Source organism: Paramormyrops kingsleyae, chromosome 17 (assembly GCF_048594095.1).
Source record: "Paramormyrops kingsleyae isolate MSU_618 chromosome 17, PKINGS_0.4, whole genome shotgun sequence".
Taxonomy (NCBI): Eukaryota; Metazoa; Chordata; class Actinopteri; order Osteoglossiformes; family Mormyridae; genus Paramormyrops; species Paramormyrops kingsleyae.
Window position 1 is genome coordinate 7,249,911 of NC_132813.1, and position 269,922 is coordinate 7,519,832.

Sequence of the window (269,922 nt, forward strand, 5' to 3'; positions counted from 1 at the left end):
CTCAGCCATTCCGTGTGTTTGTTATAATTTCACCTCCAGTTCACTTAATTAATTCAATTCAAATAAGTAAATAAAAAAAGTTGTTGAGATATTGATTAGCTCTATCAGGTGTGCTAGTGATCAAGTCAAAAAACACATGGCTGTATTGCATGGTTGCTGGGAATACTGGGGTGATTTTAGCAGAGGTTTTGAAATGGCTAAGCTAACAGACTTTGGCAGGCATAATTATACATACACATGCTAATTATATGCATACATATACACATATACACACACAGCTGTGGAAAAAAAATTAAGGGACCACCCCATATCTGCATTGTTAAATCTTGGTTTAATCCTGGTTCTGTTGGCAGAGGCTACATTGGAAGGCAGGCTGCTTCCAGGCTCACAGCTTCTAAGACCACAGTTCACAAGAATAGGATGAAGCAGGAGACACTGGGAACAATCAAAAACCAGGGAGGTAAAGGACAGAATTAAGCCACTTTCTAATTACAAAGACAACCGTCAACTTATCCAACAGTCCCTCACAAACTGGAGGATGACATGAAGTGACCTTCAAAAAGAATGAAATATATATCTGTATGTACGTATGCATATATATATATATATATATATATATATATATATATATATATATATATATATATATATATATATATTTTTTTTTTATATATTTTTTTTTTTTTAACTCCTCCCTTTTACAGCAGGATATGCACCAGATCAGTTCACTCACCAACTAAATCAGATGCATCACTGATGATGAGAATCACCTTTTCTTTGCTCAATCACACAAACCATCGTCCAGCAAAGACCAGAAGGACTGGCTGACCAACGGATTCTCTCCCAAAACTGAAAAAAATCATGGAGAGTTTATCCTCAGATTGATTCCTCTGCAATAGCTTATTGCAAACTGATCGGACTTCCACACCTGTGGTTTCCAGTGTTTGTCTACAGTGGTATTAATTCCCAGTTATTTATTCATTGACAGCAGCAGTGTGCAGCTCACTGGATTCGGACCCTGTACCTGAGATCGGAAGATCGCCTGTACAAATCCTATGGTCGGCAGAGTAATGTCGCTGTCGGACCCTTAGGCAAGAGGCTTAACCCCCATAGTGCTCTGTGGACTGACCCTGGTCTCTCAAACATATGTTGCCCTGGATAAAAGAATCTATTAAATTAAAAGTATTTCATAACAATAAGGACACTTTATTGATGACTGTGGGGAAGTTCTCTTTTCGCCTACCCCATCTTGGTCTCCATAACACACATATGGGTGAGAGCAACCTTGGCAGCGAAGGGCAGCCATCTGCAGCAGCGCACTTGGAGCTGGGGGGGGGGTTAAGGGGTCTTACTCAATGGCGCACAGACATGTGACTGTTATGCGGAAGCCAATGGCGACCATCAGATCACAGACACAGAGGCTTAACCACGCTCACTATGAGCCACAGAATGCAAGTGCGAATTTCATTGCATGTACATGACATTAAACCCATGATTAATTTTGCAGAGATGCATTTGGAAAACTTCGCTTTTCGCAAAAACTATAGGGACCTAAGTGTTTCTGACATTCAGACACATCCTGTGCAGATCTGCCGTGAAGCTCCGCAGGATTAATGTGGTAATCGCTGAGATTCCGACCGTTCAACATCTTTTTTATGTTTGCCATTTAACTTGGCGTGTGCTGAACCACACCGAGCTGCTCAAGTCTCTTCGCGTGCCGCTTATCCGCATCAATGATTTCAATATCTTATTTTGAACTATGAAATGTCAAGCCGTTTCAAGCAGAATTAAACGAAAAATGTATACTCTTAGTCCCTCAAGATACAGCGAGAATGTAATGTTTACGTACGTTATTCATGAATTTTAAATAGCCAGACATTCAAAATGGAAAGCTTTGCATTTTGAGGGATTTGTAGACATAAGATCCAAATCTTTATTAAATACACTTGGTATGATGTTTTTGTCCAATTTGCAGAGGTACATTCATTTCGTTATTCAAAAATTATATTTATGCATGTACAGATTGGATGAAGATACTGAAAACCATATTTCAAGAATTCAAAAGCGGTGCCATTTGTATAATAATTCTACAATGAAATGCTTGCTTGCATACCTCCCTACAGGAATAACGACGGAAAACAATACATAGCAAAACAGAATAGTGAACAATAACATACATACAATGTACTTCACAATAACCCTATATATTATGAGTTTGGTTCATATCTTTGTCGTGTTAACCACAATTTCACATGCTAGACACGATTTTAATCAGTCCGACTCTAGTTCCTGAAACACTTTATGCTTGAATTGACAGCCCGGATGAATGATTCCCGGGGTTTTTAAAAAGGCCACCCTACTGAGTCCAGGTTTAGTTCCTTGATTTGTGGAATCGGGGACGCTGCGCATACAGGATCCGCCGCTTGCAGACCCAATAACACGAACATGCAGCCGACGTCGCTGCCAGACGAGCCTCGATCGGCAGCAGACGGGGAACCGAGTTCGGATCTTGCTTAATCAAGGTCTTATAGTTTCACAGAGAAGTAGGCTAAGTGCTGGGAAACTGCCTGGGATTCGACACGCATCCCTCACCGAACAGGACCCAGCACAAGAGTCTGCAGCGGCGCTAATTATACATATTCCAGGTCGGCCAACGAAGCATTTACCACAGTCCGCTTTATCAATATAAACTAGTCAATATTAATCTACATTTAGATCTGGCTGAGATGCCATGCAGTTCTACATGCTTTTACTACTCGGCGAGGGAGACGTTTTCAGAGCAATTCCAGGATCAAAAAGAAACAAATGTCCATAAAATACACAACAGATTTACCTGGGCAAATTGTCAAGGATCTTAATTGAGCTAATGGACCACTATTTCTTGGAGAACCATTAGCATACTTCACAAACTAAACTATTTCCAATAAGTGGTACACTTTCCAGTTAAGGTAGAATAAATTCTTGGAATATTCCCTTGCAACAGAAAAGTGAAAATATATTTTTAAAAATCCCTAAATGTGTAATGAATTAATCCATTTTAATAATAAATAAACACTTAACTGCAAGATTATGCAAGTCTGGCAGAATCCGTGTCGTCGTCAGATTTTGATTAAATAGTAAAACGATACTGAATTTGAGTTTGTAGCTTCATTGCAGCAGAGCTTCCCCATTATGATAATCAATGCTAATTAATTTATCCCGGCTCCCCCCCCCCCAAGAATGCTTTGGTGTTACGATGTTCATGTTTACTTTAAATGCCTTCGGGTATCAACACTGTTCTTCAAAGTCAAAGAGGAAGCAGGTTTGAATTTTTCATCTGCACGAAGCAAAATGACGCTCCGCTTCCGGCATCTGGAATTCTGCACTTAGATGCCGGTGAAAACTTAAATAGGCTACAGAAACTCTGGCCATTAACTGCTTGTCTAATTATCATATATGCTTACATACATGTTTAAATAAGGCTTGGATTTATGCAAAGTGGAAAACCTTCAAGGCTTGTCCAAATCACATTCACAGCCATAAGGTGTTTGTGATTAAACAAGAATATAAAAAGTGTTTCTCAAAGCTATAAATATTTAAGTCTTATTATATAGCTGTTTCATTACATTTGCTGCCTGCATGCCTCTTGATGTTTAATTATAATATAGGTAAAACTGTACGTACGAATATTTCTTAGAAAAATATCGAAGCTTGCTTCTCCTGACTGCCAGCTGACTAGCCATACCAGAGGTAATAATTAGACATCAGCTTGACAGTAGACAATATTGAACTGGTGCCATAAATGCCGAAAAACGAAGGCATAAGCTTGTTTTTCATTAAAATATATATTCTGCATGTATACCGAGATGACAGTTTAATTTATCATACCGCTTTCGAACCTACGCAGACCGCAGATGAATACTAAACAATGGATTACGGAATAATGGACGAGGTGGTTCGTTTTAGCTGTTGATGTGACGAAAAGTAAGACCTACAGATTAGTGCGGAGAGGCATGCCACTGCATGGTGGTAGTGTGTACTTTGTAAGGTCGCAGAGCCTAATACTGCTGAGAGTTGCTTAAAATATATGACAAAAGCAATATACTTGGTTCTGATACTGTGGGTAAAAACACAGGTTATAGATACGGTAACACGACAGCGGAAATGGCAGCATGCAAACACTCGTGCACTTCCAGACAGCCAACAGTCTCCGAATTTAACAATTAAACATAATACAAAACATAACGAATTTGCAGTGTTGTACATTTCTGGTCCAGAAGCTACAAATCCAGACCAAGATTTTGTTTCTATCAACCAGCTGAGCATAAAGAGTCACAGCCACAGAGCACTCAACTGGTCGGTATCGTAGAAACAGTCACTTTCCTGAGATTTTCACACCCTATAGTGTCTAGACTTTACAGAAAATGGGGCAATAAGCATAAAAGCATACCCAGACAGCAAAGGGTAACTGTGGCAGATCTGGGCCAGACATTGGATAGAATTTGGTGCAGATCCACAAAACGGGTTTGCGCCGGGGTCTTTCTTTCCAACGGCCCAATACCGGCACGGATTTGGATTGGGGATCAGGAACAGACCATGGCCAGTACTGGCCCGATACAGTTATTAATGCTATGATATTTGGTGTGGATCTGGCTCAGATCCGTGACTCAAACTTTACATCTGGGGCTCATTTGGCCCTGGTCTGTGATTGGTGATTAATTTTTTCAGCTACACCTGGGCCAGACATGGCCCAAATAAATCCCCACACATTTCTCATCTTCAAAACAGTTTATTTTTATTTATTTTACATTTCTGAATCTCAATCTCATCCAGAGAACACATAACATTTTTTGTCATTACAAAAACTCCAGTCAAATGAAAAATGTAAAAAATATATTCAAAAACATTGTGACAAGCTTGCGTGGAATAAATTGTTCAATTCAATATCAATTGTATTTATAAAAAAAATAATGCATCATGCAATAATAATAAAAAAAAAAAAAACGAATTTACGTGTGTGCGGAGACCAAGTGTCAAAAAGCAAGACATTGAAAATAACAGTCAACTTACATGATAGTTTGGATGGTTAAAGGAAAACAGGTGATCAGCAAAAGTTGGAGCCAGTGGAACCGGGTACAGGTCTGAACATAAAAAAAGTACATTTATTTTACTAATCTCTGAATATACTTTGATCTCTGTTTGTTTGTGTGTGGTGGTATCTTACTTGGTCTGTCACTGAAGAGTAGGAAGTAGCACGTCTGAAAGTAAACTGGGAATACAGTTTTCAGACTTTATTCAGGAGGAAAGGAATTCAACATTTGTGCTGGATGATATTGGTGGTGCCTATAGAGCAGGGGTCTCCAACTCCGGTCCTGGAGAGCTACTATCCAGTAGGTTTTCTATCCTACCCGGCTTCTGATGAGCCACACCTGTTCTCGGGTAATAACAGGGCCAGGTGTGGCTCATCAGAAGCCAAGTGGGACAGAAAACCTACTGGATAGTAGCTCTCCAGGACTGGAGTTGGAGACCCCTGCTATAGAGTGTCATTTCTAAATCTTAATGTGTTATTCGACAGGGCATCAGGTAAGTAAGTAAGTTTAATTTATATAGCACATTTAAACAGTGAAAACTGACCAAAGTGCTGTACAATGTCAAACTAAAACTACAACTAAATTTAAATAAAGACAGCAAGCATAAAATGCTAAAAGCATTACAGTAAACACAAACGAGAACTACCTGCATAGAAAGACGTGGACACAGTGCAACATGATAGCATGACACAATAAAAAAAAAAAAAAAAAAATTACATACATAAAAAGCAAAAGCAAGATGAAAAATAAAAATAAAAAAAACTAAGAAGCAAAGGCCAAAAGAGTACAAATAAGTCTTTAGTCTGGATTTAAAAATTGTGATCGTGGGTGCAGATCTAATATCTGGAGGCAAACCATTCCAAAGACGTGGAGCTGCCACGGCAAAAGCACGGTCCCCTTTGTTTTTGTGGCGGGACCAAGCAACATGAAGGAAACCTTTATCGACAGATCTGAGGGACCTGGGTGGAAATAAAGGTGGAAATAAAGATCAAGCAACAAATTTCAAAATCAAGGTAAAGGTGCATTATGTGTCTCAAAATGTGACTGTATGTATGTGATATAGCTGGTTACCTGCAAGAGATGATGGGCAGCTTGACCTCAACTTGACTAGCATCAGCAGATGGAATGGAACAAAACATATGGAGCACAGTTCAAAGAAATAGGAGATATTTAGCTACTCAAAAAAAACTCTAACACTGCTGCAAAAATGAGAATCTGAATTTGAAATGAACAAGTAAGAAACTGAAAAAAGGGGGAAAAATACACTTAATGTTTCACCTAATAGATAAAATACAATTCAAATCTAAATAAACATATTTGTTCAAACACTATCAAAATTAAATCTGAAAAAGATTTTATGCTAACACTAGCAATAAACGTTATGCAAACATTTAACTAAACGAAGTTTGCTGATTTATCCAAAAACCGTGTAAACAGGGTCCCATCAACTGGGCCTACTAAGTTTGAGCAACTTTAAGTAACGTTTGCATGCTAACCAGATAAATGAACTGGAAGACACAAACAGGCTGGAAATGAGCTTAGATAATATTTACTGCCAAGTTGGTGACACTGAACCCAAAATTAGAATTTTACGCAGACGTACAAAAATATTGCCCGCATCTCATTGCACATAACATCCACTCGAACGGAGATATTCACCAATTTTGAGAACAGGCTTTCACCACAATCGCCAATTCTTACTTTAAGCCTACTTTCGCATTAGTTATGTTTTTTAATCGCATGGATGGAACTATCACCTATATGTCAATCTTAATATAGTTTTATAATGCACTTACCAAGAACCACAAGCAGGTCTTCACTGGTTGTTGTGTGACTCTTCAGTTACCTCTTACTGAGGCACGTACACGCGCATCTGCGAGATTTAAAAAAGCGCGGGTCCGGTCTGCGCTGCTGCTCCGGATCAGATACGGACCTTTCTGACGGACTGTCAGTCAGAGCTTGCGGACAAATATGCTGCAAAGCTGGCGCAGAGGTGCATAGTGAGTGTGACTGCTACGCGAATCTAGTGATTCGAAAACGGATCCGGCACAGAGGGAATTGCTGTCTGGGTACAGTCAGGGGCAATTCTGTGGGCGAAAAAACCATGTCAATGAGACAGATCAGAGTAGAGTGACCAGACTAGTGAATGGAATCAGTAAGGTCACAAGTGCAAAAATAGCAGCTCAGTATAAGATTGTGCAGAATGGCTTCTCTGAATGTTTAACTCTGTACCTCTGACATGGTTCTGAAGGCAAAAAAGTAACCACTGACTGTATATACATGATACATTCACTGTCGCAACAAAATACCAGGTATTTTGGCACTGAAATCTACCCCGTCGATCCTAAAAATGATCTTGACAGCCTGTCTCATGGCGTGTTGTCATACTGTGTGCAAACCAGATTTGTAGAGTTCAGCTGTGAACTTAAAAGCAAATTACTTCCCTGGAAAAAAAAACATCATCCACAAACCTAGAGAAAGCATTTTTAAGCTGTGTGTATTTATATCTCATTCTCAGGAGAAAGGACTTGCATCTCAACAACGCAGTGGTGGGGGTGAGGAATGTCTTCTACAGCATTTTTTTAGATTTCAAAGATAATGCAATACTTTTATATAATGGCTTTTCAGTGGAATTGATATATATATATAATGTCTGGTGCTGAATTCTAACAATTTCCAGTAAATATAGTATTTTAAAGTAAGACAAAGGCTGATGCGCAAGTTATGCTTTGTCACTGGAACGTATAGGTGGCAAACGTTACAAAACGGTGTGTGTTATAGGAACCATGAAGGTACCGCTGAACCTAGAACAGGCCTATTGATCATCCTTGGGCACTACAGGCTGCCATTTAGAACAGCCATAATTCCCCACTGAATTATAGTGCGATTTAAAAACATTCAAACAGTTCTGTAGAAGACATCCCAATATCTAATTTTACACGCAATTAAGCTTTGAAACGCTTGGATCTGAAGACCAGCGCCACCTCAAAACTAACTGGTCATTAAGCACGCCAGCCAGAACTGAAATGAGATTAACAACCTGACTTAGATACATTCTGGTTGAAATCACTGCTTTTCATACCTTGAGTAAGAGTAAGAATAAGAAAAGTAAGAGTAAGAAATGAGTACGTAATGAGTAAGAGTAAGACATGAGTACGTAATGAGTAAGAGTAAGACATGTGGTATCTCTGTGTGACACTTCCAGTATGGTTAGCTACCATATTCAATGTCTTCTTACCAGATACTCAAAATGCCAGCGTGATGTTTCACTTTGACTGGGACAACTTAGGTACCTTGACTGATCCCTCAGTAGGACATGAACAATCGCAGCAGATAATTCAGCGCCTATGTCAGAGAAAGAAAAGGGTCCTTCAGAAGGATTTATATGAAAAATCCATACAGATCAGCAGGGCAACATAAAAATGTTGATAGTGTTACTGCAACCGCGGCAGTATTCAAAAGGCTGAAACCATCCATCCATCCATCCATCATCTGCCGCTTGTCCGGGGTTCGGGTCGCGGGGGTAGCAGCTTCAGTAGAGGCACCCAGACCTCCCTCTCCCCAGCTAACCCCACCAGCTCCTCGGGGGGTACACCGAGGCGTTCCCAGGCCAGCCGAGAGATATAATCCCTCCAGCGAGTCCTGGGTCTGCCCCGGGGCCTCCTCCCTGTAGGACATGCACGGAAAACCTCTCCGGGTAGCCGCCCAGGAGGCATCCGCACCAGATGTCCAAACCACCTCAACTGGCTCCTTTCGACGTGGAGAAGCAGCGGTTCTACTCTGAGGCCCTCCCGGATATCCGAACTTCTCACCCTATCCCTAAGGGAGAGCCCAGACACCCTGCGGAGAAACCTCATTTCGGCCGCTTGTATTCGCGATCTCGTTCTTTCGGTCATTACCCATAACTCATGACCATAGGTGAGGGTAGGGACAAAGATGGACCAATAGATCGAGAGCTTGGCTTTTTGGCTCAGTTCTTTCTTAGCCACGACGGACCGGTTAAGCGCCTGCAGAACTGCAGACGCCGCTCCGATCCGTCTATCCAGCTCCCGATCTCGCCTACCCTCACTCGAGAACAAGACCCCGAGATACTTAAACTCCTCCACTTGAGGCAGTACGTCTTCCCCAACCCGAAGAGGGCAAACCACCCGTTTCCAGCTGAGAACCATGGTCTCGGACTTGGAGGTGCTAATCTTCATCCCTGCCGCTTCGCACTCGGCTGCGAACCGCCCCAGTGCCTGCTGGAGATCCCCAGCAGATGAAGCCAGCAGGACAACATCGTCTGCAAAAAGCAGCGAGGCAATCCTGAGGTCACCAAACTGGACACCCTCGACGCCTTGGCTGCGCCTAGAAATCCTGTCCATAAATATGATAAACAGGACCGATGACAAAGGGCAGCCCTGGCGGAGCCCAACACGCACCTGGAACACGTCCGACTTATTGCCGGCAATGCGGACCAAGCTTCTGCTCCGTTCGTACAGGGACCGGATCGCCCACAACAGTGGACCCCGGACCCCATACTCTCGAAGCACCCCCCACAGAGCACCTCGGGGAACCCGGTCGTAAGCCTTTTCCAAATCCACAAAACACATGTAGACTGGATAGGCAAACTCCCAGGCCCCCTCCAGTACCCTTGCAAGGGTATAAAGCTGGTCCAGCGTTCCACGACCAGGACGAAAACCGCATTGTTCCTCCTTAATCCGAGATTCGACTATCGATCTCACCCTCCTCTCCAGTACCCCGGAATAGACTTTCCCAGGGAGGCTGAGAAGTGTGATCCCCCTGTAGTTGGAACACACCCTCCGGTCCCCTTTCTTAAATAAGGGGACCACCACCCCGGTCTGCCAATCCAGCGGCACTGTCCCTGACCTCCACGCACTGTTGAGAAGGCGTGTCAGCCACGACAGCCCCACAACATCTAGAGCCTTCAGGTACTCCGGGCGGATCTCGTCCACCCCCGGGGCCCGGCCACCACGGAGTTGTTTAACCACCCTGGCCACCTCAGCCTCAGTGATGGGCAAGCCCCCCCAAGCACCCTCGGGCTCTGTGCCCTCAGATGTCTCAAAGGCAGTATGCGTAGATGTATCTGAGGCAGGGTTGAGGAGGTCCTCAAAGTATTCCTTCCACCTCCGGATGATGTCCCCAGGTGAGGTCAACAGCCCTCCCACCCCACTATAAATAGTAGGAACCAGGAGGCTGAAACGTAATTGAAAAATAAAGCTCAGGAACTGGTTTAGGAGTAGGCCAATACTGTGTTTTTTATATGTGGCATACAAATTTAATTGTCGTTGTTAGAATGCGAATTATTTCTTTTTAGAACATCGGAGTCAAATTTTGTGAACAAATAATACATGCAAAAAAAAGATAAATAACCCAAGTGCAACAAGGACTGAGGTCACGTAAGAGATGGTTCTGTTCATGCAGTTCTGGTTTCAGACAAGATTGGAAAATAATAGACAGGCAATATGTCTCTAACGCTAAACAAATCCACAGGAGCAGGAACTCCTCCTACCGCAAGGTACACATTTGTTTGCTTAGTGTGCTGTCAGAGGGTGGTGAGGTAGGATGAGCGAGTGTCGATATGGCGAGATTCAGAGCCCATCCCTCTGTCAGGGCCGTCCTCGTGGCGTGAGGGGAGCGAGATTAAATCGCATCGTGGTGACTGACGGTCGGGTAGCCAGTCATCGCCGTGTCCCCAAGAGCCCCAGCTACAATACAAGCTGCGTGGAAACAGACTCGGCAAAAACCGAGGACGATACCAGATTGTCACTGCATCACACACCCAATTTAGTGTAAATCTCACGTCCTCCGGAGCCATCTGTTCCGGTACCAGTCATGTCGGTTACATTGCCGCGGGGGTCCACTGTGGGTAAGTCTACAGGTTCCCCCCGATTATCAACACAGGAACTTCGTATTTGGTCCACGAGACACATTCTGTACAGTTTTACGAAAAATATTTCCATAGAATTAATTGGCATTAATGCTAACGATTAATGGGTTTTAGAATCTGTCTCTGGACAGACGCAGAATCCAACCATCAACAGACTACAGTAGACAGACCTTATCACAAAACAGGCCTTGATGCAAAACATATTTATGGATTTAAACAATCGAAATTATGAAATGCAAAATAAATTATACGTCGTTAAACTGATGAAGTGCCCGATTCTGCTGTATGAGCAATTGAAGGAGTTTTAAACCTCAGATCCTTAAGCTTGGCCAGTCCAGTACGACACCACAAAACCCATTTAGATGCGCGCTTGTTCCACTGTGCTGCACAGATTCAGGAACTTGCTGTGCCTGTCTCGCACACCACATTGTTCCTTAAATTTATGCATGCTTTTAACACATATTAACCCCACAAACAGTTCATTTACAAAGCCTGTTTCCTTTACTATGAATTCCTCCGATAATGCATGATAGGTAAACCACTGTAAACCACATTCCACCATTTCCACAGTAAAGAGGCTATTTGTACTACAGCACACTGCTGCAATCGTGCAAAATTAATTAGACCAACATAACAATGTATTAACGCCTGAAAGAGGTATTCAACTGGGAGAAACACACTTAGCACTGAATGGAGTTTTGAATCTCTCATCTGAAAAATTTAAAAATATATATTTATAGGGCTTTGCTATAAATTTATATGGAACAGTAGGGGAATGTGTACAGGGTCCACCTGGAATAATTAGCTAAGGAATATTAAGCAGCTACAGTCTGTCATCATCAATTTTAATAGCTTGAATTAACTCTAGCTTGTGCTCTACTAATAGTCTGTGAACGTTCACTATAAAAATATAGCAGTAATGTAATGAGAACGCTAAAACAATTTCTTTAAAAAAGCTTCTTTATAAAAAAAAAAAACTAGGAATTCTCAATTTTAAAATTAAAAATATAGGTGTTGCATGGACTCCATGAAAACCTTTATGATGTAAAAATTGCCAGCCTTATGAATTACACGCTGTCAGTACTAGTTTAAAGCCTGCTCTCAGTTCGCAGCTCATGTGCCGTACGTCATTAGAGGGATGAAACACAGAGGTTACGCTAACACTCTACCTCCTGCCAGGCACAGTTAAGGCCAGCCTGTCCTCGTGATAGATATAGCTACGGTTTTATGACACGATTCCGCTTAACATTTTCCTAACGATTCCATCGCGACCGTCTTTGGATGTGGCCTCATCTGGCAAACGGAGAACATCAAAGATTGTATGTCTGTTGCTCAATATTGGCAGTAATGTCCAAAATTTGTGGGTCTATATCCCGAGATAAAAGCACACATAAAAGATCACAATACAGGCTCCCCTCGACATAAGGAAGGAAGCCCCCATACGGAGCCGGAAAAAGGTCCAGATGAGCTCTTAGTGTAGCGTGTTTGAAGCCCAAGCCTCTGAAAGCGTCTTTCATCCTGACCATCCAGATGACAGATGTTGGCTGATGTTGGCTGATGTTACTGATGACACACCTCACACAAAAGCAAAGAATGCAGGACTCCCACAGCCCCCAGCCTTCACCAGGGGACCCTGCAAGGGGCCGAGAAATTCCAAGCCCCAGAGGGACACGTTTATTGGCTCTTAATTGATTAGCTGCTTTCCTCTGCTAGTTTGGGGGGGGGGGGTGGGGGGTGGAGGTGCAGAATTAAATAGTGAAAGTGTTTTCCAAACTGACAGGTCCACTCCATCAGTGGAAGGTTATTGGCTCAATTCCCACATCTCATCCTCACCCAAGCGGCCAGAGATTCTGACAGGATTTCAGGAATCAGAATCCTGATGGCTGGGAGGCTCGGGCCTTTACAGCATCTCCACACGTCATAGACATCTCAGCTTAAATGAATCACGGAGAGTCTTTTCTTTCTGCTTTACATTTGCGAAGGAGAATAGCTGTCATCTTGTCACTTGGCTGAAATAAAGCGGCCCACTCCCTAACTACGGAGCCTGGCTGAGAGGTTTCAAGTCTGATTTATGTTCCGTACCTGCATCACAACAGAATGAATCTCTGCATCCCTTTTCACCCCAACAGAAGCCTCCGGGATCTTTATTCCAAATCCAAACGATTATTGGAAGTGTTGGTTTTGATTATCTGGCAGATTGTTTGGATTTTTCTTTTTTTTTTTTTTTTTTAACCCTAATGCAAATTATACCGCACGCTGACATTCAGAAAACCTTTTAAAATGCAAATGAAAATTAGCTGCCCACTGCCCAGACCAAATATGAATAAAAATAAATGACCCTCTGTGTCACACATGCAAATTAGGACAGTGACACAAATAGTTGCGATTTCATTATAATTTCAAAGCATCACCAGTTTAAATAGTTAAAAAATAAATTTACTGACTAAGTCCTGAGGAAGAAAGAGACAACTTTTTAAACTCATTAAAAATCACTAGTTACAAAGGATGCTTATTTGTACTAATGACTAGTGTGACTACACCAGTTTACTGTCTGTCAGTCAAGCGGGTTGGGCTTGGGTTATAATCAGTGTGTCCAAATATTATCAAGAAACACCACTGATTTTTACCTTATCAGTGGACAAGGTGCATACATAACACAGAGTAGACATGTCTCCCAGTTAAAATACATGTAATTGGTCAAGGCTGGTATGTTTTTAATATCATTTGCGGTTTTATTTTCCAATTGTTTCCATAACATGGCGAACAAAACATGACATATTGAACGAGTTAAAAACCTCTTTAGTTTGTGCGCTTCATCTGTGGTCAGAACATTAGTTTTGTACTGTGGGAGTTTGCCATCAATACCCACATGAAGCCTACGACATAAGAGAGTTGAATATCAAACTATGAACTTCTTTGAGGGTGTCTTTCACCTGCAACAAAAATAATGGCAGACATACTCATTATAAAACACCGCACACAAATAATTAACAGCTGACTGTAGCAAAGCATTAGATGGAGCCTATTGCTTATGTTAGCATGGATTGAATTACAGGGTGCAGACAACAAATTGCAGGCAATTAGAGGCACATTCAACGTTAAATGTTTTTGAAGAACAATAAAAAAAAAAAAAAAAAAAAAAATGAAACACTGGAGTCAGGAACCTGTGAAATACTTTGTTTCTTTAGATCTATCCGGTGACGTTTACAGGGTCTCTGGCCACAGCTGAAAGCCGATTCGCCCATGGAGTGTGCCCTCCTCTGTCACTCAGATACAGACATTTCATTGGCTCTGTCACTCTGATACAGACATTTCATTGGCTAATGAAAAGGCTGGCTCCTCTTTATGAATGATGGCTCCTCTTATTCCCCCTCACCTTAAAAATCCTAGAGGAAAGGAACTGGGGAGGGGGGCTAAGACACACTCCACACCTGCCATATGGGAGCACTGAAGACTGCTGAGAGACTTAGCTGGAAAAAGTTTAGTTTTTTTTTTTATGCTTAAAATGGCAAGGAACAGACAGGTGCAGGATCCACCTGCATGGGGGGGGGGATGATTTTGAAAAGCCTCCCTGCAGAAGACATGGGAATGCATTGCAGGAACAACATATGCCGGAACAGCTTGGCTACTCCCAGGGCCATCGGCGTCTGAGCCTCGGAATTTCCGCGATCCCAGTCACACTCACTTCCATTTCACCCCCGCCATTCCGACGTCAGACACCGGGGGGCGCCACACGCAGCCATGCCTCAGGGGCCCGTGCTGACGCACGTCGCCGTGTAGCATGTCACACCCGTCTCCCGCAGGTACATGTACAGTATGGCACTATCAAAGCAGCTCAATTTTGAAATTTTGTTGCTCACCCAGCAGGAGCTAGTACCGAAGGGAAAACAAAAATCAGAGCCTCTTTAAGACATTCCCAAACAATGCAAAAAAAAAACTCCTCTCATCCACAGCTTCTCTGTACGCCTGTGACCCGTTCATGACACGACAACGGTCCTGGAGACCGTCCAAGTCAGCTCTCGATAAGACGCAGCTTGACTGATTTACTGCGCTTACAAGTACGGTAAATTTCAATCACTGAAGTGGATCTGTCAAGAGCAAACCTGTCACTAACAGAACGATGATGGATTCTGGAGGATCCATGCTGGGCCCACCCTCTGTCCACATCTGCACAGACTCCACACTTCCCAGTTACTGTATCCAGAGTCTGAGCTAACTGGAGCCGGTCCCCGTCTGGTTCTTGACGCCCACCCCCCCCAAGACATGAAGAACGTCCGAGCTGCACCAGGAAACTCGGCCATGGTGCATGTGATGCGTCCGCCCAAGTCTCCCAAGTGGATCCAAGTGGTGTTTATCCAATTCCTTGGGATCCTCTGGCTCATGGTGACACCATCTGTCTGTCTGCGTCTACTGAGCGCCACATTAAGACAGTGTGGATATAAGCGCACGTTATTTTTGGGCAGTTTGGGAACAGTTCTGCAAGTCAAAAAAAAAAAAAAAAAGACGCATCGAACGAGACTATTTCTTGCTAAGTTCCTCTCCCCCCTGTCATCCGCAAAATGGTTTTCCAGGAAAACTAGGATAACACTAATATCATTACAATCTTGTCGGTATTAGAAAGTCTTTAGTAATTGCTGGACGTTCTCCAGTTATGGATAAAGAAATTCTCTGGTGGCTCCCGGTTCGAAACTCAGCAGACTTGCATAAGGACCGTCTCTGACGCCATCGGACAGGAGTGGCAGTATGACAGATGACTTGGTCCCCATAGATTTGCAGTGGCAGGAATGCCTGCAGGCCCCACTTCCGGAAGGTTCCGCATACGGCGGGCTCCTTGGGGGTGATGGCGTGGTCTCTCCTCAGAGTGACAAAGTGACTCATCACCTGCAATGCCAGACGGCAGGAGGGAACCCGCAAATGAGGCTGGTGCATGGCAGAACAATGCACACGCTAACAATGCGAAGGTTGTGGGTTTGAATCCCAGGAAACACATAAAACTGTAACACTTCTCTCCATTGTAAGTCGCTTTGGATAAAAGTGTCTGAGGAAATGAATAAAACGTGAAATGGTCCCTCTGTCAACGAGAAACAAACGAACACAGCCACTGTCTGTCCTGGAATGTGAATCCCTTTGTGACGCACCCAACCTAATGTCCGATCAAACATTAAAAATCCGCTTGAGTTCAGTCAGTGGGGTACTGCCTAATCCCTTACAGCTGAGACAGATGGAGATCAGACGAATATATTCAGGGGCAGTGTGGCGGAACTGTACCTTAGCGATATGATGATGGCTTGCACTGGAGCCACTGATGAATTATGCAAGACAGTCCTCATTGATCTCCAAATAACGGCACTTCTGTATGTCTGGAGGGCTGTTTGGTGTCAACTTTAGAAACTTAGTAAGCAGAACACGGTTCTGTTCTTTTTTTTACTGTCTCAAAGCATACAGAGGAATCTCTCTTCCCCCACCTAGACATTTTCCCAGAGGGAGCCTGTACTGAAATGCCTTTTTTGAACTTTTCTTTTACACACAAAAAAAAATAAATGAAGAACCAAATGAATGAATGAATAAAATAAAACAGCGTTACAACTAAAACATCTCATTCTCCCAGAGGTCGTGAATTTGTTGTAAATATAACCTGTCAATGCAGCATCTTCTGCACTACAGGAGGCCCTTTTCAATAGGAGAGTTTTATCATCGTCCTTCCCTGGAACCTCCCTATAAATGGCCTTGAGCACCCCCAATGGCAACCGAGGGAATTACATCATTTTCATTTCCGGAATAATTCAGCATTGCCGGGGCAGTAGGTAGCACAGGGGCCATGCAAGGAAAACCTGAAAAACTTTAACGTCAACCTCAACAATAGCATCCAGCTGTAAAAAAAATGGATGAAATTTTGAGGCGCTCGGATCAAACGCTACAGAATAGCTAAGCTGCGACATAAGAACGTCCTGGGCGAACCGCTGAATCCCTCCCACTCTGAAGCTACTCGGTTTTACTTCAAAAGATAAAAGGTAAGTGGGCCTTCGGTCAAGAAACACATCAGGGGCATCAGTAGTGGGGGCGTGGCCGTGGGGGCGAGGCGGCAGGGGCGAGGCGGCGGGGGCGAGGCGGCGAAAACTAGAGGAGGAAGGCGGCCTCAAATTTGCGACCTGCTTCCAAGGTAATGAACGTGATGAAAGATGGAGCATTCCTCACCTCACCCCCACTTCCGAAGAGCTCGCCTCCCGTCCTTAACCGCTTCCTCTTCCCTAAAGGCATAAATCAGCGCAAACTGTAAGGATAATGCACAAAAACAGATCTCATAAAGCTGTCAGCCGCAGACCGGGCCTCTGCCTTCGTCTCCCAGTGTCAGCACGCCCACCAAGCCCCACTAAAACACCACTCTAATAAGGTGTCAGGATGAACAACGCTGCTCACTTTTTTTGGGAAATATTTAAGGCAGGGAGTGCACGTGGCGTAGAGGGAGGTGCCAGACAGCCACCATCCCCCCCCGCCCCCTTGAGGGTATCATCAATAATACAGATTAAAGGACTTCATGCAGGACTTGCCAGGGTTATTATGTGAAAATTATTTTTAAAAATGAGAGTTTCCCTTCCCCTTTCCTTCCTGGTTTGGGAGCGCACAAACGGAGAACACAAGTATTACGTGCCTCATGCCTGTCTCCGTTTAACAGAACAGGTAGCAGGACAGACTCCTACTCCACAGCCGGCCTTAGAAAGACCCACGTGAGAATTTTCCAATTTAGAAAGGGTTTCCGTAGGCAACAGCAAAACCAAAACAGGCAGTCAATTTAAAAAAAAAAACAAAAAACCTATAATAATTTTGGCATTTGCAACCTAAATGCTGGTGTTTTGTTCAGAAAATGAAGGGGTGATCCCATCTTCCTGCCGGTGTAAATCCTGCCAGGGATGTGTTATTTCACTGTGTTTTGACAGGGTAATCACAGGTGCCTGGCCCTTATATATAGCACGTTTAAAATATAAATGCTGTAAATCAGTCATGGCTCTATTCACAAAGGGGCAGGGACCCCCATTAAAAGCTATGCTGAATGATAACAGCCCCCGGAATGGAAATTTTCATATCACGTCATACAGGTACTGGGCAATGGCAAACTTGCAGATTGATGGTTCCATAAGCGATGGCTTACTGTAAACAGATTAACTGCAGAGGTGGATAATTCAGGTCCAGAAAGTAAAAATCCAGACCAAGATTTTGTTTCAACCAACCAGTTGAGCATAAAGAGTCATATTCACAGAGAACTCGACTGGTTGGTTGAAATAAAATCTCGGTCTGGATTTTTATTTTCTGGACCTGAAACTTCAGTCTCTGATTAACTACGATGCCAATCTTGTGATACAAAACTCAGTCTCACGGCACTCTGGTGCAAAATTCACTATGTGTTTTATGAGCTTTTTTCAAAGCTCCGGAAACGGCGATGAATGCTGTTAGATCCTGCCCGTCTCCTGCCAGACAAGTCCCTCCATGTGCCCATAGTATAACGGGTACGGTTAGCGCTGCCGCTAATACAGTACAGATGGACCCGCTCAGGACCCCCGTGCTGGCCGTGCACCTGCCTGACGCAGCTGCTTTTTTTGACTGAATGTCCCTATTGACAGTCCTGTGCATGCTGGAGCTATGGCAGTGTGGGGGGGGGGGGGGGGGGCGGTGGGGTATAATGGCTGCTTTCGCATTTCACTCAATGAACCGCATTCAAGGGAGATTTGTGTCTGTGTCACTTTTTGGCACAAAACACACTACGACACCAAAAATCAGAGCCTTAACGCCCACACACAAAAAAGCCTCAGTAGGTAGTTTCAAAGAGGGGGTCAGGAAACCTCCAGTATATCAGCTAATATCAGGAAGGACAGGTAAAATAACAGCTGTGTTTGAAAGAAATACCAAAAATTACAGGTTTTACTGCAAAAATCAGCTGAACCCATGGAGAGAAACATCTCAGGATATTGTACAATGGACACTAACCAGCATCATCCACACATTTTACAACCAGTGATCTTGGACAGGGTCTCTGGTGCGAGTGGGACAACTCCACACACACACACACACACACACACACACACACACACACTCACACCATGGGCAGGATTCAAAGTCTCAGCTTTAGAGGTGTGAGGCCACAAGGCTGCCCACTGAACCACCGTCTGCTAGCATTACAGCAAACAAAAACCAAACTAACCATGAGATGAAGTAGAGAACCATCCATTAAAAAGTATACATTGCATTATGTTACACCTAGTTGTACACAGTTATAAAACTGTTAGCTACAACCAAAAATGAGCATGTAGCAATATATAGTATATATTACTATATACTATATATTGATACTATATATTGAGCTTGAACTCCAGTGGCCAACACACAGTGCTTATTCACAGCAACCTCTAATTCCAAATCTATCTGGTAATGGTTGGGAAATGGTTGGGGAAACTCAACAGCACCCTCTGCCACATTTTGAGACTTGACACTGCAGAGCCTAAACACAGCAGCCTCTGCCGCACCTGAAGACCTGCCTGTGCAGAGCCCAAACACAGCAGCCTCTGCCGCACCTCAAGACCTGCCTGTGCAGAACCCAAACACAGCAGCCTCTGCCGCACCTGAAGACCTGCCTGTGCAGAGCCCAAACACAGCAGCCTCTGCCGCACCTCAAGACCTGCCTGTGCAGAGCCCAAACACAGCACACCTAAAGAGCAAACAGGGTAGAACCCAAACAATACCCTCTGCTGCATCAGGAGGCCGTCTTGCCGCCTCTTGCTGAAGGCGTACTGCAGATATGCTGGAAAAGGGAAAAACACGTCCTTCAGACACATGCCAGAACTGTTATTACTACTATAAATTTTTATCGCGGTGCCTCTAGGTCTTTCCTCTAGGTTTCATTCATCTGCTAATGGGCTTGGGGATTTTTATTATATTCCCCCCCCCCCCCCGACTTTCACAGCTGACAACTGGCCATGATAAATCAGACGATGTAAGAAAGAAAAGTCTCCTGTGACCTGTGAAAGGGACTCAATGGGGAGGCTGTTTCTGACAAGGTTAGCCATTTCCTCGCCGCTTAGCACCAAATCCAAAACACCGGAAAGACACGTAACCAGAGTGGAACCTTCACTCCCGACAGACGTTTGACTAAATTTTAATGATTGTATCAGAAAATATCATTTAATGTCTAAGACACTTGCTTGACAGATAGACAGACAGACTTAAGAAATGTTTCTGGACACGACTGGGTGAAATGGTCAGTATGTGGGAGTTTAAATAGTTCAAAGTGAGCGAGAAAAATGGAGAAAAGTAAATTGGTACTGATGCGGTGAGGAAAGGTCAAGTTAATTATGTAAAAATGCACTGTATCGTGGCTCTTCTAGTTTATTTATTTTTTAAAATAAAGTCTTACATACAGAAAGGATGGGAAACAGGGAGCTAATATCTAAGTAAGCATGTGCAGGTAGTAGCATATAGACAAACACACTTACGGATGCATACCTAATACCCTACAAACACGGGAAAGGCACACACCATACACCAGCTGAAAGTGGTCAATTCATTTCAGTCGTTTTCTTAATAGTTGTCAGTACGAGAGGTACCCTATCAAAATCTACAGTGAAGAATTCTCTTTGTTGGACCACAATTCTGTCCCTTATCCGGCAGTTGTACTGCAATATTGTGATACTGTTTGTACAACACCAGACACATAATCCATATTTAACATGTTTTTACTGGTGCTCATTTAACCATGAGCCTTTCTTATGAGGATGTCTTTGTGGGGACCATCCATTCATTATTTCTATGGGTAAAACACTAACCCCAACAATGATGACCTTAACCCCTACCCAGCCCTAACCTTAAGCAACCAAACAAAATACAAGACTTTTGGCATTTTTAGGTTTTTGATTGCAGTTACAGGTTTTTATAAACCTGAATTTCCCCTTGTGAACCTGGTAAAAAGGGTCACCACAATATTAAAATATCAGGTTAAATGTCCCCACAATGTAATGAATATCTGACCCCCCCCCCCCCCACACACGCACACACACACACACACACACACACACAGTATGATGACACTACATATCCACCCCTGGTGTATGCCATACAAGCACACAGAATATAATCTGAGCTCTTCTGTTGAAGCATCACATTGATACGCACTGCATTACGGCTAATGCATGCAATGGTGGGAAAGAAAAAATGCCGCATTTCATCCTCAAGTAATACTGAAGTAATCTTACTTCTCCACTGAATCGATGGACTGACATTCTCAGGGATGGAGATGAACACTGCCATTTTTGCACTCTCTTTATACAAGGTTTCTTATAATTGTGAACTTTGTCAGCCATACCCTCGGCCACTCCGTCAAGCAACATCAGTCACAGGCCGAAGACGTGAGACAAAATTACAGCAACGGATGGCTGTATTCCACACGGACATCTTAGAACAACACATTATTTACAGACTGCAATGCATGGCAAATAGGCTATTCGCTTTCTCTGAAGACAAGAGTCACACTGTGCCGCACGCTATGAAGTATATTCAGGAATAAGGCTTTTACATGAAAGGGCTTGGTGATGCACCGCCTGGGATTTGAGGGCCGCAGTCACTCATGAAAGTCTGTGCATATCTGAGCTTGAACTCCAGTGGCCAAGATGCCACGCTAATTGATTTGGCTGCAAGTCAGAGCAACTTGGAGCGACGGAGAGAAGCAGAGAGTCATAGATGTGACATTTCAACTCAAGGCGGGAAGCGTGGGAAATGAAAGTGTGAAGGTTTAGACGTTTGAGAGGCACAAGCGTGGGCTTCACAGTAGCTATGAGAGATGTCTGGTCTACGAAACGGATACAAATCAGAATGCACAAGAATAAAGACTTTATACAACCACTCGTCTTTTAGTGACAACCTCAATTATCGACCAATCGCAAATATGACGGAAATTAACCCATTTTCAGACCGATGTGTGCATTTATGAGCAAATTTCATACACATCACCTGACAACACACCCGAGTGAGAGAGATCTTTGAAACAGAATGTACAAAATGTTGTTAAAAATGACCATTTATGAAGGATAAAAGAAACTGAGCACAGAAGGTTGAAGTACTCATAAAGCACAATCGCAGTCACGCTTAGGCTGCCATGATTTACGCTCGCGGAGTTTCTTACATAAAAATGTTCCTAGGGCAGAAGGAACAGTTATTGGTTCAAAGAGATAACCAATCATATTGTAGAGGAAGCAGGACCAAGACAAATGATTGGTTGGTTCCACCTTCTCTACAATCTGATTCGTGATCTCCCTGAATCAACCATTCCAGAATATTTTTGTGCAGGTAAAACATCCATGAGTGTGATTTTCACTCAGCGAACCTTTCGTTGGAACGGAATGGAGGAGTGGTTGTATTCCATTTTTAAATGGGATTTAGCAGTAGACACATCTCTTAACCCCCTGAAATGCCGCAGGGGTGACAGATAAATGTCCTGACCCTGTGGTCGGACCCCGAGCTTCACTCTCCTTGTGTATGTATCCATGTCTCAGAGGAGAGCAAGATGAGACGTGAAAAGAAACATTCCAGGGTACCTGTAGTCATATTTGTGTAAATGGAAAATAAAGCATCGTTTGATTTCAGGTGTGTCAACATCAAACCAGGGTAAGATGTCAGTTTCAAATAAACAGTGGATAAGACAGATAGCAGCGATACCTAAGTAGTTTGAACAGGCAGACCAGAGAATCGGCATAATAGACAGCATTACCTGCAAAATGCATTTATATAACATGAGCTTTCACAGCATGGAGTGTTTGATGCTGTTCCAGTCAATAATTTGATGGGGTGAAGGAACGGGCACAAAAGACAACCTTCACAAAAATCAGTCACGTCCCAAACTAAGGAAATGAGAGATCCCTATCCCGTCCGTGCTTGGATGCAAATATCCGCTGACCTCACAACAAGCCACCAGGGGCAAAGGAGATGCATACATTAGCTTTATTTGTATGACATTACGCATAGGAAAGGAGCAAATGGCAGTTTTCAACATCTTACAATGGCAATATTAACATTAAAATAATGAGCACTGTGAACACTTGGAATTACTTTGAATTTCTTATCCCAAGCAAGGTCAAAGCGAGGCGGACGCCCATCCCAGGGAAGTGAGCACGAGGCCCGGGACAGAGAGCCAGTCCACAGCAGGAACCCGCTGAAGGCCGGCCGAGAGACACTAACGGACCCCAATCACGTCTTTGAAAAAGTAGATGAAACACACAAAAAGCACAAGGAAATCATCTAATTCCAGCCTTGAACTGGACAAAAAGATAACACCAATTATGTTGTTTCACGAAAAGGAAGGAATAAAGGAAAAATGAGCGTTTGGATGGTGCTTCTTTAAGGACCTGCCTTCAGAGAGCCCCAGAGCAGCCTGTCAATATCAGCGCAACGGCAGACAAGGCGGGGCTTTGGTGAGGGTCTGCAGGGAAGCGGATTCCTTGTTGCCTAGGTAACAAGAGCACAGGAAGCAGAGACTAAACAAATGCATGACTCTTTGAATCACAAACTAAGGTTTAAATATTATTTTTACATATATGGACACATATATACTTACAGTATATATACACATATACTTATTCATCCACATATACACGTGCATACACTACAGACAGACGGACAGAGAGATATGAATGCCGCCATTTTTGCAGAGTCTCATGCTAATTAGGAACATACTTTCTGAAACTGCAGACATGAAATGCCATAAAAACAGAGACTGTGTCTCAGGGAGGAAAAAAAAAAAAAAAAAGACATAGATCAAATAAAAATCAGTCAGTCCCAGTTTTCAGTGCTTTTCATAAGCAAGCTGCCCGCAACCCTTTACAGTTCATTTTCAAAAAAAAACAAAAAAAAACAACAAATGGCAGTAAGACATAAACAGTAATTGTTTCCTCTGTATGATCTATACACCAAGACCCGTCTGGCCCACCCCCATCTTACATAAGAGCGCGTGGAGCCTGTTCCCAGGACACATGGGACAGGAGGCAGGGGTTACCCTGGAATGGATGCCAGTTACCAAGAACCACTAACATTCATTAATTCCCAATCTCCTATGCTTATTATGTAATTTGTTCCTTGCAGAATTAATTACACGGGGTGACAAAGCACATTACGGCGTATTACCATAAAGCTAATTGCTTCAATTCAGACGGCCTACCGCCTGAAGCTCATACACAAAAGCAGATTTATGTTATAAAGAGAGATAGACGTTGTAGGAAATGCGCTGCATCGACCCAGGATGACAAGAAGATCTACCCCTGAGGTCCCATTTGCTGGCGCTGCTCGGTAACAGAAAAACACTTGATTCCTGAAGTTCCCCCAGCCTGCAGATTAATCCAGGATGAGTACAGGACATACATGCTCATCTCCTCTCGGCATTGAAGAGAGATTAAACTGTGGGTGTATAGAAGCAGGTAGCTAATGGTGGCTGAGGGCAGATCAGTTTTTTTATTTTTTATTCCTTGCAAGTAATTAATCTGAATTCCGGATTCTAGAATTCTACGTTTGTCTTTGTCAGGAATGATGTTTTCATTAATTTAGCACAACGAACACCTCAGTCATCTTGGGGATGACTCAGGCAGCGAAGTCGGAGGCAGGAGAAAAAAATCGATGCCTCCATTGGATGAATTAATCTTCACAAAGTATCAAGAGAGTCTATTGCTTAAGGCAGAGGGGGAAGAAAAACTATCAAATAACTAAATGATTTTCTTTCAGATATACAGTGCCTAATAAGGCAATTTCATAACATTTTTAAAGCTATGACAATTTTCGAACACGACTAAAACTTGAAAACAAAAGTAAAATATCCTGCAACATTTCACCACTGCCAAGGACTGCTGTGGTATTTTAGTTTATTGGCATCATGAATGCACATTAAGCTACACATGCATGCTGGGAGTGCAGCAGGGACTTAAAGAGGATGGAGAGCCAAAGTCACCTGAAGGGCAACGCAGATGACGCGCTTCTGTAAGCGACAGGGACGCTTTCTATTTTTATGGGAAGTGCCAGACCCCTAAATGCGATCGTGCGGCTGCTTTAAAAGCAGAGGGGGCAGAAAGGAAAACTGATCAGCCTCGATTCGGAAAAGCACTTTGTGAATTTTAGAGAAACACAGCTGTTTGAAGACACGCATGACCTCTATCTGTGATTACACCGGTGTCATTGAAATATTTATGCTGCTTAAACAATAAAGCCACACCACAATTATCAGTCGAGATTTAGTGTTAAATGTTTGTAGAATTCACAAAGTTAACACAATCAGAAGGAAACTTGAGTAAATGTTGATCTAGCTTTACGCACCAAACTAGTGAACCCATCAGTCATTTAAACACAACATTGCAGGCTGCAATAGGACATGTATCTAGATATAGAAGTAACTCATGATTACATAATTACAAAATACAGTTATTGCATAATACAAGACTGCATACATGCTTAAACAGGCAATGCAGCCATTACTCAATCTCCACAAGAGAGTTACAAACATTTGTTTCTGTATTTATAGGCAATGTAATATATGGAATCAGCTGAACTCTTGAAACCCACATAAACGCTCACTTACCGGCCCCTTAAATATGCAAATCAGTAAGGAAGTCCAACTCCAAATGCCACATTGTATGACCTTGGAAAGATGTCACAACACTTTATATTGTATATATACGCACATAAGTGCTCTGTGCCGGAAAACCTAACACGTCATCTGTCCTAAACTAAGCTGAAGGAGCACATTGTAGGAGGTGTAGGGTAACTCCACGAGATGATAGAGATGCTCTATCAGATGCCAGCCTGAGCAATCATTACTCTACCTTACCACAGAGAGGGTGGGAGAGAGGTACTCTGAAAATAACCGCGCCACTAAATATCAACAAATGTAAAAACAGCATCATTATATTATCAGAGAATGGAAACAAGGCTGGTTAACAAATATACAAAATCAAAGTCAAATATTGACTTCTACTGACTTTTGAAGAGTACTGTATGCCACTCATCTAAACTGGACAGTATGAAATCTATTCAATCAAAAATTGGAGTGTGACATACATTTCTTGTTCATTAGAGATGGAAAACTGACCTTACGCAGGACATTCTTACTCGCGTCATTTCAACAGACCCAACTGCTAAATTAAATTACTAGACACTAAATACAGCAAGCAATGATAAATAAACCAGCAAAAACAGAAAATGATCTCACACAGTAGAAAAGTACTTAGCACACTCATGTGCAAAAGGAACATCAGAGGCAGAATCTGGGCAAAGCAGCGTCCGATTGTTCATTTCTGCAGGATTTGTGCACAATTAACCTTTGAGGGGTATTTACATGCAAGTAAAATCTGCTCTTGGATGTATAAGGTTTTATACCATGTGCCAGAAGAAAGGAGGGAGCAGAGAGGCAGGGCAAGGTGACTGGTGTCTTCACATAAAGCAGCTTGCGGTGTACAAGGTCTATACAGTTCATCAAAAACATACGTATTGTCCACAGTCATGCATTCACATGCATTTTGTCCTTTCAATAATAATTTTAAAAATTCCAGCTACAACCAAATGAGAACTTGTGCTCAGAAGTTTCAGTGAACCTTGATGACAAGAGTAATGTATCCTTAGCAGAGACCCCTTAACTGGTCATTCATGATATTCTGGGATTTATTCTTTAGGTGTTCTAAACCAGGGTGTTGAATTATCAGGGAGGTACTTCAAAGATAGCAAGAAGTGTTAGTTTCATAGAGTGCGACTGTCAGAGTTCCGGAACAGGCGAGCCGGGAAGCAGGCGAGTGGAACCGAACTTACGGGTAAAAGGGGGTTTATTTAGGGCAGACTGGCAACGGACAGCAAACACCATGACAATACAATGACAGAACTGGGGAATACTGACTGAGACACGGACTAAATACTCAAGACAAGGCAAAAGGAACAGGCAACAGGTGAGTACAATCAGGAGTTAACACGAGGTAACAAGGTGGGCGTGGCACACACGAGGATCGTACGGAGCTGGGCGTGACAGAGACAATATTTAATAATGAACAGATCAGAATATTTTGCATTACTAGTCCTTTTGTGGGTTAGTCTAGGGTCAGTGCTACATATAAAAATATCAGATGGAGATTTCAGGTCCAGAGAGCACAAATCCGGAGCAAGATTTTGTTTCAACCAGCAAGTTGAGTACTCCGTGAGTATGGCTATTTATACTCAACTGGTTGGTTGAAACAAAATCTTGGTCTGGATTTTTACTCTCTGGACCTGAAATCTCCACCTCTGAAAAATATATATATTCCGTGATACAAGCATGTTCAGCTATTTTGTATTTAACACGCCAAACGCAAGAGTGACAGAGGACGACAACTTTTCGCCGAGGAGTGAATGTTGCAGGCGTCCCAATATCACACCAACATTTCCCTCCTGCAGCTGAACACCCCCAGATTTACGTTCTGCGCAGCTCCATGCTCACTTCCGGCCAGAGCACTGCAGATAAGCAAGTCAAGAGACGCTTCTTGCCAAAAAACCAGCATACTATGTGAGCAAAGTATACTTCACATCCAATTAAAAACACCCTGTCCTGACTTGCCTGCATCTGTCGGGTTTTCTTAAAAACAAGCTGAAGGAAAAGGGAGAGTCTGAGGTTTGTGGTTATTATTCTTACCTACAGGCGCTTATAATCCTGCTGCATAAATCAGCATTAAGGTCAATACCTGGGGACATCTCAGCCCAATTTTTGAACATTAATACTAATTCCTTCCCTTTTGTTCGTTTCATATAGTCAAAATGCATTTTTCACATTCATCTTCATTTAGAAATATTTCAGTGATGACCCAGCTTTCCAACACTACGTGAAGCTCTTGAAATGACACGTGCTTCGACTGAAATGGCTTTTCAAAATAGTCTACTGCAAACAGGACCCAAAAAAAAATAATAATCTGACTTCCATGAGCTCTGATCCCCAAGCCAGCATATGGACTCCAAGACAGGGCAACTGACCAAGTGAGACTCCTTATCATGGTGACAAATTAGGGCAAGTAGGCTCAGAACTTCCATCGCCCAGATGGAAGATGTCCTGGGCGAGCTATGACATCTGTTCCATCACACCGCAGGGAGGCCCAGTCGTGAGGTGTATCGTGACCATTCCACTCTTGTGCTGCCAGAACTAGTAGTCGTCCTCACAGCAGGCTGGGATGTTCCTAATACTGCTGGTAGCAGCAGAGAGAGAAGCTGACAGCCATCGTGGGCATCATGTCATAAAGCTCTAACCGCACAAGACACTGGGGACTAGAAATGCCAGTTAGACTGGCAGACTGTTCACCATGAATGTCTTTAAAACCATTTGCCTGAGGGATATCAAACCAAAATAATCCAAACCACTTTCTCATAGGGCATTTACCATTATTAGAGGAGCTTAACAACAGGGTGGAGGTTTAAAGTCCTGGAAGAGACCCCTTACACCTGCCTGGGCCGTCATCCAACCCAAGGTACCATCTGCCACTTCCCTCCAGATCCCGTCATTTTCCATTCTGTACATTGCATGATCGGTGAGGGATTTTGCTATTGGTAAAGAGCAGATCCAATGCACAAGGGTAAATGCACAACAAGCTGTGCTATATACCTTCGTATGCAGATGGCTTGGAGCGCTTTGACCGACTTATACCATGGTTACTACACATTTGGCTTACACATTTGTACATAATAATTGTCACGCTTACGAGCCAAAAACACATTTATTAGCAGAATCTTCTTCCGCCAATGATTAGACATTTTGCTTAGATACGACCCAAGCAGTTAGTTCCATTACTAGTTCAAACGTTACAAGATAATAAAACATTGATTTAATACTGTGATTTGCCTGGCTGGCACTAAGCATGCAGTTATCGAAAATGACTAAACACTTCTAACCAATTAGATTCGAGAATAACAGTGACGCGGTATAAACATCAGTTATTTAATCAGCAACTGGGGGACACCTTTCCAGGTGTTGGGAGGTCAGAGGTCAACCCAGGTTTATAAAGCAGCACAATGGGGGGGTGGGGGCATCCTGCTTGTTACTCACTAATTGCTCTACCACAGTGCTCCTGGTACTCCCCAGTCAAAATGCAATCCTGCACTGAATGCACTGGCTGTAGTACCCTATACTACAGCCAGCATACTGTTCTACTGTCACAGACCTGAATATACTTCAAATTTAACTTGGGAGGAGCTCTGCTGGCACAGCCTCAGCGGACCCAGGGTTGGGCACGGCTGTTTGATGCTCTTCTCTGATGTGCACAAAAGCTGATCCAGTTGTTCAATCGGGACCCACAGACAAAAGGATTCTCTTTGTACTCTCTCCTCCAAAGCACATTCCTTGTATGTGTGAACGTATTTGGCAATAAACTCTATTCTGATTCTGATTCCTGCAGAGCCCAGTCAGCCACAAATCCTTCCAGCCTGCTTAATTCACTCTTTCCTTTAAAAAAAATAAATAAAAATCTGATCTTGGGTGTATATAAGGTCTTATACTATTTGCAGTGACATGCAGGTAGCAACAAATTGCACCAATGACTTAAAAAACTATAAATTAAAGGTTTTTAAAATATGCTTAAAGGTATTTACTGGATACCCTATTGCCCCTCCTCTGTTAAAGGCAGCATTTTCAGTTAATCTCCCTCCAAATTACTGTAATACCTATCAGGCAATCGCCTTGCCTTGTCTTGATTACAAGGCAAGCACAATTATTTCTGGAAATATTTTCATAAACTTAATTATGTCAGGCTGCTCTCTCGGTCCTCATGCACCTATTAATTCCTTTCATTATGCGACTTCTCAGTAAAAATAGGTAGCTGGGAACTGCAATTCTCTGCTGAGCAATAAATCGCAGTGCTAGACGCGTACATTTATTCCCAGAAAATCTTGCCCAATGGAGACCATTAACCTACAGTTAAGAGTCAAATTGTAGTGTTTTAATTCCATAATTGAAAAAGGGGGAAGAAAAACACAAAAAAACACTGCACTTGTTACTTTGTCCCATAAATAGCTGGAGTGCAGGGAGATTAAATAAACCAGTGTCCCCACGGACAGACATGGCTATTCCGTATACAAGAACCCCCAGGTTACGAACAAGAGCCGTCCCCCAAGTCTGTACATAATATTATTTGTATTATCCATCTACCTCGCAGGGGGGTGCGGAACTGAAGGGCAGAAGGCAGGGAACAACCCAGGATGGGGCATCAACCCATCACAGAGCACACTCAGACACCATTCACTCACACTCACACACCATTCACTCACACTCACACACCATTCACTCACACTCACCTGTGGGTAATTCGGTAACTCCAACTAGCATCAGTATGTTTTTGGACTGTGGGGGGGGGGAACCGGAGTCCCCAGAGGAAACCCCACGACGACACGGAGAGAACAAGGAAACTCCACACACATGGAGCCATGGCAGAGACTCGAACCCTGGTCCAGGGGTGTGAGGCAACAGTGCTAACCACTGCGCCACCCCAGAATCACCATTTAACATTATAATAATATTATTTATAATAAATAGTAATAATAAATTACAGTAATAATAAAAAACTACAAACTGTACTGCCAACAAAATTGCTGAAGCCGTGTAATGTTTTCATGAGCATCACAAAATAGTGCGTTTATTTGGCATTACTAACCATTGTATTTAACTTTAACTTTTAATACAATAAACTTTATGGCAGTCTGTTGGCAAGTACGAATTGTCCACGTTCATAACGCAGGGACTGCCTGTCATTACTTCCTCTGAAATGTTTTTGTTTTTTTTTGTTTTTTTTTTAAACACACAGCAAACAGTATGGGGGCCATAATCAAGCTCTATATTAATTCATAATTTCACCAAAGCGATCACCTCGCCCTTCCCACACGCATCTGCACCCCAGTGGTGTCTTCTGTGCCAAATCTCTCTGTGTTGACATTTTAAATCCTCGCTACAACCTGAGAGACAGAAACGCCCCAGCCGAGAGCTGCTCTGAAGGTAAATGTGTGGGATATATGGATGAGCCCTATGGAGGGAACATCTGGGTCAGTAAAAGACAAGCGGCGCGGGGGGAAATGGGGAAAACAGCTTGATGTTGTAAAACACATGATGTGAGCGTTATAGTGATTTATCACCTGACACTGCCGCCCCCCTCCCGCCCCCTCCCACATCACAAATGTGAGACTTCAGGAAAGTGAAGTTTGAGTCCTGCTGGGGAGTGATAGGATAAAGCAATCAGTCGATCGATCAACGAATGCTCCCTTGCAGATTTTAGGATGCTCCAGACGTCAATGCTACCTGACACTTTTGTGTGTTTATCTTTTTTTTGGGGGGGGCGGGGGGGGGGTTAGCCAACTTACTCTGTCCAAGAGGAGCAGGATTTTTTTTTTTTTGATAAGCACCAGGAGCCCAAATTTGAGGTTTGGATGAAACCATGAAGATGTAATCATCTATAAGCTGTGAGTCACCACATCAGGCCCACAAGAAGAAACTCCCCAGAAAAAGTGGCTTCCAGAATGGGGTTGCTGGGGGAGGGGGGGGCTATTTGGAGAGTTCCGTAGATACCCTGATGGTTTGCAGGTGCGAGAGAGATGAACCACAGCCAAGATGAAGATGGCTGCGATGGTCGAGCGATGGAATCAGGTCACATGGAGGGGAGAGAGTGAGTGGGTGGGGAGGGACATGTGACAGAGCACCAGGAGTATACAGGCAATATGGGGTCCAATCCCGGCTTTGGGGGGGGGGGGGGCACAGGGAAGGGGGGCTAATTACATCTCATAAATGAATCAGGTCATGAGCTGCTTTGCTTTCTGTCACAGCGACAGACAGACAGACAGAAAGCAGGGTATTGAAGCAGGATCCCACAGCAGCAATGAGACACAGACACAGACCTCCACCCAGGTGCGAGACGCCGTGTATCAGATAGGAATTCTCACTCCGGTCCATGTCAGACACCTGCGGTGACGGAAAACCATTCGCGCTCACCTGCGTCCTCTCCTTTAGTGTCAGTTAGGGCTGTTCAAGTGTTTATGGCGACTAGGATAAACATGGGACGGCCAGGCAAAGTCACAGCCCTGGAGGTAAATCAGACCAATTTTTCCCTCTCAGTCCCCCCCTCCTCTACATTTAAACCTTAGCATTTCTGATCCACTTCCTGCCCCTGGTGACTAAGATCAGGGGTAAATGGAAACATGTAAATGAAACTTATAAATGCATCAGAATTACTTATTACTACTAACATTCTTGCTTATTTTTATGATGTCCCCCTGAAAATGCATTTAAAATATGAACTTATTCACGGATTGAACTCTAACACACATCTAACGTCTAGCAGAGTCTAGCTATTATGTGAAGTTTTGGGAGCAGTACGGCAAGGGAAATAAATCGAAATATATTAAAACACAGGACAGAAATCAAGGCGTCATGTAGGAATATCTCATCCACTCGAGAAATGAACGTCGGGTCAGAGCTACTATTGAAAATTCACATTAAAGCTGGTGACCAGAATAACAAGCTTTTTAGCCTTTTATTAAACTGTTGACTTTGAATCTTCTACTTTCTTTTTCAGATATAAAGAAAAAAAATTAACACTGAAGGATGCGGTACTACACTATACTACAAGGTGTGATTTGGACATAAGGAGGCGGAGCTGTGCTCTGGCAAGGAGGGATTTGGACATGAGGAGGCGGAGCTGTGCTCTGGCAAGGAGGGATTTGGACATGAGGAGGCGGAGCTGTGCTCTGGCAAGGAGGGATTTGGACATGAGGAGGTGGAGCTGTGCTCTGGCAAGGAGGGATTTGGACATGAGGAGGCGGAGCTGTGCTCTGGCAAGTAGGGATTTGGACATGAGGAGGCGGAGCTGTGCTCTGGCAAGGAGGGATTTGGACATGAGGAGGCGGAGCTGTGCTCAGGCAAGTAGGGATTTGGACATGAGGAGGCGGAGCTGTGCTCTGGCAAGGAGGGATTTGGACATGAGGAGGCGGAGCTGTGCTCTGGCAAGGAGGGATTTGGACATAAGGAGGCGGAGCTGTGCTCTGGCAAGGAGGGATTTGGACATGAGGAGGCGGAGCTGTGCTCTGGCAAGGAGGGATTTGGACATGAGGAGGCGGAGCTGTGCTCTGGCAAGGAGGGATTTGGACATGAGGAGGCGGAGCTGTGCTCTGGCAAGGAGGGATTTGGACATGAGGAGGCGGAGCTGTGCTCTGGCAAGGAGGGATTTGGACATGAGGAGGCGGAGCTGTGCTCTGGCAAGGAGGGATTTGGACATGAGGAGGCGGAGCCAATTTCATCTGACTGCTGGTGTACCAGTGCATTCATGCATGTGACAAATAAAAATCTTGACTCTTGAGACAAAGTGAAGTTTGCCGGGGAGCGATGGGGAGTCAGATACAGGAATTTCCAAATCTAATCTCTGCCTTCATATTAGTGGAAGCAGAAAAGCTACCAATGAGACAGTTTTGTCTGATTTTGCATTGAGGGGAAGCTCTCTTCCATAATGGACTACACATTCCAAACCTTGATATAAAACAGATATAAGTGTGTATGAGCTTTAAAGGGTTCAGCTTTGCACCTTGATGGAGGACCACACTCACAGCATGTGGCCACACTCTCAGTAGGGCCTGAGAGCTGAGCAGGCACCGCAGCGAGGCCTTGTCTGAGAAACCAATCATCGGGTCGATTTGCGGAGAAGCGCCAAGCGTACGGAAGCTGTCCCTGAAGTGCCTGATTCAAATGCGATCCGAGTGTGGGCCTGACATCACAAAGACACATCCTATTATTGTCAAGTGATAAATTTCACAACACCACCACAAATATCCCCCCCTGAAATGTCATTCAAATCGGGCACAAAAAAAAAAAAACACTCTACCACACTCGGGGGATGGGGGGGGGGGGGTGGATTTTCAGAGGCTAATGAGGACCGCTGCTTACAGCAGCTAATCACGGAGAAATAATCAGTGAAGAGTTAACAAGAAGAGAATAAATATCAGAAGTTGCCAAGGGATGTTTACGAGGGTGCATTGTCAACACGGAGGGAAGCATCTGATCTCCTTGGAAATGAGTGCCAAGACTCGGTTAAGATCCAGTGGTGGCAAGGTCGACAGGACACGCAGGTGACAGAAGTAACAGCACTTATTTATTGCGTTGCAGATGTCGGGGGAGGGGAGGAGGGCGGCGTGTGCGTGCGTTCAGAGGGTAGCAGTGTGATTGCAGTAAGTGGATGTGGGGGGGGGGGGTAGATCCTAAAACACACTCAAAGGACACAAGCTGGAAGTCAGGCTATGAAGCAGTTTCCACACGTCGTCCCTGGCACCAACTGGCGTCCTCAGTTGCCCGGGCAGCACTGGCATGCCGTGAGCAGCACTACCCCGAGACCAATTATAAAACAGTTAGTTCCAGTTCTGCCCTCTCATTGGCCAGCTCTTTCACGGCCGGTTTGGTTCTGAAATTGCCCCTGCCGCCGCTGCCGCTGCGTCCATTAATTGTTTCCCGGTTCACTGGGTGACTCCCCGCCTTTCCCACTGCGGGCTCCCCAGGCTTCAGAGTGCCCACTAAGTAGGGAGATCTGCCATCCGCTGTGCACCAAGCGCAGCACCATGGAGTTGGCAAGTCTAATGATTACCATCGATGCTGATGGAGAGGGGAGCAGCCATGCCACCCAAAGATTATATACTCAGACAGCCCTGGAATTACGAGCAATTGAAATTGTATCACGTAGCATCCCATCAAGAAAGATGGTAAACTGGGCAGTCAAGTTTTGCTGTCATTTTAGTCTTGTTAGTGGACTGGAATCCAGTGCAGGGTGTTCACTGCCTTGTGTCCAGTGATTCATGGGACAGTCTTTAGGAATTTAGCGTTTAAGGAAGACGGAATATTTGTTTCTTTTTCTTAAAACTGGTTCCCCATTAAAGATCAGATAATACTTTATTGATCCCAGGGGTGGAATTCTTTAAAGGATTTAAGCAGGGACAAATACATTTCAAGTAAATGAAATATGAAGACAGACATGCCAGTAGTCAACGTTACGGAGATACAGCCAATTCATTATTGGAAAACCATCGTCTTTGGCAGGAGGGCAGCCTTGGTTTAATGAAACATCCGGAGACTGGTCACCCAATTCAGGCTTGCGAGTCCCCCCCCGCCCCCCCCCCCCATGCCTCCTGTCTTTCCAAAGGCTGTGCAAGCAGAGAAGTCCCAGGAATCAGTGAGCTGGGGAGGCCATGTGAGGCGGAGGGAGTCGCCGGGGCGCGGCGCACGACAAATTAAAGTACCGCTGTGCCGACAGTCCCACGTCCCGCGCAAAGCCCGTCACACTACCAGCACGTCACGGAACAGTAACCTCTCCACCCATATGTTCCGTTAATAACCACCAAGTCCAGCGGCAATCAGAAACGCTTAGTGCACTGAAAAGCAATCCTGCATTAATATTTTTACACAGTGGGGGCAAAGTAAAGTATATAAAGCTCCAGGAATAGACATGTACATAGAACTAAGGCAAGTTCAAACCCAGAACCAGGAGTGGATTAGCTTATCTGGGGGCCCTGGCTGACATCAGCATTTCTCCTGAAGCTGGGGGGAGGTCTAATGTACCTAGGAGAGCCCGTGTGTTAATCGGCCCCTGTCCAGAACCTTGGAGGCTTGAGGAATCAATGCTGCATGCTGGGAGTAATAACATTCTGTCAATACGATCACTCCAATGCCTATAGCGGAGCTCAGCCAGACTCAACTGGCATGCGGAGGGACGTAAGAGATGAGTACTTCATATGTTGGATGCGTGCAGTTTTTGCTGGACGCAGGCATTGAGCAGTGAGCAATAGCACTGCAAGGGAGTTGGTCTCGATAGAGCCGGGCTGAACTTGCATGGAAATTCTGTGCATTTAAACATTTCTGTGTCATGGGAATGAATGGCATGACATTGAGGCAACTGTTGACATGGATAATGCGGGCAACGATTAGAGGCAAACTCAGGAGAAACAAATCAAATATTTCATTATGCTGCTTACCGCCGGATTAAAAATAAAACTTTACAAATAAACGTAGAGAGCTGACATTCTGCTGCTCGACTCCCAGTCTCTGGAGTTTTAGGAGCTAAAAATCTATTCTGCTTTCTGCCTGAAGGAGAAACACAGACTCACCTAGATGCTGTCAGCAGGGCCTCTGTTTATTAACCATTACCGGCCCTGTTCCTCTCTGCCTAAGTCGAAAGAAATAAAAAATTCAATTTGAGTGAATTGAGTTCCTAGCACAAATAAACAGTGACACAGGAACGTACCAGACGCAGGCTGGGCAGCAAGGGGTGCAGCCAAGTAAAAAGGCCAGAAATGGGGGGGGGGGCACAGTAAGAGGAATGGGGGGGGGGAACAGTAAAATTAACTATGTAACTTACCAGAAATGGCCACATTGAGACCTTAGAATGAGAATCGAGGATAGACCCTTGTTTTATGTGAAGGGAAAATACACACATACGCACATGCACACACACGCAAGACTAAAACCCACAAACCACTACCCTCATTAAGGAACAGAATGCCGTTCAAATGACCCACGGCACACTAAAGCGGTCTCCTTGGGTCCATTGCATTATTAAGTTCTTCATCTTTTATTAATGGTCAAATTAGGCTGCTTAAACATGGACAGCAGCAGGACATCAGGAAGCATTGTGATGATAAGTCATTCAGGGCAAAGTCAAATGGCAAAGAGGAAACTGGAGCTATTGGTGTGGGAACTGGGGGGAGGACATATAGCCCCCAATGATTAATTTGGATTCATTCACCCCCAATGAATAGACCTTTATTTAAATTAAGTAGTTTCCCCTTCCAATATCCAGCTCTCACCTACACCATTGGTTGGAGTATCTGCCTGCTCCTTACGGAGAGTCCTGATTGGCTCCCTGACTGCTTCAGTTCTGCCACATCCCTGCATCAAAGGCCAGGCCTAGAAGGCCACTCAGAGCAGCTATGAAACAAGAGGCACAACGATGAATTGAGGCAGAAACATCAGCCGCACAGCTGGGCAAACCTCCAGGCCAAAGCTCCTGGGCCGTCCCTCAGCCTGACGGCCGAGCAACGCTTCAAACCCACTGATGGTTCCTCAGACGGCCTAGTCTGCGAGCCGAGGCCAATCGCTTGTCACGTCCGAGCCGGCGGCAACAGCTAGAATCAGGCATCCATGCATTTCTGAAGTTGCATTTTCGTATTTTTTTCTGCTATATCCTCTGTCCAAGTCTGACAGGCGCTGTGTTACCTGTTCTCTTATCAGGGTGCGACCAACGGTCAGTCAAAGATTCAGCTTTGTGCCGGGAGGAATGGTGGGGTGTGTGGGGGGGGGGGGGACAATTCACACAGGCAATTCAGAGCAGGCAATTTCAGATTAGCGTTTCCAAATCCTCGCCCCCAAAGCCTAGTTTGAATGCTATTTTTTGTCACAACTGAGCCCGAAGTTAATCAGGAACAGTTCAGCTCTTGATTGTTCTTTCAGACCATGACTTATGTCCCTGATTTCCGAATTCTTAATATAAAAAAAGGGTCTATTTAAAAAAAATACAGCACTAGCATTTTTGGTTTATTTGTACCCCAGGATAGTAGCACATTACATTTTTAAATTTGGTGCATTAATTAAAACTGATTAATGATTAATCAATTACCAGTAACAGCCCCAGTGCTGGAGTAATCAAGTGACATGATTCATCAATCATTAAATATAATTTAATTAGAAAAATACATTTAATTAATTATAATTATGCACGACAGTACTCATCCGGTTTTAAGAATAGCTTAGTCAAATTTGCTTACGGTGATCTATGGCAAAAGTACATTCACCCAAGGTCAACAACTCATCTCCAAAGACAGATCATGCACATGTGTCAAGATTTTAGCTAAAGGCAAAACAAAAGCAATGATCACAATGGGGGAAAAGCATTTCTTTCTGTATTATTCTTCTAGTTAATCTGTTGGTACCAAATGCTGGGACCACTGGGTTTGGCTACTGTGAAAACATACTGAACACCATAGATACATAAAGAACAGAACAGACGGTTCCACATTGTTTAGATTTGCATGCAGTGGTTTTAGGGATAAACTGAAGTTAACTGCTCTCTCCTGGTGCCTCTATCATGGAGCGGGATTTGTTAGCTAGATAACTTCTCAGATTTAAGGTAACCCAGTTTAAAATGTGCTTTTTGTTCAGTTACATTTAGCCCAGACCACCTTAAATCTGACATGCTGTTATCTTGCTAACCCAAAAATCTTGCTTTGTGCTACAGGCCCCTGGATAAACCAAGAGTCTTTTGTAGCATGAATATCCTCTAACCAGAGAGTTTTGGTACAGTATGGCAGTGATCTGGTGAATTCACCAAACTCCACGAATAGAAATGTGCCAGTTAAACATGAATAAACCTGTCCAAATAAATTTGTGTGACACATTTCTGTGAATATGTTCTTTGGAACACTCACAGGTATGAGGGAGCCGGAAATGTTATAATAAACACACACACACACACACACATTTGTATTGCTATCTTTATGGGAATCATCCATTTATTTCTATGGGCAAAACCCTAATCCCGGCAATCACGACCTTAACCATAAGCAACCAAAACAAGAGTACAATACATTTTCAGTTTTTTAACTGCAGTCACAGATTTTTATCAAATTGAGTCCCGCCTTGTGGGGACCGAAAAAAATAGTCCCAACAACGTCAAAATAAACAGGTTTTTATCACATTGTGGGGATGTAAAATATACATAACCCACATCCACACACACATACCAAAATAGACGGAGGGGATTACATGATCTGGGTCTCATTTTAAAAACCCATTAAAATAACGTAACAGGCAAAGACGGGACGAGAGAACAATCTTATTACTTTAATTTTTATCCTTATCCAAGAAATGGATTCTATCGTTTTAATACATGCTAATGTGTTGGGGGGGGGGGGGGGCGATTGAGGCACCAGCTGCTCCACTCTCACCTTTCACATCTATGGGGAAAGAAAGAAGGAGGGATGAGGCCATGCATTATTTATAATATACAAGTGACCTTGACAGTTATCTAGCTTCAGGAGACGAGCAATCGTTTTAATCTCCTCCCGCACTGCCTTAATTGATGTCTGGGATTCCACGGTGAGAAAATAGCCACAGAATGGATATCGCCAGGCTCCCCACACCTGCGGCTGATCAGGCTGATAGATTTCCTTTGAACGCCAAAGTCTGGTTTGTGGGCAATTTCCAAAAATGTCCTTAACATGCCGCTTACAGCCCCACTTAATAACCTTCAATTAACTTTCGCTCCCCTGCCCTCTGTGGGCCGCAATAGCCCAATCGGCAGCAAGTTTCATACAGGATGTATGCATCACAGGTTAAAATAAGATGAGAGCTTCTTCAGATGCTTGGAGTTTCTGGGAAATAACTCAAGTAAGCCTAAACTTAAAGCCGGACTAATTGCGTGCCTGTCATAGATTATGAGAGAGCCATTAGTGAGATTTTCGTTCCAGAAATCAGAATAACCTGCATCTACGAGAAAGGCAAATGGGACATCATACTGACAAAAGGATCTCTGTGTTGAAGTTTTATCTATGAATAGGCAAATAGACTAAAAGTTAGTGTCCTTTCATTTTGAAGAGTATCCCCCCCCCCATATGTAACTCATAACCAGGCTCCCTTCCTAACAATATACATGCAAAACTAGAGCTAATGCACAGACAGCAAGACAAGTGTTTATTGCAGAAGTCCATCCGTCCATCCATCCATCCATCCATCCATCCATCCATCCATCCGTCCATCCATCCGTCCATCCAGTACAGGGTCACAGGAACTATTTATGTTTAAATGGCTATTTTAACACCCTGTCAATATTCCAGTCTGCCAAGATTAAAAATAAATTGAGGCAATTTTTGTAGCTCCTGACCTTCGGCGTTTGGAAATAAAACATTTTTGCAGCTGGACTTTGATTGGAGAGCCGTTCTTCCCAGGGAATGAATTTGATTGCATCGAATGTACAGAGCTGAAGGTGATGGGGAGAAACAGACAGCAGAGCAGAGCTGAGGAGGGGAAGGTGGCAGAAGACTGAACGCTGAGCTGCTCCTTCAGCTATCTGCAGACAAGCACAGGGAAATTCACAAGAAGCACCGTCAAGCCATGAATTCAGACTTTCACACTCCTCCTGTTTCATTTATTTTTCTACTAATTCAATGTTTTATAGCCATTAAAAACACATAGATATAGCAATAAAAGAAGGGATTCTGTCCAGTACTTTACGTTTTGAGCCAGAGAGTCGCCATTAGTATTCAAAGATGTCACATGAGTATTAAATCCTTCCGGTTAGATTCATTAAATACAAACCCAGTTCTTTTCCGCAAGCTATGCTACTGTCTTTAGGTTAGCTTCATTAACGCACACTATTCCATAATGAATACAATGAACACAAAAGATGCAACAAGTAAATGAATACAGCCTTTCCCCCCAAAAAAAATACTCTTTGAATATCATGGTTTCAAGATGAAATATTTTCCTCTCTGGTTTACCTAGGTCCTTTAGGGGAACGCATTCTAATTCTGGTGCTCTGTCACTGAATCACCCGGCTACACTAACGAAATAAGGGGACTGGGGATCCAGTCAGGCATTCATAGATGTTCCGTGACCTTTCGTAAAGAGCAAAGGCCAGCACTCCGCTCCTTGGTGGTTACACCTGCAGAGGGGCTTCTTTCAACCACTCACCCCCCACCTTCATGCCCGCAATTTTTACTACTGTGATATTTTCAGGGAGTTATTTTTTCCAGCACCACTTCCAATGCTGTTGATCAAAGACCTGCTGCCTTTCTCCCCCTCCCCCCACTTGACTAGAATGTCAAATCAATAGATTCCTCTTTGTGTTTCTGGGGGTAATATCTGATGTAATGTCTTCTCATTGGGGACCTCTAATTGTACATCTACTGCAGTTCTACTTTTTCAGGTCATAATCACTAAGAGCCAACAGAAAATGGCCATTTTAATCTATTGTAGCTCATAAACCCCATTTCAGAAAGATTGCCTAGTGTTTCAGAAACCTGAATAAGTTTTTGCACAACTTTCTTATACACATCAATAAAGCACAAACTGAAGCCGCATGAGCAATTCAGCAGATCAGCAGGACATATTTATTTAAGCAAATAGTGCAATGAAACTTACATCCCCTGCTATAAATGTATTCTTTGATCTTCAGCTGCAGTAACAGTCTGGTGGGTGGGGGGGGGGGGCACACAAACACACTGGGGTGCGATGTTTTGAGCAGAGGATTTAGGTATGTATGCTTATACACATACACAAGCCCTGTGATGATTCCCCCAGTTTGTTACCATCTCAGATAAACCAAAAACTCTCTACACCCTTGTGTTGAGTATGATTTTGTAGCTAGTTGACCTAATATGGTGCCCAAGCAGAGCACCGAGTTCAGTAATGAGTAACAGCGGCTTAGCACCCCTACAGTCTATGCATACGCATAAACATCTTGCCTGGACAAGATGACGCACCTAGAGGCTGGATGTGTGTTCATCTGGAACATCAGGGAGGGAGAGAACTTGGCATGAAGCCTGGGACTGGTGCCATCCCATGCCAGGTGACTGACAGGCCTGCAGATCTGCTAAATGACTGCCTGAATTGTCCCTTCCAGCCCCCGAGTCAGCGTGGCTGTTTATGAATCATCGTTACTCCTGGAAAATGCTTGGAACGCTTGTGGCGCTTGGAACGGTCCTAATTAGGCTCCTTACAGAGATCCTCACCCTTAGGAAGTTGTAGTTTCAGCGTCTGTTCAGCCCGGGTTCGAGAAAGTATGCTGGAGAGCGAAATACAGTACCAATGCATAGAACAAGCACAATCCTTTTGTGAAGCCTCTACAGGTTTTTCTTTTTTTTTTTTTGTTAAGGTCACCCTGAGAACATCTTGCAAGTCTATGGCTTCACAATTCAGTGCTTCTGGAATGAAGTGCTCTGGAACGAACTGCATCCTTTCAATGCCACTGGAGGCCAGAGAGATAGGTCAGCTTTTCACTGTCTGGGTCCCAGATTCAACCTACACCTCAGTAACAAATCTGGCAGAAACGGTGAGTGGGCGATGCCGCAGCTTTCGAGTGCGAGCTCTGTCGACCTTGGATGCTGTGGCGACCAGCATGTTAGACTGGCACTGTCAGTATCACTAACTGAAGCAAGAGATGATGCCAAAGACAAAGGAGAATACCTGTGACCATACCAATTATACCCGAAAAATGATAAGACAAACTTCTTACGGTTTATGCGCATCCTTGATCTCCTTTTCAAATAGACTCAAGGCCTAAAAATTTTAGCTGGTGTAACTCGAAGGGCAGACATTATATGTAGAGAAAAAGCCTTATAAATAGTGAAGCCACCTTTACCTAGAACTAGAGATAGAACCTTTAGAACCCAAAAAAACCTGAAACGTGGTGAGCTGGTCATTATCCACAGAAAATGAACTAGCTGGTTCTTGGCTCAATAATTATATCAATATGTTTGTATTATATACACCATTTTTATACAACTATTTGACATTGTTTATTTGGGCTTGTGAACCTCTTGACTTTCACAGCTGTCTGTGCTTAAACAAAAAGCTGAAAAACAATTAAAAATTGACGTTTTGTTTTCACAACTTGGCTTCCAGGTGCTTTAGAACAGCGAAAGGAATGCAACATCAGCACACTCGGTATAATATAACGTGAAAGATTCAAGCAATGGATTGATCCATTCTGGCCGTACAGGGGACGTGGGACCTGAAACGGCAATACGGGGGTCTCAGCCGGATCAGACATCCCAAACACAAACAAGGTTTTATTATTGCCATATCAGCCCTTGCCAGTGAAGCCTACGCCATTTGCATCAGACACAGCTCAGTCTCTGGGTGACCCCAGCGTCCGTGGAATACAATTAAAGTCGACCTCAACCCATCTTCTGGTGGCAAAGAGAACAGGAGAAAGGACATGAGCTCAGTGCGTTTACTCACACTCAGATTAATGGGCTTAGGTCGTTCGCTCCCAGAAAATGTAGAACTATAAGGCATCATTATTGCCCCCCTGCATAAGATTGGAGGAAAGAAATTGCTATTGCAAGAGGAATATTCCTCCCATCTGAATTTCACCTGTGCAAGTGCATTAAGTGTCTACATGCTGTTTTTGTCTTCACCATATTCCAAATAAATGACTGCAACAAATATCAAATGCCTACATCTAGGCTTGTGCCCTGGTGTCACATTCCGAGCATTTCACACTACTCTGTTTTCATACAGCTAGTTTTCTTCCCACATGAGAGCTCGGTCAGTACAGTTCACTGTTCTGCATCCTGTATTTCAGTGTTTCCCAATCCGGTCCTCGGGAACCCACAGACGGTCCACGTTTTGCTCCCTCCCAGCCCCCTGGTAGGGAGCAAAAATGTGGACTGTTCTGGCAGGTAGTTGGGAGGGAGCAAAACCATGGACTGTATGGGAGTCCCCTTGGACTGGGTTGGGATAACACTGCTGTATTGGGAGTCTGGCTGGGGGGGGGGGGGGGGTGTGATTCAGAGTGTACATTTCAGAAAAATAAATAAACCCGATATAATCCTCCAGGAATGTTGGGCGGCTGTTACTTGGGACAATTCACGCGAAGATGGAAGCCATCGCAATTAGTCGGCACATGACACTGATAGCAATTTCGTCGCTCTCCGATTCGCCCGCTCGCTCATCCCCGCTGCGACTGAAATGACCTTGCTATAGCATCAGAGCACACAGCCCCACCCTATCGCTTGGGGACGATTCAGCCAGCCCCGAAGGATATTCCAAAAAGCAATGCGACGCAGGACAGCTCGCCATATCTCTGCATATATTCAGAGCGATCCCCTTTGCTTTATGTGCCCCCCCCCCCCACAGTTTTCTATACTAAAGTGGCAATAAAAATGCTGAACATCAAGTGGCACCTCGGTGCTGTGCGGATAGAAGCTGTTATGATAGCAATTTAGCACCGGAACATACACATACCGCTGGCTGAAGGCTGAGAACCTCTAATCAAGGGCAGAATGATCATAATCGCCATCTGTTTGTATTGCGCACGCACACACACACACACACGCACGCACGCACACACACACACACACACACATATGCACACACACAGGTGCTCAACGAATCCAACAATGCTGGTTGCTCGTGGTGCATCTGCTCTTGTATGGGGTATGTAAGTGGGTGTCTGTCGTTCAAAGGTTGTACCTGCCTGACGGTGCGAGACCTTGTTTGTCACAGTCGAGGGCTGACTGGTACCTTACCCCCCCCCCCCGCAGTAAAGGCCTTCTTTGTTACCAGGTTTGTTACCCACATTGCTCATGCTGAGCATTTCTTGATTGCTTACAGCATGCAATTACCCTCCCCCCCCCCCCACTTAACCTGCTCAAAATTGATTTTTTAAAGACAGGACATTAAAATTTACAAACCTTGAAGGCAAAATCGTGAAGAAATGGCCTTGTCCTTGTATGTCTGTTTGGCTTATTTTTTCTGTTTGTTTGTTACCCTTCCTGGACATTTTGCCCTGCAAAGCTACCAGCACCCATATTCCGGCTTTGTGATTGGCCACACTCGGCACTACACGAGAAGAGAGTGACTACACAAATATCATTTCTAAATAAATAAATACATAGATAAATAAATAAATGAATAACTCTGGTCCCTCTATTTCTACTTTTATTTGTTGACTTTTACATCGGTTCTAGGACACCAAGGACATGTTTATCAGCTCATGGGAACCGTCAGCAGATCGCCGCTGATGATTCTATGCGTGCAAAGAACACAGTGGTGATTTTCTACAGTGCGGAAATACAAATCCTTGACCGAGGTCTTCATTATCTCCTTACATAACTTTCCCGGGTCAACAGTCACGGAAAGCAGTTATCTGTAAGCTGTAGAAGTTCAATTTGTCCACATGCAAAGCTGAATAAAATCTACTACAGCTGGTTTAGCATCAAGCATGAAATCCTGGACACCACAGGCAGTTGTGATTTCAGTCCATCATCTATGTTAAGTACAAATCCAACGCAGCCAGGCCCTCATTGGAAAAGTGTGCAGGTGACTATGGTCGAAGTTTCCATATTTTACACCTTGCTGCTGCAATAAATCATGTCATAAGTACCTAAGATCTTTTGTCTTGGTTCAAAAGACGAAAACCTTCACCCCCCGATTCTAAGCAAACTACACATTTAGAACAAACAAAAGATAAAAAGCCCAATAATTTGGACTTTAAAATTTTGGGTTTATTGCTTTAATTTGATCGATGGAAGCAAATAACAACTAATCTTGGAGACCATCTAAGAATTAGCCACCTGAAGCAATTTTCTAAACTCGGAATTGCAACCTCATCGATCTAGGGCCCTCTCCGGCAGCCGGAGGTCACGGAAACCTCTGTCCAGGCGTCAGAATACAAAATTAGGACAGATACAAAAAGAGCACTGCAAAGGAAAAAAAAAAAACCAACAGCACCACCACACATACGTTGGATGTGAAGCGCCAATTGCCACGCTGAGGGTACATTCCAGAATTTTTTGTAATCCGGCTGAGGGAACCAATGACAATGGAGCTGGGTCCTGCTGGAGGGAAGCAATGGGTAGATAAGCATTTCGTCAGGTATCAGGACGCCACCAGAAGCATACGTTTACGCAACAGCTTCAATATGGTCAGCATATGGGGGCCGGCGTGTGGCCCAGTGGGTAAGGACTCTGTGCCCATCTCTGGAAGGTCGTGGGTTCAAATCCCCTAGCCAGCAGAGCAATCATATCAGCATTGGACCTTTGAGCAAATACCCCACTGCCCTGGGGATGCTGGCCGCCGCTGCTCTTTGGGCTAGACTTGCGCATTGCTTTGGATAAAATCATCAGTGTAAAAAACAACCTGTGTTAAATAAGGTCAAAACATTTTCATTCTCCGCCCAAAGTCTTCTCAGTGAAGAGTACCATGCTTTGTTGTTGTTGTAATGAGGCTTTTTGGTGTGAAAGCACAATGCAGTTTCCCATTGGTTGGTTATTTTTACCTCATAGCCCCCCCCCCCCCCCCTTTCTAGTTTACAAAGCTTAAAATGAAACCCCTTGCTAAAAAACATAGCTCTTGCTTAAAGATAAGTTGCCAGTGTATTAATTAGCCCTCAATGACGAAAGTACGATAAAAACCTGACAATTTAATTGTTGCTTGCAATTATCCCGTGTGACGATGAATATTCGGCCGACATTTGATAATCAACATGGTCGTTCTTCACCGTTAGCGTAGCGCGTTTCAGCCTGATAGGCCATTATTACGCAGACAAGGGGAACAGGAAATGCATTAACGGCAGAAGTGCGAAGCCAAGACGAGGACGTTGTGAACAGACTGCAGAGTGCAAGGCCAGGCAACAAAACAAAAGCCCCACCCCCCCCCGACAAACTCTATAATCTACTGAATTTCAAAGAAACAAAAATCAAGTCATTTAAGTTGCAAGCATATAGGAAAAAAGAGGGAAGTCAGATATTTCCAATTTGTGCTCCATTAGTGCTTCAAAGTTCACATTTTCAAAGCAAAATTGCAAGACTGTTTTCACTACTAAGGAGAAAAAAAACTATACTAGAAACATCCATATAAATATGGCTTTAAATCTATTCCTTATCTTCTTCCCAAGTTAACTTAAGCATTACTTTTAATATTCTTGGCCTGAATATGTTAAGGAAAGGTAGTTTAGTGGCCATAAACAGCACAGACCTTCATCTTTAGCAGACCTTCCTGTACATCATATTTCAAAGAGAAACCGGCTCCGTGTGTCTGGCCATTAGTTTAAGGTAAATCTTAAAGTTCACCAACATAAACAGAGACATTAATAAAGTGCAGGGCTGCCTGTTCCAGGCACATAGGGAACTCATCCTCCGCACTTCGCAGATATAGAAGCGGAATTTATAACCTGATGACAAGGAGCCTCTGGGGGGGCACCGCGAACTCTGGGCTCCCTGGATACTGGATAACAGGGGAAGTTTGAGGCTGGCGGGAAAGCAGGGGGGGGGGGAGAAGCCGTGTGGCTTTGCTGCCCGGCGAGTAGCAGAGGAGCGGGTCAGCACCCTGCAGCTCAACACTCCCTCCAGGATTCTGGCCAGGATTTCTCAAGCCCAAACAGTACGCCATCTCTCCTGCGTGACCCAGACCACCCCCCCCCCCCACCCACCCACTCCACCACCACTAAGGGAGGGGGGATTCTTGGCCCTGTCACTGCTGATACAGTGCCAACCTTCTGGCAGAGGAAAAAGATATAGAATAAAAAAAATACAGTGCATTCTTGACACCATTAACACTAAACTGGTTGCGAGAAAGGAAGGACTGGTGATTCACCAAACCCTCGAAGTGACTTCTAGTGAGACTGGATTGGTGTACAGTACCTTTGCTGGAGGTCCCATGGGTGGACGGACAAATAAACATGTTATATCTAGATATATAGTATATCCACTCTGCATGACAGAGCCCGCCTGCAGAGGACAGTCAAGGTGTGCTCTAAAGTAATTGGATCACCAATCAGAACTCTGTCCTCCTTCTGTGAGCGGCAAACACTGAGAACAGCACGCAGAATCCTACAGGACTCTTCACATGTGCTGTTCCCAGCATTTGAGTGGCTTCCTTCTGGGCGCCGAATCCGCTGCCCGGACTGCAGGACTCAAAGGAGAAGAGCCACTTTTGTTCCAAGGGCTGTTCAACTTTTGAACTCAAAGCCACTATTACCCTCTGCCTCTATGCACTAAACCCCATAAAGGTATAACCACATTCTCACATTCCCATAAAGCTATAACACATTTCATTCCCCACTACCTATTGACCTCCCCATTTTTGCACCTTATGTTAATCTGTTAATTTAATTACCTGCAACTGCAATTTTGCACCTTATGTATATATTGAGAACCATTTTATTACTTATTTCTTTATTTTTATTATTATTATTATTATTATTATTACTTTATTCTGATTTTTTAGTTTTATTTATTTGTTCTATTTCTTTAATTTCTGGTTCTGTGTCTATGCAACACTGCTCTACATGCCTCAAATTGCCCCTCGGGGACAAATAAAGTTTTTAGATTTGATTTGATTTGATATTATAAACAACAACAATGTTTACCAATGAATAATTACCTATCAAAATAATCAATACATCACATATAAACCATGCATTACACAAAAAAGGACGCTGCACATGCAAAATGTTGGAAGTAGGTTATATCATTTATACTGATCTGGATATAGAGAGTCAGACAGACTGTGGCTGGGACACCTGGCGCCCCCTGCTGCCGCAGACACAAACATGCTCACGGCCACAAAGAGCCCTGGGATGCATTGTCACTCACAAAGGCCTTGAGGTCCCCCTTTACACGGTGTGATATTCAAACAAAGCAGGGAAGTCACACTCCTTTCACCTTGAGGTCAATGATAAGAGTTCGGTCACCGAGGCCGTTTCCATGGCAGTTGGGTGGAGGGGGGGGGTGGGGGGTGCACCTGAAAATTATCTTAGAAAACGCTCGTATGGGGGCTCATTTGTGAACCGGACTTCGATCTTTTGACACTGATCTAAAAATAGCAGCTGTGCGGGATAAATAATGACCACTGTGACAGCAGAGTTTCATGGAACAGCAACGAGGGCAGGGATGGGGGGGGGGGGGGGGGGGACGACACTTAAGGTCTTTGTTTTGACCCTGTCACTCTCAGTGGGACACCTGTATGGCTGAGACCACGGAGAGACTGACTTCTGACCTCTTTTCCATTAATGAGCAGATTATTGCAGCCAGAGATGAAACAGACCTGCATGAGACTGGGCGGGGGGGGGGGGGGGGGGCACTGATCCAATCTATGGCTAATCCCACTCTGAGACTGACCATCTTATAATACCTGCATGTTAGTTCTCCTCCATATTTTTTAATTGACCCCATTTAAAATGTTTTGATTTGATAGCTTCCTGCTAAAGAGCTTTGTAATTAGCACCCCTACAAGGTCTATTAAGAGCTCTGAGGCCTTAATTGAGGGCCTTTTCCCATAGACTGACAGCCACCCATTACTTTTCGGGTCGCGGGCAGAGTCTGATACAGAGAGCAGCGATGTGGGAGTCGCAGAGTGACAGCACCGGCGATGCCACCTCAGTGGGGTTCAAGCTATGCGTGGGGGGGGGGGGGGTTCCGACCTCATGCTCATTATCCAGTGCCTTATTTGAACATGGGACTTTACACCAGGCTCATACACAGAGCTCAGAGACGAGAGGACGACCGTTAGCATGGTGCTGGAGGCAGTGCCAGTCTGATCCACCACTGCAGCAGCAAACATCCAGCAGCAACAGAACAGGCTGGCCTCAAACTTAAAATTCCAGTGCGCTCCCCCCCCAACCAACAATTATTCATGCTAGGAACATTAACTAAAGGTAATGATTATGGTATGGAAATGTCCAGTTTTCCTGATGTTCCCAGAAAGTTACCCCACTACTATAGCTACGAATAATAATAATAATAATAATAATAATAATACAAATGAAGGGCATTGTGGGGCAGTGGGTAACAGTGTTACTTTATACCTCCAAAGGTCATGGCCTCAAGGCGATAAGGTGTACACACTTACATGAAATATTTTATTATAAAACAATATCAATTGCATTAAAAGGATGTTCTGGTAATAATGTTATTGTGCTGACATTGACAGAACCTTTGTTATAATGTAGAACATGGACACAACGTTCCATTAACGTTCGCTGCCAGAAAGCCTTCACATAACGTTGGCTAAAGTTCTGGGAATGTTCCCTGTTGCCTGGCTCACGGCCACATCTGCAGCTGCCTTAGCAGGACAGCCTAGTCCACCAACCGCACGTCCAGGGGAACTGAGGAACTCAGCAGAAGCGTCTGGGAACCTGAACTATCCATCCCTGCCTGGGGATGACAATGTTACAATGTATAGTTTCTTAAGGAGTTTCCCCAACACTCAACTAGAATGCGGGGCACTTTACTTTATATTCGATTACTTTAGAAATAAATCAAAGTATAATTATGGTTGACATATGCAATTTATTAAAAAGAAAAAGATAAAAAATACAGCTAAGAGACCAGTGTTTGCTGCGAAACTACAACCTAACACTTGGCAACTCAGTGGAACACAATGTTCACCACATCACAGCCTACGGAAATGGTTTTTGAAAAGCACGGTCCAATGTAAATGCAGGTGCCTCCCCCCGGTTTCTCAGGAGCCGATTTTATACGGAAGGTTCTCCTTGATAAGCACGGCCCGAAAAAACACATCGCAGATGGCAGCACAACAGATTTCCTCCCAGCGCGACGTTAGCCAGGATTCTCAGGAGGACAATGTAGGGCAGGTCGTCCCTGTCCTCCGCGTGTAGTATAGCTGCCAAACACATTAGCTGCTGAATATTTGTTCAGGGCACCACAAAAAAAAAAAAAAAAAAAAAAAAACACAACCCACAGCAGACTGGAAGGCCCATTGGGAGCCTTACAGCACCACAAGATCCTCAGGTGATGGAAAGGGGGGGGGGGATCTTCAACAGGCACAAACCTTGTCATAAAGGAAATGACTGGACTTAATGAATTAACTGTTCCGGCCATATGGGATGATCCAGGCTACACCACCACACCAAGAGCAGTAACACAGCCCCCCCCCCCCCCCCCACGCCTTGATAGACGGAGGAGTGGTTTGGGGAGTGAGGTAAACGGTGACGATGGAGCCCGGTTGGGGAACAGCTTACTGCATTACAACACTAATGAAGACAGATCTGAGGACATCTGCTGTGGGGTTCCAAACTCCAGCCCCAGCCGCCTGGACAGATGGAATGTGTCCTGACATCCACTTCTCCTGTGCCTCCTACAGACACTGCGGCAAGTCAACACCGGCATGGCAGAACTTCAGCAGAACTTAACTGAAGCACGCAAAAGTAAATGCCGGAGTGCAGAGTCAAGAATGTCACCGTTCTTCCGTTTTACCTTTAATTTCTGCTCACTATGACCAGACAGTGCATAGACCATGCTTTTAAATGGCAATAAAATGGAGGGGGGGGGGTTTACAAATAAGCAAGTCTTCTCTATGGCATACGTTCATTAGAGTTATGTTACATCAGCCCTGATTTTGCCTCAAACCACATGATACTGCAAAGGCAGATAAGCATTATTGCCCACATTTCCTCTACTGCAGAGTTGCATGCATGTTTCTAACGACGCATTTCCAAATACCTCTTTCCATGCATTCAATATAGCATGCATGTCTTGCACATCATTCACACTAACATGATGCATGTCTTGCACGTCATTTACACTAACATGATGCATGTCTTGCACATCATTCACACTACCATGATGCATGTCTTGCACATCATTCACACTAACATGATGCATATCTTGCATGTCAATAGGTTATTTAGGAATTTTTGCAGAAGGCTGAAGAAGCACCAGGCAGGATCCACCCTAAATAGGACAGCAGGATCTAAGACAGTCTACTTCAAATATAAATGAAACACAGCCAGAACTTTGAAAATTTGATGAAAAACCAGAATTCAGAAACAAGGCAGAAGAAACCTCCGGAACCTTTCAGCACGTCTATTGATGAGGCTCCAGCTGGGTTCTTCTCTACCGAGCAGCTGCTGGATCAGCGTCACTTGCAGCCTGAAGTGCCCGTCCACTTAGCGCTTCCTACAGTCCCCAAGGGCCACCTTCCTCAAACTCATTCCTCTGCCTGAAGCTCCTCCAACAGGAGAGAAGAGCTACTACAGTTTGCCACAACCACAGTGTACCCAAATCTTTTTCCAGTACCAAATGCATGGACTCTTCTCACAGAAAATCCAATTCTTGTGGTACATTTAGGAATTTAAGAGCGAAAAGTTGAGTTCTAGTCTATCGCAACAGCTAGTTAATGCAGTCTCTCAACCCAGTCCGAAGGAAGCCCCCACCACCCCATCCCACCAAACTGCCAACATTTTTGTTCCATACCAGCTTCCAGAACACTTGAACCAAACAACCTTGAAGACCAAATACCTGGTGTTCAGTGTTAGTGGCAAAAATGTGACCTGAGGGCCCCCGAGAAACACTGTTCAGTTTCCCTGAGACATATTTGTACTTAAATCATGGCGCTTTGCTATAGTAAAACTGAGACAGAAAGAGATTGTGAGTCTATGAAAATTAAGCCTGTGTAAATCTGCGCAGTGACATATTCTGTGGAGATGCAGAGAGAGGAAGCCAGCATCCCCAGTGACAAACACTGAAAGAACACGCTCGCCGCCACACTATTTTGGAAAAACCTGACACCTCTGGGTATAGGAGTACAGAGCTGCACTGATCACCCAGGGGCAGTGCACAGCTAGGGGCCCGTCACTGCAACGGGAAGAGGAGAGAGAGGAAAACGCCTTCAGAAGGCAGCGGCTCAGCTGCAGAAGGGGGTCAGGAACCAGGGGCTGGGGTAAAGGTGGGGGGGGGGAGAGACGACCTTGATGTAATGGGAGAAACGAGGGAAGATTCCAGTCTGTAAAGATCAATATCTTGTTTTTGTCTAGTATACAAAATGTATGAGAGATGAGGAAAGACACACACACACACACACACACACACACACTTGTATTCCTGTCTTTGTGAGGACTCTACATTAATTTTTATGGGCAAAATCCTAATCCTACCAAAGAGAACCTAAAAACATACCCAGCCCTAACCTTAACCACAAGTAACCTAACTAAATGCAAGTCTTCTGGCATTTTAGTTTTTTTTATCGTTAGTCACAGATTTTTTACATTTGGTTCCCACAGCGTAATATATACATAAACCCCCCCCCCCCACCCACACACACACACACACACACACACACACACATACCTTTATCAGAATCAGAACACATTATTTCTTTACATTTGCTTTTTTAATTATATATATATATATATATATATATATATATATATATATATATATATATATATATATATATATATATATATATATATATTACATATTACAGTACAGCTATACCAGTACAGAAAAATACGACAAGAAACCAGGCCCAGTTTCACTTCTCAGCCCAGAATCCAAAACAAACACAGCCCACCTCAAATGCAGCACCTGTGCAGCTCTGTCAAGTAATCAGGGGCTTTAGAGCAACAAGAAAAAGTGGGCAAAGGAATACTGCAAAAAAGTCACAACCACTGGAATAACACTAAACTATAATAGACTCCCATTCTTCTTGAAGTTTGAATCAGGACACTCTTGTTTTATGATTTTATATGATTTGCTAACAAGCTGACAATCACCCAACAAGAAACTTCTAGTAAACCAAACAGGCACACAATGGGTGCTGAAGTGAGTGAAGTTATTCGACAACACAGACAGCTGCGTGTACAAAATGTGTCAAGTCACAGTTGTCCGCTAATCAAAACATATGCAAATAATTTCACAAAACATTTTTTAACTCAGAACTGGGTGGTTCATTCATCTGTTGTGGAAACAGCTGAGCAGAGTCACACTGGGCAGAACACAAGGGTTCTGGGTTAGGATCAGAGTTTTTCCAATCCCTCCCTCTGAAATCACTTTATTTTTATTTATTATTTTTTGAATAGCACTGGGTTTAATTCTAGTCCTAAAATTCCAGGGACGGCTGTAAATCCACTCTTTGATCTTTCAGTGGATCTGCCTCCATGAATAAATTGTATGTGTGTGTGTGTGTGTGGCTGGGGGAGGGGGGGGGCGGCTTGGATTTCTCAAACAAACCGTAAAGAGGCCACTGTGCATTAATCTGCAGTACTAGTTCTCCCAGAAAAAAGGGGCACACTGTCAAGTTGTCACAGATATATTTGGAATATATTTAGTTACATTTCCAAAAAAAAAAACATTATTTACTAAAAGAACAAACAATCCTTCACGAAAAACAGAGTCAGGTCTCACATTTCCACAAGCAGCTCTAAACTGGTGCAAATATTTGCAGTTGCAATAATACCTGCAACCCTTATCAGGATAAACAGTTAGAAGATGGATGGTGGATGTTATAACAGAATCATGTTAGTTATCCAGCCTGTTAGACTCGTGCCATGTTCCAGACAGGATACAAGGAAAAAAAACACACACTACTTACAGAGGAATCACCTTGTTAAGTCAGTCACTAAACTACGGTCCTCTACTCAGTTAACTTAGCTTTAATAAAGGTACAGCCGTTGAATTCTATTCATATTATATCCAGAATTTCATTCTTATTCCCTGAAACATTATTCCCATTAAATTAACATTTTGAACCCACTTTAGAGGAACCGGAACACAGTTTTGCCTTAAACTCTGCTCTTGTTCTTCGTGAGAGGGAATTTGACAATACTTTTTAATGCAATTTATAAATGTCTTTTCCCCAGCGCCTAGAAGAGAGAGAAAAAAAATGCAGGTCTAAAATTTGTGCTGTTGACAACGGAATATTAGGCTAAGTGCATATTCTCACTGTGGCAGAAAGGGGCTCCCACATGTCAGAAACCAGACGCCAGGCCTCAATACGTTACTTTCAAACACATATACAAAAATAAAATGTAAAAAAACGACCTGTGACAGCTTCATTAAGATGGGCTGTCTGCCTAGTCTGACAGCACTGGTTACAGGGTCAGTGGACCGCCACTATTCCCAGTGTCTGGGCTGGTCCACTGCGTGTCTGTGCATGGACTGCCGGCTTTTTTTTTTTTAAATTTAAAATACCCCATAGGCAGGGCGGTAGACTGCAGGAATGAGCCGTCACTGTCGGATCCAAAGGGGAGGGAGGGCAAAAACTGGCACCGATTTCCATCCGACCAGTGGGGGGGTCAGTGACAGATAGAAGTAGGCAAAGCCAAGCGAGATGGAAACAGTTTGGGGTCCGAATCGGGGAATGGAGCAAACAGCTGAGCAAAATGACGGCAAGCAAACCGGTCCTAGATAATGATGTCCGATCCATGAATGAATCATTCTTTGGAACCGGTTATTTTCAGTGAATCGGTCAAACTGGGTTTCAAATCTGAAAGAACTTCTTGTAGATCCATACGTTGTACAGATGCACTTCTTAGATTCTGAAAATGTAAGAAATATTTGACAAATTAACATATAAAAGACATGTAGCAACCTTTTTAAATCTACTTATATTTGCTTTTCGTAGACTCTCTGAAGTCATCTTGCCTTTGGTGTCCTTCTGCATACCATAATACTTATTGTACCATGTTCATGCCCAGCTGCATGGTGGCTGTGGCTCTCTCACTCCCGAATCCAGCAATCAACGCGTTCGCAAATTCGGCACGTTCGGTTGAAGCATGAGACCCAGAACTCAGTGTGACACAGAAAGAAACAATGTGCCAATTCAAACCAGGTGAGAACGTTTGTTCTGCTTATTAGTCAGATGTGTCTGTGGTGGGAGCAAGAAAGTAAAATACAGGAAGGCGGTCCTGTGTCCTGTGTCCTGCAGTAAATACAGGAAGGCGGTCCTGTGTCCTGTGTCCTGCAGTAAATACAGGAAGGCGGTCCTGTATCCTGTGTCCTGCAGTAAATACAGGAAGGCGGTCCTGTGTCCTGTGTCCTGCAGTAAATACAGGAAGGCGGTCCTGTGTCCTGCAGTAAATACAGGAAGGCGGTCCTGTGTCCTGCAGTAAATACAGGAAGGCGGTCCTGTGTCCTGTGTCCTGCAGTAAATACAGGAAGGCGGTCCTGTGTCCTGTGTCCTGCAGTAAATACAGGAAGGCGGTCCTGTGTCCTGCAGTAAATACAGGAAGGCGGTCCTGTGTCCTGCAGTAAATACAGGAAGGCGGTCCTGTGTCCTGCAGTAAATACAGGAAGGCGGTCCTGTGTCCTGTGTCCTGCAGTAAATACAGGAAGGCGGTCCTATGTCCTGTGTCCTGCAGTAAATACAGGAAGGCGGTCCTGTGTCCTGCAGTAAATACAGGAAGGCGGTCCTGTGTCCTGCAGTAAATACAGGAAGGCGGTCCTGTGTCCTGCAGTAAATACAGGAAGGCGGTCCTGTGTCCTGCAGTAAATACAGGAAGGCGGTCCTGTGTCCTGCAGTAAATACAGGAAGGCGGTCCTGTGTCCTGTGTCCTGCAGTAAATACAGGAAGGCGGTCCTATGTCCTGTGTCCTGCAGTAAATACAGGAAGGCGGTCCTGTGTCCTGCAGTAAATACAGGAAGGCGGTCCTGTGTCCTGCAGTAAATACAGGAAGGCGGTCCTGTGTCCTGCAGTAAATACAGGAAGGCGGTCCTGTGTCCTGCAGTAAATACAGGAAGGCGGTCCTGTGTCCTGGGCCGTGCAGTAAATACAGGAAGGCGGTCCTGTGTCCTGTGTCCTGCAGTAAATACAGGAAGGCGGTCCTGTGTCCTGCAGTAAATACAGGAAGGCGGTCCTGTGTCCTGTGTCCTGCAGTAAATACAGGAAGGCGGTCCTGTGTCCTGTGTCCTGCAGTAAATACAGGAAGGCGGTCCTGTGTCCTGCAGTAAATACAGGAAGGCGGTCCTGTGTCCTGCAGTAAATACAGGAAGGCGGTCCTGTGTCCTGCAGTAAATACAGGAAGGCGGTCCTGTGTCCTGCAGTAAATACAGGAAGGCGGTCCTGTGTCCTGCAGTAAATACAGGAAGGCGGTCCTGTGTCCTGTGTCCTGCAGTAAATACAGGAAGGCGGTCCTATGTCCTGTGTCCTGCAGTAAATACAGGAAGGCGGTCCTGTGTCCTGTGTCCTGCAGTAAATACAGGAAGGCGGTCCTGTGTCCTGCAGTAAATACAGGAAGGCGGTCCTGTGTCCTGCAGTAAATACAGGAAGGCGGTCCTGTGTCCTGCAGTAAATACAGGAAGGCGGTCCTGTGTCCTGCAGTAAATACAGGAAGGCGGTCCTGTGTCCTGGGCCGTGCAGTAAATACAGGAAGGCGGTCCTGTGTCCTGTGTCCTGCAGTAAATACAGGAAGGCGGTCCTGTGTCCTGCAGTAAATACAGGAAGGCGGTCCTGTGTCCTGTGTCCTGCAGTAAATACAGGAAGGCGGTCCTGTGTCCTGTGTCCTGCAGTAAATACAGGAAGGCGGTCCTGTGTCCTGGGCCGTGCAGTAAATACAGGATGGCGGTCCTGTGTCCTGGGCCGTGCAGTAAATACAGGAAGGCGGTCCTGTATCCTGGGCCGTGCAGTAAATACAGGAAGGCGGTCCTGTATCCTGGGCCGTGCAGTAAATACAGGAAGGCGGTCCTGTGTCCTGGGCCGTGCAGTAAATACAGGAAGGCGGTCCTGTGTCCTGGGCCGTGCAGTAAATACAGGAAGGCGGTCCTGTGTCCTGGGCCGTGCAGTAAATAAAGGAAGGCGGTCCTGTGTCCTGGGCCGTGCAGTAAATAAAGGAAGGCGGTCCTGTGTCCTGGGCCGTGCAGTAAATACAGGAAGGCGGTCCTGTGTCCTGGGCCGTGCAGTAAATACAGGAAGGCGGTCCTGTATCCTGGGCCGTGCAGTATATACAGGAAGGCGGTCCTGTATCCTGGGCCATGCAGTTTAACATCTCTCAATTTTATGCATTGTTACCTCAGTTTTTTTTACTTTCACTCAGCACTGTCCAGTCAACCAGTGTAGCCCTCTTTCCTTCAGCCATTAACTGAACATTTTGAAAGCTTCAGAGTTTTTATGAGTTGATTTTAGGAGCTGACAGATGTAGTCATCTGCCCAGATTTCAAGAAGGCAACGTGTCTCACCGCTAGACCAAGTAAGACGTCGGTTCATTTCCCCTTCTCTGTCCAGCTGCTGCTACTGGTTTGCATGCTCTTGCGTGGCTAAGGGAACCATTTAGCTCAAATTCGCAGAGCACACCTGGAAGTTGAGTCTGATTGTGGTGTGAACATGATCCGACCTCAAACGAACCACTCTTCAGTTCGTTTGGTACAGTTCTTTTGGTCCGCACCAGAGTGAGATTACTGTGTTCACACCTGCCCAAACGAATCACACCAAGGGGGAAATTGGTTAAAACGGACTCTGATTCAGACTAATAAGAGTTGGGCGCAAAAACACCTCAAGATAATAAGATAAGCTTTAGTAATCACACAGCTGGGAACGCATTGTTACAGCAGACAAAAGGATAAAAGAGGAGAGGATGCAGTATAACCTGTAACCACTAGCAAAAAAACTATAATATACAAGGAATATATAACACACACACACACACACACACACACACACACACACACACACACACACACACACAAGTGGACATCAGTAGCAGTAGGAATTGAATGTTTGACAACAGCAGAAATTATAATATTAGAACATTGCACAGCCTCCTATATGAAAAACCATTGCACTTTCAGTCCTTGGTGTGTGTGTGTGTGTGTGTGTGTGTGTGTGTGTGTGTGTGTGTGTGTGTGTGTGTGTGTGTGTGTGTGTGTGTGTGTGTGTGTGTGTGTGTGTGTGTGTGTAGTCAGCTGCATGGTATTGTTCATTGCGGAGTGTGACAGTCTACACTTCCCTACTTGAAAAGTTGAGAGATCCGGTGCCGAATCCCAGTAGCGTCTGCGAACAGCGTTTGTTCTGTTCTTGTATGTTGTGGCTTTGGTGTTGGTTTTTAACCTTTAATGAAAGCTTTTTATGTTGGGTTCCATTTACTTTGAAGGGTCAGGTGCTTGGATCGACATCTAACACAGACACAGAGACAGACAGACAGACACACACACACACACTCACTCCAGTATAAAAATCGGCAAGTCATGAGCAGTACCAGGAACCTGTTCTTAACAGCGTGATTTCTCACTTAGCTGGTTAACTTGTCGGATTGTAGTTACCACAGTAAATGCTTCTCACTTACATTTAGACAGGACTACAGTCGCGGCCAAAAGTTTTGAGAATGACAAATATTACATTTTCACAAAGTCTGCTGCCTCAGTTTTTATGATGGCAATTTGCATATACTCCAGAATGGTATGAAGATTGCAATTAATTTCAATTCATCTTATCAAAGTTCCTCTTTGCCATGAAAATTAATTTAATCTCAAAATACCCATTTCCACTGCGTTTCAGCCCTGCCACAAAAGGACCTATAGCATCATTTCAGTGATTCTCCCGTTAACACTGGTGAGAGTGTTGATGAGGACAAGGCTGGAGATCACTCTGTCATGCTGATTGAGTTAGAATAGCAGACTGGATGCTTTAAAAGGAGGGCGGTGCTTGAAATCATCATTTTTCCTCTGTTAACCACAGTTACCTGCAAGGAAACACATGCAGTCATCATTGACAAACAGATCTACAAACATTGAAGCAGCAAATTTTGGGAAACTAATACTTGCGTCATTCTCAAAACTTTTGCCCACAACTGTACTGTGTGTATGACTAATTTAATGAGACATACTTGCTAACAAACAGAATACAAATACAGCTTCCACTTCTGTTGACAAAGGGCGTGGCCATCTTGAATTCTGAGGTCAATTCCTCTGAGTTCACGAGACAGAATTCCGACTTCATGGGGCGTTTCAATTGAAATTTCCGACTAGGGAGAGAATTTACGAGTTCAAATAGAATGCAGCATTAGATTATGAAAAAAGACACTCAAGTTGTTATCAGGCTTTGGGGGGCTGATTGTTCGTTTATATTCAAAACGCTAGAGCTTATGTAATTGTTTATTTTAATTAGTCCGTAAGTGATTGATATACATTCACAGGAGTCACCAATATTTTAATGAAAAAGATTTTAATAAAACATGCAGTTTCAGTAAAAGTAATTCAACAAAGTGCAGCGGCATGTACAGTAGTGTCCCCTCACCAAACGACTCTTTGAATCGAATATTTGATTAGTTTAAAAACAAACAGTTTGATAGAATCAGTTCTATGAATTGAACCAAACTTCCCATCACTAGTCCTAGAACAGCAGAATTATAACTCATTATCTTCTTCATGCAAGCTATCTTGGCAATGAGGCTTTCGAAAAGCAGGGCTGTGTGACGGCTCCCTAATTTTAGAATAAGCGCCTTCCCGCAAGGCTCTCTCTTAAAGTACTTCAGTCTAGTTAAGAATGAGAGAATATTCAGGGATGCACAAAAAGTGCAATATAGCATCTACTAATTTTCTGCAGTTCAGTGTCTTTTGGTAATGAAAACTTTGGCTGAGGAGATGAGACGTGTCACAGGCTAATCAGGCCGCATCAGGATAAGCTACTCCATTCAAATTCCAAGGTAAATGAAATAGTACACTAATAAAACTGGCCATTAAATCTTTAAAATCTTTTAAATCTTCTAGTGCACAGCTGTCAGGGTCACCTCCAGTTCATCTTAAGTCTACGGATAAGAGGGTGATATGTTGCCAAACATTTAGCTAGCAAAATACAGAAAAAAAAAAACTGTGTGCTAAAAACATGACATTTGCTTTTACAGATTCGCCAGTAGAATGCTCTTTTATACACAAAATAATTTGCATCCAACCAAGCTGAACAAATGCAATTATAATTTCATTTCTCCCCCTTACACTTGGGGTCTACAGCATCTAGTAGAGCTTATGTTGACCTTCGATCGCCATGGCCGCTGAAATATTGCCGAAACAGGCGATGTTTAACACAGAATGCATGCAGACTGGTTGGGAAATCTCCCAGTATCCTCGCTGCCAGTAGATGCCAGTGCTGCCCTTTTGTCCCCAATTCTGTTCATAATATTTATGGACAGAATTTCTAAGTGCGCCCAAGGGGAGGAGGGGGTCCGGTTTTTGCTTTCTGCAGATGATGTGGTTTCTGTGGGCATCATCGACGGGGGACCTGCAGCTTGGGTCCTTCACAGGGCCGCTGGGCTCAGCCTTGGAGATGGGGTGAGGAGCGCGGATATTCGGGGGGGGGGGGGTCAGGGTGGCGCCGCTGCTCCTCCGCATCCAATGGGGCAAGTTTAGGTGGTTTGGGCATCTGTCTAGGACACCTCCTGGGCGGCTCCCTGGGGAGGTGTTTCGGCCATGTCCAACCAGGAGGAGACTCCGGGGCAGACACAGGACACGCTGGAGAGATTATATCTCTCGGTTGGCCTGGGAACACCTTGGTATTCCCCCGGAGGAGCTGGAGGAGGTGGCTGGGGAGAGGGAGGTCTGGGCATCCCTGCTTAGACTGCTGCCCCCGCAACCCGACCCCAGATAAGTGGCAGATGATGGATGGATGGATGGATGGATAAAATATACTCCATAGCTAAGTTATGGATGACATACAACACTGTTAGTCATTATGTAAGATACAGATCTGAGATGGGGGGTGCCGAGTGGAGCCCACCCAGTCAGCAAAATTTACCCTAAGCCACCCCCAACCCATTCGGGCACCTCCCCCTCCAAAACGCCTGGGCGCGGCTCTCTTGAATGGAAGATAACCCATCTTAAAATATGATTTCTAAATCGAGTTAGTCTGGCTCTAGCTGTGATGTTGAGGGTGATGAAGACTGATATGCTAGAGAGGGCTGTAAAATGGAGATTCCCCAAATGGCCTGCTGGGATTTGCCAAGTCATTTTTAAAAGGTGTGCACAGCGGCGTGACGGAAATCCGATTAGCAGTGAAGGCCGGCCAGGTGACCCACCAAGGCTACATCAGCGTGGTCCCCTTACTGGGTATTTTGCAGCCCATGGTAAAAAAAAGAAAAACCAGTGCTTTTTTCCAGCAAGCAAACCCTGCCTTCATTTACATATGAAACCTATAAGGAAAATCTGAATTATGAACTTGTCAGGTGTGTATAGCCACTGTGAAAGTGTAAGCAGGTATAGTCTGCCTGTCTCTATACAGACGAACATGCCCACTTGTATAAATTCCGCTGCGGACGTAGTAAAGACCACATAAGCTGTGTCTCGAAATACCACGTCCATGGTAAAAATGTCATTTTAAAAGCATAGTGTCTGCATGGCATTGACCCCTGAGAGCGAGTGAAATGGTTACTATTAATATCTATGGTCGCTTCGTTTGTTAACGTCATTTGTTTTTTTGAAATTCTTCATCAGGGCAAGAGTGGTAAAACAAATCTCTCTCGGTCTCTGTCTCTCTCTCTCTCTCACACACACACACACACACACACACACACACACACACACACACAGGCAGGGAATAGCCTCAGACATGCTTTCTTTCCCCAGCCATGACAGTGACAGGTTATTATTGGTCAGTCTTTTTCTCTATTACACTTCTGTCTTACTCCCGAGCTTCCAACTTCCTCCCAACCCATAACCAAGCCCTTATCCCCCCCCCCACCACCCCACCCCACCCCACCCACAAGCCCCCTCAGAATGTGCATGGCATGGGTTTTACCAATAACACACAAAAACAAACACCTTTTATTTTGTCACAATGGCCAGTTATGCTGCTCCAGACAATACCAGCTAAAGAATGATTCACACGTCTGTATACATGACCACACACATTTTACTTGGGACTCCCCAAGCGACCGATTCTCCAAAGAGGTTACCAAAGCAGTCCCGTCTTCGGCTTAGTTCACTGGGTAGCATCCAGGTCTCACAATCGTTCGACAAAACAGGGAGCACCAGGATTCACCAGGACTTGGACATTCGTCCTCTTATAAATCAGGTGTGCCACACACCCCTTTTCAGCAACCTCCCAGTCAGTACTCTCCCAGTCAGTACTCTGATTTCATAGGTCACCAGAGACATGAATGTCACTGCCAAGGTAAGTTGACCTCTGGATGAGGTCGACATTCTCCCCCCGCAGACAGACACACTACTGATGGCTGTGCCCAAGAAGTCATTAAGGGCCTGGGTCTTGGTCTTTATCCAGGACACTCGTGATCACAGACACTCAGACTCCTCGCTCAGTCTCTTGAGAGCCGTGGTCAGAGCCTCCATTGACTCCATGAAGGTCACAAAATCATCAGCAAAGTCAGGATCAGTGAATCTTTCTTCACCAACAGACACCCCACAACCGCTGGACCCCATGATCCTGCCCAACACTCCATGCAAGCATTGGACAGAGTAGGAGCCAGAACACACCCCTGGCGAACCCCAGAATCAGCTGGGAAGGAGATGGAGGTTCTCCCTGCGCTCTGCACAGCATGCACAGCACCAATGCACAGGCCAGCCATGATGTCCAGCAAATTCGGGGAGACCCCGTAAAAATCTCAGGATTATCCACACGGCAACTCGATCAACTGAGTTGAACGCTTATCAAAAATCGACATGGGCAGCAAATAAACATTACCGATATTCGCGTTTGTGCTCGATGAGAACCCTCTGTACCAGGATGTGGTCGATGGTTTACACCTGAGAAGTCTATCAGACTACTCTGGCCGCTGCTAGGCAAGCAAGTGATCATAGAACCTGCCTCTTCTGCTGTGGGCCTTAACAGCCTAAAACACACAGCTGTCAATAATGGCACTCAATACGCTTTTCCCAGATCGCAGCGTCCCACACCGCATGATCTATTCTGTGCGTCCCCACATCCCTCAAGTACAGACGGCCAGCTGCACATACTTACTGCAAGATCTGAAAGCATTCACCACGTGTACACCTTTAGAGTGGAATTAACTTGCTCACTTAATTATTGAAACGTGCAGAGTTTCCCCACATAGCGTAGCTTGGAATAGAACGGTCAACATTTGTCCATCACACACCAAACATCTTTTTCCCCCCCATTGAGCTCCCAGCTCGCTCCTGTTGGGTCATTAGTTAGCCGGTATTTCACTGCAGTCTGGTGTTTTTGCTCTGATGTACTGAAATGTGAAGCCTCTGTAACAGAGAGAGTTTTTGCTGGATCACTCTGTACGAGATGCTTTCAGTGTACATTAGTTTTGCGTTTCGTGTTGCAGCTTCGGCTTATTTCAGAAAAATCAGCCAGATGGGCTTTTTTAATACATCAACGACAAAGTAATCCCCACCCCCCACTATTGACAATGCTGGGAGAATCAGAACTTTAATACAATGGTCTGGGAACCAATCACAGGAGGAATTTTGCCGTAGGCCCCCCCATTAACAATCACGACACGTCCCAGATGCCTGGTGCCTTTCTTTGTTTTTTGGCACACAGCGGGTTTGCCGCAGACATAATCGAACTGACCGGCATTCATTAGCGGTGCTCTTTTTAAGCGGCAACGCTAGGATCCCACTGACGCCGAGTGCTATTGTAGCCCATGTGTCAATGAAGCAGGAAGCCAGAAACAAAGAGCCATACACCTCACTGACCTGCAGGTGGCACCCTTGACACTGCCCATCCTGCACACTGCGTACGCTGGCGAAAGAAAGACAACCCGACAGCAAGGGTCTACAGAAAAACAGTAGTTGCTATGGCAGCAGAGATTGATGGAGAGAACAGTGGCATGCAGGAAAATAACTTTCCGCGTGATTTCCTCTGCCTTTGACTCATTATTAACCCCCTCTGCTTGCGCAATATTAATTTTCCCCTTCAAGTCAGCATGTCGGCACTACAAGCACTCAGAACTGAATAATTTAGCCCAAAGTCACCTCTTTCTAGGCCGGGGGTGCCGACCAGTGTCCGATGACGCAGTGTCTCTTTTGGAGTCTACGGGGGGGCGATTGCCTCAGCGCGTGGAGAGACCCAGAGGAGAAAATAAAGTGGCAGTCTGGCAGAGTACAATGAAATCCAAGCCACCAGCATTACAGCAGGTGACATGCGTCAATCACGTTTCGGGACCTCAGGTTGGGGGGGGGATGAGGTTCTCCGCAGCTACATTGTCCGTAAAAGGTATTCGTGCAAAAAGTTCAACGGCCAAGTGAAGGAAATCCCTCTTAGCCTGTGAATTATGTATAAACATCTGAAAGGCGAAGCCTGCTGTGCATCACTGCTTTCTTGGAGTGCCCCCGGCTCACTGTGAAGGTACACATTATGGAGAAGGGATGCGTGACTGCACCTCCCCACATGATGAGTAGGTACTCCAAGTCAAATTCGGAAAATACATGTTACTTAGGTCCCATATTAACCTTTATTCTTTGACAGCCAGACCCACTGCATCTCATGCAATTTATGGCTTGCTGAATGAAATGTCAGAGCCACCAAGCTACCAGAGATGCTGTTACACAACACCACTGCAAAATCCCGCCAAAGACGAAGGGGGGGGGGATCATTAAGGAGCTGCCTTACGGACCCAGTGTTCGATATTCTCCCACGTGAAACATTAGCTCAGTGGCGTCCGACGATGAAAACGACACCCTTTCCATCCTACCACCTACAAACCCCGGGGCGTTAGATACCCCGAAGGAAGCGGCATTCTGAGCCGAGGTGTTCAGAGATCGTGGGACGCGATGCGTAACTCTCAAATCGAGTGTCAGAGCAGGCTTTGGGAGAGCGAGTCGTGTGGATGAAAGTACACGGCCCAGGGGGGGGCAGCGTTTTTATAACCGACATCTCACTCATTTTATTTTTGGTCCGGGCTTTACGCGGAGGCCCACCGCAGAAGAGACAGGCCTCCCTGACGGCATTGCAGATCTCTTGCTGCGCGAAAACATGGTTAGTTAGCGCACAAGCTGTGCGGAGTTTCATGCCAGGTTGTCTGAGGCGGTATTTTACACAGGCTGATTTCTTTAAAGAGAAAAAGTATTACACATGCAAACTTTTTCAAAACAATCGCAATGTCAGCACAAAAAAAAAAGAAAGAAAGAAAGAATCTTCCTTTCTTACAAGGCATATTTGATTTTTAAAACTCGGCTTCACAGATTGTTACTGTGTGTCCTTCAGAAGAACTTGATCATGAGCTTCCACTTAAAGACGGCATTCCGCAGAAATGTCTTCTTTCCCCTGGATTCCGAACAGGACCGCGGAAGTGAATGTTCCCAAACTTGGAGCCTGCATATAGCTTACGTACACTTGTTTACATATGGGACTTGGCAGTTGTGTGCGAGCCAAAAATAAAATTTACTCTAGGATTTATGTCGCCTTTCACTGGATGATTTGAGCTTACTCAGCCGAGAACAAAGGCATAAAGGATGCTGCTCGCGTTGGGCCTTGCCCATAGTAGGAGTCATGAAGAGGCTACAAGTCATCATTCTGCCGTTTGTCATCACACTGCGATGGGAGTCGCTTCTTCAGGAATGCAGGATTTTGACCAGCCCACAACGCAGCCACTCTCCAAGAAACAACACATACATCTATGCCAATTAAAATCCCCCTGCCCCGATTCCCACCACATAATCAGACTGAAACAATGATTCCTCAAGCGAAACAAGGCGCGTTTGAGACAAACACCACATGGCATCAATCACCACCTTGCCGGAGGCCAAGCTTAGAAAACCAAAACTGATGAATAGTTTCTCGGAAAAAAAAAAAAAAAAAAAAAGGCATCACTTCCACACAGACAGCACAGCATCTCCCCAAAGAGTCACTTAATCAAAAGTTGTCACATCAGCACCCTCCTCTACATCCTCCTTAATTCTCCCACCCCCACTGCTTGCAGTAACTCCATCTCAAGTGATTCTGGGGCTCACCGGCTAAATCGGGCCAGTATCCCTAGTCATGCCAGAGAAAACGGTTCTGCAAATCACACAGACACACACCGACAAAATCTCAAAGCAGCGACTCACAGCCTCATTAGGCAAAATCTCTGGCTCTGCTACACTTTAAAACCTGCTGCAGATGTTTACGTCTCCACAGATGTGTGTGGCTGACGTCCTCCTGAATATCAGCGGTGACACAGTTGCATTCCTCTGATGGCAAACCACAGTGCAGATTGAGGTCCCACGAAAAGCCCCAGCAAAATGATATCAAAGAAATAGCACAGGGCTAGAGTACGCATCCCAAGCCCTAATCCAAAATAACAAAAAAAAGACGATAGCAACAATACACAATGCCGTCCGCGTGAAGAATTACACGATGTGGAAGGAGAGGAGATCCCACATATCAAGATTCAACCAAACGCAGCAGCTTACTGAAGAAAATACAAGATTGTAATAAGGTCAAGGGCACAGAATTCAAAGTAAATGCAAAGAAATAGTGCCACATGACCCAAACCATCTACCAAACCCATATTACTCACCAGAAGCGGCTCCCAGACTTCCAAAGTCTCCCACAACAACCCAGTGGGACCTGTTTAAGCCCCAATAACAAAATGAGGCCAATCGGGGCCCAGCTGGCTTTCATTAACCACGGTGGATGTAAGACTTGGGGCAGGTAATCAATCGCCATGGCAACGCAAGCGCCTACCCAAATCCAGCCCTTTGCTGCCGTTCTACCTCCTGCCGGCTCACTGTAGACAGAGATCTAAAGATTTCAACTGGCTCTATTCCACAGGCCAGTGATAAAGGGAAAGTACATTCGCCAGCCCACATTATCACTGTCATTTTTGTGTCATTATAAATCAATTTATCTGACAGCATGTGTGTGCTTCCATCATTCCCGACCTTTAAAAATGAAATCTGCTTTATTTGGTCAGCCTATTCTGATAATGTATATCATAGTGTTATTTGTAGCATGCCATATTTCTGATCATGTATTTATTTTCATACATCTCCTATGCTGCCCCCCCCCCAGGATATGTGGCTGGAAGAGGAATGGAAGGGTAGGAGAAATGCTGATAATTTCAGATGGACGTGGTGCAAATATACAGGTAGATGATCAACCTTCAGTCATGTAGTGTAATTCCCGGCTTGGGCTGGTCTTCATCCTGTGCATCACCCCTGGCACCTCAGCTGGCCCGTGTCAGATAGATACTTATGTGTTGAAGGCCACATGCCCTCTTCTTTCATTAGGCGCCAATAGTCCTGCCCCACAGTAAGTTCACAACATAATTTGAACTCTACAATGTTCTAAACCCACTGGAATGCCAATCATTCTGGAACAGTGACACTGGAATGGTATAATTACTAAGGAGCTTCGCCGAAAGGATAAAAAAAAAAAGTGTGTTAATTCTCTGAAGGGAATCCTAAGTCAGACAGAGACATAGATAGATAGATAGATAGATAGATAGATAGATAAATAAACATGTACTGTATGTGGTTGTTGGACAGTAACATTATAAATGTGTTACACACCTCAGTATGTTCTCAATGCTGCAGTTCCTGTTTCTGAACTTACCTGCTGGAATGACAAACGGGAACAGAAGCTCTGGTCCAATTCAATTTACAGCAGTAACTTGAGTCTAAAGCTTCAGTTGAACTGCCCATGTATTCCAGTCTCCATATGCAGTCCAAAAACATGCATTTAGGCAAACCAGTGTCCCAAAAGTGTGTGATCGTCTGCAATTTTGTTTGTGTGTGTGACTGTGTGTGTGTATGTCCTCTGATGGACTGACATCCTACCCATTGTGTCCCCCTGCCCTGGAATAAATTCCAGACCCCCCACAGAATTGGGTGGGTGGATGGATGGATTGATGCGGATTCATTGTTCCTCAAAAGCAAAAATGCCATCAAAGTTTGAAAGTCAAATTATTTGTGCACTTAACAAAACAGATTTTTTGACTGATTTTTCTTACCTTCTGCACGAAGTCTGCAAACCATTGCCAGTGAATGCCAGTGAACCATTGCCTTACAGACAGTGAGTGAGACGTTTTCCAGGGCTCTGTCCTCTCAGCTGATAGCTGTTCCTCACATTGCCTCACCGCACAATTGGCACTGGCTACATACTCAGCTTCCTGTCCAGGTATTTCAACCTGCGGGGGCTACGAAGCAAACTCTGTAGCTACCAGAGTCTGTCTGCACCAACTAGGTCACTCAGAAGGCCTGGCATTTTTCACCCATCCATTTTCTGGGTCGCCTAAACTGTGTGCATCCCCATTAAAAATTCATAGAATTAACATATTACTTCTGTCTGGTGAAGCAGACATGGTGAATGTGAAAGGACAGGGGCGTTGTGTACCATTCTGATAAGAAGGAAGTGGAAAATGCCAAGTTTTTTTTCAGTTGACAGTTTAAATCAATTTGCATGACACTAACCTAAAGTGGTAGGTGAGAAAAAATATTTTCTCAAAGTGTTTGACAAGACTACGAAGTATTACAAAGTCGTAGGAACTTTCCTGTCTGTGCAATATGGCTGCTTGCAGACCTGGCCACGTACTCACACCCTGACGGACACCTACAGAAAGCTTACATCAAGACAGGTTGCCCAAGAGGGGTGATAAAGGGATGAACGTTGAGGGGTGGGGTCACTGTATCCTCCAGGCTAGGATCTTAGACGATGGTACAGTATAGACCATTTATAGAACAGAGAACAAAGAACATTTTCAGTGTGAAGTCTACTTGCCTGGTTTTCCTGGTTCTTTAGTTTGTGTTTTCTTGTTATATTTGCCTGCAGTTACTAAGGAGGTTCACTGAAATAAAAGAAAGTTTGTAAATTCTATGAAGGACATCCTAACTCCTCCACTCCTCCATGCAGTGTGCAGGAGTAGAATGTACTAGACTCATTGGAATGCCAATCACTCCGCAGCAGTGAGGTTGGAATGGTAATATCTAAAACATACTACACATGCTTTCATCAAAAGTGAGCTTGGGATGGTGTCCATTTAACATTTTACAGGACTGAATGTTTTAAAGATATTTTCATGCAGTGCGGCAAAACCTTTTCCACAATCTACCCAGCAATACTTATATCTAGTTCCATTCCTTGAATAGTACGTGAAGCCAGCTCTCACGGCGAAAAACATGAAGCATTAATATTATGCAAATATGTAAATATACAAGGCGTAAAGCTAAAACTGTGTGGTGGAATTCTGGAAGGTTCTCAGCATTTATTTACTGATTACTACACCATACAATCAGCATATGGGGATTTCTGGGGAAGAATTCTTTGGATTCTCATTATTTTTCAAACGACATTTAAACAAAAGCTTTATCTGCAGCCTGCTTATACATGTCTGAAGTATACTGATATATATCAGCTAATGTTTTAACTGTTGACCAGGGAATATCATTGAGACTGGGGTGGGTTATAGCACTGTTTCTCAACCCAATCCTCAGGGACCCCTGGACATTCCACATTTTTGCCCCCTCTCACCTTCCAGCTGAACCAAATAAAGCAAAGAACAGCACCAAATACCTGCTACAGGTGTGTTGAGAGCTGGGAGGGAGCAAAAATGTGGACTATCTAGGGATACACTATGTTGGTCCCACCTCCTCTAGTTGCTTGGGCCCACTTCCTCTACAATCTGACTGGTTATCCCTCTGAGCCAATCATTTTCCATTCAGCCCTCAGAGCACTTTTGTGTGAGTAAAACTCCCATGAGCTTAAAATTTAATTATTTGTACATAGAAGTTTTGTGTAATTAATAAAACAATGGACTTTCCAGTTAACTACCTTGAATTGATAACGGGAACTTTCTTCTTCCAAGCCCTCGGGCTCAAAAATTTTCCCAATGAAGCGCTTGGCATCATAAATGGTGTTGTGGCGATTGCTGTCCGCCAGCTCCTGCCCCTCGTAGCCTGCGTGGATGTCTGTGGCGGTGAACGATACCACACTGGGAATGCTCTTCCGGCCCTCCTGGTCGCCGATGACGTCCACGTCGCCGGTCCCTGCGTGGAAAACCCCCACGGAGCAGAACGTGGTCCCCAAGTCCAAACCGATCACCTTGGGCTTTGGGGGAGGCAGGTACTGCTGACCAAAGTAACCGGCGAGGAGAAGCGCTAGAATAGCTGATCCTGTTGGTTATTTACACAAACCGTTACATGTCTGGAGGAAATCGCATGACAGCACAGGGAGAACATGCAAGCTCCACACACCGGAGACAGTGTTAACCACTGTGCCGCCACGCCACCCTTATCAAGCAACTAAAACTATGAAAATCTTTCCTAAGGTCCCTGTCTTTTTATAGCTTTTATTAAATGAGCCCTTGTTTGACCTATCACAACAACAGTACTTTAATGAAACCTTCCATGTTTGCTGTGACAAACCTAGAAGATGATTAGTTGTTTTCTAGGCCAAATATGCACAGTCTGGATGTTCCAATTAATCTGCAACATGGTGGAAGCTGTCAACCTAACAGTTCGCAGAATAACCTAATGGCTCACAGAATATCCTAACAGCACACAGAATAACCTAACAACTCACAGAATAACCTAACAGCTATCCTAACGGCTCGCAGAATAACCTAATGGCTCACAGAATATCCTAAAAGGTCACAGAATAACCTGAGGGCTCACAGAATAACCTAATGGCTCACAGAATAACCTGAGGGCTCACAGAATAACCTGAAGGCTCACAGAATAACCTGACGGCTCACAGAATAACCTGAGGGCTCACAGAATAATCTGAGGGCTCACAGAATAACCTGAAGGCTCACAGAATATCCTAACAGCTCTCAGAATAACCTGAGGGCTCACAGAATAACCTAATGGCTCACAGAATAACCTGAGGGCTCACAGAATAACCTGAAGGCTCACAGAATAACCTGAGGGCTCAGAATAATCTGAGGGCTCACAGAATAACCTGAAGGCTCACAGAATATCCTAACAGCTCTCAGAATAACCTGAGGGCTCACAGAATAACATAATGGCTCACAGAATAACCTGAAGGCTCACAGAATAATCTGACGGCTCACAGAATAACCTAACAGCTTGCAGAATAATAATGATGAGAAGTAGGATGAGGCATTGCTGATGGTGAGGACCACTGTGGTTCAGGCCTTTATAGAGACTTTAAAATAGGGGCCAGGAACCGGGTGCTACTGAAAGTCAACACTGAACTCTTGGCAGCCCTCTGGTGGCCCTGCCTGGGACTGCAAATCGAATAGACTTGGAAACACAGGCCACACACGAATTAAGCTAGCTACGTCAAACAGAGTCCATGTCAGTATGCGATGCCAGATATAGCTCACGCTTAGCTATTCCACTGCTTTCAAGGTTTTGCTTTCATATAATAGTACGCAAAACAAAACACGGACCAATACACGCTTCTTATAAACAAAGAAACCCATTCACAGAATCTGAATTGACTCTGACTAGAGTGATTTCTGTTAAATCACTTTAGCGTTTTGGTGCCCTCCATGTTTCATGAGTCGGGGACCTAGCATAATTTTTACTTGCTACTTATTCAGAGCCAGGACATACTGAAAATTGGTTTAGCAGTTGTGTTATCCAGAATACAATGGAGTTCTGTTATGTAGCTCTCTGTTTAGGCTGTGTACCATTTAAACATAGTATCGGGCAAAGGAATCATTTGTCGGTGAAATTTAAATGGACCGGTGCCTGCTGCCTGCGATTGGAAAGCATACAACAGCAGAACCGGACTGACAAAATGCAAAATGTGCCCATAAGATTTCAATAATTCTGGCTCCAGTGCTTTTTCTGAAGTCACCTCCATCTTCACCACTTTCCCTTGTTTTCTGCTCCGCGTTTTTCACGAGAGGGAAGATTTGTTATATATGAATGTGAACATGCAGCTTAAAAAAAAGTGTGGCTCAGCACACAAAGTAAAGGGCTATTGGCTTCCTATGGAAATTATTTTTCTAAATATGCTACATGAGGAGACAAGAAAAACTAATAAACTCTGTCTGTCATACGAGGCTTAACAACAAGGAAGTTATTTTATGTTTTTTTTTAATAGCTTGGGAACGCTTCACCAATTACAAAAAGTCCTGAGAAATATTCTTTTTTTATGACAGCAGTAAATGTATAAAATGGTGCGTGGCATTTCTCCACAAGGTCGCAGTAAACGAAAAGAGATACAGAAAATAAAGCGGCCAAATTAATTCCAGTCCTTTCATTCCTTCACAGCAACTTCAAAATAGAATTCTTTAAGATGCGATTAGAAAAGGTAGACTGGCGATGTATAATTGCAAACTAATGCTGTCTTTCCAACCCCACTAAGGGGGTCATGAAATGCAAGCAGTTTCACCTGAGAGAGAAAAATTTGATTATTGAACCATTCAGGGATACAGAGAAACAGATGTTTATTCGAAAACACTGATCGCCGATGCAGTGATCTGTACAGATGATGGGTGGATCACTTTCGCTGTGAAGGAGAGCTCCTCAGTGATCTATACTGATGTTGGAATGTTCTGTTTCCATTGTTCTAAACTAATGGGAGATGTATGGATCACTTTTACTGAGGGGAAGAGCTCCTCGATGATTTATATGGAGGTTGGAATGTTCCGTTCCCAGTGTTCTAAACCCATGGGAGATGTATGGATTGCTTTCACTGTGAGGGCGACCTCCTCAATGCATCGGCGAGAACTGGCTGCACAGCCCCAGAATCAGGAAGCCATTCTCCTGGCAGTGACTCACGTGTAGCTTCCATCTATTCCAGAGATCAATGGAACTTCTTAGTCACCTGGCACCTGGCATGCTAACGAGCACCTCCAGGATCAGCAGACAAATGAGTACTCAGTTCCCCCTCCCCGTACCTCCCACACAGCCTGATTAACCTCAGAACCAGATGAAAGAACATTTAAATTTTCAGCTGGCTTTCTTTTAATGCAGTACTGCTGGTAAGTAGGAGTAGGAGCTGAGTTCACATAACTGGCTGTTTTCAGTGATGCTGCTTTACCCTTTATGTCTTTTGAAAGATGCAAAGTGGAGAGCACTATTGCCTCTGTGGCTGGGGGTTCGAATCCCTGCTCATTGTTTGTCGGATTTTCATCTTCTCCTGCGTATCCTCTCACAGTCCAAGGTCGTGCAGACAGGCTTATTGGCTTGTCTAAATTGCTTGTATTGTATGCGCTTTATGACAGACGAGCATCCTGTCCCCCAACCTTATGTCCTCCGCTACCTGAGATAAGTTCTAGCCCCCCCCTGTAACCCTCCTAAGGACTCATGATTAGAAGATGAATGGATCGCTGTATGGGACAGCTGCATTCTTGTTCAGAACAATCGCTGCCATAGTTAATAACACATGCTAAATTGAAAACATTTTCCATCTTACCATGAACACATGCCGTCCTGGCACTCAGAAATACTCCACCCTTTTGAGCAGCTAATTGGTCGGAGCCCCTCTGCGATATTAGGATTTTATGGTGCATACATAATTTTGGATTGAAATCCATCGGCATCACGGCTGAACGGACCCCACTGCCATACTTTGCAGATTCAACTGCGGGGGGGAGGAATTACAATTCCTGAGATGCACACCACAGAGGGAAATGGCTTTATATCATGGGAGTCGGTTTGGGTGTGGATGGTAGGGACATGTCTCTACCAATATTGTGGAAGCACCGTGTGTGTTTAGGGGGGAGGGGGTTCAGGGACGATTTGGTTCCTACCAATATTGAAATTATACACCCTCGCTTTTAATAAGGTCCCTCCACATTGTATTCATACATAATTAAAGATTCCAAGACAACGTATAAGTAAGTGCAGGTCCTGGAAGCTAATTAATATGCTGTCAGCAGTCTCAGTTTTCAAGTAAAGTTTAGCAGCGCGTCTCTGTACCCTGCTAACCGGACATCCATACGAATATCCTGCCCCCCTTCCCACTGTGAGCCAAGGGTTGAGGGCATGCCTTCAGGAGTTCACTGCTTCTGAATTCAAATAGCATATTTCCCGTTAATGAAGACCATTGCTTTTTTGGCATCTCGGAGGCGGCAGCCTGGATGCCCATGAGCAGCGCTGGTGGTCCCTGCGTTGGGTGCGGTTGGGTGCGGTTGGGTGCGGTTGGGTCCAGGCAGTCCTCGGTGGATGCCCCCCGGGACACTTGGGATTATGGATGAAGCATCCCACTGCTTTATCAGCTCTGTGCCAGACTGCCGTTCTTTTCTGTGGCTCATCAATCACCTGCATTTCCTTAAGAAAAACCCACACACCCCCAAGACGAAAAAACTGTTGCCCACCAACAACAAACAAGCCTCCCAAGCAGAGCACCCAGGGGGATGAAGGCTTGAGATAAAGCACCCCCTCCCCCCCCCATGTATTCCATGTGCAGTATTACCATTTGGTGACAGGGTGGAGACTCACCGGGGATCATTTGAGGGCAGCAGAGCAATACCACCCTTGCCGTTACCACACCGTGGTGCCCGGCACCTGAAGGCCCGCACAGGGCACTGTGTTTCCCAAAACTCCCGAGGAGCCGAAAGTCTGGCTCAGCAGAGTGTGAACAGCTTGCCGGGCTGCGAGCATCACCATGGTATCCAGAAAGACAAGGGAGGGGTCATGGCAGATCAGCGTCAGCGCTGTGAGACCTCGGACTGCCGGGCTCAGCTTCCATATGGGCCAGGCTCAAATATGGAAATAAGTCAGGTAAAAGGCTGAAACTTAAACCCAGAGAGACATTTTTTAATTTCTGGATGCACACGGGCCATTTATGGAGGGCGAATAAGTTATCCATCACCAGGGCAAAATGCCGGCATTTCCCAGCCAAAACACACCGTCTCTTAGTAGGCTGGTTAAAGTTTCTGGCGAAAATGCAGCAAGAGAACTGATTATAACCTCAAAAGAGAAAGAGGTAATAGGAGACACTGCTAAATTTGTGTGTGTGTGTGTGTGTGTGTGTGTGTGTGTGTGTGTGTGTATGTGTGTGTGTGTGTGTGTGTGATCAAGCTAACTCTTTTTTTTCTTGATGAGCGTTTTGTTTTCGGCATTGGGTGAAATGTCGGGCATTTATGTGATTAAATACTGCTCCCTTCTGGTCAGATGGTTTACAGTTTAAAAAGTCTCAGGAGGATAAGACTTTCATGACTGATTAATAGTTGGTTAACCTTGAATCACCACGGTATACTTGAAAAATAAACTTAATGCATTAAAAATCTGTTTTGACTATTTATGCAAAGCACCTTCTAGGTTTGCACCTGTACGTATTAACGGAGTGACAGCCACTTACCGCTTTGCAGAAGTCTCTAACGCTGGAGCTGAGGCCTCCATGCGGCGTATAATTGCCTCTCTAGGCCTCTGTCATCCTAGCAAAACGTTTAGGAGACGTATCAGGTTACATAACACTGCCATTATTTCATTACCGATTTCAGTGCCAAATGCAGTGAATGGCTGGCCTATATTCACAGGTAACTTGAGAATCTAATCATTATCATGCTCCAAACATGTTCTCTCTTTGTCACCTTATTATCGTTATAACGAGATACAGAAAGGCTTTCTGTTTTAACGTGAAAAGCGTTTCATGGTACTGTAGCCTTCCGTGTCCCAAAAGCTGATCAATGACAAATGATGCTACCTCTGAAGTAGGGGTAGGCAACCCTGATCCTGCAGAGCCAATATCCCGGTTTTCTATACTACCTGGTCTCTGATGAACCACATATGATCTCAGCAGATAGTAACTCATCAGGTAGGACGGAAACTCTGCTGGATACCGGTCGACACTCCAGGATCAGGGTTGCCTATCCCTGCTCTGAGGTCCGACTTCCTTTGTCTGTCTCTTTCTTTCATTTCAACAATGGCCAGAAGCTAATTACACTAGTATTGGGGAAGTTACTTACAAAAGTAATCCATCAAAGACAGATGTGGAAAGTTCAGGTCCAGAAAAGTACAAATCCAGACCAAGATTTTGTTTTAACCAGCCAAAACCTTGGTCTGGATTTGTTCTTTCTGGACCTGAACTTTCCACACCTGTCTTTAATGGATTACTTTTGTGAGTAACTTCCCAAACACCGTGTGTAGATTGTGCTGATTTTCTTAATTGGTTAACTGGAGACTGTATGACCCAGAATTCTGTTTTATCACTCGAAAAATGCACGCAGCCTCGCTCATGACCTAACGATAAAATTTATATACCTCGGTGGAACGAATTGGTAAAACGTGGCCACAATATAAATGACTTGCCGTTATATTATGAGCGAGGCTCAAGTCCACACAAGGGGTTGGCAGGCACGTATTTTATAGTTGTTCGTATCAAAGGAACCGCAGCGTTTTGAGTCGTAATCCTAATAAGTACTTTTTAAAGACCACATTACTTAATACATTAATATAAGCAACATGGAAATAGTTTTGGTTCATTTTTAGACAGGTGCAGGGTAAATTAAATAGCATTCTCTTGACTCTTCTGATTTCGAACTCATTTTTATCAAATTAATATAAAATTTGCCTGAAAAGATTACTTTTGAAGCGTTCATCGTGAATTTTGACCACGAGATGGCAGCAAAAGTCAAATTTTACGTATTTTGCGTTAAACTAACATGCAATTAAAATCAGTTCCAAAAATATCCGCAAATTCATATTCAAAAATTAGTCTAAGACAGGTTTCTAAAATCCCCATTTTTAATATTCTGCATTTAAAACGAAACTTTATAGGGATTAAAATAACGCATAAAAGTCTCTTTACACATTGCTATCAGACGTTATGAACACGTTTACATTTGAACTTACATGAAATACAGCTGATGTCAAATAAGGAAAAATAAGTCATTACCACTGTTATTAACATTCTAAAAAAATAAGAAAGAAGAAGAAGAATTAATGGCTGGACAGAAACTTGCTGCTCAGTTCGTCTCCATTTTTAATTTGTAAGGGTACCTGCAATGTTGAATTATTAACACTAGATGGAGATAAAGTTCTTTCCATATGTTTATCGACGTCTCTCACGGAATTATAAAATGAGAAAACTTTCAGAGCGTTTTAAGGTCCGAAAAGACTACAGCGTATATAATACGATTCCTTTGAAAACCCGGCTTGTTAAAACAAGTGCAGCAGCAAGAGTAAATACACGCAAGATAGATCGAGCTTCTTACATCTCCAATCTCTTTGTTTGACCATAAATGGATCCTTGCAATAATAAGTCTTTCTGTGTAATATGTGATGATCTACCACATATAAACAAAGAAATACTAATGTTTCCCTTACTGTACAATGGCAGTAATGCACTAGAGTTGGCCTGTACTTACACCTTGGGTGGCCCCTTACTGCCTCAGCCCCCAGTTACTTGTCCACATCCCCGCAGAACGTGCTTCGCTTGCAAAACGTCGTCACTACACGGGAATCATCTCCCGATGCCCGTCACTCACTGTCAGCTGACATAAAATGAAGATATCGAAAAACCCATTCTTGTTGTGATTATTAGGCCTTTAGTTTTGCCTGCTCAGGTGATTATGACCAGTAATAGTGGAAAATGACTCTCTGCGATATCATGCAAATAGGTTACAGGGAACCATTCTAATGGGCACTGAGGGAATATCTGCTAACAATGTAATTCTCTCTGTGTGACGCTAGTGGGTGGTGGCCATTTTGTTTTAAATATGCTAACAGTTAACTATACAGAGTCTAACTGCAGGAAAAACAATTAAGCTTTTTTAAAAATGTTACAAAATGAAACCAAAGATAAATAAGCTTGTGATTTTTTTTTACATAGTTTCATTAAAGCTTTATGCAAATTCTTGTAAACAAACAGAATCACAGCGAACCAGAAAGAATTAACAAATTAACAAATCCTTTCTTGCAGGTCATAATGATCCCGTGTGAGTTCACTGAAAGCATTCTTACAGACTGCCTGGGTGGCTCCTCTAGTTGAAATCAATAGACCTCATCAATCGGTTTCAATTTGTATTAACTGGCAGACATTATGTATTGGCAGATCACCTGATGGCGGAACCACGGGAAAAGTATCGCTACTGTTTTGAAGCTATCCTGCTCAAATGGAGCAGTTCAGCTGTCCACCAATCAAATTTTAGTAAAATTTTTAAATGGTCACCCTGGCCCTGATTTTGATAAGCAGTTGTGGAAGGATGGATTTCCATCCATCCATCCATCCATCCATCTAACTGCTTATCTTTGTTAGTGTTGCAGGTGGCCTGGAAGCTATCCCAGACAGCACAGGCCACACGCCTGGGTAAACCCTGTAAAAGACTGGGATATATATTCCTTTGTATTAAAATGGATCGTGGAACAGCTACATTGTTGTACTGCTGTAAGTTTCTCTACTGGGGAGACCTACTGTCCCGTTAGAAATCATTACATATCTCAGCTTCTCAGATAGTCTGCTTGTTTCAGCTGGATATCTGAGATTATTTTTTCACCTTTATTATCCCGATAAAAATTAACTATACAAACCAGTTCCTGGTTAAGTTTTGTCTTGAGGTGGGTTGAGAGAGACAAGACTTCATAAACCATTAATAGCAGCCTTACAACAAAGCTGCGCTACTCTCCTATTTATGGTAAGCCGTTAAACACTAAGACTGAATCAGAGACTGGGTGAAAACCCAACTGATTTGTTACACGCCGCTGCCATATTAGCCTCTGACACCTTTTTGGAAGTTTGTCACAGATCTGTAATCCCTTGCAGTAAATTTCTCTAACGACTTAATACAGACTGTACACGAATCCCGTGTCATGCATTTTGATCTTTGGCGTGCCTCTTGGTAGGATTTCAATGCCACGGACGGCATTACAAAAACACAAACAGGCAAGACAAAAATGCTGTTCGAGACAAATCTGGCTAATTCAGCATGTTGAGATTACATTAACATAAATTCAATTGTGCAGAAAACATATATTCATCTGGGGTAAATTTGGCATCAGGAGACATGTGTGCTTGACCACTTTTGCCAAATCATACTGTCCCATAATAAAGTGATGCAAAGGACATTTTTTTTAAATACTGTCTTATTCAGCTTGTGATATTTATTGCAACATAGGGGAAAAAGCCAAAATATTTCTATAATGAATCTGATCATTGAAAGGTATATCTGGTTGGAGAGCTATTACCAGTAACTATTTATGCTGGCTTGGTGTGATTGTACCCTATTTTTCTCTGTCCATTTGCATGAGATCTGGGGGAACCGTTACCTATTGTTAAAACACTTACAATACTCTAACAATACTTGATAAAGAAACAGCTTCCCCCTGATTTATGGTTTGCTCTTCATGATTCTAAGTGATATTATTCCCCCAAAGAGATTCCTCCACCCCAAAAAGATCCCTATATACCAGGGCTTCACAAACAACCCATCAAGGTGTTCCCACGAAGTGTTCTTGCCAGAAGCATGATATATGACTCTTTGCTGTCAAAGGGAAGAGTTTTTCAGACCTCATGTTATGCAGAGAAGAAAATCTCATCAGCTGTCCTATAACAGCACGATTAATATGTGTTACCTCAATCAAAATCTCACCTGGGTGTCCGAAATGTTCCTGCTCTTTTGACTAAAATATTTGTGGATGAGACATTTATCTTCGGGGCTTGGATGCACATGAAGCCAAGCATTTTTTAAATGAACAACCAGACCTCTTGTGAGCATTTTCAGCTGTTGCTTGTGTCTTGTTAGCTATAAATCAGAATTTGAATTGTGGCAACTCTGTCAGCCCTGGGTATGTTCTGTTCTACCTTCAGGATTCAATGTTTTTTTTTTGTTTTTTTTTATTGGAAAACTGCCTGTGAAAGTAAGAGTATTTATAAATAATTAAGAACTTTGTTTTCTACAGATGTAAATTTTCACCTGAAAATCCAGAGGACTGGGTCAGCAGCAGTAAGGTCCCTGTATTTTCTGTCATGATGAGAGATTTGCCACACAGATTTCTCAGGTTTTATTCTGTACTGTTGCTGAAGCTTCAGCCGGATCTAAAAAATAGATCTCTGCAGAGTCTGGGGAATCTCATTTTAGTATGTTACGGCATATAACAAATTAGGTTATTCTCATATCTTATTGACTTCCTTGCCTGACCTGGGATATGTCCTGATCGTTTATCATGTACCACACTGATACTTCATCACTAAGACTCTGTAACTCAACAATAACAATTTTGGGGGCAATAATTAGAAAGAAAAAAAAAAAGTTATCTTCCTGAATTACAAATGACATATCCAGTGTTCCCCCTCGGAAATAAAAAAAAAATAGCTTAGAGCAATAAATTTTCCTGTGGGAACACAGACACACAGATAAACGGTAAATGTTAGATATAAAAAGTGGGGTTGTTTTTCCATGTCCATAAAAGCATGTGGTACAGAAGTTAATTATTGTATTCAGTGCACATCACCAACCTCCTCTGGACACACTTCTACATTAAGTCAGAAATAACAGCAGAAGGTGCACAATCGACAGAACGCACTAGGCTAACCATCAGCTGACATAGTACACTATGCAGGAGTATCCCCCGGAAAGGACCGGACACACTTTGCTTTCATTTGTCTTACATGATTTCCAGCAAGTTTTGGCATCGGGAGCAGAAGCATGACCTGTGTAGATGAGCTCTGTGGTTTGTTCATGGTTATACATGAGACAGTCTTGGCCAGGTTTGCACACAGTTGTGGGGATTTCAAACAATAATGAACCTTAATGAAATTTCTAATTGCAACCTAACCAGGTTGAAGCGCCAAAACGTGGAATGCTTTAGTGACACCGTCTGCTCTTCCTTGCCCGGCTCAGACTGCCGCCTTCAGACAGCTGCTCTAAGCACCAAATTGCGTTTGAAAAGACGATGCTTTCAGGAACACCTCTTACCCAGCGTCTGTGGGCGTCTACCTGCCCTGTTCCCAGGATCTATCACCTTCCTGTCAGGGACGAGACCCATCACTACCCAGGGCCAGCGGGTGGGCGTGTGTTTGTTTTAGGCTCGACCGCATTGATCCCTGTGACCTTTCGGAAGGGGGCTGCTTTGTGGCCGAGTCCCAGAAGCCTCTTCCATCAGATGTCTGCTGGTCCTGTTTCTGCATTGACTTGGCTGGAGTGTCTCTGGGGTTGGTGGTGGTTGTGGCGGGAGGCGGGGGGGGGGACACTCATTAGCTCCTCCCCTGGTGGAGCCTTACCGCACCACCCGCTCCCCCTGCCTCCTCGGCGTTCCGGTCGAGGCCAACCTGAATGCCAGGCTGCCATAGCAACCCAAACAAAGGCTGGAGGCTGAGCAGAAAAGTCCGAGGCGACTCGGACTTGGAGCAGCTCCGGGTTCACGGACTCGGGGGAAGGCTGTCCTGACCGACCCCAAGGGTAAACAGGCCACATTTTTAATAAGGTGCCGGCTACTTTTTATGAGGTATAAGATTAAGCCATTAAAGAATTTTTTTAATCAGTGGGATAAAAGAAAGGGCCGTGTTAATGTAGGCAATAAGACAGAGTGAAATTGGCAGTGTTAATTCAAGGACTGAAATAAACACCCTCAGTGTTAAATCCACATCACTGGCACTATGCACCTAGTATCATTTATATCATTTCCCTGTAGTAACTTATCTAATTGCACGGTAATTGCTTATCTGTATAAACAAACAATATTGCTGCAAGCAATGAGTAATTAAAAAGTCGCTGCAACGACATCGCAATAACAAATTGTGCCATTTAAAATCACATAGTTCATCAGTTGCGCCTATTGTAGTATGCATGTAAAGCATACTGAGAAATAAAAAAAAGGTTTTTCCTTCATTATTATTTGAGTCAGTCACATAAGTTGTAGTACAACAATTATAGAAAAGTCATTAAAAACATGATTTTAAATGTGGTGGCTTTTTTTTTTTTTCCCAAAATTAGGTATTGACTTATATCATGAGCTTGGTGCAGTTATACCCTCTAAACAAACGGCAGTGACGTTCGTGGTTGTTGGGGCTATTCTCCAACTGATGTCACAAGCAGGAAACTGCGTTAAGGCTGCACAGGTGGAAGCGCCAGCTAACTGGGTAAGGGTTTGAGTCCAAGGTGACGAATCGAACCCGTTGTCAGGGTCTGAGAATGCGCCGGGAGTATGCACCCCATCTGGAAGTACTTGCTATGCTCCTTCTTCCAGCTAAAGGAGAAAAGAAATCAATAAATCATCTCAATGGCCTTGGGATTCAAGGTCCACTGTGGTGAAGGTGTGCTTAAATCAATAGATCTTTAATCAAGCCTTCATTGAGTCAGTGATGGCCCTTCTCTATATTGTGCTCAAGGGCCATGTTGGCCTTTTTGCCACGAAGGACTTGATCAGACTGTAGCTGTGCAACAAGAAGCTACAGGAGTCAGAGAGAAACATCTCACAATGAAAAATATGGTGGTGTTATGCATATAACGGAACACAAAAGGTGGTGTAGTGGGTGAATGCCGTGCAGAATGTCAGCCGCCAGATTCCGAATCCAGGGGCACTGCCAATGAAAGGTGTCGGTGTTTGGAGAATACGACACATTCATGTTCTGTGGACGAACTCGGAGTTGAGTCAGAACGTGCTGTGAACTTGAACTCTCTGCCGGACCAAAGTCATATGGGCCTCAAATCATATGACCTGATACCAGAATCCAGTAGGATTACATCTAGATTCCCAGCTGAAATCCTATTTCATATTAAAAGCATCACCATTGTCATGGCTCTTTAGAAACTTTGCTTCATTCTAATACAATACCCCCCCCTCCCCCCCTTTTCCCTTTCCTAGATATCGAGATACAACATTCAGTGTTCATACATGGTGAATCCACAGAAGTAGTATGAATGAATCTGTGGTCATATGATATGGAAACACACTGGACTACAGGATGTCCCACGGCATTCTGGGACCTGGAGGCTGTAAACTCATAGAGCTCAAAAGGCAAAAGCAAAAAGACCTAAATATATACCTCAGTTCCCTCCTGACTGGTACATGCAGTGGACTACAGGGACTCCCACAGACTTCTGGGACCTGGAGGCTAAAAGAGCAAGCACCTCTGGGGGAGCAAACCCAATTATATGAGGAAAATACTTTGTGTGGTTGTATACAAATATGTCTTAAATATAAATGTCTACATAGCAGCTGTTTATTTTGGTTTTTTTCCCTTCATTCACAGCAGTGGGAAGCTGGCCGTCCGCCATGTGCAAATGCTGTTTTTCATGTGTGAAAGCCCTTCAGGCAACAAACTTCAGGAAAACCGTCAGCAGTTTTGATAAGGAGAAACAGCAGGGTGTTTACTTTACTCCCCAGAAATCAAAGTCGCCTTTGTGTGGAACCAGTTTTGATTTCAGGGCCTGGCCCAGTGGCTCGGACAGGTCGCGCAAGTTCAGAGATTAACTTGTTTTCTCGTCCTGAACGTTTCTGTTTCTTGTAACAGGACCCCCCCCCCCCCCCACACACACACACACACACACCCCTCCCATTTTTTTTAAGGGAGCTTTACAGAAGGGGGAATTTTATGGATATATCAGGAACATCCAAAACACACAACCTGAGACTCATGACAGCCCTCTGTTGTCTGCGGGCGGAAAAGAAAAAATCAATGGGCTATATGGCACAACAAAGAGCCAAACAAACAGCAGCTACATTTGAAACACCAAACCCAGGAGCGACACGATAAAATAAATGTGCATTTTACACAAAAAGAGACCGAGAGTGATCAGTCTGTTCATAATGGTTCTAGGGAGTACGATCGGTGCTATTTCAGCAGCCCAGTACTGGACAGTCCCTAATTAACAGGGGCCAGCAAAGGGGCATCTTTCCTGCCCTCAGTACAGCGTGGATTCTGTGTCTAAACCATGAGCTTGAAGTTTTCCAAGCTTAGAACCTCTCTCAATGCACACGGAACAACTCATATAAAAGATAGATTACTCTGATATCGTTTCCCCATCCTGCACTTTGCAATTTTGGCCTAATTATGCAAGGAACATTCGAAGAACCATTACTTTTCCACTATAAATAAAATGCACCAGATTTATTTTAACGACAAAGAGAAAGACTCAGTAAAGGATGGGGATGAGGGAGGTGGATTCTGTTTTCCGTGGTAATATACTTAGAAAAGTAATACAAATAAAATTACAGGCAGGAGGACCCAACACAACCTTCTCTGATGTCATACCGGTGCTGGGGAAATGTTTAAATTCTACAGGAAGCTAAAAGAGACTTTAAAGGCAGACAGGCCTGGAATAGCACAGAAATTTTCAGGAGAGACTCCAGATCACCAGACAACAAATGCTGTTTGTCATCATCCTTGGACCCGCAGAACTCATCCAGTGTTAGCTCTGGGTATCTGTGGCCGCCAGTAGGCCAGTTGTAAGACTCATATGCTCCCATCGGACAGATTAATACCCCACGTTTTATCTAGAATCGTCACTGCCCTTATCATACTTTTGGGCTAAGGCGCGCAGGGTTTTCTCGATAGATATTGAGAACCTCTTTGGCGTGAAAAGATCTCAATCGGCTAGGACAAATAAAACCTTTTCAAACGGCAACACAATGTAGCAAGGTCAAAATAATGATTAGGGATGTGGCTGCAGGCAGGTCGGCGAACGGCCGCGTGTGATCTGGGCACAAATCGATTTCGAATCCAGCTACGTGAATCCGTCGCTCGCTGACGATGGGCGCCCAGTGCCATCCCAGGTGTCCGCATCAGCATCCTCCCCGGCGATGGAACCTCAGATGTCCCTCAGAAAGCGCTTTGTTCTCACCGCCCGCGTTCCCTGCCTGTGCTGGCACATTAGGATTCTGTCCCTGTCGCCGGTGCTCAGATGCTGTCTGCTGGCCTTCCCCGCAGTGCGTGAGGGGGTGGGAGGGGGGTGCGGCTGAGGCCGAGGGGTGGGGGCTGTGACAGGGAGATGGATGGCTCCTCTGGGAGGCCACCAGGACTCGGGTGCTGTGGCTGAGCGTCGGGCGAGGTGAGGGAGTCTTTGTGTGTCCGTACACCAGCACTCCCCCCCCCCCCCCCCCAGCGTTTCATGCCATTTCTCCTATTAACGCACACAAGGCCCCGGCACACAGCTACATCCCACCTCAGGTTATCCGTTTTTATCCCTTCCGGAAGTTTCCGTGGTATTTTCCTGCCAGCAGGGACACGGTCGCAGAAATCCATAAACCTGCGGCACGCTGGTGGCTGAAAACAGGAGGTGTAAAAATCATCGGAAATGAAAATACACGTCAGGGCTTTTACGCCGAGATGAAAATCTCATTTATTCCTCACGCTACGATTTATTACATAAGGTGTATAATTACTCTCACAATAGTCATAATAAATCCCTTATGCTGAAACTCCATTATAAATATTGCGTAACAATTATTTATTTGTGGCTGTGTATATATATTTAAATTATTGTTCCATAAGTATATCAGTTAAAAAATATCTGTTTTGTTATGCTGATCAGGGTATTATTGTATGAAATGCAATTCTTCGTACTTCTCTACAGGTTTGACTTTCAGGCTGGAAGTGCTGATGGAATTGTGTGTGTGGCAATTGCGGATGCTTTTTGTGTGCGAGTGAGGAGATGTACGTAAGGATTTATGTGAGAATCTCACTTTTGAGGATGGCCATGCCGTTTTAAGGGGAGTAACGTTCGGCCCAGGGAGCCGGTTCTCGTTAGTGTGCGTGTGTGTGTCAGACACGCACAGCCTTGGGAGTAAAGGTCAGCAGGCACCTCACCTTTCTTCCGTTTTGCCCTCAGGGGAGTCTGGAGTTTCTTCCTCCCAGCCCCCCACCCCCACCACCACTACCCGCCTGCCCCCCCCCCCCCCCATCCACGTCTGCTCCTTGGCCCCGCACCCTCACTCCTGCCACATGCTTGGCAGCCTGAACGTGGAAACCAGCGCAGCGGGGCTAAAATTCATTGTCCCCGCTGGTCTGGCAGGAACGGAGGCTGGGGGGGTTGGTGGGCTTTTTTGGTTTTCGAGGGGTGGCTGCAGCAACCACCAGCTCCGAGGGCAGGACGCCAGGACTGGAATGCATATCGTTGTTTAAAGTTAACTGCAGCGAGGTCAGACGATGTCTCTAACCGTCAAACAGGCCCTGGGCTTCGTTTAAGAGCGTTCTTGTGGCTCCCCGCCTCTACCCCCCACAATAAGCGTTGCAGGTTTCAGACACCCTGCCATTTCATTCCCTTTCACAGGCGAGGCAAATGGCACAGAATTAATATGAGAGACAATACTGAATATGTATTGCAAACAAGAGAACAGAAACAGCTCCAGTTTTATTACTGTCTGAAATGTAATGCTTGAGATGCAATGTTCTGTTTTAATTTGCTCATCTCTTAGAAGACCAATGATATTAGCCTTTACTATGGGCAAAGAGCGCCTTTTGTTCGATTTAATAGAGCCTCATTGGATAATATTAGGAATATATGTATGACAGATGCAGTCTTGTCCCTGGTATAACAGATTACATCGTTAAAATAACCCTGAGAAACTCCAGCTACAAAATAGTTCCAAACTCAAGTAGGATGTTAATGGTGAATTTCTGAATTAAGCATGGGATGCACAGGAAAACATCGTTGTAAGACGCCAACCCCTGCAATCGAGGCTGTGATCAGACCTGGAATATCAAAGAGGTCATGCACAGGATGGAAAACAATTAAATCAAATGTATTTCTTCAAGGACTTGGTGGCACCGTGTGGGTTTCTAGAGAACTTAACTCAAATGAAACGGGTCCACTTCTGCCTTTTCATCTTTAGATCCCAAGCAACTACAGACCCGCCCAGAGCAGACTGTAGTTGGCCTGGGAGAGAACCCACTTGTGAGCGAATGTGTTCCAGCAAAATATCCAAAACCTCGATCATCTCTGCCGTAAGGACTCTGCAGACCTGGCCACTGGGGGCTTGAACGGGTTAACGGATTTCACCACTGGCGGTAAAGAGGAGTTGCCCACAGGTCATGCCCAAACTCTGGTCTCCGGAAAAAACTAACCTGCGAGACGGGTCCTAATTATCCACTAAAGCAGAAGCTGGTCGCAGCTCCAGCGCCGCCGCAGAACCAGCTGGCAGCTATGCTGTTGCCCTGACAACCAGTCCAGAGCGGCGCTGCTGACTGTGCGGGGTGGGGGGCTGGGGGGGCAATAACTCGAGGAGCGAAGCAAGACGACGAACGGGGACGGGGGGGAGAGAGCGGAGCGATCACGCAGCAAGGAAACAGCCACGACCAGCCGTTTTGTTATCCATATCTTAGATCAGTTTTACATTACCGCTGAACATAATGGATGGAACAGTTCAGTGACAAAGCTTTAGTTCACGTACAGGTAAAATTTGCAGCACGACATGAGGCTCGGATGGGAGGCATAGAAACACAATATTCACCCAGCTAGCTGCAAGCAGATGCAAAATTGCCCAATTCTCTTCTTGCCTTTGAAAGCAATTAGAATGAAAAGTAAAACCAGTCCATTTTGACCAAGTGAAACACATTTTAATCGTTAGCATGTACAGATTTCAATCATTAAATACCGGAAAAAGATTCCGACACCTGTGACATTCCCTGAAAATTCCCTACTGCCGTTCATCACCAGCAGTTTGGCAATATTTCAACACTCCAGCATAATTTCACAGCTTTCTCAGATATTCTAAATATTTACAAGCAGTAAAGTTTTAATTATATTCATTGACAATTTGTGATTAATTACTGCAAATTTAAATGCTTTTCTCACAACTTATTATGGAGAAACAAAGCTGTCTCCCCTGTTCCTGTTTTTTTGTTCCTTCTCAAAAATAATTTTGCAGTCAATATTTAACGCCCCATTACAGTTTGTAAAATAACATGCGATATTGTGCCATATATTAATTTCATATAAAAGCAAATTATTCCTCACGTGCTTAGTCTCAGTAATAGGGGAGATTTCAGTAAAACCAGAAAACACAAAATTGTAATGATACAACTTGTAACTGAAGTACATCCCCAAAATGACATTAACCTTACTAAGTTATGTAGCTATATCAATCTGAGAAAAACTGTTTTCATATAATGAAATTGAAGGTAAATTGCCCTAATTTGTCAGCCACTGCATGAGTCTGTCCAACAACAGAAGGTCATTTCATTTAGCAAATTAAGGTGATTATGTATACTGTAGAACTAAGAAACAGAGCCACTGAAAATCCTATTTTCACACTTTTGATTACAGAAATATTAAACAATATTAAAATTATGTAAAATTAAGTATTTTTCTGCTTTTCTGTTTAGTGCTACTGTCTTCTGAAAGTTTATTCCAATGCAGTTCCGTATTACTTTCTCACAAAATGCAGCTTGTGTTACATTTGATTGTCATCACCGTCTCTATGGTCTGATTTCAGGGTTCTTTGCAGAAACCATCATTTTCCTTATTTATCCTTCATTTACTGTGTACTGCAGGCGTTAATCTATGAGGTAACAATTCAAAGAAAATCTAACACACGTTAGATGTTTTTACTGACGTATACACACTTATTGTGGAAAAAACACTGGGAACAGCATTACAAGCTGCTGTAATGCTAAAAAAAGGGAAGGTAATGCTTCAAGGCCCTTTTTTTTACCAAGAAATGTTTTGAAATAATGATTTACACATTTCATAGACATCGTTTTATTGAAATGTGTAAATCTAGGTCCTGATTTCATAATATTTTGCCAAACTGCAAAAAGTTAATTGTTGTGCCTTAGACAAGTGTTTTGCATGACACCCGGTTACTGGTCACACCACAAGAAACCCAGGTATAAAAAAATCCCTGCGTTTGATCCTCCGCGTTTATGGGAGTCGCAATGCCTTCCCTGAGCGGACAGCACCCCTCCAAACTAATAAAGACATCTGATCTTATTTTAATTTCACTGCGGCTTGGATTAGCCTGAATATTTTTTTATCCCCAGGAAATCACGACACGGAGGGCAGCGCGTCGCTTTTTTCATTCCTCCATCAGTATTAAAGCCCTTTAATCATTATGGGGGAGGGGGTGTCAGGCAGAGCTGGAGCAGCCTGGCGATAATGAAATAACGGGAGCAATAGCGCTCAGGTGACTGTCTGGCTTCCTGCCGCAGTGTCTGGAAAGCCAGACGTCAGGCCTCGTAAGGCGCCCCCACCCCCGCCCAGCACCCTCCCCGTGTCTGCTATCTGTAATCCCCGCCGCCCTTATCTTTCCTGATTCTCCGAGGCCCCAGTTGACGCCGCACGGCAGCTCGCGGCATTTCGGTCGGACTCGGCGATTCGGATTGACGGCGAAGTCTTCCCTGCTGTGACGTCAGCTCGCATAAATAATTAGCGCGGCGCTCACCTGTCCGGCACTTTGCAGGCGCATGCCTTGTCCGTAGGCATGGTTACCTGCCCTGATGATGAGTCTGTATTCAACACAATTACATTTCACCCCTTGCCTTTGGCTAATGATGCATAGACAACAAGACCCGCAATACAGAGGTGCAAATGTGTTGGATTTATTCGCAAGAAAGGAATCGCAGCTGCCTAGTTTACCCTGAGCGCGTGCAAAAACTGTCACGCACCGCACACCTTGAAATCAGACGACTGTACACACCGCACAGAGCCCTGCTGTCCATCTCCCCCTTACTGCGGCTCTTCGGGCTGTCAAGCGCCTGTCTTGTACTTTGCCCTTTTACTTCTGTTCTTCTGTACACTCCACTTACTTCCTAGGATGGTGAAGATGTCAAACAGCGCGTCGTTTAAGCTGGAAAGCAGAGCCGTGTCTCCCCGTGAGCTACAGGGAGCTTCCATGTAGCCGCATCGCAGGAGGTCAGGGCCACTGGAGAGACACGCTTCACAGCGAGAAAGTAAGAGCATATTTTGAATTTGAGATTTTATTTCACGGAGAAATTAGGACAAGGTTCAACTTCAGCCATGGAGCAGCCAATTAAAAAGAGAAAACTGCCCATCAGAAAAGTTGGAACTTTAATTTTAGGGTTTTATTGTAGCTTAAAAGCAAGCCTTGGCGACCCTTTAATTGACTGCAAAAACAATCTTTTATTCTTCTCTCGCAGATCAATCAAAACTATTAACTGTCATAACTAATTTCTATCACCTTTACCTTGAGACAAGTTGCAACCTAAAAGATGGCAATATAGGCATCCAATTATCATAATGACGTTCTTAACCGAAGAGTTTAAACTCCAGCGTTTTTGCGTCCCAAACAGAGGTGTGCTTCCTCCTGGGACTTAAGCCCGTATTTATGCGCATCCAAACGCAGAAACGTGAAAAATTTACATCCACTGAGCTGACAGTTCAGCGTATTTAATCAGCATCGAATACACTGAGAGGGAGCCGGTAATGACTCGAACACGGTCCTTAAGACGAATTAATTACTACCAAATAAACTTATTTAGGATGGACCGAAAAAAGTATTTAATTTCGGAACTGATGAATTGCATTTTTATATACTAGGTGAGCAGCAGTAAAAAGAACATTGATTTGACATATATTAATATAAAAATCGTTTCAGTTAAAACAAGTAGCCTATGAGACATAACATTTTGAAATAGGATGACTACTTCTATTTCCTGATATAATCATTAATATCAAGAAACCGATTAATATTCCTCGAAATAACGAGGAACTGCTGGTCAACAGCTGTGCTTCATACATTTTTTTTGCGGTTTCGTCTGTATTACAAAATATAGGCTAATTTCAATGTATAAATTCTAAATCCTGATATCAATTAAAAAGAACCATAGATTTGTTTTTAAATCCCACCCAGAGTCCCAGGGATTCCTGGGACTGATTAACCAGAAAGGCAGCTCAGATACATACAATTTACTTTGATTCATTCTGGGATCTGTCCAGAATTTAAATGTGAAGTTCCGCTAATTTCTGCAGACAACCATGTCAGAAAACGACAGAACGAATAAAAGGGAATTTAAAGAAATCCGATATCTTTTGTCGGTAGTTCACCGCGTCTTTTCCGCGGTGCCGAGATAAAGCCCTTAGCGGAGAGTCGTTTCCAGCGGCATTGATATTAGCGTCGTCGCTCCACACCGCGGTCGTTAAAACCTGCACGGAATCGCGACAGCTAGAGAGACCTAATGCCTCTGGGATGAGAAAAGCAGAGCCAGAAGCTCTCAGGGATTAATGGCAGTCCCACTCTGTAAATGCACTTACAGTGCTGGTATTGACAAGAGAACAATGCGAATATTAAACATACTCCGAACTGACCGTGCATTTCAGTTTGCGCATTACATATTACAGGTGTATAAAATGTGCGTTTTTGTTTACATTCCAAAGTTGAGGCTAAAGATGCAAAATCGAGGGTAGAATAGCATAGAGAGAGAGAGAGACATGCGGGCGATGGCGTTTCTCTGGAGCTGAAGGACGCTGTAAGTGAACTCAGTACAGGCTGAAAATACGGGAGGCACGGCGCGGATCCGCCACCCGCCCGGCGTCTGGCTCGATCAGCTCTAGCTGCGGACTAATATAGTCACTCCCAATATATACATTTGGCCCAGCGGCGCCGCGCCTGGTTGCTTAGTACGCGCGGGGCGCGCCGCCGCCTCCTTCACCTCGTCCCCTGTTGCTGGGGGCTTCGCGTTGCAGACGTCGTCTGATTAGCTCCAATCACCCACGGTTCAGACTGGGAATAAAAACAAACAAATAAACAAGCAAGCAAATAAACAAATTAGTACGTATATATATATATATATGTGTATATATATGTGTGTGTATATATATATATATATATACACACATACAGATAGATAGAAAGAATGCAAACGCGTAATTGTAGTGGGTGGTTTGGGATGAATTTCCTCAAGGTGGCCAAAAAAGTTAAATGATTAGCAGTCTAGCTAGCTGACATTGCATTGTAAGAGCAAGTCTCTATGAGTCTTAGAAAAAGGGTTAGAGGGTAAATGAGGTTTTTTTGGTTGTATAATAATTTTATATATTATATATACACACAGGCACGCACACGCACACACACACACACACACAAACTTCCAATAGGCCTATTCAAACGCTACATGTTTGTGTGGCATGACTTACAAAGAGTTTACAGGGGCTGTGTAACTGCATCTTACAGAATAAACCGATAACAGAATGAAGACAAAAGACAGACTGGATTTAAAGAGCATCATTTTCAATAATTTTAATTGTTTCTTTAATATCTCCTTTGATCATGAATCTGTTTTTTATGCAACATGAGAACCCAAAGCTGCATTGCAGAAGTAAAACGAAAATTTAAAAACATTTTCTGCATTAATGCCAATAAATTAAGAACTATGATGCACACAAAAGGAACCCTGTAAAACGAGGATGGATAAAATATACAAAGCTCAGCACCTCCAATGCGAACATTAAGAAAGTTCATTCCAGTTTAATATCATGTATGTTTATTCTAATGCTGTTTAGTACAAATCAGTTTCATTTGCAGTGATGGACCATAAATAATTTCCCACAATGCATTTCATCAGGGACGTGGTGGTGATGGTGGGGGGCATAAACCTTTTTCAACAAAGAAATCAAACAGTATCTTGGTGGGTGTGAAGTATGTAACATTAGCCTCAATAACAGGATGGGTTTACAGAAGTGTTACTTGCAGAATACAGTAAATGTCACGCAGAACTTGAAAGAAGTTCATCCATTTTGAAACTTAAATGCAAGTTGCAGGTGTGAAAGTAATAACAATATGCAGTGTTTTTTGCAGGTTAAGGTTATAAGGAGAGTATGAAAACGAGGCAGCCAGACAAGAGATCATCTTCCATACCTTCATATTTACAGAAACACAAGACTTCTGTCCAAAATGACGACGCTGGTATTTTAATTTTGTGTATATTTATGTGTTCGGTCAAAAATGAGTTCCAAACTCAGATCTGTGAATGAGTGACACATAGTCCGACGTTACTAAAGCGACACCTGACGTATGAAGCAGTGTCCAAATCTACAATAAACTGATGTGGCAAAGCACATCATTACAGGTACGACCATCGCAATATCGAGAACGAGAAGAACATTTGGACAGAGGAGCTCGCCGCATTGTAAAGTGAGTGTGTGTTGCTACGAAAACAATGAGAAAAAGATATTCAAAATTAATTATCTACTGTAAAAACTGAAGGGTTATAGAATTTCAAAGACCAAACCTTTCTTCTCTCTTCAGTCCTACGTCCCCCCCCCCCCAAGACTTTCTCAGTCTGTCTCATGGGCCCTGGTGTTTCTCACAGGCCACGGTCTGTGCCAGCAAAGCCGAACACAGGTTCAAAAATGTGGCGACATCCGACTTCCAGCTGACATATACGCAGGTTAGCCTTTCTTTCAGGTACGCTTTAGTCACAAAATCCACACTTCTTATCCTTGTGATAAACATGATTGCAGAGTGTGGCTGATTCCAAAAGGCATTATGTACGAATTGGTAAAAGTGGCAAAATGAACAATGAATGTGCTGCTTTGAAATATCAACCTTAATTATAAATATTTTTAATGTAAGACATTACGACGACTTTATCAGCGTTCACAGAAACCAATTAAAAACCGAGGTAGCAAAACTCTGTCAAAAATAGACTTGTATCTTCCCCCTGCAGTGTGCACACACAGATTCTTCAGAATTTTACACAGCACTAAAATAAACTTGATTCCTTAAACCAATTTTGTCAGCGCTAACTAATCGTTACCAGATGGCTAGCAGTACACGGGTTTGAATGCATGACATCTGAATCGCATTGGCATTCGCTTATAAAGTCCCCAAATGATTCGCTTTTCTTAAACGCATTATTTACAATTTTTTTGAAAACCGCTGCAAAACACGTCCATAAGTTAATAAAAGCCGTGTTACTGCAGCATGCAACGTTACTGCAGCATGCAACGTTACTGCAGCATGCCCTGGCTGTGCATGCGTGGCTGCACAGGATCAGCAGTTTATGAAGTCTACTATAATCAGAACGTGGATATTAAAGTTATTTTATTATCAGCATCCACAAGTACGGCTGCTTGTAAATATACTTAAGCAGGCTAAGTTGGACATGACACACAGAAGTAGTACAGGAATTGCACTCAGTCCCTGGTTTTGTCTTTAGATGCTTCATGTTCCCAGATTTCGAAATGCACAGATGCATCAGGAGACATATTAGCGGCAGATCTGAAGACGTTAGCGGGAGGCTAGCAGCTTCAGAAAGTTGAGCGCCATCACAAGCTCTCTCTCGTCGCCTGCTTCGCAGTCTCGCTCTTTGTCTGCCTTGCCGCTGTCGCTGCCACCGCCACAACCCCCCGTGTCAGCTCCACCCTCGAAAGATGGCCGATGTCCAGAGACGCCCGTGCCCTCCGCCCGAGTCCCAAGAGCCTAACCCGTGATTTTTGGTTGACAGAGCTCACGAGTTAGGGTCTCAGGGAACAGGAGGAGCACCGCCGTGTCCGCCGGGCGCGCCAATGCCGTCCCCGCAAGGCGAGCGGCGCCCCCCCATCCCCGTGCTGTGGCCAGGAGCCCCCTGCTCCCCCGGCCGAACCTCCGCGCCAGAGATAAGACCGCTCGGCCCAGCGTCCGGCTCTGCCTGGTGGGTCGGGCCACGCGATGGATCCGGGTCCGTCTCGTGTCGCTCACCCCTCTGCAGAAAGAGAGAGAAAGAGGGAAAAAAAAAACGATAAACGTCTGCCCCTTTTTTCGGCGAAAGGTTTATCCCCGGCATGTGGGCTGCTCACTGTGAGACAGTAAAGCTAACGGCGAACACGCGCGCGCGCACGTAAACACACACGCAGCCCTTCCGTGAAACAAACCCGGAGAGAAAAAAAGAACGGACAAGAAGCCGGGAGGGGCAGAATGGAGCGAGGAGGAAGCAGCAAGCTCATTACAGATTTTCAGACTTTTATTTCTCCATTCAGAGGGGCAGGAATCGAAGAGCCCTGGCGTACCTCCCGTCTGCGCTAACTAGCCTTTGTATTCGTGGAGGAAAGCCCCCCCCAGCCAGACGGACAGTCCTTCCTCTTTGTCCTCAGAGCGACTGCAGGTCATCAGTCCACGTCTCTCCTGCCCCCCCCCCCTCCCTCCCAACACCCATCCCCGTGGGACGTGCTGACCGCTGAAGTCGCCGGCCTCTATCTGCACGCTTCAAACAGAGGGGTTACAGGGTGCCGTCGCCGATGTCACCCCCCCCCCCGCCAGACCCCCGCCCCCACACCACCCACTCACTCACCCCCATACCTCCGTATCATCTTGATCGTCATCTGAATGGTTATAACAATTGTAAAAAAAAAAAGTTTAAAAGTAAACCTGGAGAAGCTGCATCCATCCTGTCCAGCTGTTTCCGCAGCCAGAATCCCGACAGTAAGCCGGTAACTTCCAAGCACAAAAAAACATAAAATAAAATAAAATAAAAACACACACAACGACACAAAAGAGCGGCACTCCACTGGAGCTTTAATCTTAGAACATCATACAGCGTCCCCCACCCCCCAACCCCCACCCAGACAGTGCCACACTCCACACAGCGAGAAAAATAAGTTGTCATTGCGGCAGCAGGGGCGGCTGCCGGGGGGGAGCTGCCGGCTCCGGAGCGGCACGCCGGGATTTATCTGCAGCTCGTCGTGGACGAACTCCTCCTGACCGAGCGGCTGGAGCGACGAAGAAAAGGGAAAAAAAGAAACAGGGAGAGCGACGATATTTTTAAGAAGCTGTGGTCGGCACCTTTTATTCCCGCTGAAGAAACCGGACCGCCGTTTTGCGCCGTGGATGGACCATGAGGACAGCGCTCCCATCACTGCCTCGCTCGATCCATGAACCCCCCCCCCCCCCGCATCCCCCCCCCCCTCGCGACCACCGCCGTTGCCACCTTCTCCGTGACCTCCGGTGGACTTCGACTCCTCAGGGGAGGGGTTGGTGAGAGCAGCGCATATGGGGGGGGGTACGGGGGGGTTTGTGAGGTATGGAGCAAAGGGGTTGGCGATGGGGGGGCACTAAGAAGCCACTCGACTCCATGTTATTGGAAATACGGATGCACTGTCTTTTTAAACCCACCCACCCCCCACCCCGGCTGCTGTGGGCTGAACGCTCCTCGTCCATTTCTGTGGGAAATCAGACTGGCTGATGAATCAAAGGCGGAGGTAGGGTAAGCGTTGGGTGGGGGGGGGGGTATGGCCGGAGGGGGTGTCACCCCAAACCCCACCCCCCATTGCCGATCTCATCATCATCATCCTCATCAGCTCCATCTCAGTGTGTGCGCCACCCACACTCCCACTGCTGCCAGTACCTGCTGTGACCCCTCCCCACCAAACCCCCACCGCATGCAGTCGATGACAACAAGGACACAAGGCAGACCCCCCCCCCCCCAACCCTATTTCTGACTGTCTGCTTCCGTTGACTCCAGCCGCCGCGTTGCACAGATCCTGGGTGTGACCCTCTCTTACTGCCCCCCCCCTCCCGAAAGTGTACTGAGTTAACCTGTCTGCACGCGTGCCCGCTCTCAGATACCACCCTCCTCACGTCATTCGACATGCAACACGCCAAAGCCCGACAACATCACGCGCTATAGATACGCCAAAATACTTCAAGCTAATTCGCATCTCATGCAAACCAGTTTCCTGTGACTGGATCCAGTCTGTTGCTCTCTCCTTCACCACACTGTCGCCACCTTCCCAATATAACCCTCATATTTCCAGTCAGCAACTTCCAGTTTTTCTCCAAAAGATTTTTTTCCCCCCCAACAGGTCTGTTTAACATATTAATTGTCTCTAGCAATTCAACTACAGCTGTTTAATTGGATATTACTAGACCCCGTTTTTGTCTTTAGCTTAGACCAGCGTGTCAAGCAAATGCATAAGATGTTAGTATATTCAGGACAGAACTCCATCTCTCATACCGCTCTCATCTTAGCTAACACACGAATACTGAAGCAGACTCAATTATTAAATTCCACGTTTAAAAAAATCCGGAATATCTTTCCTATGTGTATACAAATGTTTAAAATAAGAAGCTACCACTACATCTGGTGGTGGTGCGGGGGGGGGGGTAAAATCTATGACAATCTGACTTAATTGGTTCCTTTATCTGACTGTGATCAGGCCCCTCATCGCCCAGACTTAATTCCGTCACCTCTGACCCAATACCCACAAACGCCCCAAGTATATTAGTGTCATGACCTCGCCGTGACTGTGAGACGGGGGCTGCGGGGGCCGTGGGGGGGGCTTTAATGTCACTGGGGCGGCCATTGATTATGCACCCAGTGCAAACTGCTCATTAATATTTCTGCTGCGCTATAATGCGGATGGCGGGGGTGATGAAAAATGCGTCGCGCCCAGAGTCGCCTGCTTACCTTGAGACTCGGAGGGCATATTGCACAAAAAGGGGGGGGGGGGGCTGGTTAAAAAAAAAGATGAGAAGGATTTTACAGCTGTATGCAAATGTCTGTCAGCGGTAACCAGGTTCAAGTCCAGTATCTCTTGGACTTGTACAAGGCTACAGTGGGTGGGGGGGTGAGGGGGGGGGGGGGGGGATGTCAGGGCAAATGAAATCAATATGGGCTGTAAACTAGTGGCCATAATCAATCAACTCTATTACTGCTGTCAGGGTGTCTGGAACAGACAGAACACCCCCACCTTGCCTCCCACACTCCGAACGTCCACAAGCTCGCCAGACATGTCACTGGTACTGAGCTTTAGCCACAGAATGCTAACCCACGCATGGATCTCAATGAAAACGTTTTTATTACAGCCTATTTCTCTAATCCCATGTCCCTTTAATTATGTATCTGAAATATCCCATGTTATCACATTTAACTTAAATATTTATCACTGTAAAATATTTTTAGACATTGGTTCAGGCAGGGTGGCACACCTGTTAATTTAATTCTGTCTTCTTTTTAATCTAGATTCTTACATTTATTTATAAAACCAGAACAAGTAACTTAAAAGGCACATTATTTCAGACAAGTTTATTATGTTAGGAATATGGATAACGGCTCTAAAAACAGCTGAGTTTTTTGTATGTGTGTGTGTGTGGCTGATTGTAGCCAGTCAACTTTCTTAGAAAGGTGACACTGTCCCCTTTTTTCCAGCAGATGAGGACCTACCCCAGGCATGCATGCATTTAGTCATCAGTCTGCCCCTCCCGACGTGTCATCTCACCGCGACAAAAATATCACTCCAGACGAGTGCCTGCCTGTTACACATGGGCGCCACGTGTTGTCATCTGTCACCGCTGAAGGCGTGTCAGACCCTTCGCTCCCGCCACGTCCCCTAAAAGAGAGCAAGGAGCGCGGGTCTCATGCCGCGGTCCGTCCCATCTGTGGGAGAGCGGGGGGGGGGGGGGGTTTGGTAGGTTTCAATCGCTTATATCCGCAGCCAGTCAGAAATCACACAGATCATGCATTTTCATGCCCGACTGCCCTGGTGAAGCAAAACAACTAGATTTGCATCCACTGTACCCCTGAAATTAACAAACAACCAGATTCTTTCAAAGCAAAGGGATTTGGAAACGATGACATCACCCTTAACAAAACATTAGGGCTAACCTACGATAGGTAACTGACTTAATAGTTGACCAATCCCCTTTGAGCTCCAGCCTAAGCTGATCGCAGCACGTGCTGCACCCTTGGCTCACTGCAGCCAATCAGAACGCGGTGTTCTGGCTGTTTGCACATGCAGGACCGAAAGCTCCCACCCGAACCGGAATTGCCTTCGTGGACATGCGCTCAGGAACAGGGAGCCCAGATGCGCATGTCCTGCGCTGGAACGACGTGTGAGGGACACTAACGGCTCACATCGTGTCACGCGAGATGGAAGCCCTCTCCCAGGATCTTGTCCCCCCCCCCCACCCCCGCCACCCCAATCGATGACATTGATTTCTCCACCTGGGTCAAAGGGCACGGATGCATCGATTGGAGAAAGTACCTGACACAGCAAGAAGAGGACCAGCTCCAGACAGATCAATGACACTGCTGTCCCTCCATGGGACAGATAAATTCATACATACATGCATACATACATGCATACATACATGCATACATACATGCATACATACATGTACATGCCAACAATGTGTGTATATACAGCGTGCGTTACACACTCATCCACAGCTAAGGTCCCCCCCAAAACTCTGGACATCCCAGCCATTTTTCAAACAGAACAGGGGCTGGCAAGAGACAGAAACAGCAAAGTCCTGGATCCAGGCCAGGCAGCAAACTCCAGTAAGAAAAAGAAAGAAAGAAGAAAATGAAATAAAAAGCCATGAATATGAAGAAGAGACTGGTGGGATCGACATTATGAAATTCATGGAAAACTATGAGTTTAATCCTATTATAAAGATTCGCTTAAAAACATGCAACTGTCAGCAGAAATGTTTACAGATGTAAGAATATACAAATATCATGCATTTAAAAAAGCAAGACAACTTTATTGGGAGAGTGACACGATAAAGGAAATTCCATTAGAGTGTGGCACCGTATTCGATTCACAATCCACATCTGAACATTCGTGTCAAATACCAAAACGATTTCTTTTCGGATGTCCATTATGGTATGTAGGACAATAGTGCCTGTTTGGTATTTCCATGTGTGGGCAGAGACAGTCGCCACCGAGGTACTCGTGCAGGAAAGCGGGCGACTCCCGCATCATGAAATAGTGAGATGGCAGCACACGACAGAGCGACTACACGAATGACCCACATGCACGACAGTCTTTCACTATATTATCACTTTACATTTTTTCTGTAAATACCTGGGGGGGGGATGAACACACATTAATAAAATTGAGGCATGCCCCCCCCCTCCACCTTTGGATAATGATGCACCCAGAAAAGCCAACACAGCAAAAATAATGATGGCGGCACCGTTCAGAGACCTCCGAGAACACTAAACAAAGGGGCGCTCCCTCTCCCCAGCCTAATCCAGTAATTTATTTTTTCGACCGTCACATAAATTGAAATGCAGCTGTAACCAATGACTCGCAGCTCCGTCGCCGTGCCAGCTGGACAAGGCGATGCTGAAACAGCAGCACTTCTTAACATTGTTCACTCTGGTATATCTGGACGAACTGCTCCAGAGCTGGGGTTTAAAAAAAAATTAAAAAAAAAGGCTCTTTAAATAAACTCAAACAATGCTGTGGTTTGACTCCATCTGCTGAACCCTCAGATGTAGAAGCGGCCCTTGAACTACGAAACATGAGCACCTTTTCTTCGGCTGAGGTCCATGTTCAGCCCAGAACCTCCACAATAAACCCTAAGATTAACCATTTCACCACCAACACACACAGCTCACGTTCTTGCTAAAAACGAAAGGCTCGGCTGACCCAGCTACCTTTAGTCCAACTGATTGTTATTTGAAAGCAGTTTTGACAGACACTAAAACCACAGCTGTACAAACGAAACCAGATACAGTCAATCACTGTACCTTACAGAAAAGGTCGACGTCAAGTAATTGCTGTCATTTGCGTTTAATTTATTGAGCGGGACTTGGATGGATCAAATGTATTTACTGATATGGCATAGCATACTGCCTTCTGAGCAACAAACGTATTTTGTGGAAAATGCTGATTTACTATGTAAAAAAACATTTTAAAATTGTTGGAAAAGTTGATTGGAAACTGTGAGATCTCTAAACGAAGAACCGGGAGGTCGGTTCAGGTCAGGATGAAGAGATTTACTGTGCTTCCTATGAAGGAGTGGGGCTGAGACTGCTGCCAACTGTTAGCGGAATAAAACGATATTAACGCTAAACGAATTAACTGCTGGGACATTTATCTCATGCTATTAACAGCAGTGTATTTTAGTTAATGGCAAACTGATAGAGGCTTAATAGCTTTCGTATATATTTCTTATCCTTGGAAGGTTAGTTGAAAAGTTGTTTTCCAGGTTTAAAGGACAACTTTGGTTCTGGTGAAATACAGCCCAGAAGGTTTTATAAGGTCTGTAGTTAAAAAGCCGAACCCACGCAGACAACAGAGAGGGGGTAGAGTGCACTCTAATGGTACTGCCCCTGACAACAACTACCAAAAAAGCCGCCTAGATATATGGCACTGAAACTAGAGTTGCGGCACCATTTTTGTCCTGGCCAGTGTAAACAGGCCTAAATCACTCACAAGTCTCTGTGTCACCTTCCATAAACACGTTTTAGAGAGAGAGATGGGGGGGGGATGAATAGTGACAAGCTTGAAACACGCGACTCCCTGGCTGCAGTCACCATTTACAGTACACAAAGCCTGAACCCCCCAGCCCCAGCCCCCCCCGCTAACACCACCACACTGTTGAAGCCTCCCCCCCCCCCAAGTGAAGGAGACATGGAAAAGACACATCTTCATCCCATTGGTCAAGTGACAGGCCAGATCCACAGCCTCTCTCTTTCCATTCTCTGATTTTTTTTTTTTTTTTTTGGGGGGGGGGGCAGTTAAGAACTTGCTTTACAAGCAGTGGCACACAGCCAAGACCCCCCCCCCCCCCCCCACCCCACAACCCTCTGGTGCCAAAGCTGGCCTGTGTTAAATAGAGATTTCAGCAGTTTATCCTGCAAAGACACTTTAAGCGCTGTGGTCTTGGGGAGTGGATTCGGAGGGGGGGGGGGGGACCAAAACCAACGTTAAAACCATCCAAACCATACGGCAAGAACTCTATACTGAAATATAAGCACTTTCACAAGCTATCATTTATATACGCTGTGGGGCTGACTGGATGTATATACACCGCAAATGCCGAACATTATCATTATCTCCATTAGTCATTAAATGCTAAGGAACTCCCTTTAGCTAGAACTCAAGACACATTAACAAGGACAACATCAACAGTGTAGAGAAATGGATGTTCATCATAAATCGGCATTAACAAAACATTTTCAGTATAAAATCTTAGTCCAGAACTATGCAACATTATATAACCATTATACAATGCTTTCTGTATTAACATTTTTATAATTGTCACATGGAACAGAATACAAATACTTACAGTAACACAAAATAGCTACTGAAATGAAGATATAAAAATACACCTATAGGCTTTAAAGTAACACAAATCAAGCCACACACAGAGATTGACACATTCACGTTTTATCAATAAACTTGCCTATTATGATACAACCCTTTCACATAACAATACAAAGACTTTTCTGATTTAGCTGTACTACCAGAACAATGCAACACAGGTATCCACTTAACCTCAACAAACATAAGTTCAATAATGTCTTTTGCTTTCTCATAGATATACAGAAGATCGACAGTGCCCAGTATTCACAGGTGATTGGTCAGCACCTGGAATTACCCACAATGCTAAATTTCACTTTCACTGCTGGTTCTGATCAATGTAATTTAAAATGAGGAGATGAACAAGCGTGCTCCGATTACAGGGAGGAGACCGTCACAATTCTGAAAATACGTAAGAGTTAAAGACACCTGTCCAATGGATGAAATCCTGTTTTCACACATATTCCTCCGTATCCAAAACAGCACCGCGATGGTGATTTTTTTTGTCTTTCTTTCTGCAAATGCAGCAAGACTTTTCAGGCATTCAGGAAACTTCTACTATAATGGTGGGAGGAAAAACTTCTGCAACACTCTCTGCTATAAGAAACCACTGCAGTCAGCAAGCTTCTTCACAACTAAAGACAGTGGGGTCATTTGTGGCCCAGCCACATGAAAAAGGGGACCTTCACCTGCCTGCAAATAAAGGACCATCTTTCCCGCTTGATAAACGTGAGGAATGTGAGAGAAAACACATCTTCAATGCAGAAGGACTTGTAATCCAGCTGTGACACTAAAGGTATGGATGAGAGAGTCACTGCATGGTCCTACGGCTAGCAAAAGGTAATAACCGTTCTGTGAGTGTCACCAAAACACGTCACAATCAGTGGCTTCTAGTCCAATTTCAATGCGGCAGGAGAAAACTGAGAAGGACAAAGCAAAGTCGGGAATACTGCAGATGCGCTGTCAAAGGTTTTAAGAACGTAATCATAAAAACGTACTTATATAGCATCGATCCAAGCAGCAAAAAAACAGAAAACAGCTCCCCATCCGAGTCAATATCTTCAATTAAATGCATCAGAAACTAGTCCGGTTTATCTGAGATAGCATTGCCAAAACAGAGAAGGTGGCGACGGAAATGGGGAAAAAAAAAAGTTTCATTAACCGATGGGTGTTGCTGGACGACTTGAGTGTACTCCAAGGAAAGCTAGTAGGTTGTACAGTTAACTCCCAGGGTGTGATTCTAAACCATACAACCTACTACCTCAACCCGGATGTACACAGCTTCTGGACCAACTTCTTCTGGTCTTCCAGTGGAGAAAGCCATGCCACTTCTCAGCTTAATATTGCAAATGGGCCGACTTTCATGTCATCTCCGAAACAACATTTTTAATGTAGAGAAAGCAGAGAAGGAAAACAGACAGTGCATGCAAAAAGTCATCACAGAAGCAGTATCTCGACGCTGTCCAATGAAAAACACACATCTCCAAAAACCCATTGTTTCAGGAGCATTTTCTTAGAAACTACTTTACAGATTAAACCTAAAACAACATAACGAGACATCCTGAGCACCACGAATAGAAACTTATCTTAACGCTGCCATCAGAGAACCGTTAGTTTTAAATAGACTTAAGTGGATTGTTGTTAGCGATGCCAACAGTGTCAACAAGATACACAACTAATCTTCCTTTGTATTCACAATTAACAAGGATGTTAGTTAACTAGCTATCTAGCTATTAATGTTAAGTTGTTAAAATAAACAATATAAACAAACATAAATGCTAGGTAACTAGGCGACTTCATAGAACATCTTTTCATTGGTCAATCAGATGTCAAACACCGTCTGAAGACCCAGGAGAATAGGCGTATTCCATCAATAGTAAAAAAAAAAAAGGTACAATCATCTTAAAGTGGAAGTACACTGTTTTCATCAGACAGCGATGATATGCTGGCACAGAACACATCTTCTGTTTTCCTGAACAAAAATTTAATATTTAAAAAACCATCTACAAAATACATTTGTTTATAGGATGAAAGTGGTGACCATTTCAAGATAATATAAGAATGATAATTAAAAACTGATACTGATTCAGTATCACCAATATCAGTCCAGAATTTGCCAAATTATTGTTCATTGTGATTTTACATGCATCAAATGTCTGAGAGTTGACATGATCAGGCACAGCACTGTTGCATCTGGCGTAGTACTTTAAAAGATCATACAGAGAACTCCTCAAATGATACTGTTAACTTAGCTTGCTCTGTTATATTACACTCCAAACAGCCGCAAGGAAGACTCTGGAAATGTCTCTACTATATAAATAATAAAAATTTATTAAAAAAAAATTAAAAAAAGAACGAAGTCTTCCCTTGCTTGCATGCAGAAAGAAACAATGAAACAGCATAATGCGAAATATTCACAAATTGTCAAAGCATGGTGAGAGAATAAGAATCAGGGCCTCTAGCTTTAGATCTGTCGTACTATAGTGACCTGCTGATGAAACCGCCACAAATAGCAGACATGATTCCTAAGCGATGATACGATTTTTAAAATTGTACGATTTTAACCCAGAGAGCTGGAGCAGAGCTCTGCTGTTCTGGGAGTACTGGGAACAGAGGTTTCCCTTTAATTTGAGCTGTACTGGCAGGCTGAGCTTATTAACCTTTCCGTCTTATAAGTCTGTACGAATTGCTTTTAATACTTGTTATTTTTTCTGAGATTTAGCTATTACTAAACTCTGGTAAAATGTATTAAGTTGAAAGACACTGAGTTTGCAATAACAAGTAGCTTGAAATGAGCATAAAGATCTGGGAAACTTAAATCGCAATAACTTTTGCATAATTTATTTTCATGTAATTATTAACTCAAAAGTCCCTGTTTATCTAATTAATTATAAGAAATATGTTATCTTAAAAATTCTTATATACAACTAACCAAAACTAGCTGCAGGTGAACTTGTATATAAAAACACGATACTTTGTTTTTTTTAACAGCAACAAAAAAGCACAAGTTACAAATTAACTTATATGCAAAATAATTTGCAAATTAACTAAAAAAAATGTTTCCCACCTTTTTTTTTTTTTTTTAGGTCATTTAAGGTGAGAACCTATAACACTACTTGGCAGCCTGATTTAGCAACTTTAAAGCACCAGAAATTAGCATGTCAGCACAGTGCAAAACAGAGAGACATGTGCATTCAAGTTCTCAGTAAATCGCAGCCGAAAAGAAAATTTCTGCAGGTAGAACGACGTTTATGCCCACAGAGTCAGACACCCACAGAAACGAGCTTGTGAGGTCAGAATCACCACAAGATCGGATCTACGGGTTTATGACCAGTGGCTTGGTTCTGAAACGTAATATTATCTGTGTCCAAAACAACAGCAATGATGATAATAATAATAATAATCCCTGAATAATTATCATGGATATAAAAGGCCGCTGCTATAGTTCGATGTTCTTAGGAAAAGTATTTAAAAAAACACATTGGTTTGACCAAAAAAAAAAGTGCAAACAAAACAATATGATAAACTAATATTTAAGTCATTTATATACTTCTCTAATACCAATAAAATACATAATATTACAGGAAAGTTCCAGTAGTGGATTATGGTATTATGGATATAACATAGTATTGCATGTCCATGAAAGTCTTATGAAAGCTTATAAACTGTGTCACTGCTCCATAAACCCCAGAAAAGGAAGGGCTCCCACAGGCTGAATCCTGCTGCCTTTTCAAAGCACAAGTGGGCTTCCCTTTTCTGCATTTCAAAGACACGTAAATCATACGGTGCAAAGGCAGAAGACAGGATGCCAACGGCCTTGGAGGTCAACAGCAAAAGCCCCTTCCAAGATGACAGAAAAGGACTGCAGGGCCCAAAGCCCGCAGTTTGACAAAAGCGAATGAAACACGCTGCAAGTGCAGCAGTTACACATAAAGTAAACTACCCCTTCACTGCTGTGACGGAAAACAAATGCTTAAACTCCAAGCATCATCACTCATACACGTAAGACAATCCTACAGCATCATTCCACATGAGAAACTCCTTTTCCAAATATACCTAACATGAGATTAAAAAATTGTGGCTTTTACCTTGTAGCCCAGCAGTCCCTGATTCTGAATTCTTCATTCTTCTGTCACTGAACAAGAAAGTTATGATCAGTCTCACAGACACATTTTAAACAGTAAGATTCTAACACAAATAATGACCTATTTTATTTTGAGAAAGCTTCCTATATGCCTGCAGCTGTGTTTTAAAGCTATTTAAATTTCTCCAGGATAATACCTTGCACGTCCTATGCAGTCGTTTCATGGTCTATTTTGCCATTAAGTTTAGAAGCAACAAAAATCAGACTACCAGTTTCTGAATAGTTGTCAGTGCTAGTTTTTCACGTTTTGTTAAATATAAACAAAAAAGACCTAGTATGGAGACCTATACTGAGACATAATTACACTGGCACTATTCAACTGATACTACAGGAATTACGATCAAATCCAAAGAAATACAAAGTATCAGCTATATTTGAAAAGTTATTGCAGATGTGGCTTTTTTTGGAAATTCAAAATTTTAATTAACTTTTCTAGAAACAAAAGCATATTTTTAAATATAACAGAAAAAAATCATACAAAGTCATTCAAAGCATTAGAAATATAAATTTTTTTTGCACAACTCTAAAGAGGAAAACAACAATAATCTCTAACTAAAAAATTCTTTTTTCAGTTGTATTAGGACTACTACAGTATAGTGACTATTATTAAAGTTCAACAGATTTTGTATATACACACAATTATATAAATTACATAATATATTATAAATATAATGTGATCAAAGGACCAAAAACAATTAAATAAGCATATGTCCAGTACCCCACAGTGACACAAGAACAGAAAATAATTTTTTTTCAAGGCATTCTATCTTTGTTTTTGTCTAAACTTGTCTAAATATATATTTTGCAAAAGTAATTACAGAAAATTAACACAGAGTGGCAATTATTAAAAGAAATACCTGTTTTCACTGAATCTTTTTCATCTTTGGGAGGGACTTTTTGACAGTGATATGGAGAGATGCGAAAAGTTTTGGCTCAAAGATGAAGACGTTAAAGAAAATTGCAAAAAGGCAGGCAATTCAGAATAAACTCATTAACATCTTGCACTGTTTTAACTGCACCTGATGCTTGAGCACAAATGATTTCTCGATTTTTAGACATCTAACACAAAGGACACTGGATCTCCACATGAAGTTTTGTTTTTGCAATTCTGTGGTTATGTTCAAGCATTCCCACATTCATTGATACTCCTGTATGCTTCAGTAAATCCCCTCTTGTATTTTTTTTTAACAGTGCAAACGCCCCCTTTTTCCTTCCATATCAAAAATAATCAAGTCAAAATTCAGAGCACACTCGCCTGCGAGATAGCTGCCCCAGTCCGCATCGTGACTCACTGCCTTGACGAGTTGGTGGGAAAAATGGGCAGACTCTACAAAGACGGCGGTGATTTTTGCCAATGGCTGAGAGCTATGCGTCTGCGGGTATGGCGGGCGTGGTGCCAGCGCGTTTCAGGGCTCCTTGGTGAGCTCACTCTCACTTCTGCCACCCCGAGTTGCCCAGCACGATCGCCTGTGCCATGAACCACCCTCAAGTTTTGTTTCTTCAGTCCGACAAAAGGAAGGTCAGACGAACGCCCCCAACTACGGCTAGCCAGCTCGGCCGGACTCGCTGCCGTTATTTCCAATTAGTTTTAGGTTTCGTTTATTCTTTTTTAAGTAATTATTATCATTTGTGTTTTGCAAGATTGGATATCCCCTCTACATTTTGCATCTGCAGATAAGTAGCAGGTTTTGTCAGACACGAAAAGGAACAGAATCCTGGTGTCAAGCCAAAGGAAAAAAAAACAGAATAAAAGGCAAAGTTGGACTTTGGAGCTCAGCTCCTCGCTGAGGCGAAGTAAAACCCGTGCAGTAAGAGCCGCCATTTTCTGAGCAAATGCAAGGAAGGAAGGGAAAAAAAACTGTTTCACAGGCATTGCTCTCCAAGTTTCGCCGTTTCTCTCTCTCTCTCTGTCTCTCTCTCCTGGCACCATAACAAAACCTCAGCCGTAAGGTCACATGGTCCACAGCCAACAAGCGAACACATTCCCATAAACCCTTCTGCTGACACTGCGAAGGCATCTTTTGTCTAGTTCAGAACCTAAGCTCAGGCTACTCAAAAAATTCAGCACCTTCGAAGAGTGGGTGGGGGCGATGGTTCGGGGGGGGGGGGGGGGTAGGCGAGTGTGTGTGGGGGGGTGGGGGGGGGGGTCTGGTGCTGTTGGGAGTCATAGCAACATTTACCTGGCAGGCTGCCCACTTTTGCTGCCCATCAAGAAAAGATGGAACTGCGTTGGCTAATGTGGTGATGAATAGGAATGTGCAGAGCCGTCCAAAGCAAATCTGACGTTCGTGTTGCGAGAGTCGGTTTCGCTGGGGGGGGGGGGGGGGGCTCCTTTTCATGCAGAGAGCAAAAGGAATAAATTCTGTGCATAATGCACCTTTCCCTTCTCCCCTCAAGTAGCCTGCGGTTCAAGTAGACCAATGTGAAAGCACAACCGGCCAGCAAGCTCCGAATGACGCCCCGAAATAGGGGTGAGGAAGGAAATTCTTGCCGACCCATTGCACGGCTGAGGAGGGGGGGGGTAGCAGGATGGCAAGAGAGGTTGTGCACCCACTCTTCTCAGCTGGAGCAAATCAGGCTGCATAACTCTCATATTTGACATGCTTATTAAAGGGGGCACCCATTTTGCCAACGACAAGAACGCCTCGATTGTAGTCCTGCCAGGGTTTTCCGAGAGGCGACGAGCTTCGAAGGTTAAACTTTTTACTGGCAGAAGCCTAGAAATCCCACAACAGAGCAAAGGGCTCACATAACTATGAACTGAATCAGATGTTTTCCATTGTGGTGGAAGCTCCATATTTTACGGCTGCACATGACATTACAGAAGGCGAAGCGTTCACGACGCGTTTGCATCACGCGAAAACAAAAACAAAACAAAAATCATTCATTTTTTAATTTGTTTTGGAGTTTCTCTTTAAGGGGGAGTGGCTGAGATTGGCCAGGTGGGCGTAATCATAATCACTAATAAAGGGAGGGACAAAGAGGCTCCATGAAAAGGGATACAGGGATCTTCTCCAGTCACCCAAAAGCTACACCAAGTGCCAAACCTTGCATCAAGAAAAAAAACAGCTTGGCTCACGGATAACTACAAGGACAATGGAAATACAGCAGGTGGTTTCCTTTAGCTATCTCCGGACATAGACTGAAAAAATAAACAAGAATAAATTATTTTCTTTCTTGTAATAAATAGTAAAACCTCAACTGTTTACATCCTAGTAAAAATGGGCTGCTATTTAAAAAATGATTGTATGCAATGCTAACTTGTCCACGTAGCTTAAAAATAACTTCACTAGCAAAACACAAAACGCATTTAAACTCCTGAATCATTCGCTACAAATTTTAAGTATCTGGTGCAAAGTTTTCTGTGCCATTGCAGTACCTGTTGCTGGTCTGATGAACTTTATGTAGGGCTATTCAGAAGATGACTCCAAGACAGTTTAGTAAGCACTGTGTTATGCTATTATGTGGTAGCAGCGTTCATCTATACCAGTAAATACAGTATCAAGCAGTGGTTCAGTGCTGCACCTGGAAGAGTATAGCGGCACAAAAGTTGAACACTCTGTTACAATTTCAGAAGAACCAATATGTATTCTTAGTTTAACAATGAGGAAATTAAGCACTAGGACTTTGACTGATGACGGGTACTGGTGCATGTATTCACTAAGGTATCAGTCCAAGTGAGCATCACCCCAAAGAGTGCTTGAATGAAACCCAAGAAGTCCTATGCGTTTTTCAATTGTGCCAATTCTTCATTGGTGTACATTTACTGGTATCATATGAAAGAATCTCCCCCCTGGCAAACTGACATTAAAGGGACGTTTCCAGTAGAGCCAGTTAGCTGCTTCTGGAGAGTTCTGACTACTTCAGACTAACTGAGGCTTAAAATTATATACTATAAAAAAATTAAACAATAAGGAAACAGCATAATTAAAATTATATATGAGGTATTTTATAAACTCAAAAAGAAACTATTCAGTATTTTAAAAAATGATTTAGATTCATAAAATGAGAATTTATAAAAACACTTTCCATAATTGGTTCCACTTTTCTATGTGTGTAGGGCCAACAGGTGGAAAACCTGTCAGACGCAGATTCATAACAAAAGGCTGTGCTGTAGTATCCCTCAGCGAGGCACTTGAACAAACGTATGCCGCAGTAAATGGGGGAAAAACTCACAAGTCACTTTGGTTAAAAGGGTCAGCTGAGCAGCTGAACGTAAACGTGCAAATGATGAAAACAAGGAGAAAATTGCACCGCTATTCTAGTCAAATCGTTAGCACCGTTCACAGTCCACTTGACATACCAACACGCGTGGGACAATACTTGTTCTGTTGCAGAACAATTTTTTTTCCTGCATAAATTATGTGCTGTCAAAAGGATTTTAAAGGCGTGCGAATAAGTACTTTGAAAACTTTTGGTGACTGCATTAACATGGAGTCATTTGCAATGTATGCATATAAAACTTTACAGTACTTTTTCCCAATGAAACAGCTTTTATGCATTACACAATTACAGGCTTGTCAAATGTCTGAGGATAAAAAAACTAAATAATGTATACACAGTAAAGTTACATACAACGGGTAAACAACATAGTGTCACATTCAAATATCAAGATCCTAATAATGAGTAGGGCCAATCTTTTGCTTCAGAACAGCTTCAATCTTTCTCAGTACTATATTCTGAACTTTGGTAGTGAGGAGGGCCAAATTTAGGGAGGTGTGGGGCCCTGGGCTAAAAAAAAAGTAAAAAAGTTGGAGCCTTCAGTAACCAGGACCCAGGGCTATAGCCCAGGTTGGCACCACGCATAAGCCCGGCCTATGCAGTCGGATACCGGACCAGAACTCGAGAAGAAAAGCCTCCAGTTCTTTGACGGATGAAAAAGCTGGGAATCTACTTCGCAATCTACACTCAGAACTTGCCGTGAAGGTTCAGTGATGTTTATATCTAGTAATTAAGCATGGCCACGGAGGGTATTTCTGATATACCAGCACAAGCGTCTGCTAGGCAAATAAACATAAAATGTAAATGTCTGGCTTCGTCCCTGGTGTTCATGAAACCCCCACAATTTAAGTGGTATGATTGGGGAATAAGGGAACATGATGAGGGAGCACCAAGTCCTGTAAAATGGACTCGTGTTTCACTATATGGCCATGCAGAACAATCATTTAGCCTAATAACTCCCAGAAGATGTCCAACAGAACGGCCGTCTCCAAAACTACAAACATCCAGAAAAAGGCGGGAATTATATCCCCGATATTATAATCAGACCATAATACAGATGTTCCTCTACTTACGAACGAGTTACATTCCGAATGGACGTTCATAACTTGAAATGTTCATATGTTGTTATTCACCATTATTTTAAGGGTATACACAAGTACAACGAACTAGGATGCTGGGAGTACGAGCGCTACGGAGTAGCAGCCAGAAGTCGTACTAGGCGGGATTGGCGCTGAAAAAAAAATTGATGTTGCGGACAGGAAACGGGAGCCCAATGAACACAATTTGGACTTACGGTCCTCTTCGTTCGTATGTCTGAAAGTTCGTAAGTAGAGGAATCTGTGCTGCTTTTTTTCCCCCCCATTGCTCAGGGGTCTAGATTTTATGGTCCTTGCCTCAGGTTGTGTGCCTTAATGCACCGGCCTTGAATACAAGCGGTTTCTGTATAGCAGACCTGCCATAAATACCAGCTCACAATATAGAGTTTATACTGAGACTGGGTCACAGAGGTGCTGATTCAGTTTTGTGGTCATTTCTGAGGTCGTACTTGTTTGTGGTGATCAACAACTGCCCTGTTAAGTGTCCATCTCCCTCCCTGTCGGCGAGCTGCGACTTGCGACTGCCGTTCCTCTACGCCAGAGCAGTTTGTCTGTGGTTGGCACGTGCCTTATCCCCCTTGGAACATTAAATGTTTTTTTTTTTGTGACCCATGCACCTGCAATTCGAGTCCTTACCTTCTGGCCTCTCTGGAACTCCAGCAGTAGCTTGCGAAACTCACTTGTTAATGGACGGACCTCTTTTATAGGTAACGCGTAATGCTAATTGGCATTTAACCTAATATGACCCACCTGGAGCTGTGCTTAGGATTCTAATTTAGTTACTTCAAAATAGAGGCCCTTTCCTCACTGTGCTTCTGTTATTTAGTGACCCTTGACATTACCTAACAACCAAATGGTCATTTAAAAAATAATACATTTTGAATTGTGAAGGTGGCTCTGTAAATAGCCTTTGCCTGTTCAAGTTTATAATTTTCAAGTGTGAAATGACTTTCTGGAGTGAAATAAATTCATACTGCATGCCCTTGCATTTCCATTTCAGTGGGCCTGCCTCAAAATATTATAAATTGTGTCAATTCATGTCAGCTGAACATCGACGCATTTTAAAACCAAACAGCTAATAAATGTGTCCCTAAAACTCAGACTCTATCACAGCTACAAAACTCATACCAAAATCATCGTCTCTGACAAAAGTTCTAATGTTCTGCAAACACGCAGCGTTTTTAATTGTTGTTCCATTTGCCGCGGTTTTTGGCCCGGCCGGTCTGACAAGGTAGCAGGAATCGTTCACGCTGTTAGAAAGCTTGTTCCAAGTGACCAGCTACACTCGCTTCGGAGCCCCAGTGGGATCACGCCACGGGTGAACTCCCCTTCCAGGATGCGAGACTGTCCTTATAATGAGGGAGGTGATTGCGAGGTACCGCGGTCTTGCGGATCTGTCTGAAGAAGTGTCAGGGTAAGCATCCGGCAAGCATGATTACATCTACAGGGCTGCAGGTTCGAATGCCACCTCCTCCGTTGCTTGTAGAGTTTGCTTGTTCTCAGTCTGTCGTGTGGGTTTCCTCCCGTAGTCCAACGACATGAAGCTCAGCTAATTGTTCACGTGTGCATGTATGTGCCCTGCAATGGAACGGCACAGCAACTAGAATGAATGGGACCACACTGCAGCCAATGGCTTATGAACAATAAAAGGTTTATGTGGGTTGACATGAGCGCAGATATGGCATCGTGACTAGATAATACCTCCATAAATTACTACTTATACACTCAGTGGCCATTTTATTAGGTACACCTGCTTGATAATGCAAACAGGCTGCCTCTCCAAACAGCACACCATGTGACAGCAACTGCATACACACAGCAGAGGGTCAAGATGTCCAGTTAGAGTGTGACTAAGCAAAATATAGGTTGAAGATGCGTGATCTAAGTTATTTTAAACATGGTATAATTGTTGGTGCCAGACACGGTATTTCCAGCTTCTTAGAAATGGCCACACTGCAGTGTCTAGAATTTACAGAGAACGATACAATAAACAAAAACACATCAAGCCGGCGACAGTTCTGTGGGTGAAAACACCTTGTTAATGAGAGAGGTCAGGAGAGAATGGCCAGACTCGTTAAAGTTACCAGGAAGGCCAGAAGTGCAGAAATAACAGCTCGGCTACTCTTTAAAAAAAAAACAAAAAAAAAATCTTGCGATCTATATGTCATACTGCGATTCATGCAAGCAATTTGCATGTGTTGTTCTGCTCACGAAAACAAATAAACAAACAAATAAATAAATAAAGGAAATAAAAACAGAAAGACAGAGTCTCCTCGCATGCAATACCAAATTCCAGCAATTGTTAGCATTACATCGTGCCCACAAAGCACGCCATGCAATCCTCGCAGCTAATGGAGGATCTCGCGCTAACAGGCTGTTCTTGACATTATCTTTTGGTTTGACGCCCACCAGTACTAACCTGCACATACCGCCACTGCACAAACCAGCAGCACCAAACACAGACGCAAGCTCTGCTAACTCTTCAAATCGGTCAGCACTACAAACGCTGCGATGTTTATCGCTTCGGCCACCGCGCTGAATGTGACGGGACCCTTAGATGATCAGGATCAGAAATATGTATGCATGGTTTCAGAAGTGTGTCAATGCACATGGAAGCTTGGAACTTCTGCCTAGAAATAATTATTTTTGCCACAAGTTTGGAGCGCAGTCCCAGGGTGAAAATGATGTCCTTGTGGAAACAGATGAGTTATCTTCTAAAGGGAAAACATCAAATGAAATAATCATACTACCCCATGACCATTACTCAGCACCTGCCTCTGGTTAAGACACAACCTCCCACCTACATCGGCAACGGCTTCCTCCTGTCTCGCCTTAGGACACACATCCACTCTTTCACCTGTAAAAACTGCTGTAAAAACAAATCTTCTTCTGTCCTCTGCCTTTTTTCCCTCTTGGAGTTCTGGTGTAATGAGGCACATCCCCTCACGGCGTGATCTCAGGATTTAGAAGTTTACTGCTTTTGGGAGTTTGTAAGTACCTCTCCTTCCTCTCCAACTGGGCAGCGTGGAGTCCGCTGTCAACGCAGTCAAAGACCATAGACAGCGCCATACCGTGTAAACATCGGCCGTATCCAAAGCCGCACCTTCGCATTAATAAATAAAGCCAACAAATAAACTTCCCAGAAAGGGGATGGAAAAAAATGGAATGACGACCGAAGGAAAAAAAAAAAAAGATACATACAGAAGGCGGTGAATTGTGCGAGATAAGCGCATAATTCATCTGCTGCGCTGGCATTGCGTAAACATTTTTTATTTATTTTTTTAATCGACCTGCTGTCAGGATACCTGTGATTGAAAACATATTAACGACCAACACCTGGAATAAGTCAATGACCATGCTGTTTATTTTTACCTCTGATTTCGGCGAAGGCCAGCACTGGCAGCGGACTACGGAGAATAAAACTCAGAGAGATTTTTGAGGGTTTTAAAAGTGATCTTGTGCGTGTGTGTGCGTGTGTGTGCGTGCACGAGGGAATACAGGGGAGCAGAAACATGTGCTTTACACGGCCTGGCTCGAGCTGTTCCGCACGTGTGGAGGCGCACTCGTTCGGTGCTGTTTTTCCTCTGTGAGAGGAGTAGCAGAGGTAGTCAGGCAGGCGGGGGGCGGGGGCTGGCAGGGGGGGGGGGGCTGGCCGCGGGGCTGCGTTACACGCGCAGAGGAGAGTCAGCGGGTTCATAGCAATTACTCAAACATATGACAAGGCTCATGACTCACACACTTTGCCGCGTGTTGCGGACTGTATATCAGACTTGTCTCTCACTTATACTCCAGTTACAGAAGCTTTTTTACTCTCAATACCCCCACCCCCCCCCGCCCATCAACCTCTACTGACCCCTACACAATCTCCGCTCCTATCAACCCCTAATTTAGACCGGGGCTGTTTTGGAAACCTGCAAAAGCTCTCCTGCCCCTTTCACTCCAACAATAATATAGAAGAACTAACCTTCAATTATCAGGAATGAGGTTTTTTAATTTTTTCCCCCCTTTTGTTAATGCATTTTACAGGAAGAACAAGTCTACGTCCGCCGTGATGCATTCTTTACAGTCAGCTGCCTTAAATGTCCTTTTTTTCCCTTTCACAACTGTTTAAAGTTGCTTAAGAGCCAACGGCACTGACAGAAACATCCCAGAGAAATAATCGGACATTGCCAGAACATGCAGCAGTAAAGAAAATAAATAAATTAAAACAGCATTTCCTCTTAACTGAGGAGATTATTTAGGACGACCTGTATGATTCGGTATGTTTCTGCCTTGCTACACTGGGCATGGTTACGAAGGTGTGATGCATTTGATCAAACTCGGAAAAAAGATCAAACCAACTACATGAAATGCTGAAAGCTTTGATGTGTTCAGTGGCTTATGATACCATATCTTGATCATTTGAAAAAACTATTTGGCAATCCACATTATTCGTTCCCGCCCCCCTCTTATTTTGTAATACTACTTAAGGACAGGGTAGCACTAAGAATACTAGGATTTGTTCCTGATATGGGTCAAATGTTTCTGATTAATTTCTGTCACATTACGAATTGCCCTACAGCAAGAAAACAATGCGTTTAAAGTTCCAATATAGTTATGAGAAGTTCAGGAACTTTTCTTTGGCCAACGGTGTCGACGTAACTTAAGAATGACATTAAAATCCTTCCTGTGTTTGTTCAAAAGCCCCCCCCCCCCCCCCCCCCCATGTTCCTGTGCCCCCCTAGCACCGCTTATATCTGGAGTGACAGGGTGCTGTTTTGTCATGTATGCTTTTATACGCCTAATCTCATCACTCTTCCCGCTTGAAAACATATAGCGTTGGCTCATAATGCACTTTGTGATCTAATGGAGGATCTCTGAACTGCATTCTTCGCCGGGAAAGTGAAACGTCCAAGGTTGTTTTTACACGGGCCGCTAATCCTCATCACAAGCCTATACAACTAGTTACTGCAGCTCTTGGGAATGAAGCATAATCACAGATAAAGCAGTTTTTATTCTCAGAAAGCTCACCGTGGGGGGGGTTAAGGAGTTGTCTTTGGCTCGGGGCCAATTTCAAGCAAGCGGGGGCCTCACCACTAATTTAACATTGCCTTGAGCAATCACGGGAACAAAAGGACAGGTTCAACGGGCAAAATCGATGAGACGGGCCCTGAAAGCGCTCACCTTCGTTCCACAGCTGCCTGAACGCTAGCCGGCATTCTCAGACCATCACATCCACCACGGTGAAATCATCTAGCGGCTGTAGTGAAAATAAACCCCATTCCAAACCGAGGAATTCAAGCGGATATTGGTGGGATTATTGATCATGCAGTGTCTCTCCCTACAGAATCTTCTTACGTTCTTATACAGTACTCATGTGATTTCTTTTCTTTTCTTTTTTTATTAAATGGTCGTGTGGTCAGTAATCATCACACGGACTAAGGAAGGAGGATGCCGTCAAAATGGCGCGCTGTCTGCTCGTGATAGCCTGGCTCCGGTTCACTTTTCCAGAGATAAAACTGTCAGTCAGACAGAAAAGCCCTCTTTGAACTGATGCATCGCTAACTCTCCAGTTTTACGCAGCTCCCTATGTAGGAGGGTGAATCGACTTCCAGGGCTCAAGGGTGTTCGAATTCTATATTTCATAACCAAAAAAAAAAACTTTTGTTTCAGTGCTCTGTGTTCCTCTCTTTTCTTGCCGGTTTGAGAGGTTGTTATGCAGGGGCCATAGGCGAGGGCGCAGTGGAGACCAGCACCTACCCCTGCATGAAGGGGACCTAGACTGAACCCCTTAGTTAAACACTAGCAGATCCTGGTACGCCTGCATGAAGGGGACCTAGACTGAACCACTTAGTTAAACACTAGCAGAGCCTGGCTGGGAATGGGGCCAAAAGAATGACTTTGTTTGACCCCAGCTGTCAATCAATCCCGCAGGCTCACGCCAGACTAAACACTGACACTATTTTAGAGGGCCCTGGCGGGCGCAGCTGCTGGCTCTGAGGGCGGCGACCGGGGACGAGGAGAGGCCCCCACAGGGGGTGGGAAGAGAGGACAGGGGACATCAGGAGACAGGGTAACAGATTGCAGGACCATTGGTGAAAGTTTGGTAGCCATTGTGTATAAAATGTTACATTACAGAAAGGGTCAACATAAGCCGTATCATCATCATCATCCTCACATAACCTTTTTTCCCCCCAAAGAGTCACGAAAAACTAACATTCTGAAACTCAATAGCTGCTACTGATCCTGTTCTTTTCTAAACCCGACCTTCCCAGTTGATATGTTCTTGGTATTGATATTACAAGAAAGAAAAGTTCCATACTCAGGCCCTAACTAATTCCAAATCCATACTCCTGTTGACTGAACACTTAATTCAGGATAATATTCGGATGACTGGCAGTTCACAAAAGTTCTGCCACACCATGCTTGGTCACAGAGACATGTTGGGTACAAAGAGCAGCCACATTCATAAGTTTCAAACTAAACATGACTGACAAACATTTAGAGGAATTCAAAATAAAAACAGTGCTTGCTAGTGATGGTAATTGAACATTAACATTGGAGCACCCAATAGCCGATGCAGCCAACCTCAGCTACACTGCAGTCTCCTCTTGCAGGAAAGCTCGTGAATCCATTCCCAAAATCTGTGAAAAGCAGTATTAAGTGTGACCCACTGCACTACTATACTGAACCACTTTTTCCTAAAGGAACAAAACCACTGCATGCGGCTTTTAATGGGGCCTATTATGCTCATTTTCGCTGTTCATAATTACGTTTTTTGGGGTCTATTAGAAAAGATTTACATGCTTCAAAGTTCCAAAAACATAATTTTCTCATACTGTACATCTCCAATCACTCTATGGGCGTTACAGCTTTAAGCCTCACCCCTTGTGCTCTTATTGGTCAGCTTTCCTGATTGGTCAGCTTGCCCTACACATTCTGCCCTGTCTTTCAGTCTGCAGAAAGATCCTTGCAGGTAGATGGCCAATAAGGATTGTATTATAAGGTGACCTCACCATGTCACAGAAGTAAGGGTTGGAATTCCAACCATGTGTTTCAGATAGATTAGATTAGAGTGCTTTCTGTGGTGAGAGTTACTCAATTCGGCATGTTCTTTGGGTCTTAAGACTGTTTACATGCACAAAAAGCTATATAACACAATAAAAGGAAAGGAAAGGAAAAAATGGAAAAACATAATAAGGCCCCTTTAATGATTATTGCATTTCCTATGCTTGTCCCTATACCTAAATGTAAAACATTTGAATATTCGAGTTCTCTACGACCTTGTTTACAGCATGCCTCATGCACTCCCAGACCATTCCCAATGGTAACATCTAACGTCCTCATTACATTTTACTGAAAATAATACCAGCAATAGAAAAAAAGAACACAACATTTCAGACCAACAGGTTTCGATTTTCTGAGGATCAGATCAGGCGAGGCTTCAATCCAAACCATTATCTACACGTGTTGATATCATCAGTCGATGGTCCTAGTGTCCAGCCATGGAGTGAGCTAGCCTACCATATGGAATACTTCACCCACGAGCAAGCTGAAAACGACCCCAAACCATCCCCCCACCCCAAATAATTATTCCAAGCTATTTTCACCCTGCATACAAATCACACGCAATTACAGTTTTCCTTTGTGATTACAGCAACACATGTTGATGCCTATATCCAAATGGCAGCCCCCCACCCCCCACCCCCACAGCTGTGTGTGCCGTGATAATGCGGTCCGACCAACACTGCAAAACCCGATGCCAGGCGTTCCCCGCAAGCCACTGCAATAAAGGTCAATGCAATTATATTTACATGTTTCTGCTTATAGAATCAACTTAACATTTTGGTCACTTATACAGCTCCATATTTTAGAGGAATGACCCAGAACAAGCACCACAGCCAGGCGTACATATAGATGGGCGCCCCCTTCAGATTAACGCCACACAGTGCATCACCGCCACACAATCGCCTGGAATAAATTACTGCAATAAATTACAAATTCCAAATAACCCGTTTTGAAAAAACAAATATAACCTGTGCATGATAACATTAAGCGCTCCACGGAGATCAATAATTGTTGCATTGCATAATGCTTGGGACAGCATTCTCTTAATTGAGTTGGGCTTTTTTTAAATGAATTCAAATGACATTTCAGTTTAATTACTGTTTCTCAGATACGTCGGTAGACCAGCCAGAAATGAACTGGCATTCTTGGGAAGAAAGAAAGAAAAAAAAAAGACATTTGCAGAACCTTTATAAATGTGAAGTCAGTCTGAATTAGAGCAAGATGAAAACCAAATCGTAGAATCTGCAAATCAGACCTGGCTTTCCTTGTTACCAGAAGCCGATTTCTGCTAGTATACAAGTCAGATTAATCGACTTAACAGTGAAGCAGTATAAAGCACAAAACAATATATTTTACTTTCAAAGTTCCCATGTTTAAATTGGCACAAGCTGGTGATACGTGAGCTGATTTAACCTCATTGCAGATGCACTTCAGTGCATTTAGATTTGCATAGGAGAAGATTAGAATAATGTAAAAAATAATAACTACAAAAATTCTATTTCGGGTGTGTCCTTCCCAGCCAAGCCTGGTGCCAAAGCCCTTATTTAAGATGAAAGGACCTTAAATAAACTTTAAGGTAGGGAAGGATGCTGTTTATCATCTCTCCACAACACTGATGACTCCTTAAATTCTGCGGTACGGCTCTTATTTTCTAAGTCAAGTCAAGTAATTAACGTCATCTATCATGGCTTGTGCTTCTGCTGACGGGGCGAGTAAGCGTTTCCATTATAATGCAATCGCTCTGCACGTTTACTGCACACTCCCTTCCTTTAGTGGTTCAAATCGCCCATACAACCAGAGCAGCAGGAAATGAATAACAAATGCACAGCACACCATGAAATTATCTGAATTAGTCAAAAATAAAGCCTTACGAAAAAAAAAGACATTTGCCCTAATCTTTCAGTCTTAGGAGACATGAATAATCATATGCAGCTAGCAAACAGTAGCTGTCATGTTTAAAAATTCTAAAATTACTCACTCCTCTCCCCTAAAGATGTCCTTCAGACATCAAAAGCCGGTGCTTCAGTATTTCAAACACGAGACCCCCCCCCCCTCCCCCCCACGCCTTCCAATCCCCTCCACCCACGTCTTGCCGTGGATAAGCCAGCACCTGCTTTTCCAAACACCTCCCCTGGTACCTTCTCCCGCACTACTGGGAATATCACATGTCACTATCCACCCCCCCCCTCCACGATTACTGCCGTGTGTGATCTGGAAGCTGTTCCACGTATCCACACTCTTCCTGCCACATCATGTAAGTGGCGTCGTAGACGGTGTCATTTCACATGACAACAGAGTCACGCGGATAATTCACAATGATGCCAATTTTCACTCCTTGCGAGCGGTTCAGCTAAACTGTGACAAAGCGATTGTAATTTACAATACTTTTCCTCTGAAACATAATAGCTCATTACGATGGAAGCATGCATATTTATTTGAGATTTAAATACAGATACAAATCTGTGACAAAACTCTCCCAGTCAATCTATGATGCATCAAAAACCAACCAAAGGGACCAAGTTTGCTAACATTTAACTGGGAACAAAGAAACATCTTCCATTTGCATTTTAAATTAATCAACTCTTTTCAAAAATGCTGCAATAAATTAGCTATCCAGCTGCATATTTACAAATGTACTCAAAACATTTTGAGAAGTAAGAAAACGTATCTCACGGGAAAAGTCATTTTGCATTGCAAAAATGTTAGAGAGTGGGGTATTACTGCACTTTGCAGTTATTTTGAGAGTGACCTCTACACAATGTTAAATAACACTCGAGACGACACGTACACACTTTTTATTTTTAAATCAATTAACTAAAGTACTTCACTTTAACACAAACTGCAGGTCTCCCAGATATAATAAAGAAATAAAGATTTAAAACCAGTTAATGAACCTCATCCTCCATCTCAGTTTTGTTTGGTCATCAAGCCAAAACAAGTAAAATGAAATATAATACATCAAAGGATGCAAAATGTAAATTATAAAGCGAGATGAAGAAAAATAAGACACACATTTCTATAAAACCACAAACAAAGGCTTCAGGGAGAGTCCAGATAAATATTTTATTTGTATAAATGCTTTAACTTGTCTATTGGTAATCTGATCTGTATGTATCTCATTCCAGAATACCCAAGTACCCAAGGCATAAGCACTCAATAAAAATGTTTTAGAATATTCCTTACATACAGAAAACATAATATACAATTACACATCACTGTAAGCCATAATGTAAGTCCTATGTACCATTTTCACCTGTCGTTATTTTAATAGATGTGTTTGTAGTTTGTGACTATCATGTACCAATTCCAAAATGTGGCATCCAAATACAAATAATTTCACCAAGAATAAAACTTACAGATGGAATAACGTTTTGCGGGTCATGTTTTCTTGGAGAAACCTTCACGCGTAAAATTCATGGGGTGACATTCAAATGAGTACCACACTGGAAAGACCAGTCTGCTTGTTTTCACAATTTTAAGAGCATATTAAATATAATGACTGAACTCGCTTTATGACTAAGACTGTGGTTAAACTGCTTAAAGGATGTCACGTTACTGTCGAACGGCAGGCTTTGATCATGACAGTCACATACGTTGCAACAAGTGCAGCAATAAATGCGAGCTTCAGAAAATCTTAACTGTGCATCTACTTTGAATTTGAATTCCTTTAACAAATGAACAGCATGCACTCTATTCCAAGACAGGAAAACAGACAATATTGCCATATATAATTTTCAATTTACTCCATACATATACATGAATCACTCTCACATAACATTTTGCAAACTATTATTCTCAGAAAATTTAATTTACTGATCAATTCATTCTGGCAGCAATAGATGACATCTGAAATATGCGCGTCTGTTTCAGGAGGTTTTAGAGAAACACAAACAGTAAAGAAAGAGGTCTGGCAATGACAATTACTATGTATTATTTTGGTTAAGCTAATATTTCAGGATTAAACGATTTCAGGCCAAGACCAACAAAGCACAGCGGAGAGACGTGGTTAAAATGCATATTATGACGGATTGTGTTTTTTTAACAAAACCGACGGCGCTGATCTTAGGGGCCTCGAGTGGCTTGCAGCAGCGTTTGAGGCTACGCCTTCCATGAGACGATGGCGGCTGCCTGCTAAAGGCCACACGGGGCAGAACAATAAATCATTTCTCGGCACAAAAATTCAACAATATACAACAGACTCTGAAAATGCCCTGCTATAACAGAACATATAAAATCGCCAAAAATCACCGAAACGATTTAAACATAATGTTCCTACTGAGGCAGACGCCCTATCAAAGGTTAGTGAAAAGTTGTGAAAGTAATTGTTCTACTAAATAAAATATTACCTTATGTAAAGATTAAGGTTAGGGAATTTTAACATTTGAAACTTTTTAATCCCTAAAGAGCTAATTCTGTAGATGCTCACATTCCCATCTGGAAACTAAACGTTTTGTATCCTGGTTTTGGATAAAAGGGTGATGGTTCATTCCTTCTAGCCAAGTGAGGACCACAGACCATTCTGTGTCAGCCCGTGTTTTTTTTTTTTTTTATTATTATTGAAGGTTCTGGGGCTCAGGTGGAGACTCGGGGCCTCTCTCACTCCGAGGTGGTGGGGCGGCCAAGGACGCGGCGTGATGCCCATGCGAATGAGGGCCGATGTGAAAACTAGGAAGACAGGCAACATCAAGGGGGTGTTCGTGGCGATACTGCTCCCCGCCAGAGCAATGTGCCAAAATGTGGAACTTCACCTGTGTCAGCCATGCATGGAGAAGGCCAACCCCCCCCACCCCCCCCACCAAACTTCTCAGACATACACTGCTTCATTTTCACATCAATAAACACCCCCCCCCCAATATAGACCTATAAAAATTCCTCTCTAAAACGGGATACCTGAATATTATCCATTATTCCAGGAACATTCCCTTGTGGGGGAAAAGTGTATCTCTGGGCTACAGATTAGAGAGGACTTCTGGTTCTCAGTCTGTGACAGGAATAGCCAGTTCAGTCGTGTTTTTACCCAGCAGATGGCAGTGGCACCAGCAAATGTAGAATCGGTCAATAAACAATAGAGCAGGGCATTAAATGCCATTAACAGGGTTACTGGTCTGGTGACAGCACTTGGCGACATGGTGGCAGCCTAAGCTGTGACAAGTTATCCGAGGGGCCATGTCTGAAAAACGTCCACGCCCTCGTCATCCATCCCACCGAAGTCCGTTATCTGTAACGCATGGCGTGACAAATAATGATTTTTAACAAAATGGATGGTGATGAAAGCGTTATTGTTACAGGAACCAAGCGCCTGGGAGCCATTTCTTCCTAGCCCCCCCCTCAGGACACAGCAAACCTGTGCATAAATCACTCGGGATCACAGAAATGTCACCTCAAAGTCAAAATGCCATTTAGTGTTTGCATTATTGCACCTGTGCAATCATCTATAAAAATAGATTTAAAAAATAAACATGGTGACAAGTGGTTTAATTGTGCCACAAATAAATATAAATAATTACTAATCTATGTGTGTTTTTATTACTTTGCAGTTAATATGCAAGTTGCTTTATAATGCTAATGAACTTTGTTAAGTACACAGATTCACCCATCATGAAATCCTCTACTTTAGGACAAACTTATTGTGGTTGCTTTGGGAAAGAAAAAGCCTAAAGTCTTATTTTGCCATCACTTTGGCGAGAGCGACAGTGTTCAGGTTCTGGACTGTAAATCTCCTGCTATGCTGAACAGGCTTCCTTGCTTTGTTCTTTTTGAAAGTCTGTTCCATAACAAACGCGCTTTTGGCAAAGACGCCGCTGGGGTCTATGGAGTACAAACAGAAAGTTTAATGCTGCCCCAATCTCAGCCCTACTTGCTCCCTCCAGTCTGTCCTTGCTTGCCCTTGAGCCACACAACTTCCTGGCTGAAGAACCCAGCTCAGACACACTACTAATCAGCAAGTCACTTGTGGCACAGATATTCTTCCCCCGCTGCGCTAAGGCTTAGGGGCCCTCGAACGAATAGCGCCAGGTATCCCTCCGCGCCATGCTCCTTCCAAACCAACCACAAAGTAGTTCAGCCAGAGTACAGTCAACGGACAAGAATCAGGATGTAGCTATGTGAATATGATGGGCTAGTTGGACAACCTTCTGTAACAGCCCAAGCTGCGCGGTAGAGGACCACGGGAATGGTCTACAGAAACGCAGATGTGAACGTCTACCATGGCACAGGAAATGAGAAAAGCAGATTTTGTGGCCAGGAAAGGCAGGCACTAAGGGGTCTTACGACGAGCTGTGTTTCTGATCATGCTGCAAGGGTTTAGCAACAATCAAGCCCAGACCTCTGGAACAGGGGCAATCCAGGACTCTGGGAACATAAAATTGATTGCAAATATACACTCACCAAACACGGCTGTGTGACGGCTGGGGTTAAACGGGGACAGCCTCCGTCTTCGCCCTGAAATAAAGTGGACAAATTAGATAATAATGACTCAACTATGTTAATAACATGTAAGCAAAAAAGTATATGGTTAATAAACAACTGCACTCACTGGACAGTTTAATATTTTATTTTAAATCCATAAGGCCTGTAATTCAGCATAACCACAGTGCGGCTGTTGTTCCAAACGTGAAGCATATTGTTCTAAAAATAAAATTTATACTAGAGTTATAACTCTTGGTTATGTGTATGCAAAGTCACGGATATTTCATTTCAGTCTAAAATGGAAGCTGGACAAGAAACCGCAGTGTGGCTTAAATGATTCTTGGTTCTATCCCCGTAACAAGCCACAGATCCTCAAACTGGAGGAAGGTTGCAAGTGTGAATGGACTGCGACTGTGAAAAGGTCATGAAGGTCGAGTCACATGAAAACACGACGATGATACCGCAATGACATTTTAGCGCTGGAGATGCAGATGACAGTCCACCCTCAAGTGGCCAGATGGAAATTCCAGTCATAGAGCAATCACACCTTGCCTGGGGAGTGATTCCCACAACATCTCCAGCATCGATAAAGCTTGAAGAGATTCGACGAGGAGCCTTCAGGTCTCAACAGGCTCACCTGCTGTCGTCGAGCTACAACTAGGCTGTTTCGGTTCCAGACCATCACTTGGGATTTTCCGGTATCATCAGCCCAGCCACGGCTCCCCACATCTGACGATGCTGGGGGATGATGGAGGCGGCAGCAGGCCCCGTGGCCTACTTCTGTAGCAAATTAATTCACCATGAAAACCGCCTTGGTGATCGGCTCACCGCACCCCACCACGGCAAACATCACTGTGGTAAACCTGATTTTTACATCGCACATCCGCCAGCCACGGGAGACCGGGTCAACCACGTGACGCAACTGCCCACGTCCACATGGGGAGGTAATCAAAGCTGCATGTCTCGGAAACGAGACTTAACGAGACTCGTCTTTTGATTTATACCATGTGCACCCCCTATCACATAAAACCTTTTTTGTCTGTATGCTGTAACGTAGACCTTTGGGAACATTACGTGTATAGCTTTACATAGATGGTATGACCATAAAAGCCTCAGTTGACTTGACATGAATTAAGAACGTTTGCTTCATACTGGCCCTTCATACATGCATAGAGAAGATACCGAGGAACAAGAACAAAACGACGTACGGACACCTACGTAAAACCTCAAAGACAAAAAGATCTTGAAATGTTTCCAACATATGGCAGTTACAGAAGGATGTTCACCGAAGCTAAATATACGTATAAAACGCGTTCAAGCGTGCAAATGGTGCAATCCACGTCTGCTGGAAACGTTACAGAAGTTCTTTTCAGCCCAAAGTCAGGCAGATATACAGCCCACTGAATACGTCCTTGTACGTACCTCTTTGGGAAATGCGCAAGATCTTTAAAATTATTTGTTCAGTACATTTGGACACCTTTGTTCCCTGATAGAAGCCAGTAATAACTCTGTGATTATGACACCGAACACTGGTGTTGCTGGGTAGTATGGAAAAAATAGATCTAAAAGTAGATTGAACACCGTGAATTAATATTGTTGTACAAGAAGTATTATTATATCATTTTCAACATGCGCTACCATGTGACAAAGAAGAAAAACCTCACTAAAAGCAAGCAGAGATACTTAACGAACGAGAACAATTATCACTGCCTTCCTTGCATCGAGATTAATCGCGGATCATATTTCAGCGAGCCCAGTGCTGGTGCTGGACAGACAATGTAACGTTCTCGTTAACTTTCAGTGTTAATTACCCCCTGCCTTTCCTGCTGCTCGAGCTCAAAGGAAGCGGCTGCTGAACTGGGAGGCAAACATCTGACTTCCATCGTTAAGTCGGAAGGCGATGCCAACACTGCAGGCGCGGCAACCACCTGACTAACCAGGTCAACTTCCGGCTCTGGAACAATGACACGCGTTTCTCTTTAAAGGCATCACTCCTTGTCAGGGTATGTGGGACTGTGCCACAGGCCAGAGATGCAGATTATAATAAAAGCGAACAGGAACTAGGACAGCTGAGATTATGGCCGCCCAGCACGGCCGTGCAGCCCTCCCGCTGTGCTGCATGCTCCTCACTCCCATTGTTGACCATTAACCCGTTAAATCCCACATAAGAGGCCACTGAGCAGAGTGTCACTTACACCCGGGGGGTGTTGTGACTGCCCTTTGTTTGGAACAATGGCTTTAAAAGGGGTTAGCTATCAGTGGCAACTCGCCCCCCCCCCTCCCCATTCACCAACCACCAAGTCATTCCTCTTCCCTGCTTCCTCAGGGGATTCGTGGATTCCCAGCCTCAACGTCACTTATCTTAAACAAACATGCAAACAATACATGCATCAAAGCTACGAGACCAGCAGGCAGTGAAGCCCCCAAGACAGTCTTTTTGACTGGGTTTTGGTGATGGGGAGGCAATTCCAGCAGGAAAACCGCTGTTGTACCCTTGAACATGATCATATACATTCATGTCGTTTAGCAGACGGTTTTGTCCTAAGTGCCATACAAGTGTGAGTATAGGAGTATGTGTGAGTACTACAGCAGCAAAAGCTACTCATCTTCCAAAAATTAAACAACCTCAAGAAAAATTTCAATGATGAAAAGTGCAACATTCAGGCAACATAGAGAGGCATCATATTTCCATAAACCAAGTACAAAACATGATATTTCACATTTAAACTGTTTACTAATAACAAATCATCGGGGTGATTTTCTGGTATCCTATAACGTCAACGAAAGCTATGCTTCAAGTTACGATGCAAACTCCATCTCAGCGCCACAGATCCCATGAGTTTAGCTTCTACGGGTTATGGAGTTCGTCTTATTGCAGTCTGCAGATAAACAAGGACCAATATCGCAATTATCAGAGCAGCATCTCTGATGATTAATGACCAGAGAGACTGTAATGAAAGTCCTGGGAGGGATGGCGCTTATGTCATAAAAACAGCTGACAATACGAAGGAATCAGCAAAGCCAATAACAGGCAACAGTCCCGCATGCGGTTACGTAAAGGAACGCACGTCCTTTGCAGCGGGGTAACCTCTCCTGAATCCCCCTTGTTTGCATAAAAAAAGAAAATCAGAGATTAATTAAAAACAGATAAAGGGTCATTTGGACAATCCCAACTGCAGAGGTGAGCCCAACTCAGTCGGGATAATACTTCCGCTACTGTGACGTGGCCAGACAGGCAACACACAAGCACACAGACGACATTCCCAGCCGAGCAGAGCCTGCACCGCCACGCAGAGAGGGGGAGGGAGCGCTCTCACGTCTCCTCGGTCAGAGCGACTGCCAAGCAGTATCTATGCTGGGGTCAGTTTCCTTACCTCCTTCAACAGCAGCCATGGAGAATGAGGCAATGGGGTCACCGGGTCCACGGCTACATTCAAAACAGCTCGTTTCCTGCCTGAAAACGGCTATTCACGAACAATCAAAGCTCCCACCCCCCACGCCATTATGTAAAATAAAAGTTTTATGTAAGCTTCAATGTAATTTAATCTATGCTAAATTTCCACAAAAATGCCTTTAATAGATATAAGATGGCATAGGATAAAATATGGTTGGTTTGTTTGTTTAAGCATTCCGTTTAACAACAGGAATTAATCATATAATCTTTTATTTTTAATTATTCATTGTGCGCTGTCTGCTTGGGCTGCAGCCCAGACAAACCCTGTCTGTAACCCAGGCAAATCCGTCTGAAGATATTGTTAGGAAACGCGCTGTGTCCGGCTTTATCGGGTACATGATACGCCATTTCTGTACACCCCAAAGAAACCCCCGCAACCAAACAAAACCTATGCTATTAACATATTCTCTTCTCTGACAGTATCCCTTAATTTTAAGTGATTCAATTATCATCAGTTTCCGCCTGGTAGATTGCACAGTCGTTGACATTTTTACGCAAAGCTATGCTTTAATATAAAGATTTCCCAGCCTGTGATGTTATTCATGTGCAGGTGGGGTGGACCTGGTATCGGGGCAGAAAGTGGCAGCACGGGAGGCTTTTTCATACTTCGCAAATCCCTTTAACTGCGGAAGATAGAGAAACGCGAAGTTTAAAAGCGGCCGGTCGCGTCCCGTCAATGCGCGTCTGCAGGCCGGGGTAAGGCTTTCCTGACTGCCTTTACCTGCCTTTACCGCAGATGAAGTCGCACCTCCGTGCTCAGTGTAGTTTCCCCCCCTTCTCAAGACCAGCACGTCTTTGGCACAAACTTCCTTTGAGCCCGATACATAAACAGCGAATTCTTCATGCTACAATCGTTTCAACTGCAAGTGGTCTTTAATCAAGGCTATTTATGTATTAAAAATTATTATATTATCAGTTGACAGCAAGACAGTCAGACGTGACCTACCATATGCTCTATAACACTATCAATTACAACTATCTAGATTAAGTGCATACGTAGCCTATGTAAAAATGTGGCAACTATTCTTCTATTCAGATTATACAATCAACTCGGTTTTGTTTAGCTCTTTATTTGGCCACGCCGAAGGAATAAAATAAAGCAGTATTCCATCTGCTGCACATTGTTAATTGTCTATTAAAGGTGTCTGTAAATACGGATTGCGTGTCCGTCGGCGACTGCACACAAGTTCGCGTACCTAGGGACCGACATAAGTCGAGGAAAGTCAATTTTAAAAGTCATGGATTTATCGTAAATTCTGAGATCTATCAGTCCTAACAGTTGTAATTGAACTCGAATATCTTTTTAAAAATAAGATAAAGAAAGATGTCTCATGTAAGTAGGCTTATTTCTTTACTCCTGATCCGGGTCAAGTACGTCTGGAAGGTGCTGTGTTGGGTAAATCTAGAACAGGTGCATTTTTTAAAAGGAGAGCACTGGAACGTTTTCGCACGTTACTGATTCCGGTCTTTTCATTCGTTCCCCAGCTTATATGCGACTACACGTGATTTTTGCCGAGCCACTCTTCCCCCCACCCCGATGGAGAGCCCTCTTTGCTTAATCCTTTTTGGCTCTAGTCCAAAGTTTGAGGATTTCCCTCCCATAACTCCGTGGGGGAGAGGGGAAAAGGAGACGGCTACAAGAATATGCTTACGCCTTAGCCTGAAACAGGTTTCATCGCCTTTACATACAACTGCTACATTCAGGTCTACCGCCCACTGGAACTAATGTATTTAAAAGCTAGTTGGCAAGTAAAAGACCACGAATTACGGAATGTGACAAATGCTGCTAAATAAGGGTGTGAAAAAATGTCAATAAAGGATTAAACGGGACAAAGAAATCCCTTTGCAATAAATGTAATTAATTATGTGGAGAAGCCTTCAATATTTTCTACTAAAAAATAAAGCAAAAAAAAAAATATATCTTCCATTTTAATTCCTGAAAATGCATTAAACGTATATAATGAAAATGTATTTTTATCAGCGAGGTAAAAAGAAGAGCCTTATTTTACTGACAAAGGCCTGTAGTTTCCTTCTTAACTAGGTTTATTTTGCATCAGAGATCCTAAAATCTGCATATCACTGTCAATTACAGGCTGCATATTTAAAACAGGAACTATGATTGAGAGAACTGAAACTGGCCTATTTGATCTGCATTCTGCGCCTTCTATGTGCACACAACAAACAGGGAACGGCACCAAAAATCAACGCTCAGGAAAAGACTCAAATAATTACAACCCAAAATACACATGGTACTTCACAGAGCCTCCCTCTGCAAGGCATTTGCAATATATGGGTAACGAATATTAAAGGAATTAATTAACGAATGAACAAACAGACAGACAACAAAATAAATAAGATTATTTAAAAAGGCAACTCTGATGTGGAGCATGAGATTCTCAAGTGCTGTGGATCACTACACTAGAAATTGAATCAGACACTGGACAGAAATCCCTCACTATATATAAAACTATCATTTAGCACATCACAAGTACGCGACCACTACTACGGTATAGAGACACAATACGCGTTTATGAGCGCTTGTTTACACACACAGACACGCCTGTAATATGACCTCATTATATATTGTTTTTGTGCTTTGTTCTTATATACTGGCCACGAGATTTACAGATCCAGCTATTTCTATTTACGAGAGAAACTCTTAACACATTTGTATTACCACCTTTTTTTTTGTCCTGGATATCCACTGGCTGTGAATATTAAGCTTTGTATTTGCAGCCCCCCAGATCCCCCCCCCCATTGCATTATTTTAGCTTTAATGTTTTTATTTGTATTAATCCAGCCTTGGCCTTTCAGCAGGTGTACTCAGCCAAAGCCTTTCCCACGATCCCAGTGCAAATATGCTGCTCCTTCCTCTGGCCTATAAGGCGGCCATCTGTGAGCTTATTGTGAGTCTGGGAGGGACCCTTTCAGCCTCAGAGACAAACTCAACATTCCAAAACAACAAAAAAAAAAAACCCTTTACTAAAACAGAACGCCCACCTCGACGATAACAAACACTGCCTTTCAGTATTTCAAAACGCATCTCTTTTTTTTTTTTAGGATGGCAACATACACGTGTCGAAATGACAGGGCTGATCGCGGTTATGATGATTCAGGATTTTCAGAAATTAAAAACAAGCTGCATATGAAAGGCAAGATCATATACCTCATAATACAATAATTCCTTTTAATTACCTTACTGAGACTACAAAACAGGTTCAGATTTCTTTTAATATGGATAAAATTAGATTTATTTTGTCACACTTTTAAGCGATCCTCTGGTGAGAATAATATTTTACTTTCTAGCCTGATAATACCTTAAAAGAAAACTAAGCCATATATAATGTTTTATCAGAATAAAGACATTAAAAACATTAGGGAAGTAAAGCAATGTAAGACTAAAATTCAGGGGAAAAAGTAGCAGCACAGTACGTGGTTGTATGAGAAAATGTTCCCTTTACCATACCAAGGGTGAGAAAAGAGCTCATTTTTGAGATCAAAAAAGCAAAGCATTAAATCTTTTCAGAGATTTCCTGTCCATTTTAATGCCTTGTTAGAAATTTATGCTTTTAGTGGAAATAATAAAAGAAAAAGAAAACATAGACAGAAAGATGTTCTGGGCGCTGCAAATGCATTACTCTCGTGCTCTGTTGGAGTTACAATAAGATTACAGCGCTGTAAGCGAGGCAGAGCCCTAATTGAAAAGACAATCTAACTGAGGCAAATTTTAACAATAGGGTCTTTGGCCCCATCACATAAACCTTGACCCCTATCCTGCCAGAATACAACCTTTTAGAGAGCATGTTTCTTTATGGGGGGGGGGGGGGGTCGCGACGGACATCTACAAAAAAAATAAAATAAGCACAATGATCACACAGCGAAAAAAAAAAAAACTTATTCTGAAATAACAGACCTAGGCTTCACAAGCATCATGTGACGCCAACCCTTCCCCTCTCTCCCCGCCTTTCTCTTCTCCCTCCCGCAAACAGCCATCTGCTAACGTTTCGTTTCACTCTGAAAGGACCGGTCCGCCAATGTGGATATCGTCTCGGGCTGCCTCCGCTCAAGATGCATGACACTGCTCGGACCAGAGCCTGAGAACGGATCCTCCTGAATAGCAAGGTCTTCATGCTCGGCCTGTAACCATAGAAGCAGATGCCTGGTCTCGCTGGCCTCCTTACCTCCCAGCAGTCATAGGCTGCTCCCCATTGTGACGAGGGTACGCCTCGATCTGTCTTCGTCGTGACCGAACTTGCCTCGCCTTCAAAGGGAGTGATCCGGCAGGTCACTGGTCTAGACTCGTTTGCATGGTCCGGGGAGCAGGCTTAAGGTAACCCTTGCTCCCTGAGAGCCCCGCCACCAGCCGCGAGACTGCAGACTGCGGGGGACACCGGAGATCTGTATTTGAAAAGAAGCCCGTCCGATTTTACCATTGTGCCTTTTCACTCATCGATCGAATGAATATCGAACCTTCTGTCGGTGCATGTGTGAACCAGATAGCTTAGCAAGCATTTTTCTGTTCAAACCTGTGTTGTGAGCCAAATGTCTCTCTCTCTCTTTCCCCCTCTCCCTCTCGCACGTCTACTTTTTTTTTTTTTTTTTGTCTTTTGGCATTTTTCATCATCTTCTCAATTGATAACTTTGTCTAACTTTAATTTGAGCTTGGAAGCGCAGGTGTACTATGCATTTTAAAAGTTTCCATTTATCATTAATTTCTGCTTGAAATATGGAATCTTGCAATTTTTGATTTACAGAGGATATGCTTGATTTCGGATGGAAGTGATTTCAAGGATATTGTTTAATTGTCGATATTCAAACAAATGAAATATGGAATTACAGAAATAAAACTAAAAAGTTAAGTACAATAAATTTTAGTTTAGTATTTCAATGCATAAAATTTTAAATTTTCATATAAAAATTTTAATTAATTTTTTTCACACTAATGAATCAGACGTATATAAGTTAAGTTTTCTTTTCTTTTGTTTAATTTTAATTTGAAATTTATATTCACTTTTCACAACTTCACATTTTTGTTTTTAGGAATTTGTACTTTTCCCCTAAAGGTGAGTCTTTTGTAAATTGTAAATAATTCAATTGCATGCAAGTTTTCTGGGGGAAAAAAAGAGAGTATAATACATATATTGTTATGCAAATATATTTTAGAATAATTTTTAAAAGCATTTTGCTGTTTTCCTGAAAGAAAAAAATAAAATGTTCAGATATATCTATAAAACATATTAGTGATATAGCATGCAGACAATATTAAAAGCTATGCTGCTTCCTATATTAGTTTCTTAATTTTCATATACTATTAGCATAAATAAATACTGATGTGAACATTTCAGCAGTGCTGTAATTAACAGTAGACATATCTGTTGGCAAGGAGTACGACTGCAAAAGATTCAAATGTTTAACATTAGATGTTGACACCTGTCTGAGACAGAAAATATTGAAATAATTAAAAAGTTGTGTTTTAAGTATTATATGACTTTAAATTTTATATTTACAGATTGTTGAAAAAGTCATTAATAAGGTCATAACTTTGAACAGAAACAAAATCTCCAGTTATTAAACTGTAAAACTAATGTAAAATAATTACCAGGTAGCTAACAATTTACAAAATCTACTGAATTTTTTTTTTTATAAAAACACTGTATAATAAAGTAAATGAAGAAGAATTTTGAATCAATGAAAATAAAGTAAACTGACTGCATATTCATATATTCCTAACTGCAATCCTTACATCTGGGTTTTTTTGCTTGCTATGAAATACCTGATTTTTTTCATTCTGGAGGGAAATTAAAAGTACCAGAGGGTTAACATACCCCACTCAAGCCCCGTTGCTATGGTTCTGTCCAAAAGGAGGGAGGGAGGACAAAACAAGAAGGAAAAAAGAAAAAAAAAATCAAACAAATTCAAAGGCAACGGACGAAAAGAACCAGTGGAGTGAAAAGACCAAGTTGTTGTTCACACGATCAAGAGAAACATTGTACTGCTCAGATACGCGACACGACAGAACTGCTCACCAGTGAACTTCCAGGAATCTTAGTTTTTAGTTAAAACTTGAGAAAAAAAAGAGCTTTATCAAAAAAAACCTGCAAAATACGATGCATGAATAACTGTACATTTTGCTTTTACAAATCACTACTCACAGCTAAACAAAAAAGCAAACTTCAAACATTTACAAAGACAAAAAAATGAGGAAAATGGTTTTTCAAAAAGCAAATGACTTAATAAAAAATAGTGACAACTACTGCCTTGTTTTATATATTTGTTGATCTGAAGCAAGTATTTCAAAGCCAATGGTCACATGAAGCTTAATGAATTCTCTTGAGTAGTACCTAATGTCCAGTGCAAGCTGATATTTTGTACCCTATAGCAAAAATTACACAAACACTTTTTACTTAATTTTTTATTAAGTATGGTGCATATTATTACGCCTATGATCAAATATGTGTGTTACTGGAGCACTTTAAAATGGAAACATCATGTGAACACACACACACACACACACACACACACACACAGAATTAAAACAATAAGCACACACGATATGACAATATTTAATCCTAAAATGCATGTTTATTTCCAATAAATATTACTTAAATATGTTTAAAAAACAAATTTCATTGCTTTTAGTTCTTATTAAAACATCATGCTTTATCTACAGTTATCATTTTAAATGTAACATTTTGTTTTAAATTGTAAAGATTCTAAATGGAATTCCAAATCTATAAATGACTAAATATATATTTATTTTAAACATAATATTGAAAAATAAACAATGTGAGAATTTCAAGTTAATTATTAGAACATTTATACAGAACAGCAATTAATATTAATCTGAAATATCTGTGGTTTGAAGATTTTGTTCAAATAATACAGACTGGTTGACCCTTAGAGAAATAAGCAATACTAGCCAGTTTATGTTACCTATAAGGGGAAATGATTTAAGTAAATGTTCTTAAATCAGAGCAAAACTCAATGATGTTGAGTTACTTAATTCTTAAAATGATAAACATTTCTGACATAGTTCTTTGAAAAATATATTGGGATACAGAAAGTGAAATAAAAACTACAAATAAAATTTTAGTACATTACAAATAAAATAAATGTTTGCCTATATTAATTGAAATTATTATATACACTATTAAGCTTTAAAACACATTTAATATTTCTTCTTCTGACAGCCATTGGACAGACTACGCCAGGAGGTGCAGATTAGTTTAAACGGGCAAGCAGTTTATGTAATTTCATCATGAAATGAATGCCATTGTAAAGAAAGGTACGCTGTGAAGAAATTTTTCGCACATTATTTCTGATTCCGAAATCCCCTTTCGGCTTGTGAAGCGAACCGTGGAGGCAGAAAGTGTGACGGGCTACGGGTTCGGACTACATGGTGAATATGAGAAGGGGGCCTTTCTGATTGGAGAAGACAGGCCCGGCATGAAGTCAAAGTCGCCACATGCCAAGTGCCACCCGGGCAGGAACAAAAGCTGAAAATGGAGTCGGGGTCCATGCAAGCTCAATGTCTAAGCCTGCCCTGTGAATTGTTCCTTCCTACACCGGTGAAAGTCTGCAGCGCTGGCCTTGGCTTAAGCGAGCGGTCCGCAGTACAGCCGCCATGTGTGGCAGCTGCGAGGAGTGTCTAGCGTCTACGCGGATTCTGTGAGCCGGCAATGCCAAAGTATTTATGGCTAGCGTGTATTTATTTAAAACGAAAAAAATTAAACAATGGGGAATGTTTCTATTGTGTTGGAGACGGATGCCCGGGTGGCTTTGAAAAGGTGACATGAATTGGCGAGAGTGTTTTTGAATTTTGTTGGGGTATAAAAATGACTCTAATACAACAACCGAAATAATACATTCACACAATAGGCTTCATTTACATGTACAAACTACTTCAAATGCCAATTTACATCTATGATTAAAAAGTCAACCATAAAATGCATTATAAAGCATAAAATAATCATTTGCAAAAAATACCAATAAAATACATCTATTAAATTTTTTTTATCTCTGAACCTTCACACCTTAGAGAATCACACATGAAATACATAACTATTAACTTAAAATATTAAATTGTTAGTAAATGCAAGCCAGTTGGTCTCAAATGTCCATGTTTTTAGGACTGTTTTGGAAGTTAAACAGATGTATCGCAATTGCAATTATTTTGTACTGTAAAGTTTTTGTCGTTAGGAACAACAACAAGAATTAAATGGCAGCTTCTGAAAAATTAACAATATAATTTTAAGGAGCATATAAAAAGCAGTAATAATATTAGGATGGGATAATCAGATTTTGATAAGTCCTTTGGGAACAGAAAAAAGATGCCTATCATGCAGATTGTTAAAAATTTTAATTGAGAACAATGCATTCATTCAATTGTTCGACACCAGCTAAAAGCAAGAACATGAAGTTACCCTTAGAGCTAATGGCAAGCTATTCATCCTCTAAAAACATAAAAAATACTAATATAAATCCTTCTAAAAAGTTTGCTATCACAAACTCAGGGGTGAGGAAGACATTCTTGAAAAACATATCAAAATTGCTAAACTGTTTAATGGTGTCATAATTTTAAGCTTCTACATTCTCTTGACGGCTTTTCAGTCCGGACAAATTATGTTGATTTAACACTCTTCATTTTAATTCTAATTAATACCAACAAAAGTAGCTGTCCACTCTCCGATCTCTGCTAGTATCAATATGAGCACCACGGAGAATATCAATTTGATAACAAGAATAGCAATTTGGTTGAACGTTGCTGCATTTTACTTAGAATCATAGCAGTCCGATATCCTGAAATAAGTTTGGGGGGGGGAGAGGGTTTAATCATTCACCGGAGAGCCCTGGAATCCATACAGAGACCATCCATCACATTTGTGTCTTAATTGAATGACACCGGAATGCAATCGATAAAACGTAACAAGAGGCAGCTGGGCTTTTCCTGCTCTTGCTCCAGACCGGTCCGTGACCGGCAAGCTAATCAAGTGACCTGAGGGGAGTCTGGCCCAGTCCACAGCAGACAAAAAAACAAAAAAAAAAAACAAAACAAAACCCAAGAACCAGCACCAGCACCAGAGATGCTGGCTGGTACAGGGAAGTAAGGATTAACAAGGAATTTCTCCAATTTCAAACTGTCCCTTTACACCCTGAAATCCTCTCTCTTATTTATCTGTTTGTTTGCTTGTTTATTTTATTTATTTTTTTATTCCTGGACATTTTCGCCTCTTTGGCTGGCTGACAGGCATCTGATGTGACCCTCCATGCTGAAATGTACCAGTTATACAATGAAGCCCCCAGCCCAGCTGCGCTTTCCTTATGAGCTGGGGGGGGGGGGGGGCTGAAATCGCTCGATGCATTATTTATAACTTCATCAGTAGCGCAAAAGTGACGGCTGACACAGAGCCGAGATGCTGGCCCCCCCCTCTAATGCGCCCCGGCCCTCGCCAGCCCCTCTGTCCCACAGACCCACCAGCCACCAATGTCGCTACCATCGCCGGCGTCACCCAACCCCTCCCCCCCCCAATCAGCAGCCTCTTCCCAGACGCGCGCACACACACACACACCCAGAGTACGAGCCGTCTCAGTGCACCCGCCTCTTCTCCTTGTCCGACGCTCGCTCGCATAAACCCCCAACTGCTTACGCTTCTACTTCCAGTCGACTTCGTTCTTCCGAAAATAACTGGCTGGAGAAATGGCTGCTGTCCGGAGCATGAGAGCGTATAGCAGGCGGACAATATGTCCGTCTCCTGAAACATGCCCTGGTGTCCATCTGTCAGTGCTCCTTAAGCGATGATGTGATAAAAAGCCTCTTTAGTCATAATAATGTGTGGCTACATCATACTGCAACGCTTAGTGTAATATGGATGCTGCATCACCTCCAATTTACTGGCTACTTTATTGATACAATTTTCAAAACAAATCTAAACTTAATCGTCTTAATAGTAAGGTCCAGAACTCCTATTCTAACAGAAAACCTTTGGTTTACTACAAAAGAGAAAACATTATTGGACATCTTAAAACGCCACATATTTGGGGTAAACGATTCACTGCTTGATAACTGATACAAAAGTTGCCCATTTAACAGATGTGTGTAAAAGCGTAAATTTAGCATTGCCCAGGTATAAACATTGTGTCCTTTTTCAGAGATCAAAGAAAACCATTATTACCAGCAAGATGGAACAAATTAGAGGTAGAAATATATATAGATTGTACAACTTTTCACACCACTGGATGACCTAATAATTACCCAATTTGATAATCCCTTAAAAGATGTGATCTTTCATACTGCAGTCTGTTTTATTTTACATAAGTCATTAAACATGTATAATAGTTTTTAGCTAAAACTTGAAATTAATATAAGTTTCACTATAATCTTAGGGGGGAAAACTACATTTATTGCATCATTTAACAAATACAAAGTGGCACTCGTGAAGGCGATGGAATATCCACGTGAGCGAAAGGGACTTTGCGCAAACATCCGTCCTTTTGGCAGGTTGACGACACGGAAGGACCCCAACGACCCCGGCAAGTACCTGCAAATGATGCCTGATCAAAAATACCTACAAGCACACTTGCTGGCAAAGTGCTGCTCTTGACAAAGTTGTTTTTGTGACTTGCGACAAAGGGATGTTCCCCTTTATCTCAACACACAATGGTCCATTAAAGCATTTAATTATCTGAAAACGAGTAAATACCCTCACATTTACATGACAAGACACTTCCTGGTTGTGGAGTGTGTTTCTCACAAGTCCTTTAACAAAAGGTGGTAATCAAGAAAGGAAAGTCGTCTTACCAGCACGACACTCAGATTCACAAATTATACTGTATCAACAAGCCTCCCATCTGTTTTTCCAATTAATGTGGCTTTAAATGAGCTGATGCAGGTGCAGAACAACACCTACCATTCAAAAAAGGTCATGTAAACACTATTCATTACAAAAATAACCTCAGTATTTAAAGACACAATGAGCGCAAACCTCTGTAAAATTACTGTGATGACTATATTCTGTTTTGTGCAAAGTTGAGTTTAACCAAAACATGTCAATTAAAAATACACTTTAAAAAGCAGGTTTTTATATAGAAATGCTGTTTGCATTTGGATATAATTAAAGAAACAAAATCCCACCCCTGGGAAATTTTTCAATAAATGTAAAACAGACCAACAAAATCTTATAATTTCCTGTTCTGGTCCTATGCAAAATGAAAAACAAATGTGCTTAAACAACATAAATGCGTGCATTTTTGATAAAATATCAATTCAAGATAAGTAAATGAATGATTTTGAAATGAATTAAAATATTAAACTTGAGGAGTTTTGGTTAAATCATAAAATACAGGTTCTTTGAGAGAAAAATCCTACCTACTATCTGTGCTCTTAACAAAATCCTTATTTTTTCCCCTCCTAAAATAGGCATTATCTTATTAAAAAGCTGTCTCAAGGACTTTGGCAAATGACAACTTTTATACAATCCATATGCTCTCAATATTGCAATATTTTTCCATGACGCTCGGATGGCAGAATTACCACTCCTCTGATGACATACAAATTATGTGCATTTGCACACGTTTCTTGGTAATTTGTAGATATTAAATTTTTCTTTGAATAATTTTTTCAAAATCTGACTTTGTTTGTATTGCTACATACAATGAAAAACCAGAAGTTATCCAGAAAATGAAGAACATAAAACCTCAAAAGGAAACAGTGGTCCACACCCTAAAATCTCAGTAATAAAAGTTATTTCCTAATGACAGAATATTTTAAATTCATCATTTTGCCAGTAGTAACATATTCATTTAAACAGCAGTTAAAATTCCACATAAGATGTTGTTCAAATATATTTTAACCTAACATTTTTCAGCTTATGACACTAAACTCACATTAAACAGTAATTTGTCTTTTACAATGTACATTTCTAATGAAATAATTCTATAAAATCAGAGGTCTCATTGTAATACAAAACAATCTTCTGTACATTCACTTGAAGGTTCATTCAGAAACACGAAAAATGCTTGTATAGGACATCAAAACAGCATCAATAACACACTTAGCAATTAAATATGTCGAATAATTACAATCAGTTTCACAGATTTACTTTGCTTTGTTCAAATATTACCACAGATGTTAGTTTTATTTACTAATATAATTTGCTCTTAATTAACTGCCCGTACTACATCCGTTGTATTGTCTATTCTGCAAAGCACTGCCGATAATTGAAATCAAAACATATGGAATTTCAGGCAGTGGTTTTCAAGAACGCAATTACCGCGTAACTGTGACAGTGCAAAACATGTAGCAGGCCAATTAAAACGCATTTTCACCAACGAACAAACAATGCGAAACTGAGAAAATGCCAATGAATCCTGCGGCAATGCTCAATGTTTATGCTTATAAGCGTTAAAAAAATGACAATAAATTGTGAGAAAGAGAGAGAGAGAGAGAGAGAGAGAGAAAGAGACGTCAGTGAGTGTAGAGAACTGGCAAATATGGAATTCAAAAGATAAAGGTCAATTGGGGAGGTTCGGTCGACACCAGGTGCATCGTGGAGCAGGACAAAAAGGAGGAAAAGGCAGAAGGAGGGAGGGGAAGAGAAACTTTAAGGAAGAGGAGGGTAGGCGGTAAGAGGAGGACGGCCGAGCGGCCGGAGTAGAGCAGGGCACGGCGCGGCACGGTCTGCGGGCGCAGGCCAGACGGCCTTTGTGTGCGACGCTGGAATGTGTTGGCCTCTCACACCGGCCTTTGTGTCGCCGACCCAGGAGCCGCGCGACGCTCACGCCACACGGGGTCAGGGCAAACACAGGCCAGCATTCATGGACAGATCAAGTTTATGTGAGAATCTGCTCCTCCTTTGCCCCCCATTTCCATATGAATTGTTAATAAAATCACGGCCCGAGAGAGAGAGAGATCCCATCAGCGGCTAAGTCATGCAGGGAGAGTCTGGTTTAAAAAATTGCTTTATCTTATGTGTTTTTAGATGAATATATGCAGACAAACTCACCCAGCCCACCACCCCCCCAGCCATATGCACATCCTGAACTCAGGACACGAGTAACCCTCCCTTACACCTACACCTCTCCACTGAATATTATTTATGCTGCCCCACCACACTGCTCCTTACATATACGCATTCACAAGATGCATATCCACACACACAGTTCCATCACACGCAGTATATTCCACCCAGTCTGTTCACAGATATCATCATAACAGATACATGACAGATTCAAATTCATTGCCATTGTGCTTAGAGCTGGTACAGAGCCAATGAAATGGAGTTAGCATCTAACCAAATACAATAAACTATAAATAAATTAGAAATATAAATTACGGTTGTGTGCAAAAATTATACACGTGGTCGTTCCGGAATGTAAAATGCAGGCAGGAAGTACAGAGAGAACGACTGCAGTAAGAATTAGATAAGATGAATAAGCCGCAGTGAGACAGAAGCGTTCAGTGTGCACTGGCACACAGTGAAAGGTCCCTCCTGATGGATTTGCATCCCCCAGCAAAGGTGCTTTGAGAAAACTGTCGGAAAACAATGTCTGGGAAAGGGGAAAAAAATGAGTGTTCCTCTGGACTGGGGTCAGGGGGATGTGCGCTTTCATTTCCAAGCTACATTTCCTGTCTACTATGCCCCCCCCCCAAAATACTGCTGAAGGAAATGCGCGGATGAGGACAAATGGGAGGAGAAAAGCCAGCTGCAGGCGAGATGGGAAGATGAGGGTCGAGCTGATTGGCAGATCACCTCCCACGGACGGGCAGCCTAGACAGGAGACCCCCCCCCCGAAAACCGGTGTACTTCCTATCTGCACTACCTTTGAGGTGGACTTGGAGGTGAGGTGAAATATTTGAGGAGGGGCAGGGGGGTGTGTGGAGGTGGGACATGTGAGGAGGGGAGGCGAAGGCGGAGTCGGCTGCCCTCCAGACCTTCCCACGCAGGAGACAGACTCACCCGGTACGGGACGAGACACAGACGCACCCGGTACGGGACGTGAGACAGACTCACCCGGTACGGGACGGGACACAGACGCACCCGGTACGGGACGTGAGACAGACGCACCCGGTACGGGACGTGAGACAGACGCACCCGGTACGGGACGTGAGACAGACGCACCCGGTACGGGACGTGAGACAGACGCACCCGGTACGGGACGGGACACAGACGCACCCGGTACGGGACGTGAGACAGACGCACACGGTACGGGACGTGAGACAGACGCACCCGGTACGGGACGTGAGACAGACGCACCCGGTACGGGACGGGACACAGACGCACCCGGTACGGGACGTGAGACAGACGCACACGGTACGGGACGTGAGACAGACGCACCCGGTACGGGACGGGACACAGACGCACCCGGTACGGGACGGGACACAGACGCACCCGGTACGGGACGTGAGACAGACGCACCCGGTACAGGACATGAGACAAATGGTTTCGCTGTTTAAATGTGATAGTGCTACCAAGATGTAAGGGTAACCATTTAAGAGGAAGGCCAAGTATGTTTCCTTGTTCAAGCAAAAAAGAAAAATATGCATTTTATATAAGATTATTACTACACACACATATACATATACAAATAAAAGAACGTTGCTCAAAATAAAAACAAAAGGAAATATATATTGATGTAATTTTGTTTATGTATGTGTGTGTATATATATATATATATATATATATATATATATATATATATATATATATATATATATATATATATATTTGTCAAATAGGATCAATAACTAAAAAGATTATTAAAACTTAATACAAGGTTATTATAACATTTTCAAACAAATAAAAATATGGGGCATTATTTCTATAAATTATGATATTGTCATTCTGAAACATTTTTAATGATTTAAGAACACTTAATTTTTCTCCTTAGGTAAATCTCGAGCCCTGCATAAATGCCCTTTTACGGACCATGCAGTCTTGTGCACGGAGATCTGACATCACCTTCTGCAGATGGCACTGCACGCGACCCAGCGATCGAAACCTTTTGCTCTCCAATTATTTCCAAGCACTGCAACTGTGAGCAAAACTGCAAGCATAAAAAAAGCAAACGGAAGCCCTGCCCCCATCATAATCACCTATAGAGGGAGAATCAGCATTTGAGCTAAATTGATACACAGAGAGAGCATTATGGGCCATCACAGGCGAAGGACAGCAGACTCTGAAAACGACATCCTTTAGCTCCTTGCTTGCGTCTGTGCTTAGCCATGGACCCACGCTAAGATAATTTTCTGAGAAAGAGAGTCCCTTTCTTTCACTTGGCAGACACCGAGCCACTAGATGGTTCTCATTTGGAGAGCACAGGACCTACAATCCTTCCCAGCACCACCACCTCACCCAGTCCAGCTGTGCGCTAACTCACAGCACAAAACACACAGCTGAAATTCATTAATTATCCATGTGAAATGGTAATGCAATATGTCCTCCCCTGACCCTGCTTGAAACCGTCCCCCCACCCTGATTCCTGATCCCTCCCCACAGCCAAACGTTAACAGGACGGGACCGCCGAATGTCATGATGTTTCAAATAAAAGCCACATACAGTATTTAAAAAAAAAAAAACAAAAAAAACAACAACATTAAAGCAATTATATATGTCAATGATGACTCTGCCTGCAAGAAACTTAGCTGTCTGTAATTCATTATATATAAGGATGTGGACTATGGTAAAAACCAGTTAAAATCTCTCTTCAAATAATAATACTCATATTTAAGTTAAATATAACCCTGTTTCCAAGAAAACAAAATGTCTGATTTATCTAAACTGGATTCTCAAAAACAAAATCGAGACTGTACCTTGTGCACTTCCAAAAATAACCGGAATTCAAAATATAAACTGTGTCTATTAACGAGACACTAATTCTTCCTATTTTCTAGCCACAGCTTCCAGAAATAAACTGAAGAAGTCGGGGGGAGAATGCAGACAGGCAGTTAAATACAGTATAAGATGGTGATGTAAGCGTGCGGTTATTCAGATCATCCGTTCGGGGAATAGAGCTCCCATTCAAGCGGGGCTCGGCGCGGGACGGGTTCGAGGTGTGTGTGACGACGAGGGCGCCTATCGTTCGTGAGCGCGGCTGTCACTCGCGGCAGGTCCTGTCAGGCGTCGCAATCTGACGCTCTTAACTCCGCCGGCCTCGTTCTTTTTTTTTTCCCTCCCCAAACTGGTCTCATGACGGGAGAGCGACGGGGAGGCTCTCTCTTTGTTGTTGTGCTTTAAATAGAACACAGATATAGCTATGCGGACATAAACATGTGATCTTTCCCACACAACTGCACATGTGTAATTCATACATGTGGACGTATCACCAAAGGCACATATACCTTCATAATCCCTTATAATCACAATTAAACATTTTAAATCTCGTGATTATCACATTTCATTCTGTAATTATTCTTTTGTATTTACCATATTTATGTCAGCAACAATAGAGCAAATGTAAAAGGTATCTTTAAATGTAAAACAAAATTATTTTGCTTGATTGATGGGTGCCCGATTTTATCATTTCATTATCGTGCCTTAAATTTATTTGGTGATGGTGGGGGGGGGGGGCAAAAATCCTTCGGCATCCAGTGGCAAATTTAATAGGTCCCCTTGGTCACAGGACCAGACTGGTCAATACAAACCCAGACAAGCAATTACTTCACACCCCACTATCTTCAGCCACTACAGACGAGACACACACAATGCTAGAAAGCCCTGGTGATATTAGATTTCCACTTGCCCTGCTCCGCCTTCCCTCCCTCACAAGACCCCATCGACCCCGCACATGCTCCAGTGCCACCCCCTCCCACTCCCTTTTGTCTTGACGGACAGACGACCTGGATCCCATGCTACATTAAGACCACCGTTTATGTTTTAACTAGCCCTGGGGCTAATGTCAGATTTTTTCTATTTTTTTTAATTTTTTTTTTTACATTTTTCGTTTTGATGTACAAACATCTCAAATGAACTACGTTGTTTGTTTTGCAGAATGGCCACACCCGTTAGCCCTTTAAAGCGGAATAGGCTGACAGGCACAAGGAGGACTCACTGAAATATTATAAAACCATCTCACACACACACACACACACACACAGACGCACAATCAAATGTGCCAATTAACCAAACAGAGGCAACTGTTTAGCTAAACCAAAGAAATTCATTTTCATTAACTGCAATATCCATGTCGAACATCCATTTACCATTTCGGTAAATAATGGTTTAATGCAGCCTTAAATTCCAACACCTGCAATAAGCAGCACTCCAGCGCGCAGCCAGAGGCAAAATGATCAAGTTTTTGCTTGCCTTTCGACTAATGTCATTTCAAGGGGTGCAAGTTAAATATTTCACCTCCTTACGATTTTGAACCCTTTACATTATACAATTTACACTGTACACTTCATTATCTGTGAGTTTAGAAAAAAAAACACACAGTAAATTTTTATATCTGCAAAACGATTTATAAAATTATATGGGTAAATAATACCGTATGCATTTATACGTACATAAACAATAAATTGGTCAAATTATCCTCGCCAGATTTTATTTTTGTTCATATTTATATAATTCTTATTTTGTATGTCGACAACATAGCAAAAGAAATTAAGATATGGTTTTTAAATATAAAGCTTAAAATAAATGGTAGAATTAATTATTTTAAGGGAACAAAAGGAAACATTGAATATACAAATCATTTGATAAGAAAAATGGCAATAAAATGCTTTCTAATGTTCCAGAAATAAGGAAAGAAACGCTGTGTGAAATATGAACAGGAGATAGGCTAGTTACATAACATTAAAAAGTGCATTACAGTAAAAGTATATTTATGCCTATCTGATAAATTAACCATTTATATGGGTAATTATATTAAAAAGTATGCATAGCTACTTATCAGTAAAAAAATTGAAACTATGTTATACTTAAAATAGAAAACAAAATTCAATGATTAACAAATGAAAAGAAACATAATGTATGGCAGTTAAGTAGCTGCTGCCAAATCTATAAAAGTGATAAAATCTAAGTACACATTTCAGTAATGAAATATGCAGTGGATTTTTTTTTTAAAAAAGACCATCTAAATGGAAAATAACACACGGTCTCAGAGAAAAGTCCACAGGGCACAGCAGTATGGAACTGGCCACTGGATCCCAGTGAGCAGGATCCACTGCATGATTGAGCGGAAACATGACTGCCTCCCTCATTTTGTGTGGGCTAGAGGCATCCCCCAATTAAGCTCATTCGACATGCATAATAGGAAGACTTAACCCCACTGTGAACTGCTGGGGACAGGCATTGTCTCACGCTAAATATTTGCCTAGGAGACCACTATGACTCATCACCACCTCCCCACCTTTGTATATAAGTGCAAAGAAGAAAAAAAAAAAACACACAACCCGTTTCAAGAAAAAAGGGGAGAGAAAACAAGAGGGAATGCAGACGCTTAATAGAGATCGCTTCCGAACGCAGCAGCCCGCTGCACGCCCTTGAAAGGACAATGCCAAGGTGGTTAAAAGGCCCCTATTGCTTTTAAGTGGTCCAGAACAAATGTGCTGTAGCCAGGACAAGAAGAAGACCCCAAGCCGGGCATCTGCTAACAAGGAGGAAATCATCTTTACTGATTAGTGACTTAGACGGAATATATATATATATATTCAATTTCAGGTTATTTGTCTTTGGAGGAAATAAGACATTTAAATTTTTTCAAATTTAGTTTTATTTTTAATTTCACAGCATGTCCTTACATCAGTGAAAAAGATGCAAAAACAACACGTCCACTACAATGGACATAAATGAATGGGTGGGGTCTCAGGAGGATATTTTATATATATATATATATATATATATATATATATATATATATATATATATATATATATATATATATATATATATATATATATATAAAAAACTATTAAAAATTGTATCGCAGAAGGCAGACTTTTCCCCCCCTTTTTGCCCAGTGGCCTCTATTTGTTTGTTTCTGCAAATATCCTCGGGGAAACTTCTTTACTCAGAAAGTTTGACAATTTATGCTGTTCCACGTAGCCGAGTGAAAACAATCCAACTGCACGACTTAAGCTCAAAAACTGCAGCGCACCCCCCCCCGCCACAAACAATATTCCTCAGTCGATTCTGATTCTCTCTGGAGTGATTAATAATAGCTCTGAACTTCAGCTAAGAAATATCCAAACCCCAACTGTCAGAATATTATACCATAGAAAAACAAACAAACATGCCATCACCTTAACCAATAGCATTAAAAAAACTCAAATAAATGTAGACATTAGGTGTCTTGTACTGGAGCAACACTAAATTTAGATCTATTAATGCACCTCAAGTCAACCACTGACTGGGACTGTGTCAAATTTCATTCTATAGAAGAGAAATGTCCATTAGAGGTCTTCTAAAGAGTAGTGCTCTACTGATGTTTAGTTTTGAGCGGCAGTAAGAGAAGCCCTCAGTACCAAACCAATTCATTAAAGGAACAGCAGTTACATCAGGGTGGAAAGTCATTGAACTTGGAGCCAATCACAAGCCGCACATGACACTCTCAGTACAAAGAAGCGGGCTGTTACAAGATGAAGTAAAACTCAGAATCTTGGATTAAGCTCCAAACAGACGACCTTCATGCGTTTTGTTTAGAATGCGGTAAGTTTGTTTGTCGTCATCGAACAGCGGATATCAAAATGTTGGCAACCTTTTGCAAAAGACTAAACATATATATGTTTTAGTATGTTAGATTAAAATCTCCAGAAATAAAAGCTAACCTGTTACTTCCGAACAACAGCTATTTCAATGACGCGAGAGTAATATGGATGTCTGTGGAGCAAAGACACGCAAGTTAATAATTTAAAACTCACACAGCAACTACACGTTACATTAAGAATTTTGCGGCAACCACGTTTGGCAGGATACTACGTAACGTCTTAGTTGAGTTAAATTTCAGTTAGAAAATGACATTTCCAAAGAATATTTCTGAACTTCTTGGCAGTTCTATTGTTGGAAATCACCCGAAGAATGAGACGCTAGACTGAAATGGGGAAGAAAGTACAGCAAGATTACCGGAAAAACGACAACTGTGTAAAAAAAGTTGTAAAAAAAGTTTGAGCCACATTTCCATAAAAACTAAAGAAGTTTGTTTTTTTCTTGGTGACTCTGCTCTTGAATTATTACCACTATATTAGCTGCAGTAAGATGATAATATCTTTCCTTTTATGCATCAAGGAAATGTTCTGTACAGCAGGATAAACAGATTACAGGGAGACTGTGATAAATGAAACTATATAACTTCTCACCTGTAGCAATTTCACTTGTGATTTTTTTTATGAAACCGCATCTGTACTTCCATATTACACTGCTCTGTCCATAATGCTATTTTGAGCTGTAAGGAACAACTGGTATCCTTTAAAGCTGTAGGATTGATTGTAAAATAACAGCTAGCCCTGAAAGTGCATTTTTATTATTTTGTTTCCTACTTTGAAACAGTCCATTTACTTAAACGTTGACTTGGACTTTAGGTTAAATGGCCAAGGCTGATGGGTTAGAGAAATGAAGTTTATTTGTTTTTCAGTGAAGTAACTGGGGATGGTGTGAACACGTATTGGTAGAAATTTCTTTAGCTTATTCCTGGAGCAGGTGTTTGCAGTTAAAGACACGGCATTAAAGTGCATCAATACACGTAAAAAATCTTCCAGAAGTTCTCAACTAGACATTATGACCCAGACTCTGGTACTAGATTTGACTCTCTTTAACTGCATTCCCATTCGAACACAAACAAAAACTTCATGGATAAAGACAAGCAATTAAGTCCATAAAACTCTAATTAATACAGCACTGTTGCAAAGTTCTAATATCCCAAGATGCTTTCAAAGCATCTGCATGCTTTTAAATTTCATAATGTCCTCGGCTTTACAGCTGCTGGCCATTTGAAATGCGTCCCATTCCTGGTTTCTCGCAGATCCCACCTCTTCGCACCACGGAGCACCTGCTGGTTGGCACCGCAAAAAAGCGACACAGCCAACCATGGCTAATGAGACAGATCGTTTACAGCCCAAGCCAGAGGGAGAAAGAGTGAAACGACGAGTCCCCTGACCGAACAGCTCAATCACAGTCTTAGCCACTTAAGACCACATGCAGACCGCAGGTATTGTGCTTGTACACGACTTTCACTTAGTTGTAGAATTGAAATTCGATATGGTAGAGAAAACGCAACCACGTCGAGATAAGTATCCAAGAGGCATCACTGAAGTGGGGCCGGGAGGGTAAATCCATGTTTTTTTTTTTTAATTTTATTTTATATTTCATCATTGGCATGCAGTCTTGCATCATTGATGAACAATTTTCGTTGGACAGATCAGCTACCCCTAACCCCAATAATGTTATTGGGACCCAGGCACATGTTACACTGCTATTGGCCTACCGCGTTCTCCTTAATTACCCAAAAAGCTTTGCTTTGAGAAAAGGATAAATTAGTTCAATTTACGGGCGATAATTTGTTCTTCTCGGAAATAAACCGAGCGCTTAAAATGCAGGTGAAACAAACGCCCATGCCTGCCCTGGGACTGCTTCTCTGAGCCATAGTGTCTGCCAGCGTGAACCCTTAGGTTTAACACATGGGCGTGAAGGATCGATACACACGTTTATACCAAAGCAAAACTTGCTCTTGATCAATATGCATCTGCCTCACTAGCTTAAGTAATTAGTAGTTAGCTTCAGTTGGTTTTCATAATTAAATAATTAGCTGGGTATTGATATTTACTACTCATTCTACCCTTAGACACCATTTCACTGCAAAACTGGAGAGAAAGTCTTTGCAGTACACTAAGGTACACCAACCGTACACCAAGAAGCACTTACAGAGAAGGACCAGACAAGGCAAATGACGCCTGCCATCTGGACTGTACCAAGTGAGCTTCCTGTCAGAGATCCGCGGCAGTGGATGGCCTGATCTATCACATCCTTAGCCTTAAGCTGATCTTTCTAAACAAAGCACTAACTTGAACCTGAATAACTACTACAATATTACTCTGACAATGCAAGGCTAGAAATGGCAATAACACATGGTCAACAATTGATAGGAATTCAAAATGGAACTGGTGAAACTTTATTGACATTAAAAATGCTGAGAACTTCATTCTGCATAAAAAACAACCATGTATTTGAATCCAATGCATAAAATATGGTCATCATCTAATTGCAAACGCCATGACATACACTAAAATAATTTCAAACATAAAATAACTAGTTGATGACTGGACTTTGCACTTAAGATTTTTAAATGTCTTTATATATCTTTAACATGAGATAAAAGGATTAAAATTCTTTTATTTTAAACCCTGTTAATGTACAGCAACTGTTATCATTAAAAGGCTTACAATAATGCTAATAATACATTTTAAAATATCGTAAAATAACGTAATGTCATTAGGAATCGGATTTAAATATCCGATTTTTTCTTTTCACTGTAGCTGGCGACATCCCCGTTCATTTTGCCGTCTTACAGTCAATTATTTTTTTAAGATATAATTTTAAACAGGTTTTTTTCAGGGTGTCATGTCTGGGTTCTGGGAAAGTTACAGATACACAGTATCAATAAATGCTGATATGGAGCCACACATATGTACAATAAGAGATAAATCGTGTTATCTAATCTACTCCACTAATGCATGACGCTTCACAGGAAATCACCTAACAATAATAAATATGATACCTGTGTCAGATCTTCAGGGGAAGAGATCTTGCTCAAGAATGAGTATTGTGTTCTTACAAGATAAAGTTCAACCATTTATTCCGAGTTTAACACCGTGATCACGTGTTTTGAGATCTTTGTTTCTAGCCAGATGAACTGTAGCAAAGACTTTAATATCATTAACAATAAATTTAAAGAATGCTTTTTCAACGGTTATATACATATACATAAAAATCAGTGATTTTAATTAAGATTATATATTTATGACTGTTCATCCATAAATCTTGGTCATTTTAAGGGGTCATGGGAGAGCTGTAGGTTAGACATCAGCTCATAAACTAGCTTGGATTTATGAATCTTACAAAGCATGAATTTCACCATTGCCTGTAAGACGTGCCTATCAAATAACATGAGAGAGATTTATGTTAGGGGTGTCAAATGGATCCCAGATCCCATGAAACTGGATCCCAAATCCCGCCAGCTGGAATTTCCCTCCCTGGAATGAACAATTTCATGATTTCTATGCGTTACCAAGGCTAAATTATTTTCAAACCGTCTTTCTGGGCTTCTACAAAGTTTCTGGCAATAACAGCGATCCCCGAAAAGAGCAATAAAAATCTGCTTAAGCTCTGTGTCATCCTGGTGCTAAACTTTCCTACAGGTAACCAGGGACACTGAAAACCACCCTCACTATGGAAAAAAAAACACCAAGAACAAAAGCGGCGGATATCGAACTGGTAGGTGATTTCCAACATCCGTTTAGGATGATTAAGCATCACAAAAATAAAAGAGTCGAGGCAGCGGGGGGAAGTTTGGCTGTAGCGATTTGTGTACCAACGATAATCATGGAAATCACTCCGTTTCTCACATCAGAAGCTCATACACGCTTTCATTTTTTCACTGACCGCCGAACGCTAAGCGTTTCCAGCGGCATCCTGGAATAACACGTGGTAGAAATGGAGAAGGGACGGCACAGGCAGAGGCTGCCCCCCCCCCCCCCCACAGCATGCCTTGACAAATGGGGAAATATCTACTACATGACACGGACCTGAGTGTCTCCAGCATTGTTCTGACATGAAGCAGGCCTTGGACGGATGCTGCCTTCCATATTAGCCGAAGCCACACAGTAATTGTACTCATTCATCACGCAAACATTTTCACATAAATACAGACGCACTTGGCACTCTCTGAAATATCACGTTTCAAATATTCCGTGCAAAAGACGCAAGGAAAATAATGCCGCTGATTTTGTTTTAAATATCATGCTTCTAAACACTCTAAACGCAATATCAAAAAAGCGAGGCGTTAAGTAGGATGTGACTATTTTCCTGTTTAATTGCTCAGAAATAATTTTAGCTTCACCAGCTGAAGTGAACCATCAAAAGCAGATTCCACAAAGTTGTTCACCAAAATGTGCCCCCCCCCCCAACTACTTTTTTTTAAAGCACCCCTAAATTCATGATTGGGCCGTGTCGTTCCACGCCGCCTTTGCAGGTGTTAACGGAAATCCTAGAGAGAACTTGCCGGTGTGTCTGTCCCCTGCCCCATGAAAATACCACACGGAGTTTTACGCAGTCAGCCATCACAAAAGCAGCAGAAGCAGTTTTCCAGGTTCTTGGTACCTCTCAACAACTGCATCTGTATGCCTGATTTGTGGACAGACAGACAGAGAGACACACACACACAGACAAGCACACACACACATTTAGCCCCTTGGGCTACGACCCTCCATTTTGCCTGGAATTCAAGCACAAAGCCCTCTATTCACACCGCTCCACCACCTCACTTAAAAAGATAAGACACCGGCAGCCCATAGCAGTTGGGAAAGGGGGGGGGGGAATGAATCGCAAGCACCCCCCCCCCCAAAAATCAGCGACCTCCCAAGAGGAGAGGTGCGGGCGGAGGACCGGTCATGGAGAGACCGGGAGCGGGGCGTGCGGATCCGGGGAGCCATCTATCCTTCCTGGGGGGCTCCATGTGCGACTTTCACAAGGAACGAGCAGCGGCCGCCTTGCGGGAGAGATCGAGCGAGAGCACTCACCACAAAGAGCGCTGCCGGAGCGACCCGCGTGGACGACGGTCCCCTTTTCCTCTCCGCTGATCCACTCTGCTGGGAGTTTCTTACGGGAGAGCTCCCATACCGGACCAGACGGAAACTTGGAGCTGATAATTTGAACCTCCCCCCTCCTCCAGCCCCCACCCCTCTCCAGAGACGGTGGTTTTTAACAGCCTGTCAAGGCTGAGCGCCGGTTTTCTGCTTTGTGCCGAACGGCTCGGCTACGACTGCCGCCGCCGTCTCCCCCTCTCCAATCAGAACTGCTAATCCCGTGCAGCGCGACGCAGGAGCCACAAAAAGACAAGTCCTCTTAGGAAGGCGGAGAGGAAAGCAAAACAAAAAAACTAGCTAAAAAAAAAAAAGAAAGAAAGAAAAAAAACAGCAAGCTAATGAAACAGCAAGCTTGCGGTGCCACCAGGACGTTTGAAGGAGCACATTCAAGTTTCTCAGTGTTTCCCTGCAGTTCAAAGACTCGCAGCTCTGAAAATGGGAGGGGGAAAAAAAAAGACACACTAGGCAAGGAAGCAGCGTATAATTCCTGCCTGCAGAACCCACCCGCCCCCCCCCCCCCCGTGCCTCTAACGAGAGAGACTGCCCCTGACCGAAAAGGCTGGAATGCGAGAAGGCCCAGGAAGACAGGGCCTGCGAGTTACTACACCATGACCCAGGGTCACAGGCAGAAAGAGCGGCTGTGTGTGTGTGTGCGTGTGTGTGCGTGTGGCTGTGGGGAGCGCGTTTAAGGAAGCAAAACCACACGGTGATATGTGAAGCTCAAAAGATGTGGGGAGCAGGTCAATGGCAAGCCTACCGGAATGATCTGATGGGTGATTTCAAAATAAAAACATCATCATCGACAATGTCTCAGATTCAGCTCTGCTTTTTAAAGTTATTTAAAAAAAACATATCAAATTAAAGAACAAAAGAGACCAATTAAAAATTATACTTAAAAAAAAAAAGGTCAGGATATAGTTATAAGCATTGTTAATTGTATAAAAACCAATATTAAATAACGAATACATTTTTAATAAAAATAAAATGTATTCCGCCTTAACTTTAAAAAAATAAACTGTGTTTAATTCACCAAAAACATGTAATTTAGGTGTGGAAAAATAACAGTACTCATTTACTAAACTAAGAATCTTTTTTAAAAGGTTAAATTGTTTTGCTTTCTGTATGTAATGACATGCTAAGTCAGCATGTATGTGCCGTGACAAAATAATAAATCATCCAAGTACAGGAAGCATACCGCCTTTAGCTAGCTTCCCTCCGAAAACATTACGTTTAATATAATGCCAGTCTTTGTGCAGCATTTACAGCCTGCAAACAGGGTCAGGAAGGGAAAAAAACAGGCTGGCATGAACACCAGTATTAAGGCTAAAAAGTAAACAGAGATATTGCAATATTGCTGTTTTTATATAAACCAGGTTTCTATAATACGACATTCCATCATGGTCTCACTGATATCAGGCTAAAAAAAATAAAAAATATATCACAGTACATTACGATAAAACTAGGATAAAGATATCACATTTAAAGTTGACAGAGTAACATGTGCAGATCACAGACAGGGATTTTCTTTCTTGCCCTATATATAAATATTTCCTTGACTTATAAAGTGTGACGGACAGCACCCCTCCGTTTTTACCTAGGACACGTTAGCAGATGGCAACGTAAAGCGAATGACATCAACTCCGAGAATGTGACCCATGGCCTGATTTACGTTCTCGGACCTCGGCGCTGGTCCCGCTGCGACCGGGTATCACATGTCTACTATCGTGTTGTTGAATGATGTCAACCCACCCTCTTAGGCAGGGCGAGGCTGAAACTAACGCTTCCAGTGGAGTGTAGAACATAAGAATATTATTATTATCACCATATATGCAGTGGAACAACAGAAAAGGCATGCCCCTAATACATATTTGTATGCTCAAGTTGAAAGACAAGAAATATTATGTTTATGTTATAAGCTAATTGGTAGTCACATATTTTCTACGTTTTAAGTGGTTTTTTTTTGTGACACAGTCAATGAAAGTGTTTTTCCTCCACTCGGCCAGGAAATGTGAGGCCATATGACCAGAGATTCAGTTCCCCTGCATATGACCCCACTGCAAAACAGTCTTGAGACAATCACAAGACACAAACATCCTGCCAGGGGTGAACTGCTTCTGGGTCAGGCCTCCCACAAGCGCCCTGACAGCTCCGGTCTTTCTCCACGCGCAAAAACAAATTTGTGGCTGAATGGACCCATTTTGCCTTCTATGAACGCCTGGACCAGGTCGTGCCAACAGCCCCCTGACCGAAATCTCCAGCGGTGATCCTCGCTTTCGTCTCGTTGCATTATGGTGAACACTAGAGGTTATGGCTGGACAAAATACTGAATTTCAATTTCAACAATTATCAAAACAATAATTTTATCTCAGTTGTTTTATTGTGCCGCATTTCGTTTTGCAGTGACACTCCCGTTTTGTCTCGTTATACATCCAGCACCACACTTTCTAACCTCTTTTCATTTGTTTTTTTTTTTTTTAAGTTCAATAAATGCATGACATTTCCAAAGTCAATGAGTTATCGTGTTAAACAATCGTGATCTCGGTATCAACCAAAATGGTCATGATTATAATTTTTGGCACAATCAAGCAGTTGTACTGAAGATTTGCCTTGGGTACTTAAAAAAAATAATTTTGTGCTTGGGTTTATCAGTTTAAGACTGCGACAGGTTTTTGTCCGCAACATTATTTTGTTGTGAAAAAGACGAAGCTTGTAATTTGGCAGGCAAATTAGGAAATGAAGTACACAAACAGACACAAATCTATTCAACTAAGACAAATACGCAAGATAAATTCATTTCAGTGAAATAAAAATCGCTTTGCTGGGCAAAGGTACAAATGTGCTTGATTAGCGTACAATTAAAAGTAAGGTACAATGTGTTTTTGTTTGTAGTGACTTTCCGTTACACATTGTACCAGGGGCTAAAACTGAAAACAAAGCTGAAAAAAACCCTCCAGAGTGTCTTTGTCAGGTATTTGACACAGAATTTGCACAAGAGGACAAAACATGGTTAAAATCTGGACTGAATCACTCACAGACTGTAACATGGACCCCCTAAGGGCCAAATAGATAAATTTGGCATCATTCTGCTGAAAAATTATATACATTAAAAAAACAGTTTTGTTGACTTGTCTGACACCTGCATGTTACTGGTTGCCAGAAGTCAGTGCTGAAATCCACCAATCACTACTTAGGTCCTTTGCATGCCACCAATGTGATTTGCATCAATAGAAGTGGGTGGAGTAACAGGATAGTGTAATGGGAGAGCACTCATGAACGGTCTTCAGTACCTGGCAGGCAACAAACCATTACAGAGACATAACTGGAAATGACTAATATCAAGGAGTAAGCCAGAGAAGATAAGATTTTATTATGTTATAATGTCATGATAGTATATAACATTATGCTTTGTACTGGCAAGTGAGGTGATTCCTTTGGAGGAACTGCAGGTTACACAGAATAAAAAGGAGTGATTTTTCTGAGAGTTTAGGAAAAATATTTTCAAAGAGTAAACATTTAACTATTTTTGTTCAGTTCCCATTATACTTGGGGTATAATTACATTCCTGCTTTGGATAATTAAAATTATTGAAATTATCTAGGTGGGTCAAAAAAGGTTTTTGTTTAATACAGTGTTTCCCAGTCCAGTCCTTGGGGACACACAGACAGCCCATGCTTTTGTTCCCTCCTAGCTTCCGGTAGGGAGCAAAAATGTGTACTGTCTGGCAGGGAGCTCGGAGGGAGCAAAAACATGGAGCGACTGTGGGTCCCTGAGGACTGCATTAAGAAACGCTGGTTTAATAGAAAGGGGCGTGTCCAGCTAATTAACACATTCATGACCATGGATTCGGCTGTTAGAAAAACAGCCACTTTTCAATACCGACTGTTCCATGCAGAGGTACTTCAGAAAGTCTCATACAAGTAATTGCACGAACATCATTCAACCACATGCTGTCTGTTGATTGTGGGGGGGGGGGGGGGGGGTTCCTTAAGGACAGGGTCATAAATACTTTCAGCAACTTATTCGCTATTATTGCCAAACAACTCACGAGTTATACATTTTAAAAAAATGGAGCCGTCAAGTTGGCTGGCATGAAAAGCAATAAGTTTCAGTAACCGCGATCTTGGAGAGGGGAGGGGAGCAGGCTGGATACAAATAAACTATAAAGACCTTGTTACTGTCAGCAAAGCACACACAAATGCCAGGTCTTTACTGGTACTGGAACAAACAGCATGTAGGCACCATCCCAACTCAGAACTGAGTTGGGATGGTGGACTGTCTCTCCTGACTGTCAACATGACCTAAAATGTACTGGGGAGTCCACTGAGTATCCAGTATCATACGTATTCCAGTAGCTACAACACCAGCAGCACCGCAGCACCTAACTTCCAGATATTTCCTGATATATGCTAGTAATCTGGCGATTTAACACTACTGATAAAAACCATAGCTTACCTATCTTTATAATCCTTTATAAAACAGCCTACAGTACTAGTTTAACAAGTTAAAGTTAAAAAGGATGCATGAGTAATACAGGTAAACTCTAATTCATTGCTGTTATTTCGTCTGTCATAGTGAAATGTAGACTTCAGAAGAAAATATATTACCCACCTGACAAATAAGAGGCACATGATCTAAATCCTAATACATTGAAACCCAGTGTAGAAGTGTTTATTGTGTATGATCGAATTGGATTTCTTTATAATTTAGAAACATACATCCTCTGTTGTCTCAGCTGTACGATCACTGTTTTTATCTAGGAAATCTGCTTGGGGAGATTATACTTTATCTAAATACAATATTAAAGTTTGTTCTGTTTCCATAAAAAATGCAAAATTGGGGGAAAAAAATAACCTTGAAACATTGTCTCCAGTAGGATTCTGGGCCAGACAATTAATTGCTAGCCCAACCCACAAAATTTAGTGCCCAGACGCAACCAAAGCAGCGCAATAATCTTAAAGCCCGATTTGAGCAGACCTGTGGAAGACCAGCTGACTTTGGGAAGATTTTACACTTTGTTTTAAACAAACTGCATGAGAAAGCATTTTTAACGGACAACGTTGCCAGCATTTTCCTAACCACGAAATAGAGGCTATACCATGAATCGCTTGACGATTTGGCTAAAGATGACAGCCGCACCCAAAGCATTCATCTTTTATCTAAAAAAAATAAGACTTATTGCAGCTCATCGTAAATGACGCAGTAAATCAAGTTTAAGCTGTTCAAATGTTATTTTTCATCCCTGCTACATCTTGGCATTACTCAAAAAAGATTACATAAAAGGATGGGGGATTCTAGAAAAGTTCTTATTTATTATGTATGATGCAATGACAAACCATCATTTTTATAAAAAAAAATTAAAATAGCCCCACCAAAAAATGACAATTTGAGGACACAAAACTAGATGTGTGGACAAAAATTTTAAAAATATGGCCTTCATGCAATCTCAGCTCATTGAAGATGTACACAACTGTCAATATAATTTCAAACTTATTATCAAAATATTTTCAGATAAGAAGCTTCAGCTTTACTTACAGCAAATTGTTAAAATGCATTTTGTCTTTCATTGTCTTCTTGCAACGATTCAATTAATATATGCATCAATATTCTGATTCTGGCTCACTGCTCTGTCAATTCTCAACAGTTATTTTTAGAGAAAGCCTGTGGGCAGGATTTATGCATGTAAACCAGCTGTTAGTTCTTTACTGGGGGGGGGGGGGGGACAGTGTTCAATCACAATTCATTCCAGAACCCAGCAAGTTGACGCCACATCACTCATGATTATGGGGGAAAAAAAAACAGCAATGGGATAACAAAGTAAACCCATCACACGCAGCATGTAGTGGGCAGCAAAAGACCTTACATTCATGCCACAAGCTAAATCAAGAATACAAGCCAAAATGTTAAGGATCTCTGACAAGGAACCTGACTGCAGCAATTTGAAATTGACAAAATACGCACTTAGCCAAAGTCTGTCTTGATTTAGGGTAAAAACGCCCCAAAAAGCTTCAGTTCTGGCTGCCCAATAAGTGTCGTGGATTAGGGTCATGTAAGAAAATGGAAAAGACTGCAGTCGTCAGAATCACTTCCAAACCCTCAGCGTTAATTTACTGTGGCTAGCAACAAACACAGGCTGAGCTTTCAAAGATCATCGGACAGCAGTGTGACGACCATAGGCTATGCGTGCTGGGGATGGGGTGGCTTAGCATACAGGCAAATAAGAAAGACCAGAAATATCAACATATACCCATAATGGTCAGGCAAACCAGACCAGTGACACCAGTCAAAAGCGGACGAAGCTGAATCGGGAAGATCCTCTCAAAAACGAAATAAAACCTCAGACAAACTCTAAAAACACAGAGAACGAACTGCTCATGAAGCCGACGGAAGCCATTAAAAAAAGTTGTATGGGAAATAAACACTAGCAGGAGTCACTCACGGATGGATCGCCCTTCAACAGTTTTACGACGGCGGGACGTGCCCATGGGTAGAATTAGTTGTAGGGGTTTCTCTACCCCAAGAAGTCTCGATTCCTGCAGTGAATGGCAGTAAAACGTTCTCACAGTTTCACAATAGTATAATGCTCATTTTCTATAGCTGACATAAATTCACTCTTTCCTCTGAAACTCTACAGACAAAGTGCCATCTTAATCAACAGGCCGCATCACACGGTGTGTCTTGTGAGCGATGGCGTCTTTTGAAACAACAATTCTGTCCACATAACTTCAAACCGTGATCCGAAGGAAATAAAGAGGAAGCTTCCCAAAGTCTGCAACCCTTCACATTACCACATGCCAGGGACACAGAGTCGGTGGGGGCTTAATCGAGAGCCGACGAAACTGCCTCCCACCTCTGTCCAAACACCAGAGACTGAAGGAATTCCTTATGGAAAGACTTGCCAGGTTCCTGTAGGCCAATTCCAGATCCAGGCAGCCTTGGCTGCATATGGACAGGTTAATTTGCGAAAAAAAAAAAAATCCTGGATGCCTCAAATGCTGGTCCTCACGCCAACTGGTTTCTTTACAAACTACACGCCTAACATGAACCCTTATGCCCTGGAACAACAGAACCATCTGTGACTCTAACTAAGCTAAGCTACAGGACTGAAGGGGTCCTGGAAGGTACAATCTTTAACAGATGAGTTACCAATCTGCTCTCCCCACTGCCACCATTCCCTTCAACTGGTTCTTCCATCTTGTCCGTTACCTGTTCATTGAAAATCTTGCATCACAGCTCAGAAACACCAGTAATGTTTCCAGGCCCAAACATGTTCCCTACAGGACCCCCATTCAAGTGTCTTCTCCATCCACCCTCCCACGCTTCTTCCAAGTAGCAGCCCTATCATATTAAACTTGACATGTCAAAATCCACCCTTTTCCTCCCCTGCCTGTTAACTTTCCTCCCACAACCACTCAGTGTCTCTTGACTCCATCTCCTTATCCCTCTGCCAGGCACTTGACCTGTTCTCTTCCTCATCCCACAACTTTTCTTTCTTCTCCCTTCTTTATATAGCTGTGTATGCTTCTAGAAGTGTTTCCTAACCTGGTTCTCAGGGACCCCCATGTTTTTGCTGTGGATTGTCTGGCAGGGAGCAAAAACGTGGACCGGCTGTGGGTCCACAAGGACCAGATTGGGAAACATTGTTCTAGGACATGACCAAAGAGAGCTTTGCATCTGGTGTCTTATACAGTCCTGCTCTGTATGTTTCTCCATCATCTTGGGACCGATGCCCTACTAATTCCAACCATCTGATCCGACCCATTCCAGGACGCTCCCAGAGTTCTCCTTTCGTGTCCCGGCAAAACTTATCCTTGAACGGGTTCGGCGGACCCTTTGATCTGCAACTCTGCTCCGATCCGCTGCAGTTTTGCTGTTTAAACACGTCCGCCTCGTTTATTCTCCATCCATCTCCGCCACACTCCTCCCTTCTGGCAGAAGATTTGGTGTTTCTCGGAGTATGATTTATTTGCCGAGACCGGTTCGCCCCAAAAGCGGAGAGAGTTCCTTTGCTTAAATTTTATGCTCTCGGCTTATTTTCCTTCCGTATCATTAACCCCACCAAGAGGTACGGGAAAAAAAGAGCACCGACTATGGCTTTGAGTTACATCTGTCAGCAACACTTCACAATATTTGCCATTTGCAAGTTTTAGGAAGGCTGTTAACATCATTGGCTTGGAGTATTTACCCTTCTACACTGCATGAATCCTTCATTCACTATTCAGTATCTTCTTAGACTAAGTCAACACTTCATAATCTATATCAACAGCAGGCTCTCGCCATATACTTCTATTCCATACAGGAAATTGTGTTTCTGCACATCTGGTCAGATTAGGTATTCCCATCACATTAGACAGAAATGCAGGGGAACTGTTTTTTGTTGTTGTTTTTTTTTCATGGACCAGTTTGACATTGTGGTTGTGAATCATCCACCTTGCAAACTGAATCTGGATGCTGTACTCAGCAAATAGCAATTTGTAAAAAAAAAATAATAATTACCAAAAAATTTATAGAAATAAGAGAAAAACAGCACCTTTTCTGAGGTGACCCAACATTATTTAAAAATTAAAAGCTTGTGTTAAACAAACTACCAGCAAACGCAGAAATATAACAAAGATTAAACAAAACAATGAAAATCATATGCAGATTTAAACCCTACCTTTCTCCTACACCAGATTAGCAAGTGGCAACCAAGTCATAAAATCACGTCACTAGTCAGAGATTATAATATTTAGTGCACCTGAAAATGGCTGTAAATCACAGTAACATTATATTAGCTGTTACTTTGTTACCACCATTGGGCCCAAGTGTAAATATGGCTTGATACACAAAGCAGGAGTTTAAACAACCATTGGGCCTCACTGCTAATGTCATCTTCTGAATTACCCTGAAGGCTAATTCTGCCCAGGGGAGATGGATGTTTGTGGCATTCTCCTCCCACAGGCTGCCTCAACTCCTCCAGAGGTTCTCCGCTTGCGGTGTGGACCCGCCCACCCATCAGTAGCACTAATGGCTACATCTACAGGAAAGATCGCGCCGAAAACAGCAATCTGCTCCCATCTCCGGAAGAACCAGTGGAAAAAATCTGAACAAATTTCTCAGTCAACATTGCACAAAGAAAAAATATATATGCGCATGTGTACGTATATAATCTCCCCATGGTCCTCTTCAATATTGTACCAGGACTGAGAAGCAAAATATACCATAAAACGTCTGGGGGAAAAAATAAGATTTAAAATGGGTTTACTTTGAAATCTACTTAAATATGAAGAGCAAATGTGTCCAAACAGCAACAAACTTCAAAAGCAAATCCAATTTGAAAAAAAAAAACACTTTTGAAGAAATAAAAAAAAAACACTTCCAGAATTCCAATGTTTATATTACATTTCAATATTTCCAACTATAGAGCCAAGATTAAAGTTTGTTTTTAAGGGTCAGACCAAAAACAGACTATAAACATGTCATTTTCAAACTAATTTTTCAGAATCTTTCACAAAATAAATCGCAGACCGAAAGAGGTAGTTTGCAATTCAGTTCACTAGCTATGGAACTTGTAATTTGTAGGAGATAATTTACGTTTTCTCCTTGCTACGCTTGATGGTGACTTGTGCCACTGTTGTGCCATTTCGTTTTTTATGAGAAAGATCTTCCTCCAGATTAGAGAAATTCTCTGAAATCTTAATTTATGAGGCGGAAGAGCAACCGACACCTTTGGCACAATCTGGCCTCACAGATGTTATTCCTAAAGTGACACCGGCCAATTTGCCCGCGTGAATAACAGCGTAATGTCGGCGTGTGGCCAACACCTTCACTGGAGCGTACAGGACCACTGTGACACTGCAGGAATGCCCACAAAGGGTCATATACAATTACAGATGATTCGCATTACAGGCCAGCGAACTCTGCACATCCCAAAGCAGGATTCACAGTCAGGGATGAAATCACAGGAAGTCCTATCCCCTTTGTCCTGCCATCTAAAACCAAACAAAAGGAGTTTTCTCCTTCTCTTGATGGCTTGTTGAAGGACTTTTGGGGCCATCGCGATTAACATGGACGTGAAACCGAGAGAACAGCTAAAACCATACTGCCTGAGCAGAGGAGCATGTGTGTGTCTAAATGAGAATGACGGATATGCTTGAAGCCTTAAAAAGAGAACATTCTGGTTGTAAATCAACACACACATGCGTTGTGGGCAAACCGTTAGCGATCCTCATCCTCTTTTTTTTACGAACTTGTAGCAACGTTACTTATTCCCCCTGGGGTCATAATTGCCTCTTTTTGAACCATCGGCAAACTGCCTTGCAAGCAAATGGATGCAAATCAGGTACAGTGCGAATGGAGGGATTGCGAGGGTGAGGGGCGGGAGGGGTCTGCAGAGCACTGGCGCTCAGTCAAGGTTAGAAATGACCTCAGCGCTATCCATTAATGAAATGACAACTTCACTGAAAGAGAAGAATGAAATATCACGAAACGCTGGCTGGCCGTCGCAGTGCCGTTGCCGTCGCATGCTAATGCGCTGCTGGGGGGGTTGGGGGGGTGGTGGTGTGGGGGGTGTAATGAATTCCAACAATGACCAAAATAATAATAATAATAGTGGGGGGAGGTGGAAGAGAGAGAAAGACCAGAAAACCAAAAGTACAGACGTACAATGCCTGACGTGCCACCTACACATGCATTTATCAGCGACGACTGTATCCCAAAATGCGGCAACAAAAGGGGGTTTAGAGACGAATTAATGCAGATGAGGGAGAGCCCCTGAATCGCAATTTCTTTTTCTATGGGTCTGCCCTGGAAGAACCAAAAAAGGAATCGCATCCAAAACCAGGGCGATACAGCCTGCCCATATTAAAGAGGAACAGTGACAGACTGAAGGGAGAGAGAGCGAGAAAGAGAGAAAGATGGCGGGAGAGAGAGAGCTTTGGCTTAGTATAGTTTTCATAGCTTTTCCCAATTTGACAGCAGAATAATTAATAGACGATGCTAATCTATGTGGAAAAAAAGCAATATGTTAAACAAAATTCATTACCGCATGATGTAAATGAGGTTTCTCACCAATGAAGGCACTGATTGGCTGGGATGCGAAGCACACCGGGGCGGGATTGGCCGAGCGGCGGGCTCCTGGTAACGTCGCGACCAGGCAACTGCACCGCCAGACAGCAGCTTGCCTCTTGTTTGTCGACTGAAGGGAATCTTGTTCAGCCCCAACTGCGTCTCCATGGAAGTGGCACCTTGAGGGTCTCCCCCCCCACCACCACCACCACCACCACCACCCAGGTTCCCAGCGCAGCCCAGTGCAGGGGCTGAAGTGAAAAGACCAGACTCTGGCATGGAGCCCAGACAGTACCCCCAACCCCCCCCCCCAACTTTCTCCTGACTATAAAACAGAACTCGTCTAGGGCTGCTATTAAAAACCACCATTAACCGCTAAGTCAACGGACACCAGTTTGCGCTCAAACACGCTCCCCCCCCATTGCCTTTCTCAAGCTCCGACCAATTAAACGCTCATTTTCGTCAGCAGATGCACAATTTAGGGAAAGGTGCTCTTGATCAAAAATGTCTTCTTTGCAAAACTTAAGGAAGAAAAAAAAGTTCCTTGTGGCTTTTCTTGTTTCTCGTTAATGTGCTTTGCAAGCCCAGTTAAGCAGCCTGGGGGGGGGGGGGGGGAATCTGTAAAATAATCTAATTTGCGTGACTGGTTATTTGCAATCCGTTATTTCTGAGAACAGCAGTTAGCTGCCAGGCTAACGTCACTAAACGAGACGGGTGTGGCGCGCGCACGCGCGCACACACACACACACACACACACACATATATATCTTAAATCTGCATATCTTTCAGAGTTCAATAATTCTGACCCCATTGTGAAGCTGCATAAGTAGTGATATCAACTTTACCAAACAATGGAGCAGCTATGGTACCATCTACTTTATAAACAGCTGCTGCTGTGTACTGAACCAGATGGCCAATCACTGCAGTGCTCACCGTAGTGATGACACAATAGATTCACCGGCCATACTGTGTCGCCCAAGTCCCTTATAATGGTTTAGTCCTGTTTACCGTTCACTAGACACAAAGAGTCGCCAGACAGTCGCGGGCAGAACGGCTGTCTCTCGTCCCGCTCGCGCTTCGCCCGAGGAAGCCAAAACGAAATCTGTGGCGATTCCTTTTTTTTTTTCTTAAAAAGATCGCTACGTCAACTCCTCGCACATGCGCACTTGATAAATATGCACGGTCGCACCCCACAATTTAAATATTCAAGTGACTCTTGCATGGTGACATGCAAGATGTAGAGTTTGAAAAAAAAAACATTTAAAAAAAGAACAGACGCCTTTTCAACGAGTGCTATGAATGAGCTTTTAGACAGGATTACTTTCTGAGGGTGGAAAACTAATTACAGTGTTATTTCTCATTTGATTTCTATTTTCTTGCTGTGTTTTGTTACTCCCATCGGTAAGTATCATGAACAGCATTAATTGACTAAACTGAAAGTAATCGCTCTTGTTGCCTGTTTTTCATGCGGTAACATAAAATTCTGTGTATCTGCAACAATACAGTTACAACCTTTTTGTTCACATTCATTTCAAATGGCACTGGGAACCAGTCATACAATCTATTAATCGCTTTGTTAATCTCGCGCACTGACAGACAGACAGACAGACAAAAAACTCAAGAGAAACTAATCAGTTCTGAAGTCTGAACAAATGTTGAGGGGGGAAAATAGTGCTCAGTTAGATATTCATGACATGATGGTTGTCATGCACAACTGAATGAGCAGGGCCTCAATTTAGCCTTAAATTAAACCTACCAAAGGATAAACGACAATGGACAAGCTGCATCTTCTTGTATTATGGGGTAGGACTTATGATAATGTTCAGAGGCTCAAACCCAGTGGCAGATCATTGATTCTGGACAAATTGAGGAACGTCATGTCAGGTGGCAATGAAGGTCTAGACAGTCAGACAACGACATATTGCTTTACAAAGGTCTAGCTGTTATCAGCGGAGTGTGGCAGTCAACAATTGGATGCAGCCATGTTTAACAAATACATTCTGTCTGCACAGAGGCTGACCGACATAAAAGCTTGCCGCAAGACAACAAACAGCAACAATCCCTTGTGGCACCAAAACCCGTCTGATACCCTCTGGCTGCTGCCCAGAATTTAAGAGAATCTAATTTGTACTGTTTCAGTGAAAACTGCTGCAACCCTATATGCCATTCAAATTAAAGACCACCCATGCGATTAAGGTTCCTTTAAAAATGTTGACGAATATCTCAAACGTTCACTAAACAAGCACAATAGTTTAGAAAAAGAAAAAAAAACAGGCTCTTCAAAAAGGCCTGTGTCGCAGCACCTTTAATCTCGGAGATTAATTCGCTGCAGCTCTAATACTTTGTAAGGGCTGTTATGCATCTCTTGTCATAACAACCAAATCCACTTGAAAAATTAATTAGCGCTGAAACTAACGTAAAAGGGAAACAACGTTACAGCACCCCCTACTGGGTATACAAACTACTACAATCAATTTCCTCAACACTTAGAAAAAAAACTTGGGGAAAACGACTTTCCCAGTTAGTAGGTCTTCTCTTCATACTGCCTTAAGTACTTACCGCTGTTTTGTCCTCCTTCTCCCACAACTGAAGCACATCATTGATCATGGAGCATCCATTTATTGCCTATTACGAGGAAAGCGACGCAAATATGTAATGCGAATGAAGTGCCACGACATATCCACCATTATCCATTACTTTATTAATTTATGGATTTTCTTCGATTATTTTTTGTCTATACAATCAAAGTTACTTCGTCCGCTGTAAACGATAATTAAGTTGAAGCGTCAAGTTGCAGTTAGTTACTAATATAAAACGTGTTGCGCAGTTATCTGTGAAACCTTTTCAAGCTACTCCAAACGACGACAGTTAAAATAAGTTTAAAAAGCACGCAACTAGCTGCTACCATAATAAATGCTCAAACATGTACACTGTACGGTGCATATTTACCTCCTCCTCCGTTCAAGCTCCAACTTCCAACTGTATAGATTGAAACTATTTCCAGAAAAGACGCTACGAGGCAGTCTAGGAAATCGCGATAACTTATTTGAGGGCTGATAGGCTACAAGTTCAAGTATTCTTTAATGATCTCTTTATAGTATTTCTTTAACTCTGATTATTATTATGATGCTGTTTTAAATTAAAAAAAAAAACCTTCTGCGACTCTTTAAATTCGGTGCAACATGGGGAATTCTTTGAGAGCACTTCGCAGAAAAGTAAAAAACAAAATGCTTCGTTAATTTCAAAACAAAGAGCTAAATGCTACTTCGACAGCATTATTAAAAGGGATCACTAAACACTACCCCTTATTTCAGAAGTCCACATTTCATGAACTTTGCAGCATATTTCTTGTGATGGAAAGCCGCACACCGGACGATATGCTTAAGCCGACAAACCCTTCAAAGTAACGTCTCTCTCACGCGCCGCCAGAGGAGAAGCCCTTGAAGCTCACTAAATGTACGACTGGCTCCGGGGATTTGAGCCCATCCGAGATCTCAGTCTGTGTGAAATTCATGACAGCGATTTTTGCCGCACTGTGGTCAAGTTTCGAGGTGATGTGATACAAACCTGCCCGACCGCATTATCAAGATGACAAAAAGGGTTTCACGGGCGCCGCATTGGGACTGTGTGGATCAGTCTGGCCCTTTCTATAACTAACATGAGAATGGACGTTGGGATTCCATTACTTGTCTAACAATTAGTTTTTTTCCCTTCTCTCACCAGGGGCTAATCTTCGGTTTGCCTGACTCTTTATTAATAACCTTTTAATTAAAACCAATAGCTGTGTTGAACAAGAAATGAGTGGCTTCTCTCCTGTGGAAGGGCAATCAATAAGGCCCATCAGTGCTGGTCTGCCAAAGAAAAGGACAACAGAAGGGAAAAACTCGATACAGAGGGAGACTCGATCAGTGGCAAAGGGCAAAAAGATTTGCTGGTCATAAAATAAAAGCCCATTAGATGCTATTTAATGTGCCGTACTTTCAGTCAATGGCCACAGCCTTTATTGAGGTAAAGGAGAAGAGCAAACATTTTGTGGACAAATTAAGAAATTAAGATCCTTGGGTCTTGGCTGTGCAAATTTTCCACCTTATCACCTGACGCTTGCTGTCGCCCCCAAAACCTTTACAACCACAGACATTAGGCAAACCCTTTGGAAGGGGGGGGGGGGGGGGGGTAGAGATAGGGATTAAGATGAAAGAGAACAGCAGAAATATTAGGCCTGAAAAAGGGCCATCAATAGAATTTTATTTATATATTTGGTTTGGTTTTTAAGTGTCATCGGCTTCTGGGGATACTGTGGTATGGGATACTGTGCTTAAAATTCATTGATTGTGGTCCTCAGGACTGAAGAGTTGCACAGTAGATATAAAACCTGGTGATAAATATTCAAACCCCACCTACAAGGGGAAAAAAAAAAACATTAACACTGATGGGGTCAGGGCTGCAGTCTTTTCTCTTTCATTCATTCAAAATTTAGGAGCAAGTTGGAGGGGAGGCTGTTCTGACGGACAGCATCAGCAGTGATTTCGTGGCTGGATGCAGTCGTCTCCTTTTAATTTCATATATATCACGGTCCGTGTCCATCTCTCACGTAGCACTTAGTAGCATCATGCTAACAATAATAAAGCCTGTAGCAGCAAAAATAAAATACAAAAACAAACAAAAAAAAAATGGGCAGGACAGTGTGACCTGGTTGAAGAAAAGTGCGTGTTTAAAAATAGAATTCTGCAGACAGGCGCAGGCGAGCAACCCAGACGGGTCGCGGAGCTCATCTCCCGTCGGCTGGCGTCCGCCTCAGCGAGGTCATGACGTGGCTGAAGCGGGCACACAGCTCCGGGGTGGACCAGGCGGGCAGCCGGGGCGGCTGGCTGAAGCTCTTCATCTCTGTCGAGCAGTCCAGCAGCTTGGGGAGGAAATCTGTCAGGGTCTCCTGAAGTTTGGCTAGGAAGACGGGGGCGCCAGGGGTGGGAGGGTTACAAGGAAGACAGGGCTTCATTTTCATCACTTGCTCACTCGTATACGTGGCGTCCTTGCAAAAATGTTCAAAGCAACGTGTGTGTGTGTGTGTGAGATATTAAACAGGTAACTTCAACCCTGACCTACACTTTCTGTAACCCCACACCAAATAAACACAATCAACATGTCAAGATTCGCATATAAAGTACAATTACATGCATAATCACAATTACTTCAATTACATAAGGATGAATAAGGAACACAGTACCCTCTCTTCCCTTCTCCCAACTAGTGTTTTTTTTTTTAAACAAAAAAATTATTTTAAAGTGCATAATATGGAGCAATGAACATCACTTGGTGTTAGCTATTTTCCAAAAAATGTGCTTTGAAGAAGTACTGGATTTGAAACAGATTTATCAAAGTGAAACGGACAAACAGAGGACAGGGTTTATGCCCAGCATGGCAAACACCCGATGTATTGCCAATGGGAACAAGGACCAGCCGTGACTTACGGTCCATCTCCCGGCCCAGGTAGGAACACCAGCGGTTCCTGATGTCCTCCACGGCGGCCACATCCTTCTCCTTATCCCCGTCAGTCAGCAGCAGGGGCAGGCCAGGCACCACGAGCTGGTTCATGATGTTCAGGCCGTCGCTCACCTCCGGCTCCTCTCCATACTCGAAAAGGGCTGCCGCCTGCTCATTCAGCTTCTGTGGAGCACGAGCTCATGCCCGTCACGGACGGCCGACCACTCCAACAGAGCAGCAAACCTCCTGAAACTGAACGGGCCTACTGGATGCCTCAGCTATGCTTAGAATTGAGAAAATACACCACGTGCTCGAAACACTTTAAAAGGCTGCTTCGGTTACAGGATACGTTTAATTTATTAAGCCATATTTATTTATAGGAGATTATCTGCGCATATCGCTGTTTTGGATCTCCAACTTCACATCCATTTTTTAATCTGTCTCCATCAGTATTTTGTTACAGTTATGGTCTTTTTGGCTTTCATAATAAACCATCACGGTACGTTGCATAAGGGTAAGCTAGATTTCCTTGAAGACAAAACACAGAAGTGAATATCACGGAATAAAAGCAATCAGAATTCTTGGATCCAATCAAAAGGCCTGTTTCTGACATCGGAGGGTCAGGCCGGGACAGCGGCTGCACCCTGTTTACATTCACTCCTCGCCAGCTTCCTCCTCCGAGTTGCAGACTCAGTTTGGAACACAATAGGGTTCGGTCACGGTGCAGCCAGAAACACGGCCGCTTTCCGAACAAAGACACTGGACAGTTTATGGAAGTATAGCAAAAAAAATTAAATATGCGTCCATTAATTTTTTGGTATTTTTCGAGTCCTATATTTTAAGTTAAATGAACCTGTCATAACTTAAGCGTGTTTTTTAAAACCTGTTGCAAAAAATACACAGACTTAAGGACATCCTTGCTGTTTTTGGTTTTGTAATTCAGGCCAGGATAGTAGGGCCTATATTTTAGACCAAAAAAAAAAAAAAAAGACTGCAAGATACATAGAGTTTCATATTGTTTCATTACACAGTAAACCCTTCACAGATCCTGTCTAATTGAATTAAAATGGGGCGATATATCTTGGCAGTAACGGTAAGCACTAGTTCCAGACGCTGCATAAATGCGGCCGTCTTGGCTGGTGACCAAGACTCTGGCGTAACTCGTAGCGCCGAGCGCAGCCCAGAAGAACCCCGGTTAACTCACGAGCAGACACGCTCTCCTGTGATGGGCAATCAGCTCCGCATCATGCCCTCGGTAAGGGCCCTTGGAGAGCAACGCTTTGTTGCGCTGATAGGAGTAGATCAGGTACGGCAACGCCTCCACATAGCTGTTGGGGGAAAATCACCAAAAATAAATGTTCATTTTTACCTTTACATGTAAACGCTTAGCTGTCATTTACATCTGACAATCTGCACTAATGTATTAATTTCTATCCGTCTACCTACCTATCTACCTGAAATGCTGTATGTCAATGATAATCAACTGGTTTAGACTCAGGACTCATTTTCCCTTAGTCATTAAGCCACAAACCAAATCTTAAACATTATTGCCAAATGTATTCCACAACAAAATAGTGCAGTAAAAGTAAATTCAGCATACTGCAGTAACCTTAGCAGAATGCCTTCATGTACAGCTAGAAAACAATAATGAAGTACAACAATTTTTTCTTCAACCACACTCTCTACGACCCAATGAAAATGGTCCCACAAATAAGTTTTGGGTTACGACCCACCAGTTGAACAACCGTGCTCACTGAAATGTTCATAAATGTGCCTTTTAAGTCAAAGTACTAGGTCTTTAAAATCTGCAGCCTATTATTGTTAATGAAGGTGACGATGACTGCATTTATTGATATACTTGATTAATGAGTATATATTTTCAGGGCAGTGTTTTATACGCAGATTAAAAGGTGCTCTCTGGGTGATCCTGACCAGTAAAAGCAGGAGAGAGGTGAATTAATTTTAAAGTAATACTCAAAAATAAACAATACAAATAGACAAAAAGGCAAAGCCTTTACAATGGATGGATGGATGGATGGATGACCAGTATTTAAACGTTCTTACTTTTAGGTAAACATTAAGGTTTAAATATGAGCATATATTCCTGACCCTACAAGACTGGAAATAGTTCCACTTCAGCCCTGAATTACCTAATTAAACTTAACGTTGTTCAGGTAGATGACAATTCCTTGACTTCCTGGCTTGAGACGATTTACAAACCCACCAACACTCACTGGGCTGAGCGCCTCCAGGCCCAAGAACTGTGTAAAATGTGTGTTAAGTATGAATTAGGCAGTAAAATGTTGGCTGCCACACATTCAGGAAAATGAGATTGGCCATAAAAGAAATTACCTGGACGTTTTACAAATATCTGCTTTCTTAACAAGCATTCAATAGGTTTGTGAATCGGGATGAATTTTGGAACTTTGCTGCCCTCTATAGGCACTCAAATGACAGCAGAACTGAATTAAACTAAATCAAGTCAAGATTGAGCCCTTATTTAATTAGGGTTTCAGACATTTTCAACCCCCCTTGATGTCCAGGGACAGCAACTTTCCTTTTGCCCTCTAAATGTGAAAGGCTTGGCACACAAACCAGACAGTGGTGGGGGTGGGGCAGTATGGGAAAGGAGGTGCCGTCTCACCTTCTCTTCTGGACCAGTTCCAGACCAATCATCAGGAAGATTGTGGTCTCCCTAAAGTTCCTATACTCCTGATGCCAAATCTGAAAATATATTAGCCATTATCAGGCAATCACAACTGGGACAAATCTCCAACAAGGTAGATCAAGAGGGAATGTGTCAGAGACTGCTAATAAAATTAAATTTTTTAAATCAACAATTTTTTTTCACTTCCACTTCCGTAACTCCACTGTCTACCAGCATGGAGGTAACTAGTCATGTAATGGTACCGTATGGTACCTACTGAGGAAACTAGGTCTGTTTGCTGGTAATGCATTATCATACTGGACCCATAGCAAATCATTGCAGCGAAGAGGTGACTCTCAGCGAATAGAGGGTACAAAAGATAAACATCCTTGGCATTCTCAAACTCAGGCAAAGACATTCCAATAAGATTAGTTAACCTTTCGTCCACTTCGACGCAATGCGTCTGAAGAATGCCCGCAAATGCCAAGTTTTCCATTTTAAGAAATGTTCCCATTAGTCTGAAGGGGGGAACACTTTGCGCCAGTTGATGTTTCGGCAACGAGCAAAAACAAACAAAAATAAATAAAATGTTCAAAGGAACTGGCTTGGAGAAGCTGAAAACTACAGCAATTCTGACCTCATATTGTTCCATATTTACTTCATCCGGCCTTATAAGATCTAGCTTTGCACGTGCAACTTTCATAATGTTCTTACATCTGGGGAGGAAAACAAAAAAAAGAACCAAAACATTTCATATTCTAACAAATAAGCAAATGTTGACCACCATACCAACACGGTAGTGTTGGCTGGGGGGGGGGGCGTTACACGTACCGCTCATCGTAGGCCAAGCTGGGGTCAGTAAACTGCGTGAGAAGAGTCCTCTCCAGGATCTTCTTAGGTGCCTGGTTCTGGATGAGGTAGACCATGACGTACTGTATCCGAAGGTCATGTTCGGGTTGGGTGACCTCCCAGGCCAGATGGAGCAGACGGGCGTACTCCGCTTTGATGGCCTGCGAGGTAACAGAACGGGGGGCAGAGGGAGACAGAACAGTCAGCCTTCCCAGACGTCACCCAGCCAGTGGCTAACCAGTCTCAGGTGCTCCTTTATTTGGGAAAGGTTCTCTGACAATGGCTAAACAGTGCCACCTATCCACAGGGCTATGGAATAACAACAACAAAAAAATATGCCAGCACCAATACAAAGAATCAAGTCTGTTTTGCAATAACATAGTTATACAGCTGTTACTAATTAGTGTCTTATTGGAGCTACTTGCAACTCACTTCCAAGCCCTTTAATGCTTAAGATGTTCCAACTAGAGTACTGTGCAAGTCGTAAGTAATCATTCAATATTGTTTAATATTCAATATTGGGTGACAGTTAGGATGATTCCAAGGGCTCCTGACTGGCAGGGGCCGTGAAAAATTTCAAACATAATCAAATTGGTCTGGGTTGAGGGCCCAAAATGATACGCTTTCATGGGCCCAAAATCTCCAGTAGCACCGCTGTCTGCACCAAAGCTCACGGCTGACCTGAATCATAATTAAGAGGACACTGAAAACAGTTCAAAAGCACTAACACCAGGACGGTAATTACCAAATTACTTTTAAGGAGAGAACTCGCTTTTCAAAAATATCAACTTTGACTAAATCCACAGGACAAAGAGTAACCAGCACAGGACAGCTTGCTAGAATGCGCAATGTTTTTGGAAAAAGGAGGGAATGTGTGTTTGAAAGCATGCTGGAGGAACAAGCTGGGAATAGGAGGTACCTTGAAGAAGGCTGCCTCCGGGCCATATTTCTCGTACACGCTCCGTGCCCTGCCAATGGCCAGGATTATTCCCTGCATACTTGGGGTCAGAATCTCCTGGGCCGATGATGGAACCATTTTACATTAGATGGAAAGGAGGTTAGCTACTGCAGGTGCCATATGGGAACTTGCACAATCCTCAAACCAACGAGCAAAAAAGTATAGAGGGATCGCATTCCGTCATGCAGCACTTGAGAAGCACACTTTACTGGATTGCCAAATGATTGCTACATGCGAATAGGAGTTCCAGTATGACACGCACGGTAAATAATACATTATCAGGTTGCCCCTTAATTACACAAAATTGCTGCCTTCAAGTAGTTCTCAGGGTGAAATTTGCCATGAAGTCACGAAATTAAGTTGCTTAAGACATCCAGGAATTCAGGCCATTCAACATGGATTTAGCACAGGTGGGCACACAGAGCTTCATAAGCACAAACACCTAAAGCATTCAATAACTGGATTTGTACATCTAATTCCTCAAAACAGAAGTTCTTCATAGGTGTCCAATCAAAGAAAATCTATAGTAGAATGAATCTGGAGATCATCGAAGACATGAGGATAAATTCAATAATACAATTCTTTTTAAGACACTTAAAAAAAGTAAAAACTTCAAATTTATTTCTTCAGAGTAAGAGCAGAATGTTTTGAATGCATATAAACACTACAAGTGGTAGCTATTTTTTTAGCTACTAAGAATCAAGCATCAAACAAGCGTAAACTTAGAGACACTTCTATAATGTTCAGGTAGGGTAGAACTAGGCATTCATCTTCACTAGAGGCATCTATTTCAGAACCATGCCAGCAGTACACAAGCCGCCCCACCCACCCCCCCCCACCCCCCACCAACACACACGCATGCTTTGCTTATATGAAACTAAAATTGAGGACATCAAGGAGCATATGCTGAGTTCAGCACACTACCTCGTCATCATACCCGCCCGCTGGCAATCGTGAGACACACGGCCCCTTGTGGTGGGTGGCCACCTTGACCCGACGTTGCTCAGGAAGACCTGTGGTTCCATCCACTACAGGGTCAGAATCAGGGGGTGGGTGACATAATCCAGTCACCTTTGTAGGGGGCGGGATAATGGATCCATCCACCAAAGTAGGAGGTAGGGCTGAAACTGCTACTGTTGGTTGAGCATTAGGGGGCGGAGCAGCAGACACCCCTATTGTAAGTTGAGCCTCAGGGGGCGGAGTAGCGTGCACCTCCACCATTGGTTGAGAATCAGGGGGTGGGACAGTGGGCACCTTCACCATTGGTTGAGAATCAGGGGACGGAACAGAGGACATCTCTACTATAGGTTGTGCATCAGGAGGTGGGGAAGTAGACAGCTCTGGTGCAGGCTGAGCATTGGTGGTTGGGACAGCAGACATTTCTACTGCTGGTTGAAGGTCAGGTGATGGGACAGCAGACATCTCTACTGTTGGTTGAGCATTAGGGCACAAGGCAGTGGACACTGGTATCATTGGCGGAGATTCAAAGGGCGAGGGAGTGGATGACTCTACTGTAGGTTGAAAATCGGAGGAAGGAGCAGCAGAAACCTCTATAGTTGATTGAGAATCAGTGGGCGGGACAGCAGGCATCTCTACCACAAGCTGAACATCAGGGGTCGGGGCAGCGGATATCTCTACCATAAGCTGAACACCAGGAGGTAGGCCAGGTGATCCAACAGCAATAAGCTCATCAGTAAAGGGCTGGCTTACAGGCCTGTCTATCACAGGTTGGGTAGTAAAGGGTGCAGGGGTGTACCCCTTGGCCATTGGCTGAGAAGCAACAGGTAAGGACCTGGTGACCACTTCCTGAATAGGACAGTTGACGACTGCTTGTTTGCTGAGCACATTTGGAATAGGAATTAATGCACCGCACCGCCTCTTGACCTCAAATTGATCAATGGATACTGGGACTTTAGGTAAGTCAACCACACGTTGGGGAGTGGAGTCCTCGACCAAAGGCTGAGGAGCAAAGGTCAGCGAGGCGACCATCTTAAGGGCCAGCTCTGCCAGTGCTTCTGGCTGAGGGTATGAGGGCGCGCTTTCACCAGTAAGCTAGACGAGAAAAGGAGAGAGAAACAGAAGAGCAGGCATGGAAAGGAAAACAGGTTTGAGTTTCAAAATAAATGACTCCGACTTCCTGCATGGCTTCTTTCTTAATCCATAATCCCAGAGGAGGCCGCTGAAGCCGACCGTGACTGTAACGGTACCCCGTCAACCTTTTTGAAACGTGTGATTTTGCCAGGGTTACATCACAGGAATTACACTTTAAATTGGCCGTGTTACCAGCCTCGCCGGCTCGCTTCATCGGCCATTTAAAATGCCGAAGATGTGACGCTACAACCGCTAGATGCATTTACTGAAATCCGTTTGAAAATCCATTCGCAGAAAAACAAAACTGGAAAATACACTCACCTAAAGGATTATTAGGAACACCATACTAATACGGTGTTTGACCCCCTTTCGCCTTCAGAACTGCCTTAATTCTACGTGGCATTGATTCAACAAGGTGCTGAAAGCATTCTTTAGAAATGTTGGCCCATATTGATAGGATAGCATCTTGCAGTTGATGGAGATTTGTGGGATGCACATCCAGGGCACGAAGCTCCCGTTCCACCACATCCCAAAGATGCTCTATTGGGTTGAGATCTGGTGACTGTGGGGGCCATTTTAGTACAGTGAACTCATTGTCATGTTCAAGAAAACAATTTGAAATGATTCGAGCTTTGTGACATGGTGCATTATCCTGCTGGAAGTAGCCATCAGAGGATGGGTACATGGTGGTCATAAAGGGATGGACATGGTCAGAAACAATGCTCAGGTAGGCCGTGGCATTTAAACGATGCCCAATTGGCACTAAGGGGCCTAAAGTGTGCCAAGAAAACATCCCCCACACCATTACACCACCACCACCAGCCTGCACAGTGGTAACAAGGCATGATGGATCAATGTTCTCATTCTGTTTACGCCAAATTCTGACTCTACCATTTGAATGTCTCAACAGAAATCGAGACTCATCAGACCAGGCAACATTTTTCCAGTCTTCAACTGTCCGATTTTGGTGAGCTCGTGCAAATTGTAGCCTCTTTTTCCTATTTGTAGTGGAGATGAGTGGTACCCGGTGGGGTCTTCTGCTGTTGTAGCCCATCCACCTCAAGGTTGTGCATGTTGTGGCTTCACAAATGCTTTGCTGCATACCTCGGTTGTAACGAGTGGTTATTTCAGTCAAAGTTTCTCTTCTATCAGCTTGAATCAGTCGGCCCATTCTCCTCTGACCTCTAGCATCAACAAGGCATTTTCGCCCACAGGACTGCCGCATACTGGATGTTTTTCCCTTTGCACACCATTCTTTGTAAACCCTAGAAATGGTTGTGCGTGAAAATCCCAGTAACTGAGCAGATAGTGAAATACTCAGACCAGCCCGTCTGGCACCAACAACCATGCCACGCTCAAAATTGCTTAAATCACCTTTCTTTCCCATTCTGACATTCAGTTTGGAGTTCAGGAGATTGTCTTGACCAGGACCACACCCCTAAATGCATTGAAGCAACTGCCATGTGATTGGTTGATTAGATAATTGGATTAATGAGAAATTGAACAGGTGTTCCTAATAATCCTTTAGGTGAGTGTATATATATATATATATATATATATATATATATATATATATATATATATATATATATATATATATATATATATATATATATATATATATATATATATATGTGAAGGTCATATAACAATAACCAAAAAAAAAAAAGTGAATTGTGCAAAAAAATATGAATCGCCCCATGCGAGTTCAAACTGGGACAGTCATAGATCTGATATTTGAAAACTAGAAAAAGAGGAAAAAAAGAAAATTGCTAAATTGAATAACAGATGGGGAAACCCGAAAGTGAAATCATTGCTGATCTGATTTCATATTACACCACAGGCGATGTGGTTGAAGCCAGGAAGTAAAAGTAAGAGCATGGCGTGTCAGGATTGAGACATGTGGTTGCCTGCACTTGAGATGCACGAGTGAGGGTTAGGGTTAGGGTTAGGGTTAGGAAGCAGGACGTGGGGATCTTACTGCGTTCAGCACGGCCTCTGGGCTGCTGTCGTCCTGCTCGGCTGCGGCCTGGGAGATAACCCTCTCTGTGTCTGTCTTCAGGTGCTCGCAGGTGTACAGAGAAGACAGCTGTTCCATGTACTGCTGAGGGGCTGGGGGGGGGGGACATCTCAGAATGACCCATAGGCAACATTCCTCAGACAAGGACATACCACACACTCTCTGCCCCAACACAGACAGGATCTCATTGATCAAGGAAAAGGTTTATATAAGGATTATATAGGTAACTCATTTTTAGTAATACTGACTCGATCCACTCACTTCAAGCGCTTCTGCCATACTATCCAGACACCCATCACAACAGTGGTGTTTACCGCCACTCAGACAGCACATTTGCGTGGGGGCCCCTGAGGTTTCTTACTTAGGAGATGCTAAAGCTAGCTAGCGGCGATCTTCTGACTCTGCTCGCTAGCTACTTATTTAAGTTTTTGAAACATCTGAGGGTGGGCAGGGTGGCCCCCACATCTGAGGGTGGCCCCTGAAGTGACTTTGAGCAGGACTCCAGAAACAACAGACCAGTCCAAGGCCAATAGCATAAAGCTGAAGGGTTTTCCAGCTACAGCGTCATGGGAGGGGGCATAAATATACAGCCACTCACGTTTCTTGGACTGAAACATCACTCACAGCTCACAGACCTTAGTAATCCAATTATTTCCTGCTTCTCTCCGAATGAGTGATTTTCAACACTAACATTGACATCTGCCCACCTGCCCTTCATACTGAATTAGCATTTAGTTCCACCTTACTTTGGACTAGAAGGTGAGCTACAGACTTACAGCTCATCTGCACTGCCAACAAGAACCGAGCCATACCCAAACCGAACTGCAGATGGTTTTCCATTGTAAACTACGCGAGCCGAACCCAAATCGTACCCATGCTGACACGGTCCTCCTTACTACCAAGGCTGAAAACGTGAGCAAACCGAGTTGGTTGCATCACCACCATCTGACTGATCGAAATGCATGGACATAAGAAAGAACCAGTGATCTGCGTCGATATGCACGGATTAGTAGTATCGCACATTGCGACGTATCGATGCATTCCCGATAACCTCCTACTTTGAAAAGTACTATAGAATGGCTGGATGGAATAGATTCGCAATGCAGATTTATGCAAGCGAATTCTAATTCTGCTAGCGTTAAATGCTAACATAACATGGCGATTCTCATAGATGTGCTAATGCAAATTTGCACATAGAAAATTATGATGCACACCATGCGCACAGGTTTTTGTGCACGGTTTTACATCCCAGTCGCTCTCCAAACCCTGCAATGCCTTTACCGATTCTTCCGCGGTGGAAAACCGAAGAGAGCTGAAATCGTGCTGTAACTAGTGTCTCTTCGCGGTATGGCTCGGGCACAGCCTGGTTCTTATATGCCAGTGGAAAAGCGCCATTAGAGACTCACCTGCAGAAGGGCTGGATTCCACTTTCCTGGGCCTGGAGGGGCCCATCACTGAGGCTGGAACAACTGCTCTGGCCTTCCGCTTCTCCTGCAGCGCGTCCCACTGCCGCAGCTCCTCCTCAAACAGCCGGTTGTCCTCCTTTACATAAGCCCTCAAGTCCGCCGGTAGCTTGTCCAGCCCGATCAACGGCTGATCCGTCACCTCGTCAGAATCCTCTAGGAGGAGACGAGGACTCCCTTCAGTGTCAACGAACAGCAGCAGCCTGATTTCCGTTAACTTGGAAAACAGTCATTGGACTGGTCAAGTTGATACCTCCATTTATACGAATAAATTCATTTTTAGTTACGGTAAAATGCTGCTAACGCTAACCCTAACTCCTGCTTGGGCGATGCCACTTGGGCAATGCCACTTGGGCTTTGCCTCACCTTCTATTAGGAAGGGCTTCTTGTCGTTGATGTACATCAGGCAGTAGGCACTGGTGTTGCGGTAGCCTCCGAAAGAATCCCGCATCAACTCCTCCCAGGAGGATTCAGTGACTGAGACGTCATTGTATTTCATCCAGCACCGATGTCGCGAGCTATAGATGTATGCCCAATAGTGGCCGGCGTTGGCCTGGCCCTCGTGGACCAGCACCGCATGCAGCCGGTATGGAACCTGCGGGCACAAGGAATGCTGGGTAAAGCTCTGTCCCTCACCAGGCACATCATATGGGACAACTTGGGCGACTCCTAAAGGTTCCGTGAAGGGTGTGATCTTCCGTAGCTGCTGCTGACGCATTTACCAGAGTTTACATCCGTACAGCTGGATATTTTACTAGAGGGGTTGGGGTTATGTGCTTTGAGCGGCAGCCACCATCTTGAATGGCTTCATCCCCTACTGGCAGACAACCTCAGCAAGTTCACAAAGAGCAGGGTTTGGCTTCAAGGGGGCAGCACAGGCTGCCATCAATGGCACTCACTTGCATCATGGCTTTTTCGGAGTACATGAGCTCTGTGGTTCTCTGTATCTTTGCGATGCTCCTCTGCAAGTCTGAGCGAGAAGAGAAAAAAAAAATTAAAAAATGAAGGAGAGAGAGACTGACCTAAGTGTGAAGGACAAGCGGAGGGCCAGTGTCTTACGCCTCTCTTCCTGTAGGCCTCAGGGGACTCGAACAGAAACTAAGTGTCTGACATCCAATGCAATCGGCCGCACTTCTGATGCAACAGAGAGCCAAGCCAGAACCTACCCTTCATGTCGTATAAAAACAACTACGTAACTTAGTCACAACCACCCCCCCCCACCACTGTATCAACAGTGCCGTGCTCTAAGAGGCCTATTCTGCCCCACATTGGTATCACCAGGTATTACACGTTATCAATTGTCTATGAACAGAATAAATGTGCCCTATTTTATTCAACTAGAACACGTGTGTTGCAGGTTGTCAGTGATATAAATTAATTTCAGGGCTACTGTGTACTGTACCGGGGGCCACTCTAAATACTCTACTGAGTTTCTTTTGAGGGTATATTCAAGATTCAAGATTCTTTAATTGTCACATGCATAGTCATGCAGGTACATCATGGGGTGAAATGTATCCTGAACCACTCTTTTGACTGTGCAACTGTTACAAAGGATATGAAAGGAAACAGAAAGGAGAAATAAATAAAATATTAAAATAGAACTTTGAATATAATACGGATTCGAAACAGATTAAAAGATGTGCGTTACGTAGTTCTAAGTTATAAAGTTAAAGTGCATCGTATGGAATGATGACAATGAGTATATGAAAAGTGCTATATGTGTAGCCTTCATCACAACCCCCCAGGGGTACCAGATAAGGGGCAGAAAATTACGCTGAGCACAGTATTCAGTGTATGTACTGAGTTATGTTTACAAAACCAACAGTGGATGATGCAATCACCTACTTTTTTTTCCAATACTGGTCTTAAAGTAGGTGAAGTGGTGGGGGTGGGGGTCATACCACGAATGTCGCCCTCCACCTCATTCCGCCAGCGTTGCAGGCAGCTCTCCAACACACTCAGCTCCTCCTCTGATATATGACGGGGTGCGGGGTGTGCAGGCTCTTCGGGAGGGAGACGCGACTGAGTGAAGGGCTTGTGGACCGGTGCCCTCTGCTGGGAGGGGAGGGCATTGACCGGGGCCTCACAGCCCACAACGGGATCCAGCTCTGTCACACTGCAAGGATACAATTTTTTATAGAAACAGCACATTACTGTCTATGGATTTTTTTAAAACCCAGAATGAATGCGGACAGGGTAGGTGCCTTGGAGCTGGCTGCGATGGCTTGGCTGCTCCACCAGGTGGGGCACCGTTGGCATCGGCGTTTTCCAGGAGGGAACTGCACGCGGGTTTGCTGAAGGCAAACTCCATGGTGTACTCCAAGACGTCCGCCAGAGGACACCTCTTGGGGCCTGAACCATAACTCAGATATCTGAGTCCGGGGAAAAATAAATAATGAGGGAAGAAAATAAAAAAATAAATAAATAAAATGTCTGGTAACCAAAGTGTGCAGTATGAATCACAGATGGTGAGGTATTCGAAAAGCTTGCTGTGTCACACGTGAAAGACGAAGGAGGCTGATAAGACCAAATGCAAAAAATTTAGGAGGACAGTCAGAGTAGTGATTCTCAATCCAGTTCCTGGTGACCCTCCTACCAGAATTTTTTCATTAATCAGGCTCAGATGATCCTTAATGGACTAATAATGAATGCAACAGGTTGAAAGCAGTGTGGGTTGAAACGAAAACGTTTTGGCACTCGGGTCGCCAGGAACAGGACTGAGAACTACTGAGTTAGAGGAAGGGAAGAGGAGCACCACTACAGGTCTGTGTAGACGGCATGCCTGGAGGGAAGGGGGAAAGGTCAGAGTACCTCTCCAGGCGCTGCTGAAGCAGGGTTAGGTGCTCTTTGAGCCTCCGGATCTCCTCACGCTTCATTCTTGTGACTTCTTTGTTCTTGTCCATATACCTAAAATCAGACAGATAGTTATGTTTCGGCCAAGGAAGAAAAAAAAAATACTCAAAAGAAAAACTCGAAACTTGCAAAGGACGTTGCACAAGGATTTATTTTCCTTGGGATGTCCAGTTTTGCTTTAAGAGTAGTCTTGAACCTCAGATATTCACTAGTGTGTCTCCAGATCGTGAGCAAAAGTCCCTGGTCACGTGACCCGATGATGACAGCACTGCTTAGAGCCAAGTGAATCACCTACCTGTCCACGTAGAGCAAGGGGGGGAACTCTAGTTTGTTGTGGATCTTCTCCGGCCTTCCCAGGGCCTGGTTGAACTCAAACCTGGAGAGCTCCAAAGTCAGGACCGGTGGGAGTTCGGTGAACCAGTGCTGAAAGCAGAGCACCAGCAGCGTCAGGAGCCGACTCGGCCTTCAGGACCAGGGCAAACAAGGTCAGAGGTTTCCCCATTAGTCTACAAAAGTTTGACATGGTTAGGTGTCGCCCCAAAACGGGATTCTGCTCTGCGATTTCTTGAAATAGCAGCTTTTTGAGTGCTTGGCTTGGAAGTGTGCTGCTTATTTTCATTGCTGTTGCACAATGAGTAATGATGCAGGTGTTGTTACAAGTCTAGCTTGGTGTGAACAGCAGCATTCCTCATGCTTAATAAATAATAATTGATACTTTATTGATCCCCATGGGGAAGGATCTAGTAGGAAATTGCCAGCAGGTCCTTCCTCTCTGTTCCTATAGATTCAGTATTATTTAATCCCCCCTCCCTGCATACATTTGTACATACAAATGCAGGTCTTCAACTCTTTCATACAAATGCATGAGAAACAGTACATTTGACAGTTGCGTTTTATAATCATCCCGCTTCCTCATTGAATTGTGAATCTGACCTCCTGTCCAGACTTGGCAGAGTTTTCTGAGTGTAAGGACTCGATCTCGCCTTCGTTCATGGCTGCCTCCAGGCACTCATGCAGACTGCTGAAGCCGTTAACCTGGAGCGGGTACTGCCCAAACATCTCGGCGTTCTCAAACTTTTTACCTGTAGGGAAACACACCCAGAGGTCAAATCCAGCCCCAATTACTGATTATCATTTATCTTATGCATCAATAACCCCGTACAAAACCCCACTAAAGGCAAGCAAACAATTATTAAGTGTTTGGAAAGGATATTCAACGCATCGGATTGTGGACACCATTTAAGAAAAAAGATAAGTCTAGGAATGACTGATAGAGAGGACCACAGAAGTGCTGACCACACCATACATTAAGCAGGCATGAAGTCATGCTGTGTGTAGCTGTTAGCTTTGTCATGCCTACCACGTTGGTATCAGTATTTTATTGTGATCAACTTAAACATGACACAATTACAGCTGCTATATCTCATTAACAGAGTCCATGGTCCACTGCCAGGGGGGGGAAAGGTGAAACCCTGGCCTTTACAGAGGCAAAAAAGTAATGAGTCCCTGATCTTTACCTTCATGAACACCCACAGCTAAGAAGCGTCCATAGAAGAGCTCCACCATCGGATTCCTAGGCTGCTCTCCTTCCCTTTAACAAAACAGATGTTAAGCAAAGCATAGAACAAGGACATCGTAATGTGATTTTTACGTATCATGTTATTCCTTGACTTGGTTTAAGATTTAAGAAGACGTGGCATCTCCCTCATGGTCTGTATTAGTGATGATATGCAGGGCAACTTTTTGAGCAACAAACAGTTGGCAACAACCAATCAGAGAAGCAAATCTATTGCCAGGGAGACAGACACCGCAAAGATGGACGCTGAAGCTCCAAGTCAGTCACATGATCGCCTGCTAGCATTCCGATTGGAAGATCTCAAAAAGTTGCCCATTGACATCAAAACTGTCCAAACAGAAATTTTGTTGCCCATTCTCAACAGGAAAGTGCCCAAGTAAAGTTGCTTCAGATACATTACTAGGTAACAGTGCTCAAAAACGTTGCCCTGTGTATCATCACCTTAAGTGTTGGGAAGGTGGCAACATAGCATCAAAATGAGATTACACTGCCGGAACTCACCTCTGTTCCTCTGCTTTCATCTGGAAGGCATCTTCCAACCAGTCCAGCAATTTGTGCGTGAACTCACTCACGTCTTGCTGTTGACAAACACCCACAAAGACAAAAGCATTGTAACAAGGCTGAATATGCAATTAAAAGACTCTATTCGCATAATTAATGGTGTCGTATGGATGATGGACTGCATGTATATACTGCATGATGCAGCTAATGCTCATATTTGATGTAATTTTCCCAGAGTTATTATGGTAGAGACACTGGTTTCACCTGCTGTGAGTCGCTGGATTTGAAGGCCTCTTTCAGGATCTCCACGGCGTGGGAGGGGTCTACATACTTCCTTTTTGAGCCAACCATCAGGGAGAAGAGCTTTCTCAGCTCCTGCATGAAGGGTAGATTCTGGTGTTCCTGCATGCCCACAAAGAAATGCATGAGCCAAGAATTAAAAGCATTTATACCAAAAACACCAAATAGCTGCTATGTTTGTGCTTTGTTGCCATTAATGAAGTGGAACTCAAGTATAGGGAAGGATTTTATTTGAAAGCCTTTTCAAAACAAGAAAATAAATGAACGTGTAAACAGAGAACCAGACAAACAAGACAACACCTTATTTAAAAAAGGTCCAGTACTGTCTAGTTAGCCTCATAAAGACCCAACTCTCAGTCTCATTAGAAAGGGAACTGCAAAACAGCTCCTGGCTCCTGTTATCTGAGTCTATTTCAGTCAGTAATACTATTCCAATATATAAGATATCCATGAGAACGTTATACAGATGCCAGTGCGGGGATAGAAAATAATAAATAAGGATGTCAAAAGAGTCGAACAAGGGTGGGATTTGTGCTGGCTGACCATACGGCAGAAATCCAAGAGTTTCTTGGAAGGAAAGGGGGGCTTCCTCCTGCTACTTTGTGTGATCCCAGCCCCCTCCCAGCTCTGAGGTGAAGCTCTACTGACTTCTGGCTGGCTGACATAGGCACCTCCTGTGGCGCCTGCAGAAAATTTTGATTGGGGTGGCCGGTTATATTTATGGGGGAGGCATGGAACCGAACATGTTTGACAAGCTCATAAAAGTAGTGTCAGCAATACTACTACGGCACCTATTCTAAAGTTTCTCTGGGAAGCATCACGGCACGTAGGGTCTCCCTCAGCTTTGGTTTTTATTATTTTGATGTGGGGTGGCAACAGGGGTGGTCACGTATTTACTTGGAGGGGCCACAGCCACCACTGAGATATGTCCCTGGTCTCCTCAATGCTAATGTGTTAGCTGTCAATAGCTTCTGCTAGTTCCAAAGGGTCACAAACAGGCTAAACGATGGAAAAAAAACAACCCACCCTCTGTCAAGATGGGCAAGCCGTTCGGTGCTCCTTAAACCATCACGTTCATCATGCCTGATACATTTTTAGGCTTGGGAATACCAAATCCCTTCAACTCAGGCTTCTGTCAATTCGTATGGTTTTGTTAAATACTGATTCTGGAACAATATGTGTAGTACAGCTATACTGGGTTAAATAAATCTGAATATATTTATTATTGGCATTGTTTCGGTGATGTTACTTGCTATGTAAATGCACTTCTGTGGATGCAGTAACACTAACTTTACTGCCATACATATGATTAACAGCTTGAATCTTTGGTGTATAATCGAAGATTTCATTTGAATATTGCAGTGTTTCCCAACCCGCTCCTCAGGAACCCACAGTTGGTCCATGTTTTTGCTCCCGCTCAGCTCCCTGCCAGACAGTCTACATTTCTGCGTGGACTGTCAAAAGACATTTTTGTGGAGGCTGTCAGAGGACTTATACACATTAATAGACTGTAACAATAAATAACAGACAATAAACAGTTTGATACTAAGAATGTATTCACATTCAGCCAATTCATACTGAAATTTTCCATTTATGGTCCATGAGATCTTCTTGATGATCATAACTTTGCTGAACCAACATTAGAGTCCCCTGATAATTGTGCAGATTGGACTGTCTAGGGGTCACCGAAGACTGGATTGAGTAACAGTAGCATTTTGGAAGACGAGCATTGTTCCATTTAACTATTTGTAGGCCGTTCTTTGTTACACCCAAGCTAGGTGACATCAGTGGTGTAGGACCCGTTGTGTTCCGAAACTTACCTTCTGGTTACGGGGCAGGTCATGGGCACGTGCTGGGGGGGTAAACTGCAACACCAACTTCTGGAACTCCAGTAGGTGAAAGAGGGACTGGAGGAGACAGAGTGGGTGCAGTCAGCTGATGTTTCAACCAAGACGACAAGATTTTCAACAAAAAGATTTTGACAGACCAATTCTAGTTACTTAGTACTACAGCGAACATGTGCTTTGAAAGCTTTGGCTTAAAGTCTATGCTCTTACACAATCCTTAAGAAAGTGCGATGAACAGATGGGATTTTCCCAATTTCAAAGACAGTACTTTAGAAAAGATTTCAGTTCTATTTCATGTATTTTGTAAATGACTAAAACTTGACTATTCTCCAGGTACCACGCATTTCAAACTCAAGGCCACACGCAGGTTTCATGGCACATTGTCAAACTGAAGAACAAAAGGTTATTGTACTGACAGTAAATAGAAATTATCGGTGACTAAACATCTTTTTATTGCACGTTTTGCAATTTCACGCAATGGTTTCATTTCAGACCAAAACAAACAAAAAAAAATCTCCTCATTGACATCTTCCTTATTTATACTCCTCAGCCGTCCGCATTTCAGCACCAAGGTCGAAGGCGGTTTAACAAACGATATGTTCCACCCTCCAAAGCCGTCTCTAGCCAAACTGACCGATACGTTTGATTTTAAATCGAATGAACAGCGGAGGGAGTCAAGGAGCAAAGAAAAAGCGGTTTCGGACAACATGGGCCACATGGGAAGTCAGACTGGAAGACATAGGCGGCCGGGCTGCAGGGGAATCTGGAGCAGAATGTGAGTTTAACCCCAGGCTAAAGGTCGGTGTTGGCAGGAGTCCTCGGAAGCCACGGTGCGCAGACGAGCCCCAGCAGCAGGCCAGAAAGTGATCTAATGCATTTCAACTGCGGCAAGGCGTGGGTCAGCGCCAGCCGCCCGCCCACCGACAGCCACTCTCCTCTCCCATTGGTCCGCCCGCCCGTCCGTCTGTCTGTCCTCAGCAGGAGTCCGGGAAATGGCAAGGCACGCCGTTCCCCGGACCCATAACGGGGAGTCTACATTCAGGCCAAGTTACTTTACCCTGTGGGGGAGGGGCATCCGTGTGAAACGCTATGATTTTCAACAGTTTTCAAACATGCAAAGATGATTTAGAATCATTTAAACAAGATGTTGTATAGAAGGATAAATGTGCCAGAACATTTGGGGAGCGGCATAGAGGGAGGGCCATCACACCCGGGAACTAAAATAACCAGCGCACAGACATTTTATGCGCGGCTCAGAGAAACCACAATGTCTGCTTAAGGACTGAGTCACGCCGAGTTTGTAAACAGCATGTGATTTTCAGGCTTGGGTTTCCGTGCTGGACAAATTTCAACAAGTCATCCACTCTGCCGACAAGGAGCTCTGGGGTCTGCATCAGGCCCTCCCATCTCCACATTACCTGGAGAAATATTATTTGCCACTAACCTCTGTGCACACTGCCTTCCCACAATGCACCATTTGCAAATAAGCCACCTCTGGCATTAAATTGCTAAAGAGATTGCAGTGAAAGCACACCTTAACTTATGTGGATTGTATCTGAATTGTGCATTGTGCATTGTCATTGCACTGCATCTCACAGCGATGCCGTACACGATCAGAAACCCAATATAACCAAAAGCAAGAAAGCATAACATTAGAGACAATAACACTATTTATTTTAAGTGCTTTGTGTTTTGTCTGATACTGTCAACCCTATACATGCAAAGGAAACAGTACCTTAAACATCAAGATGATGTGAAATTGTGGCTCTGAGTGTCTACAACAGTGTTTCCCAATTCAGTCCTCAGGAACCAAAAGCCCGTTCACGTTTTTGCTCCCTCCGAGCTCCCTGCCAAACAGTCCACATGTTTGCTCCCTACTGGAAGGGAGCTGGGAAGGAGCAGAAACGTGGACTGTCTGTGGGTCCCCCTGGACCGGATTGGGAAACGCTGCTCTAAAATGTATTTGTCAACATATTTGTTTAGACAGCACAGGTTTCACTTGAGGGAAAGCACATTAAACCTGTTCTTTGAGCAGGCGGTATGGATACTGTTTGGTACACACTACACAATGCAGAGCTCTCAGTCGAAATCTCAAACACAAAGCCAAGCTGTATGATTTAGGGCACGATCTGCAGACCCACCTGGATAACAGCACTGAACCAACAGGTGTTGCCCACGTTCTTCAGCCCCACAGGGTAGTTCTCGCACCTCTTCCTCTCATAGGGGTTGGGTGAGTCGCTCCACACCGGTTCGCCGGTCTGCTGCAAGTTGGCCTTGTTCTCCGCGATGCTGGCTTCCAGGACTCTGCAGTTATCAAGGGACCTGCTATTCCTAATGATGATTTAGCAAAGTCAAGGCCATCAAGAAGATGTGAAGGACCTTAAATGGGAGAACTCATTGTGAACTGAGTGATGGTGAAGATTTTCTCAGCATCAGCCTTTATTGTCAGTTATTTGTTACTATGGTCTATTAATGTGTAAATGTCTTTTGACTGCCTGAATGTGTACAATGTGCTATTGTAAACCTGAAATTCCCTTCTGAAATATGCATGCAAATATGTACGTATATAGGTATTCATCCATGAGAAGGAGAATACCAAAAATGGGCGTGAACAACACACTTCCACTACAACAAACAAAGTAGAATTGATGCTCCGATACCAAACTCATAAGGAACTAATACAAATTTTTGTTTTGTTACGGTGACAAAATAGGTGTTTTAAATGCACATGGGAGAGCGTCTAACTGAAACACAGCATTGAAACAGCGGTGGAGAACCTGCTGATGGCCTGCTCCTCGTCTGTGATTCCCGTCTCCCTGAAGGCCCTGCTGGACTCCTCCAGGCTAAGAGCAATGGCTCTCTGGAGGTCATCTTTGTCATCTCCCGTCAGATCAATAACATCTGAAACAGTACCGGACCAGCAGACATATTGTAAACAGACCCGGCAGAGCAACATGCAGAGTACAATTAGCATGGTAACGGAAGAGATAACAGGAGGCACAAATTAATGACAAACAATAATAAACTGAGCTCCCGGGAGGGGGGGGGGTCACACATCGGGAATGGTGTTTGGGGTAAAATGAGGTAAAAGAAGCCCCAAGAACACAAAGCTGGATCATCGGGTCCGTAAAATCGCCGTGCTGCTCTCATCGAGCTACAGCTACATCTAATGTCAGCCACACAAGTGAGAAGCCATTCTCCCCTGAGCAAATTTATGCGGCAATACTGAAGGCAAAACAGAGTGGGTGGTCGTCAGCACGCTCGGTAGAGGGGGTGCGTGCTAGCCTTCACTCCTCACACATAGGTGTGATGATCGCAATTTAAGGGAGGATTGACTTGTGAGAGGTAATCTGGTCACTCATGATTGGATGGAAGGAGGTACAAATTAGGAAGTGTTTTGATAGCAGGCAGTACGTGTTGTTTAACTCTGCTCAATCAGTCTATTTCCTTCATATGGCATAGCTCTGAAATTAAAGAAACATAAAAATATTTAAAAAATTAAAACATATTTCTTTTGTTATATTTTCACTTAAAATTATGTGGGGGGAAAATTAACCACCAGCTAAAGAAGCATCATATGCAGCATCCTTTGTGGAGAGACCTCGAAGAAAGTACCAGTTCTGACTGCCGACCCGTTGAGGCTCGGGAGACGGGCACGATGAGAATAAACACAAAACTTGGACCAATAAACTGTTATGACACTGTGTGGGACAGAGATAATGCTCTATGCAAGTTCTGCATCCTCCATACACAGTGCCTATGAAGGAACATGAAGTAGGAGTTAAGCCATTGGCCATTAACGACAGGCGAAACCGGTCTCCCCGGAAATACAGATAGGCCGTAAGTTCATCCTGAAATACCGCATACAAGTACAAATGTGAACAGAGATTAGAAAAGGGGAAAAAGAGGAAAGGAACAGCGGAGGTATGTTTCCCAAGATCAAGGGCTCTCTGACGAGGCCGACTGACAATCCTGAGTGTGGACTGGGACACATTTGGATAGAAAACAGTAATAACAACAGAAAACAAAGGGGAAAAAAACAGGAAAAAATCATAGGTGTAATGCTTTAAAACCACTGCAAGGGCTGCAGTACTTTAACTTTTACTGATTTTGCCCTTAAAGCTGAATCCGGCCCATAACCATTCAAAGATGCCTGTCACTCCTTAACGATTCCATTTACACTAAGCCAGGGGTCTCCAACTCCGGTCCTGGAGAGCTACTGTCCAGCAGGTTTTCTATCTTACCTGGCCTCTGGTGAGCCACACCTGTTCCTGTTATTTACCTGAGAAGCCAGGTAGGATAGAAAACCTACTGGACAGTAGCTCTCCAGGACCGGAGTTGGAGACCCCAGCATTAAGTATTCACAGAATTCATTAAAAAAAGAAAAGCGGTCATATTTCACAATAAGATTTTTTTATTTAGTCTGTAACAAGTTCCAGGACAGACTGGTGTCACAGGAGGGCCCTTCATGAATTCCCGTCACCACACACCTTCACGGACCAGGAGGAACCTGAAGCACTTACTTCTGTCTGCCTGGCTGCCCACATTGATGTGTCTGTCATTTCCAGTCTGCGCCGTCTGGTGGGAAGAGCCCTCATTCTGCTCCGGGACCTTGGCACTGCTCTCCGTGAGAAACGCAGCCGCTCCAGCTAAATCTCCGTTGCAGAACTTCCAAAGGATACAAACACAATGGGGGGTGCAATGCAAATGTTAGCCTCTAGGGGACAGCACAGGCCGCCACATCATCAAGCACAGAAAGCACTAAGTGAGGCGCCTTAGACCACTTCTAAAATATCTGAATGACCTTGAAATTCATTACTTGTCACTTGTACTTGTATGTGCTAAACTTTCAAAACTACAAAAAAATGCCCGAATTCCTATATAAACTTGCAATAGAGCGTGCATTTACCATATGCACAGTACTGTGCAAAAGTCTTACGCAGTCAAAGAAAATGATGTTTAAATGATGATTATGTTGGTGTAAATCTATGCCTGTCAAAGTCTGTTAGCTTAGCCATTTCAAAACCTCTGCTAAAATCACCCCAGTATTCCCAGCAACCATGCAATACAGCCATGTGTTTTTTGACTTGATCACTAGCACACCTGATAGACCTAATCAATATCTCAATTACTTTTTAAAATATTTAAAATTCTTCTTTTGGTTAAAGTAAACAAATTCACATTACATGCCCCTGAAGAGAGGTTTGGGAACTGAAGCAGTTTTTATCTAGCTATCCAATTAGATATCAGTAACTTTTTGGAGAACAAAATATTTTTTTCCAGTTTCTATTGTGCTATTCTTAATTTCCATGTATTCTAATGTTAAACAGTGTATAATCTTAGAACATAAGAACACATGCTCATATTAATGTGCACTTACTACTCAGATAAATGGCTTTAAACATTTCTTTTGACTGCCTAAGACTTTTACACAGTACTGTAAATGTTATTAGGCTAATCATTTCCATAAGAGCAGAATGCTAATAAAGCCTTTAAATGAACTTGTAATGAATCAACCAAGACAAGAATGTTTTCAGTATTAGTGGAAAACAAACGCATATTAAACGATCATGAGAATGAATGTAAAATATGCACCATAATAGGGAGTTATGCTATTTAGACTGGAGGACAGAGTAACCTGGGGAAGGGATTTTTAGGACGAGCCTGTGGTACTGGACAGGATGTGCAGCCATGACTCTCGGGTCGCCCTACCTGTAACGCCTGCTGCAGGAGACGGACGTCCGTGGTACCGGTGACCTCCTTCAGCTGGTTAAGCAGTGACTGCTGGTGCTGTGAGGGAACAGGAGCGCACCATACCCCATCCGATCAAACACTTCCGTGAGCAGAGCCGGGCCGTTAAAAGACAAACACACGCCTCGAGGACCTTCATTCATTAGAAGGTCTTCAAGCCACCAAGTGGAGGCAACAAGAAGGCAGCTACTGCAGAAAGTAAGGATGTGGGCAGGGTGAAGGTCGCTGGTTTGAGGTCCAAGATGCTAACTGGGCAGTGCAATCCAGTCATACGCAGGTACGTTTATTAATTTAATGGACACTGCCAACTGGGGGATGTTCCTCATAATAAAAATGTACATGAATCATTCATGTAAGTCAAAACTTACTGAGTATTTATGCTGTGGAAAAAATAAAAAAAACAGACACATTTTTTCAGCCTTAAAGGAGATTAAGATTTGGAACAGGAAAGTCAAGGTACAGTAATCACACACTGAGAAAGGCAGACAAAATGGGGTGTGTGTTGCGCAGCAGGCTAAGGATTGGTGTTTGTAGCTGAAAGGTTGTGGGTTCGAATCCCATGGCTAACAGAGTAGCCATATCACCGCTGAGCCCTGATCACAGCCCTTAACTCAGATGCCGCTGTTCTGCCGAGCTCTGCTGTCTGTTCCCAAGCCTTCTCACTTTTCTGCTAAAGTACACGTACAATGTGGGGGAATTCCTTCATAAAATTAAAAAATATAAACAACAAAAAACATTTTAAACATAGGTATTATCACCGACCAGATTCTAATAGAAAATACAGTCTTCTCCACTGACATAAGCAATAACTTCGATGTGTACAAGACCCAAATTAAAAACTGCACTGCCTGAACTGAACTGACAACACTATAATATGTAGTTATTATTTAACCAAACATATTATCACAACTGCACGCGCAAACAAACAAAAGATTATTCTGCACCTTTTCCCAGGCGGTTACAAAACATGCCGCCGCAGATGGTCCTGGAATGTAATACAAGAAACAACTATTAACTAGAATTAACTGACACTTTTTTCTTGTGGCAATAAAACGTAAAACAAAGAGCACTTGTTACCTAAAATACAGATAATAAGAGATATAATGAAAAGCAGCACCGGTCCCTTAGTGGCCGACCAATGACCGAGTAAGGCGCGGCAAACTGGGAAGCGCTTATGCGGTAACTGCTTGCAGTCTGCCCGTCTGTAGGGGCATCCTAATTTGCAAGTTTTAAATCATCACTTGGCCTATAAGCCATCTCAATAAACAGTTTAAAAGAATGTTTTACAGTAAAACGAAACCAAAGTGCGTGTGATCCAGGGTTGCCAAATCTCACGCATCTGCCGTGTCACTTACACTTTCTGACTCTCACTCAGGAAATCTTACAGCAAATCTATATTATTCCATTATAAACCCAAATTTAGCTACATCAAAAGCGTTGGGGTAGTTTGCAAACCCTACATACTATTTATAAAGGTAATAAAACTGTTAACGTATACGTGCACATACGTGTGCAGACTTGACTCAAATAGAACATTTCACGCCAGCCAGCTGATCAAAGTTGGCAACCCTGGTGATGCGTTTATTTTCTATCTTGACGCACCGACCAAAATTCAGCACCGGAATGATATTGAACAATTTATGCATGTTTTTTCTTGTATGTATAAATATTTTTCGACTTGTATATAATTTTTTTTCTTCGACTGATAACGCAAGCGCCATTTATCGACGAGTCTTCAGAAAGTAATGTTTATCTCGTTGTGAAGTCTCCCTTTGAAACGTCCTTCTTTCAGTTAAAGTTAAAAAAAAAAACATATTACATGACAAGGGCAGATTGGGGTGATGTTACTATATGACCATCTATGGATAAATATTTCGAAAATAATGTAGGCAGCTTACTTTCATTGATCAGTTTCATTTTACTGCTGCTATTTTGTTTCATTGCATTCCGTCGGAACGACATGCACAAAGCGCAGTATCACTTACCATTACGAAAAACTATAACAAGCAAATGAAATAACAAGAAAACCAGATACGGTGATATAATCCGTGCACATTTCTACTTGGCAAAGCGATACTAACTAGTTAACTTACTGAAGGATATGATATGATCAACCTAATCAAGCCAGGCTCACACTGTAAACAGACCCCTCGCAAACCAGCAGAAACTACAGAAACCAGATGTCAAACCAGTTAAAACTACAGAAAAACTCGTTTGATTCGCTTCATTGTGCATGGCAAGAAATGTGCACGTTTCCAGGTAGCTCATTAACTTACATTAAATGGAGAAGTTGATATCTGAGCCAAAATGTTTGATGAAATTGATGTTTCCCCCCTGTAAGTCACTGTGTCGGACTTTTTCCCAGCGTAAAAGCTGAGCTGTACGCTTACCTTCTGTGAATGCTGCTGGAGGACATTCTGCTCCACGGTCATGGCCGAGTAACGATACAATTTTACAGTAAAAAAGGAAAAGACCTAAAGCGTTTAAACCCGACAGAAACAAACCATGACAGTGGCGTCCCTGGGCACCGCGGGGAGAACTGCTGTAAAACAACGACGCAATCGACTTTCCGTTTTCCATTAATCGAGCCTTGATGATAGACAGCAGATTCGTCATGCCTTAATCGTACAAAATACGACGTATTTCTTACATATCACGCAAACCGTCAGGTATAAATGCCGTGATTTCAATATACTGTTTAAGGCTGCGGAACAGGTCAGTTATGTCTGATTTTCAGAAGAAACGGGTTCATGAACAATTTAATGTGAACACCAACATTCATTTGTAAACTAAATCAGAATACTTGATTCAGAATAATATTCAATATCTGGCAGCACCTCCAAGTGCATGTTACTTGGTAAGCTGGGTATATATCTGCTCTACTGACTAATCTTTAATTGTTATAATTATTTGGTCATCTAGAGTAGTTAAAAGCGATTTTCAGTCATTTTTAATAGTAGCCTATACGTATTTGAAAATGTTATAATGAGATTTAAGATAATATATTTTAGCTAAACGTATAAGGCTCTCATAGCACGGTTAAAAAAAATATGTAACATTTTAGTGAAATCCCCCCCCCCCCAACTCCCGTGATCACATTATTCACAAACTTTAGCTACAATCAGAATGTCTGTAGTACTGGACACTCATCTTCCACGCAGAAGAGCTTTGACGGGTGACGGTACATTAACTGCTGCATGAGCACCCCTAATGGCGCGTGGCTGTACTGCGTGTTACAGCAGCCCGCCAAACAGCTCGCCGTTTTGCTGCACGGTTCAGAAAAGTATGTCAGAAATACGGCCTTCAGTATTTCCTCATACAAATTTGTCAGATGCCAAAAACAGAAATGTTGGGGGGGGGGGGGGGGGGGCAAGGCAGCAGGAGAGGAAAAATGTTGACATGGCATCAGGACATCAGGAACCAACATTCTTAATGGACATAGATTACTGAGAGCACAGCAACGAGAATTGAATGTGAGAATTTAATGAAAACCTTTTTGCTAATTTCCTTCCTATTACAAATACATGGTAGTAAAAACTGTTTCAATCACAATAAGAGTAATTACAGTCAACATAATACTGCCCTTTGACACCCATCATATTAACAGAAATACTTATGGAAATGTCTCAGTATTTTCACCAACATTTCAACAGTTTGTATGTGAATAAGAGACTTAAAACCTGCACTCCTTTCTCTAACATATAAAACTGTAAATTATACCATGTTAGTCAAGTTCTTCTTCTGCTTGATACAGATTTACCATCCATTCACACGGTTATGAAAATAAATGATTACAGCATTTTCTTAAACTGATGCATAAAACACGGAGTGGTCAACATTAGGGAAGCTGAGGTTCTTCGAAGGGGACCTGGGAGTAATGCTTCGACGGCGGTATAAAATGTAAAATAATAATCGGCTTTCATTCCCCGCCGCTGCAGGTCACTGCCGTCACATCACGGACACCGCCGGCCCCCACCTCGCAGCCCGTCTCATAGCGGGTCTTGGAGCACTGTGTCACAGCTAACCCCAGTCTGTCCGCCAACAGGAAAGGGCTGAGCTGGCAACGCTGAAACGGGAGGCGAACGGTCGTCTGACAAAAACCAGCGATCTTCCCGAACAAACGTCTACTCCTCTGCTGGGTGTTGTTGCTTTGTGTTTTTTTTTTCTCCAAAAACAGGACTGGTGAGGGGGCCGAGGTGTGGAATGAGGCATGTAACCCGATGGCCCACACTGAGTAATCGCGTGGGACAGAATGTGCGATATACTGGCGCGTAGGCGGGGGTCACAAGCACAGCCACCGGTGTGATGTGGGATGAAGGACACAGGAGAATGATTCTGATGCTTTATCGGCTGGCGAGTTACGGAAAAAAAAACGTCCAGAGCCATTACTATGTCAAATTTATATTCACTTTACCTTGGATGTACCATTCTAGGTTTCTGTATAGGTGATAGATATGTGAAAAGCTGAAACAACTTTAGCGGAAATTCCATCTATAAATGGTTTAAATGGTTTAACTGCTCGCAATCAGGTTTTTTCTAGTTTATATGCTACCAACCAAAACTTTTTACACACCACAGGTATTTACCACTTTTACAGTTATTTTATAAACTGCAGATTTTTTATTCTTGTTAAGCATTGGAAAGTTGAGTGAACAACTATAAATGAAAATATAAGTCAAATAAAACAAGTTTCCTTTATAACATGGAAAGAGTATGTAACACTGCATGTCTGACATCCTATTAACTGGATGTGTGGTGATGGCAGAGTCAAATTCTAGGCTGTCCTTAAACTTTAAATGCACTAGTTAACTGTTTCATCACCTGAAACAGAGCAGTATTTAATGTCCCTTGTGTAAAAAATGCCTCATTTTTTCTCTGTTGTTATAACTGTTAGAGGAGGTTACTTTGATGAATCAAAGATATGACACTTTCTTGCTAATAAAGGTGCTTAAATGGTGAACATACTGTGTATTTATTTGTTAGCAAAGAATATTGAGTATATTTTTAGTGATTGTTCAGTGAGTAACATGCAAATGTAGAAAATCTCAGTGTGTGCAATAACTTTTGACTGGTACTGCATAACTCAGCAGTTATGGCTGCGGTTTTCACCGACAAACCAGCTCAGTTATAGAAAGGCCCCCAAAACCAGCTACTACCTGATCGGTGGAGTCCTTGACGGTGGCTGGCAAGTCCGAGCTTTTGAAACAGAAATCCTGTGCAAAACGGGACTGCTGGAGAACAGCGGCCATCTCTGCATCCACGGTGACCGGAACGCCAGTCTGGGGTTAGGGGAGCGATAGAGACTCTTGGTGTGTGATGGGCTTTCAAAAGCAGCTCTCAAAGATGGCATTTATTACATTAGGGAACAAATTCACAGGGTCTGTTTTATGCTTTTAATATCTTTTTCAATCTAGTTCAAACATCAAGACTTGTGGACAGCCACACTACTTTTATACATCTGGATGTTTTAATGAATGAATCTGAGTTAAGAACCATACACAGCCATAAATGGTATTACTATAGAGACTTTACACAACAGCCTTCTGGTCTTTGCTCTAAACCCCATGCTTCCTGCTGTCCAAAAAGGTGCCTGAATCTCATACCTTAAAAGTGTGCAGAACATCAAACTCAAGCTCATCCAGGTGATCAAGGACAGTTCCCTTGTATGTCACAACTGCATCCTGGTTTGTTAACTCCTTAGGCATTTTGAACAGACGATAGGTGCCAGATGCATAGGTGATGTTGCCTGGACACAAAACATTACAGACACAGGAGAGAGGAAGGTGCTCAAGATGGCTGTGGGTAACAAACTCCGTACAAAAGGTGCAAGGAAACTACAACTGCGTGTTGTTTTTCGCTCCTTCGTTGTTATACATGGCTCTGGAAAAAAATGAGACAACTTCATATTTTAAAAAAATCTTCATTTTTAAATCCTGGTTTAATCCTGGTTTAATCCTGGTTCTGTTGGCAGAAGGCTACATAGCGAGGCAGGCTGCATCCAGGCTCTACGTTTCTAAGACAGAAGGACACAGGAATAAGGTGAGACAGGGAACACTGGGGTCAATCAAAAACCAGCCAGGTAGAGGGTGGAAGCAACTTTCTAACACCAGAGATGACCGTCGACTTATGCAACAGTGCTTCACGAATGTGAGGATGACCTCAAGTGACCTTCAAAAAGAATGGAAAACATTAAGTGCAGGTGTGAAGTGCACTGCTAGGACAGTTCATAACAGGCTGCTAGAAGCAGGACTAAGGTCCCACAAAGCAAGGAAGAAGCCCTTCATTAATGAGAAACAGGGAAGGAAAAAAATGTGTATTTTACACAGAAGCATAGCCATAAATTGAGAAATGAGGGAAACTAAAAATGTTGCTGTGGTCTCTTATTTTTTTCCCAGAGCTGTATCCATCCATCCATCCATCCATTGTCCAACCTGCTTACCCTACTGGGTTGTGGGGGGTCTGGAGCCTATCCTGGAAGCAATGGGCATGAGGCAGGGAACAACCCTGGATGGGGGGCCAGCCCATTGCAGGGCACACTCACACACCATTCACTCACACATGCACACCTAAGGGCAATTTAGCAACTCCAATTAGCCTCAGCATGTCTTTGGGCTGTGGGGGGAAACCGGAGTACCTGGAGGAAACCCCATGACAACACGGGGAGAACATGCAAACTCCACACACATGTGACCCAAGTGGAGACTCAAACCCAGGTCCTAGAGGTGTGAGGCAACAGTGCTAACCACTGCACCACAAATATGGCCATGCATGGATTAAAAAGGTGACATTACCTGCTTTTCTGAGGAGTTCACTGTCATGTATGATGATATGACTGGCGGTGACGAGATAAGGGGTGCTGAACCCAATTCCCTGCGCCAGGGAAATAAGGTCTCGCCAGTAGAGGGAGCCACCCATCCCCTCCCCTGGCAGGACACAGCATACAACAAAAAGAATGATCCACCCATTTTCAGAAATTATTTATCCAGGTTGAGTTCTACCCTGCTCAACTGAACTATTTGTCTACGGACTGTGATAGGAAACCCACAAAAAAACAGGGAAAACGTTCTATAACACTTTACATGAACTGCACCTTCATAATGCCTTTATAATGCATTCATAGAACATTCAGTGCACCTTCATAATGCATTCGTAGAGCATTCATAAGCAGTATTGCCCAGGCACAATAACCCACATGTATCATAGTGCAGCCCCTAAACTCTTGTATATACTTTTCTTATATATATTTTATATTTTGTTTTATTTAGTTTATTCTTTAAATTTTATTTTTCTTCCTGATTTCCTTAGCCTATTAATGGTCATTTTTAATTTTTAAATCTTATTGCTGGCTCTTCCTACTCTTCTTGGTTTTACTGCACATTCCAGGAACAACTTATGTAATACATTTCACTGCAAAACATGCATGTGACAAATAAATGGTCTTGAATCTTGAAAAACATCCTAACATACTTTAGCAGATTTAACAGACATTGTGATTTTGTTTGTTATTATCATCTAATGTTTGCTATTAATGTATATCACAGATGTTAAGGTATGTTACAATGTTAAGGTATACTTACACGCTGCTTATAAATGTCCTACGAATGCGTTATAAATGCACTACGAAGATGTAGTTAATGTAAGCCGTTAACAAACATTCAATGTCTGTGCACACAGAGATGGGGCTGGATGCAGCCTATAAGGCTTGAAGGCATTCAGCTAAATAGCCTAAATAAAGAAGCTAGTGGGCTTTTAATTTGCATTTTCTTGTGAAATGTAACTGTTGTAAAACAAGTTGCCATTTTGCCGGTGAAGTATGCTCATTTGACTGGAAAACTGCTGCTACTATTAAACCTAAATCTTTATTAGAAAGTATACAAAGTGCACACACATGTATATAAATATTGTGCTCTTTTGTGTAAATTCACGTATTTACCCCATAAAACTGGATCTTGCTTTAGGTGTTCAGGAATGACTTCACTAGAGTACATGTCACTGAAGTAAAATTCACCTCCCTCCTGTAAGATATATCCCTTGTCAGTTTTTAATTAACATACTTTGCGATGTAAAACGTTGATTATTTAGAAATAGACATTTTAATAACACACAATACTGAAAAGTTATGGCGAAATAGTATTTGACAAAATGTAACCGCTTTCATTTACCTTTCGTCACTGTCTGCTTTGGGTTTGTCTTTATATATAAAATCAATAAAAATAATTTCCCATTCAAATAGACCTGACCTTACTCGATAACATTGATTTGAAAAACACAACTATCATCTGACGATTCCTCAGTCAGCCACTAGAGGGAAGCTACTTAGCGTGTTCTATTCAAGAAACTTATTCCCAATCAAAATAAAAGGACACATGGGCTCACTCAGAATTCAGTTATTACCTATGCTGCTGTTATTACAGCTAACAGTATAAATAATAAAACATGCCAATAATACGAGTCATTTACCTTAAGCACCCTATACGCTTCCGTGAATATAGCCTTTTTGTCTGGGCACAAACATATCACACAGTTTGACCTGAAATAAACAACGTGAGCTTATGAAGCATGTTATTGTGGAATTACATTTTTAAAATATATATTTTTACATAATAACATATGAAGTCTTTTTTGACACATCTTATTGTGTCACATTTACCACCCTCTGTTATTATATTTTTATAACAGACATTAATCTTAAATTGAACCTTAACCTTAAAATATGTGTGTGCGTGTGTATATATGTATGTATGTGTATATATTATATATACGTGTGTGTATTTGCATGTGTATATATATATATGTGTGTGTGTGTGTGTGTGTGTGTGTGTGTGTGTGTTCCCTTCTCTGGAACATCCAAGGCAGTATCACAGGAATACTGCCGGTGTTTTATTGCCGCACCCACAAACCACACTGTGTGTAATACAGTCACGCACTTACACCAGGACATCCAAAGCGTCACTCTGTATTCCCGCTTCACACAGTTTCTCCATGTACCCTTGGACAAAGACGGTATTCGGCTTGTCGTAACCAAACTGTTCCTGATGGTACTGGATGTACTTCTGTGACACTGCAATCTAACAGATAAAGAGAAAAACATAAAGGAAGCCCTGATTTATCAAAAAAAAAAAAGGTTCATTCCCTCTGTGGTGCACGGAATAGGGACAGAATTCACTCACACACCATGGCGAATCTACATTTACATGTAGTAATTTTAATCAGAGGGATCTCAAGGTTACGTCTCAGAAGGTAGTAACTTAATACGCTTTAACACTACACCACTCCAGTGTTAAAAATGGGTAAGTAGATTAAAGCATCAACAAAGCCATTGATATTTAAAACAAAAATGTGTCGGAGGAAAGGCTGAAAACTTTACATACCAATTCCTCTGTCATGTCGATACCAATGACAAGACCGTCCTTCCCAACCAGTTTACTGAGAATGTAACAATCCCGACCAGACCCACTGCCCAAGTCAAGAACCTTACAGCCCTGTAGCTTTTCAGGAATCACTGGGCCACAACCAAAATACCTAAAGAAAAAGCTTATTTTACAATTTAAGCATCACATCTTGTCTTGACTTGTATTGACTAGACTACTACTGCGCAAAAAGGCTTTAGAGTGTATAAAAATACTAACAAGCTATGCAATATTATAATTCAGCTGCTTAGTCAAATCTGCATTAATTTTTTTTTTTATCATGCATCGTCGTTAGTGCATACTTTTTGCACACTTCGGGATGGACCAGTTTGAGCGCTTCGACGGCGCTTCTGGGTGGGCGGCGAGCAGGCAGCCCGCAGGCGGCGCTGGTCTGAAGATCCCTGGAAGTCTGCAGGCGGGCGCCGTAGTATTTCTGTACAGATAAGACGCCTCCAGTGTATAAGGATCCACAAGATGAAAAAGGGAAGAATGCAAAAGGAAGGAAAAGCCAATACCTGGACATTTTCGTGAACTGATGATGTCATTGCGCGTCTCTGCAGCTAGAAACAAAAGCAAGAACTAGTCAAATTCTCAACCTTAAACACTCTAGGCTACTAAGTAAAAACTGCTTTACGTGTTTTACTGTATTTGCAAGTACTTGCTCCTGACAAACTCTTAAACGTATTTGTCAGTGAGTTTAACGTCATACAGGGCTGCCAGCTCTCACGCATATGGCGTAACACCCACGCTTTCTGACTAACGCTCACGCAAGAAATCTTACTGCAAATCTATAGGCTATCATTCCATTACAAACCTAAAATTAGCAGCATCAAAAGCGTTGGGGAAGTTTGCAAACCCTATAGACTGTTTACAAGGTAATAAAACTCTTACATACATGCAAATGCGTGTGCAGACTTGACTCGAATAGAAAATCTTACGCCAGTCGGCTGAGCAAAGTTGGCAACCCTGGTCATAAACTATTCATATGTGCGTGTTAAAAACTCATATTGAATCAGTGCAAAAAATATGAGTTGCTAATTCTTTTGCGTTAAATATGCACTACAATATTGGGAAATGAATACTTACGCTCGATACAAAATGGTTGTTAAAAACACGTCGCGCTTTCAATGTCCAATCCAGCAGATGGTGCCAAACAGCATTATGTAGCGTCACCGATAGATACGTGCATGGTCAATACGACGCACTCGTCAATGTTTAACGGATAACGCTATGTAACATGACTTGGACTTTGTTTTTCGGAGTCCAAAAGTACTCTGGTATGTCTTTCACTTCAGAACTAAAGGAACCACAAAAATAATTTTATAGTACATATATGGTACATAAATTGACGTATATCTTAAATTTATACATTAAATCATAAACATGTACTTGAAAACCTAAATCCTTTTTTGAAGGAAAATGTTCTGAAAATGTTGGAAAGTCTATAAAGTGATTCCATGTCAGTATTTTTGGATTTACAGGTTTGAATGGGTTTAAAATATGCTGTTAAAATGTAGAGTGAATGCTCTTTTGTTTCGTAACTTTTCTTAAATTCACCTATGAATGTAGAAAAATATGTCGTCTAATAGAGAAATATGCAAATACGTAAACATGAATAAATAGGCGGCTGCCTATGGCGCCATCTTCTATGGGGGCGCCCACTTAGCAAGCTACTTTGCCAAGGGCGTCACATGCACTTCGACTGGTACTGCCTACCGAGCCAGCGGTTCGACTCTTGCCTGGTCCAAAAAAACGTAAGACCTAAAGTCTAACTGGCGTCTCCGAGTAACTTATAGTAGCCTATGTGAGTGTGTGATGATAGGCATCTATCCTACAATGGACATTGGACCCTCACCAGAAATAGCGATCAGAACATGGATGAATAAATCCCTGCTCAGGTTCATGTAGCATTAATTCGCTGCATCCGTTAATTTGTTTCTTTATTCACCCATTTGGTGGCAGCAGTTCACACTAAATCGATGATATACTGTACAGTCTAATGCTGAATCGTTGTTCTTTAATTTGACAACAGAGGTTTTCTAGACCTCTGTCTGACACCCCCATTCATCATCATCATAATAATCATCATCATTATTATTATTATTATTTTAGATCAAACAACAAATCTTCAGGCAGATTGTTAGTGTAACTGACCGGAAGAGAAGTTAGTGTACCACGGGTCTAATGTAAGTATTTTGTAAAGGGGTAGTTAAGTCCGTAATTTGGTTTGGGAATAGAGTCTACTGTTATTTCGACAGCAAATAAAGATATTTTCATGTTTCTGATCAGTGAATCAAACATGGTGAACTATTCTTAAAGCTGAGTGTCATTAACACTTGACCAAATCCATGGGCGCTAAAAGCAGCTGCTTATTTGTTTGTTTGCTTAGTAGCCTGAATGATCATTCTAATTACAGACAACAAGATCATTCCAGACCAAACGAATGAGTATATTGCAGTATTAATAATGAAAAATATCCTCTGTTGTAAAACCAGCTTGCAAAACACATTATTTTATAAACACACTAAGGCACATTTTGCACTTTTCCCCACATCATTTCTATGTGTTGTATTAGCCCATGGAATGGCAGAAAATGTTTTAATGACCATATTTCAAATTCTTGACATATTCTTAAATAATTAACACTCGAGCTCAATATATTAAATCAAAGCCATCTGAATAATTGAACATGCATATTAAGTAAATAAGATGATTTTTTATAGCATTGCAGTAACTAAAGATGGAGAAGAAGCTATTACAGCTGTACACATAAATGCCCGAAAAGTAAATGATTGTTAAGATGAAAATGCAGGTACGCAGCATTTAATGGGGATATGTAACATGCACATGCGAAAAATCTCCCTTTGTCTGGTTGCTAAATCCGCAGCAGCACCTTCGACCCAAACGGTGCCTGGGCTTGACCCGCCTGCCAGGTTAATGCTGAAAGTGATAGGATGAGCAATAAGCCTGGACTTCAGTGACAGCAGAACCCAAGGGGCACCTCTGCATGTCCCGGCGCGCCAAACAGCGTGCATTTCCAGTGCGCATGTTTGTATTTCACTATTAAATCTCCTTTGCCCATTCGGAGAGGATGAAGCTGACTGCAGTTTGACGTCGGGGGAGGTAGCGTCACAGGGAGTAGGCAGCCAAATGTAAGGAACAGGACTAACAGTGCCGTGATGAATGCTGACATTGTTGGTTTTTTCCCCCCATGCTGCACTTTGAAACCCTTCCCACAGTGCATTGTTTTGACATTAAGTAGATTTAGTCAGCCACGACCTCCATATGACCTCAGTGTCCTTGGTTGGTTCTGAGAGAAGCTGGCAGCGCTCCACGGCTCAAGCTAACCACCGTGTTTTTGAAGTATCTTTGTAGAAAGCCAAGAAGATTCCTTTTTTAAGTAAAATAATTTAAATTCAAGCACGTTCTCGTTTCACCGCCGAAAAAAGTTAATGACCTTGAGGTCTATTGCATTGGAAAACTTCTATAAAAATCACGTTAACTGCATATATGACCGACCCCCCCCCCCCACTGCGGTAAGCAAACTACAGTAGCAGTGTGGAACTGCAAAAGCAGCGGAACCCAAAAGCACTTTCTGTGCCTCAGAAGGAGTTTAAAAGGTCATGAGATTTTTTTTTTCTTTAAAAAGGTTATTAGCAAAAGGTAATCATGCCTTTCCTTGCCGTAATTATGTTTTGGCTTTGAAGATATGCATAGCTGAAGTTGGTTGAAAGCTGAGGTGTAACACTTGATCCACGGAAAATTACTGGGCTGTAGAGGTCGGAGCGGTGTGACCCACAGACAGAGTCTGCAACCCCTGGGAAGAGGTCATGTTCTTCTCAGGAGCAACATCTGAAGGGGCTTTTACACAACGACTGAGGAAGGCACCAGATGCTAAACTATTCCCTCACAGTCTCTATGGAAACTTATCCCCTCTATATTTTTTGTTCGATTTGAATTAGGGAGTTTAAATTTCAGAATCTACGAGAATAGCAGTATCTCGTTCAGGTAGGCAAATAGCTGTAATGCTTGAAAAATCTTTTCATGATGTAGTACAGAAATGGACAACATGCTATAGATCGGTCAAGAAAATCCATTTGACTAGTCTAGCTGGATTCTATGCATTAAATGCCATTAAATTATCTATTTGAAATATGGCGAACCTTCCATCATCATTATTGGTGAAACAAATATTGTTTGCAACATTTCCAATAAACACAATCTACATAATGTAATATAAATGTAGTCATAAAACAAGGTAATGGATACAGTATGCAAAGTTATACATATGTAATATGTCAGAGCAGATGACAGGCAGGTGTATGTGTACAAAACAAGGTATTGTAATATGCATCAGGGTTATAATGACTGTGATGGATGTTCGCTTTGGAAGTTTCATCTCCAGATGGTGGAACCTTGGTGGATCTCTGGCATTTTGCTGATGCTCCTCGAACATGATGGCCTGTCTTGTTTTATTTTGTCTTCTCATCTGGGCATCACTCTCTCACGTCTGATTTTGCCTCTTGGAGTTTCCCGTGTGATGCTTAATATAAACATCGCCAGCAGAGGGGTCCGACGAGGAAGAGAAAGTGCAGGATGTTCTTTAAAGCCTTTTCCAGAAATACGTAAATCAGTGAAACGCTAAAAACAGAAATGGTATCTAAGGTTATGCCTACATTGACTAAAGTCACCCTTTGTAATTATGGCTGCATTGGAGGTCAGTGAGGAATTCTGAGGATATCTGAGGTGACCTCCTTCACATGATAGCTGTTTGGCTAATAACGTTTTCAGCAAAGATGCGATATGCACCCTTAAAGCAGTTCCTTCAATAGGGTGTTCCTAGATGGATTCATACAGCCCCATCTTGGTGTTTCAAATTTGCATGTGTCAAATTCCACCGTGCCAATGACAGATCAGGGAAGGAGTTACAAAGGAGTGGCTCTTCTCATCTGAGCGAGGCAGCGTGGCCAGGATATGCTTGCCTGCACCTGTACGTTCAGCGCCCTGCAAACCGAAATCTCCGTGTCCGCAGGGGCAGGACAGCCGAGAGAGACAACTGACAGGTTTTGCTCCCTTTCTTCTACCACAAAGCCCGTGACACCGTTGAGATTGTGGAGAGAGATTAATATAACTGCTTTTTGACAGTAAATAAATTAGATTGGACTCTGTTGGCAATCTACCCTCTGTCTATCATCTTGGAGGACAGTGCAATAGATTCTTCTTGAAATCATGCCAATGCAATTTTTTTATACTGATGTTAAGCATTCCATTTTTTAAAGATTTGACCTCTGATTGCTTTTTTTTTCCCTCTGTGAATTGATGGCGACCCTTTGTCTTCATACAAAGTTCATGGCCGCCAGAGCAGGCCTGAGCTATCAAAGGTTCCACGCCGTCCGTAATTTCAGACAAACAGATAATTGTGCGGCTGAAAACTTAACCTCGGATTAAACCCCTGACTTATTTTGTTTAATTCCATTCCCCTTCTTGCAGCTAGAGATGGAGAGGGGTTACTGGTAGTTCAAGCTTGATGAGCACGTACAGGCGGAAGAGTTCACAGAGAGACAAGGGGTTTAAGGGGAAGTTTAAGCGAGGGTAGGGAGGGTAATCGCCACGAGATCAAACAAAGAGGAAGTCGAAGGGGGAGTGTGTACAGTACCACATACCCCCCCCCCCTATTCTCCACCCTCATCACCCCCACGGCAGACAAAACTTCACTGTTCTGCCGTTCGCCAGGCCCTACAGCCAAACAACTGAGCGCTTGACCTCTGCTCTGCTTTTGAACTCCCAGATACCCGTGCATTAAAGCCGGCTGTTGCGACACGACCAAGGTTAGCTATTCATGATCACCGGCAGTGATGTTAGCGATGTTTAAAGGGCCGGCAGGGCGTAATGCAGATGACACGTCTTCATACCCGGTGCTGCGGTGGGAACGAGCTGCAAAAAAAATATTAAAATGAATTCAAATTATCATCATTTTTTTAAAAGGAAAAGCCAAATTCAGTTACCGCCACATAGTTTCTCAATTTTAAATATAGTCCAGCAAGTATCCACTGCATGAGGTTATCCATTTATTATGCATTACAGTACAAATCCATTATTTATGGATTTTTTCCCCTCATATAAATTTAATTTTTAAGCATATTAGCAATGGTCAGGTCAGTTCCCTTAACAATGTAAATAAAGAATTAAGTAAACTTCATTCTCGGGACATAATGCTAGCATTAAAATCTGGGCGCTGAGGTAAATAGAGTGGTCTAAGAAACAACTTACAAAGGGGGCGATCTGTTTGGGCGCGGGGGTCCAGCTGCAAAGCAAACGGGGGGGGGGGGGGGGGGGCAACGCCTGATTTGCAGATAATTTCCTGCGCAGGCACTAGGGCAGTGTTTCTCAATCCAATCCTCGGGGACCCCAGACAGTCCACATTTTTGCTCCCTTCCAGCATGCAGCCAATTAGAAACACCGACTTCCTGGCATGGGTGTGTTCAGAACTGGGAGGAAGCAAAATGTGAACTATTTGGGGTCCCTGAGGACTGGATTGGGAAGCACTGCACTAGGGCTATTAGAAACTCACAAGTCCGTTTGCATACAGTATATGTTGCGGGACAGTGCAGTTCTGATATACCAGTGCGCAGCTGCTCATGCCACCACTGTGTGGGATCGTTGCAAACAGGGAAGTGAATTACATTTATTAATGCTGGTGTATTCTGCTGGGCACGGTGGCCCAGTAAACAGTGCTCTCGCCCCTCATCGGCAGGGTTGTGGGTTTAAATCCCACCTGTGTTGTGTGTGTTTCTTCTGGTTATTTCAGTTTCCTCTTGCAGGCCAAAAACTTGCAGCGTGGCAAACTGGCAAGCCCCAATCTGTCTAATGTTGCTTCACATAGACTATATTGATATATTTTGGTAAATTAATAGGCCATTTGTGTAGAAAAATAACATTTTGTACCTAGACCTCCCTTTGATATCATAATAGAAATTTGGATCTCCCCTTTTCTCAGTTTTTAAAGATACACAACGTTTATACACAACGTTGTTTTCGTTTAACGAAATACACTCCGAGCTAAGAATTATCGCAGCATGAAGAGCAGCCGAAACACAAAGGCAGTATAATTGTTTTCGACCAATGGTTTGTTGTTTTTGTTTTTTTTCCTGAAATTGAGCCTTACATCTTTGCCCCCACCGCTCTCCGAGGCATTTATAGAGTTCAAAGTACGAGAAATAACTGGCAGCTATATTCAAGTGAGTGGGATAACACAGAATAATTCAGGGCCGAGACACACTCTGAATTCTAATGCCTACTAAATTCGAAACCAGAGACAAGGTACAAATGTCTTTTTTTTATTGCTTAGTCAACACTTTCAAAGTTCCGAAATAACTTTTTTCTAACCCATTTACAAAGTCTGATATTTTACCGGAGGAATTCAGGTTAAGTCCTTTGCTCAACTGTACTACTGCAGGGCATCTACTGCCAAAGCCCATGTCATTAACCACAGTGTCTGCCGCTGCTGCTTGTACCTTCCAAATATAGACAGAAAGGTTCTGCAAATACATACTATTTGCTGGTAAAAACAGGACAATCTTCTGTATACCACAGTGATTTTGTGTAGCTAAACTTATCACCTTTCAAAACCGACTCATCTCTCTCGCAGCTGGAATTATTGAGCCTCGTCATATTTCTTCAATGCTTAAACATAAAAAGTAATATTGAAAAAAATTACAGCCCATTTAATTTTTGTCCATATTTAATTATTGTACCTATATTTCATAGGTATGCACTTTTTCTTTTTACTGCAATCAATGTTTTTCTTTTTTAACAAATCCTGTTGTTGGAGCAAGTGACTGCTTGCAATCTCTGGGTCAAACACACACACACAGGATTGTAATTATATCTTTGTGGGGACAACTTTGGGGAAAACTCTAATCCCAACATGAAGACTTTAACCCATACCCAGCCCTAACCTTAATCATAAGTAACCCAACAATAATATGAGACTTTTGGCATTTTTAGTTTGTTGATTGCATTTGTAGATCTTTGCGGGGACCTGAAAAATCATCCCCACAATGTCAAAAAACAGGTTTTTATCACATTGTGGGGGAAATTTGGTTCCCACAATGTAATATAAACTTAATCTACGCACACACACGCACACACACACACACAACGGACATGGGAGGGACACATCAAAAAAAAAAAAAAAAAAATGACCTACTTCTGGGCTTTAAGCTACACAAATCCCCACGACGGATCACATTCAAAATCAGTTATCTTTAACATACTTGGCTGCACAGGAACAAACGAATTTTCGCAAGGAGAAAAAAAAACAAACAACCTCTCTTCCTCCAGTTTTGTATTTTCTTCCTGGTGTTGGAAAACAGTGATGTAGGCTTTAGGGGAAAATAAGGAGGTGATGTGGCAATGGGGGGGGGGGGGGGGGGGGGGGGGGGCAAGCAGCACGAGCACCATGCAATTCCTCCTCACTTGAAATGCGAGGGAGCGTATACTTGCGTCCCAGTCTATAACACACTGGAGCGTATCTGAGGGCTGCTGGCAGGAACATTATTTTCCCGGCCCTGTCATTATGAAAGAACATGAAAGAGTTTCGCCTTTGCCGCTTCAAGTATCACCACAGATGACGCAAATCTATGAAACGGATCGTTGGGGGGGGGGGGGGCTACATCAAACCTTGACGTTTACGCGCCTAGATGCACGTGCCTCACACGAGTTACGCCACAAGTATCACCGCCAAAACCCGCTGGTGACCTTCTGCCTCGTCCCTGCTTTGATGCCATCGAGGCCAAGGTGTCCTGGTGACACAGGAGGAGTAGGAATGGCTGGGGGGGGGGGTGGTGGGGGTGGAGGTAAGCTTTTCTCACCAAGGAAAAAGGACAGAAAGGAACGTGACCAGTTAACAAGCTAAGAAAACTGAAATATGCCCTCCGCAAGCGATGTATAAACGGCAAGCTATGTGCGTTGTGAGGTCATCGCTAAGACAATCGCGCTCCACGTTCTGTGAAAGAAACATCGACGAGCGATAAAAGCAGCTCGGCAGAATCCCACGTGGCCTCCATTTTCTGAGACAACAATCTCCTAACTTTGGTTCAGATTTTTTTCCACGATTATTTAGTTTCTTCTTTTTTTGGAAAACTGCATTTCCTGTGGTGACTTGAATGCTCCACAGTCGTACGGAGGACATGACTTAGAGGGCATTTCCAGGAGGCAGAAGAAGACGATCACGACTGCACAGGATTCTGGGTACTCCTGGTGCCACAACAGACTGGTAGAATACAAGGCTGAAACTGGTTCAAGGTCCAGAAAGCAGCCTCATGACAAAACTGTGGTGTTGTACACATACAAACAAACCACGAACAGCAAACATCCATCCATCCATACATCCATTTTCTATGCCCACGGTGCAGGGCAGGGAATAACGCAGGATGGGGTGCCAACTCATCACAGACATGGTAAACAACCCAAAGATAAAGAACTATCAGGCACTCAGTGTTAAATTGATTGTGCATGCATGTGTGTGTGCGTATGTGCGTGTGGGTGTGCGTGCCTGCATGTGTGTGCGTGCTTGTGTATGTGCGTGGGTGTGTGCGTGCATGTGTGTGTGCGCGTTTGTGCGTGCATGTGTGTGTGTGGGTTGTGTGGGTTTGCATAGATCACATTTGAGGACCAAATTATCCCCAAAGTGTAGTAAAACCTGAAATTTCCCTACTCTTGGGGACATCTTTTGAGGTCCCCATTTGGATAACCTCAGTTTTATAAAAATCTGTGAATGCAATCAAAAAAGTAAAAAGCCAAAAGTCTTGTATTTGGGTTGGTTACTTATGGTTAAGGTTAGGGATGGGTAGGGGTTAAGGGTGTCGTGATTGAGATTATAACTTTTCCCATCTAAATGAATGGACGGTCCCCATTTAGATAGAATGACCAAATTGTGTGTGTGTACGTGTATGTGCGTGCGTGTGTGTGTGTGTGTGCAAGTGGGCATATCTATCCTTATGGGGACACAACGTCCCCATAACGTGATAAATATCTGTGTTTTTTACCTCATGGTGTGATATTGAAAACTATTTTATAAAAATCGGTGACTGCTATGAAAAAATTAAAAATGCAAAAACTCTTGTATCCTGCTTGGTTACTTATGGTTATGGTTAGGACAGGATGGGGGTTAAGGTTGTCATACTTAGCGTTAGCATTTTTCCCATAAAAGTGAATGAGCGGTCCCCATAAGGACAGGTATACCCAACATGTGCGTGCGTGCGTGTGTGTGAGTGAGTGCGTGCGTGTGTGTGTGTATGTGAGTGTGTGTGTGCGTGTGTGTGTGTGTGTGTGCATGTGTGAGTGTGTGTGTGCATGTGTGAGTGCGTGTGTGTGTGTGTGTATGTGAGTGTGTGTGTGCGTGTGTGTGTGTGTGTGTGTATGTACACACCCAGGGAGTCCTGTACAGTGAGCTTCCCAGGATAAGCTCAAGACACATCATGGCCCTTTACGGCATAAATAGTTGTTTGATGGACAGAAAAACAGCAACACTGAAATTGGTAATTATGAAACACTTTAGACCTGTCCCATCCTTTTCTCCTCAAACAAATCACAGCTACGCTAAGATGCAATATAGACTGTTGGTCCTAGTTTCAATAACACAAATAAGGACTTAACAGTGAATACAATGCAATAATGTTACATGATAAATGATACCTAACAACACAGTGGGGAAAAAAATTAAAATGAGTCAATATTATTTATTCAAATTGTGCATTTTAGTACTTTATTTAAAATCTGTGCAAGTAAACACCGAAAATGAGAACAATTAAAAAAAAATAGGCTTCAGCTCTTCACATGGAAAGAAGATGGGCAACGTGGACAAAAATGTCTTTAAAGCCTAATAGGAAACAGTACAGTCTGACATGCTGACCTTGACACTGTCAGCACTGTACTGGAAGTACTGTGTAAACTGGTCTGGTTTTACACCAGTTCAAAAACAATGGAAAAAATAGATATATAATGCACATTAGTAAATGTTTAGTTGCTTCTCAGTTTATAATTTTGTCGACTGACTGTTCACATTTTATGTGACGAGCGCTCAACATTAAAAGACCTATTTTAAGACTTTATATTTCTCCACATCCAGTATTAATACATAGGTACTTCCCATGCCTCTGCATGCAACAGGCAGCAGTGTAGAGCAGACATAACACAACGATTTGCAGAACAAAGATTATCATAAGCTTACAACAGAGAGACATGCAAAAGAGTAAAAGGAACAAAAAAAACAACTCATCTTCTCTCAGGTTATGTACATTATTACACAATTTACATCAGCTTGAGGGAATTGAAAACTATTACATTGTCTTTCTCTTGAACCATACAAAATAGCTATCTTTCATAGTGAAAGTACTATTTACACAAGTACATTTTAATCCACTCTTCATTCCTAACCCAATGTAAGTGATATTGAGAGGAAAATATATATATATACACATCACATTTAAGACGTGAAAAAAAAATGCTACAACAGTGATGACCTGCTTATGTGTAGAACTGCAATGAGAATGTGTAGCACACAGACACCAAAAGAAATTGTAAACGTCCTAAAATTTGTTTCCATCCAGTCGGCAAAACTGCAAAGGATACAAAAAACACTGAAAACCGCTACTAGATTCCCAAGTTCAACTGCTCAAGAAGGTCCTGGCTTTTACGTGGCTTTTGGCAGCTGACATGTCAACACACCCGAACTCATGGTGCAGTTTGCAGGTTTTATACAGATGGGATGTCACACAAGGAGGACAGCATTTGAGTAACTTTATGCGAATGCAGATGAATCAGGGATGAAATTTAAACTCGGGAGAGTTACTGACTAAATGGGTCAATTTCCCATTTTTCACAGATTAAAAATCACACAGCATTTCTGAACTTTTTCTTCAGACAACCAATAGTCAAAATGAATTAAAACCTGACCAAGCACATATCGTATTTGTACTTCTCAAATTGTATTAGACTGGGCACTGTTACATGCCATAAAGTGTGCAGATGGACCACAAAATTTACAATGAAGAAAAAATAAATAAAAATGCAAAAGACCATAACACTAATACGTGACTGTCTCATAACGTGTCCTAACTGTGGGACACATCTCAAAGCATACAGACAGTTTCATCACCAATAAAGAAACGGGTGCGAAATGTAACACAAAATTGATTCCCTGACTCAGGAGGCTGGTCTGGATTTCAATTTGCCCCCCCCCCCCCAATGGCTCTAGATAGTGTCATTTTGCATTGGGGGGGGGGGGCAGTTTGTGGCAACATACCTGTCCTAGTTTTGGGTAAAACGACCGTGAAGAAATTCAAACTCAAGCTGAACCGCACGTAAAAACACCAACGCCACATATCAGTAACCCAATTCACCAAAAACACTACACAAACAGCCTCTCGCCCGGAAACTGGTCAGGCGCACATGTGACTATAGATGTCTGGGGGGGGGGCAGGACTTACAAAAATGTCTGCAGCAAGGGGCTGGAGGAGAATGAAAATAAACTCATACAAGACCGAAGGAAAGCAAAAGCAAATTAAAATGTCGGACTGCGAACTTGAATATTATTATGGCTCTAGCTATTTTTTTTTAATAACTGCAGTCGAACTTAAATGAGACTGTTTCAATGACCTTCCCTGCTGCACGTCGAGGCACCAGGAAAAACCTCACCTCTGCACGGCGCATTTGCATTAAGCTCGACAAATTGGCTACCCGTGAGTTAAGCGCTTGTCTTAATCGCTTACTTTAATAGTCTATGTTCCAATAAAACCTATGTTTAAAATTATGCATAGTGAAAATATTCATAAATGACTTCAAAGATAAATTATTTAGATTCAGAATATCATTAAAAAAGGATGCTTTGGATTATTACCATTTTGTCATTATGTTACCTATTAGTATTGAATTTATTATCCTTGTATGTTTTTTTTTCCTTTTTTTCTTTCTCACAAACTTTAAATAAACAACACAAAGTAGTAAAGTAAGCAAAACAGACCAAAAAGGGAACTTTTCAATTCTGGTATGAGCGTTTTAGTCTTTTTAATCTTGTGGTAGACTAGACCTTCTTGGGGGACCCATTGAGGCATTCGGGGTTGCTGTCATGGCTCTCATTGCGCAGCTGCGACTGGCATTTCAAGGACACGCCATGGTCATTGACCTCAATGTCAGCCAGGGGCTCCTCCTTGACTTTCACCTGCATCCTGCATGGTGTCGATACAGTGCACAGCTCCTTCCTTCCTTGGCCAAGTTGGGTGTTTCCTTTCTGGAGCATATAGTACAAGATGGGGTTAGTTTTAGTCAGCCGCGGGGAGTCGGGTCGGGAGTCCCGTCTCTCATCCCCGCCGGCAGCCCACTGGATGGGGCCCTCAGAGTCCCGTCTGAGAGGGAGAAGGTTCGATCTGAGGGAGTCCTGCCTGACGGTATGATTTCCCCAAGGGGAGCCTGAGGACCTGTCACTTGCTGTGAGTGTGGCTGTGGAGCTGAACTCGACAGCTCCCAGACCCTGTGGGCTAGCATTCACCCGTGAGCCAGCAAGCTCGCGGTTAGGTCCACACTCATTGGGGGTGCTTCCGTTGGCTTTGCAGTTGGCCTGAAGAGGGCTGGTGGCACTCCGGGACTGAGAGAGATCCTTCAAACAGTTATCAGACAAAAGGAGCTGCTTCAGGACATTGAAGCCCCCAGAGTCCCTTGGTGGAGACTCGCTGATGGGACGTCTGACTGGAGTGTCTGGTCGTGACAGACTCACCATCTTTCTGACCTTGCGACCCCTGGGTGCCCCAGGGTGCTGATCTGTGCTTTCCTTTGGGGTCTCGCCCCTGCTGAGATCTGTGCATGGCATGCCGTTGAGGCGGTCATGAACTTCCAGGAAGAACCTCCGCTTCTTCGGGACGGCCGTTCCCCGATGCTCCTGCTGCTCTTCCTTCATGCCAATCACATGCAAGTCTGTGGGTACAGTAGCCTGATAGGCTCTCGTGTGCTGCTTTAAAAGCTGGCTAAGAAGGCCATCCCTGTGGACAGCATCTGGGGAGAATGGCTCTGGCTTCACGTCCAGGTTGAGGATTGAAGGAGGGCTGCGGCCATCATACTCCCTCTCCTTGTTATTGCAGCGCTCTGCTGCTTCATCACTGTCAGACCGGCCACCCTCCCCTCCCAGCTCACTCTTAATCTTGAAATCCAGCAGAAGCCCATTCGAGCTGCAGCAACTCTCTGACTTGTTGGCCTGCTTTTCCACATGGTCAATCCTTACCGCCGGCCTATCCCTGTGGCCGCTCTGACTCTCTTTGCTGGAGGCTGTTCCCAGAAGCAGCTGCAATACCGTCCTCCTCTCGAGGAGGTTCTCGACCTCGGACACGGGCGGAGATGGCTTGCTAATCAGTGGGGCCTTCGCGTAGTCCGCGAGGGGTGCCTCGGAAACTGGCGTCTTGTTCCGCAGCACCGGGGTATTGAGCCTTTCCAGCAATGTTACGGGCTTGTCGAGATTCAGTTCGCGAGCCTGCATTTTGCTTGGGGGCACGGGAGCCCTCAACGGGGGAGACGAGACCGATTTTTGTAATCCACATTGGGCCAAATTTTGTAGTAGTTTGCTGGCACTGAAAGCAGGTTCATGGGAACCACCTTCTCTTGTGAAGGATTTTGATTTGCAAAGATCTAATGGCATGGACTGGGAATGAGGGGATGTGTACAGATTGTATGGGGACACACTGCCACTGGAGTCTCTACCGTGACAGAATGTGGGCAATTCTTGAAAGTTTCTACCTGTCAATCCACCCTGGGGACTCTGTGTCCTGGTTTCCTCACACCTAGCTATAGGTGTCAGTTTGCTTGCAGCTGAATTGTTAGTCTTGGGGCTTACACTCCGCATATCAGAATTAAGAGGACTTTTGTCATTCTTTTTGTGGTCCAGGAGCAACTGCAATAAGGTAACCTTGTGATGGGGTTTCACAGCTACATTAGACTCAAGTTCACGAGGTTCAGCCAACTTAGGCCGGGGGGGCTCGGGCTTCCACGTGTTTATCAGCGATTCGGTGAGCTTGTCCAAAGAGGACGAAGACGGGCCTAGAGCCGGCCCAGTGTCCTTGCTCCTCACGGAGAGGTCAATGGGAGAGCAGCTGGAGCTGGAACTTTCTGCGTCGCTGCTGTCTTTTGGCAGGCTGTTCTCCGCGTTGGAGTACTCGCTATCCGACAACAGCGGGGAGCAATGACCAGGGAACATGCTGTAGTCTTCCCGCAGGTGACCCTGTCCGTTGACCTGGCTCTGCGTGTTGTGGTTGTTCAGGAGTTGCAGGAGCAAGCTGCTACAGTTCTGCGCAGGCCTGTGGACGTGCCTGTCAAAGGGACGTCTATCCTTGAAAGGATGCATGGGGGAAGGGGCCGCTTTGCTCCGTCCCGGAGTGAGGGTGGGACTCCGTTTACCTGGGCCTATCGTGGGTTGAGGTTGCGCTCCATTTTTGGCCCGTAAGGAGCTTACCATGTCTGGGCCCATCTGAGCCTGCCCCGCATCAGCTTGCTTCTTATCCTGCGTCTGCTGCGTTGCCATGGCGGCAAGCCTCTGGCTGGCCGACCTCCCAGATAATTGTGCTTTTAAGGCATGGTCTCGAGAGTACTGCTGCAGATGAGCCTCGCTGGAGAGCAGCAAGGCCAGCTGACTGCAGGCCATGTTGGGCTTAGGGGAGGTGGCGGGACTGGACCTGATGTTCACCAGGTTTGCCACTGCCTTGAGGCGCGCTGCGCAGGAGATGGGATCAGAGGCGGCCGGTTGGGTGCCGCCTTGCGGTACCTGGGGTGACTCTGAGAGCCTCTCCTGACTTGTGCGACGGCGATAAGGCACACTGTTGTGGTTCTGCATCTTGTTCTTCTTCATCAAGCCCTTGAGACGACTAGAGGCCACCCCGTAACACTGTGGAGATGCTGGCACCGCCTCTTCCTCCTCCGTGCGCTGCTCCTGGGTGTTCCTGTTGACCCGCTCGCACTCCTGCTGCTTTAGGCTCTGCACTATCTGCTGCGACAGCACAACGTTCTGAAGCCGGTTGCTGAAAGACTGGAGCAGCGACGCCAGCAAGGTGCTCTCCCCCTTGCACTTTGGGGAACCGTCCAGAGCGTCGGCTCGGGTGTTGCTGCCTTGTCCGTTCAAATCCAGCACAGGAACAGTCGACCTATGGCCTCTGGGTTCGCTCCGGGGCTCCGAGCAAAGCAACCTTGCCTTCTTGAGATGCGTGGCTCCTCCGAGAGGCACTGTTCTTTCCTGCTCTTCGCTGGAGTCATGGCTCGGTAGCCGGTAGCTTCCGGCTGCCTTGTTGCCCTGCTGTTGGTTGCTGTGCCCTGCCTCCAACCTCCTTGTAGCTGTGGCACCACCGGCAACCTGATGCATTAGTAAACCTTCCAGATAAGTTAGTACAGCTGAATCCTGGTGCATCTCAGAGCCAAGCTCTTCCCCATGAGTCATGTTCAATACCAGGGTCCCTTGTTTGGTTTACCACCACTATTTAAAAAAAAAACAGAGTCTACTTCCAAGTGTAATCAACTCCCAAAAACTAGAAGGGATTGTTTCTGGTTCCTCCAGTGTTAGAAGGGTAGGTCAAAGCAGGTGATTTTGTGAGGGGGGGGGGGTCGGAGCATTTCCTCGAGAAACTCCTCCACAACTGAGAAACTTCAGCACACCTTCAGGTATGACGCTGTTTGACACGCGTGTGATTCCTGCAGCCCTGTGTTCCAGGGATTCATTCCACTTCTGGTGATTTCTGGGCAAAGGAGGGGGGACCGTGGGGTTGGGGGTGGGGGAAGTAAACGTAGTTGTCGCAAGTCGACTGTTGACCGTCTGTTCTCCTGACTTCGGGCTCAGCAAACCTAGGAGCCGAAAAACAACACAAAATGAGAAACAGATTTTAATAGTGGAACATCCCTCAGTTTGGCCTCTCCACTCCACCCTTAACAGCCCACCTCATCTAGAATTCTCTTTTCACATTTATCCACCTTCTTTCCTATATCTGAAATCAACAGTATGCTGTCTTGCACTGCATGTATATTCATCTGTGCTTGACACACTCATTGATGAATGCACAAGAAGGGCAGCAACTAAGCACATGTGTCAATATCTAACAGTTGCCCACCAAAACCTTTTTTTCAGATACAGGACACAGTGTGGGGGGTGACTTGTTTTGACAGGCATCAGATATTTGGGGGGGGATGGGGGCGCATGCACAAACACATGAAGAAAGAGCACTGTACGTGGGGATTAGAGGCTTTGACAGCTGTCAAGACACTAGAAAAGAGAAAAAGTTAAATCGCCAGCTTGTGCTTAGAGCAGCAGGTGTGGGGCGCTACCGTAAAGTCTGTGATAGGCTCCCAAAAGCACAAAGGTTAGGGGCACAATTATGAAAATGCGCTAGCAAATGGCTCGTGAGTTTTACATCCCACAGTTAGCAGTAATGAATAATCAAACCGTCCCGTCCTCCTAATGTATTCAAGTATGGCCACAAAAATGACATCACCAGACGCGCAGCGCCGTAGAGATACTGAGACTGCATATGAATTTATACACATATATAACCTGAGACTGTCAATGTATATCGTATTGCTGCCATGAAAGCAGTCACAGATAAACTGGCCCCTGATTGGTAAGAGCCAACTCCAGACCAGCCCCCTACGCACCCAGCATCAGGGTGGTTTATCATCCCAGGCACAATCTTGACGTCGTCCACCTTTGGTGCGGACCTGGGCCATGGGTGTCTGGCCCAGACATCTTATCACATGGTGCTGCCCAGGATTTTGGCTTTGAGTCTGTATTGTATGGATCTGAAACTGCAAAACTAACCAGGCTTCAGCATGCTTTCTTCTGTGTGAAATCGCTGATAAAATGATCACATGCTGACGGGACATTCAATTTGTAAATCTCCGCAAAAACCCTAACACCTAACCCTAAAGCCTAACCCCTAACCTCAATCTTAAAGCCCACTATAAACTCTAAGCCCTAACCTTAAAGCCTTATCACTAAACCCTCAAACATAACGAAAGGAAAAACCCATGCAGTTCTGAGGCGTGATCAAACCAAAACACTAAAACTGAGATGGATAATTAAAATTGCTTTGATACTACAGCCTTTATCTCTGGGTAAATCGCTACATTTCAATGATTAAAAAATGCATTTCTTATTATTAACAGCCTGAAGAATTCCTACAGAACGACTCAACTGAGCCGCATGTGATAGTAATTGCCAGAAACGTTTTCCGACTCCAGCAAAAATGAAAGGGGAGGGGGTGCCTTTGATTTCTTTTGATATGGAGTGCTGCAGTTTGGTTTCCTGTGATGCACCCTCCCTTTTCGGAAGCTTCACGGCCCAGGGGTGGGCAGACAAACAGTACAAATGGACACTGGCCTGCCCTGTGAGGGCCTCCCGGGCCCTTTACCCCAGGATGGAGCATCCTGAGACAGCCCTGTCTGTGCTCCCTGGCCACCCCCACGTTAGGGTTAGTCGTCACCCGGCTCTGACACTAATTGGCACCTCGGGCGGCAGCGTCTCTAAGGGGCCGCCAGGTACAAGGGGACCTTTCGGCCCCGTCAAGGAGTAGCGCGGCGGGGGCGGGGCCCGGTGACACGGCCCCGCGGCCCGTGTTCGACAGCCCGCCTCCCGCCACATGCCACCTCCGAGGGCTATCGCCAGCGAGCAACCCCCGCACCCACCCGGAGTTCTGGGACCTGTCAGCTCCACACCAAGCTTGAAGTCTCTCTGCATCCCGCACCCTCCCCCTCGAAAAGGAGAGCCAACGTCAGGGCGCCAACCACTAAAGGTTAATTAAATCTGACGCCTCTGACTGCCACTCAACAGCGCTTGTTTTTCCCAAGGAATAAGTGCCCCCCAACCCCATAATGCTCTATCGTCCGTTATGTCACGCCTCCTCCTCTGGACGACTAATTGATCTAAGGCAAATTATGATAATGTCTTCTTCTAGGCCTCTGCCAAATGTAAAACCTTTGCTGACTCCATTCGACATGTTCTCGCCACTCGTTCTGTAAACAAATTTAAAGTAACGAGAACGAAAGAAGCAGGGAGCAATTCGGATCCATTTCCCGGTCTCCGTAAATTATGGTTTTATTGCTCTATTATGGTAACGTGTAATAATGCGTGATCACGGATGACGGACCAGCCTGCGTTCAAAAAAACAACAGCAATAGGAAAAGCATTTTAATATGTGATATTTTAATTAGCGGAAAACAGCATCGTTTTCGCCACGACTAATTAAAGACGAACCAGTCAAAGATGAAAGCTCAGGAGGAGCCTGAGACGGTGGGGGACCGGCTTCCCCACACCTCAGAGGATCCGCGATGGAAACGCAGCACGGCCATCATAGTCAAGCCAATTAGCCCATTAACGAAAGTGCTGCGAAATCTGCCAAATCGTGTAAAGGAGGATGGGGGGGGGGGGGTACTCGTATATTTTTTAATATATACAAGAGATGACGGCACTGCGGCATCGGGCAGCATGTCGGATCGGCTGTCGACCGGTTGCTGGCGCCTCCACCCAAGGATAATCGGCAACGCCGACCCAGATTTGACTGTGGTGACTAGTCAAAAGTAACTTATTAAAGCATGTGTGCTGATAACGCAGAATCAGAGCCGCGGCGAATCGCAGGTTGACGGCCTTGAAGCTGGTGGGTTTGGACTACTCCAGACGGACTCTGTTTCCAGAGAAATAAAGACGACAAACGAAACGCGCAAAAGAGCAAGAAGGGTTCGCGGGATGTAACGACTCGTAATGGGAGCGACGGACAGCAGCAGTCAGACATAGGCAGCAAAACAGCAGCTTAAATAGAGATAAACGAAAAGCATCACCATCTGTTTAGGCAGTGCACCGCCATATCAGTAGCCGACAGGAGCTCGTTGCCTGAAGGGGTAACAAATGTTATCCACATACATATCAGTGTCTTAAGAAGCGAGAGACGACAGAGGAAGCCATTACAAAAAGCGTGGTGTCGTAAAGCGTTTGCCGGACGCCGATCCGACAGCGTGTCCTTCGATGTGAGAAAACCCAGATGTGACAGACTTTGAAAGTAGCTGGAGAAATTGGGGGTCGAGTCCCCACAATGATCGGCAGAGTTCAACAGTTCCAACATGACCAATGATGCCAGACACAAGGCAAAAGACAAAATTACAGTGTAGTAATCCATGTAAACTGAGTGCCTTTAGGAAAATCCTAAATCACTGGACTTTCTGTCAGGTAGAGTCTGAAATCAGGTGGTAGAATGAAATTACAAAATGATTACGACTGGCCTCTGACATCAAAATGAAGAGTGACAATCCATGTCAACGTGGGGCTCGATAAAATTTTTTTTAAAGTCAATCTACTATTTCTTACATGAGAATTACAAGATTAATTCCCCCCCCCCCTCAAAAAAAAATCAGATAATAAATTACTTTGATTGTCCCTGAATTGTAATCTATTTAAGCTATTTAAAATGCATGATGGGGGGGTTTGAAGTCTACAGGACGTGCCATGAAAGTCAAGGTCATTCACGCTGCCGATGCTGTTTGACTGGATGCAACAGCTGGCATCCATACAAAGCGTTAAGTTTTAATAAAAAGTGACAAACTCGCCCTCACCGCGCGTATCGCTAATATCTGACAACATGGGCTTTAGCAGATGCGCCCGGCGTATAAAAGATACTTCAAGGTTGAAGTTTGAAGCCGGGACGGGAGGGTGACACGTCCGCCTGGCTTATCTGCACGCAGGACATGGTGAAACACGCTGCAGGACCTCGATAGATGTGCAGAGGTTCTGTCAGTGACGTGACGAACACAGGATGGAGTTCCGACACGCTACGTCGCTTTCTCTAACTCATACAGGCTTATTTGAAATGATTTATGTTTATTTACATGCATATTTATCTTACCCTCAGTGGGTAGCGCCACGGCCTCGCACCTCCTGGGTTGCGGGTTTGATTCCCACCTCCCGGGCATGTGGATTTTGCATGTCCTTGACATGACCGGATAAGCGTTTATAAGAAACCGTCGGCCCGAGTGAGCTCCAAGCCTTAAGGATTTTTAGAAACGGTTATTTTGTAAAACACTCGTGTCAGAAAAAGCATACAGAGCAGAATAAATATTTTTACATTAAAATTTCATACCGGCAGATGGGGGGGGAAGGGATTTTATAAGCTTCCTTCACACCTACGCGCCTGGATGAAACGACAGAGTACAGCAAGTCTCCGCAGAACGAACGTGCAGTGACTCAGTCAATCAGAGGCAGTCAGCAGTCAAACTGGGTCACTGTGACCTACTTCTAAAAGATGCACGCCTGTAAACACGCATCAGTGCGTCGCTGCCGAAACCCTTTCGACGTTCTCCACTCACTTAGGCACCGCAGATTATGCCCCCCCGACCCCGTCGAGGATGTGACCTACATTGCCACAGCTGGTAAGGTACTGCGGTTCTATCCCCCACCCACCCAGCTCTAGGGGAGGTGGGTTTCCAAGCTGCACATGTTGCCCCCACCAAAACATGCAGTACCAGTCGCAAGTTTTGACACACCAAGCTGCCTACAAAGGAGACTGATGGAGTCGCGTCACATGACCTGGCCACCTACCCTAAACACAGTAGAAATGCATTTGGAGGAGTTTGACCAGAGAGTGAAGAAAAAGTGGCCAATGAGAGCTCAGCATAAATGTGGGAGCTCCTTCAGGATGGCTGGAAAAGCATCCCAAGAGGCCACCTCAGGAAAGACAATAGGGACAATAGGTTCAGCCAGTCCCTGGAGCAGTTGTGGTTAAGGGCCTTGCTCAAGGGCCCAATGGTGGGATCGCTCTGCTGACACAGGGATTTGAACCAGCAACCATCTGAGTCTCAACCAACAGAGCTGCCCTCCCTCCCCCAACAGATTATATATATATTTTTTTTTATCCTTTTTTGGTCCATGCACAATTCATATATGTTATTTTATAGTTTTGATAATTATTCTTTATAGTCTTTATAATTATTTTTAAATGTACAGAATAGTACAAATTAACCTTTCTATGGGTGGGTGTGTCCAAACTTTTGATTGGTAGAGTATATACACATAACATGAATCTCATTGATTTGAAATATATCCTAAAGTTGATTGTAAAATCGATTGACTTGATTGATTTACCAAATAGACTAAGCTGATAAAAACGTATAAGGATTCTTGTGCAGGGATGATAATGCAGGAATGCTAAAAAAAATTGCAGAGAGCCTGCTCAAATTTGGTAAGCAGTTCTGTTGGAAAGAGAAGAAAGTAAGGTCAACAGAAGGACAAGATCAATCTTTAGATAACATCCTAGGTCCGAGACAGAAGTTAAAAGGTCAAGATCCGATTAATTAGAGAAACTGGGAAGAATTGCGAAACACGCATAGAGAAGCCAAAGGTCAAGAGGTGATCTGGAGTACATGTTGACTTTGGTAAGTATCAAAATAGTTACAGAGTCAATATCATATTAGCTGAAGTAAGCAATTTAGTTGCTAAGGGGAACTAATCCTAGGCAAAAGGGTGAAATCATCTTTTGACGAATAAAAGTGAGATGTATGGATGTCGTGTGTAATTAAAATGCATATAACCAATGGAATCAAGCCACTCTGAGGGGACTCTTAGGCGTGACTAAAGTGACCGCCTAACCCATGTCTGGTGGGACACTATGAGCTAGGGCAGGTTTTATAAACTGCCATTTTAATTAAAAAGACCTGCATTTCACTTAAGCACAGAGTTCTTGCTGTGTGCTGATTGGTCAGTCTCCTGTAATCACTAATGTTAATGTGAAACAGCTGGATGAGTCTTTCAATCAAAGAAAAAAATCAGTAAAAGCGCAAGAAGAACTGAACTAATTAGCCAAACACAGGAGCCTTTCATTCTTAAAGCAGTTTGTAAAACCTGAAGCAGCTCAGTGTCCCCACTGACATGGATTATCTGGTCACCCTTTGCATGCAATAAACTTACCATCAGAGATGGAAATTTCAGGTCCAGAATGTACAAATCCAGACCAAGATTTTGTTTCAACCAACCAGTTGACGAAAAAGAGTCACAGTCACAAAGTACCTCAACTGGTTGGTTGAAACAAAATATTGGTCTGGATTTGTGTTTTCTGGATGTGAAATTTCCACTTCTGCTTGTCACTGAAAGAAACTGTCCTCCTGCCTGCCTTTGATACTTGTTTATTGTTAACCTGTTGAGATCTGATTTTTTTCCACCGCACAAGTCAGCGCCATATACACAGCGGGACCCAGGAAAGCAACGCATCCCACACAGGAGATGACCGCCCATGACGACGGACTGCTCTATGCTGGGAAGAAGTGCTGAAAAGGCTGGGCGTGGAGGCCTAGTTACTGGGACAGGAACAGGTCATGTCCAGGGAAGTTGAGTCTCCCTGCTCTCTGACCCACATGAGTCCCTCGAACGCCTGCCCATGAGAATTGATTCGTTCATGAACCCTGATGAATCACCCCCCCCCCCCACGCTAACCCACCCACTCGAGCTGAGCAGCTGACTGCCACAGAAATGCAGAACCAGCCCCCACTCTCCCCCTTTGTTACTCTGCACTTTTCAAACGCCATGTGAGGGAGATGAAAACTGCGTGCCCGGCCCGGTGTGCAAGTGGGCTGCCAACAAAAACGTCCACCCCCTGAAAATGGGCGACGGGGGTGGGGGACTTGGACGTATGGATTTTCCCAGGGAGAAAAGACCAGTGAGTGTTGAAGGACAGGGAACTAGAGCCCTGCAAGATCTTCAGATCCTCCACGGTATCTTCCGGCCAAGCGGACCACCAGGGACCAGATAAAAGGGATAGTCAAGAAAGAGCCGAGGGCGGGGGGGGGGGAGGGGGGGGGGAGGCGAAACCAGCCGTGACCCACTTCAGCTCGGTCTAGTCATCTGGATTCCTGGATGAATTCGCACTGTAGAAAGTTTTGTCTTAATAAGGCAGAGTAATGTGATGAAAGATCGGTAACTTAGAACTTCATTGTACAGTATCACACATTTTTAAACATTCATCCAACCATCCAGCATGTGGCTGCAGCACAGTATTACACACACACACACACACACACACACACACACACACACACACACACGCTTACAATTATACCTTATGGGCAATGCTGTTAGCTTTAGCAAATCTTGGCTAAAGCGAGAATACATGACCGTTTCACAGCCTGACCTTTACACTTTGCTTAGCTCTCCAAAAACCTCATCTTGATTTTGGCACGGCCTTTTCTGTGCGGTCTTCTGTTTGGGATGAATTTCCTGTAACTCTTCCACGCATAAACATTATTATTCCTACATTTAGATACACTGAAATCTGCTTTACTCTGCTGTATAATAATTCACTAATGCTGTGAAGTACCAACCAGCGAATCCTGCTGATTCAAATAATGCAGTAACAGTCTTTGCCAAATGCCACCACTAATCTGACTAAAACCTTATTATCTTAAGTATCTCTCCACAAAGGTCTAACAGCACAGACCCCTGAGGGACTCTGGTTTGGCTACACCCCCACGTTGCTTTACACTTCAAGGCGAGACCTTGCATGCTAAATTAGCTGTTTATTGTGAAGCGTGCCACGCAATCCAAAGTAAAACAATCATTTTCACATCGAGTTTAAATGATTAATTATTTCACCACAGAGTCTTCTGGCTGTCAAAGAGAATTGATTATCCTTGGTCTAATTCAAACGTCCAAGTCAGAAGGGAGAAACGGGGATACTACAATACCAAAATATGGGCATTTCCCCCCCCCCCAACCATAAATTCAAAGGCAACTGCAAGCTACATACAGTCTAAAACGATCCCCTGTATAGATATTCAACAACTTGTTGTTGTTGTTGTTGTTGTTGTTGTTGTTGTTGTTGTTGTTGTTGTTGTTGTTATGCTTGGGGACACCTGGTGATACTATGATAAAATAGGTAGTACAAATACAGGCAACTTTCAATCTGCCAGACCACAACTAGCATAAACTGCTGCCAAATTACAGGTAGCTATGCGGAGAAATATTAATTAACAGGCTCCATTCTGGGACAAGGGTAACTCCAGGTGTGGGTGCGGCCGGCTGCCACGCGAGGCCAGTGATGACGCGGCCCATTCAGGAAAAGTCGCGGATACCGGCAGAGTCCTTGTCGCACGCGGTGCCACAAATGGATACTCGAGTCCCGCAAAATTACAGTGCCGCTACCCAGCAGGGATCCCGGTGACGTCTGCAACTAAATCCTCAAACTGTGACTCTTAAGCGTCCGCCGGGCCTGAATTAGCTACCGCTTTCAACACAGCGAGCGAGAAAGCGACACTAGAGGTCAGACGGAGGTCACGAAAAATAATTGGCAGACATTAGAGATGAAATAAAGACCTCCCCCTGAGGCTTCTTCTGCGCCGTTATCATGCGTCACCTCTACGAGATGAAGGTCAGGCTACGGACAGCAGTGTGACCGATTCACAAAACCATAATTAGCAGTCTGGCATCCCCTTGCCCTGCTCCCTCTACCACGATCATCCTTCCCAGAAGGTAAACGAAACAGACTACCCTGCCTCGAAAACCTTATTTCAGCTCGGTACTGGCATTAAACGAGTACTCAAGTACGCACAGGGTTTATCGATTGCTCGAACGTCGATTTACAAACACAGTTTGAAATGAGTTGGCCTGACAGCAGACATTGGAGGTGTTGACCTTGTGCATGGGAAGAGGAAGAGGGTGACAGACTCATTAACCTAACAAAAGAATAATTCTCCCTACAGTTGGTATGTGTTGGATGTACTCATCTTATTGGGGGGGGGGGGGAGGAATCGCAGCAGCCCAATGCAAGAAATTACATAAAATTTATATAGAATTACAAACAATCAGAAATTTTAAACAGTCAGAAAATCAGCCTCACTGCTAACAGGCTACACTGTGATTAGAGAAAAAAAAATCATTATTACATGTTGTTACTTGGATGTAGATGCATCCAAGTCATCAGTTTCATTTTACATAATTTCTGAACTGGGGGTTCAGAGGTAAATGAACGCAAAAAATCAGAGAGAAATACTGAAGATCATAGACTATTGACCAGGTTCTCATTTCCATCCATATTTTAACATTAGAAGCCCAAAGAGCCCCTGAAGTTACATTAGCTAATTAGGTTGAATAACTAGTTATACTGTACAAGTTAACAAGTGTGCAGGTTAGTCTTCCCACAAACCAGAACGGTCCCAGAAAAACAATAATCCGACAGTCTGCAAAAATAAAGGTAAATCTGCCTGCTGATCAAAGAAAAATTCCTACAGACCAGTGACGACGTAAAGCAGTAAACCTGAAGTGTTATGACAACAGTTCTTGATACTGGGAAGCTGACCTGGCACTGCTCTTTCCAATTAATTATACACAGATTTAGCAGAAGTTTATATAAATGCTGGGAAGAGGAAGGGGCCACTTGACGTTACATGGTGTGATCATTTTACCAAAATGCAGAGCATTTAAAACGTCATCCTATTAATCTACCAATCAAGACCAATCGGAGCCGGTTCACCGTATTCTCAATGAAGCTGAAGGAACTTCGGGACTGTTTTCTGACACTGAATGGCCACTGGGGCGGCGCCATGTCACCCATGTGGCATGACCTGTGTGCACGACCACATGGCTGGCGCCCATTAAAAGCTCTTCTGGGATAGTGGGTGTGAGACCGACTGCTTTCAGGATGCCTGAAGAGGCTGCGTCCTCATTGCACAAACTGCATCTCCTGCACCCCCTCAACACCCACCAAGAACCAGCCCATAATTCACATGCACTCATAAACAACAATTTAAAATCATCCAAAGACCACTGTCATTGGTTGAAGTGACACAACAGCAAGTCAATGGCAGGGATCTAAACACCCAGCATCCGAGTACAATCGACAGTTAAAACCTGTTAATAAACCGCCGGTGATTAAAGCACAGCCGCGTGGTTACGTGACGGCACAGAGGTTATGCAAACCGGGGGTGTTTTCTTTATGTAATGCAAACACAAGGAGCACAACATGCAGCTCTCCCTCCCCCCCCCCCTCCGCCCCCAAAGGCTGGAGCCAAGTACAGGTACAGTGTAGTAATCAATTTGCTCTGCAGGCAGGAATTCTCAGCTGGAATACTAATGCGGTTACCCCCCCCCCCCCCTACACGCCCCCCCCCTGTCCCCATCCAGACGACTGACACCCCTCCGCACCTCAGGCCTGACCAATAACAGGAGACGGGGCGGGCTGGTAGTCTAGCTGATCGCCACGGCCGCTAATCGAGGCCGCGTGTGCGTGGGATCAGCACTCCATCGGCTGCACTCAAGCGCTGTAGAGTACCTAAGTATGCACACAAGGTCAACATTGAACCTGTAGTAACCCAGCTGCCTCTCTCTCTCTCTCTCTCTCTCTCCCCGTCTCTCTCCCTCCCTCCATTTGCCTCCACCTCTCCCACACAGCATTCCCCCCAGCAAAGCACATGCACACACGCAGAGACACGCCAGGACACGTGTGCTTGGTGTCCCATGCATGCGAACACAAATAAACATGCACGGACCCAGGGGGCCGGGGGGGGGGGGTTCAGTCCGCAACTTTTTTCTGAACCGAGAGAACGGAAGAGCATCCCAGGAAGGACGCTGGCTGTGGGACGCTGGCTGCGGTACCTTCGACACCCCCTGGTCTCCACTGCTGTGGATGATCGCGAAGCTACAGCCACAGATATTCTCAGTTTTTAAAGGGGGGGGGGGGGCGCACACAGCACAGCGAATATGACAATCCAAGAGAGATGTGAAGCTGAACAAAGATGGAGAAAAGGCCAGGACCTCTACTGCCTCATCCTACCCTGCAGCCGTTCACAGAAAGAAAAAAACCCAGCAGATCCTGTCACTGTGTCCTTCCTGTGTACCCATGACACCTTTAGAGACGTCCTGCTGTTTGCAAAGGACGGGTTACCCCGGTAACTCTCATTCCCAGTGCCTGGCTCACACGGCATCTCGTTCCGACACTCCCAGTGTGTGTGTGTGTGTGTGTGTGTGTCTGCGCGTCTGCGTTCATTCTCACAATGTCGCCGCAGAGTCACCCCCTCCCACCCCCCGAAAAAAAAAACAAACTTCACAGCAGACCAGAAGTCCAAGGCTGAGACGAAGGGTGAACGGTGAAGGTCTGGAAGCAGATGGGCCCTGTAGATTATAAGCTAGGAGGGAAAGGAGAGGAGAGAGAGGGAGAAAAAAATGTCACGGCATGTCGGTGACGAAGTAGGGACCCGGGGAGGAGGAGAGCGACACCGGGAGGAATGGGTGGGGGGGGGGCGGGGGGGCACGGCAGCCTTTGCGGCAGAACCGGGGAGGATTTCATTATGTACATAACGAGCGTGATTATCCGCTCTTAACGAGAGGACGCAACCCCAGTCCCAGCTCCTCCGCAGCGGGAAAGCAGGCAGGAGAACGAGGGGGAGAGAGCACGGAAGACGGGGGGGCGGGCCGCGGGAATACGGAGACCTAGAACGGGACTTCGCGGGAGAGGGAGGATAAGGAGAGGACACGCGGAACAGGGGTGTTTTTAAAAACCAGGCAGCTGACAGTTTGGGACTGAGGGAGGCATAGAGTCAGGAGAGAGGAGCTGTAACGTGACACCTTAAAAAAAAGGAAAAACAGGCAGGCAGGGGGGGCAGGGAGGCGGGGGGGGGGGGGCAGGGAGGCGGGGGTAGTGCCAATAGCAGTGCCCTTGACATACTGACATCAGTCTACTGTCATGTGACACTCTGTCATCCGCCACCTGGCAGAATCTCCACCTTCTCACGACCTCATCCTCCAGTGACCCGCAGCGCGGGCCTGCGCCGGGGGCCCCTCCCACCGCTCCACGGGAAGGTCAAGCGGGTCACCGTGTCCTCATCTGTAATCCGCTGCCATTCGTCGGCAGGCGGGGGGGGGGGGGGGGGGCTGCGTGTGTGTATGTGTGTGTGTGTGTGTGTGTATGCATGGGGGGGGGGAGGAATGCCCAATTAGGCAGCTGTCACACAAAGCCAGAGCTGCAAAATCATCCCCTGTAGACAGGAACACGCAGCTGCGGATGCCAATTACGGCCAGGCGTTAACCATTTCGGCTCAGGTTGGGGTGGGGGGGGTTGCGTGCCGGCCGGTACAGGCCGGTCCGTTTCCCTTCCCTGCTTGCTTGGCACGGCGCCCCCCGGTGTTCGGACGGCTCCCAGACACCCCTGCATGCAGCCACTCCCCTGGGCTAATAAATCAAGCGCGCGATATTATACGTTACCCTATCGGCCGCTCGGGCGCCCGCACGTTCGGGATTCTTTTTTAATGACGTGCGATTGATGATTTAGAGGCCCCTCCCCCCCTCCCCCGACGGCGCTCGCCCTCTCTGTGCCACGCGATCAAACGCGTCGGAAAATCAAACGGATGCACTTCCGGCGGGATTCTGCCTGACAGGGTCCCATTTGCACATCAAGCCCCTTGTGCCCACGCAGATCCGGACGACAAAACTGCAGACGGCAATACACCCCCCCCTCCCCAGACCCCCCCCACTCCAAACCCCCCCCCCCCCCCCCGTTCCACAGCTCCAGTCCCCACGCTGTCCGCTCTGTCCGCCCTCCCACACTGCAGACCCTCCCCCACGCCATTTCGCTCAGGAAAGGACAGCCAGTGCGGTTGGGGAGCGGTGCGGGTTTAATCAGCGGCGGACGGGGTCCGGGCAGAGAGATGGGGGCTAACTACGGGTTGAGTAATCTCTCCATTCTTAATTAAATGATTGAAGAAAAGCCAGCATATTTAAAAGGAGAGTGTCTAGGTCTCCTGCCTTTTCCCCAGATGGGGAAAGAAGTTAATAAGAAAGAGACCGGAGACGCCTTCATCACAGATGTCAGCGCGGGGGTGGAGGGCACCAGAGAACAAAAGTTTCAGCGGATCAGCCAGGCAGGAGGCGCGGGAGGGAGCGGAGTCGGCCCCCCCGTCCGCCCCCCCGTCCTGCCTCCGGAGCAAGGTCGGCGCGTGGCGTCAGCGTAACCGTCAGCTGGCGGGATGACTTCAGATCCCCCCCACCTTCCCGGTCCGCCGCGTGACCTTGAGTGCCCCCTAGCGTTACTGCGACTGGGCCTATCCTCTTCTCCATCACAGCCAGCTTTAATCCTGCCCATTGAACATCTGATTGTCACGTTTACCTTTATAATTGAAGAGGAAATTACCAAAACGCACTCAGTTCATTTTGTTTTTTATTTTTTCTGTGAGGAGAGCGCCGGAGACCTAAAGTCAGGCTTCCTCATCATATGTTACAGTATCGGCAATCAGAACTCACTCAGTCCACATAAAGTCCAACAAAGAACTTTTGTTAAAAACTTATTCCACTCACATGCCCTGTAGACTGAGTGAGTTTTCACTTCCCATAATATAAGACCACAGAGCCTCCACTGCAAACACCAAAAAAGCACAAAGGAATACAGACCTCCACTGCAAAGGGGGTAAAGTCAACAAGCCGCTGTGTTCACCTAGGCCTCCATCTCATGCAAAACTCCACAGGTGTGTAAGCAAAAAAAAACATCACCATTTCCTAGAAAACATCGATCTTGCCAAGCATAAGAGCGCAGCTCAAAACGTGGGGCCCCCTTCTGCTCCCTCCTACACCGAGGGAACTGTGGGAATAATTAATCCTCGATCCCACAAGTTAAACATAAAAGACAGGCCCTACAAAACAGCCACCGTGAGGCCAAAAGGGTTAGATACCATCAGGATCCAGGAGGAAAGTCAAAAGTCACAGGATATATAAATATTATGATGCATGCGTCCGAATCTGTAACAAGATCTAAATCCGATTAGGTTCCATCACTGATTCAGCAAAGGAAAAACTTTTAACGGGAAGCAATTCTCATTTCACAAACGAAGTCAGCACTGGCCAAATGGACAAAGAGGTTCCATGACAGGAACCTTCATAACAGGCTCATGACACGCCGAGCGTAGCGTAGCGCTTGCGTTGGCTGGCCCAGCCCTTCACTCCTCTCCCCACCTGACGTGCGAAGCAGCTCAGACAGACAGACAGAGTGGCGTACCTTCAACTTTGGACACTCCTTCCCTCCCGCGAACTACATTTATTTACCCCTGCGCCACCCCCCTACCCCCAGGTCCTGGGCGGTTCCCGGGTGGTGGTCTCCGAGGAGCTGACGGCACTTTCTTACTTAAATCATAAGCACTTCTGAAGGTCTCACAAAGACAAAAATAATGAATCCAACTCATGGGAGGCGATGTTCCTCCTGACACAGACTGATAGACAGGACACAGTCTGTCAATGGCACAAGGGCTCATAGTTACCACAGTTAATTAAGAAAGATAAAGCAGGATGGAAAAGTTAATGGGGGGTTGAGGACTGTTGGAACAGCCACAAAGTTCAATCGGTGAAGCAGAAGCCACAGCGTTGGCCAGCTTTGGTTGCCTGTCTCTTTAAATAATTCATCGCTCTCTTTCTCTCTCTCTCCCTCTGCCCCGTTCACTCATCCTCCCTCTCTCTCCTGCACTCACTCGCTCCTGCTCGCTCACCCACCGGTTCTTTTGCTGTGTCTGCTTCTGTGTCGACTACAAAGCTGTTTTCGAGCCTCCTGTCTTTGGCACATGTGTTCTCCATAAGTAAGGCAGGCAACAATATCACCAGGGCCACAAGACAGAAGCATGCTGGAGCAGACAGCGAGTCGGAACTGGGAATAAAAAGGCAGAGGTGCAGGGGAGGGTGTTTAAGGCTGCTTTCCCTATGCACAGGAGGATGATGAATTCCACTCCCCCCCCGTTGTCACTGAATGTCACAGGGCGGGCGCGTGTGACCTTGAGCCGCGTCAGTGGCGCAGCGAGGGTCGAGCTGCCTGAAAGCGTCCTTGAACTGGATCTGCAAGACAAAACCCTTCACGGTGCCTGACAGACATCTAAGATCTTCTCCGTTTTTATTATCCCAATCCCCCCCCCCACCCCCGCCCCCCCGCCCGCCCAGAGCTGTCTGCTCATGGGCTTATCTGGGCCTCAGTAGAAGGGAAGGAACATTTTCACCTCAACGTCGCCTCTACAACTTTACCGCTGAGCTGTCATCCAACAGAATTCAATTTTTTTTTTTTTAAATCTGGTTACCTTTTTTCCCCACAGGCTGATTGACTGGGGTTTCAAAGGTTCCAAGAACCTGATTGGACAGCAATTAATAGTCAAATCATTTTCATTGGATATTGTGTCAAGAAAAAAAAAACAGATCAACAATATATCAGCTGCTCCAAAGCAGATCAGGACAATAATATAATTTACAACTGCTCGTGATTCCTCTTAATTCAAGGACTTCCTTAATACCCTACCTGCCAGAGATTCATCCAAATTTACGTGGTGTGACAGAATCACAATTTGGTTTACATGTATTACTAAACGGACTCAGAAATGCTTACGAAGACTAAAAGAAAAAACGGGCCTCCTATTTGGCAGCGTCGCCAACTGCTGAGAAAGTACAATGTCCCTCAAGCCAGCCAAAGTCTGGAAGATGCACCGAAGATCATCAAGAGGTTGTGAAACACATAAATAAAACATTCGGTACACACCTGACGGCAAGCGGCATCACGCTGAGATATCTTGCGAGAGTCACTCCAGCAGCCCTTTCCGGGAACGCGAAAAACCGGCACAACCGTGAAATGCAGTATGCTGACCCAGACGTGATCCAGAGGTGCAGAACCCCTAGGGGCGCAATAGTTATAGTTTGTCAGCAGCTGCCCCATGCACAATCAACTGCACTCATTTGATAGTTAGGGCGGGCGGGACAAACCTGCTACGGTGAGTCTCTTACGAGGACAGCGTCTCGCAGTCACTGCACATCACCAAAGACACTAACGACACAAAAAGTACAAAAAAGACTTATTCTATAAATAATAATAAAAAGCAGGTTCAAAAATTAGTGCATCACACACTCGACCCGCATGGCCACCAGTCTTGGTGACTAACTCCTCCAACCTGGGTCGTCCGTCCATCTGTCTTCCGCACGCCTCCGAAGGCATTACCCACAATGCCTTGCGACATCAAATTAGCACCACTGATGTACTGTGACCTTATGTGTCCACCTCACTCAAAAAAATTAAATAAACATAAATAAATAAATAAGTATATCCTTCACCCCCCCCCCCCTTTTTTTTTTTTGCAAAACCCAGGGATCAGAGCGACTGGGGCAGAGTCATTAGTCTTAATTTAGCCAACAAAATTTAAATGAGCGTCTTCCTGGTGCCAAGTGATATCACATAAAGGATTAGGTTGCACGTAGCACATAAAATGAACACCTGTCAGGGATCCTGACGAGGAACAGAGGGGCACGGGGAAACTTTCAGCATGGGGGGGGGGGGGGGGGGTCAAGGTCTCATGGCAAGGTCGCAGCCAAAACCTGCCAGAAGTCTTTCACTTCATGCAGAGGCAAACAGGAAGCTGCAGTACATTGTAGCCTTGCAAGCACTGCAACGAGATCTCACAAGTTTCTCTCATAAAATTCAGACCTTTTATTTTTATGTAAGGGAGTTACTCTTTTTTTTTATTTTTATTTTTTTAACTGCGACAGACAGAGCATTGCGCCTAAGATCCAGCGGAAGCTTAGATCCTAAGAGCTGATGGCTCTTAGGTCTTCAAAAACAAAAGCAACAGTCCAGAAAATGAGCATAGTGCAGGATTACCCGTGCCGCCGTTCATCAGGAGCGGACAGGAAGCAAGGCGGAGCGACTGGAAAGCGTCTCCAGTCGCCACTGCCGAGCGTCGGCAACTCTCACGGTGACTCTGGTCACAGGAACGCTCACACGCACACCAGCACACCCACACACATGGTGTTCCAGAGCAGCTTCCCCCTCCCACCGTTCAAGAGGGTGAGGGGTGGCTTCCGTCTCTCTCACTTTATATTGTAGAGAGATAGAAAGAGCCGGAAAATTGCAACACTTGATTGCTGTAGTCTCACACTGTCTGTAAGCTTTAACATAGACCCCCCCCCCCCCCCCCGTGATTTGGCCAGCTCCCCTCACCCACGACCACCTCCTCCCACCCCCCCCGGGACTCCCACCCCACCTGCAAAAACAGACAAAGCACCCCACCAAAGATAGCGCCCCCCCATGACAGGCGTAAAGAAGTCATCCTGTGGAAATAGCTTTAGCTGGTGTGTAACCTCCCACGTCTTAATAAGACCATGGCGGTACCCGGGAATGGGTACCAGGCCCTCGACGTTATCGCGCCCGGCTCAAAACTATTCCATTTGCTAATGGCAAATTTATTTTTTTTATGTGCCATAAAATCCTTATTCCTATTACAAAAACATACTGAGCTTTACACTATCTGAAGCGAATAATTCCTGTTTCATTAACGTCATTTTCCACCGGCACTGACCTCTGTATCACGGTTAGCCACGGTAGCCGATTCACCCGACGGGTCACGCAGAGGAAGGCGTCGGCCATTACTGTGCAACGTCCTCTGGAAAGCGCAAGTTAATTCTGTGGGGTTTTTTTTTTATGATGACATTGTTGGTCTCGTCAAGCTGTAAACAGATAGACAGCTGGGTAACGCGTTTGTTTCATTTCTGCTTTTTTTTTTTTGCCGGACCACTGATGTGCGTCTCTCTAAGTTAAGATCCCGCGATGTGGGATGGCAGTGGGGAGAGGTCATGTGTGATACTCTTCGATACACCCGAACCCGCCAAAGTCATAAAAATAGAGTGCTGTGGGCTTGGGGTGTGCGCCCACCTCAAGGCTGCGTGCCTCCTGCCCTACCCCCCCCCCCCCACCCCGCGGCTATGACCTCTCCCCGACCTTCAGCCAACAGCAAACAAGCCTCACCCCCCAGACCGCTAGACTTTCCCAGGCTGGATGATAAACACACGTTTAATTATACCCGTCTGCACGGATTGGACATTGTTCCGGGGTGAGGTCAGCGATCCACTAGGGTTTGGGGGCACTGGAGGTGAGCAGGGTTGGAGGGAGGGGCGTGAGGCCTGCGTCACACGTGCGGCCCGTGTTGTTCTGTCCGACGGATTAGATGAAGAACTCGCTTTGAGCGTGAGGGTAAGACGGAGACTGATTTATCGGGAAAAACAGATGTGTGTTCAAGTAAATGTAGTGAATGCTTTCTTCTCCTGGACCACTCAAGCCCAGACAATGCGCAGCTCTATGGCTTAGGACGTAAATCGAAAGGTCGCTGGTTCAAATCTCTGTGCAAAGCTCTTAACCCTCTATCGCTTTAAAGACTGGCTGGCCCAGCCTACTCAAATGTGCATCGCTTTGGATAAAAGTGTCTACTAAATACATAAAAACAATAAAAGAAATTAAAACCTGTAACAAACTCTTCTGTGCCAAAGCCCCACAGAAACGAAACCTGGCCTCATTTAGTTTGTTTGGAATTTGACTGTCCACGGGGCATTCTTTTTAAGGAGAGGGGGCAGGTTTGCGGTACGATGCCGTTCAAAAGCGACTCCCCGCGTTTCGGCCCCGTGATCTCCCGCCGTAGGTGCACCACATCAAACGGGGACGAAGGGCAGAAGGTGACTTAATTAGATCACTGGCCCTATTAATGCCGTTCGACCGTTTTTAGGTCAAACCTAATCTCGGCCTAATCAGCGAGGTCAACCCGCAACGAAAGGTGCAGATGGCTTCGAGAAAAAGGCCCCCACTGCGTTATCTGGCTGGCGGTACATCATCCCACCGCAGAAGATAAAAGAAAAAGAAGAAAAAAAAATCCCTTTTTGAGGCAACGCGGCTGCAAGAAAACCAGCTCATATGAACTGCTCTCTGCTCCCTTCACAGCCCTCTGCGCAAAGTGAAATACAAAAAATGGTGTTTCTCAGCACATTCATACCTTGTGGTACCAAGGAGATGCAAATGTGACCTTTTTCAAATAGAAAAAAAGAAAAACAGTTCTGAGAAGACGTACACTGTTTTTATAAGCCTAAATATCACAGATATCGTGCATGTGGTCAAAAATAGTTCAAAGACTCAAGTGGGGGCAGGAAAAAAAGGCCTTTAAACTTTTTTCTGAGTTGTGAACATGAAGGCTTTTAAAGAGATGTGCAGCTCACAAGAAGGGAATACAATTACTCTCCAGTCTTAAATTTACCAAAAGGACTGTAATCCAAAGTTACCCATAAAAGCACCATCTTGTTTTAAGAGGAATCTCTTGCAGCCCACATAATTTTCTGAGTCTAATGTCATACAACGGCCTCCAGAACTCTTCGTCATTCTCTTCGGGAGGCCCTGATGCATCCATTCGGTACAATTTGTCAGCTGACTTCTGCAGCTTTTGTGGAATGCTTCTCTAAACCTGCTTTGGCTCAATCCCACAATCCCTCTGGGCCGGGGCAGCACCGCGACAAAGCTTGTTTCCGTGTGAAAGGGACACGGAAAGTTTGCTGAATGCATAGGAAGATTAGGATTTCCGCTCCGGGCATTCGGAATCAATGCGGCTCCGTTCGCTTCAGCGCACAGATTCGGCAAATGCAGAAATTTAGCTAAATAAAGAAAAATCAGGCCTCTTGGCGATTTTCATAACGGTCCTGTGTGACACATATTTGAATAACATGGGAGTTGCTGGCAACACCTTTGATTATGCTACACATAGCACAGCCTAAGGGAACGGTATTTACAAATATTTTATTTAGTGTGAAACGAACAGTGGCTGGAAAGCGGGCTATTTCAACAATTCTTTGAGGTGCGGAAATCCATTACCAAATTACACCACATTTGTGAGAGGAAAAAATGAAATAAAGATCAGGCAAACACACAATCGTGACCTACTTTCTGCACTGCACGACATTTCTGCAAAGGATGACATTCCCAGATGCAAAGCCGTCTTACTTAGTCCAAAATGCTGACACACAAATACACATTTCAAACTGTTCTGGAAACCAACACAAGTTAATTTGGCATTTTGTAATAAGAAAGCAAAATCTCACTCAGCAGTTAATAACTAATCTTTGTCATTCCGAGAGCCGGCAATGTAATTATTGTGGCTCACATGGCTGAACACATATCGCTATTAAAATAAGCAAATAAATAAATAAAATGCTGGACGCAAACAATGCAAACATATGTCGCCTGGAATTTGTAATTACCCATGCCACAGTCATTTTGCATATGTTACATCCATCAAGACATCATCATTCATTAATGATTAATGGAGCAATTGCCTGTTGTAATCATACAGAGGGACTCAAATCCACATCAATTAGTCTTCTTCAGCATAACAATCTTAGAAAATCAGTAATCACATCCATTATCAAGCATGAATCTCTAAATCTCAAACACTGTTTTGAGAACCAATCATTATCAATATTTGGGGTGCGGAATTTCCAGTGACCAATCGCACTGATTCTTGGCATGGCCAAAGAGGTCATGTGGCAACACCTGTGGTGGAGACATGCCATGGAATATCTATGTGAAGGATTAACCTCAGTCAAAGTATGTGAAACTACGGCGTAACATAAGGCTGTCTCTCTCCAGACCTGACACAGCAGCTCATTAAACCCTTTTTGACGTTGGCCAGGCTTCAAAGGGGGGGGGGGGGGGTGGAGGGGGGGGGGGCACAACAACCTTGACCCCTAAGACAAAGCAGATGCAAGAAGCCCCATGATTGTCTGTCCGCTAATTTGTGTAAAGCCATATTAGGTTTCAGGTCCCATTACCGGCAATCCTTGTTAAAAATGTGACAGCAGAGTTGCTAAACAGCAGCTTAAATGATCAAGTATAATTATTTTAGGGTTGGGGGGGGGTATCCGTGAGCTGGGCTAGGTGCTGGAGGTCCACAGCAGTTTGCTGGGTCTCTGATACATTCACCCCCTCCCGTCCTGTGTCACCAAGGACATCTTCAAACTACACTGTCGCGGCTCCATCTCGGGCCACAGCCAAAGACGCCTTTTCTTGCGGATCGTGGCGAGAGCTCATTGAGATGCAGGGAGGCGATCGCGCTGCCTCGCTGACGGATATAAAATGCACAGACTGTACCCGAGTTCAGGATCGAGCGCGCCCAATAGGAAATCCGCGGAACAATCCGCTGAGGACACACGGATGAGTAAATGCGGAAATAATGTACACACACACATGGGCGCACATACATGGTGCTGCAGTGCAGGATCAGGAGGACTCTCCCCCCCCCCAACCCCCGACACCCCCAAACCGGCAGGTTGATAAATATGGACCAAACTGCCTGCCCAAACACGCTTCTTGTGCGTCCTGGGGACACAATAAAACCATTAGGCCAACGGGTAGGATTGGTGTTTGCAGCTACCCCAACTCCACACTCTTAAACTGGATCCCTGGGGTGAAAAGCCAACACCCGTCGCCCACCCCGGAGCCAAAAGAGTCCGCGGTTGCCTGGCAACAGGCCGACTCTGTCATCTCACCTAGCCTGCGAGTGCTGTGATTCAGCGGGCATCTGGAGCAAGCTCTCTGCACCGCCTTAAGAAGGGCCACTCTAAAAGTTACGTAAGCGGCAGTCTTGGAGGGCGGTGGGCGTCTCGCTCCCCGTCTCGCCCCGATTTAAGCGACGGAACCATCCCGCGCTGTCTCTCCGGCGCAAATTCACATTCTCAAAACGAACAGGGATTCAGGTGAAGAATTGGGCTCACTGTGATATCAAAGATCTAAACAACAACAAAAAAAACAAAACAACATGACGATTTTGCATATATAATTTCCAATGAGCACTTTGTTGTCAGGGGTATGGGGGGGGGGGGGGGGGTGTGCCTTCATTAAAAGTTAACGGCCACACACGGCACCACCTGGAACACGAGCGTGACACTTTTCAGGCTTCTGTTCTTGACTTTGGGACACAAACTTGAGTTTGATTGGATGCCGGCAGTAACAGGCAGTGCCCAATGGGATCACCTCGCTATGACAGGCAGCAGGACCGCAAGACTGGACTGTAATCACCCATCTTGTTGCAAGCCCACACCTGGATTCACTAAGACTATGCTGTCATCCTCCTTCTCCCCATCTTCTTTTCAGTAGCAGCCCTGCCTGCACACCTCAAAGCAAACCTCTGCTGACACCCGCTTGGCCTTCCTAATCCTCACCTGGCAAACCTACATCGTCCCGTCTCCAGGCAGACGCCGGGACCAGCGCCACGTTGTCGCTAACGGTAACCATCGCGCCGTGAAGGTGCCACCCCCCTCAACAGTCCCCCGGGTGTCCTTGTCGACAGACAGAGGGGTTGTGGCGGGGGGGGGCCCTACCGATGCCAAAGGACACTCTACCCCCCCACCCCACCCCGTCTGCTTTCATGCTTTGGCCGAGCTGTACTCTAATTAGAGGAGTGCGTCGTCCAGTGTCAAATTACCCCTCTGCCCCGGGCCATGCTTGGTCTCCTTCCACAGCCTGAAAATAATCATCGGTTTTAGCACAGCACAGGCCGGGATGGGGTTCCGTGTCAAGTGGGCCCCCCCATGCAGAACCGCACGGGGCTCGCAAATGCAAAAAGCAGCCGCGTGCCGGACAAGGATCTCGACGGCGACCCTTCGGGAAATCGCCGGAGATCTAGAGTAAGCGTTGGGTACTTCGAAGGACTCAACAATCCACGCAAATAATAGCCCCGTTTGAAGCTTCCTTGCATTGTCTTGACTTACAAATGCAACCAAAGAACATCGCCGAGCGATATGGTGAGTCAGAGCCAGAACTGCTGGTCCTTGTCCACCCAACGGGAGCCTACAGTCAACACCTGAAAACCACTTTCAACAGGATGTGTGTCTTCACTGTTTACCCATCCAGCAGTAAAAGTGGTTTCATGGGGCAGATGCTGGCAAATTTGTGGCATTTAGGGCAGCCTTATGGCTTGACGGCTACAGTAGAGGCAACCAGGCTGCCAAATTCCTGATGAAGAAGATTTACATTCAGCAGACGCTTTTGTACAAAGCAAAGCACACGTGAGGAAAGTTTGGGGTTTATAGAGCAGCGTCAAGCAGCCGCCACCCATTAGGGCAAAGGTCCTCACTCAGGGGCCCAAGGGTGATATAAGCATTCTGGCGGGCACAGGATTGAAACCCATAACCTGCTAGACACCGACAGGTCCCAATCTCATTCAGCTACACACCCGCCATCCTACTGCAGATCTAGAGCAATTCCCATCCATGTTGAAAGACATCAGGTGTAGCGATCTGCTTTCCTTTGAACTTCACCAGTGACGATCTGCAGTCGCCTGTCTTGACTGATTAGGTCTCAAAAGAAACACAGATGGGCAGATTAACACTAGTACAAAAAGTCATCTTAGATCAGTGTTTCTCAACCCAATCCTCAGGGACTAGCAGCCAGGCCATATTTTTGCTCCCTCCAGCTGAATCAAACAGTCAAGCAATTATGAACATAAATACCTGATACAGATGTGCTGGGAGCTCGGACGTAGCAAAAATGTGGACTGTCTGATGGTCCCCATGGAGTGGATTGAGGAACACTGTCCTAGGCCACGAAACTCGCTCACATCATTCTTGGCTGCGTACTATGGTTTTAAAAAAAAGTTTTACCTTGTTTTATGCTCAATAAATGGAACCGTGGGACAGCAATAAATCCAGGACCTCTCCTCATACGTCCACTGTATGTGCTGTCGTCTTTCTGTGCAATATATCAATCTTTCCCGTCATTCATAAATTCTAAAAATCCCCTTTTAGTTAATTGCTCGGCAAATTTAATTTTAAAAAAGCTTTTAAAAAGAGAAAGATAATTAAGTTGGGATCTCTGCCCCCACCAACCACCCCCCCCCCGCCACACCACCACCACTGCTCCATCTCACCCTACCCCATAACCCCACCCCCCTTCCATACTTGCCCACCCTCTCCTCTCTCTCTCTCTCTCTCCTTGCCAGGCCAGAGCAAGCGAGGACATGTGCTGTGTCGGAGACCCGCATTAAAGTCAGATGATTACGTAAAGGACGCCTCTCTGCCCCGTGCAGCTCACTGTACCAGACGTGGCACCCTTGCCGGAGCGCTGAAGGTTCTGGAAAGGACGGCCAGCTAAGAAGTCGCGAAGGACGGGGCCCTCTGATAGGCCGGCGCCACAGCGGCCTTGGACGGGCCAGAATTCTCCGCGAGAGAGACGGCCCTCATGCATCAATCCATCAGCTTACAGAGACGAGCCCGTAACCTTCGTGAGTCTCGGGGTCAGCCTGAAATGACTGGCATTTCAGTGAACCTCACTGCTCTTCAGCCCCCGCTCGATATAACCTGGTTAAATTAAGACGTAGTTGAATAACAGCGCTAAGTCTGTTAAAATCGCGCCCTCCTGTGCCGTTCTGTGTTCCCCGTAAGGCCAGTTCCTGGCACATCATGACCTACGGCTTCGGAACACTTTACGAGATAAAGTGGGAACGAGGACGGTTAGCTAAAGCGCACAACGGTACAGCACATGTAGATAAAGCCAGTTCATATTCCTCTGATTAAAAGGTCAGTCCCCGTAAGTGACATTGAACACGGATTTAGTCAAAATAATTGACATTCTGCACCATGTGTAAAATAAAATAAATTCTTATACTTGATAATACTAAGAAGCAATAAATACTAGTACACATAAAGGCAGTTTGAAATACTGACATTTACTTTATGCATATTATTAGCCAATAGCGATATTTTTAAGCCACAGGCAAAAGACAAACTCTTATTTTACAGCAAACTTTGAGTATACAGTTGAGTATACAGAGTATAGTTAATGGTAATTATGTCCCCATGCTTCTCCTCCTCATATACCGGGAAAGCAGTTTTGGAATGTGGATAAGTGGGTATTTCCTTAATTTTAGTGGCACATAAGAGGTCTGAATGGTTTACAGAGGGGCTAAACAAAATGTTAAGAAATGTTACACTTTCGCATATGCAGGTCAAAGTGTTCCTATGACACATCCTGGGAAGAAGAACACGAGTTCACTAGCAAAGTCACACATGCAAAACCGATATCCAGGAGGGCAGTAAGAGCGATATGCCTAACTGAAGCATCCCATTAGAATATAAAGATTATAAGGTCCTTTAAATGAGTAGGACACTCAACGAGTACATCAAAATACTTGTCACACATAGAGAGGACTTTGAGGGGTGGGGGGACTTAACATTTTTATTTAGTTGATATAAATGCTCATTGCCTGGTTTAACCTTGAATTTTTTTTACAATTTATGTAGGAACTTCAGTGGTGTTTGCTCTATTCGTACATTAAATCACTGGCGAGATTTAGGTCCATTCTATAAAAACACCCGTCGGTGACAAACTTCCTTCGCCTTGGGCTGACAGTCCTATACGGCTGATGGCAATATCATCTACTCAGTAGACTTCCTGTAACTGAGAGATGAGGTTGCAGCAGAGAGACATGATTTAAGAGAGCGTCTTGGGCCATTCCGACACAACGGTTTGTGAGGGATGAACTTGGTTGGAGCATTTAAGGGAAGAAAGAAGCATGCAGAGAAGAAAGTTTGACCTTAACCTCCTGTTCCAAAGCTATCGTGATGGTTGCCCTTTGCTCCAACTCATTGATCTGGAATATTTGCAGAATTTCAGCCTGTTTTGTTTCTTCTCCCAACAGGCAATTGATGGCACAAGTGTTCTGCTTGATTTATCTGCCCTAGATCTGTCTATGGGCTTTGTGAGTAATTTATGTGAAGTATGAATAATTTAGCTCAAACTCAATCACGAGCAATCAATTCGACGTGATAATTGAGAGGCGTGCCGTCGCTCAGAGGCCAGAAACCTCTCTGACGACCACCAGGCATGCCACGTTGCCCGAAGTCCGCAGGTTCTCCCCCACTACAATCTGAACGAGCTGGGTCATCCTGCTCACCCAGACCCTTCTGCGTTTCCATATGTGCTGGCCCGACATTTGTGGCTTGAGTCACATGTCACCAACTTGCTTTTATCGTCACTGACAGCCGCTTGGTTTCAGGAGAGGAAAAAATGTGATTTCGATTTTGATGATACTACTGCGCTGAAACTTAGTGGTGAAAAAAAGCATATAAAAGATATAATCATATGCTAAAATGTTCCGGTTTTTAAGCATAATTTAAGATGATGCCAGTGGCTCTGTTACTGCCTGGCAATCCATGTACTTCATCTAACAAAAAAAAATGCTCAGACTAGATAAAGGTTTCATTTTTTTTTTCCTTAGGTGAGGTAATGAAGACAACATGAAATACACATATTAGCTACTCTTGGCTATTGACACAACCATCTGGCTAGCAGAGGGCAACCAGCGATGTAATGCACCTGTTCTGGCCCCTGGCTTGTAAACTAGGGTCACAGTGTCACCTTGTATGCCAATGGGTCATCTTACAGATAAAACTGTCCTCAGACGTGCACTATTCAAAGTAGGATATGCTGTAAAATATTTAGAGCAGTGTTTCCCAATCCGGTCCTCGGGGACCCACAGTCGGTCCATGTTTTTGCTCCCTCCGAGCTCCCTGCTATCGCAATTCCCCACATGCAACCAAAGCACAAGTTCAGCAGCACTTCATAGGCTGTCAAAGTCATCGAAGGACGAACGTACGGTACACATTTAGCTGGCCACAACAAACCTTTTTTTCCAGTGGACCAGGTCCACCAGAACCTCGATTTTGGGGCATATCTGGAACAAACACTCTCTATAACTCAGGCAGTCTGGAGTTTTGTCTGGCTTCACTGAATCAGGAGCCGTTTGACCTATCACAACGAAGCAGAAGGACTAAAGAAGACATTCCCTTATATATTTCCCATAATTCCAGTTCCAGCTTCTATAATAGTAGAGCAAAGCTTTTGGAATTTTACCAAATAATCATTAAGCTCATTACTTAATTCCTTAAATAATGACAGATAACTACTTGGCTAACATACCACTCGGCAATCGTGTCCATTGGATAAGCTAATCTATCTAGTTTCCTGTCTGATTAAAAATTAATGCAAAAGAATCAGGGGTAGCCTTAATGTTAAGGTTCTGACACGTGATCTTTACCTCGTGCAGCTTCCTAATGTAATCTATCACACCAGAACAGAACACGGTCAATGTGGCTATCGGACCAAACGTTTGAGATCATGTGGTAAAAAAGCCTCACCGTTTATCTAAAATCTGTTTCCCAAACAATAACCGATTCTAAGGCTGAAAACGAAGGTGTGAAATGTGGGGAGGCATGGTTGACCTCCGTCAGATGGTACCTGCTGCAGGCTCACCCAAAGTTCAGTGAAGTTGAGGAGCTGCTGACTAAGAATCAGATCGCGATGGAAATGTACCCCAAGAGAGAAGGTACAGGCCTGGCTGTCGAACCACAACATGTTTGGGTCAATGCCGTTATCACAGTAAAAGCGAACTGATGTCACTTTACAGCAGTGAACGAACACATACTTCAAAAAACACATCAAAAAAATCATGAAAGTCCTAGAAACATAATAGCACAGCAAACTAAATTACAGTGAAAGATGGACATATATTGGTTTATAAACCTCACGGGGAGGGTGTTCAGTCCCAAGTCTGCATGACCAGGCAGGAACATCCAACATATTTCCCCATTCAATTAAACAATGCATGTCATTCACAAGCATATAAAACTTCTGAGTGCATGTTAAAACATCAAAGCCGATACCTCGGTCACATGCAGCGCGATGAAACATTGACCTCGGAGCTCTGGCTTGTTAAACAGCAGCATGTTTTCACTCGGTTTAGCGATCGTGTCGAATGAGCTGGGACAGGCATATGGGGACACCTGAACTAACAAAGAGAGATCTCAGCATTGACATTTACCTGTGACTCTGACACCCTTTTGATTTAGACCTTCATTGCGCCCCCACCCCCCAACATTCTTCCTGACTGATACCAAAAAAACTGCAAACAGTGACATATAGGGTGGTGATCCTATTATAATAATAATAATAATAATAATAATAATAATAATTATTATTATTATTATTATTATTATTATTATTATTATTACAACAACAACAATTATTATCATTATTTAAACATACTGCCTGGAACTATGTCTAAAACGTTCACAAAGTATTATTACGTCGGCATACATAAATATACAGAGTGCTGTAATTTATAAAATATTTAGCAGGTTAAACCCAACCAGTCCATTGGTTGGAATATTGCATCTGGGACACACTTCTGTTGCAAATAATCTGAAATGCCTCAAACCAAGAGAAGTGGAGATTCCTAAAGTAACCACCAACATCGCGTGGTCTTCGGGGATATGCGGTGTTTCTGTATAATGACTACCATTACTGCTGATCGATACGGTCTTCATCCACAAAGTATTACATCTCTGGCAGCCCGTACAGTAGTTTTAGCGCTGCAGATCAAAGCTGCCAACTCAACCCAAAGCCAAGCCCCCACTGTAAGATAAACGCACAGATGCGATGCTGAAAGATGGTCTCGCTGGAAATAAAAGACCGATAGAAACATCAGATTATATGCTTTTTTGTTATAATTTAACCACGTCAGATTGATACGGCCAGAACAGCACGGATGCGCCCAGCTCAGGATTTCTACTGTACGGATAGGACAACACACAAGTAAGCCTACATGGTTCACGGGGACTGCAAACATGCAATTGACTTGAGCGACCCTCAGTAATCGCCTAACAGACTAACAACAGTTTCACACTGTCAGAATGGCTATAATAACAGACTTTTCCCCCACGATGCGTGCTCTCAACCAGCGGCGATGTGAAATTACCCTCTTCAGAGGAGCATGATGCGTTTTATTACAACGATACAAAATGCAAAATGGAAACTACGTTACGGTGCCACTGGGTGACACCTCGCCTATCTCCCCGTTTATACGCAGATCGTCATTTTCGACGTGCGCGAACCCCGGCCGTTTTTATTATACTTGAAACACGGCGATACCTGCGATCTAAAGCATTATCGCTTAAGAAATCCCGTCTCTCCAAGTCGCATGTTTCCCGTTTCTTATTAATACCCCTCATCGAGATCTGCGCCTGTCTGTCTTATTTCCGACACGTACCTGTTTAGATGCGGGGATCCGGCCGGGAAGAGACGCGTCGCATCTTCGGCAGAACGTGCGAAATCCTCCGGCACGCGCTGCACTTCGCTCGCCGCTCCACGAAGCAAGCCGGCTCGGCGGCCGCTCACGCTTTTAACGCGGTCGCCTTGTTTTTTTTTCACTGTTTTTTTTTTCGACTAAACTGTCATCGCAGTTGAAACGTCCCTAAGCTGTCGCCGAGCCAGTTGAGCTCCGCGCCCTGCAGTCGGGGTCTGACGGAATTGTTTATTCTCGGTATCCCCGGCGCTCCGCAATGCAATCTACACTCCTCCTCTCCTCGGCGTGAACGCCACCCTTAAAGGCATAGTGACATTCCAGGCCGTCCCACACGCAGCTCGAACCTGCCCAGCGAGCCTCCACGGTGTTTCACTAAAAAGCAAAACGCAGAAGTCCTATCGATTTCAGTAAATCCCAAGTTTACGTAGAGCACACGCATGTGATACGTTACTGCAATGTTTATTTGCAACATTTGTTTTATTTGCCACCGAAACGAAACGCAAAACCAACTACTACAAAACAAACACTGAAAGTGTGCTTATCGATTCTATTAAACATTATCAGCTTAAATATATGGACAGGTAAAATATTATGGGTGGAGAAAACTCAATTAAACAAACAGGGAGTGCTACCTGGGCTCATACTGTCTTGTATCTAAATGATGAAGAGCACGGCTGTAGATTTCTAGCAGTTCTTATCATGCTTTGTTAAAATGTACCAAGCCCCATCAGTTCAGCCAAATAATATATAGATGGGGGCATGAGCAAACACATCCAGGGTGTGGACATAGCATCCTATGTTGGGGGGGAGGGGGGGGGATGCCCCAGCTGTTGTCAGGTTTTCTGCAGATCTCTCATGAATGAGGAGTTGATAACCTGCTTGTGGTCCCACCCCTCCTCAAAGCCTGGCCTTTCTCCCCCAGCAGAGCAGCACATTTCCTGCCCCCGCCCCCGTGCCATTGTGAGTGCCGCCCCCACGCTGTGCGGCCGACCAGAGGGTCCAGGATGGTGCTGGCGATTGACGGAGCTGCGCGGGCGGCCATCAGCCTGACGTGACGACGACACCCTTGTGTCGCGGAAGTCCCTCATTAGCATAATCTGCCCACGGAAACAGCGTAATGATGTTTGGTTGTTAGGGGAATTAAACAAACAAAGGCTACAACAGAGAGCATGTGCACACATTACACCTTATACCGCAGAACCAATCTAATTACTCTGTCCTGAGTCCAGACTCTTTACCCCTGATTGTCAGATGCAGAACTGGACTTCATGGTGTTTACATTTTTATTAATTTCCGTTAATTATAATAGCGAGGTGCTTTTAAAGTTATGAAAATTGGTGACATGCTTTGAGATTAACTCATTTTGTGTAGTACTAAACCTAAAATAATCATATTCTGTTTACATTTCAACCTTAAAATTGTATACCACTTATAAAGAACCCTCAAATTAACTATTTAAGACATAACCTATAAATCAAACATAGTACACTCATTTACTTTGTGGTTAATTGACCTTATGATGTGTTTTAAGATAATTCTCACAGTTCTCATCTTCCTATTTTCTCTTCTCTGTTCCACCCAACAAACTTAAACATGGTGTCTGTCAATGGGCCATCACAGAGAAGCAGTGTCAGCAATTTAAATCTTTGACCTTATACGAACTTTCACCTTTGACCTTTAACCTGAAATAGCATGCGAATGGAGATGCAAGATCTTCACATTCATTTTTTAAAGAACTTCTTGACCCCTTTGTGCCGTTGACAGAACAGCGGTTCATGGAACTTTGACCTTCAACCCCAACATATTACTAGTTTAAGTTTGTTGGGAACGAAAAGCAATACACGCTAGTCTAGAAAAAAATATCAACAAAACAAAAAAGCTTGATGAATTAAACTATCAAACTTGGCCAGTGAATACTTAATGGCCGACATGATTGAGCTAGATGTGCTTGAAAATGATTCGTAAAGTAAAAAACTCTTAACACTCCTGTAAATCATTTTTAAGACCATTTGTGAGGGTGTCCTGTTGTTTTATAGGTTAGAGTGCATTTTTTATAATCTTGTAAACACTTAACAGTTTACCTGCATAGGATCTGGTGTGAAAAACAAGGTGCCCACACTGACAGATGTGTTCTTCCGCACAGTTAACACTTCCCACAATTTGTGCGTCACCAAATATAGAAATAATAATAAGCGACTGCATCTAGCTAGTAGATTCACAGCCAAATCAGCTCTCGGTACTTATATTCATATTACAAGATCTTAAATATCTGAAACTAAGTATGTAGTCTACACCTTGTAAAATAAACTACATTAAGAAGACTGGTTAGTTTTCGATGTAACACAAGCAAAAAGCGGGCCAATTAAATTTTAATGAGGAGAGGAGAATGACATAATTAATTAATTAATTAATTAATACCTGGCATTCCGTAATATTCTCCCCCCCCCCCCCCAAAAAAAAAATATCCCACATTATACGATGACATATAAAAGAAATAAAACTCCTCTCAACTTGTAGTATTAATTAAACTTCATTAGATGTGGTTTAAGATATGCCAGTGGTTAAAATAATTTACCATAGGCCTATGTTTATTGGGGGATTTGTGGTAGCTTAAAAAGATTCATATATGTATCTGTGCAAACTGGAATAATATTAAATTAATTTCTGGACATTGACTATAAAATCGATCAGTTGCTTATCTACAGTTCAGACACATCGATTTAAAAATACATTTGCTACCTTGTCGGGGGGGGAAAATCACAAAACCAGGTTCATAAAATATACAAAACCCCGGACAAAACGAATGTTAAAAATGTAATATCTCAAAAAAAAGAACTTAACTGTTTATTAAACATTAAAACATGATTTATTTCTGTTATTATGAAGCAGCGGGGCAGATTCCTTAATCGAGACAGCTGTTAGGGAGCAGCAAACATCAGTTTAAGTGCATGTGCACGGGGAGTGTAAGCAAAAAGTGCGCATAAAACGGGCTGAGTAAATCATCAATCTCGGTATAGCTGCGCCGCGATTCAATTTTCAGTTGCGCGAAACACAACGATACGTTTAGCCGGGTGCGATTCCTAAATAGATTGGGAGCCGTTATGAATAAATCATGGTTTTTACAGCGGAAGGAGAGGCATCCCGAAAACTGTAATGAACCGCTCAAGCGGGAGTTCTGGTTCAGTCTTCGGTTACTGGGACTGATTACCAGTGAAACTACGTGAACGTATGGGTGCTGGATGTACGAGATTTATTTCTGCCATTATAACCGAAATTTTTGCATCTATATGCCATTTTGGCTCAAAATCCCCGCACTGACATTTATTTTTGTTTTGCTGTTTATCTGTCTTTAACTTGACGACACAATAAAAATCGACAGAATGCAAAGGTCGTTTTTCCCCCCCTGGCTGACCGCATCACAGCCCGCAGGGGACTGTCATAGAGACTTCAGCCTCAAACGCCAGACAGGCACAGAGGGGAACAATCTGAGTACCAGCAGACATTAACCTCTGAACCCTGGGTTTTAGGAGAAATACTTCCAGGCAGGAAGTCTGGAGGACTCAGTAGGAACCAGGCAGGTGCAGGAATAACAAGGGGTCTGAGGGAAACGGAATAACCTTTGGAGTTACATACGACGCACAGTCCCAGAATTGAATGGAGATTAATAACCATCAAGTTTCCATTAGGCTGAAATACCACTATAAAATCTGATGAGTTTATTCAGTTTTTAATAACCCCCTTCCACATTCCTATTTGATTGCATAAACTGGATTAGACTATACCGGGGACACTGACAGTGTATTATAATTATTGAACGACCGGTAGTTAATGAAAAGTCAGCAATACACAAGGGATCTCCTTAGAAAGTTTAGGCGATTTGATTGGCTTTCAGCCACTGTGGAGCCCTTATATTATGGGCTAACTGAAATACCACAGTGACCTTTCCTCAGTTCTAAATCTCCACCTTCCCAAGTCACTCTTATGTGTGTCCCTCTAAAACGGTACAATTGGAGGGCTGCTTCTATTTCATCTAGGACAACTTACAGACCATCGGTAATTGCAAAGAATACCATGTGGGCCAATTCTGAATACCGGTCACAACTTTGGCCAGTGTGAGCACGGCAAAATCTGCAGAAATTTTCTATTAACGTCATGGTAAAATTTAACTACTAGCTGGAATAGCCTAAAGCTAACAAGGCAATCTGCACCAGTCACAGGTCAATTTATAGAGAGACACTGATCCAGAGGAACAGTTTGAGAGTCTCAGCTCAGTGTTATATTTACAGTATGTGGCTTCAGCGATAAAAACCAAAGAGGCTATCAGATTAGCCTGGAGAGAGCTGTTACACTCGCTAGAGTAAACAGCTCTGCATTAAGATGTGAGCCTCGTTTTTTTCAGAAAGCAGGCCAGATCCACGTCCGTCGTTCATAAACGTGGCTCAGAAATGCATACGGTGACAAAAGTTACCTTTCAGAATAACACACCAGAGAACGAAAAACCACGATGGACTGCTTTTGAAAGTACAGCAATACTAAAAGAGCAACTGATAGTTAGAGTAGGTACTGTAATGTATTGGTAAGAGATTGATGGAGAGGTTGCTTAAAAAAGCGAGATTACAAAGGCATTAAAGTCATTTGTGGCACGAGATGAGACCAAAATATTTTTAATTCTGTTTCAGCTTGGACTGTTGGAGTTAACAGGCTGAGAATTAATAAGAATCATCCATAGCCCACTTTGTCAATACCTTTACAGTAGCTCTGCTCGCTTGTTTTGGTGAAAAATCAGGTCCCTACAGGGACACCTACAGGTGCACAGAAGCACTGCAATTTCAAACAATTGCGCTTGAAAGAAAGAAAGAAAAAAGCCCGCAGCCCTGTGGCACATTCAGAGGTGTTGTGAACAGAATTCCCCGGCTTAATTTGCGGTTTAACGAAACTGGCTAAATGAACTGCGACAGATCCCTCGCAGCGATTGCAGGCGCATTCTCCACACCTCGTGCCCCCGGTGCCTCTATGCATAAGTGCCCCTACATGTTCCACACGCACCGAAACACCAAGTAAAGGTGTGAAGGTCACTGAATCAGAACCAAGGCAACAACCCTTAATGTTTATGGCAACAGCGCGGCACCTGTAAAGGGCATTGAACCATGTTTCTCAGCCAAAGCGGGGATCGAACCCTGTTGAGGGCACAAGTCTACGTATAACAAGGAGAGAGTGTCCCGTCTGAAATATGCATCAACCAAGGACATTCCTCCATTTCCCCCCCCCCTTGTTTCATTTGATCATGAAAGGATGTTGACGACACAGCAGTTTATGTGCCATAGTGCTTGTTATAATTTATGCACTGATTATGGGGGGAAAAAAAAAAATTAAATAAAGCCACGGCACAATTTCGCTTTCATTCATCATTTGAAAGATTCTCAGGCAACCAAACTGAAAAGCTGAGATGGAGAACACGGGAAATAAAATCCCGTTTACATGGAAACGAGAAAATCTGCTGAGTGCTTTTGATGTACTTTGCCAGATTTATTAATAACATGAGTCTGAATGTAACGCTACCATTCCACCTTTGAAACACCATGTAAGATATTACTAATTTGCAACCATGCGCCAAAAAGAAAATAAATAATAATAATACATGCCATGCAGTTTGCTTCCTGTTTCCCATCTCCTCTGTGTGACTGTATGGTGGAAACTATGTTTTTATTAAGATTAGAAAATTAAAAACATGACGACACGTTGGATCAACCAGTGACGGGATCAGGTTATATGTTTGATTTAAATTTTTGATTCATATGTTGATTGTCCAGATTTATGATCAAAAATGGTGAATTTTTTTTATTTTTTGGAACAAAAATGTCATTTATTTACATCTATATGTTTCACGGGGATAAGTAAATACACTAATTTGTTGGGTGCCCTACATTCCTTTGAGATAACGCAGGAAGCATCTGCCTATCACTTTCCAAATGCAAAAAGCGGGTCAGAGCCTCTTCGCGTCTGCCTCAGATGTGGGCAGCGAGAGGACACGCCCCGTCTCAGCCAATCAGATGAGGCGACCCGCCGCGCCACCGCTTGCCCGCAGAATTGCGAGGGCACGCACCGTCTCTGCGCCTCGATGACCTACTTCCTGCCTTTTCGGCTAATCCCCGGGTCATCCGGGTGGGGCCCACTCCGATTATTCATAGGAGTATCAGATGGTGAAGGCACGGCCTCCCGGGAGATGAGACTCTGCTGCCAAAGGATTTCGGCGCGGCCGTGACGTGCGCTGTCCTCGGGCCCGGGCTGAACTCGTTTTTATTATTATTTTTTTCTAACGACCCCATTTAGCGGAGACAGCCCACTGCACCCTTCAGACTATCTTGTATGTGCATCTGTCAGGATTCTCCAGAAATTGCTGCAGTTTATTTATTAGCAATATTGTTCCGAAGTTCCAAAATTTAGCCTGGTGCTTTGTATTATTATCCTGTTCCAAAAAATTTGCTAGGCGCTGTTTAAAAAATTATTATTATTTTTGAGTTCTAGAATATAGCTAGGTGCTTTTTATTCTTACTGAGTTCCGCAATATAGCTAGGGGCTTTTTATTGAGTTCCAGAATATGCCTAGGTGCTTTTTATTCTTATTGAGTTCCAAAATATGCCTAGGTGCTTTTTATTATTTCTGCATTCCAAAACATAGCTAGGTGCTTTTAATTGTTTTTGAGTTCTAGGATATAGCTAGGTGTTTTTTTGTTTTTTTTTATTATCATTTTTGCATTCCAGAATATAGCTAGGGCACTTTTAATTGCTATTACATTCCAGAATATAACTAGGTGCTTTTTGTTATTTCCAAGTTCCTATATTTAGCTCGGTGCTTTTTAGCAGCCAAATACAATCTGCTTAACTTGTTTACCAAGCAATGAACGTCACAACCCACCACAGTACTCCTGTTATGTGCAGGAGAAATTCTCTGTATTTGTTGCATTCTCTTGCAAAGCTGTTATCTTGCGGGTGCGATGTAGTTTTCTCAGCAATGCGCGATAACGATCATGCAGGGTTAAGTTCCACAGCATTATCTTGTCCATCAGTGTCGATTTGTAGATATTTCTGTTCCAATTTTCCCATAAGAGCCGAAGAGCTAAAGATGTAAATAGGTACATGGTGTGTGTTGATACAAAAGAGTTTAGAATGATTTGAAGATGTATATCTCACCTGCTGCCTTATTTATATAACTAGGAACCCTTCCTCAAAGCATATGTTTTTTTTTTCCCTTAGAAAAACAAACTGATCTCTATGGGATAGTAATCAAAGTGAATGTTTCTACCAGTGATCTTTATGATCCTCCTGAAATTTCCAGAGTCCCCAGCTTATCCTGCCCCTGCGCTCTCAAAAGGAACCGGTGTAATTACAGCACCGACGTATAATTAGGGCAAAGGGAATAATTAACCGGCTGCTGCGGATGTGGTCGCCGGCTCCGCCGTCTCCTCTTCCAGCGAGCCAAAGATTATCAAAGGAGGCGAGGGAAACAGGAAAGGGATTGTGGGAAAGGGATTCTGTTTGCCTTCATTCGGGGCACAAGTTTGCCTACTCGTGGGTATCTCTGCTACTGCTGCTGTTCAGGTTCCTCTGCCCCCCACTCGCGGCAGCAGGTAGCCCGGAAGAGGGGGCTGACTCCTCCTGCCGCTCTCAGCCCTCAGTTCCTGCACAGCTGGGGGGGGGGGTGGGTGGGGGGGGGCAGTCAAGCTGCTTACCTTTATTTCCAATGCTGGCAAGCTAAAGAACCAGGCTAAAGGTCATTTTAGTTCACATGGGGTAACTGACATTCAGTTGCCCTGATTACTTATTACCAAACTGCTGTCTGGGGCACTTAACACTTCTGCTGTACCCTTTATACTTAACACCTCTTATCACTGTGTGTGTGTGTGAGGAGGTGGGGAACCCATAACCACCCAGTTAAGGGCCAGAATTTAAATCCCAGCTGTACAAATCCCAGTTTGCTCCACCCTGGACGATCACACAGACCAGTCATATGATCTAACATGTTTTGGGTAACAAATAATATGTTTGGAAGCACATGAGGAACTAATATGCTAATATAAAAACTAAAGGAATGCAGCCAAGAAGGTGAGCATATTACGGACAAGGACGTGTTATCATGTCACACCAAGGGCGCTTGTAATGCAGGGTGAGGTGCGGACCAGCTAATTCTGAGGTCAAACAAATGCATTTGTCAAGCAGATCGAGCTCAAAAGGGACACAAGGAACATTTGTTTCAACTCCTCTCACCTTCTGAAACAAATTAACATAAAACAGGGATGCAAAAAGGCAAATTTTGCGACAGCCATAAAATTTACATTTGAATTGCAGTTACATCCATTTTTTTTTTCCCGCCTGTATTTGTTTTTTTTTCCTGCAATAGAATACAAAAGAGTTCTCCAGGTATTTAAAAAATTGATATCACCATGTAAGCTTTGCTTAGGGACAGTTGTACGAAAAACATGGCATAGTGACAGTGGCTTTCCTGTTATGTCACCTGTGTCACTTCTGTTCTATTTGGACAAAAGTGTCTGCCAAACGAATGGATGTAGAAGTACACGCGTGTCGGATTTAATAAAGGGTAATGTGGCAAAGTCTTCATAAGGCTTGGGATATATATGCAATTACTATAAACGACATGATACATAACTGATGTTTTTTTTTGTTTATGTGTCCAGGTGTATGGTGATGTCTGTTTAAGAAGATCTCGGCGTGTTTGCCATGCTAAGTAAAGCGGAGATTATGAAAACGATGAGGTAGAAGAAGCAGGGCAACCTTGTGCTGAAACTGAAACACAACCCTCAAAATGATCCCTGGGTCAGTGACCTTGTCCTTCACATCATTATCATGGCTGTCCTTTTGCCGTTCCCCTCCCAACCCCCTTTCTGGTGCCAGGCTAAGGCGTATTTGTCTTTTGCTATCGTATTGCATTACCCACACTCCCGTAAATACTCTGATATCGGTCTATCGCTCAATGCCACGGCTTCCATATCCCACGCCAGTAAGGCTGGGTTATGTTGTCTGGGGCAACAGTCGCTTAGACACCTCCCACCTGATAGCTTGCAAATTACCCGTCATATGTGGAACAACACAAATGGATTCACATTAAGACAGTATATATGCACACACACACACACACATGTATATACGTTTGTGTGTGTATGTATATAAATATATAATATACATGTATTATATATACATATGTAGCAGATTTTAGTGCTGCATGAATGACCTTTGTGAATAATTTAGTGCACTAATTTAGCCCTTGTGTGTGGGTGTAAATATATGTGCGTGCGTGCATGTGTGTGTGTGTGTGTGTGTGTGTGTGTGTGTGTGTATATATATATATATATATATATATATATTGCAGATTTCAGCGCTACATGAATGACCTTTCTGCCTTTGTGAATTATTTAGTGCACTGACCCTTGCTGGGGTTTCACGTTAAGGTCACCTCCAGCTGAAGGAGAAAGTGCACACCAAGGCCTCAGGTGACACCCGTGCAATCACATGTCTTCTCCACCCCCCCCCCCCCCCCCGCCCCGCCCCCCTGCCAGTCCATAATACATCTGCCACAGAGCGGGCGTGAGGTGGAGGACCTGCAAAGCTCTTCTGCTTGATTAACCAGTAAAAGCTGCCAAGGACTACGAACGTGGCACCGGGACAAGGAGGAGCTTCCAGGCCCTCCGCACAAACCCCCCCCCCCCTCCCCCAATCATGCTCTAGTTCCGTAGCCCTGAGCTGTTGGTGGATGGTGGAAGCAGGCCGAGGTTCCGGCTGCAATTGCTTACCCCGACACCCCCATTGCCTCATGCCATGGCTCTCTTGTACGTCTGGCAGAGGGGTGATACAGGGGCTAATTCCCCCGCACCCCCCCACCCATCACACGGAATAATGTCAACCTATCGACCGTCATTAACTGCCCCATTTTGGCGCCATGTTGTGGTGCTTAGCAGCAGCCTGTATGGGAGGAGGGGGGAAAAATGTGATTTATGACATAATAAATGGAAGCGGTTTTTAAACGATGGATTATTGCATCACAATCTATTTTTTTCTAGTTGTGAAGTTGGGAATGTGGGGTGTTTGGGGGATTAAGGAGCAGGTAATGCAGTCCTAAATCTTTTGAATCCCTTATTAGAAAAGCATCTGGGGAAAAACTGACTGTTATTGATTGCATTATTGAAATGGTAGGAGAGCGACACGGTGATATTACAATGTGACTAAATGACCCTAAAGTGGGGGGCTGAGGGGGCAGCCTGTCGTAGTTTAAGTATTAAGCAAAGGCTTTTAGCAAAAGCAAGTTTACAGTGTTAAACTTTTACGGCTAGGTATTCTACCATGTCAAAATAATTCTTTTGATGGATGCGCCTAATTTGAACAGCTCAGTCGAAGCAAATTACGGCTGTAGGAAGTCGAGCAGGCAGGCGAGGTGATGTCACCATAATTCCTGACCGTTAACAACATGGATTAGGACCCTTTTGGAACCATTTTGAAAACTTCTAGGCTACCTCTGAAACGATACAGTAACTCATCTCGAGTAACAGTGCCGTTTTTTTGTTTTTTTTTACAGAAGCTTCCAACGATCTCAAGATGAGTTACTGTAAGTTATACAGAATTTGCCACACTTAGAGAGCCACACACAGGACAATCAAACTGTGTTAAAGTGAAAGAGTTCTGCTGATGCCTAGGAGTGAAGGATGAGGAATGGATGCATGGAAAGAGGAGGAGAAACAGAGAACGAGTGTGTGACGGAAAACTGATAAGGAAATAAAGGAGGAGCATCCGAAGCAGAGAGCTGAAGGGTACCACAACAAACTGCCGACTAACTATAGCTGAAGGCCATCGCTGGCGCTCAATGCTCAATGCCAAGACACAGAGGATAAGGTCATAGGCACTACTGTGCTTTATCTTCTGTCTACAGAAAAAAGCCCATAAACAGAAGTCAAATTTACACCTACAAAATAATATGAATTCTAAGTGTATTTGTCATGTTTTCTTGCTGACAAAACAGCCCTATTTATCTATCTGCCATAGCAGCTTATCTGATACAGGGTCATGGTGAGCCTAATAGCACAGGGCAGGAGACGTCCTGGATGGGATGCCCGTTCATCCCTGGGCATGCACACACACTAAGGACACTCACAAGGAGCACGCTTAACGCTGCCGAGGGTTTCTGAACGCCTGTGTAGCATCGGTATGGTGTGGGGTCCGGTGTGACCCCAGCTGTGCCTGGCTGGTGCGAGCTGGTTATCCATGAGCTTCTGCGCCATTCCTCCTGGAGCCTGCATGCGCACAGCTCAGGTGCCCTTTTTCTGTGGAAGCCACACGTTTGCGGACTGATGTTTTCATGCAGGATGTTTGCTCCCCTCGTGCTGCACGCTCCCTTTCCTCAGCTGACCTCCTGGTCACCATGACCTTAATTCCACAAAGGGGCTGTTTTGTGTTTCTGATTGCAACCAGAGTGTGAGATGTGTCGTGCTGAAGTTCGCTACTCGGAGAGCGATTTTTGTGATCGTATATTGTCTCGACTGACCTGAAGTTGAACACACCAGCAAAGTTTTCATCTCGCTTTTAAACGTGCAAGCTATTTGGCTGCAGAATGTAAACTTGAGCCAGGAAACCTTTTGACGTGCAAGAATGACTCAGTGGACCAGAAATAAATCAGTACAGAGGGTTAAGTCCAAATTCGGATCCAGCCGCTAATCACAAACATTAAAGCACTCGTAGAAAGTTCATGAGAGCAGGCAAAACTGAAACGTTCCATCAAACGGGACGTGTTAGTGATTTCTATATGAGATTTTATAAACGTATTTTACAAATAAGATCATGTTGGTGTAGAAAAAAGCACCATCTAGCAGGAAATGAAACTGAGAAGGAAACTCAACTTTATCCTGATTGTTGATCTACGCGAACAGAAACTTCACAAGATGACAGTGTTACATGATGATTACGGGCATTTTATACCCGTGACCTCCTGAGATCCAGCAGTTAATTTTTGTCCTCATTTTTGCTCTTATCTTTCATACTATGCTACTCTTTTAGGTCCTGTTGTTCCTTAAAGATGACAGTTAGGGCTTTGAGATGATAACATATGTGGGGTTAAGCTTTTTTACCATCCCGACAATTTATGTAAAACAAAAATATTAAAACTGAAAAACCGTTTTTGCCCTGGATCTTAGGAGGATATTCAGACAGCCAATACGAAACCACGTTGGGTCACAATGCCCAAAGCATACTGTCTCCCCTTTTGATAGAGGCCAGAGGTCATTTTTTACTATGATGGTGCAGTTGTCGACTGGGGTTGAGGCCCCTGGGCTTCTGCCTGGGAGAGCCTGTGCATTAGAGCGTACCTCGTCGTATTCTGTCTATTTGTAAGAGAAAGCCTGGCGTTTGCTAACCACACTTGCTGCCTGCAGAATGAGCAAGCAGCGTTTAGGAAGTGGCACGGGAGATCGAGATAGAGACAAAATCCCTGGCTGTGTTTCTTCTTCGGCGAGACACATCTCAGCCTCGTCTGCACAGTGTCAGGTCAGCTCCGCTAGACGGTTCCCTCCACATGGGTCCTAAGGGGGCCTCAGGTCCAGAGGTTTAGGTGGCCTAGTCACGGATCAGCAGGCCTGTCAAGAAAGCCTTCACTTACTCTTCCCTGATGTGACACTGACAGCCCAGCTGAAATCCTGAAACCTACCTCCCTAACCCCCCTCTGCCCGCACCCACCCACCTCCCCAACACCCCCCACCCACAACCTCCCAAGCTGCTAAATCCATTCCTTTCTTTCCGCTGAAAACAAATGATCTTTTTTCAATTATACTTAAACTATCTTCCCCCCTGATTGATAGAGTTTGACACCCGTCCATCCATACATCTATCTAATTATCTTAATAGCTATATTTCTACTATACTAAGTCATCCACCAAAACACTTTAACAAAAACATTTTCTAATTCCACTTGACAATTAAAAGTAAATATGGTAGGAACCAGTACCCGTTGGCTGTGAAGAGCTTCAGGAATAAGATAGTGAGCCTCGTCAAAAGATATTTATTTTTAAAGAATATTTGTTACAGTTGTGCTCATGTAATTGAGCAAGGTCTGTGTGATCTTGCTCTGAGCCAGTGGTAGTTGGCTCTGAATCTTATTTACATGGAATAGTGAGAATTGCTTGGTACACAGTCATCATTGCAGCTCACACGGAAGACTCTGTGCTTGGGCTGGTGTGGAGTCTGTGTTCCGGACTCTGCTTTCTGGTTTGTGTGTATTGTGTCTAAGGGTTCTGGTCAAGGTTGCTGAGGCTCCTCGCTGACTTTGCGCTCTGATGTGCTGTTACCTTATTTCCGTGTTTGAGGCCTTGGTGAGCCAGAATTCCGCATCTGGTGAACAGCCCGAGTGCTACTGCGATTGCGAGGTGGTCTTATGGTCACAGGGACCATCGGGAACAGAGCCTGACATTGCGGATGGGTAGCCCGGTTTGGGGTGTTCTCTCTTACACGCTTGGTTTTGAACTACAGTATAATAAGCACATTTTAACGTTTTAACCAGTCTGGGTCGTGACAAATGTTATTGTCGTAATTCCTTATTTATAAGGTTTAAATGTTACTTCACCAGTTCAGCTTTCCTGAATCAGCTCTGTATTTTAGCCCACAAATGTTATACGGTAACATCCTATTTTGTCTGGATTATTTCCTGTGGCAGGGAACGAAGGTCAGGGGGAGAGTACTTTAGCGCAGTTCAGCCGTATTTAATGGAGGGGGCCCAGACGCAAGGTCAAGGATGAAAGGTGAGCCGCTCGCAGCGGGGGGGCTCGGGACTGTGTGAGTCATGTCGGGATCCTGAAACACTCCGTCTCGCCTGTGAGACCCCCTGAGAGTACCCCCCCCCCCCCCAGAAAATGAGGGGCCGGAGGCACTTATGGGAACGTAGACGTGCTTCTCAGACAAACAGCGTTTGGGCTAGGCTAGTTCAAACCATAACAATTCCCAGTCAACAGCATAAGACAAAATTTGATATTGGGGGATGGGGGGCAGCTAAGTAATTTACATATGAAGGCCTATTTATTGGGGGGGGGATGAATTAAAGCACATGAAACACTGGGGGTACACATCCCCCTGTCCTCAATGTTTCCTCTGCCCCTGGGCGATGCTATAGAGTTCCTACAAAGCATTGTCTGCATTAAATTTACACGACGTCCTTCGCTGGTCGCTTGTGTGTTTTTTTTTTTTTTAACCCAGGGGTCACTGCATGGTTTTGCCATGCCTCCAGAGAAGGCTCAGATAACATCCCCCCCCCCCCACAGTGAGAGTAGACTAGGCCCCACTTTCTGGGCAACTCCGTTACGGCCCTTATTTGCAGTGAGACAGCGCATTGTAAAAGCAAATAAAGCCTTATTGATTTTGCAATTCATAGTACCTTGCCATGCATTGATCAGGATCAGCCACGTGGCTCAGGATTTGTATGGATCCCGGAGCTGATTAATATTCTGGACCTGGGTACGGTTCATGGTAATAAAAGTTCCTCAGGTTCATCAAGTTGTTAACCTCGCTCACCGGTTTTGGAGGTCAGGAAGGAGTCTGGAAATCTATGTTCGCTCCTGCTTCCAGCAAGTTCCGTGCCCTTTGACACCATTTGATTTCATTAGGTGCCATAATATCACACTTTTCTATGGAGCTGTCAAAACCTTAATTCATAATTAAGCAATCTCTTGGTTGACATTTCCATTTTGAATAATTGTATATTTTGTCATCTTAATCCACACATCGTCGTCATCTTTGCTTGTATGAAATTTTCTGAATGTTAATTCATAATTAGGCAATCTTTAGGTTGACATTTCCATTTTGAATAACCATGTTTTTTTTCCCTAGAAACACCTTTATTCATAATGATTTACTTTGCATTAATGCATTTCGCTGTTCGCAGTTCTATTCCCCTAAAGCAGCTAATATCAATAATTCATAATGGCCCCCCTACAGATACCATAGTTGAGTTTTTTTCCCCTCTCATAAGCACATTAAGAAAAATGCCTCTTTGACAGAAGTGTCCCAATGGGATTTTAAAGCTCTTCAGTGCAATGTCTGCTACATCCTAAGTGACTTTCAACAGCAATGTAAGTGTTGCGGTTTCCCCCGCAAAACAAAGCCTTTTCAAGTGTCAGTCTCTCGCACGCTACGTCACATCAAACAGCTTTCATGGACAACGGGGGCGGCAACAAAAGCTCCGACCTGACACCAGGGAAAATCCCATGTTCGGATGAAGAGCCATATCTGCGACACACTTTGATCTTGTCATCGTTTTGACTGAAGTAACTGGGGACCTGTGCGACCGAGATCCCCTCCCCTCCCCGCCCCGCCGAACCGCCTTGGCTGACCCAGAAGGATGTTCTTCCCAGGCTTCTGTTGTCAGCCGCCGAACCCCGGCAACCCGAACGATCCCAGAATGCTCCCCGGCTTATTTTCCAGTCCGCGTTGGAGAAACGGCGGCGCGGTGTTGCTCGGCTAGCGGGAGACCAAGGTGCCGCCGGAGGGCCCGGTTGTCTGAGTTTCATTTCACGCATGGGTGACACCGGCACTGACGTGCCGCGCCCCACTGTCCTGACGTCTAGCGGTGGCGGCTCTGCCTCCACCCCCCTCCCACGACCTACTCCTCCCCAGAAGGCGGTCCCTGGGTGCGCCGCAGCACATCTCCGCCGATCCGTGGCGGTATCTGCTCCCTGGTGCCGGGGCCCCTCCCCGCGCCACCCCATGACTCACGGCTTGACTTGTTCAGGAGCGGATGAGACTAAATAAAACGACCGGTGGGTCCTGCTGAATCCATGGCAGGTTCATTCTTTTTTTTTTTGGTCTGGCATTGTGACCAAGTCTGTCGGAAAGACTATAATCCATATTCAATTACATTGTGCTCTGTAATACTCTGTAGCATTGCCAGGTAATGCAGTCTCATGTGTACATTGTATGTACCCATTAAAAAAAAAATTATGAACATCTGTGGCTTGTTTTTCATCTTTTAATTGCAATACTCATCTAGTAATTATACTACTTGATATTTTATGGCGCCAGTTTTTGCACCATGATTTCCCTTCATGATAAATCCATCCATCCATCCATCAATTCACATATCATGTTTTAACAATCTCATTTAACACCTCTGTGTAGCCGTTATGTTGTGTAAGACATTTTCATTCAAGAATCTGGGTTGAGCTGTAGGCGCATTATTCGAAATTATATAAATAGTTCTGACACAATGAGACTTATGAAACTTCACCAACCCACTCATGGTTTAAGCTGTGGCAAGATATGTCAACTGAGAATTTTACAGCTTCGTAAATGGATGTGGCTCCACCTACTCTCTGCTGGCCTATGGGGACACGGTGAATGAAAGAGCGACCAATGGGAGTCAGAAATACATCGCATGTGCACACCCCCACGGCCAATGGCAGCTCATCTCTTAGCACTCTGCACGATATTCATAGGCCTGTTGACCCTTCAGGGGCGGGGCAAGTGGGAGGGAAACCCCCTGTAAAAACTTCTCCGTTCTTTAGATGTATCAAGCACATTAAATTCTCTGACATACTTCCAGCAAAATTGTACAGGATGTTGGTGGAAAAAGTTTGTTAATTTTATGCATTTTACTTTATTAATTTGCTTGGGAGGCAGTGGTTGACTATGCTGTAATACTACTAGACATGCAGATTGGTCAGGTTTCAGGTATTTAGCATCCTGCAAGAGGATATGGAGCAACTGTTTTCTGTTCTGGTCCAATAAAAGTAAAAAAAAAGTCCCTTGTGCCTTGTGTTGCGAACGGAGCACAAACTCTCACTGAAGGTTAAATGCACAAAGACACAAGGAGCTGGCTCTGTGACCTTTTAGAGAAGCTTGGCAGGGTAAAATGAAGCCCCCCTCCATCGCCCCCCACTCCCACGCCAGTGTAGCCGGCATGATCTTGGCTCTGAGAGACAGCCCGAGCACTGTCCCAGCCTAAAAAGTACCCGTCTCCACCTGCAGCACAACGCAATGTTCTGTTGGGGGCTGCCACCGCGGCTGTGCCGGCTTCCTGCCCGACAATGACCGGCCAGAGGTGACAGGAGCACCCGGACACAGAGATCCCTCACAGCCTCCCACGACAGTGACTGGCACGTCAAGGACGGCTCGAAGTGCCGTGACCTCCCGGAAAGGGGTCCTCCGCTAGCCCACACAGGGCCTCTGTATTCCCTGCTGCTGCTTGAGCGTGCAGTGGCCGCCCAGCAAAGACTCACGCTGTCGAGCAGCTCTCGTTATTTTCAGAAAAGGTCAGCCGGCGTGGATGGCTTCCAGGGTCCAGCCCCCCCTTCGATTACACAAAGCCGCTCTTTGGGCCACTCTGCTGCTCTGCCAGGAGATGTTCCTTAAACGCCCAGGAGTCGAGCCTGTTCTCTTGCTTCTAGATCTCTCTCGTCTCATGCCGCGGTTCTGTTATCACGGACGCCCACTTGCGGCCAGGCCTTCGGGCTGCCATGGGTCCAACTGGGCCACAGCACAGCCGGTAGCTCTCAGTATGTCCCGCTGGAATGAAGGATCAACTATTTAGTCATGATGTTTAACCCTCTGACCTAAGATGTCTAAAAATATCATCATCTGATACTGTGACTCACTGTTATTCTTTTCCCACAATGCTCTGAATGCCATCCAGATTTTTCCTGAAGAAATTTGTAAAACATTCAGAGGCCTGTTGGGCACAAGCATCATCTGGTGATCTGTCAGATAATGCTTTTGGGTTGTCTTGGAGAAGTGCACCCACACTGGGAGAGGAATCATGCAAGCTGAACTTCTGAGAAGCTGGTGTTTAGTGCCATTGACCAAAAGCAGTTTTGTGGTGACCTTTGACCTCGAAGGCGCCACAAGTCTCCTCTCTGACAGCTCTCATAGCCAAGAAGGGGTGCCAATGCACACTGGGGGCTGACGTGTGGGAGGCGGCGGGGGGGTGGATGGGGCTGGGGGGGGAGGGGGGTCGCAGGATCCATCGGCAATGAGCGATATGCAAATGCTGGTCCTCCGTGAATTTAATCTGCCAGATGTCTTCGTGCCAGTCAAAAATCGAAGTACGAGGGGTTTTTGCTCCGGGCCAGGACCCTGATCGTGGTCCAGATATGAAACGGCGTGCAAATCCACACAGCCCCCAGGACCCATGAAAGTCAGCCCTCCACAGGAGCATAACAGATTGAGGAGAAAACATGTTTTCTCCCTTGAGAGTGCTAAAAATTGATATGCCCTCTTGCTATACTGAGGGTGACCTTAAAATCAGCAATCCAGACGATGGCATAACTATTATTTCACTGCATATTATTCCGGGGGGGGCTGCCCTTCACTTTTATCGATCAGCACCATTCAACTTGTTATAAAATATTTAACGACAAGGGGGTGAGGATTCATCAGCGAATATGCACGCTATTGCTCATCTCCACATGTTTAATTTAAAAGGCCAGTGATGAAATTTGCTGGGAATAAGTATTCCACAATGCTTACGATACCCAATTAACACCAGGAAAGTCTTGGCTGAGAAGTATTGGGGGAAATCTAATTCCTTTTAAACTATTCCTCTCAGGAAAGAAAGCAATAAGACTCTTTATCTAATACATGCCCAGAATAATTGGGTTATTCCAGACATGCCTGTTGGTGCTCAATAATTAGACTGGTCTCTGATGGGTTCACATTGGGGTTAGCTGACCTTGAGAGAGGCGGCGCAGTAAATGCCATGGTCACGTGACTCTGAGGCACTCGCGCCTCAGACAGGTGAGGCAGAAAGGCAATGAAAGTTCAAGAGGCAATCAGGACTATGCCGAACTGCCTACCCCCCCCTTCCAGCCCCAACCATCCTCCTGTATATTGACCCCCCTCCGCACTACCACCACCACCCTGCCCCCGATGCGGCGGCATCAGTAATTTGTCCGATGACACCAACTGCCGACCTTTCGTTAGACCTTGAGGAAAAACGGGTTTTTCACTTCATGACTGTCGCTCCTCATCTGCTCTGACAGCTGAAACAACGCCGTGGGAAGAAAGCCCCCCCCCCCCCCACATACTCCGGACCCCTGGTCTTCAACCTTCCCCCCTCCTTCTGGGAAGCTCACCGTCCCAGCAATCACACCACTTGAGGGGGAATGCTGTATTTCAAGCTGGTTAAAGGCATAAAATCTATTGTAACTGAAGAAGATACCAACCCCATTGCCCCCCACCCCCACCCCCAAAATTTCCTCTGACTCTGTGCGGCTGTTCGTATCTTTGGAGCACTACTGCGAGATTTACCGTCTCCTTATCAAAGTGCAAGCACATTCATCTGAAAGCAAACAAACCGAGTTCAAATATATACACCCGAGATTCACTAAATCCCATTCCTGTTGAAATATTCCCTCTGACACAGCAGATTGTGAGAGGAACATAAAGCACCGCTTCAGATGAAGAGCAACCTTTGCCAAAACTATAGCAGGTGCTGCTCGGTGCATTTTGGTACCGTTTAGTTTGAAATCATCAAATTCACAGGAGTCAAGGGATTCGACTATTAAGAGACTTCTCAGAAGTAGTGTGATAAAGCCCCTGTTTTTCACCATTCTTTCACGATTCCCCATTTGAGCCCCAAAAAACCTGCTAAACTATCTCCCACCCAGATTTGAAAGGGTAATTGATGACCAGAAAAGAGGTTTACTTCCCTATCCAATTAAAAACACACTTGTGGTGTCATTGTCCAAGTGGTAAAAGTTGCTGGGAAAAAAAAGCTACGACTACAGCACAAGGCTTTTAAATTCGATTATGTGTTATAGCTTGGAAACAACAGAATTATTAAAGGGATTGTGTGCTTGGGAAATCCAAGCGTGGCCGTTTGTTAGCACGTCCTGTGTTTCACTAAAAGAGAAAGCTATTTTTTTTTTTAAATGAAGGAAGCTTTGGAGATATTCGTGTGCCAGGGGAAATTTCTTTTTCACTCTTAACAACGGGACTCCTTCTGAATCCGAAGTGGGTCACAAAAGGATTACCGCTTTTCTGACAACGCTGAGACATCACACGCCGCTCTGATCTCGCCCCAGAGTGCTGCAGATTTTTATTGGTCTGCTGACAGCAAATCACAAAGCTGCGCCAAGCATGGGGAGCATTCATTTGTGTCCTCTTCTCTTATCATGTACTGATACATTGTCCCTCCATCCAGCCAACCTCTATAAGCGCTTTTGCAGCCCAGGGTTACAATGAGTCTGGAGCCTATCCCAGGATGCACTGGGGCACAAAGAAGGCGACACCCTGGACAGGAAATCAGAGCATCGCAGGGCACATATGCAAGCACACACAAAAAAAGGCCAATTCATTTAAACACATGCAGGAGGAAACACAGAGAGACCACGAGAAGTCCACACAGAGCTGGGCATACTCTATAATTATCCAATGCTAACCTTCAAAAGGCTTTTCCCAGATTGAGTGGCGAGGAAGTCTGCTAATATAAATGCATATGATCAGCAGCCATATTGAAAATGTCTCAACTGTGATTCATGTTAGCAAGGAGTCACCAAAACAAAGAGCAAGAATTATTAAGATCCTCAGAGATCTTAACACATCTGAACATGCTGTTCATGTGCATTTAACTTATTTAGGAAACGCTTTTGCCCAAAGTGAGATGAAAGTGAGGCAATACCAATGTACAAACATACATGGAGTCAAGGAGACAGCTAGGCACCAGTACAGCTAGGCACCAGTACAGCTAGACTGAGCTTCCAGTGAATGCCCAGATATGAGAGCAATCAGTATTTGGGCAGGAGCTACACAAAGCAAGGACCTAATAGGACTATTCAAGGACCAGAAGTGCAGCACAAGAACCTTCAAGGAACGTAAAGAGGGATTAGGTTGGTAGAGGAATTCATGAAGGAGATGGGTCTTGAGGTATTTCTTGAAGGCTGACGAAATTGAATTATTGGCCAAAGAGCCCATTGGTTCATCTTGTGGTTTCTGTTTTCTGAGAATAACATGGCATGCCCAATCACGTCATCGCTCTTCAGTTTTTGTTCCTGGAGGGACGGGGGAGGGGGGGGAAACAACGTCCCTGGGCATTTACGTCAGGTCGTAAAACAGGTGCCCGCCTTTCCAAGCCTTCCATTTAGCTCATTAGCATTCTTAACTCCGCAGGCAAATCCAACTGCTTGATTTTCACTCTGGATAAATTGGAAATGAGCTCTGCTCCCCGTGAATCATGCCGAAACGGGCTGAGAGTCGTCTGAGCATCCTCGATCGGCTCAGGGACAGAACCCACCCCCCACATTTTCTAGGCTTCCTTCACCTCCTCTCTCTTTTTCTGCACGGCCCTGCAAACACCCCCGTTTGAAGTGTCCCCCGGTCCCCACTCGCTTGCGCCACACATCTGGACCTCAGAGCAGCAGCAGTCGCGTTAAGGTCACGGGGGGTCGGCCCGTGTGTACACCTTGGGTAATCAGCGTAAGTGCCACCAGCCTGCTGGGAGATGAAAAGACAGTCCCTGTCCTAAGGTCATAAGGGGTCAGAGGTCATTCAGAGGCTAAAGACCAAATTACCAGATGAAAGGACGCTGCTGAATTACAGTGCGGACAATCTGCCTCTTGGCACAGTCTGAGTGAAGGGTTATAAGCACTTATGACTCAGCATTTAAATTCTGAGAGCTTATTTTTGCTTCAGCCTTACCAAACACACAACTGCAAACAAACAAATCGAATATAAAGCAAGCCATTAATATATCACCTAATGTTACTGTTTCACTTCAGCTCAGTTCACTTTAGCATGACGCCGCTATGGTGCTTTGCTGTGGACAAAAAACAAAGAAGAGGATGTTCTTCACAGGCCGGTGAACGGCTCGTCCGCTTTGTCCTTTCTCGTAAGTTGCGGAGTAAAGGGGCGCTTGGGGCGACGGTGCACGGACGCGAGCAGTG

At 43.9% G+C, this 269,922-nt stretch overlaps 3 protein-coding genes and 3 long non-coding RNA genes across 11 annotated transcripts; all 6 read right to left on the reverse strand.

Annotated features, from left to right (window-relative positions):
- Window positions 1-210: 210 nt before the first annotated feature.
- On the reverse strand, window positions 211-8,396 carry LOC111856399 (uncharacterized). Of its 2 annotated transcripts, none has more exons than XR_002841128.2 (3): window positions 8,308-8,396; window positions 734-849; window positions 211-435 (listed from the first exon to the last, which is right to left on the reverse strand). It is a non-coding gene; the product is annotated as an uncharacterized lncRNA (long non-coding RNA). The 2 variants fall into 2 exon arrangements; XR_002841127.2 differs by lacking the exon at window positions 8,308-8,396 and adding an exon at window positions 1,025-1,144.
- A 14,961-nt stretch (window positions 8,397-23,357) lies between these two features.
- Window positions 23,358-71,107, reverse strand: LOC111856395 (uncharacterized). Its single transcript, XR_002841121.2, has 5 exons — window positions 70,115-71,107; window positions 69,065-69,131; window positions 66,864-68,474; window positions 39,870-40,055; window positions 23,358-23,442 (listed from the first exon to the last, which is right to left on the reverse strand). It is a non-coding gene; the product is annotated as an uncharacterized lncRNA (long non-coding RNA).
- Window positions 71,108-74,388: 3,281 nt separating this feature from the next.
- On the reverse strand, window positions 74,389-77,869 carry LOC111856406 (uncharacterized). The gene is made up of 3 exons (XR_002841132.2): window positions 77,574-77,869; window positions 75,566-75,641; window positions 74,389-74,855 (listed from the first exon to the last, which is right to left on the reverse strand). It is a non-coding gene; the product is annotated as an uncharacterized lncRNA (long non-coding RNA).
- A 14,442-nt stretch (window positions 77,870-92,311) lies between these two features.
- Window positions 92,312-195,254, reverse strand: LOC111856401 (ubiquitin carboxyl-terminal hydrolase 25-like). Of its 3 annotated transcripts, XM_023836329.2 has the most exons (30): window positions 195,045-195,252; window positions 192,616-192,693; window positions 191,427-191,571; window positions 189,681-189,804; window positions 189,045-189,207; window positions 186,877-186,963; window positions 185,021-185,158; window positions 184,757-184,833; window positions 184,197-184,270; window positions 183,613-183,761; window positions 182,975-183,102; window positions 182,638-182,733; window positions 182,031-182,198; window positions 181,728-181,942; window positions 180,726-180,796; window positions 180,193-180,421; window positions 179,770-179,982; window positions 178,325-178,455; window positions 175,177-176,304; window positions 174,214-174,309; window positions 173,277-173,455; window positions 173,083-173,161; window positions 172,443-172,522; window positions 171,003-171,126; window positions 169,786-169,981; window positions 167,885-169,258; window positions 125,010-125,063; window positions 106,202-106,248; window positions 98,295-98,452; window positions 92,312-94,783 (listed from the first exon to the last, which is right to left on the reverse strand). In XM_023836329.2, the coding sequence occupies exons 1-26, from the start codon at window positions 195,084-195,086 to the stop codon at window positions 169,086-169,088; spliced, it is 4,383 nt and encodes a 1,460-aa protein (XP_023692097.1). In that variant the 5' UTR covers window positions 195,087-195,252; the 3' UTR covers window positions 92,312-94,783; window positions 98,295-98,452; window positions 106,202-106,248; window positions 125,010-125,063; window positions 167,885-169,085. The 3 variants fall into 3 exon arrangements, with proteins under 3 accessions (XP_023692097.1, XP_023692101.1, XP_072557469.1); XM_023836333.2 differs by lacking the exons at window positions 98,295-98,452; window positions 174,214-174,309; window positions 175,177-176,304 and having other exon boundaries at window positions 195,045-195,250; XM_072701368.1 differs by lacking the exons at window positions 92,312-94,783; window positions 98,295-98,452; window positions 106,202-106,248; ... (2 more) ...; window positions 169,786-169,981; window positions 173,083-173,161 and having other exon boundaries at window positions 195,045-195,254.
- An 867-nt stretch (window positions 195,255-196,121) lies between these two features.
- LOC111856402 (arsenite methyltransferase) lies at window positions 196,122-203,241 on the reverse strand. Its single transcript, XM_023836334.2, has 11 exons — window positions 203,151-203,241; window positions 202,580-202,624; window positions 202,367-202,497; window positions 202,026-202,176; window positions 201,586-201,722; window positions 201,115-201,184; window positions 200,588-200,669; window positions 199,446-199,577; window positions 198,258-198,400; window positions 197,811-197,933; window positions 196,122-196,720 (listed from the first exon to the last, which is right to left on the reverse strand). Exons 2-11 carry the CDS (start codon window positions 202,607-202,609, stop codon window positions 196,574-196,576), a joined length of 1,146 nt encoding a protein of 381 aa, XP_023692102.1. The 5' UTR covers window positions 202,610-202,624; window positions 203,151-203,241; the 3' UTR covers window positions 196,122-196,573.
- Window positions 203,242-212,802: 9,561 nt separating this feature from the next.
- Window positions 212,803-248,280, reverse strand: nrip1a (nuclear receptor interacting protein 1a). 3 transcript variants are annotated; one of them, XM_023836337.2, is made up of 4 exons: window positions 247,971-248,280; window positions 234,829-234,889; window positions 234,608-234,740; window positions 212,803-218,936 (listed from the first exon to the last, which is right to left on the reverse strand). In XM_023836337.2, the coding sequence occupies exon 4, from the start codon at window positions 218,533-218,535 to the stop codon at window positions 215,149-215,151; it is 3,387 nt and encodes a 1,128-aa protein (XP_023692105.2). In that variant the 5' UTR covers window positions 218,536-218,936; window positions 234,608-234,740; window positions 234,829-234,889; window positions 247,971-248,280; the 3' UTR covers window positions 212,803-215,148. The 3 variants fall into 3 exon arrangements, with proteins under 3 accessions (XP_023692105.2, XP_023692106.2, XP_023692104.2); XM_023836338.2 differs by lacking the exon at window positions 247,971-248,280 and adding an exon at window positions 236,415-236,539; XM_023836336.2 differs by lacking the exons at window positions 234,608-234,740; window positions 234,829-234,889.
- Between the last annotated feature and the right edge of the window lie 21,642 nt (window positions 248,281-269,922).

Coding starts and splice junctions, on each gene's coding strand:
- LOC111856401 (XM_023836329.2), bottom strand. CDS start 195,086: ATGACCGTGGAGCAGAATGTCCTCCAGCAGCATTCACAGAAG. Junction 186,964..189,044: donor GGTTCAGTGCTGTTATCCAG/GTGGGTCTGCAG, acceptor TGTCTCCTCCAG/TCCCTCTTTCACCTACTGGA. Junction 172,523..173,082: donor TAAATATGGAACAATATGAG/GTCAGAATTGCT, acceptor ATATATTTTCAG/ATTTGGCATCAGGAGTATAG.
- LOC111856402 (XM_023836334.2), bottom strand. CDS start 202,609: ATGACATCATCAGTTCACGAAAATGTCCAG. Junction 202,177..202,366: donor CATCCCGAAGTGTGCAAAAA/GTATGCACTAAC, acceptor CTTTTTCTTTAG/GTATTTTGGTTGTGGCCCAG. Junction 199,578..200,587: donor GCAAGATCCAGTTTTATGGG/GTAAATACGTGA, acceptor GTGTCCTGCCAG/GGGAGGGGATGGGTGGCTCC.
- nrip1a (XM_023836336.2), bottom strand. CDS start 218,535: ATGACTCATGGGGAAGAGCTTGGCTCTGAGATGCACCAGGATTCAGCT.